Source organism: Ptychodera flava, chromosome 9 (assembly GCF_041260155.1).
Source record: "Ptychodera flava strain L36383 chromosome 9, AS_Pfla_20210202, whole genome shotgun sequence".
Classification (NCBI taxonomy): Eukaryota; Metazoa; Hemichordata; class Enteropneusta; family Ptychoderidae; genus Ptychodera; species Ptychodera flava.
Window position 1 is genome coordinate 36,528,495 of NC_091936.1, and position 216,371 is coordinate 36,744,865.

Consider the following 216,371-nt stretch of genomic DNA (forward strand, 5'->3'; position numbering starts at 1 on the left):
GGATTGTCATGTTCAATTTAACTCCGGGTTTCCTAACAGGAAGAGAGAAATTAACATCGGGAATGGATAGCCAGGAAAACAAGATCTCAAAATGTATTCACTGCTGTTGTGTGAAGTGGTTCCCTTAAAAATTTGCAAGTTAGGTTTTTTCCAAGTCTGACCGCAGAGGGGACTTGGTTTTGGCATGAAGGTGTACTCTTATGTCAGGACGCCTTTTCAGATTGAAGATTTTATCAAGCTGTACAGAAACAAGTGTATATATATGTATGTGAAAAAAAATGTGAAAGTAGGGCATGTATTGAAGGGGACAGATTGGTAATTTGAGTTTGTTCAAGATTTTTCCATGTGCACAAAAATAGTGGCTTTAAAGCTGAGGTGAATACGTGCTGGTTCTTTCCTCCTTTTTTAGGATTTTGTCAGACTTTTTAGAGTAAAGGGACTTCGACTGGCCTCTCTTTTTGTACAAAATTACACAAAGGAAAAAACAAAAGATTAAAAAAAGCAGTGAGCTATGCTGTCAAACAGAGAAGCTGTCTACCCGGATAGCCTTACACCATGTCCCACAGTGAGAGAAAAATCGAGGCACCACAGAAATTTTCTGTAACAAAATTAAGACCTTCAAGAGAAAAGCTGAGACTAAAAGGGCTTGTTTTTGTCGATCAACCGCACAAAAAAGTGAAGTGTTCAATTAATACACAGGAATTTTACTCACTTAATATGCTTTGTGAAAAAAATGATATCTGACAAAAAATGTCTAATTTTATCAATAGATTTGATATTCCTTGTATTAGATAGTACTTAATTCATCGACAAATCATTATTAAAAAGAAAAAAAATTGTAATTTTTGCATCATATTGAGTGGAATTGTCACAAAAATGTTGCTTCTCTGTACATTTTTCTGAAAAAAGGTGTCCATTCTATTCCCATGAATGTGTGATTCTTTTTCAGTGTTCTCTGTCTCTGGCTAATTTAAATGGTATTCATTGAGAAATCTTTCAAAGTAGGTTTTTTGTCAACAAATTATTGATAATAATTCATGGTTTTGATTAACCGAACAGCTTAGTTGCAGCTCTGATGTTGCATTTGGTGTTGGGTCTTTCTGAGCACGCTCTGAAATATCAGAGTATTGATAGATTCTGGTGTGCAAGGACCTCATTTCATTTGTGTACAACGTCCTCTTTCTTTTGTGTAAAAGTCCTATGAAGAAGTGAGGGAAATTCTGTCAAAAAACCCCTGTCTTTTTTGCTCTTTTTACCTCCTTACGGACCGGAAAGTCTGTTGCTGTTTGGTATTGAAGATGTGTCCTCAATCATGATTGTGACTTCTGGATAGCTCAGCGTGTCCGTGCTTGCAGAGCAAACCAACCATTTCTGCAAACAGACTTTTGAAGTGGGAAAAAAATTCTGAGAAAGACTTGCTGATGTTGACTCATGGACAAGGGCAAGGGCGAAATCAAAGCAAAGGAGACCTATGCATAGCTTAAGTTTGTCGTTATCAGCTGCTGCTTATTTCTGTCAAACGTGAGGGATGTTATCTGTGAATGACTGGATTTAAAAAAAATGGCTGTGCCTTCAACTATTGAAACTACACTCATGCCATAGATTTGACAATCCTTGGTCAAAATTTTGCAGTCATTTTAGGGTTCATCACTTGATGTGTGTGAACTTGGTGAAGGCATTTACTGAAAAGAAAAGAGAACTTTACTATATTTTTTATTTCACATTTCGTCCAATCTTTTCCTCCACCTTATGATGCGTTTATATCTTTGGCTTTGAAACCCTAAACGTTGTGACTATTCGCCATTGTATGTATAAAAAAAGAAAAAGGCAAAAACAAAAAAGCACGCCTGGAAATTTACTTTTTCTTTTCCCCTTTTTATGTCCAGCTGTGCATGGATGAAGACATCTTTTGAGAACGATAACAGAGTATTTTAAATTCTCACATTCTGAATGTAATTCTCTTGATGAAGTGATAATTATACTGTGTATATGTTTTTAAAAAAAAGTGTTTTTTTTTCTTATTTTGTGTCAGCCCCTTTTGTACATTTGAGATCCCATCCCGAGTAATGTGCCTCTCAAACTGTGACAGTATTGTAATAAATGTGCAAAACTGAAAAAAAAAATTCTTGCGTTGTGTGATTTCCTTTTCATCAAATGTTAATGGTTCTACTCCGGAATAAAAAGGACGCGATGCGTTCTGCAGACTCAGTACGCCTGAGAGATCACGTGATCGCGGTACAAACAAATCCACATGTGCACTAACGCGTGTGCGTGTGGAAATACACATTCGTCTATGCGCGTTTACACACGTGAGTTTGTTTGTACCGTGGTCAATTCGAATTCCGGGTTTGAGCGCCCCTATGACCTAAGACAAATGACCTACTTTGATCTCTCTCACCCTGTTGTTCATATCCAAGAACGGGTGTGGTTTAAAGGACAGATGCATCTGCATATAAAGAAATTGTGATTGCACTAAGAAATAAAATATAATGCAGACTGATTATTTGATAGTTAGTACATTCACTTTATTTGAATAATATGTAGGAGAGTGTGAAAATTGCCTTTAATATAATGACCATATTTTTTAGGATTATGAAGATCAGTTTGTGTTCCCTTAGCAATGTCCACACACCCCCCATCCTCCACAGACACAGAGACAGACAAATCTGAAGGATCGTCTCAAACTTTCCAGATTCCAAAAGCGAAACCTAAAGGTCAAATGAATTCACCTGATACGGCATCTGAGTGAATGGATATTCTAACTGCCTCTCTGACCACCTGGTGTATGCACCATATTTCCTCGATATAAATATCTCTGATGCAATCTCCATGCAACAGAAGAGTTTGCTGTACAATGTCACCTTCAGATCTAGGTTTTCACTATCCCACCACTAGAGGGCAATCGTTCAGAAAAGGCAGAGGATAAAGCGTAAGGGACCATTCAGTTTTTATGGCTCGGGTGAGTGTGGCGGATGTGGGTGTCAGTACCAATAGCCTTCTGATAAAAAATTATGAAGTGTTTCCCTATGACATGGCTAAGCCTACACTATATACATTGGACACACATAAAACAAAAATACGATATTTGACGTAAAGTATTGTACTCCACGATGTATCTCTATCACTGTACTGTACTGTACTGTACTGGTAAGACCTATTTGGGATATTTAGGATAACATTTACTTATAACACGATTGGAAATGATTTGGGACAATTTGATTTTCACATTTTTTTAAATTTCTCAAAAGTGTTTGGTGCCATATAGCTGAACGTTGCAATGATACAAATTACTCATAAAAACAAGGAAAAGCAGATGAGCTTACATTTAATTTTAGAAAAATATTGAGCCGATGCCTGATTGTTTCGTAGCTTAATGTCTTCTAGAAAGAATGTTAAACTATTAGTTATTAGATCTTACTTCACCATCCAATTATCCTTAATTAGTTCGAATCTTGTTTTATCTGTCGAAACACTATACATAAGGCTTCTGCTATTGCAATTTTTACAAGATTGTCATAATACATTCTATGTTGTCATGTTATGATGAAATTCAATAGGGTAATTTGAGTTTTCTGCCATGCAGCCATTCTTGTCTTGTTTAACTTGAGACTCAGATGTGAAAGATTCGTAATAAAACAGTTTTATACTCCTATGGATCTGTAGAGTGAGCTGAGGGGTCAGCGTCAGAAAATGTCGTCCCTCTTAGGGAAGCAAAGTCGAGTACTCGGCCGTGTGCGGGTGTCCTTGGGCACCCCAAACACAAAAAAGTCCACCGAGCGCACACGTTAACACATTGGCTGAATTTTCTAGTTTTTTCTCTTGAAATTCAAAGAAATAAACTTTCTGTGCAGATTAAGCTTATGGACAAGCATACAATTGGCCTTTTCTCGACATACAGCGGTCCAGCAGGTCAATTTTGGATGGAAAGCCTCCACACGTTGGTAAACTTTAATCAAATGAAATAAAAACTAATTGTTTAACACTCTTTCTAGAAGACATTAAGCTACGAAACAATCAGGCATCGGCTCAATATTTTCCTAAAATTAATCGGAACCAAAAGCAGCTAAATTTGGCAATCGTAAAACTCTTTTACTCCGTGAACGTGTAAGTTTAATGACCCCAAGTGACCTCAAGTCAATCAACAGTGCCGACAATAATTGTTTGTTTTGTTGTTTTAATACGATTGGAACTAATTTGGGATAATTGGATGGTGAAGTAATGTCGATTTAATCTACAAATGTAATCTTATCTGCTTTTCTTCATACATTACACACTTGTTTTTATGAGTAATTTGTATAATTGCAACATTCAACTATATGACACCTAAAACTTTTGAGAAATTAAAAAATATAGAAATCCAATTATCCCAAATTAGTTCCAATGGCGTGTTTTGTCTTTGTGCCCTGTCTAAACTTTTTCCTATATCGGTGCAACCATAGACAGTGGAGGGGGGAATTCCCCCTCCACTGTCTATGGTGCAACCTTTTTTGAGATTAGTTCACTGTCATGCGGAGTGCTTCGGTTAGTTTTGTGAAGAACGTAGTTCCAGAGTTTGAGTTTTCCGATACACCGACATTAATTTTTGGTTTTTTCTTCAGATTAAGATATGAAAGATAGGTGATAAAAACAGAGTTATACTCCTACTTATGTGTAAAGTGAGCTGAGGAGTTAGCGTCAGAAAATGTTGTCCCTCCCAATGAAGCAGAGTCGAGCACTCCGCCGTATGAGGGCGTGCTTGGGCACCGCCAACACGAAAATAAATTCCGCCGGAGCGCACCAAGTTCCCAAAGTGGCCGAATTTTCCAGGTTTTTAGTCTTGAAATTCAAAGAAATAAACTTGATATACAGATAAAGCTCATATTCAAGCATACAAATAACCTTTTATCAATGTACAGCCTCCCAACAGGTCAATTTTGGGATGGAAACCTCAACACGTATGTGAACTTTAATTCAATAAAAAAACTGAAAGTTTTACACTCTTTCTACTAGACATGAAGTTACCGTACAGTCAGGCATCAGCTCAATATTTTCCAAAAAAAATTAATTGGAACCAAAATTAGCAAAGTGTGGAATTCGAAAACTTTTTTATACCGGTGAAGTTGTAACTTCATTGCAATCCACGGAGCAGATGATTGTTTGTTTCGTTATTTTGTCTTTGTGCCTGTCTAAACTTTTTCCTTTATCGGTGGAACCTCAGTGGCGATTTGTTCACTGTCAAGCATAGTGCTTCGGTAAGTTGGTAAGGAAAGTAGTACCAGAGTTTGAGTTTCCCGACATGCAGACATTCTTTTTAAGTTGAAATTAAATTTTGAAAGATAGGTGATAAAAATGGTTTTGTACTCCTACTTATGTGTAAAGTGAGTTGGGGAGTTGTCCCTCTCAATGAAACAGAGTCGAGTACCCGGACGTACGAGGGCGTGTTTGGGCACCGCCAACACCAAAACGGCTGATACCTGTTTGTTTTCTAACTGAATGTCTAGTAGAAAGAGTGTTAAATTTTTACTTTTATTATCGGATTAAAGTTCAGCTACATGTGGACGCTTACCATCCCAAATCAGACCTGTTTGTCAATTCCAGTGCAGATAATTGTGTATTGGTTGGTTGCTTTGATTTGTTTTGTTCTTTTTCTGGGTTGTTTTTATCGCGTTGGGTAAAACCGTTTATAATGTCTCTTGACACTGTCGATGTTATTAGTTCACTGTCAGGCGAAAAGCTTTGGTTACCCACGAAGATGATCGGAAAACTACAACTCAAGTACTATTTCCCCTACCGACTATCTTTGTGAGTAACCAAAGCACTGCACAGTGTCCCTTTAAAGAATGTAGCCCTGTTGTTTTTAATTAGATTAAAATATAGTCCATTATGGGCATACAAATTCTACTAAATGCGATGTAAATGTTGAAAAATATAAAATATCATATATCTCTGATTTTATACTTCTTCTTTCATTTCAGACAAGTTTGCCTTTCCTTGGAAGAAAAAAAAATACGTGTGTTACCACGGCGATGACGGATTTGATAATTTATCGAAATCTCGCACCCCATGAGGGTGTTACCGCCGGCAGGGAGGGGAAAGGCTGCTCCTAGTCTAATGCCTAGCCCCATCTCCAGGTCAAAGCCTGGTAGCCCCAGCACGAGATTTGTCAGGACGCGCCTGGGAAACGCCTGACCTCCGCCGTCAATTGAAAAGTGCTCCTGTGTATTTACATCACAACGCAAACAGCAAAACTCTTTCTTCAGTTTCTGCATAAAATCGAAACGAATCGTATCTGGAGATGTTACTTCTCTTTACGCATGGAAAATAGGTAAAAGGAGAAGTGAGAGCACGCAAGAGAGGTTGACGATTTCATGAAGTGTGAATTTCTTGGCCTAACTTTTCTTATCCGGCGTTCGAAAGCCAATGTTAACCCCCTGTGCATACATCTGCATAATAGTCATAAATTTAGCGGTGACCTTTAGACAAAGCATAATTGACACGTAATTGATTAACACCTTTGGTGAGTGATTCAGGGACTGCAGTTCAACACTGTCTCTACTGTGCACTGATCCTGTTCGTTTTGCGTTTCAAACATGACATCAAAGGAAACTTCATGTTGCAAACAAGATGGCTGCGCATCAACTTTCGATTTATTTCTTTTAGTAATATAATCTTTTTGGTTCAAAAGCCTCAATAATTTTTTAAAAATGCTAGTCAGTTCAAGGGTCGGTCTCTGGAAAATAATATTGCATAATACAAGGAATGTGTTCTGCCTGAGATATTTAAAGGATAATTTTACTGCATGTCAAAGGCAGTTTCTTATTCTGCTCTCCAAAGCACGTTGAGATACATAGTATTCAGCTTGTCCATTAACACGTACATGTGTTGTTATTCCTTACAAGTGAATTCTGGTCGAGGCTGGAATTTAGAGGTAACGTTAGCAACGTATTTTATACGCGTAGAGGTTGTGTTGACAAGCGAAATAGTTTATGTTTTAACATGCTTGGGGAGTAGAACAAGATACCGTATTTGAAATCAAAAACAAAAAGATGAAAACAAAACAATAAGCTCTCTAAATCGGGGTCGAAATTTGCCTCATTCTAAATTATCATTGTTGTTCTTGTTTTCTTTTTGTTGTACTTGTCGCTGGTGAGATGCTGTTGTTATTGTTGGCATTATTATTAGTACAGTTTACATACATTCACGTTTTCATGTGTGTATGCAGCTATAGTAAATGCATGTAGCATGAGTGTCTTGTACGAGACGCTTAAGTGGGATACCCACGAAGATAGTCCGTCAGGAAAGTAGTTCCTGAGTTTGAATTTCCTACATGTAGCCACGCTTGTTTAACTTTAGATTAAAACGTTTAAGCTAAGTGATCAAAATAAGTTTTTTTCACTCCTAGAGATGTGTAAAGTCAGGTGAGGAGATAGCTTAAGAAAATGCTGTCCCTCATTGAAACAGAGTCGAGTACTCGGCCGTGTGGGGGCGTTTTGCGGTACCCCATCTCAAAATTAAGGTCCGCCGTAACGGCCAAAATTTCCATAATCGGCCGAATTTTGCCGTTTTTTTCTTTTGAAATTAAATAAATCAACTGGCTTTGAAGTTCAAGTTTTAATTCAAGCATGTAATTGACCTTTTCTCAACATACAGCTGCTCAGCAGGTCAATCATTGGCTAAAAATCCTCGAGAGGTAGCTAACTTTAAGGTAGTACACACCTCAATGAAACTTGCTCAAACTTTCCTCAAGCACAGAGGGACTGTGCCTCAAGGAATATTTCAACTATTCTCTTTTAAAATCAAGAATAAAAATTGACCGTTCAAATTTTTGGTACTAGATAAACAAATTACCCAAGATTTACAGATATTTTGTTTTCAAACTGGCCGTAAACTCTGTGTTAAATCTATGGATAAAAATGAAATTTTCGATTTTCGACAAAGAAGGACGGCGAAAAGGTTTTATACACGGAGAGATTTCAAATGAACCCCCAATGTGGTAGATCAGGAAAAAATTGAAAATGTTTGAGAGTCCGAATAACTGTCCCCCGAGGCCCATTGTACCTTAGTCTAATCAAAACCTAAGAGAGTTACATGCTTTTTAGAAGACATTTAGTCGCAAAACCGTCTTGCATGGACTTAATTTAATATTTTCCAATGATTAATGGGGACCAAAAACAGCAAAGCATGGCTTTCGTTAAACTCTTTGGCTTCAGTCAACTTGTCTGGTCAATGCCCCTTACTGGCCCAAAGTAAATTCCAAGTGCAGATAATTATCTATTTGTTTGTTAGCTGTTTTTATTCGTTGCTTTTTTTGGCTTTTTTCACGTTGTGTAAATTCGTTTACAATGTTAGTTGAAACCTTGTGGAGATTAGGTCACTGGAAGGCGGAACGACGATAGTCTGTCAAAAAAGTAATGCCTGAGTTTGATTTTTCCTACATACAGCCATGCTTGTTTAACTTTAGATTATAATGTGAAAGATACGTGATGAAAATAGCTTTCTGTAGTCCTAGGTATGTACAAAGTCTGGTTAGGAGATAGCTTCAGTAAACGCTGTCCCCCTCAAGGAAACAAAGTCGAATACTCGGCCGTGTGGGCGCGTCTTTGGGTACACCGACAAAAAGTCTAATGGAGCGGCCAAAGTTTTTGAAAATCGGCCGAATTTTGCCGTTTTTCTTTTGAAATTCAGATAATCAACTCTTTTTGGAATTCAGGCTTTAATGCAAGCATGCAATTGACCTTTTCTCAACACACAGCCGCCCAGCAGGTTAATTATTAGCTAAAGGCTCTAGGGATAGGTAAAATGTAAGGTATAGTAAGCTTTTGCTCAAACTTTCCTCAAGGAATACTTCAACAATTTTCTTTCAAAATCAAGGATAAAAAATTGGAGATCACCGTACAAATTTTGGTACTAGCGAAACAAATTACCAAAGATATACCGATATTTTGTTTTCAAACTGGCCGCAAACTCTGATTTTACTCGCTGAGAAAAATAAAATTACCGATTTTCGACAAACAAGGACAGTGAAAAGTTTTCTTCAACCAAGAGCTTTAAAATAAACCCCCACACAAGTGGTAGATCAGACACGAATTGAATAGGTTTGATAGTCCGAATAATTGTCGCCCAGAGCCTTTCTACCTTAATTCAATCAACAAACTAAGAGTGTTGCATGCTTCTAGAAGACATTTAGTTGCAAAATTGTCTTGTATGGGTTCGACATTTTCCAACGATTAATGGAGACCAAAAACAGCAAAGCATGGCCTGCGTTGTACTCTTTCACTCTAGTGAACTTGCAAAGTGAATGACCCTACGTGACTCCATGTCAATTCTCAGTGCAGATAATTGTTTATTTGTTGGTTGGTTGTTTTGATCTGCTTTGTTCTCTTTCTGTTTTTTCCGCCTTGTGCAAACTCGTTTATAACTTTGTGGAGATTATTAGTTCACTGTCAGGCAGAATACTTTGGTTATCCACGAAGATGATCGGAAAAACTCAAACTCAAGTATTACTTTCCCTACCGACTATCTTTGTGAGTAACCAAAGCACTGCACAGGACAGAACAAATCTGCACACAGGTTCCCCCACTTTGGAAAAAGAACGAAAAGGGAGGGAGAACTAAAATACCTTGTCTGCAAATTTGTTGAACTTGACGTGGGGTCAACTCACGCCATCAACCTAAAACACCAGGTAGGGCAGAAAAGTGTCACTTATGTAATGGCCTTGCAGTTTTGGGTCTCACCTATTTTTCGAAAATATTGAACTGATGTACGATTGTTCCGTCACGTGGCTAAATGTTTTCTTTAAAGAATGAAGCCCTGTTTTTTTTTTTATTAGATTAAAGTACACAAATCTATGGAGTTTTTCTAGCGAAAGACTGTGCCACTAGATAGCAGTATAAATACGGTCAATAAGATGCTCGTATGTAGGCTTAGTCCACAACGCGAGTTAATTTGTTTGAAATATCCGGGACAATAAGGAAAGATTCAGCCTTGCACTCTGACTGCAGTTTAATGTTGACGGCCCAAGAGCGCCGCACACGGCCAGATAACTTTGGTTGTCCCAAGATAAAATCGCAAAATTTCTCGACGCTCTTTCGTCATCTCCCCTAACTCTTAATTTCCGTAGCAGAATACATTTGTTGCCATGAATCTTTCATATGTCAACCTCAAGCTAGAGAAGCACGGCTGCAAATCGAAAACTGGAACTCAAGTACTACTTTGCTTATACGAACTATCTTCGTGTGTGACCAAAGCGCTAAGCAATAGTCAAATCCTGGACAGGTTCTTCCGAGTTTTCAAAAAGTACGAAAAGGCTAAAAAGAAACAAAGAAAACAAACAGTTTTCTCCACATCGGTTTGCGTATCCTGTCTCTCGTATCAACTGCTAATGAAATAAAATGGTGACACCGTACGCGTGTAGTAGTATTAAAATACAACTCCTGGGTGCAACAAAGTAAAAGACCAACATCACAGTCCTCGTTTTGAAGCAAAGCACAATGGGGGCAGTCGCAAACACTTTGCATTGTAAGAAAAGATTCGTGAACTAAATCAAAAGGAAAGTGTGTATTCCTGCTTTATTTTATGAAAATTTATTAAATCCATTGATTGGATACCCTCCCACCTCCATGGTCGGATAGAAGTTTTTGGATCAACTCAATCCCTCCCTCCCCTAAACTTGCAGGACGATTTTTTCATCGGACATCGAACTTTTGACGTCGTCCCCGTTGCCACGTCGTTGACAAATTGTAGCCATGACTTATATCATTATCCAAAATAATCGCGGGAATTTGAAGCAGAGACTGTGTTATACGAAAAAATACCCAGAGTTTGGAAAAAAAAATGAATGCTAACAGAGCTTTGACACTGTCTTTGCGACCAAACATTTCCCATGCAAATCGAACTCAACAAAGCAACAAACGAACAACATTATTGAAACTATTTTGGGCAAATTTGGAACTTTATGTTTTCCAAATTTATCAAAAGTGTTAAGTGCCCTACAGCTGAATGTTACAATATTAGAAACTACTCATAAAAACAAGTGTATTGCTTAGAAAGAAAAGCAGATGAGCATACATTTGCAGAGTTACGTGTTGAACTTGAATATCCAATGAACTACTTAAAGTATATATCACTGCAAAACACTTTGAATCAGCTGCATGCATCTTTAGCTTTCCCAAGTTTTGATTACAATCACCTGGATTGTAATTTACCGGAAAAGACACCCTCACCATAGATTACTTAAGATTACATTAGTAATATAGGGAAAAGTTTAAATTAGCGATAATTTGAATTAGTAAAGTGATATAGAGTTAGCTAGAGGATGGTAGCTAAAACCACGTTTTATAGTATGTTATTTTGCATTCCCCATGGGCATACAAATTCTACTAACTGCGGTGTAAATGTAGAAAAATATATGATATATCTATGAGTTTATACTTATATCATTTCAGATAAGTTTGCCTTTCCTTGGAAGAAAAAAAAACAACGTGTGTTACCACGGCGATGACGGATTTGATAAATATCGAAATCTCGCACCCCATGAGGGTGTTACCGCCGGCAGGGAGGGGAAAGGCTGCTCCTAGTCTAATGCCTAGCCCCATCTCCAGGTCAAAGCCTGGTAGCCCCAGCACGAGATTTGTCAGGACGCGCCTGGGAAACGCCTGACCTCCGCCGTCAACTGAAAAGTGCTCCTGTGTATTTAGATCACAACGCGAACAGCAAAACTCTTTCTTCAGTTTGTGTCAACTTGAACTCACTATTGTAATACATCGGAACAATCGTATCTCGAGATGTTACTTCTGTTTACGCACAGAAAATAGGTAAAAGGAGAAGCGAGAACGATTTCGTTAAATGTGAATTTCTTGGCCTAACTTTTCTTATCCAGCGTTCGAAAGCCAACGTTAACCCTGTGCATACATCTGCATAATAGTCATAAATTTAGCGGTGACCTTTAGACAAGGCATAATTAACAGCTAATTAATTAACACCTTCGGTGAGTGATTTAGGGACTGCACTTCAACCCTGTGTATACTGTGCAATGATCGTATTTGTTTTGCGTTTCAAACATTACTTGGAAGGAAACTGTTGAAAACAAGATGGCTGCGCAATCACTTTTTCATTTGCACCAACTTTAATTTTCGATTTATTTCTTTTGATAATATAATCTTTTTGGTTCAAATGCAACAATAGTATTTAAAAATTAAGGCTTGTCAGTTCCAATGTTGGTGTCTGGAAAATAAGATTGCCTAATACAAGCAATGTATTCTGCCTGCGATATCAAAGGGCAAGTTCAATGCATGTCAGTTATTGTACTCGCAAAAGCACGTTGAGATACATAGTATTCAGGTTGTCCAATTAACACGTAAATGTGTAGACTGCGTTGTTATTCCTTATAAGTGAATTCTGCTCGGGACTGGAATTTAGAAGTAACGATAACAACGTATTTTATAGGGGCAGGGGTTGTGTTGACTAGCTAAATAGTAACTCTTTCAACATGCTTGGGGAGTAGAACAAGATACCGTGGTTGAAAAAAAAGGTGAAAAAACCCCAATAAGCTCTCTAAATCGGGGACGAAATTTGCCTCATTCTAAATTATCATTGTTGTTGTTGTTTCGTTGTTGTTGTTGTTGTCGCTGGTAAGATGCTGTTGTTATTGTCGGTATTATTATTATTACAGTTTACATGCATTGACGTTTTCATGTCTGCAGCTATAGAAAGCGCACGTAGTATGAGCGTCTCGTACGAGACGCGCAAGTGGGATACTTATACGAAGACAGTCCGTTGGGAAAGTAGTTGTTGAGTTTGATTTTTCCTACATGCAGCCATGCTTGTTAACTTTAGATTAAAATGTTTAAGATAAGTGATCAAATAAGTTTGTTTTACTCCTAGGGATGTGTAAAGTCAGGTGAGTATGATGTCCCTCATGGAAACAGAGTCGAGTACTCGGCCGTGTGGAGGCGTTTTTGGCCACCCCATCCCAAATTAGGTGCCAAAGTTTCCAAAATGGGCCGAATTTGCCGTTTTTTTCTTTTGAAATTTAAATTAATCAACTGGCTTTGAAGATCAAGCTTTAATTCGAGGCTGTAATTGGGCTTTTCTCAACATACAGCCGCCAAGCAGGTCAATTATTGGCCAAAAGGCCTCCGGGGGTAGGTAAACTTTAAGGTAGTATGCACCTCAATGAAACTTTTGCTCAAACTTTCCTCAAGTAATACTTCAACCATTCTCTTTAAAATCAAGAATTAAAAAAATTGGCAGTCACCGTACAGATTTTTTGGTACTACATAAACAAATTACCCAAGATTTACCGATATTTTGTATTCAAACTGGCCGCAAACTCTGTGTTCACTCTATGGATTAAAATGAAATTTTCGATTTTCGACAAACAAGGACGGCGAAAAGTTTTTTATACACCGAGAGATAATTGTTCAATTAATGCACAGGAATTTTACTTACTTAATATGCTTTGTGAAAAAAATGATATCTGACAAAAAATGTCTAATTTTATCAATAGATTTGATATTCCTTGTATTAGATAGTACTTAATTCATCGACAAATCATTATTAAAAAGAAAAAAATTGTAATTTTTGCATCATATTGAGTGGAATTGTCACAAAAATGTTGCTTCTCTGTACATTTTTCTGAAAAAAGGTGTCCATTCTATTCTCATGAATGTGTGATTCTTTTTCAGTGTTCTCTGTCTCTGGCTAATTTAAATGGTATTCATTGAGAAATCTTTCAAAGTAGGTTTTTTGTCGACAAATTATTGATAATAATTCATGGTTTTGATTAACCGAACAACTTAGTTGCAGCTCTGATGTTGCATTTGGTGTTGGGTCTTTCTGAGCACGCTCTGAAATATCAGAGTATTGATAGATTCTAGTGTGCAAGGACCTCATTTCATTTGTGTACAACGTCCTCTTTCTTTTGTGTAAAAGTCCTATGAAGAAGTGAGGGAAATTCTGTCAAAAAAACCCTGTCTTTTTTGCTCTTTTTACCTCCTTACGGACCGGAAAGTCTGTTGCTGTTTGGTATTGAAGATGTGTCCTCAATCATGATTGTGACTTCTGGATAGCTCAGCGTGTCCGTGCTTGCAGAGCAAACCAACCATTTCTGCAAACAGACTTTTTGAAGTGGGAAAACAAATTCTGAGAAAGACTTGCTGATGTTGACTACCAGGCGCCAAATGTAAAATAATTATTTTACACATTAGAAGAACATATTCATACGAAAAGGGTGTAGTATTTGCATGCATTTATCAATAAAAAACTACTATAGCATAAGTATAAATAAATCAATACAGACATAAGTAAATACATATATGAGTGAAAAAACATACATATATGTGAACCAATTCACACAAGACCTATGAAGACAGACATATACATACATACGTGCATACGTACGTGCATACATACATACATACGTACGTGCATACATACATACATACATACATACATACATACATACATACATACATACATACATACATACATACATACATACATACATACATACATACATACATACCATAATACATACATACATACATACATGCACTCACGCACGCACGCACATACATACATACATACATACATACATACATACATACATACATACATACATACATACATACACAAGCCCATATGCACTCATGCACGCACGCACGCACATACATACATACATACATACATACATAGCCCATATGCACTCATGCACGCACGCACGCACATACACACAAACCCACACACTCATATACATACATACATACATACATACATACATACATACATACATACATACATACATACATACATACATATACATACATACATACATATATACTGTTATGTAGGTCATTTACCCCACACTCATCATGACCTGAGTTCAATTAGTCTAGAACATTCTCAAGGTCACTGCCCTTGATGACCTCACAACCTTGAATTCAATTAGTCATGTTTGGAATGTTCTGGAAAGTTGATTAGTTGTGTAAGGGAGATAATTTTAGAACAGTAATTAGCATGTCAATAAAAGTTCTAGATTGTTCTTATATGCCTTTATAAAAGGGACGTGCTCAGCTTCGTCAGTCAGGCTTTTGGGATCGTGTCTCTGTTGTGTTACTAAACTCCAGCAGTAGTCATTCTCAAGACTTTTCAAGACCTTCACTGTCAACGCTGGATTTATACTGTGGACTTTGTGCAGCTTCAAGCCTGCAAGCCAAAGGACTGTTCATTCATCCGACTGACTGTTACAACTCTGAGACTGGAGCTTTGCCGTCCCAGCTGAGATAAGTAGTCTGTACACTTTTAAAGCTTGTACTCTGTCCCTGACTTAGCAATTAGTTTTGTTTTCGTAATAAATTTTGTTTAAACGGAAAGTGCTGAGTTCGCCCTTTTGTTCGTTTTCTCTGCACGTAACAAATTGGGGGCTTGTCCGGGATACGAATATTTGAGCCGTGTGACAACATTTTGTCTGCCTTTTCAAAACTACTGTATACTGTGAACTCAGCAAAATTCAATCATGGCGGAATTCAAGCCAGACGAATTTATGGATGACCTTGATCAGGACACATTTAATTCCCTCAGAAAAGACAACCTCATAGCACTGGCCAATTTCCTTAAAGTAGATGTCAAAAGATCTATGCGCAAGCGGGAAATACAGTTCCACATTGCAAAACATTTAGTTAATTTAGGCCATTTTGAGGAGTCTGCCTTAAAAGATTATGAGCCTGAGTCCTCCTTCGAACTCAAAAAATTGGAATTAGAAATACAGGCAGATTTCGAGCTAAAAAAATTGGCATTAGAAAAAGAAAAAGAATTACAAATGAAAGAAAAAGAATTACAAATGGAAAAGGAGAGACAGGCATTAGAAAAGAAAAAATACAAATGCAGTTAGAAATGGAAGAAAGACAGAAAGAGAGGGAATTGGAAATGAAAGAAAAAGAATTGCAAATGGAAGAAAGACAAAGGGATAAAGAAAGAGAGGAAAAGAAAAGGAAAGAGAATTAGCAGAACACCGACTGCAGTTAGAAATAAAACGTTTAGAGCTTGGACAGTCAGGAAAATTCTTCCCTTCAGACAAGTTTTGACATCACTAAGCATTTCAGGTTAGTTCCCCCTTTCCAAGAAAAGGATGTTGATAAATATTTCCTTCATTTTGAGAAAATTGCTCAGAGTCTGAATTGGCCTAAGGAGTCCTGGTCTATGCTTTTGCAGAGTGCTTTGGTGGGTAAAGCCAGAGAAATTTACATTCAGTTGTCAGTAGAGCAGGCTTCAAATTATGATTCTGTGAAGGAATAATTCTCAAGGGTTATGAGTTGGTGCCTGAAGCTTACCGTCAGAAATTTAGGGATTGTGAGAAGGTGAAGGATCAAACTTATGTTGAATTTGCTCGAACAAAAGAACAACTGTTTGATCGTTGGTGTTCTTCGGAAAAGGTCAGTCAGAATTATGACAAATTACGACAACTTGTTTTGATTGAGGAATTTAAAAGGTGCATTCGGAGTGACATCAAGACATTTATCAATGAACAAAAGGCAGATACATTAGAGGTTGCTGCACGTTTGGCCGATGATTATTCATTGACCCACAAATCTTCATTTCTCAGCAAACCATCCCAGTCCTTTTCATACAGAAACAATGCAGGTAAATTTAACTCCTCCTTTTCATCCAAGAATTTCTCAAAGGACAGTAGAAAATCAAATGACAACAGTTCACAGAGTTCAAGTAACACTCCCACATCATCAGATCCCAAGTCTCAATCTCCTTCTGACAAACAGTTCGGTACACTTTCTTGTAATTATTGTAAGAAAGACGGCCATTTAATGTCAGAGTGTTTCAAATTGAAAAGAAAACGTGAAGGTCAAAGTGGTCAAAGTGGATCTAAGCCCACCGCTTTATTTCTTCATCAACTCAATTAGAGTCTAATAATGTGTGTAACACATTTTCTGAGGTTAAACCCCTCTTATCCCCAATTAATGAGGTCAAGGTCAATTCTTCTCAGATAGCATTATGGGTATTTTCGAACCATTTATTCATGATGGTTTTATATCACTTTCTAGTGATTTCTCTTCCGCTACCCCTGTCAAAATTTTAAGAGATACCGGGGCTTCCCAGTCTCTTTTGTTGGCAGATACCTGCCGTTTTCTGAAAAGTCATTTTCAGGTTCTAAAGTTCTTATTAAGGGGGTAGATTGCAATGACTACATTCCTGTTCCTCTCCATAATGTCTATTTGTCTTCAGACTTTGTTTCTGGACCTGTGACTTTAGGTATTAGGCCTTTTTTGCCTTTTGAAGGGATTCACCTTCTTCTTGGAAACGACCTTGCTGGGGACAAGGTCATTACTAATCCACTTGTGACTGATAATCCTAGTTTAGATCAGAATCCAGAGCCAATAGAGGAAGAAATTCCCGGCCTTTTTCCTTCATGTGCTATTACTCGAGCCATGTCAAAGAAAACTTCCGAGAATCAAAATACTCTCAAAAATAATGTCACAGATGTTGACTTAAATGACACCTTTCTCAGTCAGGTGTTTGACACGGATCATTCCGTTATCCCTCGTGGATTTGAAACTTCCAGTAAAAACTTCTGCTGACCAAAGTCAGACATTTTCTAGATCAAATCTCATTGCAGAACAACACAAAGACCCAGATATTTTGTCTTTGTTTGACAGGGTAGATGATGAAGATAAAACTTCAGATAGCTCTGTTTCCTATTATACAAAATCTGGTATTCTCATGCGTAAATGGAGACCTCCAGATGTTTTGGTTGATGACGATTGGGCTATAAAACATCAAATTGTGGTTCCAAAGCCCTATCGTGCTGAAATATTGCGCCTGGCCCATGAAACGCCCTGGGCTGGTCATTTGGGAGTAAGGAAAACTTATCATAAAATTCTCAGTCACTTTTATTGGCCTAATCTCAGGCAGGATGTAGCACATTTCTGTAAAACTTGTCACACATGTCAAATGGTAGGAAAGCCAAATCAGACCATTCCAAAGGCCCCTTTACAGCCAATTCCTGCATTTCAAGAACTAATAGACTATGTTGGGCCCCTACCAAAAACAAGATCAGGAAATGAGTACATGTTGACAATTATGTGTACATCAACTCGGTTCCCAGAAGCCATACCACTGAGAAATATAAAGACAAAGACTATAGTGAAAGCTTTAGTCAAATTTTTCACTTTATTTGGCCTCCCCAAATGTGTCCAGTCCGATCAAGGCTCCAACTTTATGTCTGGTATTTTTCAACAAGTAATGGATCAGCTAGGCATTAAACAGTATAGGTCATCCGCCTATCATCCAGAAAGTCAGGGTGCTCTTGAGCGATTTCATCAAACTTTGAAAAACATGATTAGGACCTACTGTTTTGACACAGAGAAGCAGTGGGATGAAGGAATTCATTTTCTGCTCTTTGCTGTTAGAGAGTCAATTCAAGAGTCTCTTGGTTTTAGCCCATTTGAGCTTGTATTTGGACATACAGTCCGTGGCCCACTTAAGCTCGTTAAAGAGAAATTCCTATCAGACGATGATGATTGTCTGAATATTTTGCAATATGTGTCAGATTTTCGTACGAAACTCTCTAAAGCATGTGAATTAGCCAGAGAAAATCTTGAGTCATCTCAGCAGTCAATGAAAACCAAATATGATAAAAGCACCTCAAAACGGAAGTTTGAACCAGGTCAAAAGGTTCTTGTTCTACTTCCAATTCCTGGCAAACCACTCCATGCTCGTTACTTTGGGCCATACCTAATTGATAAGAAATTGAGTGATTTAAATTACATCATAATAACACCTGACAGGCGAAAACAAAAACAGCTATGTCACATAAATATGCTTAAGCCATATTTGGATAGGGATAATCCTACTATAACTCAGCCTGTCAGTGCAGTCAGTTCAAACCATTATGAAGATAGTGATACTGAAACTGACTTGAGTGAAAATACTCTAAACTCAAAGCTGGGCTCGGTCAAGCTTCAGAACTCAGAAATCCTGGAGAAGCTGGAGTCTACAAAGTTGGCACACCTCCAGCCAGAACACAACAACAGGTGAAAGAACTGCTCCACGAATATAACACCTGTTTCAAGATGTTCCAACGAGGACAAACGTCATCTATCACGACGTTGATGTTGGGGACAGTAAGCCTGTAAAACAACATCCATACAGACTGAATCCAACAAAAGCAAAATATCTCCAGGAAGAAGTCAAATACCTGCTGGACAATGACTTTATTGAACCCAGTAAAAGTAACTGGAGTTCGCCGTGCATACTTGTTCCCAAATCGGATCACAGTTATCGTATGTGCACAGACTTTAGGAAAGTCAACACCTTAACAAAGACAGACACTTTCCCAATCCCGAGGATTGATGACTGCATCGACCAAGTGGGAAAAGCCAAGTATGTGACGAAATTTGACCTACTGAAGGGATTTTGGCAAGTCCCTCTGATGGATCGTGCTCGTGAAATATCCGCCTTTGTTACACCAGACGGATTGTTCCAGTACAAGGTGATGCCATTCGGAATGAAGAACTCTCCGGCAACGTTCCAACGGATGATCAACGACGTCATATCCGGGCTAGACGGGTGTGCAGCTTACGTTGACGACGTCGTCCTGTATAGTGACACCTGGGAGGAACACATCAAGCTCATGCGGAAGTTCTTTGAGAGACTGAGCAAAGCAATGTTGACTGTCAACCTTGCCAAATCTGAGTTTGGTAGGGCAAGGGTAACTTACCTCGGACATACTGTAGGACAGGGTGAGGTAAACCTGTTGATGCAAAATCAGTGCCATTTCAAGTTTTCCCATACCAAACTGCAAACGACAACTGATGCGCTTTCTCGGTATGGCTGGTTACTACAGAAAATTCTGTCCAAATTTCTCCACAATTGCTGAGCCTTTGACTAACTTACTTAAAAAGAAAGTAAAGTTTGTTTGGTCAGAGCAATGCCAACAGGCATTTGATACACTTAAAGCCATACTGCAAAGTGCTCCAGTGTTGTCTGCACCAGATTTCACTTTGCCATTCAAATTAGCTGTGGATGCTAGTGATACGGCTGCTGGTGCTGTTTTATTGCAAGAGGATAGTCATGGTGTAGATCATCCTGTTTGTTATTTTTCCCGCAAATTTAACAAATTTAACAAATCCCAGAGAAACTACTCTACAAACTACTCTACAAAAGAGTGTTTATCTTTGATATTAGCTTTACAGCATTTTGAAGTTTATGTTACTTCTTCAAATCAGCCAATAGTGGTTTATATTGATCACAACCCTCTTGTTTTTCTGCAGAAATTTAAAGGCAAAAATCAGAGATTGCTAAGATGGAGTTTAATGTTACAGGAGTTTAATCTTGACATTAGACATATCAAAGGCAGAGACAATTTAATTGCAGACTGTCTCTCTCGTATTTAGAGTTTATTGTTGTTCACTTTCAAGAAATTTTACTTTAGAGTTAAACAAAATTTGAGTACTTAAATCCTTTTCAAGATTACATTTGTAAAAGAAAGATTTTTCTTTGAAAAATTTTCTTTTTTTGAAGAGGGGGTGTGTTATGTAGGTCATTTACCCCACACTCATCATGACCTGAGTTCAATTAGTCTAGAACATTCTCAAGGTCACTGCCCTTGATGACCTCACAACCTTGAATTCAATTAGTCATGTTTGGAATGTTCTGGAAAGTTGATTAGTTGTGTAAGGGAGATAATTTTAGAACAGTAATTAGCATGTCAATAAAAGTTCTAGATTGTTCTTATATGCCTTTATAAAAGGGACGTGCTCAGCTTCCAGTCAGGCTTTTGGGATCGTGTCTCTTGTGTGTTACTAAACTCCAGCAGTAGTCATTCTCAAGACTTTTCAAGACCTTCACTGTCAACGCTGGATTTATACTGTGGACTTTGTGCAGCTTCAAGCCTGCAAGCCAAAGGACTGTTCATTCATCCGACTGACTGTTACAACTCTGAGACTGGAGCTTTGCCGTCCCAGCTGAGATAAGTAGTCTGTACACTTTTAAAGCTTGTACTCTATCCCTGACTTAGCAATTAGTTTTGTTTTCGTAATAAATTTTGTTTAAACGGAAAGTGCTGAGTTCGCCCTTTTGTTCGTTTTTCTCTGCACGTAACAATACATACATACATATACACACACATACAGGATCGAAAAGTTTACATGAGGGGAACGAAGTACGCATGCGTATATCCACTCGCACAACACACACTGCTACTCGGAAAAGTTTACATGAGGGGGAACGAAATACGCATGCGTATATCTACTCGCACACACACACACACACTGATCCACGCCGCCCTGGAAGATATCCTATAATGCATTGCTGTAAGCCCAACGCCTAAACCGGAAATAGGCTCATTTGGCGTCAAGACACCAAGGCGAGCGGACCGGCCTCGCTCATCCAATCTTGCCGCATATGGCAAGCAATTGCGATAATGACGAATGCTTTATTTCCAAAAATCAGTAATGACATGCTTTATCCATCCGTACTTCAGTGAGACACGTTCCCCAGTCAGTAAATGACAATGGGGCCGGGGTACCCAGGCCTCCCACAAGTATCAGAGTGTTCACAGCCCCGTGGATAGCTGTGATATCGCAGCGGTACTCGTGGCGAACGCAATCGAGTCATTGGGGTCATCGCCACAGGGACTGTGGCGATGACCCCAAACTAATGACCCGAGCGCGTTCGACACGCCACAAGTACCGCTGCGATATCACAGCTACCCCGTGGATTGTTGTAGCGAAGCCAGCAGTTTTTCTCACAGAAACAAGTTGCATAATGTACTCAGTAAACGTTGTCAGGTACATGTAACATGAAAACTGACTGAGGTCGAAGTGACTAAGGCACCGGGATTGATTTGACCACAAACAACGACAAGAGGGTGTGAATTACTTGGGTCGAAACGGACAGGGGTCGAGGTGACCTGCTGCCCCGGTCCTCAACTGCAGGCCTGACGGCCTGGCTATGTTTACATAAGGCGTCCACATTTTAGAAAATCACTAAAGTAGGCAGAAAGAAAGCCCCCATTACGTGAAAACGCTAGGGGTCGATAGGGGTCGGATGACAGTTTGACACATTTCGTACCATTAAGAGTCGAATGATACTACATTGACCGGGTTGACCATATGACTTTCATCAAAAAACGTCCGGGAAAAGTGAATACATTTGGTGTTTGACCAAACTTTACAAAGCATCAATTTTTCGATCAAAAAATTCACGCGTAGAACTAATGAAAATTCGTAAAAAAATACCACTGCCTTGTACATCAGGCACTGAAATGTCGTAGGCGTGAAAATGAGTTTATTAGAAAATACACAGTGGCTCTTAATATTAGTTTGAAAATTCCAGTTCTCCGTACTCCGTTGCTGTCTAGTTCCAGTGGGCATACTTGGCATTCCAGACATTCATTCCCTGCTGAGTGGAGCTACGTACGATCCAGAGTAAAGTAAGCAGAGAGTTTAGAGAGCAGAGAGTTTAGCAGTAAACAGTCCGGGTTATGTCCATATAGAGGATAGTAGGGAAGAGCCAATGGCGTACCGTATATGTAATGAAATTAAGGCAAGAACCAATCACGTACTGTATATGTAATAAGGGTCAAAGGTTACGTTGGTTCACTTTGTTCAGATAGCGATGTGACCGGACAGATCCACCGATCGAGTGAGACTGTTGGCTACCCGGAAGTATCTTAGCTCCAGTCGATTGGCGACGTTCTACCGTGTTAAAAATTGTAAGATTTCTTCAGGAATAGTTTTCTAAGTTTCTTTACCCTTGACCATATTCGACAAAGAGTTATTGGACGTTTTTCGTTCTCTTTTCCAGCTTTTGGTTAACTTCTCGGCGATTGTTCCGGCGCGCGTTTTTCTGAGCAAAGGGTCAATCGTACCGGAAATGCATGGTGATCGAAAAATCGTGCTCCATCGTGCTCCGATGACCGACTAAAACAGTTGACCCATCTTTGCAAAGCTTGAAACATTCTCCATACTGCAGATTACAAGGTTAAATTGAAATTTGACCAAAAATAGGCGATATTTGGCGACAAATAACTTACTGTAGATTTACAAGGGTCAAATACTGATTTCTAGGAGTCGTACCCGCCAGGAAATTCATCCAAATAAGTAATTTTCAATGTACTAATCACTGGTATCGGTCACCATCTCGACCGTACTAAACATTGTGAGTAACGTCTACATCTAAAAACTACCCAGTGCTAAAAGTAAGGGCGAAATCAAGCCGAAAAGTTCCAAACTCGTTGCAATGTACGAGCCCAGGTTTGCATGATTAATTATTCGTGACGTTGGTGGCGGCAGGTTCGCTGATTGGTCAATCGTAATATCCTCTCTATGGACATAACCCGGACTGGTAAAGCTGTTGCTTTAGTTCCAGTAAGCTGTTGCTGTAGTTCCTGTTGAATGCTGTATTTAACCATTAAAGAATATAAGCCGAATGGCAGAGAGCTGTAATACACGACTCCCAGTGTTTTATTGGCCTGGGTTGGGCCGTTAACCCCAGCAGAACTTCGCCGGCATGGCAGGTACCATTAAGTCAGAAACCCTTACGGGGCCTCTAAGCAGTGTAGTATTACTCAAGGCCGGCTACCACTTTACCGCTGTGTAAAGCCCTGTACGAACCCGACTCACGACACAAAGGCAAGAAGAGAAAAAGTGTCGCACATCTTTGTCATCGTCACTAGCCTTCGACGCCGCGAGGTACGTAGAGTCCGAGTTAGGAGTGAGCTCCCCGGTGTGGCACTTCCGGGCCTGCAGATCGTCGCGTCAGTGTGTGTATCTCAGAGAGAGTAGCAATGTGTGTGTTGTGTTTGTTGTGTGTGTGTGTGTGAGTGTGTAAGTGTGTGTGTGTGAGTGGATATACGCATGCGTACTTCGTTCCCCCTCATGTAAACTTTTCAGAGCAGTGTGTGTGCGAGTAGATATACGCATGCGTATTTCGTTCCCCTCATGTAAACTTTTCCGAGTAGCAGTGTGTGTGTGTGTGTGTGGTGTGTGAGTGTGTGTGTGTGCGACTGGATATACGCATGCGCACTTCGTTCCCCTCATGTAAACTTTTCGATCCTGTATGTGTGTATATGTATGTATGTATGTATGTATGTATGTATGTATGTATGTATGTATGTATGTATGTATGTGCGTGCGTGCGTGCGTGAGTGCATGCATGCATGCATGTATGTATGTATGTATGTATGTATGTATGTATGTATGTATGTATGTATGTATGCACGTACGTATGCACGTATGCACGTACGTATGCACGTATGTATGTGCGTGCGTGAGTGCATGTATGTATGTATGTATGTATGTATGTATGTATGAATGTATGTATGTATGTATGTATGTATGTATGTATGTATGTATGTATGTATGTATGTATGTATGTATGTATGTATGTATGTATGTATGTATGCACGTACGTATGTATGTATGTATGCACGTACGTATGCACGTATGTATGTATGTGTCTGTCTTCATGTCTTGTGTGAATTGGTTCACATATATGTATGTTTTTTTCACTCATATATGTATTTACTTATGTCTGTATTGATTTATTTATACTTATGCTATAGTAGTTTATTTTTATTGATAAATGCATGCAAATACACCCTTTTCGTATGAATATGTTCTTCTAATGTGTAAAATAATTATTTTACATTTGGCGCCTGGTACCAGGCGCCAAATGTAAAATAATTATTTTACACATTAGAAGAACATATTCATACGAAAAGGGTGTATTTGCATGCATTTATCAATAAAAAACTACTATAGCATAAGTATAAATAAATCAATACAGACATAAGTAAATACATATATGAGTGAAAAAACATACATATATGTGAACCAATTCACACAAGACCTATGAAGACAGACATATACATACATACGTGCATACGTACGTGCATACATACATACATACGTACGTGCATACATACATACATACATACATACATACATACATACATACATACATACATACATACATACATCATACATACATGCACTCACGCACGCACGCACATACATACATACATACATACATACATACATACATACATACACAAGCCCATATGCACTCATGCACGCACGCACGCACATACATACATACATACATAGCCCATATGCACTCATGCACGCACGCACGCACATACACACAAACCCACACACTCATATACATACATACATACATACATACATACATATACATACATACATATATACATACATACATATACACACATACAGGATCGAAAAGTTTACATGAGGGGAACGAAGTACGCATGCGTATATCCACTCGCACACACACACACACTGCTACTCGGAAAAGTTTACATGAGGGGGAACGAAATACGCATGCGTATATCTACTCGCACACACACACACACACACACACACACACACACACACACACTGCTCTGAAAAGTTTACATGAGGGGGAACGAAATACACGAATCTGCAGTTCTACGCGTCCGTCATGCATTATGGGAAATAAACAGGGGTCACGGGGTCATTCGTTCCATTTCAGCACTCTGTGCAGATGACATGCGATCTTTTCTACGCAGTTGCCACGGACAGAGGAAGCAAACTTCCTTTGTTTTTCGGGACATTCAGCTGCACTGCTGATAGCATTAGGCCTATAACCCCATTATGTTTTATTAACCAATAAATTATGTTTCTACGTTGCTACCCCCTGCATAATAAAGGTATTTCAACAACAAAAATGTTTTATTCTCGTCCAGGTTTGAATTTATCCGGTGTCATAACATCGTCTGTTGCTGCCATAGTGTCGGGGCCTAGCTGTAAGTGAACAGCAAGTTAAAATCACCTCGAAAACTGTTTCGACGATGACAATGTATTAGTGAACGAAACCGTACATGGGCGCAGACGAAAGTATGCAATCATATCTTAATGTAGGCCTAACTTTTAATTTGAATGATCAACCATAGCTAGTTTGTATGTATAACAGTAAGTTGTTTGATCAGAACGGGCCATCAGTCAAACTTTCACTTAAGAAATTTCTAAAATTTACATTTATAAACTGAATTGAAACTAAACTTGAAATTTACTCGATTATTTAGTTTGCGAGCGGTTATTTCCCGACGAACAAAAACGTACGGAACAGTGACGTAGCTATGGGTCCATAGCTGTGGTGTTTTCAGACGGGATTCCTGCCTTTTTACGGGCTGGTTTTGACTTTTTGACTTTTTGTGATGGCGGGGTTAAAATCGTAAAAGTCAAAACCAACCCGTAAAAAGGCAGGAATCCCGTCTGAAAACACCACAGCTATGGACCCACGGCTAACGGTTACGGTGTTTAGGCTGCGTTCACAAATAACGATTAGGGGGGGGGGGCTGGAGGAATTTCGATTGAAATCTTATTTTTTTTCAGATCCCCCCTAAGTACCCCAAAAAATTTTCAAATGCCCCCTCTATATGGTCAAAATTTTTCAAGTCCCCCCCTAACTATCACAGGCCCGCATATTTGTAAAGGATGTGAGCGCAGAAAAAATAAACATGTATAGCGCCGTTCCGCTCACAGGTGTTCAACACAACCTGTTTTAGCACTTTCTATAGTCATATTCCCAAGGCAAGTTCTTTAAATGCATCAGTGAATTTTTTAGATTTATTGGTCTAAAAGCCAACATGAGTTAATCCAACTCTGGCCAGGTCAATTGCTCCTGCTGAAGAGCACACAAAATGACAATCATGAGAGAGTAGGAAAATTGTGAATTTTGGCTAATTGCCATATTGCACAGAGACCTACCAAAAGTTTGTTTCAAAACTACAAGACATATATGGATTAGATGCTACTCAAATTGACAACACTGGAAGGCAAAATGTTGCATCAAATAATGTTTTATTCTCTGAAATTTTGGGTGTAATAATTTTAAATTTGTTTAAAAAATAAATAATTCCATTTGGTCACATATTTTTTCTTTTAGTCTTTACTGTTCAAAGTTTTACATCAGATTCTGTAACATTTTATAACAAGAATGTGAAAATTTAGAAAATCAAGCATGGTGACCCCATCTTTTTTCTTTAATACCCGTATTTGATTATTCTCATATGCCAGAATTCAAATATTTCTATGTGTTCTTCCATGTGTTGCTCTCTGGCCTGATCTTGTGTACAAGTATGTTTCACTGTCATGAGCATCATTTGACCCAAACTCTTCTGCATGTACATCAGAGTCAGAGCTATCTCTTACACTGATCAGGTATGCAGTGACAGTGACACTGCAGGAGGAGAGCATTAATGATAGTGACACTACCCGTAGGCAGTAGCTGTATTAACTTTGATAATTTTGGCAATATTTTTGTTCAGTTTTACAACTGCATTCTTGTTCTACTCCCTACTGCATTTTGAATTGTCTAGTATTCAGCTAATGCTATCACAGCCTATATATGTGTACCATGCATTAAAACACTGACAACTGACTGTCAGCCTGGACTCCAATTAAATTATCACCAAATACGTATTTATATTTATATATACAGGCTTTGTTGACAAACTAAATATTGTGTGTTTGCGCATGCTGTAGGGAGATAGCAGGAAACTATATTTGTTCCATTGCATAGAAATATTGCAGAAATCATTAACAGTTGCAGCTTCTGCCCAGGTTAGGAGGCTAAAGTTTGTTTTTTACGACAAACCACACATTTAGATTTTTTCGAGATACAAGTCATGAAATGTGACAAAATGGTTCTAAATTTTGTTAAATTATTACTATGATGACATTAAAAATGGTATTCATTTTTCATTGAATTATCTACAAAAACTTGGAATAGGAAAATGTAAAACACAAAAGGGAACCAAAAATTTTCAAGTCCCCCCCTACAGGTAGAGCAAAATTTCAAGTCCCCCCCCTCTACTACCCCAAAAATTTTCGAATCCCCCCCCTGAATTCCTCCAGCCCCCCCCTAATCGTTTTTTGTGAACGCAGCCTTAAAAATACGAAGTGAGATTTTCGGTTATTTTACACAATATTTCGGTTAAACATGATAAAAATTACTTATGTGTGAGTTTCGAACGTGATATGAATGTTTATATTCGGTGTAATTTAAAAAAAAAAACCCGAAAAAAACAAGAAAGTTTGCTTCCTCTGTCCATGGCGCACCTGCGTAGAAGAGATCGCTTGTCATCTGCACAGTGCTGAAATGGAACGAATGACCCCGTGACCCCTGTTTATTTCCCATAATGCATGACGGACGCGTAGAACTGTAGATTCGTGTATACGCATGCGTATATCTACTCGCACACACACACACACACACACACTGATCCACGCCGCCCTGGAAGATATCCTATAATGCATTGCTGTAAGCCCAACGCCTAAACCGGAAATAGGCTCATTTGGCGTCAAGACACCAAGGCGAGCGGACCGGCCTCGCTCATCCAATCTTGCCGCATATGGCAAGCAATTGCGATAATGACGAATGCTTTATTTCCAAAAATCAGTAAATGACATGCTTTATCCATCCGTACTTCAGTGAGACACGTTCCCCAGTCAGTAAATGACAATGGGGCCGGGGTACCCCAGGCCTCCCAAAGTATCAGAGTGTTCACAGCCCCGTGGATAGCTGTGATATCGCAGCGGTACTCGTGGCGAACGCGATCGAGTCATTGGGGTCATCGCCACAGGGACATCGCCACAGGGACTGTGGCGATGACCCCAAACCAATGACCCGAGCGCGTTCGACACGCCACAAGTACCGCTGCGATATCACAGCTACCCCGTGGATTGTTGTAGCGAAGCCAGCAGTTTTTCTCACAGAAACAAGTTGCATAATGTACTCAGTAAAACGTTGTCAGGTACATGTAACATGAAAACTGACTGAGGTCGAAGTGACTAAGGCACCGGGATTGATTTGACCACAAACAACGACAAGAGGGTGTGAATTGCTTGGGTCGAAACGGACAGGGGTCGAGGTGACCTGCTGCCCCGGTCCTCAACTGCAGGCCTGACGGCCTGGCTATGTTTACATAAGGCGTCCACATTTTAGAAAATCACTAAAAGTAGGCAGAAAGAAAGCCCCCATTACGTGAAACGCTAGGGGTCGATAGGGGTCGGATGACAGTTTGACACATTTCGTACCATTAAGAGTCGAATGATACTACATTGACCGGGTTGACCATATGACTTTCATCAAAAAACGTCCGGGGAAAAGTGAATACATTTGATGTTTGACCAAACTTTACAAAGCATCAATTTTTCGATCAAAAAATTCACGCGAGAACTAATGAAATTCGTAAAAAAATACCACTGCCTTGTACATCAGGCACTAAAATGTCGTAGGCGTGAAAATGAGTTTATTAGAAAATACACAGTGGCTCTTAATATTAGTTTGAAAATTACAGTTCTCCGTACTCCGTTGCTGTCTAGTTCCAGTGGGCATACTTGGCATTCCAGACATTCATTCCTGAGTGGAGCTACGTACGATCCTGAGTAAAGTAAGCAGAGAGTTTAGAGAGCAGAGAGTTTAGCAGTAAAGCTGTTGCTTTAGTTCCAGTAAGCTGTTGCTGTAGTTCCTGTTGAATGCTGTATTTAACCATTAAAGAATATAAGCCGAATGGCAGAGAGCTGTAATACACGACTCCCAGTGTTTTATTGGCCTGGGTTGGGCCGTTAACCCCAGCAGAACTTCGCCGGCATGCAGGTACCATTAAGTCAGAAACCCTTACGGGGCCTCTAAGCAGTGTAGTATTACTCAGGCCGGCTACCACTTTACCACTGTGTAAAGCCCTGTACGAACCCGACTCACGACACAAAGGCAAGAAAGAGAAAAGGTGTCGCACATCTTTGTCATCGTCACTAGCCTTCGACGCCGCGAGGTACGTAGAGTCCGAGTTAGGAGTGAGCTCCCCGGTGTGGCACTTCCGGGCCTGTAGATCGTCGCGTCAGTGTGTGTATCTCATAGAGAGTAGCAATGTGTGTGTTGTGTTTGTTGTGTGTGTGTGTGTGTGTGTGTGTGTAAGTGTGTGTGTGCGAGTGGATATACGCATGCGTACTTCGTTCCCCCTTATGTAAACTTTTCAGAGCAGTGTGTGTGTGCGAGTAGATATACGCATGCGTATTTCGTTCCCCCTCATGTAAACTTTTCCGAGTAGCAGTGTGTGTGTGTGTGTGTGTGTGTGTGTGTGAGTGTGTGTGTGTGTGCGACTGGATATACGCATGCGTACTTCGTTCCCCTCATGTAAACTTTTCGATCCTGTATGTGTGTATATGTATGTATGTATGTATGTATGTATGTATGTATGTATGTATGTATGTATGTATGTATGTATGTATGTATGTATGTATGTATGTGCGTGCGTGCGTGAGTGCATGCATGTATGTATGTATGTATGTATGTATGTATGTATGTATGTATGTATGTATGTATGTATGTATGTATGTATGTATGCACGTACGTATGCACGTATGCACGTACGTATGCACGTATGTATGTATGTGCGTGCGTGAGTGCATGTATGTATGTATGTATGTATGTATGTATGTATGTATGTATGTATGTATGTATGTATGTATGTATGTATGTATGCACGTACGTATGTATGTATGTATGTATGTATGTATGCACGTATGTATGTATGTGTCTGTCTTCATGTCTTGTGTGAATTGGTTCACATATATGTATGTTTTTTCACTCATATATGTATTTACTTATGTCTGTATTGATTTATTTATACTTATGCTATAGTAGTTTATTTTTATTGATAAATGCATGCAAATACACCCTTTTCGTATGAATATGTTCTTCTAATGTGTAAAATAATTATTTTACATTTGGCGCCTGGTACTACCTGACCACCTGGTGTATGCACCATATTTCCTCGATATAAATATCTCTGATGCAATCTCCATGCAACAGAAGAGTTTGCTGTACAATGTCACCTTCAGATCTAGGTTTTCACTATCCCACCACTAGAGGGCAATCGTTCAGAAAAGGCAGAGGATAAAGCGTAAGGGACCATTCAGTTTTTATGGCTCGGGTGAGTGTGGCGGATGTGGGTGTCAGTACCAATAGCCTTCTGATAAAAATTATGAAGTGTTTCCCTATGACATGGCTGAGCCTACACCATACGATATTTGACGTAAAGTATTGTACTCCACGATGTATCTCTATCACTGTACTGTATTTAGGATAACATTTACTTATAACACGATTGGAAATGATTTGGGACAATTTGATTTTCACATTTTTTTAAATTTCTCAAAAGTGTTTGGTGCCATATAGCTGAACGTTGCAATGATACAAATTACTCATAAAAACAAGGAAAAGCAGATGAGCTTACATTTAATTTTAGAAAAATATTGAGCCGATGCCTGATTGTTTCGTAGCTTAATGTCTTCTAGAAAGAATGTTAAACTATTAGTTATTAGATCTTACTTCACCATCCAATTATCCTTAATTAGTTCGAATCTTGTTTTATCTGTCGAAACACTATACATAAGGCTTCTGCTATTGCAATTTTTTACAAGATTGTCATAATACATTCTATGTTGTCATGTTATGGTGAAATTCAGCAGGGTAGTTTGAGTTTCTGCCATGCAGCCATTCTTGTCTTGTTTAACTTGAGACTCAGATGTGAAAGATTCGTAATAAAACAGTTTTATACTCCTATGGATCTGTAGAGTGAGGGGTCAGCGTCAGAAAATGTCGTCCCTCTTAGGGAAGCAAAGTCGAGTACTCGGCCGTGTGCGGGCGTCCTTGGGCACCCCAAACACAAAAAAGTCCACTGACCGAGCGCACACGTTAACACATTGGCTGAATTTTCTAGTTTTTCTCTTTGAAATTCAAAGAAATAAACTTGCTGTGCAGATTAAGCCTATGAACAAGCATACAATTGGCCCTTTCTCGACATACAGCGGTCCAGCAGGTCAATGTTGGATGGAAAGCCTCCACACGTTGGTAAACTTTAATCAAATGAAATAAAAACTAATAGTTTAACACTCTTTCTAGAAGACATTAAGCTACGGAACAATCAAGCATCGGCTCAATATTTTTCTAAAATTAATCGGAACCAAAAGCAGCTAAATTTGGCAATCGTAAAACTCTTTTACTCCGTGAACGTGTAAGTTTAATGACCCCAAGTGACCTCAAGTCAATCAACAGTGCCGACAATAATTGTTTGTTTTGTTGTTTTAATACGATTGGAACTAATTTGGGATAATTGGATGGTGAAGTAATGTCGATTTAATCTACAAATGTAATCTTATCTGCTTTTCTTCATACATTACACACTTGTTTTTATGAGTAATTTGTATAATTGCAACATTCAACTATATGACACCTAAAACTTTTGAGAAATTAAAAAATATAGAAATCCAATTATCCCAAATTAGTTCCAATCGTGTTTTTTGTCTTTGTGCCCTGTCTAAACTTTTTCCGATATCGGTGTAACCTTTTTTGAGATTAGTTCACTGTCATGCGGAGTGCTTCGGTTAGTTTGTGAAGAACGTAGTTCCAGAGTTTGAGTTTTCCGATATGCAGACATTAATTTTGTTTTTCTTCAGATTAAGATATGAAAGATAGGTGATAAAAACAGTGTTATACTCCTACTTATGTGTAAAGTGAGCTGAGGAGTTAGCGTCAGAAAATGTTGTCCCTCCCAATGAAGCAGAGTCGAGTACTCTGCCGTATGAGGGCGTGCTTGGGCACCGCCAACACGAAAATAAATTCCGCCGGAGCGCACCAAGTTCCCAAAGTGGCCGAATTTTCCAGGTTTTTAGTCTTGAAATTCAAAGAAATAAACTTGATATACAGATAAAGCTCATATTCAAGCATACAAATAACCTTTTATCAATGTACAGCCTCCCAGCAGGTCAATTTTGGGATGGAAACCTCAACACGTATGTGAACTTTAATCCAATAAAAAAACTGAAAGTTTTACACTCTTTCTACTACGAAGTTACCGTACAGTCAGGCATCAGCTCAATATTTCCCCCCCCAAAAAATTAATTGGAACCAAAATTAGCAAAGTGTGGAATTCGAAAACTTTTTTATACCGGTGAAGGTGTAACTTCATTGCAATCCACGGAGCAGATGATTGTTTGTTTCGTTATTTTGTCTTTGTGCCTGTCTAAACTTTTTCCTTTATCGGTGGAACCTCAGTGGCGATTTGTTCACTGTCAAGCATAGTGCTTCGGTAAGTTGGTAAGGAAAGTAGTACCAGAGTTTGAGTTTCCCGACATGCAGACATTCTTTTTAAGTTGAAATTAAATTTTGAAAGATAGGTGATAAAAATGGTTTTGTACTCCTACTTATTGGGGAGTTGTCCCTCTCAATGAAACAGAGTCGAGTACCCGGACGTACGAGGGCGTGTTTGGGCACCGCCAACACCAAAACGGCTGATACCTGTTTGTTTTCTAACTGAATGTCTAGTAGAAAGTAAAGAGTGTTAAATTTTTACTTTTATTATTGGATTGAAGTTCAGCTACATGTGGACGCTTACCATCCCAAATCAGACCTGTTTGTCAATTCAAGTGCAGATAATTGTGAATTGGTTGGTTGCTTTGATTTGTTTTGTTGTTATTCTGTTTTGTTTTTTTTTATCGCGTTGGGTAAACCCGTTTATAATGTCAGTTGACACTGTCGATGTTATTAGTTCACTGTCAGGCGAAAAGCTTTGGTTACCCACGAAGATGATCGGAAAACTACAACTCAAGTACTATTTCCCCTACCGACTATCTTTGTGAGTAACCAAAGCACTGCACAGTGTCCCTTTAAAGAATGTAGCCCTGTTGTTTTTAATTAGATTAAAATATAGTCCATTACGGGCATACAAATTCTACTAAATGCGATGTTCATGTTGAAAAATATAAAATATGATATATCTCTGATTTTATACTTCTTCTTTCATTTCAGATAAGTTTGCCTTTCCATGGAAGAAAAAAAAATACGTGTGTTACCACGGCGATGACGGATTTGATAATTTATCGCAATCTCGCACCCCATGAGGGTGTTACCGCCGGCAGGGAGGGGAAAGGCTGCTCCTAGTCTAATGCCAAACCCCTTCTCCAGGTCAAAGCCTGGTAGCCCCAGCACGAGATTTGTCAGGACGCGCCTGGGAAACGCCTGACCTCCGCCGTCAACTAATAAGTGCTCCTCTGTATTTACATCACAGAGCGAACAGCAAAACTCTCTCTTCAGTTTCTATCAACTTGAATTCACTACTGTAATACATCGAAACAATCGTATCTCATCTCGTAACTTCTGTTTACGCATGGAAAATACGTAAACGGAGAATCAAGAACGCGCAGATGTTGGCGATTTCGTTAAATGTGAATTTCTTGGCCTAACTTTTCTTATCCAGTGTTCGAAAGCCAACGTTAACCCTGTGCATACATCTGCATAATGGTCATAAATTTAGGGGTGACCTTTAGACATGGCATAATTAACACCTAATTGATTAACACCTTCGGTAGCGCAAATGAGTTCAAAAGTGTTATGCGTATTTTACGATTTTCCCTTCCTTGGTAAGGGACAATTTTAAAACAATTTATGCGGTCATCAAGAGTAAATAATCCGGTATCAATGTGAATAATCTTTGGGACAGGGCACAAATTAAATTCAAAATGGTTGCCATTTGCTATGTAAAACTTTCTGCAAAATACACACTTTTGTGAAGTTTATATTCTTCAGGTCATGGATGTAAAAAATAGAGTGTCTTGGGGATAAACATTCAGATTTTCTATTTTTTGGTTCTTTTCTGATCTACCACTTGTGGGAGGTCACGCTAAAGCTCTTTGATTTAGAAACATTTTTCAGTCTAAGTTTTTCGAAAATAACTATATTTTTCTCCATAATTTTAACACAGGGATGGTGCCATTTTGGATTTAAAAATATCAGAAATTGATAAGTAATTTGCTTCTCTGGTACCAACATTTGCATGGTTATAATTGATTTGGTAAGAGAATGATTGAAAGTTTCATTGAGGAAAATTTGAGCAAAAGTTTAAGTCTTTCACTTGGAAGGCATGCACTACCTTAATAGGAGCCTCAAGTAAACAACAGTGGGTGAAAAAAATAACTTTCTTGAGAGACTGTGATGATTTGTCCTGTAGACAATTTCACTAAAATGAGATAAGTCGTCAGATATTTATAAATTTCACACGTCTATATGTCATGACTTCTTTACATACGAATCTGTAGAATTACACACAGCAGACAAAAGAATCAACACAAACACATCTCTAATGTTTACAGTCATTTTATTTGTTCTGTATCGTGAATGAGGCTTTAGGTTTAACTTATAAGTGCTTTGCTAGTCCACTTTTGGAAACTTGATGCGGGGATTTTTGACACTCTGTGAGTCGGGGAGACTCCTGCGGACATTCCAATGACCTGGACAGAGACAGGTACCATTAAACCAAGGTTAAGCTGTAATTAAACTGAAAGTAAAAGGACAATGTCTTTGTGAAATTCATGAAAATTCATGTAAACTTGGGGTAATTTGACATTTTGGAATCTACTGACATGAAGGAACAGTGCCATAATATTTAAAAACTTTCAAAATCTTAGGATCATTTCTGCATGACCTTTGACACGGCTACTGGTTCTACTCTGGAATGAAAAAGGACACGATGTGTTTATATATACATACTCAGTACTCCTTAGAAATCATTTGATCGCAGAACAAATCAACCCATGTGTAAAACTGCATATGGAAATACACACATTTCTACACACGTTATTGCATGTGGTTTTGTTTGTACATGGTCCATTCAAATTCCAGGTTTAACCTATGAGCTATGCATGACACAGCAAATGACAGTTTATCATGTAGCTGCCTACACTGAGTAATATTCTCTGAAACATAAATGATTCATATCACTCAAGAAAAGTAAAGTAAGACAGATGTTGAAAATAGTTCAAGCGGTATCCTTGCGCAAAAGTCCTTTCGTAGAGAATAGTTACATCACTGTGTGCACTGAAAATGAGCAACCACAGCAAACATGGCATTCATTTATCAAAAAAAAGCCACTAGCACTGTGGTCCTGTCATTCATAACTGCCAGATACTTATCTTAAACTATCTTTCGTTTCTTGCATATGATATCACCATGACAACTGCCATTTTTGTCTCCCAACTGCATATCTTTAATGTACTTTGAAAAGTCAGAAATATATACCACGTACCATTGGGTCACACAGAACTTATATTGGGAAAGTGAATCAAGCATGAAAAAAGCTTACTGCATATGCAGGGACGGTGGACGCATTGGTTATTATACATGTAGTTCGACCAAGAATGATCTGTAAAATTCACAAATTGAGGCGCATTTTGTTGCTCCAGCATTACAGCAATTGAAATCAAGAAACAAAAGTTGGGGACGTTGCTAGAGACTGACTCAGTTCTAGCGTTATCATCAAAATTCTAGGTGAACTTCTCAGCTATTTGTGTACCACCTACATCCTCAAAAGAAAATTAAAACGAAAGAAAACATTAAATGAGCTACACTTGAAAACCTGATGTAGAATTTTCAATTCCAATACTTATCATGTCCAGTCATCATAACATTTTGTTGAATATGACAATATTTTTTTGGCTGTACCTTAACAAGAAATATGTTTGACCTATTTGAATATATCTCAATCTATTCCAATAGCAGTTTTCATGATTTTTTTCTCCGGCTGACAAAGTTTTAAGTAAGCAAGGATAGAGAAAACATCGACGGTGTTTTGCCTTCTGAAAATCACAATACTTATAAAAGAAAAAATAATGTAAATCATGAAAACCTGAATGGAATTGTTTCTTTTGAAGTTTAAAGTTTCTGGGCCCTATTTATCAAATTTCTGTGATATGGGATATTTTCTCTCTGTTCTCCATTTTACTTGTCAGTGCCGTCAGCTGTCGCTGCGTCCTTTTCACTGGCTGTCTTCTGTTCGTCTGGTTTCATGGCGGGGAAGAACAGCACCTCCTGAAATGAAAAGAATTCATCAAAGATTAAAAGAACGGAAGACAACATTTTTTTGACTCCAATTTACAAAAAACAGAGATACAAGGCGTAAAATGTGTGATGGAAAATCATGACAAAAGAGGTATTTCTACAAGCAACTCTGGTGTGGGGTATCTTGTCAGCAAATTTTATCAAAATTGTTTCAAGCACTGAAAAATTATATCATGAAATACACATAGCAATGAACCATGGGCCCACTTTCATGACCCCTTCTTGACCCTAAATTCTGGTAGTTCATTGGTGGAACTATACTAGTCTGACAGAACTCAAACAGTACTCCCTTAATTCTTTATGACTCGCTCTGGCAACTAATTTTCAAGCAAAAACTATCATTTTCTTCACAAAGACAATCATGGATTTAGAATAGCACATAGCCTCCAAAACATTATGAAGGAAGATCTTGTAAAAATCATGAAAACAGCCAAATTCCTTTACAAACAGAAATCACATAATTCTGAAAATTGCTTAAAATACAATAATCATATTGTAAAAACCTAAATTAAAAACAAACTGAATGTATTTTGGATGAAAATATTTCTGTTCATGTGTAAATGCTATCTCACCTTAATGTTATTTGAGTCTGTCAGGAACATGGTCAATCTGTCAATGCCCATACCCCAGCCACCTGTAGGGGGCAGTCCATACTCCAGGGCTGTGCAGAATGTTTCATCAACTGACTGGGCTTCCTCATCGCCAGCAGCTTTGTCCTGAAAAAAAAAATCATATCAAATCACCTTTGGCAGTGTTGTCACACTCAGCACAATAAAATGATGTCACTGGTTGACAGATAAAGGAATTAAGGTCAGAAAACTTGCAAGATTGCCGGTATTTGATTTGAAGAATCAATAGTTTGAAATGCAAAAATATCGAAAACTCGAGGCAATGCATCTAAAAATTACACGAAGACTGTAAGGTTATTCAATTTTCCACATATTCAAACAAGAGTTCAATCTAAATTTGCCATTCATTTACTACGTTGATATGGCAACATTGTCTGCAGTTTGCTACCAAGGCCATCTGCAGCCTTCTTTTTAAATGTACAGAGTTTAAAGAACATAATTTTTTGAAACGTGCAAATGCTCTATAAGCTGGCCTGCAATTTCAACAAAGAATCTGATTCATCAGCGTGCACATATAAATGTCCCATGCTTTGTACGCTGAGATTCTTTGATCTATTGAGTCTGTAACAGGTAACTCTGCTTAAGGATATGTGCAAGAATTACTTCAATCTTGATCATGTGAATATCACATGACCACACAGACCCAATGGAATTCACATGATCAGGATTGAAGTAATTCGTATTACTTCAATATTCACTTTAATATTCAAAGAATATTAAAACACCAACTGAATTACTTCAATCCTGATCATGTGAATTCCATTGGGTCTGTGTGGTCATGTGACATTCACATGATCAGGATTGAAGTAATTCTTGCACATATCCTTTACGCAGAATTACTTCAATCTTGATCATGTGAATGTCACATGACCACACAGACCCAATGGAATTCATTTGATTTTTGTTACTTACTGCAGCTTGGTTTTCAAACATTTCTCTCTGCACCACAGGGTCATTCAACTCAGTGTAGGCATTGCATATTTCTTTCTTGCAGACGAACAGTTCAAACCTCTCTGTCAGTCCCTTGATGTCTCTATGCCTGCCAAAAACAAGTTCAAAGGTCATCATATGACATGCAATTATGGTCAGGGATCAAAGGTTATTATGTGAGATATTTCCAGGTCACGGAAACTATGCAGCAACAAGGGACTTGATGTTTGGTGCATTTTTGTAATGTTTAGAGTTTTCTTTGCATTTTCTCAAGAGCAGAGAATGCTAATCATGGTGACCGTATCTCACTGAGAGATTTGGCAATTTGGCAAACCTAAACTTCCAGCTTCACATAGAGTTTCCATGACACTCTTTATGTCCCACAATGCTCTGCTCTTGCATATGCAGATGCGTAAGAAATTCAGCTTCAAAACCAGGACTTTGTGTGAGTTGGTGAAAAACAGAGCACAGTGGTTGGCAACTGTTTACTAACTCAATCCTTGAACACAGTAAGTGATGACAGACAACACAAAGAGCAGCACAATAACCCCCTCTGCAAAACCTTCTACACTCTCAACACCCCATTAAATAAGACCCCAAATTAAGGATTGAAAAGATAGACTAACCACTTGGCAAGAGGACTCATGATCTGTGGATGATCCAGTATGAAGGTTGGGCTGATACAGGATACCTCCAAATATTCTCCTACAAGCTACACATGAGAAAAGGAAAACCAAAAAGTATAATTTATACCAGACAGAGTTTACGAGTTAACAAATATCATCTCAGGCTTTGATAATTGATACAGAATGACTGTAGTAATCCAAACTGTGTTTAATAATGCTACTGCGGTATAAAGTTTCAGTTCCTGCTAAGGTTCTACTCTGTACTTGACTGAGAAAGCCAACAGTCATGCACAAATGCTTCTCTTTGCCTTGAACTTTACAGTTGAACGTTCTCTTGTGAAGTATATTTTGAACTGTGTCTTCTTCATCCAATTGGCCACTCATTCAAACACCATTGATATCTTATGGAAACAACTGCAGATAAGGGTGTTGGCATTTGGCCACTTTTTTCTGTCACTCTTATCACATTGCAATAGCTCCGAGTTATCATTTTGAAAGCAGAGAACTGTCATACCTTATCGAGCAATCTTGCGGTGGTTCTCGGCGCGCCACACTCCACTTCATGTTTGACACAGAGGTCATCCAGGAATTTTCTGGTTTCTGCCGGGGAACAGACCGTAGAAGAAACTTTAGTCACAGTGATGACTCATGCCCACTTCATAACAACAGATTTTACTAACAACACATCAACACTAGTGAGACGATGAATCCTATCTGCAATGCTGTTCCACAACAATTTGATTGGTGGGACATTTTGAAAATGATACCAACACCACTACTCATCAATTGGCCAATATGGTTGACATAACACCTCCTTTCCTATGCTCAATGATGAAAACCAGAAACATCAAAACTGATTATTTACACATTGGTATGCCCCTTAAATTTTAAATTTTATCAATTTAGGAATTTGTTAAAACATCCTTGAAACAGCCCTTTATCAATGTCATGTTCAACTTTTCTTGAATCTAAGAGAAAAATGTGGAGTCAACGATAGCAAGTGGACTTTCAAAGTCCAGGAGGTACAGTTTGAGTGGTGCATATAGAATTCCTTTGCAAGATACAGACATTTGATAATAAATTCTGTACACCTGGTATTACCATACATGTCTCACTAAGAGTTCTTGCAGGTGACTTTTATGCTGGGTGAAGCCTTCCATCCAAAGCAAAGCAAACACTTGAAATATACAGTGTTACTTAAATTAGAGAATGAAGCAAAACACCACTAATCTTTATTGCTTCGCTTTGAGTTTTCACCCCATCACCCCCATTCCCCAGTGTAAAGGTCAAACTTCATGACTAAAAAGACAGCAGGCTTGGACCAAACCATGATGACCAAGGGTAAGTGGAGACAGAATGTTCTTACCTTCTGTGTAGTACGTATCTGGCGCTGGAAGCTTGACGTTGAGTGCCTTCTCCAGATCGGGAAGCATATGGATCTTGCGGAATGGAGGGGTAAAATCCACCTCCCATCCTTCACCTTCAGGACCATCCGGATGATAGGTGATCTTATAATCCCCTGTGATTGATTTCACCATCCCTACAAACAGACAGTCAATCATTTGATAATCAATAAATTGATTGCTGGATCAAAGCTGGTTATTAAAAGAGCAATTAAAAGATTTACTGTCTTATCAAGTAGTCCTATCTTTAAAGGCCAGTTGTTGTAACTTTTGATTTTCTCACTATGTTTGTTTTTACGTAATTTTCAGGTTCTTGTTCTTCTCCCCAACGAATGTTAAAACACCAACTATTTTGCTTGTCAACACAGTGTCTATACTTGTAAAATACACTGTTATTGTTGACATTTGAATTCTAGTCCGGACTGGAATTCACTTGTCAACAATAATCATACAGTTTACACTTGTACTGGCTGACTTGAAAAGCTTAATACTGTGTAATTCAGTGTGATTCTTGGAGCAAATAAGAAACTGTAGTTGACATAAAAGACAAATCGTGAAAAAAATCATCATAAATTACAGCTACTGGGCCATTAAGATTCATATTTGTCTCTCTACGTTTTGTGGTAAGAGATACCACCAGCTCTTCATGTTCACATCACTTAAATTTAAAATGTTTGTATGTTTCATGGGTCACCAGTGTGAGTTTATCTTCGACAGGAGCACTTCCCACTTATTTCTATACAACGATGATTAAAACCTCCATTGAACAGTTTTTTTTGCAAAGTTCTACAAAAATGACTTCCCTTTTAACCATATGAATGGAGATATCACAGTTAATTGTTGATAATTTTGTAAAATTAAATTTGTCATCTAACAGGAACATTTGCAGGATGAGGTATCCACAAACCACTACCCCGCTGAGAAGTGAGGAGTATTATATAAGTGCACAACACCATACACGTACCAGTACTTGGAACTCACCATCCTCCGATAGTGAGACCATTACTCTAACCACTGCTCAAAGGTCCTTACTTATCATGGAATGTCTTTCTATTTTGTTCCCTGTTTCTGTTTAAATGGTCAAGGACCATAAAAATTAACCCGTATATGGCAAAAGTGTTTCATTTATGAACACCAGTTCCAAAGATTAGTTATCAGCCGGCTATTTTGATTACATGAACTTTGTTACATCAATAGCTTTAATTGAACCTGGTTTGACCATTTGCCCCTCATCATCCAATCATTCACTGATAACTTGCTGACACTGACATAATCTTTGCATTTGCAGTATCAATAGACTAGTTTTATCTGTGAGTCTGTTAATTTGATGTTCATGTTAAATTCACCTACTGGGTCAGAGAAAGCAGGCACCTACTTTATGCAATGTATTTTCACAGTTTATTTTTCAAAAAGAAATGAAATAAATAATTATTGCATTAATTTCTGATAAATGTATCTGTAAATGTTGACATGTAAGAATACAATGTCGTTGATTTAAGGTTTGAAAACAACAGCAAAAACATACAGACATACAGACGCCACCGACTCACCATATAAGCTCTTTTTGATATTTGTTTACATACCTAATATGAGTTAAAAAATAGACAAGTGATGGATGGAGTTTCAGTGTGGTGTTTTTAAGGATAACCAAATGTGTCATGATTTCTGTTTCTGTTCAGTGTATTCAAAAAAACAATTAAAGCTTGATTTGATTACACATTCTTTCTCCCTGAAAGACGCCTTGATAGATAATTTGAGAACACTTGGAATTTTGGTGGTGTACTCTTACAGTACATTTACAGTTAATGCTATGCATGCACACTGTTGCACTGTCTTTCACATTTGTTCTTATGCTGACGATAATTACGATAAAATACACAATCTAGTTGATGAGATGATGCTTGATCTGACACCAGACAAACAATTTTTGACAATGCTCAACACATGGCACTACCCATCCCACCCCCTACTCCCGGAAAGGCTAACTAAATGACCCCTCCCCAATGCACTGACCTGTGTTCTCCGATTTGATTTGATTTCACTGACCTGAGACCATTGATTCTGTCATCTGAATTAAATCATTGTAGTCGGCATAGGCCATGTAGAATTCACACGTGGTGAACTCTGGGTTATGTGTCAGGTCAATTCCCTCGTTGCGGAACTGACGGCCAATTTCATACACTCTGTCAACACCACCGACGACCAACATCTGTAATGGAGAAAGTAATAATTTTTTCCTTAAACACTGAAAACAGATACATTTTATTTCATTGAAACACCTGAAGGGTGAGACGAGAATGATTAACCCTGTGAGTGCTGTACTTTTTCCCGCTAAAATTTTAGTGCAAAATTCTACCAATTTTTATGAATTTCTCTGTAATTGTTTTGACAATTTTGGAGTAGATGGCCATCACTTTTCATTGGCTACAGTTTTTGATCAAAATTTTGGAAAAAATCCGAAAAAAATTGTGTGTTACCTTTTATGTAGGAGACAAAAGTTGACTTTGGCACTCAAAGGGTTAATAACTGAATTCAAATGAAAGGATAAGTTTCGATATGTAATTATAGCATTGTACTTCAGAGACAAACTCAAATCAAATTATACATTTCCTGCACTAAACTTTTTCAAATCACGTTGGAAATGAAAGAAGTTTTTCAAAATGAAAGTTGATTGGGTTCAAAGTTCAGCATAACGACCCGGACTGAACAACGACCAAAGGTTAACCACTACAGATTCTCAAGTACCAAGGTAACCACACGTGAGACAATAAATGTAGTCTGACTAATATAAATCAAGGTGCGGCTCCACCTTGCAAGTCGCGTGAACAATTGAAATAAATAAAAAAGAAGGAATTCAAACCGTACTTTGTGGTACAACTCCGGGGCTACCCTCATGTAAAGATCCATGTCTAGTTCATTGTGATGCGTGACAAATGGCTTGGCTGATGCACCACCAGCTATCATGTTCATCATGGGAGTCTCAACCTACAAAGGAGTAAAAATTAAATGAGTAAGTGACAAATTTTAACTCAAATGAACAGGGTATCATACCGGTACTCAATGTGAATTAGGTGATAACAAAACTATGTACAGTTGTTATCATAAACTGAAGAAATCTGAATAAGAACAATCTTACATATCCTATCCACATTGGTTTTGGTTGATTTCTGTCAGCTAATCCTATCTGCACACTACATGTTTCTTGACAACAAAAACCAAAACAAAACAAAAAATTGGCAAGAGTGAGTACATTGACAATGCACCAGTTTCTGTCCTGTGTAAATTCAACTTTTTTGACTTCTTTTTACTTTTGAGCTTGAAAAGACTGGTCATGCAAATTTGCACAAGAACGACACCCCTAATATCTACATTTTACCTGAAAAACTGTCAAAAATAGAAGCACACAAAAGTAGTTCTTCCTGGAAACACTGACTTTGGTTCAAATTGATATGTTTATCATTGATTAAGTCATGGTTAACTCTTCAATGCTCGTCATTTTCGGAAAAATATGAAAGACAACCACCAAAGAAATATGCAAACAAGGCATTTTTGACTCGATTATCATAATAAATATGTTAAAAACCCCCACAGTAAAGATCCTTGCATTGAAATATTGAGGGCTGCATTGCCACGCCTCTAAAAACTACAACGACATAAGGTTGATTGTGCCTTGGGGACAGATATAGGGACTCTCACATTTTGCTAAAACTTTTCTGATCTACCTCTTGTTGGGGGCTCATTTTGAACCTCTCGATCAATCAAAAGCTTTTATCATTTTTATATATTGTGAAAATCGGAAATTTCATTTTCCCCAGAAAGTTAACACACCGAGGGAATCCATTTTGAATTCCAAATATACCGGTACTAATTATTTGGTAATTTGTTTTTGTAGTATCAAAATTTGCACAGTGAACCCTGATTTTTAATTCTTGATTTGGTAAAAGACAATGGTTGAAAGTTTCCATGGGGAAAGTTTGAGCAAAAAGTTTAAGTATTTCACTTTTGAGGTGCATACTACCTTCACTAGTCTGTCCATTTGTTCACATTACCTCACACATGTACGCCACTGAAAATGGCATCCACTACCCAACCATCAAATTAACTCTGGGTGGATTCAGTTGCAATGTCAGGCCATGTCATGTCTGAAAAGGGAAGGAAGGCTGGAGCAAGTTCTTACCTCGAGAAATCCCATTTCATCCAGGAATTTACGGACGTGATTTACGATTTTGGCTCGTATGAGGAATTTCTGTCTGACGTAATCATTCATGATCAAGTCCAAATACCTCTGTCGGTACCTGGTTTCCTGCAGATCAACAAAAAAACCATACAGTTTTGTAACATTACAATTTATTGACGTGTGTTTCTCTCTTTAACTTGACTCCTGAATAGACAAACTTCGGCTTGGAAGTTTTGGTTAGTGTCAGCTCACCTTGTCTTTGAGGCCATAGTGGAGATGTGGCAACATGTGAAGACACGGAGACAGAACAATCATTTCCCTGGGTAAAATACTGAGTTCGCCTTTCTTTGTCTTGCCTATAAGAGCCAGGAGAACAAACACACGATAAGAAATCTAACTGAGGTTACTGACTTCTTTTTACAAGATTCTTATTTGTACACAACAGTTGAGAACATAAAGTTATTCTCTCCCGGAGAGACAAACTGGTATGTCATATGGGCTGCCGGTACATTACTGTAATTGTTCGTTGACATTTACTCATCAAATCTCAAACTTAGCAAGTCATGAAAACAATGAACCCTTTGCAGAAAAGAACATAACCCCAAAAGAAGGAAATGAAATTTTCATGTCTGAAAAGATATCTTTTCTCTGCTGCATATTTTTTTTTCCAAGTCTTTTGTGTTTCAGCTTGGGCTGTAATCATTCCAATCAGCTTAAAAGTTTAAGAACATTCTATTCAACAAGTAGGTAAACAAAGTACAAACCAGGATTTCCTATAACACCAATGATGTCTCCTCTTCTAATTTTATCATTGATTTCAAAGAATTTTTCCTCTGATGGAAAATGTCTAGAAAAACAGAAAAAAGTACATAAACATTCTTAAAATTACACTGGATTAAACACAATATATGCACTTTTCCAAATATGATTCTTGCCCAAGATAGTGGTGCAAATGTTGAAAACATCATTTTTCACCTGAAAGAACTCAAAATGAATGGTGCCAGTCAAAGAACAGTAATTTCATAATGCTTACAGACTAGTCAACAAAACTTGTTTTACTTGCTAATTATGCTTAAAACAAGGTTCACAAAGTGAGATTCAGCGACATTGGTTTTGTCAATTTCAACAATGGTATCACCTTCCAACTTTTGACCTGATGTGACCTTTAACCTTACAACATTTTTGCATATGACATATAAACTTTTGACCTTGCTTACTTTGCATTTGACATGACCTGAAGTTTGACACCCTCTCCCCTGAGGTCATAGAAGATCAACTTGGCTCCTGATTCCCTCTTGGCGTGGACACGACCTGGAATATGAGAAGATTCATACATTATCACAATGTTTCAATTTCCTTGGCATTATGCCAGGTTGTTGTCTTGGCTTTACAAGGCACAGCAAATATGCAGACAAAGTTTATTTTGCCTTGGCATACATGCACAATGGGAAAAGTTAAGTCCTTTTTTGATATTTTTTTCAAATTGTAACAAAGCTGTACAGAAAAAATCCATTTCATCACATTGGCAGAAGTCATGAGAAATTATGCTAACTTTTGCCTGTTTTGCATCATTCTTGGCTGTCTTGCCTGTAAAGTAATGCATGTGATTTTTATGGCCTCCATTGCATTACTAAGGTAGTATGTGAGTCTTGTGTACGTAAAAACTATGAGTCTTGTCAAAACTTTATCAGTGCGTACAACCAGTAATGGTACAACGTTGCTGTCACTTGGTTTACTTAGCAAATATCATCATTTTTGGCGAAGCATCAAGAATTTAAACTTTAAGTTTTGCTATAACTCATCCTGACAGGTTATTTGTGAAAACATGTCACAGCAGTAGCAATACTGACAGTCACACTATACCTGCAACATTCACTATCACATCATTAAGCTGTTCTTCAGCTTTCAGGTGGCTGTATTTCTCTATGAAATCAGTCAGCGAAACGGTCACGTGAAATTTGTGTGGGTACGGGTTCTCTCCAGCCTCTTTCTGCTGTGCGATTGCCTGAGAACGGATCTTGAAATATTGCTGCAGGGTAGACAGAGACACACAGAGAAGATTGTTATAGAATTTAAAACCACAGCTGACTCGATAGTGAAAAAAGGTAAACAATATTTCAAAACTTGATCATACATATAGCACACCACAGAAGCAAACAAAATAGTGCTACACTCAGAGTGTGTGGTACAGCATCTACTGAATGTACAAACTATACTATATGTACACATTACAATGTACTCTAGTTTGTTGGATCCTCATCGCTTCTCCTTAGGGACAACAACTTATTAAATACGTACATGGCAGACAGAACTTGACCTTTGACCTCAAACCCACTTTTCTCAAAAATTCAGACGACAAAAGCTATGATTTGAACCTCACACAATTGATAAATTAGAGAAAAAGGCTGCCAGAAGGACATTTCAAAACCAAATGTAAGACTTGTGTATACTATCTCCATGGTATAACTGTGGCACATGGCATTAGAGTAACTTACATGCAATAATCAGAATATTGGTAGAGCTGCACCCTCTCAGACTCCCCTTTCAGCTAGAATGTGCCTCAGGGACAGATATTCAGACTCAAATTTTTACAATTCTTTTCTGGTCTAGCACTCATTGGGGCTCATTTTAAAGTTCTTCTAGTATGAAAAATTTTCACTACCTTAACTTTACGGAAATTGAAAATTGTATTTTTCCCTGTAGAGTTAACAAAAGAATGAGGGCCATTTTGAATTTAAAATATTGGTAGATTTTAGGCAGTTTGTTTCTCTGGTACAAACTTTGCATGGTGTGAGTGATTCCTATTATTGATTTGGTAGAGAATGGTTGAAAGTTTCATTGAGGAAAGTTTAAGCAAGAGTTGAAGTTTTTCACTTTCGAGGCAAGTACTACCTCTGAGTCAACAAAATGAGTTGGGTTTGTTACATGTATGTACATGTTTTAATTGTCAAAGGTCCACAAAGCAAAGCAAACTTAAGCATCCTAGTACTGAAAAACAACACCTCTGGACCAAAAGTTATGTATGGGATTTGCAATGGCCAAATTGGACAACAGCAACTCACCCGTGGGTCTAAACTCTCTTCTTCAGCAGCGGTCATCTTTTTGGCGGCTCTTTCGGTTTTCTTTGGGGCGGCCATGTTGGCTAGAGCTTTTTCCTTCTCTTCTTTTTCCTTGGCCTTCTTTGCTGCTTTCTCTCGCCGCTTGCGCTCACTGAAAAGAAAAGAGAGGAGTTCATCAGAAGGGGGGAAAATAGCGTGTGGGTTCAGCAGACCTGAAATTCAGGTGTCCTGTTTGAACCTTACTAGACGGAACGACCCAAGTGAAATGTTGCCATTGGCGATTACTCAACATTTCACAATACAATGCAATACAAATACAACAACACATTTTTATGTTATATCCAAAAAATATTTGCACAATTCAAGGAAAGTGTATATACAAAGAGGTTGATGATAGTGGATGTCTGATTTGAGACCAGTCTGTTATGATACTGATTATCAGTACATTTGATGAGGAAAAAATACAAAAATACATCATAATAATCATTGATCTAGATAAAATATTTAAAATCAAGAAAGTTACAAAATCATACTGATTGAATTTCACACACACACACCACACCAGAAAGCATTAACCTTAGATTCAATTTAAGAAAGAAGAAAAAAAACGACCCCAACCTATAACATGGCAAGCTCAAGAAAACTATTATGTTCTCAGCAATAATACAACACATGAAATCAAAGTAAACATGAAAATGAATTTTTGTATGTTAGGGTTGCTGACAAGCTACACAAACCGTTCAGTACCTGTGCTCTGGCTACAGTACCACCACAACTATGCTTTCACAGTGCAGCTGAGGAGGTGTTGCCTGTATGTTGCATGCAACAGAATTTGAAACTGCTGTACAGAAACAGGGGTATATATACATGTAGGTGTTTATTTTGGGCCTGGATGGATGATGAAATACCAATGGCCCTTGAGATATTGTACTTCAAGGAAATGAGTACATGTGACGTGACAAAAGATTTACGGAGTGGGTGTTATCTATTTCTTATCTCAGTTGTTGTCAATACTGAGCGTGATCAATCAGAAGATGGCAAAGTCCTAGGTACACTTCTCCATTAGAACAAATTATCGTCACGCTGTCATGCTAGGGCAATAATTGTGGCGACAAATCCATTGTAACTCTATTGTAAGTATCCAGTAAGGAAAAAAGCCTAAAAATATACTTTTAAAAAAGCAAACAAAAGCAAAACAAAATGTCTTGCAGATGCTGAAGATTTCAAGTTGCATTTTTCTCAAAAGCAATAAGAAGCGCATTCTTCTTAAAAGTTTCACTGATTTTCTGAATATCGATACACTTTTCATGTGTACATTCAATACTTCTAACTTCCTCTTGTTTGTTTAGGTTTCTCTGGTTTGTCAACCAATTTACAACGCTGCTTTCAGTTTTCATAAAACCTTATCTTCATAAGCATCGTGCCTTAACAGCAATTTGTACAGACAGAAGTAGAAACTGGGTCAAAAGCTTGCATGGTTGGCTTTGTGTGAAGACACCACTGTACATGTATGACCTCATTTGACCTCTGTAGACACACTGTTTCATTTTCTCTTGTAGCAATACCAACCTGGCACCAAAGTGCTGCAAAGATCACATGCACAAAAACATAGAAATTCATTGTCTATGACAAAAATAACTCCTCTTATACTCTAAACAGAACTCATTTACAATGAAATGGAATAAAGACCTTGCTCAGGTGATAAAAATAAAACTTCAAAACTTACAGCAAATCAAATGCACTATCTATATCACAGTCATTTCTTCTGCATAGATTCACATTTATAACTGTGATACTGAGATATTTCAGCTCTGTATACCCCTGTACTTTGGATCAACCTATTGTTAACTGTCAAACGCCAGAAACTACTTTTCAAGCTTTGGTGATAAAATGGTAAATGTGTTGACCACAGCCACCTAAAAGAGAAGTTTCTTATCTTGCATTGTTTAAAGCAAAGTCAACAAACGAGAATACATGCGGAAGACAACGCTTTCATTTTTACATCTACTTATCTTTAACTGGTCTATTCACATATTATGATAGACTACAGTGTATCACAATTTTATAAAAACTAAATGTGGCTTTGATTGAAGTCCCACGACAAACTTATTTTGTGTCTCTGTATGTGAGACTGCACACAACAAAACACTTGATTCAGCCGAGCTGTCACATGCACAGACATGGCAGTCAGCGTGAGTAGGCTTGACAGCGGCAACAGAGATCGACTGACACATCATTGATACACACCCCTGCTACTTGTAGATTTTGACAACAGGAAAAATACATTGTTTTAAGGCCAGGAAGAAAAAATAAATTGTTCATCGAATTGTGCCGCTTCTACGTTGGCATATTTTGAATTTTTTTTTTTTTTGATCGCGGCAAATTCTTACTTCCGCATTACAAATATTTTTAGTACTGCCGATGGTGGCGCCCTACACTGTGTCGGGTTTTCGCGGGCACGGGATTTTGAATGCGACTTCATTCGTGTTTGGACTTAGTTGACCGCCAACACGTTGTAGTTACGTCTGAATTTGGCGAATCACGACGCAAAGTGGGTCGATTTGGCCAGAAATTTGCTGATCGCCAACATTCGATGTGATGGCCAACAGTTAGTTCCAGAGACGCTGTTCAGTGCAGTGTTTGTCCTGATATTACGTTCGGCGATTTGTTCAACAAGATCGTGACAGCAGATGGACGGTGCATCCGATTGAATGAAATTGCATCGAAAGTATAAAAATTTACGGCAATGACAAAACAAATGGTTGCGTCGATGTTAAAGTACGATCTGAATGATGACTATATAACTATGGCCTATGTTATTGTTGGGAAATATAGTATTGAATTCAGTTACCAGTATCAGTGTTTCTTGTCTGAGATATTTCTGGTAAAAAGGGAAACAATTATCTTGCCTTGTCTGCATCTGTGCAAAAATGCAAGAGAACCGCGTTTACCTTCGGCCTAAAAAAAAAATAAAAAAAAAATTTTTCGCTCGCCGCTCCTGGGACTTGGTCCAAAAATCCGATGAACAAGATTTTTTTTCTCTGGCCTAAAGTGAAAATGAAAGAATAAGAATTCAAGAGCACACGAAGAGGAATGTTCATCTTTGGCACACATATTGATCAGATCAAAGATTCAACAGACAACAATGAGGACTTGACCTATTAAAAGGCTAATTGATTAATCCTAACAATAGCTGTTCTACTCTAAGCTTAGCAACCGTGACGGGCAAAATTATCGCTATTTTCATTGTCATTCTGTTATTTGTTCTGCAGTGGTGGTTATATTTGTTTATCCACAAATTGAAAACGACTGCAATTCATGTACTTCAGAGAAATTATTCACCACCAACTTGAGCTCTTTCTATTGACTGATTCTTTCTATCAAGAAATTTGAAAGGAAATATAAAAAACCCTGGGTTGAGTCTCAGAGTTTTTAGTAGGTCGGATCTAGAAGATGTCTGCAAAACAAGTTCACAACTGAGTCAACAGTGATCCCTGGGTGCTATGTTCATCATACAGCTTTCTATTTAATTATTTCACCACCACCATGGTTTAGCCAAAATCCATTGCCATCAATTGGATGGCACTTGTGGAAAGTAGGGTGGGGTGGGGGGTGCAAGTTAATGCTGATGAATTTAAAGGAAATTTACGGCTGGCTTTGATGATTTGACAATGATACAAATGACATTGTTACTTTGAGTGATCTGGCACAACACTGTGATGACCTTGCAAAATAACCGTTGTGACCTTCTGCTTCTTTCAAACAGAAACTTCTAAAATATGCTGATATCAGCAGAGATGAGTCATTCCATGTAAAATGCTAATGTCATGGCATGTTCTCGGTATTTCTCACGGACAACAAAATACCCAGGGGTTAGATGATAGTGGAGAGGGGCTGGCATATTGTGCTGTCCAATACAGAACTACTAGTACATGATGGTGTCAACTTTTTTGTCATGTGATGTAACATGTAAGCCAATCAGAATTCATGATTTATGGACAGTGATTTATTTTGCCTAACAAACACCCTGTACAACTGTTTTAAACACACCCATTTTTGTACAACACTTCAGAGCTTATTCAACATCAAGTGAGCATAGCAGTTTTCCTACAGCAACCATGATCCGTAACCACCACAACAAACCCCCTTAGAAACCGCAACAGGATATCAAAGGCAACAAGCAATGAACTCACACCAAACATCAGACTTGGAAGATCACACCACGCAAAGTAAGTATTCATTTTAAAAACCCTACCATTTTCTGTCTAGTTTTTTCTTTTTAAATGAAACTCCATGAATCAACATAAGCACTGACCTGCAGTTTTGCCTGTCATCTGACTGCAGTTGAAAAACTGAGGTCTTGAAAGGGGCCCTCTGGTGGCCAAATATTGCACATAGCTGTCTTGCTCTTGGTGCCCACGATCCTATCAGTATTCTGCTAGGACCTACTACCAGCATGTTGCACACAGTGCATTTAAAATGCACTGGAATTCTGAAATCCTTCTTGGGCTAGCTGGCAAGGGCCTTTTGGCTTTCAATTGGTAGCTTTGCTCTTTTTTGATTACCACATTTCACTTGGTTTATCTGTCAAGAAAGTGACAGCATTGTTTGACTTTAGATGAGTGAAGATTGCTGAACTGATGGAAGCCCCTCACCAACTTTGAGCATGAACTTAAACCTTATACATTATCGGGTTACCAAATATTTATGATTTACAAGAGATTAAACTTCAAGTCCATTAAGCTGATTTGATTAAATTGACAATTTAATTTTCAACCCCCGATCAAACATTGAATCAGTACATCTGCTGACCTGGATATGACAAGTTAAGCTTGGAGAAAAACACAAGCTGTTGTGCAACTCATAAGTGAGGAAGCATTGCATCACACTTTCAATGAGAGCTAATCCCTGATAATTTTCACACATTTTGGTCAACTCATGAACTACAATAAACAAAACCTACATGGACATGCTAGTACTTTATTGCACTCATTTGGAGAATACTGGAAGAAATTTAAAAGATAGTGTTTTGATTGGCCATATCTGTTCCATCATGAATCAAATGAAAATCAGGATATTGTTGGTTTTACAGTAGATGCTTTGTATCAGACGTGACATTTTTTTTGTAAAACAATGGCTTAAGCCATGGGGAGGGGGAGGAGGGAGAGCAAGTCCACCTTACAGTCCCCCGGGACCAATATCAAGGAAAACTAACGAGTGAGCTGGTATCTTAGTTTTGTTGCTGTTTGAGTGTACACCCATTACAATATAATTCAAGTGATGGCAGATTCATTCACAATTCTGAGATAATATGCTTGTGTGAGAGCTTTGACATGCCTACTGTAGCATACATTGGCTGACTCCTTAGAGACTATGGTATATGGTAGGCTTTTTATGGTGCAAAAGTTAATATGCCTATATCACGACATTTATCTATACATTGAGACTTTCCAAACACTCACGTTGGAGGGTAGATCTGGAGAAACCTCACCTTTGCCTGAAACAGATGTGATGTATCCTATACACATTTACTTGGGAGCTCTATTAGTGGTGACAATATGGTCAACTGAGAATGAGGTTCAGTTTTATGGACCGTATTGACCTATGAGATAGGCTAGCAGAACAAAAAACCAAATGATGCCAATTGTTCACATTTTATTTCGACTACATAATAATCCATTTGCTTGTCAACTTTAAGCAAAAATGGGACTGGTCCCCCTCCCCAATCCAGAAGGAAATGGGGGGCTGGGTGTCACTAAGAAAGTCTTCCCAAAGCTCTGTGAAATCGAAGTTTAATCCTTTCAGCATATATCATTGTCAAGGAATGGGCTAATAAGGTTCTTTTACGCGGAATAACAGTAACACACTTCATCCTCCTCTTCCCCCTCCCTCATGGGACAATGGTCTAACGAACGAAAATCGATATTTTGACAGCTTAGCTGCGACGCATTGAGTAAAGCTTGACTTGGGACTTCGATGGCTTGATGCACGGTCCCTCTTGATGCAATCAACTGTCAACTTGTTGCATCATGCTTCAGTGGGTTTGCGTTATAATTGTTTACCACTTCCACCTCTTATCAGCAGAAACAATCATAGTTGAAATTTATTGAAATGTTTTCGCAAAGTTGAGCAAGATGTTACCCAGAACACGGTGTGGAGGGACCGTGCCCAGAATGAAGAGCACTTGACTTGTAATCGAAGGTACACTCGACGCAAAAATTTCTGAGACAATGTTAGGCGGCTGGTTGTAGTTTTTACAACCATACGAACACTTCTTAAGTCAGGCAGAATGCGGTGCAATTGGCAAGGTGGGGTCATCACACAGGCCGCGGGGTCATAAACAGTAGAAATGAAGTGTGGTCAGCTGCTTGTGCTGGCTGGCTGGCCAAATGCAATGAATTGGAAAAGCCGGTTGGTTCCGATATTGCTCTTGCGTCCTCTAAAACTTGAAATAATTTTACGCTTTATGGCGACCCAGTGGCAGCCGATTGGTGAATCCGGCTTCTACTTCAAGGTGATCGGATGATAAGCTGCATGAAATTGACGGAAACACAGAAAGTTAACACTTACTTCTTGCTGAGTGGGGCTTCACTGTCCGCCATTTTAGCACATGTGTTGGGCAAAGCACTGTGGGAAAGGTCATGCTCGGGTCACTTGAGTGCGGGAAGAAAATTATGCAATGAGCTGTAACTTTCACGATGACTTGAAAGGTTATACTTACAGGGGGATCTGTTGAATGTTCCGATTGGAATAATGCACGTTTAATTTTAAATATATAGCATAATAAGTACGAAGCAAAACTATCTTTGCAACGGGATCTACGAGCAAGCATCGCGACTTTAAATGTTCTAAATTAGAACGCAAACATCGTGTATTGCGTTGCTATGCTATCAGTTTGTCTAGTCTTCCGATGTTGTTGGAATAACTAAAACGATTAGAAATGGCCGAATATCCAGGCGAAGGGCTTCGCATGTCAAATTATGGTCTAAAGAACCCGTCGCCGGAAGAAATTCATTTACTGTGGCGAGAAATTGTTGGCGTACGTACTCGTATTAGCTTTAGGCATTCATTTCACCTAAAACACAACATTGGATAGACCATGGATGAGACATAGACCTGCCACTGTCACTCGTCACATCATTGCAGTACCTAAAGAAGTCAGCGTAGAGCTACTTTCCTGACTTTGATCGTCTAAGTATTGATAGATTGAAATTGTTCACAGAGCGAAGTCAAAATTACAATTTAGTTCGTACGAAATACGTCCGAAACAGGCATTCGTCACACATATTCCCGTAGCGTAGCGCAAGGGAAGGGCCAACGCACGTTTTCATGTTTCCGCCAGAACTTCTGCACGATTGGAAAGTTACAAGACACCAACAAAAAGGGGAAAATGTTGATTTATTGAGATTATTTGCCTCAAAACATGACTTGATTGAAAAATTATACTTATTGATTTAACATCATGAACTTCATCCTTATCTGTACACAAAAGTTAGGCCTAAGTTTAGTTTAGCAAGCAGAGTTGAGTGACGAGGATAAAATCCATTAATATAGAAAAAAACAGAGCTTTCGGTCATTTTGCTGAGGCAAAGTGAAATATGACATACAAGGAATCTCTCTCTCTCTCTCTCTCTCTCTCTCTCTCTCTCTCTCTCTCTCTCTCTCTCTCTCTCTCGCAGAGAGAAGCTCGTATTCGCGGAAACCATTTAGCAATCAAAGGCGATGGTTCGGAACACTGGCCAGGGGTCAAAGATCGGGAACCAACCGAAGATGAACTGAAAACGCAGTATACATACTTTAATAACAACAAACCGGTATGTATTCCGGTCATCTTTGTGTTTAGTTCATTTCTTCAGTACTTGCGATTGTGTATTGATTTACCGTCAGACTTCGATGAGTTTTGTGCTGGCGCTTACTTTCTGGTAGAAATGTTCGGTCTTTGTGATCATACACTAGGACACTGAAACCTTCCAAGGTTTCATTTTGCACCGTCAGATTTGATGTCCGTGCTACGAGAGCTGGTGCATGTTCTGTGGTTTAAAATTAATGACGACGACCACTACAACTAATAAGAGATCTTGGCAGAAAAGGAAGCGCTTCATCACAACAAAGAGCTGAAGCACCCCATACCATTATAATACGACAATAGGTGTTCTAATACAATAAACTATCACAATAAAGGCAAAGGGAAGGTGGTAAAGGTGCAATGTCCCAAATACCTACGTCGGAAAAGTTGGCGGAAACCGGGGAGGAAAACATTCATAACTAGGAACCTTGGAAATGTGCAACTACTGAAGAAACAATAGAGGGCGCTATGCAAGCTAGGCCGCGACTACCTTTGCACAACCTTTGTAACAATAACTGTCTAAATTTTTAAAAGTAAGTTGTAACCTTGGCTTTTCAAGAAACATTAGCTACATCTACGCTATGTGCTTATGTTCCACTATGTCGTCACTATATAAACCCCGTCTTCTAGTTGTTTTTTTATCTCTTTGTCCCAGAGCAACCCAGTATCGACGTATGATCGATTATTCCACGTAAAGCACGGATATCAAACGAAACTGCACCGTGATGATCGAGAGCACACAGTTGGTCTGAATGTACATGCAGAGGTAGATACCTTTTTATCGAAAGTAGGTAGTACAACATCGCATTCCCAGATCAATTCAGCTACATGAGCCCACAGGCGCTCCTTAGCTGGGTCGTCTGCTAAGTAGATCGATTTTCGGATCGATCTATTGATCCCGTAGTCGATATGCCCGCCACTGCAACCTAAATACTCACAAGGTGTGCAACACAATCACTCAAAAAACACACCACCCGATTTGTCAACTGGCCGTGCGCTCACACAAAACATTCAAAACTACACTCCCATATACTAGTTGGATCACAAATTTACCCATCTCCTCAAAAATCACGCCGATGAGTGTGTCACTCGCGTCATCTTGAAGAAATCGGCCGTGTTATGAGACCAAGCGCGGTGAATGCGGCCTGCAGAACGATTCTACCATATGACGTCATTTTTTCCACTGCTGATTGGTTCAACTGTACTTCAGCAGTGACGTCTTGCCATGACCTTTGCTTTGACGGTTGATTAGCCAATCAGTGGTAGAATAAATTACATCATATGGTAGAATCGTTCTGCAGGCCGCATTTCACCGCGCTTGGTCTCATAACACGGCCGATTTCTTCAAGATGACGCGAGTAACACATTCATCGGCGTGATTTTTGAGGAGATGGGTAAATTTGTGATCCAACTAGGTATAGGGAGTGTAGTTTTGAATGTTTTGTGTGAGCGCACGGCCAGTTGACAAATCGGGTGGTGTGTTTTTTGAGTGATTGTGTTGCACACCTTGTGAGTATTTAGGTTGCAGTGGCGGGCATATCGACTACGGGATCAATAGATCGATCCGAAAATCGATCTACTTAGCAGACGACCCAGCTAAGAAGCGCCTGTAATTCAGCTACATGAGCCTACGGGTTCCACGCATTCTGCAAGTTACACTTTGTATAAATGACCAAACGCTTGCCCGAGAGTTACATCAGCTGGCAGCACAGACGTGAAAAGTCACTGTAGATGTACAAATATATTCGCCTGGCTTGGTGTTCACCACTGTTCAAACAAACTCTGTGAATAAAGGCTTGCCTTGAAAAATAGTTCATCTCCCCGGTTCAAACGAGACAATTATTCTCCACAGTTGTTATAGGAGAGGGCATCGCATGCGCTAAAATGCCACTTGCGTTACCGTACAGAAATTGAACGTACTTTTTATTTGAAAGTTTTTTCTCAAGCTTAATTCCTTGAAGTCCTTGAAGTAATACAGATGATCCTTTTCAGTGATTGACTTATTCCTTTCACCTTTTCCCCAATCATTTGTTTGTTGTCCTTTATTTCACAGGAGCAAAGCAAGGCAGTGCCAGTATTGTCGTCGTCATGGTACGGACACCGTGAGGCCCTTGAACCACAGTCCAGGAAACACGTCAGAATCGAACACGTTTTGAAAGGTTTCTACTGCGCACGTGGTACCAATATACCGGGACCAGACTCATAAATCATGTTACACCTATACTAGTATTGTGCTGACATCAAGGCTGAAGACTTACATTTAACGGTTAAAGAATACATCAGAGTTTTCATAGTCGGAAATTCATTTGTGATTTTCTGCATTTTTGTAAAGTTTAAGTGTATTCCAATAAACAACTTACTACTACAACAACAACAACAACAACTGATTAATCCAAATTTGACCGGTATCATCATTTTAGTATATTCGTTGGGCATGACTAATGACATGAAGGTTGCCAGCAACGCAATATATATCGTAATCTTTCCGTATGTTCTTCCCGTATAATCTTCCTAACTGCACATGTTGTAGGGAAGAGTTACTTGACAAGAATTATGAGAACATAATTGGTGCGCCTATCTCACTCAGAAATACAGCGTAAGCAACGCACATCGCAATGTGTGCTTTATGAAGTAGGAAGCTGATTAGGGTAGAACGCACCTCGGGGTCAGAAATTGGGGCCTTCAAATTTTATCAATTTTCTTCTGGCCTACCACTTGTGGGGGCTCATTTTGAAGCGCTTGGCGAAAGAAAAGCTTTCACCGTCTTAGTTTTTCGAAAATCGAAAATTTTATTTTTTCCCATAGAGTTAACACACGGATGGCGGCCATTTTGAATTTCAAATATCGGGAAATCGCAAGTTATTTGTCTCTCTAGTACCAAAGTTTGCATGGTGACCCCTGATTTTCATTCTTGCTTTGGTAAGAGAATGGTTAAAAGTTTCACTGAGGAAAATTTGAGCAAAAGTTTAAGTCTTTCACTTTCGAGGTGCATATTACCTTGAGACGCATGTAGCGTGCATTCGTTTCCTTTCAGAGTATATTTCTTAAACATTTCCCATAAATTGCTTACCTGTGCATAAAAGCAATCGGATTGCTGACCAAGAAACGAATTTGTACGATGCCATATTCACGAAAGGATGTACAGGTCATTTTGCAAAGAAAAAATAATCTTGCCATTTTCATCTCGAAAAACTGACACAACTTAAAATTTCCACAACGTCTTCTCATACCGAAGAAGACCAGACCCATTGGAAATGCGCAGTCACGTGTCAGCATTGCACAAATGCAAGGATTTCTGGAAACGTTCACAAAAGACTCGGTATGAGAAAGAGTTTTGAAAAGTGTAGTATTTCATAAAGTGGTGTCGCAATGCAATATTTTAGGATAAAACAGTAAGAGAGAACAGAAGAACCAGTGAAAATAAAATGGTGACCAGGCTGTTTCTCTTGGCGTTTGTGACTCTCACCAGTATATCATCTTGCACCTTTGGTCAGTAGCGAACTTGCTTCCTCTCACAGCCTGAATATCGCTCGCAAATGATCATTCTAGAAATGTACCTTTATTTTGAGAAACTAGCAATGCTACAGTAAGTCAGCTACCTGCGGCTTGGGGGCCGAAATATCAATAAGGCAATGTGGGCTATGTAGAACCGAAATCGTACTGCGTGATATATTTAAAACAGTGAAATGGGACCGAGAACAGCAAGATGCCACTCGACAGGAGAATACCAGCCTGCAAAAAGGTCTACTTGAGACTACGTGCAATATCAAAGAAAGTGACAATGTCATTGCTTTTAGGCCGGCAAATGCCTAATATTTTAGTTTTCAGTTATCATGAGATGGAACAATCTGAAAATGAAGTTTTCAGATGTGAAACTATCTCAACGTGACATTAGGCGGAAACATTCACGCGCCTGCGCTGTTCTGAGTCACATGCAGCAGTATCGTGAACGTTACCTGTTCGGAACGCGAAAGCGTTCGACAGTGATCGCGGTGTTCGCCTGTTCCTACGTTCGTCGGCTTTCGCACGCGTTTCTTTGTACAGCGCTTTGAGTTGTTTATCGCCTGTTGATTTCGTTGGATATTCTGGAAAGCCATAGCTAATATAGCCCTAGGCTAGAACGACTAAACAAATGTATAGAACGACCTCCTGAAACGGTTAAAATTGCCTATCAAAGATATTGAATTATTGACCTAAAAGTAGTGTGCCATCATATTCCAAAGATGGCCATTAGAGCTGACTAAAACCTGGTTTGTAGAAATGATCGAAATCATGGAGAAACATTTTTGAAAATGTCCTTCAAACATCAGATGTGCTATTCATGGTGTTCACATCAGAATTAGGAAATTTTATATACTGGATAGGGACATGACAAGAATTCAAAGGTTTGGAATATTATGTCGAAGTAAATTTTAAACCAGTCCTGTTAAAACATTGAAGGTTCAAAAATAAGGGTTGGGGATATCACATTATGAAGGGGAACAGTGCGGTGTATGATACAGTGCTGCCACACATTTAACGCTGAACACGAAGGAGACACTGGAAAAAATGTTTTTTGTCTTAATGACTTTTATTACTTTTACTTTTTTCCCAATATTTTAGTATTTTTTTTGCGCCTAAGTGTTCTTTTTGTCGTCATCAAGGGCATCCAAAACTTGCTTCTTGACGTCACTGTCTCCGATGTTGCGAAGGAGTCCTGATCGTTTGCGTAGGTAACGCAGCAACAGCCCCAGCTCGTAAGGGTCGTTGATGTCCAGGCTTATAGCCACCTTGCCTTCAGCGACAGTTTGGAGATTGTCCAGCACTGAAAAAGAGAACAAACGAAAGAATCAGCGTTTATGTTATTGTTCATGAAAAAGTAATATCTTTACTTGCTTTATGCGTTTTTTAAACTACAACAATAGTTTTCACATCTAATTTAAAATGAGACATTCACTTTCTGCTACAAGGTGTAAAAAATTGTCTGCTTCCGAGTCCTTGAACATGCGCTCAGGAAATAATGTAGGTCGGCCGGGAACTTTTTCACTTTTTTGTTGTTATTTGAGTATGACCATCGGAAAGTGGCAAAATTAGGCAAAATCATGCATGATCTTTGAAAATGAGAAAACATTTTAGAGTCGTAGGGTTGTATATAGAGTATCTGTAGTTACCAGAAACAAAATTCTTCAGCATTTTTACAAAGAACTATGAAAAAATTGAATAGTATTTTAAACAATGAGACTTTTGATAGTTTTAATTGTAACTATGGACAATTTCGCAGATTTTTATTTAATAATGTTTATTCTTTTTAGATCTGTATTTTTTTACCAATGATTGTTCTTTTTAACTGTGTTGTTACTGTCTTTGTTTCTTTGTTGTGCTCTTTGTTAGTTTCTTTTTCTATTCCTGAAACTGTAATTGGGCGAAAGCCCGTTGTTCCCAGCTAGTACATAAATAAATAAATAAATAAATAAATAAATAATAAATAAATAAATAAACAAACAAATAAATAAATAAATAATAAATAAATAAATAAATAAATAAATAAATAAAAACATTTTGTTTATATGGTCTGATCTACTATATCTCGTTGTTTATCTGTATTACTGAGTCTTTACTGTACTAGTTCGTTGTCATGAATCTCGCCATTTTCAATCTTTTGACGAGCTTCTTTTTTATGATGGCAACATTGAACCTGTACATGGTAAGTTTGGGCAAAACCATGGAAGAAATGATGCATTAAACCGAAATATGCTCTTGTGAATCCCTCACCTTCCATTAGTCCCTTTGCTGCTGACGCATCCAAGACGGGGAGATGTAGTGGTTTTTGCTCTCCGGGAGCTTCTGGCTTCCTTGCCTCTTCCTTCGCCTCTTCTTCAGCCTCCTTGAAAGTAGCTACTGTCTCTTTCGCCGGAGCCGGTGCGGGCTCTTCCTTCTCAGCTGGTTTGACTTCGACTGGTTCGTGCGGAGCAGCGGGTTCTTCGGGTTGAGGGGCCACTTTTTCTTCGGTTACCTCAGTTTCTTCCTCGATGACCTCTGGTTCTTTCGGAGCGACGGGCTCGGCGGGTTTCTCTTCGGCAACCTTCGGCGGATGTTCAACAGCAGGCTTTTCAATTTCGATGGGCGCGACTGGCGCTGGGGGCTGAATCACAACGTTATGAGACTCCTCAATGACAGGCTTAGCTTGTACGGGAGGAGGAACCTCTTCGACAACAGCAGGAGCTTCTTCGACTACTGTCTTTGGTTCTTCAACCACTGGCTCCTGAGGCACTGGGGGTGCCAACTCTTCGACGACCTTGGGTTCTTCTGCAACAGGCTGTGGTGGGACGGCAGGCGGTGGTACCTTTTCGACGATGGCCGGTTCTGCGATAACAGGTTGTTCTGGAACATGTGGTGCGACTTCTTCGACAACCTTTGGTGCCACTACGACAGGCTGCTGTGGTGCTGGAGGGACTGCCTCTTCCGCAATTATTGGCTTCTCTTCAACGACTGGCTGCTCTGGAACAATAACCGGTGGCGCCGCCTCTTCGACAATCTTCGGTTGTTCAACGACCGGCTGTTGTGGAACAGGGGGCACAGCTTCTTCCACGATGACAGGCTCTTCTGGCACCGCCTCTTCGACAATCTTCGGCTGTTCAACGATCGGCTGTTGTGGAATAGGGGGCACAGCTTCTTCCACGATGACAGGCTCTTCTACCACAGGCTGTTGCTCTTCCAGAATATGTTGGAGGATGGCGACTTGGTCAGAAGGAAGAGTTTCCTCGACAGGCTTCGTCTCGACAGGCTTTTCGATGCTTGGCAGTAGTGGTCGAATGAGTTCAGACGGGACAATCTTCTTGGCCACTTCTTTAACCGCCTCTTTCGGTGCTTCAGGAGCGACAGGTTCAGCTACGCTTGCTTTGGAAATCACCTTGACTGGAGGTTCGGGTTTCTCCTCGGGCTGAATCGGCTCAACGGGAATTTGCACAGGTTCTGGAACGGGCTCAACTTTCTTTGGGTTCCTCAATTCGGCTGAAATGAGATATGGATACTCAATCACCATGCCATTCAGAGTGTCAATCAAGTCACCCAAACTATTATTTTTTCGTTAGGATCATAGAATCAACTTCCGAAGTTTCAGGTAAAAGGACGGGTAACAGTGTGCACTATTTGATAAAGGAACTTGTTATTTACATTTATCGACAAGGTTAACGTCATTTGCTATTATCATTCTCTTAATAGTATGGGATTATAAAGATATCGTTTCTCATACAAGCACGGCGATTCAAAATATTAAAGAAATGACAAATTTACTTTTTATCATGTGGACCCACAATAACTAACAGTGGAAGAAAGTTTCGTCCAGTTTAAGCGATGTATTCATTGCTTCGCTTCGATAAAGTTTGTGTGCGATGTATGATAGTGAGCGTATACGAGCGTGTGAGTGCTTACGAACTCTACAGCCTGTGGAGGAGTCGCAGTAAAAAAGTGTAACGACATAGCTCGGTTATTGAACCAATCTTTTTGAGATTGGGGATTTGGCCGAGCGGTTTTGTCTGTGGCTTCTCTGCCAGGTGACTGGGTACCGTACGTTATGAGTTCGAACCCCGTTGAAACCACCATATTGCAACTTTAAAAAATTGTCATTGCCTAGTAGTATTTATGTCCCATCTTACCACATAGTTCTCCAAACTGGATGTAAGAGTACTTGTCTTCAGGGAATCCGTTGTTCTGGCATCCCTGCACGGGTTGTATGTTGTCACCGAGCAACTCGATTTTCCGTAGAGCCATCACGTTCAACAGATCGCAAGAGCACTCCATCCTCGAGTTTTGGATTTTGCTGCGGCGAAAATATGAGAATTTAGCGAGTCAGTCTCTTATGAAAGGATTTCATAGGTACGCGCAGATACCGTTGTTTGTCCTTTTCAAGAATGAGAACAATTCGATCATACCAGGGAATTAATAGCAATAGTGTCAAACTTTTACAAAAAAAGATAAAGAATGCTCAGACTATAGAAGCCTTGAGTTATTACAAAGTATGTAAAATATGGCAAATTTTTTCGACTGCCATTAGAAGACGATAAAACAGTTATAAAAGTCTCTTCTTGCACGTCCATTATGAGTCCGAATTTTGATATTGCGATATTTTTGTTCTTCCTGTTGAAATTAAATGAACCGCAACTTTTGATAATTATTTTAGTAGTTTTGTTCAATGTATCGGTGCTTGAAATACCCAGTCTTTGCGTTTTAATGCGCCGTGACATTCATTGTTATTGCTGATTTGCATTTGATTATCAACACAAACAACGCACGGTAAACATGTATAGTCATTGTTGACAAGCTGAGTACCGGTATTTTAATCCGCTTGGAGAAGTATGCCAAGAAACTGAAGCTGACACAAGCGAAAGAAAAAGCAACACTGAAAAAAAAAAAAGAAATTATAATACGTACATCGATTTCAGAGAAGGAGCTTCCCTCACAGCCTCGGCGAAGTTGTTCGGCAGGACTCCAGTGGCGATGTCGTTAACGGTCCTGGACGGAAATTAGACACAAGCGATCGATTATGGGGTTAAAACGGTATTTTACTGGAAATTTTACTCCCCCAGTTCTGACAAAAAATTGCATGTGTAAAATTTCAATTAATTGTTGACAGTTCTTTCTCAAAGAAGTTGATTAAATAGTTTCCTTCAACGTTTATACTAGGTGTCAATAAACAATGCATTGCTACCAGTAAGACATTTGTTTCACATATAAGTCGCATGTATTTTAATCTTGATGTCGTCTTTTTTTTTGTCTTTTTACTGTTTCTTTCGGAGCGTTATCTCTTTAATCATTGTTGTTCCGTTGCGATTGTATTTCTTTTGTCTGTCGGTCTTAAATTTGGACCAAACTGGAAATGTCTTTGCCTTTCTGTGTAATCCACGCACGATATTGTTATTTTTGTCAGTTATTTTGTGTATAATGTTAAAAAATAAAATGAAAACAAATGAAAAATAAAAGTGTGCCCTTATGGAAACAGAGATTAGATTTTGCGACGTATGCAGCTTAAAGAAACCACAATCACTCACAATGTGTTCATGCTCTTCATCGATACGAACAGGTCTGATGGTGCTTCGGAAAAACCTCCGGCGCCTTCGGTGATACTGAAATAAAATGACGAACAAAAATATATAATGATGAATAATGGCAAATAAAAAAATTCCGTGTTTCTAGTAACATGCCCCCGAAAACAAGGGTATATATACAAGCTTAGGACGGAGGGCCTTATTCTTTTTGCTTTTGTCCGATGATACCCATTAAATACGATGAAATATAGATGGATTTAGTGGATTTTTTGACAACGCGAAAAAATGTATAGAGTATAGGTAGATTCACCCAACACACACTAGTTTTATTTATCCTAATTCAAGCGGGGCATCAGTAGCCATTGACAAAGTATCCACGACAGCGTGTGGACCAGGTTACCCCCGCTTCTCCCTTGGTAAATATCGTCAAAAAAGTATAAAACAATATAAAAAGCGATTCCCTTTTTCTGCAATTCACTCAAAAATGACGTTATCTCCACCTCGCATGTTCTCTGACACAAAACGTGGTGCTACACTCACAGCAAGTTCTCGATCGAAGGGCTGAACTGGAACAGTTTCTTCATGCTTGAGGGAGCGAGTCGGTCACTTTCCCTAGAAAATGAATGTAAAGATCGAAGATTCGAGAACTTACACTGCTTAACAGGAATGGGTTCTTGAGAGAATGTTGCTTTAGCAGACCTTACATTTTGCATGTGACATACGTATACTCGTGAAATATTAATGTAAATGATCACTGAAGTCAATATAATGCGTATAATTCATTCAGTTGTCTGTACCGAATGTCGTATGTCCGAGAAAAAAGTACCGGACGTCGATTGATGCGCATATTCTCATGACCTGAGAGTACATGCTGATCTTATACCAATTCGTGCAAAAAATACCATGGTTTGATAAACTCTTCAAAATCGAAAAGAGTAAACGAATAAATAAATCTGCTGCGAGAAATGCCACTTTTCGTTATGTTGACTAATTTCTACTGTGATGAGCAAGAATTATGAATGGTTACTGGCAATCAAACAAAAAATTAGAAAAAATAGAATATAATTTGTTAACCGAAGAAGAAAAGGAAAGATCTGTGGTACGAGACGCTTGTCATATCAGAGTAAACAAAAACTAGCACACACTACTATCCAACACAAGCATTCTGAATTGTAGGCAAGGTTGTCTGACTTACAAGTTTTTGAATGTAGCTGGGATAGTAGAGGTTAGAATGGCCTTCTGACATTTCACTGTATCTCCGCTACAGACGCAACCAGCTGGACAGTTTGTTTCCGGTTTCGGTTTCGGCTTCGGCTTTGGCTTCGGCTTCGGCTTTGCTCTGGGTTTTGATCTTGTCCGGCCTCGACCCCGGCCTCGAGAACGTCCTCTACCGCGAGAACGTCTTGCCTCAACTTCGTCATAAGAAATTAGGGCTAGTATCAACAATGCTAGTATGAACAACACCTTTAAAGTTGGTAACCTCATCTGTAAGAAAAGAAGAGAAATAAAATGGTCATTTCAGTACCACTTTTCCCAACGAAACAGTTCACTGTAAATACCATGTAGTCATTTCTTTTCACCCCTCTATTCCAACGACCAAAAGAAAATTCAAAAGGTGGGGTTGTTCAGAAACCTACGAGTTTCACCGACATTTACCAAGAAAGACTTTTTTCGTAATGTCCGTTGAGTGCTAATCGTTGCAAAATATTTTTAAAATTTAATCAAAGTGTTTGTAAATAACACAATATACAAGCTCACTTAACTGTCGGAATCATGTTATTTTAACTTACCTTGGCTAAGGTGTGACTTTTTCGCCTCTTTATCAGAGCAGAGTGTTTTGGGTCTGATATCTTCGAAGATCAGCGAATGAATGACGGTTTATCACTTTGTTCCACCACGTGAAGTCGTATTAGAACGTGTGGAATGAAGGCACAACGCGCAACGTTCTCTGCGTGGAACCATCATTTGCGCGCCGGCTGTGGACGCTGTTTTTAAGGTGGCTTGCCGGTAAGAAAAAATGAAATGAGGATTTTTCTGAAACTTTGTACAGATGTCAAGCTGGGGTAGATATGTTAAATAGTAAAATAAAAAAATATGGTCCCCATGCAAATTTTGGAGATATGGCTCCCTCTATATTGTCCCGCGAAAACATTTAGCTGAAATTGGTTAAAATGTTGGATTATTCGATTAACTAGTGTTATTGAATAATAAAACTGACATAAAGTAAAAACAATTTGACAGATTTTATACAACACAAGTCCCCGTATTGTAATATATTAGTTTTGTGGTCTACTTTTGAAAATATCAGAAAATATAGCAACGTTTCCATGAATAGTGCTTTTATAAAAAGAGCAAAGTTTGGCCAAATTTTGATATTTTCATTACAAATGTCATGATCTGAAATCTACGTTTTCTTTAAACTCTCATACATTAAGCTCAACAATATATAGATTTCGAATCAAACGAAAAAAATGGGTGTCACCGCACAATTTTTTAAGATATGGGCATTTTTTATACAAAAATGCTACACTGAAGCGCCCTCTAGCGACAGATCCCTGTTTAGTTTGATATAATCGAAACTTTTTCTAATAGGTATTAAATAAAGTTTAGTTCAGTTAAATACTGCAAATAATCCCACATTTGTCACACTTAAAACGGGCCTGTTACACAAAGTTTGCTATCTTGGTGTCAACTGTTTTGACAAACCAGATTTGAAAGTCGCACCTCAAAGTAATTGTATGCTACATCGCGACAAAAAGACCACTTCCGGAAAGAACGCTCGCAGAAAGAACGTTCGTACGCGTGCGCAGATACGAAGCGCAGTACGAAAATTCGCATTACCCGCGACCTACGTTAAACTGCGACGTAATTAAAAATACATCGTATTATTATAATCATCACAACATCAGTTAAAATCCATAGATAGATATCTGGAATTAGTTTTTCTGTCCAGCATGACATATTACGAGCAGTCGTCGGCCTGACCGGCAAAACTTACCCGGGAGAAGTATTAGGGACTGATCATTTTCTTCGGCCGGGGCGGCGGATTAATGGAGGGTGAAGATTCACCCCGTTTTTGAAGTTGGTGGTTGGGGATCATCATGTTTTGGAAACACTAAAGGACTAAATATGTGTGTGTGTGTGTGTGTGGGGGGGGGGGGAGTACGGTGCTTGGGGTGGTTGGGTCATATGATTTTATTGTGAGGTTCCTGCCATGAAAGGGTTTGTTTGCTTTTGGCTAGTGGGTATATTTTTAAGTAAAACAAACTAAAATACACAAAAATAAAAAAAAAGTACGGCCTATGTCACAAATTAGAAGAGAGATATTGTACGCCCAACTTAAAAGGTATTTAAGAATGGTTAATAACATATACATTGTTTTTAACTTTTGTGTTTGTTTGTTTTTGCACCTGGCAATAGACAGTCGACAGCAGTTTTAGCCACCCTGGCCTTTGCTCGTCAGTGCAGCTCTAAAGTTTACCTGGGCACAAGCGATTCCCTCATGGCTTTGGCACTCGCCATCGAGCGGCTGACTCGTGGTTGTTGAGAAAGCATATTCCACGGCACTTGAAACAGTGGAAACATCGGTATTTAAGAAAGAAGAAAGCATGAGAGACAGCCGGTAGTCTGTGACAGAGAAACAGCTTAGTTGGTAAATGGAGATCTCAAAATTTTCGTTTTAATTTGATCCAGCTGCAATAAGGTGTTTATAGGATGGACTTTGAAGCTCAGTTCATGCAGAATTGTCCCCAAGCACAATAATATTTACCCAAAAAACATTGAAATCGCGAAAGACAGTGGATCGCATTTTCTAGAGAAAATCGTATGTAGCATACTCCGCTTTCTGAAGTTAGCACCTGTCTCTCGTTCTTATCTTGGTACATTTTAGTAACTTCTTGAACTTTTCATGTCGAGAAATAAATCTTGTGACTGTCGCTATAGAAGTAGATCGGGCGACAATTCGAGTTTTTGAAATTTAGACAGCTGAAAACTAGAGGAAGGAAAACTTAACGAGCCAAATAACCTTTTCCTAAAAATCTCCAGGGAAAACCAATGATCAGGATATACCTCAATACACTTAAATTAGACCCCTAAACATTGTATCGTGATGGTTATAGGTTAGGAAGTTTTCTGGCTATACCCCAAAATAATTAAAACCAAAGGAATGTGAAAGTACATCTATGGCAAGGACAACAAGCGACCTAGCGGCCGATATAGCTCTGCTGTGTTTATGTAGAGAATAACTATTTTTGACACATGTTGATGAAGAAGGTGGAAATCTTTGATAGCTCAATGCAGTGGCCAGAAAAAAATGGCTAAAATAAGCTGCAAAAATATGCAATTGAAGATTTCATCATACTTTGAATGTATCACATAGGATCATCCCTAAGAACATGTCAACAAAAGCTATCTGATCAGTAATTTTTGAGAATAAATTTTTTGACCAAAAATGGCACCAATTGCCCCCAAAAATGAAAAATTGCAGATTTCATCATAATTTAAAAAGATCAAATTTAGTTCATCTATAGAAACCTGTATACCAAATTTCAAAGCTGTTAGACAAGTACTTTTCGAGAAACGCATTTTTTTGACCAAAACTGGGAAAAATTGCCCCCAAAATTCAAAATTGCAGATTTCATCATTATTTCAATAAATATCATTTCGTTCATCAGAAATTCAATATATATTACTAAGCTCATCTTTACAAACCTGTATACCAAATCTCAAGGCTACCAGACCGTTACTTTTTGAGAAACACATGTTTTGACCAAAAATGGCAAAAATTGCCCCAAAATTACAAAATTGTAGATTTCATCATAATTTCAACAAATATCATGAAGTTCATCTGTAGAATCCTGTACACCAAATTTCAAAGCTATCAGATCAGTAGTTTTGGAAATACACATTTTTTGACCAAAAATTGCCCCAAAAATACAAAATTACAGATTTCATCAGAAATTCAATACATATTACTTAATTCATCGATAGAAACCTGTATACCAAATTTCAAAGCTATCAGACCAGTACTTTTTGAGAAATACATTTTTTGACCAAAAATGGTAAAAATTGCCCCAAAATTACAAAATTGTAGATTTCATCATAATTTCAATAAATATCATTAAGTTAATCTGTAGAAACCTGTATACCAAAGTTCAAAGCTATCAGATGAGTAGTTTTGGAAAAACACATTTTTTGACCAAAAATGGCAAAAATTGCTCCAAAAATACAAAATTACAGATTTCATCAGAAATTCAATACATATTACTTAGTTTATCGATAGAAACCTGTATACCAAATTTCAAAACTATCAGACCAGTACTTTTTGAGAAATACATTTTTTGACCAAAAATGGCAAAAATTGCCTTAAAAATGCAAATTTGCATAAATCTGAAAAAGATCATCTCTAGGGACCTATGTACCAAATATCAAAGCTATCTGACCGGTTGTTTTGAAGAAGAAGATTTTTAAAGATTTTTTTACCAAAAATGACAAAAATTGCCTTAAATACAAATATGCAAATTTCACCACAATTTGAACAAATCTGACTGAAGTCACCCTAAGCAAACTGCATATCAAATTTCAAAGCAATCGGACAAGCGATTTCAGAGAAGATTTTTTTACCAAAAACACAAAAAAAATGCCCCAAAAATACAAATATGCAAATTTCACCACAATTTGAAGAAACTGAAGTGAGGTCACCTCAAGTGAACTGCATATAAAATTTCACAGCAATTGGACTTGCGGTTTCAGAGGAGAAGGCAATTGTTGACGGACGACGACGGACGACAGACGACGACGACGGAAAATCAACCTATTTGATAAGCTCCGCGTCGCTGACAGCGGAGCTAATCAAAATGGGCTTAAGTATATAAAAGGACACAAGTATTAATTTTGAATGGTTTTTATATATAATTCAGCTTTGTTAGTATTTTGCTATCACTATCAGTTTAATGTTGTGATCTATCTCAGACAGCTACCACTTTAATCCTATTTGCCTAAACCAAAGTTTTATTCACAAAGTCAACCTGCTTACCATCACTGATCATAACACCAGCAGTGTTGAAGACATCGCAAAGCACAAATGTGAACAGTTCCTACCATGAAATTTTCTGTAACTCTCAGATGGGAAGATCAAAATCCTGTAGTAAGACGTGTGGTCACCATGGCTGAGTTTCTTAGACATATGGCAACCAGGCTTGTTCAAAAAACACAGAAATACATTTTCTGTCCTCATTAAAAGCATGTCGTGATTTTGTTTGAATCACTGCTCATTTGAAATCTTGATTTCATCCAATCAGCACAGAGTCACTTTGACAGTCGCCAGTATACACCATTGCGACCATCAAAATTCCATCTCCTTTGCACCTAGTCAAAATTTATGTGACACCACCATCAACAAAGCTTTACCACCTTTGAATGACAGGCCGATTTGACATTGCAGACATGTCTCTGACTAAAGCAACAAAACACCGATAACTGTCTGTTAAACAGAGTCACACAGCCTTGCATAAAATAAATTTTGCAATATCTTTATTACAATTAGCAGCAGGAGTTAAAAACAGAATGTACCTACAAGAAAGTGTAAATTGCACTACCTCTAATCGGACATACTGTCGTTGTGCTGTAAAATGTTAACATCTAAGAGTTCATATGGTGGATAGTTCAGTGTACATGTACATTAGCATACTGGGTCAATGCTCAGTATGGCAATGATGTGCTTGTGCCAGGACAGATCTCAACTATGTGTACAAAAATATGACCATGCGCACTGCAAAGATGGGCTCAGTCTGTGGTGATCAGATTCAAGTTCTTTCATGAAAATAAGTACCTACATAGTGCAACGACAGTCTGCCTCATGAGATCTGTAACTCCGAGATTCATTTCCCAGTAATTTTTCATGATGACTGAATTCTTAAAATACTACTGTATTGAAGCTCCAATCTACAAACTGAAGTTATAACAGATGGGACCACACAAAGCATGGTACATGTCGTTAATTAATTTTAACAGTAGCAGCAGCTTCAGCTCAAATGTGGGTACAATACAGATTTATAACACCTGAAGATATTCGACAGGCTGTCAGGGTCACCAGAGTTTTCTGGACCAGAACAAAATCTCCTCATGATTTCTTGACAGTTTCGTTGGGGTACATCGTTAATTTTGCATCAACTTTCTTCCACGTCTTTGAGTTTCAACCTTTTGGCATCCAACCATTTTTGAAGATATTCAAGATAAATCTTCTTCTGTGGTGATGATGCTGGAATAAAATGACCTGAAAAGAATAAGGAAAAGTGCACTCATTAAAAAAAAAGTAAAAATCAACAGAATAAAAATCTTAGATGATGCCGGTGATGTCAGCATTCCATTATATCGATGTAGAAAAGGATGATGGGTGAATTAAGTGCAGCACAACTCAAGCACCGACGGATTCTCATTACATCATAATACTAATAGTTTGAAATATAACACACCTCATCTTCAAGCTGTGTTGTTATTGATATTATGGCCATATGGAATGCATTGTTTTGACTCTGTTACGTGCAAAGAGTGACTTATGGATTAATAAATTTGAAACTGTTATCGGTGGTTCTGGTGACAGTTTAGATAATTGGACAAATTTAAAAACGCTATCTACCCACGCACACAGTCCCAAAAAGGTATATGGAGATGGCATGGTGGTGTCGTCTGCCATCTAGACAAGTGTGTACTAATGAGTGTAATAGAACACATATTGACTGTCCACTTAAACAGTATATGTTCATTTCCCCCAAGGCCAGCAAGTCTCTTGAAACAGTCAGTCTCTCCCAGCCTTTGGTCTTGGGAAACAGACTGTTTGGGGTGGGAGCCACAATCCCTTCGGGCAACAAATGTATGTTGTTGATCTTTTTTTGTAAACTATCATTATCTAGTATACGAAATAAACCTCTAATCATGACACACATTGAAATCATGCAGGCCTTTGAAAAAGACAGTATTCTGTACCCAGTGCTATTTCCCTTTAAAAATGCTGAATTCATTACAAAGGCACAAGTGGTAGAAACATACCTCCTGTGTGACTTAGCGTCTCGGGTTCTATGAAGTATTTCAAGTGCTCCACACTCCATTCTAGATAAAACAAAGGACTTTTCATTAGCTGTTAATGTTTAGCTCTCATAACAGACATTGTGAGGAAATGGCAATAATAGTAAATCCACAGTGTACAGGTTGCTGGTCTTGTGTTAAAGACATACCAAAGCACACATCTCAAAACAAACCCTGTGTTTTTGACATTTTGAAAGTCAGCTTTAGGTAGTATGTGCCTGGAAAGTGAAAGACATAAACTTTTGCTCAAACTTTCTTAAAGGAATATTCCAACCATTCTCTTTCAAATTCAAGAATAAAAATTGGGGGTCACCGTACAAATTTTGGTACAAGAGAAACAAATTACCAAAGATATACCGATATTTGAAATTAAATTAAATTCATTAAATTCATTAATTCATTAAATTCATCCCCGAGTTAACTATATGGAGGAAAATAAAATTTTCAATTTTCGAAAAACTAAGATAGTTAAAAGTTTTCTTACACCGAGAGCTTCAAAATGAACCCCCACAAGTGGTAGATCAGAAAATAATTCTAAAAGTTTGAGAGTCCGAATATCTGTCCCCGAGGTGCAATCTACCTTAATTTTACATTCTGTGTTCAGTTTTTCATCTGATATAAGAATGGCAAACTGCATTTTAATGTATTCAATACAATATCAGACTCTATGAGGTCACTTTAATATCTGCCATAAATCATACTCTGTTCACTCACAAACCATGGATATAAAGTTATTCATTGAGCCAAGTTTGCACCAATTGAATCAACCACAGCTAAGAGTAAACACCTCCATCTTCTATTTGGTGATTTGAATTACATCTATCAACCAATGATTTTCAACAACTTTTGAGGTTCAAAATGCCATTGTTCCTAGTGTAATTTCTACAATATATCAATTTTTGTTGATAATTTTACAAATCACGATCTTTAACATATCACGACCAATTATTTTGTGATTTTCTGAATATTATGAGTGGCTGACGTATTGTTCAAGCCTTTCCATTTCTAGGAATTTCATTTTCAAAAGATTTTAAAATTCAAGGATTTTCAAGAAGACATACATTGTTGTTGGAGATTTCAATATTCCAAATATTACATGGAAATCAACATCAGAGTATGTGTGTACAACGCCAAATGATATCAGCAACTTCTTTTTGGATGAAGTAATTTCAAACTTCAATATTGATCAGCACTGTTTACTGCCAACAAGGGAGAACAATTTTCTTGACCTGTGTCTGTCAAACATTGACAAAGTAAGTGTTGAGGTCGGAGAAAACATCATTACCTCTGATCACCAATCCCTCTCTGTATTACTGCAAGGCATTACAAAACCTGTAAAATTTGCCTTTGCGCAGAGGGAGATGTACAATTTTAAGAAGCCAACTGGGAAAATCTTCAATCCGATCTTGCAGCTATTCCATGGATCGATTTACTGACAGCTGGTACCGTTGATGACTGTGTGGAGACTTTTTATGATTAAATTATGCCAGCTATTAAAGACCACGTGCCGCAAATCAAACTTCGTCGCCGCGTCCCCCCTGGTATGATGCAGAGCTTATTGAAGCTTTAAAATTGAAAGAACTTAGACATCGTGCCAAAAGACGTATACCTGTGCCTGAGAATATAGAACTTTTCAAGCAGGCTCGTACCTCATTCCAGAAACTGGCGAAATTGAAATACAATGATTATGTTGCATCTGTTTCAGCAGATGTCAAGTGCAACCCCAAGAGATTTTTCTCCTTTACTTCAGCTTGTATGAAAGGGACAAAATCGCGTATTCCTGGTACTATAGAGTTGGATGGACATGAAGCTTGTGACGAGCAAGCTCAGGCCGATATTTCAATACCTTCTTTGAATCTGTTTTTACAAATGATGACATCATTACCATTCCTGAATTAGACACTCAATTACATGATCCTTTGCGTAAGTTCACTATATCTGTGTCAGAGGTGAAGTTGGAACTTTTAGCCCTAAATGAACATAAGGCAATGGGTGATGATAATTTGCCAGCGATAGTTTTAAAAAAATGTGCTGATGCACTTCCATTCCACTAACTTTCATATATAATCGGTCTATCCATGAGGGAGTTTTCCCGACAAAGTGGAAGAAAGCTTTGGTTGTACCTATACACAAGAAGGGTATAAAAACTAACGTTAGAAATTATCGCCCAGTGTCCCTTTTGTCAATTGTTTCGAAAATGTGTGAGAAAATGATTTCAAGGCATGTATATAACCATGTAAAGTGTGTTTTGTCTGAATAACAGCATGGTTTTTTGCCTGGGCGATCATGTGAATCTAATCTATCTGTCTTGCTTAATGAAGCTCGTATTGCTGTTAATGAGACAAGACAGTTGGATGTTATATATACAGATTTTTCCAAAGCTTTCGACAAAGTAAATCATAATATTTAGTTTACAAACTTAGTAAGTATGGAATACAAGACGCCCTCCTTGACTGGTTAGTAGCTACCTAACTAATAGATCCCAGGTAGTTAATGTTAAAGGGTGTAGATCAGACCCTGTCTTAGTTAAGTCCGGGGTTCCGCAGGGGTCACAACTGGGACCACTGTGTTTCATTCTTTATTTAAATGATATATTTGGTAATTTTAAATGTGGCTCCTTAGGCTTTGCAGATGATCTGAAGTTGTTCAAGATAATACGTAGTGTGAATGACTGTTCAATGTTACAAGAAGATATCAATTACTTGTCCACATGGTCTGAGAAATGGAAAATGCACCTTAATTATGACAAATGTGTAGTACTTCGTCTTTCATTGAAAAGATTGCCAATTGAGAGGGATTATAATATTGATGCTCACAATTTGAAGACTGTTTATAGTTACAGTGACCTAGGCGTGACACTAGACACAAAGTTAACTTTTTCAACTCACGTTGTTTCAATTGTCACTGATGCTCGAAGACTACTTGGCATGCTAAAAAGGTTTGGCAAACGGTTGTCAGTGGATGCATTGCTCGTGGTTTACAAAACATTCATTAGAACTAAACTCGAGTATGCATCAGTTGTTTGGAATAGTATTGACAAAGTGTACTCAGACAAACTGGAAGCTGTACAGCGTAACTTTGTTAAATATTTGTGTTATCTTTTAAATGTAAGGTTTGATGATTATTCATATGATGATATGTGTGTTATGTTTAATTTACCAATGCTGTCTAAACGGCGCACTATTTTGACCTTGTTTTTCTTCACAAATCAATTAATGCCCTTCTTGATTGCCAACCAATTTTTAATTTACACATTCCTGGGCGATCAACTAGACAGAAACGGACATTTCATGAACCTGGTGGTAGAGTTAAATTTACTAGCAATTCACTTTTTAATGGCATTCCAAAGCTATATAATAGTTTTTATCAATGTCTACCAATTTTTAACATTCCTGTTTCGAGTTTTAAAAGAAAAGCTAAAAGCATTTGCTTTTGAATTTTTACTTTATCCTTGTTGTGCATGTCATTTGTTTTAACTTGCTTTCTTGTCCTGTAACATCATGTTATTTGTATTTTTTACTAAAATCCTCCTGTAAGTGCGGATGTATATGGTTTTTAACTGTATCATATCTGTGTTGGAGTTCGAAATAAATAAATAAAAGTGTAACAATCTTGGGTAAAAAGCTGATGAATCCATTGGACCCTTGAGGGGTGCATTCAATGAAACAAGGGCTAAAGAGACCTTAATTAGCTTTTCCATGGTCAGGTGACGCTGTCTTGGCCACTGACTTCAGCAATTTATCTGCTGATATGTCGTGACTAATACACATTTTTGGTGGTCGTGAGCTGTGAGATTTGAAGAAATTTTTCTGCTCCGAAAGGCACCTAGCTTAAGTGATTCCTCACCTTTTGGGATGACTTTATCAGTGTCTCCAAAAACCTGCAGAGTTGGACAAGATATTGGTTTGCTGTAGTACTTGTCATGGTTAGTGGAAAGACTTCTGAAACCTGCTACGAGAATGGCAAAGTCAAAGTGGAACGGTGAACCTGTAATTAGACATGGGCACAGAAAAAAAACTGTGAATGGACTACCAATGGTAAAAGAATAAATAATAATATTATGGTGTAAACAGACAGTGGAATTTTATGGTATGTGGTTACCCAATTACCTAATCATACAATATTTCAAATCTCTTTTGTTGCAGTAAAACAAAGTACTGTGTTAGATTATCCATTGTGACTTAATATAACACAGCTGGAGAATTGCAATACCTATATGTTGGAACTTCATATAGCGGCTTTCACTATGATTTTCCTCTTTAAAGCTTGGAGATCCTTCCCAATGAACTTTGGATAAACACTGCCTGTGTTATAGTATTAAAATCTTTGGTAGGAAATATTCACAGATTCAATATTACTATGCCTGATTCTGTATAATACATGTATGTTCAACTCACCTGGCTCATCTTTGATAGCACACAGCATACCGACCAATGTGGCACCCTGACTGAAACCCAGCACACCTGCTCAGAATGGAAATAGCCAATTGATTACAGAGACAGGATGTGACTTGCAGAGACATGGCTATGAGTGAACTGTAAACCTTTCCCTTTTGAAATTAAAAATAAGTTTCAGGGGTCACTGTGCAACATTTGGTGGAAGAATAACAAATTACCCAAGATTTCTCGACATTTGAAATTCAAAATGACCGCCATCTCTTGTTAATTCTATGGAGAAAAATTAAATTTTCTATTTTCACAACAATAAGTAAGTAGAAAACTATATTTACTCCATGAGCTTCAAAATGAGTCTTAGTTGTGGACCAAAACATTATTGTAAAATTTTGAGAGTCTGAATATCTGTCCCTGAGGCACTTAACTTGGAATTCAAATGGACCATAGTACAAACAAATCGCACGCAGAAATGTACATAAGAACTATGTGTATTACCATGTGTGCATTTATACACATGTATTTATTTGTACTGCTTTGAAATAGTGTCTTCAGCATCTGTTTTCCTTAGAACACAGTAACAGTCAGAGTGGTACATTCAAACTAAAAGTAGGGACATTGTAGGGACACATGACAACTGTCCAGACATCTCTATCTTTTTACAGTATTGTATGAATTTATGTGCAGGTAGACACAGATAACATGTACCTATAAGTTATATCAATACAATATAACAACATGATCAGTATGGATTCAATGGCTGAATACATGTACTTTTACATGGCCAAATAAAAGAGTGGCTTTCAACAATCTGAATATATTGAAAGGTGCATTAGCAGATTTTGCAACCTTTGAATGAAATGATATTTATTCTATAACTTGATTAGCGGATTATGCAGGGGTTTGTTCTAAAGGGGTTAATACACTGGGTCGTGACATACATTGTACCAATACAGCATGATTGGAAAAGAATGGCATTTTTTTGATCGGCAATGAGTCCACTATGTCCTTACCATCAAAAGGTCCTTCCTCTGTGAATGCCTTCTCTATAACCTGTAATGATTTGTCGAAACCTTTGCTGACGTCTGATGTGTCACCTGCACTGAAGTAATCATCATCCCTGGAGAACCACCACCCACGCTGATCTACAAGTGGAAAATATGAAAACAGCATTGTTACTTTTTGCATGATGACAGCTATGATGGTTTGCTTTGCTGAGGCAAAAATATTCACTGAACGTTGGATAGCACCAACACCATCATAAAATAGTTATTAAAAAAAGCAAAGGGCATGACTGTGGCCTGACCTTGAGACATGCCATTTTTGTACTTTCAATGACAAAATCTACGGTCATAAAGAACCAAATCTGTGATTCCTGTCAACATACTTTCTGATAGTCTTGAAAAAATATTTTGATAAATGTTTATTTTTGCATGATGATGATGGAACTCTGATGTCATAAATTAGAGATCAGCCTGTTTTCTGTTTAGAAAAGCCCCAAATATGCACTGAACGATAAAAAGACTATAAAATTGATGCCATTCTTTGAAATCCCAGACCTCTCCTATTCTTCGAATTCTTTAAGTCAATTACTGTTCTAGATGGCATGAAATACCAGTACTCTGAAACCAAATTTTTTTTACTGGAAATGTCAGGCAATTTATTCATAAAACTATCATTTGTCTGCAAACAACATCTTGTAAAATTACGCTGTTACTATTATTGTTCACCTACCATCACTTGTTGTCTCATTTTCTGCCCTTTCAGCACTCTCCATGGGTGGTACCACATTTGGAGCTGAGATGAACACTATGACAAAATGAACAAGATCAACTGAGGTCATCCTGAGAAATGTAGATTTAAACTTTCAAAGCAATCGGACGAGCGGTTTGAGAGAAGAATATTTTTTGACAAAAAACTGAAAAAAATACCCCAAAAATACAATATATGTACAAATACAATATATACAATTTGATATAATGAGATAGCTAGCTAAATATGATATTGCAAAGATAACTGGATAGATGGATGAATGAACAGATAGCAAAATGGACTGATGAGTAGACGGATGAACAGAATTAATGCACTTGCCAAATTCTGCATGTTTCTTCAAAATCTTCCTGAATGATCCTGTTCTTTCTCGAAAACTCTGAGCATTCTGTCTGCAACAAGATAGAGATAAGGCACTGTGTACATGATATAATACGGCACACCAATGATTTATAGTTTTTTCAGTTCAACACTTTCTGACATAAAAGTAAGGGGAAAAAAGACCATGAGGGATGGTGTTGGTGATGGTGTTGAGTTTGTTAACCCAAGATTACAATACTGGACTGGTTGAGTTCAGCTTTTAGTATGAAATGTAATTGTAGGTTGTGTGAGAAGGACATGTAAATTTAAGCAAATCCCCCAATATCCTTGCTTCGTTTTCTCCAATTTCAACATGTCAAAAAACTTTGATTCCACTCTGGCTTGGTCAAATTTTGTGAAATTTTCATATTGTGTATGGCGCGTAATCAAGGCCAATATTCTAACTCCCAATTTTCAACTATACAACTCGACATTCAACATTCAAACTCCCCATTTTCAACTATACAACTCGACATTCAACATTCAAACTCCCCATTTTCAACTATACAAAGCGACATTCAACATTCAAACTCCCCATTTTCAACTGTACAAAGCGACATTCAACATTCAAACTCCCCATTTTCAACTATACAAAGCGACATTCAACATTCAAACTCCCTTTTTTCAACTATACAACTCGACATTCAACATTCAAACTCCCCATTTTCAACTATACAAAGCGACATTCAACATTCAAACTCCCCATTTTCAACTATACAACTCGACATTCAACATTCAAACTCCCCATTTTCAACTATAAGCTTACAACTCAACATTCAACTATCGAACTCAACATTTGGGATTGCTATTCCCCATTTTCAACTTTCGAACTCCACATTTTCAACTCTCGAACTCAACATGTAGGATTCGCATTCTCCCTAGGCATCCCTAACTTGCAGAACGCGTCATAGATACGTCACATGACGTTTCGGAGTTTTAGAGTTATTCCCATGTGATGTTCTAGAGGGTCCAAAAATATGGACTGGAAACACTTGTGATGCTATCAAGATTTACCGCCGACCCCCGCCATCACTTAGGCCTAATTCGGTCGCTATCATGTCGTCTAATCAAGATCATGCATGCGTGGCTCGCCATGGCTATATTTAAAATTAACAACTCGCTTATTAATTTCCACACTATTACAGCCAAAACACAACTCGAACACTAAACTAGCTCTGCATGGCAGGGCTTAGCCTGCGTACGATGCTGTGTGTTCCGCTACAGCTAATCGCCTGGTGAGCGTGGCGATTAGCTGTAGCGGAACACACAGCATCGTACGCAGGGCTAAGCAGGGCTGTGTGTTACCGGCGTTGTACGGCCTCCCACCACATGTAGTGGGAGGCCGTATAACGCCGGTAACACACAGCCCAGTGCAATGCAGAACTAACACTAAACACACCAAACCACATACAAGACGAGATGGCTGATGAGTGAAGCCACTTTCCCTTTATTAGGCCTAACTGTGACAAAAGTCCAACAAGACTCTCACACCTACGTGACACATCTCCCCGTCTGTCGGGCTGGTCAAGGTCAAGTAGCAGCCTAGACAAACTACCACTGACGTGGTCACTGACGAACCCGGTGTCGTCCAAAATTAACTGCGAGGTCACCATATGTTTGGGACTCCCTAACAAAGTGATAAGTAGTTTCATGTAAAATGACACCGACGATTTTTTAAAGTCGTATTTGACTATATGTATGCTAATTTTGGCTTGTGTTCGCTGGCTAGTGGTCTAGGGGGACCTATGACTTCGATAGTTGAAAATGGGGAATACGAATCCAAAATGTGAGTTCCATAGTTGAAAATGTGGAGTTCGAAAGTTGAATGTGTGGAGTTCGAAAGTTGAAAATTGGGAGTTCGAAAGTTGAAAATGTCGAGTTGTATAGTTGAAAATGGGGAGTTTGAATGTTGAATGTCGCTTTGTATAGTTGAAAATGGGGAGTTTGAATGTTGAATGTCGCTTTGTATAGTTGAAAATGGGGAGTTTGAATGTTGAATGTCGAGTTGTATAGTTGAAAATGGGGAGTTTGAATGTTGAATGTCGCTTTGTATAGTTGAAAATGGGGAGTTTGAATGTTGAATGTCGAGTTGTATGGTTGAAAATTGGGAGTTAGAATATTGGCCTTGATTACGCGCCATATATTGTGTTCTTTAAATACAATGTAACAATAACACAATTTTGTTTCACAATAAAGGGCTTTCATTTTGAGTAAGAGTAATTTCAAATTTGATTACTGTGATTTCAATAAACTTTTCACTGTTAGTTTTTCACATAGAATTTTTTATTTTTTTTAGTATACTTGTTTCAAATGACATATTAATTTTATCAAAGCAGATCAAGTTTTCGACATAAAATAATTTTTATCATTAACACCAAATGGAGGTTCTCTACCCCTTAATCCTTCAAGTAAACTATTGCTACCATACTAAATTTAAGAATCTCTACTTTTTGAAAATATATAGTACGGTATATGAGGGCTTTTCATGTCACCCTTGACGAGAAATATGACTCTGAAAACAGTGTTGGTTATGTGCAACACCATCTTACCTAAGTGAGAAAAAGTGACGACGAAAACAACAACATTACACCCAGATTACACTATTTCCTGAGCTGTTATATCCACGATAAAGGATCAAGGTGGAAGTACAACACACTGTCAAGGTAACAATTTCCAGCACTTTTAATCACATGTGAAGATATCTGATGTAGCCTCGGAGATGTTAATATTGACCAATGGCTGTGACAACCTTGATATGAATGATGCTTAACTTTTGCCGTTCCAAATACTGTACTGTGTCGGACAAGACAAAAGAACAGTTACACGCTCTCAACCAACTTACCGGTATCCATGGATACAGAGTATCTGTAAAAACAAAAGGTAGAACAATGTAAGGACATAGAGATAGTATATACAGACCGATCAATATATGCATGGCCAGAAATTGTGAGTAAATTTGCCTGCAGTACGGAGTACTAGTGGTATACTCTCTGCACCACCCGGTTAGCGCCACGCCCACAGTTAGCTGCAGTATAGGAGCTCGAGGGTTTGACCTGGCTTGTTGGTTGGACTGTGGGAATAAAGATCTCGAAATGGCCTCTTATGAGCTTTATGAATTTTGCAGAGGAAAATTGCCTGACTGGACTGGTAAACGATAACTTCGGCGGAAATGCTCTGCCTTAATAGACCATGTTCCGAACCGCGCGAGACATTCCGAGATATCGCGAGAATATGTGGTTTTCAGTGGACGCGTTCTCGCAACACAGGACAAACTGCGTAAAACAGGACAAGTCGCTAATTACGTTAAACACTGCATAAAATATATGAAATTGCAACCTTTGCTCAGTTCTGCACTTTTTCTAGTTCCATACAAGTTTGACTTGTATTACTGAGCTGGAAACCTGTTTCTACGGGCATGTATTAAAGTCTCGCGAGATCTCGCAATCAGCGGAAAATCGTCTATTGGGCGGCAATTTGCAGTCCAATCCACAACCCGGGCATCCCAGCAGTCAAAACTTCGAGCTACTGTACTGTGTGTACCAGGGCGTGGAGGGGAGGGGGGGGGGGTAGCCCTGCGTACAGGTCTGTGTGTTCCCGGCTCCTGTGGTGGAGGCCGTATAACGCCGGGAACACACAGACCTGTACGCAGGGCTAGGAGGGGGGGGGGGGGGGGGAGACCTGCGTACGATGCTGTGTGTTCCCGGTGTTATGCGGCCTCCCCACCACAGGAGGCCGTATAACGCCGGGAACACGTAGCACGGTACTCAGTAGCTCTGCATGGCAGCCGGCGTTATACAGCTGGGAGGCCGTATAACGCCGGTAACACATAGCCTTGCCCTGCAGAGCTACGTACTCAGGGCTGTACTGTGCAAGACTGTGTGGCGCTGTCCGGTGAATAACAAACGACTGTGGAAATGACATTCTCAGTTGAGCTGAAAGAACAATATGAAAAGTTAACGATACAATGCACTTATCTGAAACTATATCACATTTACATTCAAAATGATAAATTTTCGGTTGAAAATAAAAGAGAAAATATTGAACGAACACGAAGTAGGCACTTCTCAGCTGCCGGCGTCGCCATGTTGGAACCCTCTAGCCTCGTTTTGATCTCACTAGTAACTGCCGCCAGTGATGTCATGCATGATAAAGTCAATATTACAAGGGACTGGTCAGTTTCTTCGGCCCGGGGGGAGGGGTGCGGTGGCTTCAAAGGGGGGGGGGGTGTCACCCTGTTTTTGACTTTGGTGATAGGGGGCGCACACCATGTTTTTGAAATGTCAAAGGGGGGGGGGGCGGTCAGTGTGTTTTTGAGTTTCGACACGGGTTCATACTTGTCTTTAATGCATCGTGCCAGCCACAAATTTCATCATTAAGTTGCATTTTTCGGCGCGCCGTTCGGGCGCGTAACCATAAAAATAATAAGGGAGCCGTCATTATTTACGGCCTGGGGGTCGGAGGAATTGCTTTAGAAACTCCAAAATTTCGAGTAACCCCCCTGCCAACCATGACGTGTTTGAGTGACCCCCTCTCTGCTACAGAAATTTTGAGTGACCCCCCAAAAAAGAAAAAAAATTGGGAAAGTTAAATATCTATACAGTAAAATGGATTGCTGCTGCTACAGGCCCTGTACAGAACCTGATTAAACGCTGTGGTACAGGTCTGTGTCGGAAAAAGGTTCCATTGCTGTGACAGGGGCTGATGTACAGGTCTATATCCAGTACTGTGATGACATGCAGTGTTCTCTGTAGAATTCTTTTACAAGAGGGCGAAGATATGGTGCGACAGCACCACAAGCGACCGTGCAAGCGGTCGCGGGGGGAGGTCAGGAGCTTTTGAAAAATAGAGATTAAAATGGTGTTATTTGGTGGCACTTGGGGAGTATTTTTTCAAATATTTTTTTCGTATAAAAGACTCAAAGGAACAGAAACCTGAGACAGCATTCCAAAACTTATATTCCATTTACTGATTTCAATGAAGATTACATTTTTTAGAAAACGAAAAAACTCAAAGGAACAGAAATCTGAGACCGCACAAAAAAGACCGTAATTCGATAGCATAAAAGACCGACCCATCTCTCCATCGGATTTTAATCAGATTGATTAATGCCCTGATTCGATTATTACTATTTTTATTATTATTAATTCTTTATTTCGGACAATGAGCATGTCCATCTATATAAATCATTACAGGATTGAGAGAAAAATGATACAAAAATGGTGACATAAAGAAAAATTCATTTATGGGTTAGACCATGAAGATATATTTCTGTATAAAGAAACTCAGATTAGAAGACTGAATTTATCCATCTTCTCCTCAAGTCAGAAGTGAAGTACACAACATCGATATCATACACCTTACGTATAATTAAGTTTTCACTCATAGAAATCCTTTTCATCAAATTGTTGATTTGCTTTCTAAGCAAAGCATCAAAAGTGTCAATCCTATTATATACAAACATAGTACTAGCGCTGCCGCGTCAGTCATATCGCAGAAATATGTGACCAGCGTTACTGTAAGCAACTTTCAATTGTTTCAGGGCGCTTTTATTATAGCTGACCCATAAGTTACCACCATACAATTGATAACAATATGTTTTAATAGTTTACACTTAACACCTTGAGAACACGGAGAAAATACTTTAACTCATACTTTTGCTGTTGTTCAACATGAAAGTCATTTTTCATTTGTTGTGCTTCTACTACAACTTCTCATCCTGGCACCGGAAAATATTTTGAATTCTCAATTCAGCTTCTCCACATAGTCCGCACTGGATACCGTTTGCCCATTGTTGTACTTTGCGATGATGTGCCGGGCTTACCATGACTTGTAAACAAATGTGTTTGTTGTACATAGAGTGGTTCTGGCACTCGCCCCAATATTGAATATCATCTAGAACAACTCTTTTTCAATTTCTAACAACTTTTTTTTATTTATTTGGCCTTCTCCCAACAGGCGAACCTAATTACATGATGAGACAACCATAACCCCCTATCCAATGGAGCAGTGAGGAGTAAGGTGCCTTGCACAAGGGCATAACACAGTAACACCGAGCTAGAGCATCGAGCTATTCATCCTCCAACAGTGAGCCCCTTACTCTGGAGTTACCGGGTCTCGAACTCACCAGGCGCAACATCAACATTTGCAATGCAATGTGACGAGGGTTGGACAAGGGTGCAAGAATTTGCCATAAAATAGACATTCTTATAAATGTCTCAATAATATCCTTAAGGTGGAGCTGCATGTTGCCAACACAGTTTTTTTTCAAAGCAATATTTCTCATCAAAGATAACTAGGAAACCCCCTCATACTATATATTTTCAAAAAGCAGAGACTCTAAAGTTTAGTATGGTAGCAGTATTTTACTCGAAGGATTTTTCTTTAATGTACAGAACAAGTTTTGTCAATTCTGATGAAGTCAACCCAGATATAAAGTTCATTAAATATGCAAATTAGGAATTAGCTTACGTACAAATGCTTAATGGCTTTCAGTTTTGTTGTATCATAGTATCATCCATTTAGGGGCGAAGTCAAAAGATCGATGTTTGAAAAAAAAATTAATTGCTTAAGTTTGGGGGTGGGGGGGGGGTTTTGGCCAAATTATTTCTGTGCAGTCAAAAACGATTTAACGTCATTTTGGCAAATTTTACGATTTCAAGGCTGTTTTTTGTACGCTAAAACCGATCCAGTCACCCGTATTTTTGTTACTTTATAATGGTTTTCAATTTTTATTTAATTCAATGGTACATTGGTACGTCGTTTGAAAGAATTAGTACAGGGGTGTGAGTCCGCAATGTTTTTCAATTTTAGGTCAGTTAAGTTAGAAGGGGGGGGGGGGGGGGGTCTGAGGCCAAACTTAAGCAATTAAGTTAGATTTATTATGTTGAACTTTTGATGTTGCCCCTTACTTAGCAAGTATCGTCAGCTTTGGTCAAGGCAATCGAGTTATATATCCCTAATTAGGAAAGTTCATTAAATATGTAAATATGGAACTGGCTGAAGTAATGTTACATCATTGTTTCGTCAATTTTGATTGAGTTCAAGTCAGATATATATCCCTAATTAGGAAAGTTCATCGAATATGCAAATTAGCACTTAACTTTCATGTCACGCCTTTACGCCTTTTATTTGGGATAAATCCATGTGTGATCAACATTTGTAGCATATCTCTTCCAATTCTTTGAAGCCATTCTCATTGTATGTCTTTTTTTCGATAATCATTAATTTATGCAAGTGAACATGAAATATGCAAGCCACACTAACCAAAATCTTATCAGTTCTTGCCATTAGCATATGGCACCTGTCTACCAAATCTGACATGAATCTGTTCAGGCGTTCCTGAGATACAGAACGCAAACAAGCAGACAGACATGCACACAGACACAAACACACACCGACGTCGCTACGACATTAAATAGCTCGCGTGTGTGAAGACGTGAACTAAAAATTAGCTAAAATGGGGTTAGTAAATGCATATTCGTTTGTTTGTTTTTACGGTTATGTCCGCGGCCAAACATGTTGGACCCTCCCATCACCAAAATCACAAACAGAGTGACCGATGGGAGGATCAACCGCCCCAAGGCTGAAGAAACTGAGCTCAGTGGAGGGCAAATTGTATTATAGCGACTGCGTCGATCGAGGTCATCCGGTTATTTGCGCATGACCCATTTATCTCCTCGGTATGACCTTTCAGACTTGGCCTTGTTTGATTTCTTGGCCTTGTTTGATTTCTCGCCGGCGACGTTTTGAACCGGTATATTCTTCCGCACAACAAAAATGTGTCGAATACTCGGTTTGATTTCAAAGAATTAAGACAAAAATAGAAACTAATCAAGGTGAAAATCAATTACACTTTCTACAATCAAATTTCCATTCCTAACGCAACACTCGCTCCTTGGTCTTCATCAGACCTAGCTGTGATATCGCAGCGGTACTTGTGGCGTGTATCGAACGCGATCGGGTCATTGAGGTCATCGCCACAGTCCCGATGACCTCAATGACCCGATCGCGTTCCATACACGCCACAAGTACCGCTGCGACATCACAGCTACATCAGACCCATTTCTTGCGCATTAATTTCAATTCATATGCAGGCAACGATAGTACGGCCAACCCAGATCGCAGTTCTCTGGATTCTCTCAATCTCTGTATAAGTGTACCCGTGCCCAAAGGTGAGCAAAATTCTGTATGTTGTAATCGTACTGTAATCGAAATTGTAATCGACAGGTGCCGCAAACTGGTAAATTTCATGAATTTCGCAAAATCATCACAAAACATGTTTTGAAGGCTAATATACCGATATTTCTTAATTTTGACCTTGACCTAAAATTTGGAGGGGAAAGTAGAGCTGTTCTTAACTGCCCACTGGCATACATGGAAAATGTGCCCTCCCACTGAATTTTGATGCCCACTGCCCTCCAGTATCTATAGTCTGCCCGCTCCCCACTCCCCACAACAATTCAAGCTCCCCGGTGCGCTCTCCCCGCTGCTGAAATTCCCAATTGCCAACTAGATGCCCACTAGGCAACCTAGATCAACGCAAAACCTAGCTGTGGGTCCATAGCTGTGGTGTTTTCGGACGGGATTCCTGCCTTTTACGGGCTGGTTTTGACTTTTACGGTGGCGGGGTTAAAATCGTAAAAAGTCAAAACCAGCCCGTAAAAGGCAGGAATCCCGTCCGAAAACACCACAGCTATGGACCCACAGCTACGCAAAACCGTGCGAGCAGTACAGTGTACCTTGCAACATTGCCCCTCTCTAAGGCGCTTTATTGCTCCTCAAGTTCCATCAACCCCGCCGCTTTCCCCTCCCTCTACGTATTTTACGGTGCCCACTGATTTATCGCCCCTTTTAGAACGTAATCTTTGACCTCATTTTCATAAGTACGCACATCCTTGATGTCATCAGTTTGTGGCTATACCACTTGTAAAATGATGCCATTTGTTCCCTGGGACACGATTCCGTCCAAATTCGGGGATTTAAATCTATGAAAATATGCACCTATGCCCGTGCGCCGATCAAACGATCGTGTTGCATTATGATACGCGTGCCAACACCACGCTAAAGTTTGAATTTTCCCAAAGTCCATCATGATACACACAGTTTGCTATACTTTACGCTTGGGTCACCCACACATATTAGTATATGGCACAAGACCGCTAATTAATTTCCAAAAGGCCACCATAGTAGCGTCGAGATTAATTTTCCAATTTTAAAACATTCAGCGGCATGAATCCTCTTATAGGTCTTAGGTCAATGTCAGTTTGAATATACTGTTGAATTTTCGTGTGGGCAAGTCCACGGAAATTTTGAGATAGCGATGAAAATAGCGCCCTCAGTGATGTTTTTAACAAAATTCAGGCTTATTGTTATGATTTCTATAGGCCTTAGAACTCCACATATTACCACAGAATGCTTCAGCCATGCATTATTCACAACAGTTTGCACTTTGATTCAGGCAGAAAAATATCTTTACAAAAATACTTGACATTAAAGTTCAAACTAAACAAGCATCCATGCAGGTATCAAAAATTAGTGGTCTTGTGCCATATGTGGACGCTTTGCTTGCTGTGTTTTGCGCGCGATTTCCGCTGTCAGTAACGTTTTCAGGACAGACAATTTAGGATCTGCTTGTCCCATTGCTATATAAGTTGATATGCATGTTCCTAAAGATGACCTCCGGTACCTAAGTTATTTGCTTTTGTCATTCTTGTTTTTCTGGTTTAAATATTTCTTGAATGGACCAATTCAAACCGAATGTGAGCACATAGTGTTACGTGCAGAGAAAACGAACAAAAGGGTGAACTCAGCAGTTAACGTTTTAAACAAAATTTATTACAAAAATAAAACTAATTGCTAAGTCAGGGATAGAGTACAAGCTTTAAAAGTGTACAGATTACTTATCTCAGCTGGGACGGCAAAGCTCCAGTCTCAGAGTTGTAACAGTCTGTCGGATGAATGAACAGTCCTTTGGCTTGCAGGCTTGCAGTTGCACAAAGTCCACAGTGTAAATCCAGCGTGAGCAGTGAAGGTCTTGAAAAGTCTTGAGAATGACTACTGCTGGAGTTTAGTAACACACAAGAGACACGATCCCAAAAGTCTGACTGGAAGCTGTGCACGTCCCTTTTATAAAGGCATGTAAGAACAATCTAGAACTTTTATTGACATGCTAATTACTGTTCTAAAATATCTCCCTTACACAACTAATCAACTTTCCAGAACATTCCAAACATGACTAATTGAATTCAAGGTTGTGAGGTCATCAAGGGCAGTGACCTTGGGAATGTTCTAGACTAATTGAACTCAGGTCATGATGAGTGTGGGGGAAATGACCTACATAACACACCCCCTCTTCAAAAAAGAAAATTTTTCAAAGAAAAATCTTTCTTTTACAAATGTAATCTTGAAAAGGATTTAAGTACTCAAATTTTGTTTTACTCTAAAGTAAAATTTCTTGAAAGTGAACAACAATAAAATTTCTTGAAAGTGAACAACAATAATTTCTAAATACGAGAGAGACAGTCTGCAATTAAATTGTCTCTGCCTTTGATATGTCTAATGTCAAGATTAAACTCCTGTAACATTAAACTCCATCTTAGCAATCTCTGATTTTTGCCTTTAAATTTCTGCAGAAAAACAAGAGGGTTGTGATCAATATAAACCACTATTGGCTGATTTGAAGAAGTAACATAAACTTCAAAATGCTGTAAAGCTAATATCAAAGATAAACACTCTTTTTCGATTGTAGAGTAGTTTCTCTGGGATTTGTTAAATTTGCGTGAAAAATAGCAAACAGGATGATCTATACCATGACTATCCTCTTGCAATAAAACAGCACCAGCAGCCGTATCACTAGCATCTACAGCTAATTTGAATGGCAAAGTGAAATCTGGTGCAGACAACACTGGGGCACTTTGCAGTATGGCTTTAAGTGTATCAAATGCCTGTTGGCATTGCTCTGACCAAACAAACTTTACTTTCTTTTTAAGTAAGTTAGTCAAAGGCTCAGTAATTGTGGAGAAATTTGGACAGAATTTTCTGTAGTAACCAGCCATACCGAGAAAGCGCATCAGTTGTCGTTTGCAGTTTGGTATGGGAAAACTTGAAATGGCACTGATTTTGGCATCAACAGGTTTTACCTCACCCTGTCCTACAGTATGTCCGAGGTAAGTTACCCTCGCCCAACCAAACTCAGATTTGGCAAGGTTGACAGTCAACATTGCTTTACTCAGTCTCTCGAAGAACTTCCGCATGAGCTTAATGTGTTCTCCCAGGTGTCACTATACAGGATGACGTCGTCAACGTAAGCTGCACACCCGTCTAGCCCGGATATGACGTCGTTGATCATCCGTTGGAACGTTGCCGGAGAGTTCTTCATTCCGAATGGCATCACCTTGTACTGGAACAATCCGTCTGGTGTAACAAAGGCGGATATTTCACGAGCACGATCCGTCAGAGGGACTTGCCAAAATCCCTTCAGTAGGTCAAATTTTGTCACATACTTGGCTTTTCCCACTCGGTCGATGCAGTCATCAATCCTCGGGATTGGGAAAGTGTCTGTCTTTGTTAAAGTGTTGACCTTCCTAAAGTCCGTGCACATACGATAACTGTGGTCTGATTTGGAACAAGTATGCACGGCGAACTCCAGTTACTTTTACTGGGTTCAATAAAGTCATTGTCCAGCAGGTATTTGACTTCTTCCTGGAGATATTTCGCTTTGTTGGATTCAGTCTGTATGGATGTTGTTTTACAGGCTTACTGTCCCCAACATCAACGTCGTGATAGATGACGTTCGTCCTCGTTGGAACATCTTGAAACAGGTGTTTATATTCGTGGAGCAGTTCTTTCACCTGTTGTTGTTGTTCTGGCTGGAGGTGTGCCAACTTTGTAGACTCCAGCTTCTCCAGGATTTCTGAGTTCTGAAGCTTGACCGAGCCCAGCTTTGAGTTTAGAGTATTTTCACTCAAGTCAGTTTCAGTATCACTATCTTCATAATGGCTTGAACTGACTGCACTGACAGGCTGAGTTATAGTAGGATTATCCCTATCCAAATATGGCTTAAGCATATTTATGTGACATAGCTGTTTTTGTTTTCGCCTGTCAGGTGTTATTATGATGTAATTTAAATCACTCAATTTCTTATCAATTAGATATGGCCCAAAGTAACGAGCATGGAGTGGTTTTCCAGGAATTGGAAGTAGAACAAGAACCTTTTGACCGGGTTCAAACTTCCGTTTGAGGTGCTTTTATCATATTTGGTTTTCATTGACTGCTGAGATGACTCAAGATTTTCTCTGGCTAATTCACATGCTTTAGAGAGTTTTGTACGAAAATCTGACACATATTGCAAAATATTCAGACAATCATCATCGTCTGATAGGAATTTCTCTTAACGAGCTTAAGTGGGCCACGGACTGTATGTCCAAATACAAGCTCAAATGGGCTAAAACCAAGAGACTCTTGAATTGACTCTCTAACAGCAAAGAGCAAAAAATGAATTCCTTCATCCCACTGCTTCTCTGTGTCAAAACAGTAGGTCCTAATCATGTTTTCCAAAGTTTGATGAAATCGCTCAAGAGCACCCTGACTTCTGGATGATAGGCGGATGACCTATACTGTTTAATGCCTAGCTGATCCATTACTTGTTGAAAAATTCCAGACATAAAGTTGGAGCCTTGATCGGACTGGACACATTTAGGGAGGCCGAATAAAGTGAAAAATTTGACTAAAGCTCTCACTATAGTCTTTGTCTTTATATTTCTCAGTGGTATGGCTTCGGGGAACCGAGTTGATGTACACATAATTGTCAACATGTACTCATTTCCTGATCTTGTTTTTGGTAGGGGCCCAACACAGTCTATTAGTATCCTACTAAATGGTTCTTGAAATGCAGGAATTGGCTGTAAAGGGGCCTTTGGAATGGTCTGATTTGGCTTTCCTACCATTTGACATGTGTGACAAGTTTTACAGAAATGTGCTACATCCTGCCTGAGATTAGGCCAATAAAAGTGACTGAGAATTTTATGATAAGTTTTCCTGACTCCTAAGTGACCAGCCCAGGGCGTTTCATGGGCCAGGCGCAATATTTCAGCACGGTAGGGCTTTGGAACCACAATTTGATGTTTTATAGCCCAATCGTCATCAACCAAGACATCTGGAGGTCTCCATTTACGCATGAGAATACCAGATTTTGTATAATAGGAAACAGAGCTATCTGAAGTTTTACCTTCATCATCTACCCTGTCAAACAAAGACAAAATATCTGGGTCTTTGTGTTGTTCTGCAATGAGATTTGATCTAGAAAATGTCTGACTTTGGTCAGCAGAAGTTTTACTGGAAGTTTCAAATCCACGAGGGATAACGGAATGATCCGTGTCAAACACCTGACTGAGAAAGGTGTCATTTAAGTCAACATCTGTGACATTATTTTTGAGAGTATTTTGATTCTCGGAAGTTTTCTTTGACATGGCTCGAGTAATGGCACAGGAAGGAAATAAATCGGGTATCTCTTGTTCAATTGGCTCTGGATCCTGATCTAAACTAGGATTATCAGTCACAAGTGGATAGTAATGACCTTGTCCCAGCAAGGTCGTTTCCAAGAAGAAGGTGAATCCCTTCAAAAGGCAAAAAAGGCCTAATACCTAAAGCCACAGGTCCAGAAACAAAGTCCGAAGACAAATAGACATTATGGAGAGGAACAGGAATGTAGTCATTACAATCTACCCCCTTAATAAGAACTTTAGAACCTGAAAATGACTTTTCAGAAAACGGCAGGGTATCTGCCAACAAAAGAGACTGGGAAGCCCCGGTATCTCTTAAAATTTTGACAGGGGTAGCGGAAGAAAAATCACTAGAAAGTGATATAAAACCATCATGAATAAATGGTTCGAAAATACCCATAATGCTATCTTGAGAAGAATTGACCTTGACCTCATTAATTGGGGATAAGAGGGTTTAACCTCAGAAAATGTGTTGCACACATTATTAGACTCTAATTGAGTTGATGAAGAAATAAAGCCGGTTGGCTTAGATCCACTTTGACCACTTTGACCTTCACGTTTTCTTTTCAATTTGAAACAATCTGACATTAAATGGCCGTCTTTCTTACAATAATTACAAGAAAGTGTACCGAACTGTTTGTCAGAAGGAGATTGAGACTTGGGATCTGATGATGTGTGAGTGTTACTTAAATTTTGTGAACTGTTGTCATTTGATTTCCTACTGTCCTTTGAAGAATTCTTGGATGAAAAGGAGGAGTTAAATTTACCTGCATTGTTTCTGTATGAAAAGGACTGGGATGGTTTGCTGAGAAATGAAGATTTGTGGGTCAATGAATAATCATCGGCCAAACGTGCAGCAACCTCCAATGTATCTGCCTTTTGTTCATTGATAAACGTCTTGATGTCACTCCGGATGCACCTCTTAAATTCTTCAATCAAAACAAGCTGTCGTAATTTGTCATAATTCTGACTGACCTTTTCAGAAGAACACCAACGATCAAACAGTTGTTCTTTTGTTCGAGCAAATTCAACATAAGTTTGATCTTTCACCTTCTCACAATCCCTAAATTTCTGACGGTAAGCTTCAGGCACCAACTCATAGCCCTTGAGAATTAATTCCTTCACAGAATCATAATCTGAAGCCTGCTCTACTGACAACTGAATGTAAATTTCTCTGGCTTTACCCACCAAAGCACTCTGCAAAAGCATAGACCAGGACTCCTTAGGCCAATTCAGACTCTGAGCAATTTTCTCAAAATGGAGAAAATATTTATCAACATCCTTTTCTTGGAAAGGGGGAACTAACCTGAAATGCTTAGTGATGTCAAACTTGTCTGAAGGGAAGAATTTTCCTGACTGTCCAAGCTCTAAACGTCTCATTTCTAACTGTAGTCGATGTTCTTCCAATTCTCTCTCTTTTCTCTCTGTCTTTCTTCCATTTGTAATTCTTTCTCTCTCATTTGTAATTCTAGTTTCTTGATCTCCAAATTTGTCTGCATTTCTAATTCTAATTTTCTTAGTTCAAAGGTAGACTCGGGCTCATAATCTTTCAATGTGGATTCCTCAAATTGGCCTAAATCAACTAGATGTTTGGCAATACGGTACTGTATTTCCCTCTTGCGCATAGATCTTTTGACTTCTACTTAAGGAAATTGGCCAGTGTTATGAGGTTGTCTTTTCTGAGGGAATTAAATGTGTCCTGATCAAGGTCATCCATAAATTCGTCTGGTTTAAATTCCGCCATGATTAAATTTCGCTGAGTTCACAGTATACAGTAGTTTTGAAAAGGCTGTCAAAATGTTGTCAAACGGCTCAAAATATTCGTATCCCGGACGAGCCCCAATTTGTTACGTGCAGAGAAAACGAACAAAAAGGGTGAACTCAGCAGTTAACGTTTAAACAAAATTTATTACAAAAATAAAACTAATTGCTAAGTCAGGGATAGAGTACAAGCTTTAAAAGTGTACAGATTACTTATCTCAGCTGGGACGGCAAAGCTCCAGTCTCAGAGTTGTAACAGTCTGTCGGACGAATGAACAGTCCTTTGGCTTGCAGGCTTGAAGCTGCACAAAGTCCACAGTATAAATCCAGCGTTGACAGTGAAGGTCTTGAAAAGTCTTGAGAATGACTACTGCTGGAGTTTAGTAACACACAAGAGACACGATCCCAAAAGTCTGACTGGAAGCTGTGCACGTCCCTTTTATAAAGGCATGTAAGAACAATCTAGAACTTTTATTGACATGCTAATTACTGTTCTAAAATTATCTCCCTTACACAACTAATCAACTTTCCAGAACATTCCAAACATGACTAATTGAATTCAAGGTTGTGAGGTCATCAAGGGCAGTGACCTTGGGAATGTTCTAGACTAATTGAACTCAGGTCATGATGAGTGTGGGGGAAATGACCTAATGTGAGCACATAGTGTCCTTGACGGTATTTTTGACATTTGCTAATGATGAAGTATCTGCTTGCCCAATTGCTGCAGAAGTTGATATGCATGTTTCTAAAGTTTACCTCAGTACATATGTTGCAGACCTTATTTGCTTTTGTCGTTCTTGTTTTTTTTTTGGTTGTGCTGTGTAGAAATCATTGTCATAAAATAATCGCAATCATACCCACTCGTAAGCCATAACACTACATGTAGGTCAAAATTTGTAACACAACATCAACGCAAAATTTTGCTGCATAAGTATACATACCATAAGTATACATACAGCATTGATTTAATCGTACAGTAAGTAGAACATTTTGATCTGAAACAAGTCTTTTCATTTGTTTACATTTTTGATGTAGGCAACAATGGCGACAACTCCAGATATTAAAGCAGTCATCAGCGAGGGATATCAAAATTTTGCACGTATATTTTACTCCGGAGACTCGAAACGTCTCGCGCAGCTGTACACCCCCGATGGAAAATGGTTGTGCCAGGGACGAAAGATGCTAACAAGCAGACAGGGTGAGTAAGAGAGAGATGAACTTAAGGACCGTCTCAGATTGTCGCATAAGTTCAAAAAGTGAAATTTGTTTGTTTACGGAGGGAAGGGGTTTGACCTCCATTCAATTAGTGAACTTCACTTTCACACGTTTAATCCGTGATCACACGTTCTTTGTGTGTAAATATAAACAAAAACTGCACACTCGTGCCAATAAATTTTACAATAACTGTTTCCAACTAGTTCGTGTCCCAAATACATTAACACTGTATCCTAAGGCTGCGTTCACAAATAACGATGCGGGGGTGATGGAATTGTGATTGAAATCTTTTTTTTTCAGATCCCCCATAAAAAATTTAAATCCCCTCCCTCTATATGATCAAACTTTTTCAAGTCCCCCTAACTATCACAAGCCTGAATATCAGCAAAGGATGTGCGCGCAGAAAAAATAAACACGTATCGCGCCGTTACGCTCGCAGATGTTCAACACTAAGTCATATTCCTAGGGCAAGTTCTTAAATTGATTCATTTTTAAATGCATCAGTGAACGTTTTGGATTTATCAGTGTAAGTCAACTTGAGTTAATCCAACTTTGGCCAGGTCAATTGCTCCTCCTGAAGAGCACACAAAATGATGATCATGAGAGAGTAGGCAAATCATGAATTCTGGCTAATAGTCATATTGACAAAAACTCAGCACAGTGACCTACAAAAATTTGTTTCAAAAGTACAAGACATATATGAATTAAATGCTACCCAAAATTCACAATACTGGAAGGTTAAAATATTCCATCAAATAAATGTGTTAATCTCTGAAAGTTTCGGTGTAATAATGGCAAATTTTGTTACAAAATAAATAATTCCATGTAATCACATATAGTCTTTACTGTTCAAAGTTTACTTTTGTATTTTTTTATGATGAGAATGAAAATTTAGAAAATCAAGCATAATGACCCTATCTTTTTTCTTTAATATTTGATTAATCTCATATGCCAGAATTCAAAATCCCCGATAACATATACACTTAAATCTCCTGGTCTTCCATGTGTTGCTCTCTGGCCTGATCTTGTGTACAAGTGTGTTTCAATGTCATGAGTGTCATTTGAACTAAACCCTTCTTCAATTACCATGTACATCAGAGTCAGAGCTATCTCTGTACACTGCTCAGATATGCAGTGACAGTAACATTGCAGTAGCAGGGCGGTACCTGTTAGTGACACTACCCGTAGGGAGTAGCTGTTTTAACATTGACAATTTTGACAATATTTTTGTTCAATTTATACAACTGTGTTCTTGTTTTACTCCCCACAGCATATTGAACTGTCCAGTATTCAGCTTGCTAACACAGCCTGTGTTTGTGTACCATGCATTTGTATCACTGACAACTGACTGTCAGTATCACCTAATACATATTTAAATAAACAGGCTTTGTCGACAAACGGAATACTATGTGGTTAGCATGCTGTAGGGAAACAGTAAAATCATCAACAGTTGCAGTTACTATGCTAAAGTTTGTTTTTTTTTACGACAAATTATACATGTTTAGATTTTTCAAGATAAAAGTCATAAAATGTGACAAAATGGTTCTAGATTTTGTCAAAGCATTACAAACATTACAACAACTGGATGACATAAAAGTTGTATTCATTTTTCATTGCATTACATACAAAAATTTGGAATTGGAAAATGTAAAACGTAAAAGGGAACAAAAAATGTTCAAGTCCCCCCTACAGGCAGAGCAAAATTTTCAAGTCCCCCCTTAATTGCCCCTAAACTTTTCGAATCCCCCAGAAATCCTCCAGCCCCCCTGACTGGTGTTTTGCGAACGAAGGTTTAAAACCTTTTATTCAACAAATTATAAAGCTAAAAAGTATCACTTTTTAATATGCTATAAGTGTCTGCCTGCTCTAACCACACCTGGTCATTTCACTGTCACTGTGTTGACGAAACAGCCCTGCATACTGCGGTCTTCACGAGACACATAATTCTCAGTGAAAATGTCGAAAAAAGACACCCCGTATAGTAGGACAAATGACTCTATTTGGTGAACCAGTAGCAAAGCTCAATGCGCCATAATGATTATGAAAAATTTGTGGATACCGACATGTTTTTACACCAGGGCGACTTGTCAACAACTGAAAAGAAAGCACATATGCACAGGAAGATTGGAAAAGGGTATACAAGTTTGACGCGGAAAGATGAAAAAATATGTGACTGACTATAGCGAGAAGAAAAAGGAACAAAAAGAAAAGGAAAGTCATGAGATGAAATAAGGGCAAGTAAAATAAAATGACACTTCTATGTGCTGTAAAACGCCCCGAGATCTAAACGAAGGAATTGAGTTTCTTGAACTTATGCGCCAATCTGAGACGGTCCCTTAATTGTTTTCGAAAAGAGTTATTTCTGGTGACCGTGATTTAAAATGAGTAAATTATTAAAATCGGGATCAACAATAATAAAGAATACGCCTTGAAAACTAAAATTGGGCGGTTCTATATGTTACAATACTATATTTAGGAAACTGTGCATTTTTTACTTTAAAGTTGGAGTGTCCGTTTTCTCAAACGCATGGGCTAGTAAAACACCAACTGGAGCACCAAATCAGAGCTCGAAATTAGCGGTAGTCCTGCGTCCACAGACTATAAACTTTTCTCTGGGGCTGCCAAAATCCATGAAATGGTAGCCCACACGGACTACCAATGCCTGGAACCTGAAATTCAGTCAGTACTTGGCATGCCATGTCCGGTCAGTCACTTTGAAATGAGCTAAATGCAGTCAAACCCAGCTGGACACAGAAAGGCCATACTATGACTTTGTTATGCAAATTACGACGACGACCGGCCATGGGTGGAACTTTGGAACAAAGTTTCATTATATGAACTGACTGATTTGAATGACAGGCACAGGAAATGATGACCAATGAAAACACATTTTCGTTGCATTTCGATCATCATGTATCAATCACAATTACACGGAAATTATGCCTCCTCCCTACAGAAAGCCCATGGTCTATTTTAGCCCTGCTACAGTACGTCTCAGTGCTGGGATGAAAAGGTCTTATCGTTGTCATGACTTCTATCAAAATTTGCATACAACTCTGAGTGTGAAACAGGTTGTCAAATAGGTCACCAAACTTTTGAGTATCACTATCGTCGATTATACCCGTTTCCTTGATTATTAAAGGTGTGCAATATTCACATCAAACGACTAGAAGATTCACTTCATGGGCAGAATCTTGAAAAATAGCCTTTTCTTGTCTGGTTAACGAAAAAAGATATTCCTGAACTAAAATATGCATAGGCTACCAGCCATTGTCACTGGGCTACCAACTTAAGAAAATGGTAGCCCAAGTGGACAACCATGGAAAAAAGTTAATTTAAAGCCCTGCAAATCCTTATGAAATACGCTGCAAAGGAGACTTAGTAATCGCTGGTAGATACATATAAAGTTCAATTAATGAGTCATTCATTTCTCTGCCTTGTGACATACATGAAAGTCAACTGTTTATCAGGTGCCAATCTGTTGTAAAGTGGACACTTCTCAGAAGGTGGCCTGAACACGATTGCAACTAATTTGGGATAATTGGATCTTCATATTTTTCAAATGTCTCGAAATTGTAAGGTGTTCTATAGCTGAATCTTGCAATATTTCAAATTACTCATAAACAACAAGAGTATAACTAAACAAGAGAAGCAGATGAGATAACATTTGCTGATCAAACTGACATAACTTCACCATTCGATTATTCAAAATTAGTTCCAGTCGTGTTCGTACTGAAAGTAAAACTACCGCGGTATTTTCAAGAAAATATTGTATATTTACCTCATTGAAAAATTGTTGCATTTCAGAGATAATTGATGCTGTTGACAATGGTTTACTGGCAGATAAACGAAATAGTCAAACCATATGTGAGGAGGTGTTTGGGAAATATGGAGACGAGTTCGTAACCTCCAGGGGATCCTTTAAACTGACGAGCAAAGATGGTGCGAAGACGATTTCAGGCAAAGATGTGGTTGTGTGGAAATTGGTGGACGGCGAGTATCTGATCGAGGTCGACATTTGGAATTTTGATGAGTAATATTTCAGTTGATGATAGTTCCATTGTCCCTGAACCGCATTTCAGAAATGGACAGAGTTTGTAATTGTACAATCGTAGCACAGGCAGTCATAGATCTTCAGCAAATAATGAGATTCTTTTATTGCTACGTCAGAACTTCAAGTTACTAAAATTGTGCAAAATCGACAGCACCTTATCAGCAAATATCTTAAAGACATTTCTCTGTACCGCACTTCTATTGTAATGAACGGAAAACAAAATTCAATTGTTGCATTTTGGTAATTTCTTTTAACTCTATACCATGATATATGAGACTTCTCATGGGCAAGCTTTCGGATACTTTCGGATACTTGCTCAGGTAGTCATATGCAACCTTTACACTGGGGGCAGGGGCAAGTTTTTCGTTTATTGGTACTTAGTTCTCAAGAAAATTGGAAAAACACCAGCTTTTATCGAGGAAATAAACTCAAGCCAAGGGGCATGAAATGAATACGTCCTTGATCACTCGAAGTACTATGATAATATTACCAAAGTCAGTTGAAGATTGTCCTATGTAGACGTTATTGAAATCGTTTGTAAAGTTGAAAGTCTATGGGCAAATAAATAATAAATATAAAACAGAGTAAAGCAATAAACTGCAGTAGACCTTTGCGTTGGTGGTAGGCTGTGGCTTAGATTGTGGGGTGAATGCTATAGCTAGGTCAGCCAGTAACTGCTGCTCATTAAAGCCAAGCGACCGGACCCAATCTGGGTCTGTTTTTGTTGTTAAGTCTGTAGAGAAGCAAATGTGATCATAGGCTAATTTTTGAACAATAAATCACACTTCTAAACTATTGCATTGCTCTTTTTATTTGTACACATAGGGACCCCTGATGCAGCTAGTTTATTTCAGCCTGTTTTAAGAAAGGTACAATCTTTTACTTGTTCATGGTTTGTGATCAAAGTGAGAATACTTCTGTGCATTTTCCTACGTCGTATGTACAGCTACAAGTTATCGCATGCCGCGGGAACTGCATGTACCAATACATCGACATTGTAATTGCCTTGCTATAATTTTGAACAAAGGAAGGCAAAATGTGGCCGATACAGTGATTCACTCAAAAATATCAAATCATAAAACATGGGAGTCTATTTGGCATTTATAACATTTTCCCATAAATAGCAAGCTATATCAGTAAATGTACTTCGCTTGAAGTGGCAGGTAAAAAGTGCATGTGTATACAAAAAATGATTTTTGGATTTCATCGATAATGTTGGTTCACTATACATGGTAGTTTACATGTTAAAACTATAAACAGTTATTTTCCAAGATAAAAGTAGCAATGTCTGAGCATTTATAGACATCTGATAATTGATAATAATGGAGTTGATCAGCAATGGGTGTTTACAAGTGCAGATGTGTACAATAAATTTACTTTTGGAATTTCACCGAAAATGTTGATTAACCATACACGGTAGTCTATGACGAAACTGTGAATATTTTTTTCCAATGTAAAACTTACTATACTTGTGCATATATAGACGTTGGATAATTAAATAGATACACTTCATTAGAATAGATACAAGTGCACGTGTGTACAATAAATTTGATATTTGAACACTTTGCCCTAAATGTTGATCCACCTATACATGGGAGTCTAAGAAAAAGCTGTGTATATTTTTCCCAATATAAAACCTGCAATATTTGTTCATATTTGAATATATAGACCCTAGATAATAGGCATAATTGTACTTGTTTGAGAAGGCTGTTACAAGTGTATATCTGTACAAGAAATTGATTGGAACCCTTTTGCCGAAAATGTTGATCAACTAGACGTGGGAGTCTGTGACAAAACTCTGAATAATTTGTCCCAATATAAAACTTGCAATATTTGTGCATACTAGTATATAGACCCTAGATAATTGACATAATTGTCCTTGATTATAATAGGGTGGTTTCAAGTACATATGTGTACAAGAAAATTGATTTTCGAATTTCACCGAAAATTATGATCAACAATGCATACAAATGTACTTGATCGAATAGGGTATTTTAAAGTTCCGATGCGGACAACAGATATGATGTTGGTATTTCATCCATATTATTTTTTCACTTCTAATGGTAGTCTACATGTAAACTATAAACTATTTTCCCTGACAAAAACTTGATAAATCTGTAATATGTCAAAGACCGTAATCATTGTTATTGATGACAAATGAATTCTAGTCCGGACTTGTATTCAATTTCAAACAATAACAATGCTGACTGTACACATATGACTGTGCTCGAATTTGTCACGCTTCCGGGAGTAGAACAAGAAACTGCAGTGGATACACAAAACCATTCAAAAATTAGCCAAACGTTAACTTAAATTGACCACCATTTCGAGTTCCCCCTTTATTAATAAAGTCCCCAAATCCTTTCAAGTGCCTCAACATACCCTTGATATTTTCAAGTTCCCCCGTCGATTCTCCCTCCTCTCCAGAGGTGTTTGTGAATGCAGTCTTACTGGTCCGGCATGAAAACAGCTGGTGATTCAAGTTGTGACCTTTAATACCCCTGGCCATCAATCTATTTTTGCCTTGTTATGACCTTTAACACGAGACTTTGCCTCGATTTATTTCTCGCCTGCGACGTTTTACTCTGATGTATTCTTCCACACAACAAAAGAGTGTCGAATAATCGCTGTAATTTCAAAGAACCACGATAAAAATATAATAAATAAGGCAGAAATCAATTACACTTTCTGTAATCAACATTAGGAGTCATGATACAACTCTTGCCCCTTCATCTTCGTCAGACAAAGACCCATTTCATGCGAATTAATTTCAATTTTTATACAGGCAACGATAATAGTCTAACCTATATCGCAGTTCTCTTGGTTCTGTGTCGGTGTTCTCGTATCCCAAGGTAAGCATCATTCTATAAATTGTAATCCATAATTATGAAAGCCACTGGTTGTTGTAAAGGCCATATATTGACTGATGTTAACGCGTTTAATGTTTAAAATCCACTATTGGAGGGCACGTTTGCCCATTCGTAAACTAACACCCTCTTTAGCTTCGATCGTCAAGACCAAAATCATTATATCAACATGATTCATATGGCTATGTCTGTAATCGTACATGACTCATTCACTCACATGCACCCATGAATTATAACAACAATATGTTGTCTATTATCATACTGTGCATTTTGTAATGACGTTTGTGCTAGATTTAGTTCACTGACCTGCTCCCTTCATGGGTCATGGTGACCTGCTGTCTGTGCACACAAAATTCTCAGAAATCATCACGTTATCGCAGTCGTCATCATTGTTTCGAAAACTTTAGTGTTTTTTTCAAGGTTATTTTTGACACATCTTAACAAAATCACCATTTAGAGGCACTAAACGTCTATACATTTCCAACAGGGTTAATCTAGATGTTCGTAGGAAAAAATAGTCAACAGTTTCATGCGGAGTAAAAGAGCCGATGAGTGACCTAAATATAGCCGAGAGACTCGAAGAAGATGAAGGAATATGTATTACAATTTGCGACATGAGAAATTTGATCTGTGAAATAACAAACTAGTTGTTTGATTTCGCGAAATATTTTATAAAAGTCTTTTAAACTACTGAAAAAGTTCACTAAGTGTCAAAAGAGCAAAACTATGGATAGCTATGCTGGTACACCTTCTCATGCCAAACATTTTCACATGAAAAATATCACTGTCAAAAAATATTTTTTGATCGCTCCAATGTCCACATTTTACGGATGTTTCGGGCTGAGTAGAACAAAGGTTGCCCTTTATTGCTTGACATATTTCTACCGCGACTTTAAAAGGTTCGTCTTTTGGTAGTTATAGTAAAACGCATTATAATTTCACATGTTGGCGTGAATTCCCATACAACCATTGCCGGGCTTAAGATGTTTTCCTAAAATCATTTTGGGACAATACGACTTAACGGAGAGGGCCGCTCTAGTTTCCTTTTACAGAACCCTCCCCTCTTGTAAAAATGTGAAACTATCCCCCGATGCAAATATTGATATAATGGCTTTCCCAACGAGAATGTAAACCCTATTTCAGGCCCTGATCTTCTAAAAGCGTTGTATTGGGTAACGCTAAAAATAAAACAAAAGAAAAGCTTAACTGAATGGAGTTGGTTTTTTTCAATGGAAATACTAGACTCAACATCACAATTGTTTTCTGATTGTGTTACATACGTCAAGCAATACTTTTGAATAAACGATAAAACTTGCAGAGACTGTCCATAGAACTCTCCGGAATTTCAATGCATTTTTTCCTAAGCGGGCTAACAGCTGTATTTTTTGTGGGTCACAAAACCAGATTTTGAATCCTACTTTGATATCACTGCAGAAATCTGAAAACTTTAACAGTAAGAGGCCGAGACACTCCGATCTTAACTTGGTTTTTACATTATAAAATTAAAACAATCAGGCTGTGGGGTAGACATTTCCAAATAGGTTCGAGAAGTGAGTGCTTTAGAAACTGAGCAGCGAATAGTTTGGTTTAGACTATTTCAATGGCACACACCTTTAGGATACGAAGAAAACTAATTCGCACAAAGGCATCAACCTCAGAAGTGGAATCTGGCAATCACGAGGAATGACGGTACCGACCGGGTTGTCCGCCATTTTAAATGTCAAAAAGTTGATCTGTAACTGTCTGAATGTGATGTGGAACCAATGATGAACACTTTGAGCCATCTCTGTGTTGCAGAGTTGAGTGTGACTTTATTGCATCAAGCACCGAGACAGAGTCTATGCGCTCCGGCTTAACTGCAACAAAATTTGTAATACTGAAGTATTAGCTCCATATCTCTCAAGAAAGTCCCATAAGAATACGTGCAGTATTCGTATAACTGTACAGTAAGTAGGGATGCAAAATATAGGCCTACAGCTCTGTAAATATTTGGATCTGAAACAAGTTTTCATTCCATGACTTTTGTTGTAGGAACAATGGCGACAACTCCAGATATTAAAGTAACCATCAGTGAGAAATATCAGAAGTTCAAACATATATTTAACTTGAGAGACTGGAGCGGTCTCGCGCAGCTGTACACCCCAGGTGGAAAATGGATGGGCCAGGGACGAAAGACGCTGAACGGCAGACAGGGTGAGTAGGAGAGAAATGAGCTTAATTGTTTTCGAAAAGAGTTCTTATAAAAGTGGATGATTAAAATCGGGGATTGACATTCATGATGAAAATGCCTTGAACACTGCGGTAGAGCGGTTCTTTAGTAACAATTAGTATTCGGGACTATTCATTTTTCTCTTCAGGTATGATCATGAACTAGTGTCCGTTTTCTCAAAAACATGGCGCAGTAAACACAAACTGGGGCACCAAATCCTTATAATACACAGCAAAGGAAACATAGTAATCACTGGTAGATACATTCAAGGCTCGATTGTTGAGCCATTCATTTCTCTACCCTGTGATTTGCACGTTTATAAGAATATGACGCAGATGCAACGCCTTGAAGAGTGGACACTTCCTACAAGGTGGGCCATTGAAAGTAAAACTACTACGGTATTTTCGAGATGATATTGTACATTGACCAAATCGAAAAATTGTCGCTTTTCAGAGATAATTGATGCCCTTGACAATGGTTTACTGGGAGATATACACATTAATGTAAATAAGTGTCAAGAGGTGTTTGGGAAACATGGAGACGAGTTCGTAACCTCCAGGGCATCCTTTAAAGTGACGAGCAAAGATGGTGCGAAGACGATTTCAGGCAAAGATGTGGTTGTGTGGAAATTGGTGGACGGCGAGTATCTGATGGAGGTGGACATTTGGAATTTTGATGAATAATACTTCAGTTCATGATACTTCCATTTCCCTGAACCACATATCAGGAATGGACGTCGACAGAGTTTGTAGTTGTACAACCGCAGCACCGGTAGTCATAGATATTCAGCTACTGATAGGATTAAATCATTACTGCGTTAGAACTTCAAGTAACTCAAATTGTGCAAAATCGACAGCACCTTACAAAGAAATATCTTGAAACGTTTACTTGTACCGCAATTCTATTGTAGTGAACCGAAAGCATTCTCAAGGTTCAATAGTTGTGCTTCGTAATTTCTTAACCCATTACTATGATATATAGGGAGAATTCACACGGGAAAGCTTTGTGTCTTTCGAATACTTGCTCAGGTCGTCATACGCGACCCTTTCAGGGCCCTGGGGGCAGGTTTTTTGTTTATTGGTGTTCTCATGAAAAGTCAAAAACAGCAGCTTTTATCGAGGAAATAAACTCAAGCCAAGGGGTATGGAATGAATACCTCTGTGATCAAGCGAAGTAACATGATAACGTATTCCCAAAGTCAGTTGAAGATTGCCCTATGTACACGTTATTGAAATCTGTTGTAGACTTGATCCAAGTCTGTGAGGATATAAATATAACAACAGAGTAAAGCAATAAACGTCTGTAGACCTTCGTGTTAGTGGTAAGCTGTGGCGTAGATTGTTGGGTGAATGCGATAGCTAAGCCAGCCTGTAACTGCTGATGATTAAAGCGACCGGGCCCAATCTAGATCGGTTGTTGTTCAGTCTATCAAGAAGCAAATGTGATCACGGGCTAGTTTTTGAACAATAAAATCACACTTCTAAACTATAGAAACTATATAACTATAACTATATAAACTATATAACATTTGACTTGAGTTAATCCAACTGTGGCCAGGTCGATCACACACAAAATGACTATCATGAGAGTAGGCAAATTGGGAATTCCTGGCTACATTTTTTCAAATTGTGAAAAACTGAGCAACAGTGACCAACCGAAAAAAATGTTATCAATAGTACCAAACGTGTGACTTAGATGCTACTTGAAAAGTTCTAATCTCTGAAATTTTGGATGTTATATTGGCTAATTTGGTTCAAAATAAATAATGCTATCAGTCACACATCGTTTCACTTAAATTAGAGTCTTTGCTGTTCAAAGTTTTACTTTCGTGTTATTATACAAAGAGAAAGTTAAAATTTCATTCACTGGATGTACTTGCAGGGAATGGTTTGAATATTGATTCAAGTGATTTTCGTTAAAAGCTGTGACTTTTCATCGTATATTTGTAAAACATCAAGCATGGTGAACCCATCTTTTGTCTTTGATATTTGATTATTCTAATGTGCCAGAATTAAACAATCCCAGATTACTGTCAAGTCTCCTGGTCTTCCATGTGTTGCTCTCTCGCCTGATCTTCTGTACAAGTATTTTTCACTGTCATATGACCCAAACTCTTAACTTTTGTTTAATTATAACTAACATTAGAGCCATCGGATGACATAGAAATGTTATTCATTTTTCATTGAACTTCATTGAATAGGTCCCTTCTCATATACAGAACCAAACTTTCATGTCCCCTCTCTACTACCTCCAAAATTTTCGAATCTCCCATTAATATCTGTGAACGAAGCCTAATAGCAATGTGATAGCGCTATGCGTGGAGCCACATACCTACACTACGCTCAGTCGGAATGATCGTGCCTACACCAAGCTGTGACCTGGCCAAAAACATATTCAGAACGTAGATAAAAAAGTAACACAGGATGCGTTCGGGTGCGCTGCTCGAATTATCAAAATTACGCCCTCATCGTCGAAATGCGATATGTTCTCATAACGTTCGCCCAAACCAAAGAAAAAGCCTTGTTCCAAACATGGCGGCGCGTACGATAGTGGACGACGAAGCTCAAAACATAGCAATTTTAATTTTTTCGAAGAAATTATGCAAGACGATGTTATTTTTGATGTCAACGGCCGCACCATTCCGATGGCAATAAGTCTTTTCTTCAATAAGAGAGAAAAAGTTCCTAAAATAACCGATTACGCTGAAAATGTAATTCCCCAATACAGCCTTGGCGATTTCCGACAACACTTCAAATTATACAGGACGACTTTTGAGAGTGTTCCCGAGCATCGCTCCCAATCTCACGGTAGCAAATAATGGAAGACCCTTGCTTATAGAACCATTGAAGCAGGTTTTGATATTTACATGGTATATCCGAAACAGATCCAGTATGCGAGACGTTGCTGAACGGTTTGGTGTATCTAAGTATACCGTCCACGTCTGCTGCAAGAGAGTAATGGATGTTTTGTTACCCTTAAAGGTATGTAGGGGAAAACAAACCGATTATTTTTTCCTAAATTGATGAGGGCGCCATTTGATGACATGTAAATAAATACACTTGATTAAATAGGTAGACAGGCACTAAGGCCAGAGGAAAAAATATCTTGTTAATCGAATTTTTTGGACCAAGGTTCAGGAGCGGCGAGCGAAAATTTTTAAAAAGTTTTTGTTTTAGCCAAAGGTAACCGTGATCCCTCGGACATTTTTGCCTGGATGCAGACAAGACAAACTAATCTTTTCTCCTTCTAGGCTAACCAGAAATATCTCAGACAAGATACATTGATTCTGGTTATTGAATTCAACACTTATATTTCTCAACAATAACATTGGGAATTACATATACATTCAGTGTTTGATCAACAGTCTCATTCAGAATCCCACATGCTCGCGAAAACCCGACGAAGTTTAGGGCGCCGCCAGCGGCTGTAATAAAATATTTGCAATGCAGAAGTATGAATTTGCCAAAAAAAAAATTCCAAATCGGGCAAAGTAGAAGCGGCGATTCCGATGAACAATTTATTTATTTATTTTTTCTTTTAGGCCTAAGTTAATAATATTTAATTCAGTTACTTTAGAAGTATTTGTGCTGTATATCCCACATAACAATTTCTGGCTGGTTTTACTTTTAGGCCAGAGAGGAGAGTCATTTAGATCCTCACAATTTTATAGCTCTGGAATTTTTTATTTATTTATTTCAAAAGTACCAGTGACTTAATCTACATAGACATGTCATGGAATTTAACGCTCAGTAGTTGCGAGTGCATATAATAGCATAAAGACAAAAATCAAATCTATTCTCTAAAGTTTACATATAGTTATTAAATAAAGTAACAAGTTGCAATGAAATTTCAGGGACTAATTTTCAAAATCTTGAAAAAATTGCAAAGGCGTAAACATTTGACGCAGCAAATACGAATATATGTTTTTAAATTTCCTCTTGCTGTGAAATTTGAAATTTCTAAAAAGAGTTTTGTTCTGTGTATTTCTACATGGATGTAGATATACTTCTTTTTCTAATCGGATTCCTTAAATCAATTTTCAATGCCCTGTATCAAGCTTGTTAATGCAGTCTGTATATTTGATATTGTTGAGCATTGAAGTCAGTTGGGGAACAAACAACTTTGGTTTACCAGAGAGACTGTTGTTAAATCCAAATACTGGCTGTTGGAAAGTTCGATGACTAGTCATTTGCACACGCTTTAGGGAGTAGGAAAAGACAATTAGAATAAGTGAAAGAAAATGAACTTAATACAAATCAAATTATAATACTGAAAAAATATCAAAGGTTACATTCATACCTTGGTCTGTATGAAATATGAAACTCAAAGAAACATAATTCTGCTTTTTGTGTAATTGATAATTAACAAATCCGCATGGTGCATTAAAGCAATATAGATGTACTTTTAGGTAGATAAATAATTAATCATGGGTAATTACTGATGCAAAAAGTTCATGTTTTGAATTGATTGGTAGAAGCCCCCTAAAGAGGTGTTTTTGAAATCAGCCTTATTGGTCCGGCATGAAACAGCTGGTGATCCGAGTGGTGACCTTTAACACCCCATCAATATATCTTTACCTTGTTATGACCTTCAACACGTAACTTTGCCTCGTTTTATTTCTCGCCTGCGACGTTTTACTCTGATATATTCTTCCACACAACAAAAGAGTGTCAAGTACTTACTGTTATTTCAAAGAACTTCGAGAATAATAGACACGGCGAAAATTAATTACACTTTCTACAATCAAAATTATTTTTAATGCAACACTCGCCCCTTCATCTTCATCAGACAAAGCCCCATTTCTTGCGAATTAATTTCAATTTGTATACAGGCAACGATAATACGTCTAACCAATCTCGCAGTTCTCTCGGTTCTCTGTCGGTGATCCTGTGTCCCAAGGTGAGCATCATCCTGTAAAATTTGTAATCCATACTTACGGAAGCCGCTGGTTATAAAGGTCATATATTGACTGACGTTAACATGTGTTGAATATATATAATCCACTATTGGAAGGCAACTTTGCCATTGGTAAACTCGCACCCTCTTTAGCTTCGATCGCCAAACCAAAAATCATTGTATCAACAAGATCATAGGCCTAGGTGTGTAATCATACAACAGTCATTCACCCACAACCGTGAACTACAACAATAATATTGTGCCTATTTTTCATTGTATAGGCCTCACAACGCCTATAACCGGTAACACAGAGCCCTATCACGCAGAGCTGACCTGCTCCCTGCAGAGTTCATCTCAGCACAACATTTTCAAACTCATCATGGTGTCGCAGTCGTCGTCATAATTTCGGAAGTTTTGAAGGCTTTTTTTGAAAATTATTTCCAGTACATCTGAATAAAACTATAACGTCGAAGCACTCAACGGTTATGTATGCCCGGCAGGGTTAATCATGTTCTTCTCAGGAAAAACTAAGTCAACAGTTTTATGCGAAGTAAAAGAGTCTTTGAGTGACCTAAATATGGCCGCGGGAGTCTATTGTCAGTCAAATAGGAATGGGCCAGACAGGCAGAATAATTCGATTGCACAGACCTTTTCCTATGTCGAGTGATATATGTAAGTGTTATGCAGGTATATGTTTCCAATAAAATGCATTTTAGAAGGAATATGTTTTTCATTTAGCGACAGGCAAAATTTGATCCGTCAAACAGCAAACTATTTGTTTTATTCACAGAGCTGTACCAAGACATGGCATGTCAACATTAGTAAACATATAATAATAATGCATGTTACCATTTTATGATATCATATTCGAAAATTACTGTAACATGGAGTATTATGCTTCAGAATTGACAAAAATTTTACGTCTGTTGAAATGGCAACATGTAGTGACTTATCTTGGCAATGTTGCGAAAACTCTTATAAAAGATTTTTAAGCTGCTGAAAAAGTTCACCAAGTTTCAAAAAGAGAACAAGTATGGATAAATATGTTGGTACACCTCCCATGCCAAACATTTTCACATGAAAAATATCATTTTTTGACAAAAACTATTTTGATCGCTCCAATGCCCACATTTTGGGAATGTTTCGGGTCGGGTAGAACAAAAGTTGCCCTTTATTACTTGACATGTTTCCACCGTGACGATAAAATGTAAACGCATTATGTTTTCACATGATGGCGTGTATTTCCGTTCAACCACCGCAGGACTTAAGATGTGTTCCTAATCATATCATTTTGGAACAATATGATTTAATGAAGAGGGCCGCTCAAGTGTCCTTTTACAGTACTCTCCTCTCTTGTAAAATATGAAACGACCCTCCGTCGATGGCTTCCCAATGACTCGGAGAATGTAAAGCCTATTTCAGGCCTTACTCGTTTGAATACATAGTATTAGGTAACGCTAAGATAAAACAAAAGAAAAGCTTGACTGCATAGAGGTAGCTGTTCAAATAGAAATATCAGACTCAATATAAGAATAGTTTTCGGATTGCATTACGACCAATACCTTTGTAAACGGTAAAGCTTGCAGGGGCTGTCCATAGTACTTTCAGGAATTTCAATGCGTTTTTCCTTACGGCCTAACAGCGGTAGTATTTTTTGGGTAACAAAACCAAATTTTGAAGCACATGTTGATATCACAGTATACATCCGAAAACTTTAACAGTACGAGGTCGAGACAGTCCGATCTGAACTTGGTCTTTACATTAAAATTGTAAAAACAACTGGGCCAAATTTCGCCTTGAAGGTAGTTCGTACCTCGAAAAAAAAGGCTCAGATGTTTGCTGAAACGTTTTATTCATGTAAAATTTCAACCATTCTCTTTCTAAATCAAGAATAAAAATCGGGGATCACACCCCCAAAAAAGTACATTTAGGCCCTAGTGAAATAAATTTCCGATTTTTGAAATATAAAATGGTCGCCATCCCTGTGCTATCCGTACGGAGGAAAATAAATTCTCTATTTCAACAAAACTGAGCCGGTGAAATCTTTAATTACCCAATAAATTTCAAAATGAGCCCCCAAAGGAGGTATGCTGAAACAATACTGTAAAAAGTTAGAGTGTCCAAATATCTGTCACTGAGGCGCATCCCACCTTAAGGTTTTAAAAGTTCCATAGGTGAGCTTTCAGTTATTTAAAGGGATGAGTAAGCGGAATGTGGAAAGTGTCATCTTTTACAAACCTGCCTTGGGGAGGGCCTCATTTGCAAATTTAATCTGGTCATACAAAACAAGCTATGTCTGTGAATTTATATTTGCTTGATTGTTGATATGACAGTACTTGACTGCATCGGGGTAGTTAAAAGTGGTCGTATGCATTACAAATATGATCTTGAAATTTCGCACAAATGTGTTAGTTAACAATACACATCGGAGTGCAAAGGGCATACAACACACACATTTAAACAAGTAGCGTGTGCTCCGTATGGGTGCACTGAAACGAGTAGTATCTTTTCGCATTTTGGTAGGCGTAAGACCCAGTATGTTTTCTATGAACGTCAAATTCTAGAAAGTCAGAAAATGCCAGGGGCACAAACGTTGGCGTGCCAACACGGTACACTTGGGAGTCTATTGGGCAAAGCAGATCTGGTAAGGTTATACGGTTGAAGCTCATTGTCATTTGTAAAAGTAAAAAATTCTTATAGCCCATCTAGAATGAAAAAAAGCAATCTGTTAGACAAAAATACACGTTCTACAGATGGCATCATTTCCATATAGATTCAAGAGGTGAGCACTTTAGAAAGTGAGCCGCAAATATTTTAGACTATTTTAATGGCATACACCTTGGGGATACAAAGAAAACTAATTCGCACAAAGGCATCTGCCTGAGAACTGAAATCTAGCAATCACGAGGAGTGACGGTATCGGCCGGCAAGGTTGTCCATCATGTCAAAATTCAAAAAAAGTTGATCTGTAACTGTCTGAATGTAGTGTGGAACCAATTATGAACACGTTGGGCCAGTTGTGTTGTAGAGTTGAGTATGACTTTATTGTGTCAGATATCGAGACCGGGTATGTACGCTCCGGCCTGACAGCAACAAAATTTATAATACTGAAGTATTAGCTCCATATTTCTCAAGAAAGTCCCATAACAATACGCACAATATTCGTATAACCGTAGAGTAAGTAGAGATGTCAGTATATATTTGGATCTGAAACAAGTCTTATTGAACCACTTTTTTTTGAGATCGGGGATTTAGCCTAGCGGTTCTGTCTGTTGCTTCTCCGCTATAGGTGACTAGATACCGTATGTTGTGAGTTTGAACCCGATGAAAACACCGTATCTTCTCATTTTTTGACTTTCGTTGATGTAGGCAACAATGGCTACAACTCCAGATATTAAAGCAGTCATCAATGAGAAATATCAGAAAGCCAAACACACATTTAACTTGGGAGACTTTAAAGGCATGGCGCAGATGTACACCGCAGATGGAAAATCGTTGGGCCCAGGACGAAAGACGCTGAACGGCAGACAGGGTGAGTAGGAGAGAAATTAACTTATAATTGTTCTCGAAAAGAGTTATTTCTGGTGATTTCAAAATAGTAAATAATTAAAATCGGGGATCGACATTCGTGAAGAATATGCCTTGAAAACTGCGATAGGGCGGTTGTTTACGTAACAATTAGTATGCGGGACTATTCATTTTTCTCTTCCGGTATGATCATGAGCTAGTGTCCCTTTTCTCAAAACACACGAGGCAGTAAAACACTAACTAGGACACCAAAGCCTTATAAAATACAGCAAAAGAGACATAGTAATCACAGGTAAATACATATAAGGTTCAATTATTTAATCATTTATTTTTCAGCATTGTGATTTACATAAAAGTCAACAGTTTATAAAGATATCACGTAGATGCCAACATATTTGAAAGTGGACACTTCGTAGAAGGTCGCCCATTGAAAGTAAAGGTACAGCGGTATTTTCGAGATAATATTCTACATTGACCAAATCTAAAAATCATCGCATTTCAGAGATACTTGATGGCTATGACAATGGTTTACTGGGAGATCAATACATTAGTGAAAGTGTCTGTGAAGAGGTGTTTGGGAAACACGGAGACGAGTTCGTAACCTCCAGATCATCCTTTAAACTGACGAGCAAAGATGGTGCGAAGACGATAACAGGCAAAGATGTTGTTGTGTGGAAATTGGTGGACGGCGAGTATCTGGCGCACGTCGACATTTGGAATTTTGATGAATAATATTTCGGTTCATGATAGTTTCATTGTCCATGACCACATTTCAGTAATAGACAGATTTTGTAGTTGTATAACCGCAGCACAGGCAGTCATAGATATTCAGCTGTTAATGAAATTCTTTCATCACTACATCAAAATTTCAAGGAACTCAAATTTTGCAACTCCACAGCGCCTTACAAGGAAATATCTTAGAGACGTTTTCTGTACCGCACTTCCATTGCAATGGACCGAAAGCATTCTCAAGATTCAATAATTGCATTTCGTAATTTCTTAACTCATTACTATGGTATGTAAGACTTCACATGGACAAGCTTTGCATCCTGCGGATATTGCTCAGGTCGTCAACTGCGACCTTTAGAAATGCAAGTTTTTCATTTGTATTTAGTTTTCAGTAAACTAAAAGACTACAGCCTTTATCTAGGTAATAAACTCAAGCCAAAGGGTAGGAAATGAATACCTGTTTGATCAAGCTAAGTAACACAATACTGTTACCACAGTACTCGGTCGAAGCTTGTCTAGTCTTTTGTAGACATTGTTAAAATCGGTTGTAGACCTGCTCCAAGTTTTATGGGCATATATCAAAGCAGACTAAAATGAAACAATATACTGAGAAGCTTGTAGGAGTTGTCACGTCTGAAATGAATGTCTGTATGACATAAAAGGACAATATATATAATATACTAAAATAAAAGGTCCTTTATCACGTCCTCGCGCAAATCTCGCACGAATTAAAGAAAGGTAAAATTCAGCAGGTTTTCGTAGGGATTCGAACACACATCCTACGGCACCCATTCACCTTGCGAAGAAATCACAAGTCGGTTACATTCCAACCGTTGAAAAAGAGTGGTTCACAAGCTGCGCTTATAGTTGTTGAAATTTTCCTGGCCGTGATCCATTCTCCCGCTGTAAATTTCATGAAGCACTCGCACATTATACAGGGCTACATCACACATAACCTTGATCAAAGTCAAGGATACATCGCTAAAATGGACTTCAGATAGCATCGGGAACAATTTTGTCCACCCGAAGTACTATCCAGCCACGGGTCTGTTACTATCAATAGTAGGCCAATATGACGTTAAAACAAATAAAATAATCCAAATCATACAAGGTATTAAAATTACCAGGTCGCATAAACACAATCATTTACAATATCAGAAAGGATTATCTTGAACCACGAATATAAATGATTAGTGTAATAAGTAATCCAGTGAAGTCACTGAATCACTTCATTGGTCACAGTTACATGTAGAAATGCTGTCAAGTATCATTGAGTAGCAGATTGCATTGTGATGAAGTACAACTGCGACCCCACCTAGAAAATTTTAACTGACCACCATATGCCAACACCTTAGCCACCTGACTGCCACCCAACATTAAATGTGTACCAGGATCGTGAAACTCCAGTAACAGACACACATTGATGTGTTCTCATCTTCATTGCATATATATATATATATATATATATATTATATAATATATAATATATATATATATATAATATATATATATATATATATATAATATATATATAAGTATACAGATGTCCTCGTGGGAAATTACAGTGCTCGATGCGGAAAGCAAAGCGTTATAAATAATAACACAAATTACTTCAAGTACAAAATAATATCTGTTAATCAAGTTTCATGCATCCTGCAATCTTCACATGGAATTCATAGGATGTTAAAGTATCAAAGGGGACAACACGGAGAAGGTTTGCATCGGCTTCACTGCAAAATGCCTTGAAGATGCTCTTCGCTAACAACATGCAATCGTTCCGTAACTACAAACACAGAAATAGTACCGAATTGTTAACGTCTAGAACGACCAAGTCTTAGATGTTCCGTGGTCAGTTATTGGCAAAGCATCGAATTACTCTAACATAAGCAAGCGATGCAATCTTTGACAAATCTACGCTGTTAAACAAACGCTTTGAGTTGGTTTCAACATATCGCAACGAAACAAATATTATTTATCAAATTTTAACACCACCTACAAATCGAATGGTACTTTCCAAACACATAAATGAGAGTGTACAGAGCTAAGCTAAGAATCCTTTCACTTCTGTTTGAAGATTGCAGGAGCATGAAACTTAAGTAACAGATATTATTATTTTGTACTTGAAGTAATTTGTGTTATATATATATTAAACATACAGTCATTTGATTTTGATGAAATTGTTGACATGTCATTGTAGTATGGAAATTTCAAACTTTCAATTTTAAAACGAGAATGCAGTATTCTAAATGAGTTGTGAATGTATTTCACACTACGGGTAACCAAATGTTCAGAACTGTTGCACATAAATTGCCGTAAATTACTAATATCAATACAGGACAGCAGTAAATCAAAAAATTTCAGAGCGTAATTAGACTACAACCAGCCATTATTTAACGAGTTCATGAACCCGATCCATCCTCGCTAGGCTCACTGAAATTTTGTTTTTTCTTCATTTGTGGGTAAGCTTAATATATTGAAGGACAGTTAGCTATCATCTTTTGACAATTTTTCATGATTTTTATGCTGTATAAAAATGACAGAAATACCCAGACTTCAGTTTGTCACCATGGTATACATGTGTATAAAATAGGCATGCAAGTTAAATAATCAGACTAAAATTCCCGATACATGAACTTTAGTTTAGATTGAAAATGCAATTTTGCCTATACATATGCAACCCATTTCAACAAGTTTAACACTGGGCATTGCACTGTACCGTTAACCCTTGCACCATCATGGTGGACCTCTACAGAGGAAAGTGGAGTGAAAAGTTTCAGAGAGTGCATGACACTGTTGATGGTATAATAGAACAAAAATAATAAATACGTTGTATTGTAAAAAACTTTAGCTATTCTTCCTTAAAGGAGAAAGAACTTAATTTAAATCTTTATGTTCATGATAATTTGAATGAAATTTATTTCCAGTGACAATGCATTGTTGCTGTATTTCAGTTCTCTGAAACTGTCCTTAAATAGTTGTCCACATAGTCAGCTTGCAATGTATTTGATATGAATGATGGTCTTCCCTGTTACCTTTTTAATGACAGTTTCCGAAACTTTATAAAAGGAAATTATCATTACCAGTACTTGCATGTTGCTTTGTCATACTGAGTTATCAAGGAGAAATCTGTAAAAGGTAAGGTTTTCGTCATACATGGTTTATGAAAATACAGATTTCATAATGATTATTACGCTTTGCAAATAGACTTTGAATTTGCAAACATCCTGATACAGAAAAGGGCGCGCCGAAAACTGTAGCTGAATGATACCATTTGTGGCCGGTACGATGCATTTTATGCAATTGTGAGCCGATGTTTTAATTCAAAAACACACTGACCGCCCCTATTTGGCATTCAAAAATATGGTGGACCCCCATTCACCAAGACAAAAAAACAGAGCGACTACATGGATCCACCGCCCCACAGGCTGAAGAAACTGACAAGTCCCTAAGCTAGAGGATAAATTATGAAATAGTAACTGACAGTGTGTCGATGTAGGTCGACCGGTTATTTGTGGGGTGAACGAGCTATGTCATATCTACCTCCTTGTTGTGACCTTAAACACCAGACTTTGCCCCGTTTTGACCTGCGACGTTTTGCACCGATATATTCTTCCGCGCAACAAAAATGTGTCGGGTAGTCGCGGTGATTTCTTAAAACTACAACAAAAAGAGATTGTAAACAATGTGAAAATCAATTACATTTTCCACAATCAAAATTCAGATTCGTAAGTAATGCAACAATCACCCCTTCATCTTTGGACAAAGACCCATTTCTTGCGAATAAATTTCAATTCATATGCAGGAAACGATAATACGGCTACCCATATTGCAGTTCTCTGGGTTCTCTGTCGGTGTCCCCGTGTCAGAAGGTGAGCATCATTCTGTAAAATTTGTAATCCATAATTACGAAAGCCGCTGGTTTTAAAGGTCATATATTGAATGGTGTTAACGTATGTTGCAGGTATATAATCTACTATTGAAAAGCAACTTTGCCCATTGCTAAATTCGCACCCTCTCCAGCTTCGATCGTCAAAACTAAAATCATTTTATCAACACGATTCATAGGGCTATGTTTGTAATCATGCAAGACTAATTCGCTCACACCCGCGAACTATAACAATAATATTATGCCTATTGTCATAATGTACATCTTAATGATGATTGTGTTAGATTTATTACATTGTATAAGCCTCCAACCAGTGGTGGGAGGCATAAACCGGTAACACCCAGCCCTGCCACACAGAGCTGACCTGCTCTACGCAAAAATGTTCAAAAATCCTCATGACGTCGCTGTTGTCGTCATTGTTTCGAAAACTTTGAAGTCTGTTTCAAGGTTATTTCCAGTACATCATAATAAAGCCATCATGTAGGAGCACTAAACGACTAGGCATGCCCGGCACGATTAACAATGTTGTTTTAGGAAAAACTCAGTCAACAGTTTTAAAGAGCCATTGAGTGACCTAAATACGGCCGTGGGACTCTAGGGACTGGTCAGTTTCTTCGGCCTGGGGGGGGGGGGGCGGTGGATTATTTTTTGCCGACTTCAAAAAGTGGCTGACCCCCCATTCCAAATTTTGAAAACAGGGTGACCCCCTATTCCAAATTTCGAAAACAGGGTGACCCCCACACGCGACAACTGTAAAACAAATGGTGGACACAAATTATATATATATATATATTATATATATATATATATATATATATATATATAATATATTATATATATATATATATATATATATATATATATATAGGCCGAATTCCCACCTGTGTGACGTAGAACAGGACGGATAAGAAATCCGAATTACCCCTGTTGTACGTCATCAAGCGGAACTTTTTTCTTGCATGGTACCGTTCATACATGCACATAGACCGATTTGTCGTGATCGATGCCGTGCTCTCATGACACTTTGACACTTTTTCAAAAAAGGTGACCCGATAAATCCACACATGGAAACATAGAAGGCATGTCCAGCGAAATTTCGAGTCACTAAAACTATAGCTGTTCCCGAGAATCGAATGGGGATACCGCCGATCCAGTCGAGTCGCCTAAGGCCGGCTCAATGTGGACGTCGTACCTGGCGATCCCTGAAATCTTCACCTCAACGGAAGTTCAACTGAATAAATGAGTACAGTATAATCTTCGGGAAAGCGACATACAGGCTCAAGAATAAAGTCATTCGACTAACAACGATAAATTTCCTTCATCATACAAAAAATTCCGTAAATTCTTGCTCGGAATCAAACCTGTAGCGCGGAGTAAGGCTGTAGCGCTAGCGAAGACATCAACTGGAGTGTTGAGCTCTACAATATATGCATTGCAGCGCTGTGGAATCCGATATACTTCGAAAGTTAACTCAGACAACACTCAAAAACAGACTTTTTGTCAAATAACAAAATTAGAATGTATCCACAGGCGAGATATGTGTCACTGCAAACATCAAAGTGCTTAAGACGAAAATATTGACGACCGAGATCGGGATTGACGAGTTGACACCGGCAGAGACCGGTGACGGCAGCGTGCGTTGTGGGCACAAACAATGAATGAGGTACACTCTGTGTGTCATCGAACGGAATCTTTCGCGCTCGCCAAGGTCGTAAACTTGTGTGATATTTTGAAAAGCCACGGTATCTCTGAGAATGAGAATTACTGTTTCGATCGTGTCGTTGCATTTACTTCATAAATCTATTTGTAAATATTCTAAATAACTCTGAATACTATGGCTATCCGTCGCTAGCACGATGAAAGTTATGTCCACCGTACCGATGGCCGACTTGCCTTGGCATCGGTACAGCGCGAGACAATGATTGACAGGTTCACGTGACAGAATCCGTATGTCTGGTTGGTGGAGCTCCGGAGATACCATTTGATGTAGCAAATTTTAGCTTGATGGGATTTATGAATGAAAGTATCTCCTGGGTGACGGGCCGCTTTACTCTTTAAATGAAAGTAATCCGCGTAAGTAAAACACAAATCGCGACGAAATTCATGCAATTTGTTACGATAATTTGATCCATTCACGTCAAAAGAACAAAAAGAAGACTGCTCATGTGATAAATATATATATATATATATATATAATATATATATTATATATATATATGAAGACTGCTCATGTGATAAATATATATATATATATATATATATATATATATATATATATATATTTATATTTATTACTTAATTTATATTTTAACAGTCATTCTGTTTTTTAAAGAAATTGTTGACATGTCAGTTGTAAGAAAGGAATTTCAAAGTGTCAATCTTAAAGTTTGAATACAGTACATTTTGAATGAGCTGTGAATGTATTTCACACTTTCTATGCTCAACCTGATGCCCTTAACTTTTGTACAGAAATGGATGTCAATAATTAATATCAAAGAGGAAAAAGCAGTAAATCAAAAATTTTGATGGGTGTTAAGACTTGCCAGCCATTCAATTAAATCTCCTGAGGAGCCATAGAGCGGCATTTTAGCCAAATCTGGTGTGTGCAGTGTCTGAGATGACCTTTTCTTGTAACATTGAATCCATAAAAGCACAGCTAATAATGACAAAAACTGCCTTTTTAACTGTTATTTTGGTCATAAAAAAGCATTCTACAGAAAACCTGAGACACAAAGGAAAACAGTTGCATCAATGAGAACGAAAGATATCTTGTCATTTTTCTATCTCTAAAATAAGTCACTGTATCAAATATATATCCTGATATCTCTGATATATATGTCTTGTATATTAAAGTCATGCACAGGAAGGGCGTGCTGAAAAATGTCTGATATATTAAAGTAATGCGCTCGAAGAGCATGCTGAAAAATATTGAACATACAGATATCTCTGATATATGTATGCCTGATATGTTAAAGTTGGGCGTGCTGAAAAATATGTCTGATTATTAAAGGGCGCGCCGAAAAATACAACTGAATGATGAAATTTGAGGCTGACACGATGCATTTTAGGCAATGATGAGCCTGTGTCGAAATTAAAAAAACACACTGACCCCCCTATTGGGCATTTCAAAAACATAGTGACCCCCCCTATAACCAAAGTCAAAAACAGGGTGAACCCCCCCCAGATAGATATGGTAAAGCGCATTATGGTTTCATATGTTGGTGTGCATTTCCAAGCAAACATTTCAGAGCTTAAGATGTGTTCCTATCATTTTTGGACAATAGGATTTAACGGAGAAGGCCACTTAGGTTTCTTTTTCTGGATTGAACCCTCCTCTCTTGTAAAAAAATGAAACGATCCTCCCGACCCAAATTGATATAATGGCTTTCCAAACGAGAATGTAAAGCCTATTTCAGGCCCTGATCTTCAAAAAACGTAGAATTGGGTAACGCTAAAAATACAACAAAAGAAAAGCTTGACTGCATAGAGTTATAGAAATACAAGACTCAATATCACAATAGTTTTCGGATTCTATTACATACGTCGACCACTACCTTTGAGTAAACGATAATATTTGCAGGGGCTGACCATAGTACTTTGCGGAATTTCAATGTGTTTTTTCCTAAACAGGCTGACAGCAATAGTATTTTGTGGCTCACAAAAACCCAATTTTGAATATCACTGCATAAATCTGAAAAATTTAACAGTAAGAGACCGATACAGTCCGATCTAACCTCGCTCTTTACATTAATATAAAAATTAAAACAATCAGGCCAAATGTTGCTTTTTAAAGTAGTTCGCGCCTCGGAAATGAAAGACTTAGACATTTGCTCAACCTTGTTAATTATGTCAGTGTCACCCCCAAAACAAGTAAAATTTGACTCTAGTGAAACAAATTTCTTAATATTTACAGATTTTGAAGTTTAAAATGGTCGCCATCCCTGTGTTATCTCTATGGAGGAAAATAAAATTCCCAATTTTAACAGAACTGAGCTGGTGAAAACTTTATTTATCCCATAAGCTTCAAAATTGGCCAAAAATGTGGTAAGCTGAAACACTATTATAAAAATTAGAGAGTGTAAATATCTGTCACTGAGGCGCATCCTAGCTTGAGGTAATAAAAAGTGCCATAAGCGAGCGTTCAGTTATTGTAAGGAATGGGCCTGGGGAACGTTGGGAGGGTCTTCGTTTACAAACCTGCCTGTGGGAGGGCATCGTTTGAAAACTTAATCTGGTCGTTTTGTACATTTGCAAATTTTGTTATACAAGTGTTTGATGTGTTGTTTACAGAATTAAAAGATTTTAACAATATTTCTATTAAAAGAATTGCAATATGTGTCTCACGATGCATGTATTATATCCTGTAAGTTTAATACCTAAATGTTTTCTATAAGTGACACAGATGACATTGGCATAATGTATGTATCACACACAATTATACATACACTCACATAAAATATTGGCGCTGATAAAGGCAATGTATACGCATATGACGATAGCTGCCATGCTAACCTAAATTCAAATATAAATGTACTTTACTAGAATGGGATGATTGAAACTGCATGTGTGAGCAAGAAATTTGTATAAAATCTCGTCCATCTTGTAAATTTTCTCCCTTACTAGCTAAATCAGGGCATGATCTATATTTAACAGTTTATTTGAATGTACGTGACTACATTAGGGTTATTTAAAGTGCATACGTACAACAAATACGATACTGGAATATGACGCACAAAGTCAGTTCACTACATCTAGGTGTCTATGGGGAACGCTAACAAAACATTTTCCAATACAAAACAAGCTATGTCTGTAGATTTATATTTTCTTAATTGTTGATGTGAATGTACTTGACTGCATCGGGGTAGTTAAAAGTGCTCATATGCATTACAAATATGATAATGAAATTTACATAAAAGTGTCGGTTAACTAAATATAAGAGTACAAGGGGCATACAATACACACATTTAAACAAGTAGCGTGTGCGCCATATTGGTTCATTGAAACGAGTAGTATCTTTTTGCATTTTGGTAGGCGTAAAACCTTGAATGTTGTCAATATGATAAAAAACGTCAAATTCCAGATAACAAGAAAATGTTAGGGGCACAAACGTAGTGGTGCAAACACGATAAACATGGGAGTCTATTGATTGAAGCAAATCTGGTGATGTTATACGCTTTGAGGACATGCTGCCGCTTAATATCGCTTGTAAAAGTTAAAAATTCTTGTAGCTCTTAAAGAAAGAAAAACGCAAGACAAACGTACGTGTTCCTACAGGTGACATTTGCAAATACGTTAAAAAGTGAGTGCTCTAGAAACTGAGCCGCTCTAGAAACCGATAAGAAGAAAACCAATTCGCACAACCTCAGAAATGAAATCTGAAAATCACGAGTAATGATGGTAACGATCGGGTTGTCCACCATTTCAAATGTCACAGAGTTGATCTGTAACTGTCTGAATGTGGTGTGGAACCATTATGAACACTTTGAGTCATCTCTGTGTTGCAGAGTTGAGTGTGACTTTATTGCTTCAGGCATCGAGACCGAGTCTGTACGTTCCGGCCTGACAGCAACAAAATGTATGATACTGAAGTATGAGCTCCATATCTCTCAAGAAAGTCCCATAAGAATACTTGCAGTATTCGTATAACTGTACAGTAAGTAGGGATGTCATATTCACTCCAGTAAATATTTAGATCTGAAACACGTCTTTTCATTCTTTGACTTTTGTTGATTTACTAGGCAACAATGGCTACTACTCCAGATATTAACGTAACCATCACTGAAAGATATCAGAATTTCAAACATATATTTAACTCGGGAGACATGAAAGGTATCTCGCAGCTGTACACCCCAGGTGGAAAATGGATGGGCCAGGGACGAAAGACGCTGAACGGCAGACAGGGTGAGTTGGACAGAAATGAACCGAAATGTTTTCGAAAAGAGTTATTTTTGGTGATTCAAAAAGGGTAAATGATTAAAATCGGGGATTGAAATCCATGAAGAATATGCCTTGAAAGCTGAGATAGGGCGTTTGTTTATGTAACAAATAATTTGCGGGACTATTCATATTTCGGTTTAAGGTTCCAAGACAAGAAATTGACCTTTTTAAGCTAACGATTCTCTAGAGGTTAATAAGCTCAGAACCCCTGTAAATTATATATTTTCGGAAAGCCTAGACATAGGGAAATATTTTTGTTGCAATAGTGTCACCATTGTTTACATAACTATCATGTGACTGGTAATTTGCATAACCTTTCAAAAATCGGTTTTCCCTATGTTTTGTTTCAATGCTTTGAGATATGTGGCTGAAATTTGTATGAGTGCAAGCTGTTTTAAGGATCTTCCAAAGTGTGTCTCAGAATTTTTTTAAACCTTCTTAAACAATTTTTATGCCCAAAAACCTTCCAGAGCGGTGAATTTAACCCTAGTTAATTTCTTTAAAATTGTGCTAAAAAAACTAAGCAAGATAACAAAAATCTGAGACATACTTTGGAAGAGCGTTGTGACAGCTTGCATTCCAGCAAGTTTGAGTCAGATATTTTGAAGTATTGAGACAAAACATAAGGAAATCCGATTTTTTAAGGTTATGCAAATTACCTCTCACATGATTGTTATGTAAACAATGGTGACATTGTGATTACCAAAATGTTCCCCTATATCTAGGCTTTCAGAAAATGTATAATTTACAGGGGTTCTTAGCTTATTAACCACCAGAGAATTGTGAGATTAAAAAGGTCAATTTCTTGTCTTGGAACTGTAAGTATAAGTATCGGTTTCTCAAAAACACGAGGCAGTAAAACACTAACTGGGGCATCAAATCCATTTAAAATAGAGCAATAGTAATCACTGGTAGATACATATAGGGTTCAATTATTGAGTCATTCATTTCTCGACCTTGTGATTTATACGAAAGTCACAGTTTGTAAGGATATGACGCAGATGCCAACACCTTGAAAAGTGGACACTCGGTAGAAGCTTAAGGTGGCCCATTGAAAGTAAAACTACTGCGGTATTTTCGAGATGATTTTTACATTGACCAAATCTAAAAATTGTCGCATTTCAGAAATACTTGATGCCCTTGACAATGGTTTACTGGGAGATCAATACATTAGTGAAAGCAAGTTTGAAGAGGTGTTTGGGAAACATGGAGACGAGTTCGTAACCTCCAGGTCATCCTTTAAACTGACGAGCAAAGATGGTGCGAAGACGATTTCAGGCAAAGATGTTGTTGTGTGGAAATTGGTGGACGGCGAGTATCTGGCGCACGTAGACATTTGGAATTTAGATGAATAATATTTCAGTTCATGATAGTTCATTATCCCTGAACTGCATTTCAGGAATGGACGAAATATTTTTATCTTTTATTAAGGATACCGAAATTAACAGATGATTTGAAAGCATACAACAGTACGTTTGACTGTTTTATATTGAAGATCAGATTACATTAATTATTTTACTAATTTCTTCCAGATGTACAGATTCTGGTCTTAACTCTGTTTCGACTTTATATCTGAGAATCATTTCGTTCTTTAAAATTACATGTACGGGGATTTTTGAATCTGTCACCCAGTATTTGTGGATTGACCACTTGCCGAGCAAAATTAAGAGATTGCCAATGAAAGATATATCATTCGATCTACTTTGACTGAAATCGTAATTAATAATTATTTCAGCATTTGATAATTTCACGCTTAGTACTGAAGACAACTTAAAACTCTAGAAACGTTATGCAAGAGATATTTGGCTAAGGCACATTCAAGAAATCTGTGCTTTAAAGATTCAACACCAGAACAAAACTTGTACTTTGTAGATTCTATTTTTTCAAGTAAAAAAGATACTTGTTACAGGGCATGAATCTATGGCGTAACTTCCACTGAAACTAACGTAATTTGAATTCTTTGATCATATTGTTAACGTTTTACCAAATGACAACAGTTTTTGTTACTGTTAAAACAAGGCACTTGTAGCAATGTTTAGTATTTCGTTCATTTATCAATATGAATAGAGAGTTCTTCTTTGCTGAGTCGGTAAAAAACCTTTGAAGACAACTTTGAAAGTTGAAGGACGTTGAAATGTTTCCATACTCCATAATCTACATCCTCTGTTGCTGCCAATGACTTATGGAATACTTTATGTTTTTAGACCATACACAACATGTTATTCTCACATTGTGACTGGCACTGTGCCATACGTTTAAGACGCTTGAATAAAATTACGGAATTTTTAATTCGACATTTCCAGTATCATGACAGTTCAATTGTCCCTGAATCACATTTCAGGAATTGACAGGGTTTGTAGTTGTACAACCGCAGCAAAGACAGTCATAGATATTATGATATGGGATTCTTTCATTACTACATCAAAAGTTAAAGTAAATCAAATTGTGCAAAAAGGCTGGCGGACCTTATTTTGTATTTTCGCTGTATGATGACTATGATGATGGTACTACTACCACTACTACTACTACTACTACGCATGTGTACACGTCGTGGTAGTGTGCTCTGAGTTTTGCTACAGTTTTTGAGTCCTTCAGTGTTTTCCGGACTTACATCGGTGTCTGATCTGATTTTGCTCCGGTTGTGGACTGCTGCTGTCAAGTTTTTTGTGTGTTTGAACTTTTGATTGAAGAGATTTTTACGGATTCCCTCAGTGGTTTCCGTGTGCTGTTTCCTAGGCCAAGATGGCCGCGCCATTCATTGACAATGGACGCTTAGCTACGTTTGCCGGCCTCACGAGGAAACATGGTGTCAAGTGTGAATCCATGGAAGGAGTCTCCGTTGAAAAGTATTTACAGGCTATCTCATCGATTACTGGTCCACAGAATATCATCGCTGCTTCAAGAGTTTACGGTTCAGTCATCGTTTATTTCAACTCAATTACGTGGGTAGAAAACGTTTGTGTGAGTGGTTTTGAACTGAACGGCTACACGATTCAAGTTGAGCCTGTTGTAAAACCAGCGACAAAAGTCATAGTGTCTGGCGTTCCACCGTTTATTCCGAATCATGTGATTGAAACTGAACTTCTTACATTTGGTAAACTTGTCAGTAAAATCAAAACGATTCCTCTCGGATGCAAGAGCGAACATTTAAAGCATGTAAGATCTTTCCGAAGACAAGCTCTGGTACTGATTGATGCCGACTTTCACGGTACATGGGAAGGACCTTTGACTGTAGAGTACGAAGGTAAACGATACAGAATTTTTCTTTCAACCGAAGAAATGAAATGTTTCAAGTGTGGTCAAAAGGGACATGTTCAGCGTGATTGTCAACAATCAGCCCAAACCGAACCAACTGCAATATTGCCAGAAAAAGACAATGCTACCGTAATTAACAACAGTCAATTTGAAAGAGGTGTTAAAATTCCGACCAACAACGATGAATATGTTCAACGCCCGATGGAACCAGTCTGTGGTAATTCGTCAACTCTTTCCAATCAGGGCACAGATGTACATCAACGTGAAAACACAACGATGGCTGATAACGTTGATGATCATAACGTCGCGGACATTTCTGATACACCGCAAATCAACAGTGATGCCTATGGTAATGAGGAACAAGAAAATATAGTTTGTGATGACGAAACTGACATTGTTCAACGTGAACCGTCTTTGAAAGATGATACAGAAACTGTCTTGAACACTGACAGAACGAATGACAACGAAATTTCAAAGGGAAATGATGTTACTGATGATGAGAGGGTACGAACCCCTCCATCGCCTTTCCCCCCTTCTCCGGACCGTGTTTTACGCAAGCTTCAGAATCCTCAGATTCTTCTCCAGCTTGCACTCCGTCGCTTGTTCTCTCCGGACTTTTGATTTCGTTCCGGATTCTCAAGACATTACAGACAAGACCAATGCATCGATGGATATAGATATGTCTACAGTTGATTCTCAGAGCATCTCTTACTCACCGCTTTCTTCTCAACATATTGCTAGCCAGTCTACAGAAGAAAGTTTTAAAGATTCTACGCCAAAGGAAACCGATGACAATGAATCAGTGGTGTCGGATGTTTCAGATTCTCCGTTTTTCCATGATGTATCAACTCAATCGATTGCAGAATTCTTGGAAAACACAAAACACTCAAAGAAGTTTATTCAGGATTGTTTTGACTTTCATCCAAATTTGAAAGAGCTTGCGAAAATCTTGCTGGGATATCGCTCTTCACAGCCTGTGAACAGCGCAACGAGAGCTCGCATCTACAAACTGGTTCGTAAAATCAAAGACTATGTCAGAACTACTGGTAGGTCAACTGCGATTGAGTCTTCAATTTAATTCACTTTCGTTATGTGGAAGCATCTTCTCTCAATCCTATTTACAGGCATGGCTCTGTCCTGTGTAACGCTTAATGTTCGTGGGTGTCGAGACTCGATGAAACGCTTCCAAGTTTTTGATTTCCTCAAGCATTCCAATCCGGCTTCTTGTTACCTTTTACAAGAAACTCACACCATACCAAGTGATGAAAAATTATGGCCTTTGATTTGGAGAGGACGTTGTATTTTGTCACATAGTTCAACAAACAGTGCAGGTGTTGCTATATTGTTTTCACCCTCCTCTACAATTGATATCATTCGCACATCAGAATCAATTCCTGGACATTTACTGCACGTGCAAGCAAACGTTGATGGCAGCCTAGTGAATATTATTAATGTGTATGGACACACTACCTCCAATGAACGGTTGTGGTGTTTTACCAAGCTGAATGATCTACTATCAAGCTTAGATGTTGACAGTGTAATTATCCTTGGTGGAGACTTTAATTGTACTCTGAATGAAGAATTGGACAGAATCAATTGTAAGGAGTCTGACATGTGTGCAGTTCGCTATTTGAATAATTTAATTCACAAGTATAGACTTGTTGACAGTTGGCGTCACTATCATGGGGACAGCCGTAATTACACCTGGCACAGAAATGACAAAAAGGCTCGTCTTGACAGGATTTACATCAACAAGTGGATGAGATCTCGCATTACGGTGGCTTCAATTCATCATTCTGCGCTTACGTTTACTGATCATTCATTGGTAAAGTTAAGAGTTACACAGAAAGAAGTCAAACATTGCAACCCAATATGGTGTCTTAATACTAGCATCTTAAAGCATGAACTCTATAAAGATCTCATTTCTCATTTTTGGTTAAACTGGAGACAGCGACAGGATCAATATTGTGATTTGTTGACATGGTGGGAGATAGGAAAGTGGAAAATTAAACTTTTAACTCAGCAGTATTGTGCTTCGAACCAGTACAACCTGAAATGGGATAACTACGCCTAGAAAAGGAAATTCAAGAACTTGAGAAAAAGTTACATGAAGACAAAAGTCTCTTTGATGAATACCAGCAAAAGAAAAGTTCTCTGGCTCAGTTGGTAGACCTGGAGAGCAGAGGTGCAGCTGTACGATCTGTACTAGATCTCGTCACCAATTACTTACTCACAGTGATGTTTCGAACAGTTTCTTCTATTCTCTTGAACGAGAGCGGGGAAGATCAAAGCCCATTATTCACATGAAACGCGATGACGGCTCAACAACAGAAAATCCCGATGAAATTCGTGACATTTTTTACAATTTCTACAAGGAGCTTTATTCTGCTGAACATGTTGACGTTGACGCTCAGTCTGCAATTCTCGACAATTTGGTGCAGTTGAACGAGGAAGATCGTGATTACCTTGATGGTGAAATTACTCTTGATGAACTTACTTTTGCTGTAAAGCAACTTTCAACTGACCGTACTCCAGGTATGGATGGTTTGCCTAATGAATTTTACAAAACATTCTGGTCTATTATTGGTCAAGACCTTCATAAAGTTTTCATTGAATGTTTCCGTAATGATCAGCTTCCTATTTCTTGTCGGAGAGCCGTGCTTAGTCTTCACCCGAAAGCTGGAGACAACACTTTAGTCAAGAACTGGAGACCCATTAGCTTGTATGTAGCGACTATAAAATTGTCACGAAAGCTCTCTCAATTCGTTTACGTAATGTTCTTTCCAAAATAATTCATGTTGATCAGTCCTGCTCTATTCCAAATCGTCACATATTTGATAATGTGAATTTATTGCAAGATAGTATTTTCTATGCCAATGACACAAACTCACCTCTGGGTATTGTTGCTCTAGACCAGGAAAAGGCTTTTGACCGTGTCAGTCATGATTACCTTTTTAAAACTCTGAGTTCTTTTGGTTTTGGCCCCCGCTTTATTAATTACATTAAAACTCTCTACACAGATATTCAGTCAGTTTTAAAGATAAATAGTTCCATTACCGCTCCAATTTCAATTAATCGTGGGATTCGTCAAGGTTGCTCACTTTCTGGTCAACTTTATGTGATTGCCTTAGAACCATTTTTAGATAAGATTAGGAATAACAGTAACATAAGGGGATTGATAATACCAGAAGCTCCTAGTCCTACATGCCTTTCTGCGTATGCCGACGACGTTGAAGCTTTTATTACAAGAGATGAAGATTTTAGTAACTTAAAGTCCACTCTTAAGTTATATGAAAATGCGTCTAATGCAAAAGTTAACCTCAAGAAATCTGAAGGTCTCTGGGCTGGTAGTTGGCGAAATCGTACTGACACGCCATTAAATATCAAATGGAACTCAACAGGGTTAAAACTGCTCGGTGTGTATGTTGGTAACTCAAATAATTATTGTCAGAAAAATTGGTCTGAATTAGTGAACATCACTGAAAACAAGGTGAAATTTTGGTCCTCTTTTGCACCTGGCATGTCTTACAGGGGTCGTGTTTTAGTCATTAATCAGCTCATTGCATCAAAATTACTTCACAGATTGACTTGTACAACTCCCGATGGTCAAACTTTTTCTTACCTTCAAACCCTTTTTCTGAGATTTTTCTGGCAAGGACGTCATTGGATTCCTTCAGAAACACTGTACTTACCTCCCATTCAAGGTGGCCAAGGCCTTATTCATCTTAAACTCGTTGTATTTCTTTACGTCTCAGTTACATTCAAAAGTATTTGTATCAGGATGTTCATCATCCGTCGTATTATTTCACAGATTTTTATTTTAGAAGAGTTGGTGGTCTCAATTATGACAAACAGTTACTTCTCACGACTGACATTGATTTTGGTAATGCTGCTATTCCTGCTTTTCATCGTGATTTATTACATTGTTGGAATTCTGTTGACAAAATCCGTAAAGGAATCCCACTGAGTGTTCCTGACATTCTTAAAGAGCCTCTTTTTCAAAACCCACTCATTATGCATCCCGTTCATAAGTCTCCTTTTACTGTTCCAGCCTTTGTCAACGCTCAAGTTACAACTATAGGTGATCTTTTCAATACTGTGGAAAATCGTTGGTTAACTTCTTCAGATTTGTGTGATAGAGTTGCGATTCATTCACAGCGTATTATTTCTATGTCTTTACAATGTGTTTACAAGGCTATTCCTATTCGTTTGAAATCCGTCATTGAAAATCATTTTTGTAACAACAATCCAAACAATGCGCCAGATACTGTGTATTCTTTTCAGCTGCAACATTCTACAGAGCACAATTATTTTCTGTGTAAAATAGAAAAAGGTGCAATTTACAAGTACTTGATAATGGTTCATCATTATGCATGTTTACCAGACAGATTAGACACCATCTGGAGGGACATTTTGAGCATTCCACATTCCATCAAACCAAACTTTGCTTCATGTTATTGTGATCTCATCATAAAGAAAGAAGGGGATTTACAATGGCGCATTATGCACGGAGCCTATCAAACTAGTTCTTTTTTGTTCCGTGCTGGTTTCCGTTCAGATGCAACTGTTCTCTGTGTAATGACATTGATTCACTTTTACATACTTTCCTTGAGTGTCCAAACATTCAACCGCTTCTAGGTGTTATTTCCACTATAACATCTCGTTTAGTTTTACCTGGACAAGCTGTAAACATTGCATGGTTTTTCATTAATCCTCCTGTTAAAAACTCTGTATTTATTCATAGACGTGCAATGTCTCTCTTTGTTTACATTTCTACAATGGCTAAGTTGTGTATCCATTTAGCAAGAAGAAATGTGTTTAGGAGCCAGGGTCCTGTTGATCCTTTGGACATATTTAAAACCAAGATTTTCTCCAGATTAAGACTTGAATTTGAGTATTATCGTCTTAATGAAAATTTACATTCTTTTAATCTTATTTGGGCTTTTGATGATATTCTTTGTGACACTCATGATGGTCAACTCAATTTTCACATTTAAGAAACTTCCCTGCTTTTGTCCATCGCTAGGTTGTGTCATCTTTGAAATATTATGTGATTGATTTAAGATATGTCTTTCTTGCTGACATTTACTTTTGTCATTCATGACGTTTTCTGTTCAATGCCGACCATCACTTTGTAGTGATTTTCTTTTATTTGTATCTTATATTTCCTTTGGTTCCTGGCAATGTAAACATTTCATTTTACAGTTTTAGTATGTAGGGACCTATGTGAAATAAAGATATTTGAAAAACTACTACTACTACTACTACTACTACTACTACTACTACTACTACTACTACTACTACTACTACGCATGTGTACACGTCGTGGTAGTGTGCTCTGAGTTTTGCTACAGTTTTGGAGTCCTTCAGTGTTTTCCGGACTTACATCGGTGTTTCATCTGATTTTGCTCCGGTTGTGGACTGCTGCTGTCAAGTTTTTTGTGTGTTTGAACTCTCGATTGAAGAGATTTTTACGGATTCCCTCAGTGGTTTCCGTGTGCTGTTTTCCTAGGCCAAGATGGCCGCGCCATTCATTGACAATGGACGCTTAGCTACGTTTGCCGGCCTCACGAGGAAACATGGTGTGAAGTGTGAATCCATGGAAGGAGTCTCTGTCGAAAAGTATCTACAAGCTATTTCAACGATTACTGGTCCACAGAATATCATCGCTGCTTCCAGAGTTTACGGTTCAGTTATCGTTTATTTCAATTCCGTTACTTGGGTGGAAAACGTGTGTGTCAATGGTTTCGAACTGAACGGTTACTCAATTCAAGTTGAACCTGTTGTAAAACCAGCGACAAAAGTCATAGTGTCTGGCGTTCCACCTTTTATTCCGAATCATGTTATTGAAACCGAACTTCTTACATTTGGTAAACTTGTCAGTAAAATCAAAACGATTCCTCTCGGATGCAAGAGCGAACATTTAAAGCATGTAAGATCTTTCCGAAGACAAGCTCTGGTACTGATTGATGCTGACTTTCACGGTACATGGGAAGGACCTTTGACTGTAGAGTACGAAGGTAAAAGGTACAGAATTTATCTTTCAACGGAAAAAATGAAATGTTTCAAGTGCGGTCAAAAGGGACATGTTCAGCGTGACTGTCAACAATCACCCCAAAACGAACCATCTGCTACATTGCAAGAAAAAGACAATATCACTGTAATTAACAACGGTCAAATTGAAAGAGGTGTCAAAATTCCGACCAACAACGATGATTCTGCTCAACGTCCGATGGAACCAATCTGTGGTGATTCGTCGACTGTCTCCAATCAGGACAAAGTTGTTCAACAACGTGAAAATGAAAACACAACGATGGATGACAATATTGATGGTCACAACGTCGCGGACATTTCTGGTGTAAACGTTATCGATACTCACAATAGCTCGCAACAGCACAGTGATGGCCATGGTAATGAAGAACAAGAAAGTATGGTTTGTAATAACGAAAATGACATTGTTCAACGTGAACCGTCTTCAAAAGTTGATCCAGAAACTGTCTTGAACACTGACGGAACGAACAACAATGGAATTTCAAAGGTAGATGATGTTGTTACTGATGATGAGAGGGTACGAACCCCTCCATCGCCTTTCCCCCCTTCTCCGGACCTGTGTTTTACGCAAGCTTCGGAATCCTCAGTTTCTTCTCCGGCTTGCACTCCTTCGCTTGTTCTTTCCGGACTTTCTGATTTCGTTCCGGATTCTCAAGACGTTGCAGAAAAGACCAATGCATCGATGAACATAGATATGTCTGCAGATGTTTCTCAGAGCATCTCATTCTCACCGCTTTCTACTCAAGGCATTGCAAGCCAGTCAACAGAAGACAGTCTGAAAGATTCATCGCAAAGAGAGACTGATGACACTGAATCTGTGCTGTCGGACATTTCAGATTCTTCGTTTTTCCATGATCTATCGACTCAATCGATTGCAGATTTCTTGGAAAATACAAAGCACTCAAAGAAGTTTATTCAGGATTGTTTTGACTTTCATCCAAATTTGAAAGAGCTTGCGAAAATGTTGCTGGGATATCGCTCTTCACAGCCTGTGAACAGCGCAACGAGAGCTCGCATCTACAAACTGGTACGTAAAATCAAGGACTATATCAGAACTACTGGTAGGTCAACTGCGATTGAGTCTTCTCTTTAATTCATTTTCGTTATGTGGAAGCATCTCTCATTCCTGTTTACATGCATGGCTCTGTCCTGTGTAACGCTGAATGTTCGTGGGTGTCGAGACTCGATGAAACGCTTTCAAGTTTTTGATTTTCTCAAGCATACCAACCCGGCTTCTTGTTACCTTTTACAAGAAACTCACAGTATTCCCAGTGACGAAAAAGTATGGCCTTTGATTTGGAGAGGACGTTGCATTTTGTCACATGGTTCAGCAAACAGTGCAGGTGTTGCAATATTGTTTTCGCCCTCCTCTACAATTGATATCATTCGCACATCAGAACCAATTCCTGGACATTTACTGCACGTGCAAGCAAACGTTGATGGCAGCCTAGTCAACATTATTAATGTGTATGGACATACTACCTCCAATGAACGGTTGTGGTGTTTTACCAAGCTGAATGATTTACTTTCAAGCTTAGATGTTGACAGTGTAATTATCCTTGGTGGAGACTTTAATTGTACTCTGAATGAAGAATTGGACAGAATCAATTGTAAGGAGTCTGACATGTGTGCAGTTCGCTATTTTACTAATTTAATTCACAAGTACAGGCTTGTTGACAGTTGGCGTCACTATCATGGGGACAGCCGTAATTACACCTGGCACAGAATGACAAAAAGGCTCGTCTTGACAGGATTTACATCAACAAGTGATGAAATCACGCATCACAGTGGCTTCAATTCATCATTCTGCGCTCACGTTTTCTGATCATTCATTGGTAAAGTTAAGGGTGACACAGAAAGAAGTCAAACACCGCAACCCAATATGGTGTCTCAATACAAGCATCTTGAAGCATGAACTCTATAAGATATCATTACGCATTTTTGGTTAAACTGGAGACAGCAACAGAATAAATACTGTGATTTGTGGACATGGTGGGAGATTGGAAAATGGAAAATCAAACTTTTAACTCAGCAGTATTGTGCTTCAAACCAGTACAATCTGAAATGGGATAATTGCGATTGGAAAAGAAAATTCGAGAACTTGAGAAAAGTTTACACGAAGATAAAAGTCTCTTGGATGAATACCAACAAAAGAAAAGTTCTCTGGCTCAGTTGGTAGACCTGGAGAGCAGAGGTGCAGCAGTACGATCTCGTCATCAATTACTTACTCACAGTGATGTTTCGAACAGCTTCTTTTTTGCACTTGAACGAGAAAGGGGAAGGTCAAAGCCAATTATACACATGAAACGTGCTGACGGATCAATAACGGAAAATCCCGATGAAATTCGTGACATTTTTTACATTTTCTACAAGGATCTTTATTCTGCTGAACATGTTGACGTTGACGCCCAGTCTGCAATTCTCGACAATTTAGTGCAATTGAACGAGGAAGATCGTGATTACCTTGATGGTGAAATTACTCTTGATGAACTTACTTTTGCTGTTAAGCAACTTTCAACTGACCGTACTCCAGGTATGGATGGTTTGCCCAATGAATTTTACAAAACATTCTGGTCTATTATTGGTCAAGACCTTCATAAAGTTTTCATTGAATGTTTCCGTAATGATCAGCTTCCTATTTCTTGTCGGAGAGCAGTGCTAAGTCTTCACCCGAAAGCTGGAGACAACACTTTAGTCAAGAACTGGAGACCCATTAGCTTGTTATGTAGCGACTATAAAATTGTCACGAAAGCTCTCTCAATTCGTTTACGTAATGTTCTTTCCAAAATAATTCATGTTGATCAGTCCTGCTCTATTCCAAATCGTCACATATTTGATAATGTGAATTTATTACAGGATAGTATTTTCTATGCCAATGACACAAACTCACCTCTGGGTATTGTTGCTCTAGACCAGGAAAAGGCTTTTGACCGTGTCAGTCATGATTACTTTTTAAAACTTTGTGTTCTTTTGGTTTTGGCCCCCGCTTTATTAATTACATTAAAACTCTCTACACAGATATTCAGTCAGTTTTAAAGATAAATAGTTCCATTACCTCTCCAATTTCAATTAATCGTGGGATTCATCAAGGTTGCTCTCTTTCTGGTCAACTTTATGTGATTGCCTTAGAACCATTTTTAGATAAAATTAGGAATAGCAGTAACATAAGGGGATTGATTATACCAGAAGCTCCTAGTCCTACATGCCTTTCTGCGTATGCCGACGATGTTGAAGCTTTTATTACTCGAGATGAAGATTTTAGTAACTTAAAGTCCACTCTTAAGTTATATGAAAATGCATCTAATGCAAAAGTTAACCTCAAGAAATCTGAAGGTCTCTGGGCTGGTAGTTGGCGAAATCGTACTGACACGCCATTAAATATCAAATGGAACTCAACAGGGTTAAAACTGCTCGGTGTGTATGTTGGTAACTCAAATAATTATTGTCAGAGAAATTGGTCTGAATTAGTGAACATCACTGAAAACAAGGTGAAATTTTGGTCGTCTTTTGCACCTGGCATGTCTTACAGAGGTCGTGTTTTAGGTCATTAATCAGCTCATTGCATCAAAATTACTTCACAGATTGACTTGTACAACTCCCGATGTTCAAACTTTTTCTTACCTTCAAACCCTTTTTCTGAGATTTTTCTGGCAAGGACGTCATTGGATTCCTTCAGAAACACTGTATTTACCTCTCATTCAAGGTGGCCAAGGCCTTATTCATCTTAAAACTCGTTGTATTTCTTTACGTCTCAGTTACATTCAAAAGTATTTGTATCAGGATGTTCATCATCCGTCGTATTATTTCACAGATTTTTATTTTAGAAGAGTTGGTGGTCTCAATTATGACAAACAGTTACTTCTCACGACTGACATTGATTTTGGTAATACTGCTATTCCTGCTTTTCATCGTGATTTATTACATTGTTGGAATTCTGTTGACAAAATTCGTAAAGGAATCCCACTGAGTAGTTCCTGACATTCTTAAAGAGCCTCTTTTTCAAAACCCACTCATTATGCATCCCGTTCATAAGTCTCCTTTTACTGCACCAGCCTTTGTCAATGCTAAAGTTACCACTATAGGTGATCTGTTCAATACTGTGGAAAATCGTTGGTTAACTTCTTCAGATTTGTGTGATAGAGTTGCGATTCATTCACAGCGTATTATTTCTATGTCTTTACAATGCGTTTACAAGGCTATTCCTATTCGTTTGAAATCCGTCATTGAAAATCATTTTTGTAACAACAATCCAAACAATGCGCCAGATACTGTGTATTCTTTTCAGCTGCAACATTCTACAGAGCACATTATTTTCTGTGTAAAATAGAAAAAGGTGCAATTTACAAGTACTTGATAATGGCTCATCATTATGCATGTTTACCAGACAGATTAGACACCATCTGGAGGGACATTTTGAGCATTCCACATTCCATCAAACCAAACTTTGTTTCATGTTATTGTGATCTCATCATAAAGAAAGAAGGGGATTTACAATGGCGCATTATGCACGGAGCCTATCAAACTAGTTCTTTTTTGTTCCGTGCTGGTTTTCGTTCAGATGCAAACTGTTCTCTCTGTAATGACATTGATTCACTTTTACATACTTTCCTTGAGTGTCCAAACATTCAACCGCTTCTAGGTGTCATTTCCACTATAACATCTCGTTTAGTTTTACCTGGGCAAGCTGTAAACATTGCATGGTTTTTCATTAATCCTCCTGTTAAAAACTCTGTATTTATTCATAGACGTGCAATGTCTCTTTTTATTTACCTATCTACAATGGCTAAGTTGTGTGTACATTTAGCAAGAAGAAATGTGTTTAGAAACCAGGGTCCTGTTGATCCTTTGGACATATTTAAAAGCAAGATTTTCACCAGATTGAGACTTGAATTTGAATATCATCGTCTCAATGAAAATTTACATTCTTTTAATATTACTTGGGCTTTTGATGATATTCTTTGTGACACACATGATGGTCAACTCAATTTTCACATTTAAGATACTACCCTGCTTTTGTGCATCGCCAGTTGTGTCATCTTTGAAATATTATGTGATAGGTTTAAGATATGTCTTTCTTGCTGACATTTACTGTTGTCATTCATGACGTGTTCTGTTCAATGCCGACCAGCACTTTATAGTGATTTTCTTTTATTTGTATCTTATATTTCCTTTGGTTCCTTGAAATGTAAAATTTTCTTTTTACAGTTTTAGTATGTAGGGACCTATGTGAAATAAAGATATTTGAAAAACTACTACTACTACTACCACTACTACTACTACTACTACTACTACTACTACTACTACTACTACTACTAGTAATAATAATTAGTATTCTTGTTATAATTATGTCATATATTTATTACAATTAATAATGATTTTCATATTTTTAATTTAAATTATTAACTAGCAGCCTCGATTCCCTGTGCATAGACGTGTGTAAATGCACTTCAAAATGGCTACGCAGCGTGCTCGGAAGGTTATATCTGATTGTCGATTGTCACTATTCACAGCAACTTAGGGAGTCTTTTTGTATTATTTTACTATAACGGTAAAATTTAGCCACCCAATTGATATCAGCTTCCGAGACGCTGCACATCAGCCCCTTGCTATGCGGACTATACCATGTCATCTTCCGCATTCGATTTCACTGTGAAAATGAGCAAGTTCACTTATTACGTAACAGTCGATCGTTCCCTTTCATTATTAAAATTCATACCTGCTTTAAAAAAGCTAATTTCGTGTGATTTTTGGCTAAGTTTGAAAGACACATCGCCAAAACATGATAAGTGTCATGGTGAGCAATGTTTCAGTCACCCCACACTGAACGTTAGGTACCGCTATTTAATTGACGTCGGCGCCACCTACCCATGCGGATGACTGGAATGTTGCTTATGCTTATGTTTTGGGATTGTGTCTCTCAAACTCGAAGTAAAATCACACGATGTGAACATTGTTGACGCAGATGAAGTATCAAGTATGAATTTTTCAGCCAACAAGGAACATGCACTGGGACCTATACTGACGCAGTAGTCCTGTTTCAAAATGACCTACATTACACGTCCTACACACATGTACTGCATGCTCTGATTGGTTAATCCACTTCTCTAAGGTCCACTTTCGGAGCAGTCATTGGAGGGACCTAATGTGTTTGGTCTCATTATTATGTATTATTCAATTTACAGCTTCCTGATTGGTTAATGTGTAGGTCCGGTCCTCCAGTGTTCACTGCCTCATTATGCAATGTCCCATGTACTGTTGGATGATGCCTGCGAGAAAGATATTCATACATGTCTGTCCAAAGATGGATACGACTGACCCACAAGAATCTATGACGGTTGGCAACAGCTGCAGTCAGTTGACTGCGAACAACTGTTCTCACGCGGTCACAATTGTCGATCTTTGGAACATGGTAAACGGCTTACTGAATTATATAATGAACCCCATGTGTTTCCGTTGAAGCTCTATTGTTTCCTCTTGTCATTCACAGGCCCCACTGTTGTCGATGCGGCCAATGCCCCCGTCAAATCAGAGTCCTTCAAGCCATATATGGCAAGCTGTGAAAGCTCATTAGACATGCAAATTATAAATTAGCTGACATGAAAATGTGAAATGACTTTTGATGTTGTTTTAGCCTGGTATAATCATCAATGTACATAGCATGTTTTGCCAACTTTGATCAAGTAAATCCCAGTATATATCCCTAATAAGCAAAGTTCATTAAATATGTAAATTAGGAATTGGCTTTAGTAAAAATGCTTAATGATTGTCAATAATGTTGTATCATGGTATCTGCAATATATGCAGCAAGTTTTGTCAACTTTGGTCAAGTTGATTCAGACATATATCTCTAATTATGAAAGTACATTAAATATTAAAATTAGGAATTGGCTGAAGAGAAAATACGTAATGGCTTTCAATAATGTTGGATTATAGTGTCTTTAATGTACATAGCAAGTGTCATCATTTTTGATCAAGTCAGATAAATATCCCTAATTATGAAAATTCATTTAATATGCAAATTAGGAATTGGCTGAAGTAAAAATGCCTTTTGATTTTCAATAATGTTATATCACAGTATCTTTGAATGTATACAGCAAGTTTCAACCACTACAATCAAGTTACTCAGAAAAATATCCCTAATTAGCAAAGTTCATTAAATATGCAAATTAGGAATTCGCTGAAGAGAAAATGCTAAATGACTTTCACTAATATTGTATCATAGTATCTTCAGTACATGTAGCAAGTTTGGTCAATTTTGATCGTGTCAAATCAGATATATATCCCTGATTAGGAAAGTTCATTAAATATGCAAATTAGCAACGATCTTTCATGTCACCCCTTAATGGTTCCCACTGCTGATATATCTTGGTGTGATCAACATTTGTAGCAAATCTCATCAAATTGTGTGCAGTTGTTTTTAATGTACATCCGTTTTTTCTAAAATCATTAATTATGCAAATGAGCAAAAAGTATGCAAGCCACACCCACGAAAAACTAATCATTTCTTGCCATTTGCTAACTGAATCTATGTACCAGATTTGATTCTGATCTGATCAGCCGTTTTTGAGATATCGGACCAACAGACAGACAGACAGACAGACAGACAGACATCGCTGCGACATATGCTCACGTGTGTGAGAACGTGAGCTAAAAACATGGAAATTTAACGCATGAAGGTTTGTCGGGCATTTTTGATTGTAACTTCATTAACTTTCGGCCGATCCGTGAACATCACGAATAACGTATAACTTCAGCGGTAGCCAGGAAGCACATGGGACATTTCATAATGAGGCAGTGAACACTGGAGGACCGGACCTACACATTAACCAATCAGGGAGCTGTAAAGTGAATAATACATAGTAATGAGACCTATCGCATGAGGTCCCACCAATCAGCGAAACGCAAATGGACTTTAAAATACCAGATGAACCAATCACTGATGTTGGTACATATGTTATGGACCTGACTTATGAAACAGGACTAGTTGCACATTCGGCAATTTGCTGGTGCCAATTGCGTCTCATCTGTTTATGTAACACGTGTGACTCTTGCTGTTATTGGTTCGCCAAATTTTATTGGTCCATCCCACTTCCCTCTGACGATTTAGTAGGTGGATCCCGCACTGTGTAGTGTAGTGTGAGCAGACGATAGTGTCTTGGCAGCTTCACCAATGCGCTGCTCAATACATTTCAGTAGATTCGACTGATGCAAATTGAAATTGATTCCCTCCTTTGTCTGTATTAGTTCTCCATTGCCGGGTTTCGTGACGAATTCACGTATTCCAATGTACACATTTTCCTTGTACATCTACTCACTCACATTCCGAGCTGATGCCTTTGTGCCGCGCAGTAAAAATCTGAATGGCTCTTACCTGTTTGACTGGTTATGCAAGACATTAAAGAGAGAGGGACTAAAGCAACAGCTGCTGACTGGTTTGACTGAGTCTGGTAAGGTAAGGCCCCGGGCACCTCCTTAGCAGGTACCGGTAGGTCAGGTCTGTTTCTTCTTGGAACATCAGCACACCTCTCGTATTTGTTTTCAGAGAATGACAGCAATGTCCAGACACTTTTGTTAGTCTTTACATTGAAGTAGTTAGGCCGCTGAGCCTTCACTGAAAAGCACACTTGCGCCAACCCTCTTCGAGTAGCCTTGATAACAGTGTTTGAGTAGCCATATTTGTGAATCGTTGAAGTGTTGTTGTGCTGGTGACTTGCTGAGCAAACGTTGCCCTAAATTGGCCCTCTCATTTTCTGCCCATGTGAACCAACTGACCAATCAGAAAAGCATAATTCTATCCGAATATCCCTTGCGACCAATCGGGGGGGGGGGGGGGGTAATTAATTCCATTCTACATACTAGGAACGCAATTGGAACTATTTTGTGATTATAAGATCTTGAGCATTTTGTTATAATCTATTTAAAAATCATTAATCTAACAGTGTTTTTGTGTGAAGGCGGGGGCAAATTTCATAAATTATTGATAATTGCACAATCATCATATACATCTCGAACAAATTTGAAATTTTTGTCTAGCTTTTCGCACGCTCAGGAAAGGAGACCCCATTAAATGTAACTGATTTGTCAATTTTGTTTAGGTTTAAGTCAAAATACAAATTCCCTTTCCAAGGTTGATTTGTAGGCATTTACTATTCTCACCAAACGATGCATGATAAAATTTTAAATTTTCGATGGGAAAATGGCCTTCTACCTCTACCCAAATCAGTTCTGCTGTAATGTATGTTTTTGGTGATCTCTCTTTCAAATGATTTGGTAGATGTTAAGAAAATGTCTTGTACATTTATTTATTTCATATACAAGGAAATGAGACCTGGTAACTTTGATTAAACTACCCTTTTCTTGTGAGTGTACTAATTAATGCTGGAAAATTTTACAAAATCACTGAACTATTTCAGCCCTTCTATTAAAAATGAACTATTTTTGGTAGATGCAGAGAAATGTAATCAATATCATCTGTCTGTTGAAACCTTAAAATATTAACGGTAGGAACCAACAGTTTTTGTCTGGAATTTTTAGGGACTGTACAGAGATGTCTTTGCAGCGTTCAGGGACCACTCCGAGGAGACCCTAAATCTTTTAGAGACCACACTGACTTGACCTTGAAACTTTCAGGGACCACCCAGATGAGTCCTTGAAACTGTCAGGGACCACCCAGATGAGTCCTTGAAACTTTCAGGGACCACACAGATGTGAACCTGAATCTTTCAAGGACTATCCTGGTGTGACCTTGAAACTTTCAGGGACCAGGACAGGCAACTCGACAAAAAATCAAAACTTATCTCTAAATTTTAATTGGTGAAATATACCTGCGACCCCATCTAGAAAATGGTGCAATTACTTCAAGTATAAAGTAACAATATCTGGATGCATGAAATTTAAGTAACATATATTATTACTTTGTATTTGAAGTAATTTTTGTTAATATATATATATATATATATATATATATATATATATATATATATATATATATATATATATATATATATATATATATATATATAAACAGATTACTTCAAGTACAAAGTAATGAAATCTATTACTTAAGTTTCATGCATCTTGCAATCCTCAGATAGAGTGAAAGGATTTCTAGCTCGACACTCTTACATATATGATTGGGACGAACCATTCTATTCGTAGGTAGTGTTAAAATTCGATAAATAATATTTGTTTTGGTGGCGACATTTTGAAACCACCTCAGAGCGTTTGTTTAACAGTGTAGATTTGTCAGCATTGATAATTATCTTGTTCACATTGGCAACCCAACTGAAATTTGGGCCGACGCAAAATAATTGTCGTTTTGGGATTAAATTTGGTCCGTATCCACACCTACCGGTACCAGAATTAGGGCCGACGTAACTTTACCTTCCTTTGTGACCTCTGACCTGTCAAAGTTCAAAATGGCGCATTTGAATATGGCACGCTGTTTCTACTGTTCATGATTTTCCTGTGTTTTTACGCACAAGAAGGGCAAATATGACTACCACTCACCCTTTTAATCATCGGAGAGATCTTCACTGTTTATTGGATGAGCATATGGTATATATAAGACCGCGGTGGAGAAATAACCTGTGCGCGGCATTTTTGACATGCCTCTCTAGTCTATTATGTGCACTGTGGAATCGAATGACATGGTCTCGTTTGCGGAACAAAGGTTGGTGGGAAGTTCTGCGTACATAATATTAAAATGTAAAGACTGGATTGAACGTCGTTTGTTTTGTGCGAATAGGGTGACTAGTTCAACTTCGATCCATGGCGGAGGCCTGGTCAACTGGGACCAGGGCCGACGTAACTTGTCCACACTGGCGATTTGCGTCGGACCAAATTTTGCGTCGGCCCTGAGTCGGCCCTGAACCCCCTTCTAACCGGGACCAAACTGAGTCAGCGTGTCCACATTGGTTTTTTACGTCGGCCCAGGTCCGGACCTGGGCCGACGCAAAGTCGTCAATCTGAACGTGCCAAATTGGCACGTTCAGATTGACGACTTTGCAGCTTTTCTGATATACAAAGATTACATCGCGTGTTCATGTTAGAGTAGCTCAATGCTTTATCAATGATTGACCATGAAATGTCAAAGTCTTGTCCCTTATTTCTTAAGTTCCATACATATTTTGATAACTCGGTGTCGTTTTTGTATCTCTCGTTGCGAAACGACTTCATGTGATTAGCGTAGCGCATCTTGAAGGTGTTATCAGTGAGGCCGATATAAACCCTCTCTCCGTTGTCCTCCGTTGATACGTTGGCCTTGTAAACCACGCCTTTGACTTGACAGTTACCCTTCAAGGGGCATGCCGACTTAACCCTGCAATTACAATCAGCTGGTTGGTCCTTACGCTGTTCTCCGGAGATTACCCTCTTATTGTGCAAGTTCTACCCGTATCGTAAACCGAACGACCAAACAATGTATGTCCATAAGCAGTCTAATCACCCGCCAACCATTATTAATCACATACCTGACGCAATAAGCAAACGCATCTCAACAATATCTAGTGATAAGGGCATCTTTGATAAATATAAAGGGCGATACAATACAGCGCTAAAGGCAAGCGGCTACACCGAACAAATTGAATTCACCAAGACCAACCAATCAGCGAGGAGAAGCAATAACAGGAAGCGTCATATCACGTGGTTCAACCCCCCTTTCAGCAAGAACGTGGAAACAAACATCGGCAGGAAATTTCTCCAACTTGTCGATAAATATTTTCCAAAGGGGTCTAAACTTCACAAGATCTTCAACAGAAACACAATTAAAGTGAGTTATAGCTGTATGAGGAATATGGCAAGTATAATCAAATCGCACAATAAGAGGGCAATCTCCGGAGAACAGCGTAATGACGTGGCGTACAAGGCGTGGTGTACAAGGCCAACGTATCAACGGAGGACAATGGAGAGGGGGGTTTATATCGGCCTCACTGATAACACCTTCAAGATGCGCTACGCTAATCACATGAAGTCGTTCCGCAACGAGAGATACAAAAACGACACCGAGTTATCAAAATATGTATGGAACTTAAGAAATAAGGGACAAGACTTTGACATTTCATGGTCAATCATTGATAAAGCATTGAGCTACTCTAACATGAACAAGCGATGTAATCTTTGTATATCAGAAAAGCTGCACATTATCAATGCTGACAAATCTACACTGTTAAACAAACGCTCTGAGTTGGTTTCAAAATGTCGCCACCAAAACAAATATTATTTATCAGATTTTAACACTACCTACAAATAGAATGGTTCGTCCCAATCATATATGTAAGAGTGTCGAGCTAGAAATCCTTTCACTCTATCTGAGGATTGCAAGATGCATGAAACTTAAGTAATAGATTTCATTACTTTGTACTTGAAGTAATCTGTTTATTTATAACGCTCTGCTTTTTTGCATTGAGCACTGTAATTTCCCTCGAGGACATCTGTATACTTCGATATATATATATATATATATATATATATATATATATATATATATATATATATATATATATATATATATATATATATATATATATAGTTAACTATGTAACTTACACCGTAAATATGTTATGGTACCAATCAATAAAGCTGCAAACAATATTTCATTTGTGTGCAAATCATTCTATATAAAGCGTCTCCTTACTGATGTGGGTATCATGAACGGAGGGTCAGACACATATACAATATCAACAAAAAATGTTACATCTGTCATCACGAACAACATTTCAGTATGTGACAGATTTGGACTTAAAGTATCAGAGAAAGAACAAAAACTACCACTAATGTACTGGATGCCAAAGATGCATAAGAACCCGTCCGGAGCTCGCTTTATTGTAGCATCAAGCACTTGCAGCGCTAAACCACTCAGTAAGGCGGTTTCTTAAGTGTCTTTAAATTAATTTTGAACAAGTACACAGATTCCATCTAAAAAGTAAATTTTACAGCAACATCAAAACTTTCTGGGTTGTGAAAAATTCTTTTCCAGTAGTTGAAAAGTTGAACGTCATCAACACTAGGAAAAAGGCCAAATGCATCTCAACATTCGATTTCAGTACACTATACACCAAAATTGAACATAAGGATCTACTGAAAGAATTGTATAATGTAGTTGACTTTGTATTTGAGGGTGGAACTAAACGATATATTGATTTCTCTTCTTCTAAGGCATTTTGGCGCAAAGAGAAACAAAGCCTTTGTTTTTCTCAGGCATCACTAAAGTCTGCTATAGAACATCTTATAGTTGAAAGCTATTTCCAGATAGGCAACATACTGCTTTTACACAACACAGGCATTCCTATGGGTATTGAACCAGCACCAATTTGGGCAAATTTATATCTACACAGGCATGAGTATAGATCTATGTCAAAACTCATTCATACCGATAAAGCTCGTGCTCGGAAATTTCATGGATGCGCACGATTCATCGATGACATATGTCTTCTAAATGATGGTGGAGAGTTTTGTAGATCATACGAGCAAATATATCCAGCAGATCTCACGTTGAAGTGTGAGCATAATGGACAACATGCTACATTTCTTGAATTGGACATATCTATAGTAGATGGAATATTCGTCTATAAAATATTTGACAAGCGCGATGATTTCAAGTTTTCTATAGTGCGAATACAAGATCGCGAAAGTAACATCCCTTCGTACATTGTTTATGGCACTGTATTGTCAGAATATCTCCGCATTGCTCGTGCAACACTTCTAATAGAAGATTTTCTTCCAAAAGTTGCCGCCTCTACAATAGGATGTTGTGTCAAGGAGGACAACAGCATAAAATCATCAGACAGTTTCATAAAGCTATGTCAAGACATCCTCAACTTTTTAAAAAAATTCAATGCAACACCGAAAGACATCATATATAACACCAGACTCAGAATAACGTAAGGTGTGGTGGTACCTGATCAGTACTGCTTGGGGAGCCAAGGCAGTTGACTTTATTGTTTTCAAATCCCCGAAACAGTCGTCTTGGTAAATAACTGATGAACTCTGAGGAGATTTTGATGATGTTATTTCTTTGCTGTATATTAATTGTTATAAACTAATCCTGCTGATATCATATCTTCATCATTCATATGACACAACCATAGAGAACCCATAATGATCTATTGCTTGCACTTGCATGACGTTACTTGAGATCATTGCTGTTTAAACTTTTTAACTACTTTTGACTACAGACTGTTTCATGCGCTTGGCAATCGTCAGGAGTGAAGTTGGCGGGCTCGTTGCTATTTATAGGGTCAGATGTATATTCATACGAGGCGGTTGTCTTGCGCGTTCAAGTGTTAATGAGAAGGAATTTGCTTCTGAGTCTACATTTCTAAAGATATTCTGTATGTTTGTTTAGTAGTGTTTGCTTGTCTGAGTGGATGATATGAAATTTCTCCTGGTGCAGAGATTACAGCATTTTATCTTGGTTGAGTAGGGCTGGGCTCTTTCAAAGATGGACCATGTGACGTATTTTGTGTTGCTGTCCTTGAGGGTCCATATGTATTTTGAGAGTTCTGTGCTGTTCATGTGTTCTGATGTGTTGAAAGTGTATTTGTGATATGTATATCTTGTTTTAAAAGCTGAGTCCGTGACTCACGTGTTGATGAGAAGAAAATATTATTAAACATCAGTCATTCGGTTTTAATGCATCGGTGACATGTTAGCTGTAGTATAGGAATTTGAAACTTTCAATTTTAAAACGAGAATACAGTATTTTGAATCAGCTGTGAATGTATTTCACACTTTCATGCACAACAGAAGTCAAGATCTTTTGTACATAAATTGGTGACAATCACTAATATCAAATAGAGAGCAGCAGTAAATCAAAAATTTCAGTGGGTCAGTAGACTGTTACAAGCCACCATGTTAAGTTTTTTATGATCCTGCCGCTTACTGCTAGTCTGTGTCCCTCAGTTGTGGGCAAAGGTTAACATATTTAAGGGACAGTTAGCTGTAATTTTTTGCCAATTTTTCATGCTTTTTATTCTGTATGCAAATGACAGAAATGCAGAGACTTCAGTTTGTCACCATAGTGTACATACCCTTGTATCTACCCTTGTTGTGACCTTAAACATCAGACTTAGCCTCGTTTTATTTCTCGCCAAACAGAATATTGTGTGTTAAAGCATGTTGTGGAGAGACAGCAAGAAACTCCATTCAATACATTGCATAGAAATATTCAAAAAACAAAACAAAACAGAACAAAACAAAACAAAACAAAACAAAACAAAACAAAACAAAAAACCAACAGTTGCGTCTTCTGTCCCGTTACGAAGCCTACTTGTTTTTATTTCCATAAAATCTTTGGCATTCATGCTTATTTCGATGTTTTCGACACAAAAGTAATTAAATGACTCAAGTTGAGTCACGGTCGGTGCAGTAGGCCTCTGATGTAAATTACAATTCGGTCGTAATTCAGATTACCCTCTATAAATAAAGAGTAATAATTATTATATTTATAATAAATGCGACAAAATGGTCTAGACTTTGTTCGATTATTACTAACATTAGAACCATTGAATGACATAAAAATGTTATTTATTTTTCATTGAATTACCGAGCTACCAGGCTTTTGTTTCGGAAAATGTAAAAAGTGAAAGTAACCAAAATATTTTCAGCCTTAATATTTTAAGCATGGACGGGGATAAGATGGGCAGGGGATACAAACTGTGACTCCATTTGAGGCGTTGCCGGTTAATCAACACGCTCCAGTGCGTCATCAAGGTCTAAGGGATTGGACATAAATTACAGGGGGGTGGCCGGTGTTTTTTTGGGGTGGGTCGCCATTTTTCGCGCGAGCATTTTTGAAGGATCATAAAATTTTGTGCAAGCCTAAGGGGGAGGGTCACCTTTTTTCATGCATCAAAGCTGAAATTACATGTGCACGTATTGAAGAATATGGAATACTGAAAAAAGAAAAAATACCTCCTGGCACTTTCATTTTCTGCCATTTTCGGCGCACCCTTTGGGCGCAAGTTTAAGGATATAATAAACAATGTATTGATGATCCAAGCAGCCACATTGATTTAAGTTGTCATGAATTATACTTATCCAACTCCTCTATTGTCATAACTGTCCCCTGTAATAACTCTTTCAATAACAATTTGGGAGATCACTTATTTGATATCATTCTCCCATTGACAATACATTGGTTATAGGTCAGTGTCAAGCGTTCATGCCTCTGTATGTACATTTTTTATTCTTTGAGGACATTGACGGAATACAAACTATTCAGAATAGTGCATAGTGTCATCAGTAACAAATGGAAGCTTCAGGTCGAACAACTTTTGAATAACAATTTAGGATCAGATAACCTATGAGTTATTTGTAGCCTACGATGTATAGTGAATCAACATTTCGGTAAAATTCCAAAATCAAATTTCTTGTACAACCATGGACTTGAAACCACTCTAGTCTAATCATGAACATTAATACTAATAATTAGGTGTACATAAATGCACAGATTTACCTAGTTTTGTATTGGAAAAAAAAACATTCATAGTTTCATCATAGACTGCCATGTCTGAATCGACATTTCAGTGAAATTCCAAAATCAAATTTCTTGCACAATTATTGACTTGAAACCACTCTAGTCTAATCATGATAATTAATACCAATAATCAAGTGTACATAAATGCACAGATTTACCTGGTTTTGTATTGGAAAAAAAATATGCATAGTTTCATCATGGACTGCCATTTGTAGTGAATCGACATTTCAGTGATAAGCAAAAATCAAATTTCTTGTACAACCATTGACTTGAAACCACTCTAGTAAGTCTAATTATGTACATAAATACCAATAATCGAGTATAAATAAATGCACAGATTTTCCTATTTTTGTATGGAAAAAAAAATATTCATAGGGTTTCATCATAGACTGCCATGTATAATGAATCAACATTTGGGTGAAATTCCAAAGCAAATTTCTTGCACACACATGGACTTGTAACCACTCTAGTCTGATCAAAAACATAAATATCAATAATCAAGCATACATAAATACACAGATTTGCAAAGTTTCGTATTTAAAAAAATATTCATAGTTTAGTCATAGACTACAATGTATAATGGATCAACATTTTATGCGAAATTCCAAAAACAAAGTTCATGTACACAGATGCACGTATTACCACCCTATTCTAATTAAGTACAATTATGTCAATTATTCAGGGTCAATATATGCATAAAAAGTGCATATTTTTAATTGTGAAAATTTTTTTTAACAGTTTTGTCATAGACTCCCATGTATAGTGGATCAACATTTTTAACGAAACTCAAAAATCAAATATCTTGTTCACATGTGCACTTGTAAACAACCCATGCTAACCAAGTATATTTATATCAGTTATTAAACATCTATAGATGAAAAGATACTGCTAGTTTTATATTGGAAAATACATGTTCATAGTTTTCTTATAGTCGACTACCATGTATAGTGAATCAACAATATAGTTGAAATCTAAAAATTACATTTTTTGTACACGCATGCACTTTTTACCTGCCACTTCAAGCAAAGTACATTTAAATGAATTATCACACACATATGATTTGATTGTTTTTGGACAAAGCGTCATGTCGGCCACATTTTGCCTTTCTTTTTTTTTGGGGGGGGACTTCAAAAGTATAGCAAGTCAGAAGGGGTCTTGAACATATTGCGGGTTTGTTTGGGGGTATTGAGTAACAGGGAGGGTCACTTATTTTCATGCATGGATAAGGGGGAGGGTCACTAAGTTTTTGACTATTTCAAAAAGATGGGCAATGGAATTCCAAATATTCACAGCATTAATAAAGCTGATGATCTCTGACCTGTAGCTATTCTTAACATTGGTGGGTGAAGGTTACCATCATTAGCACAATGATACATGTATTTTCTCTCATTAATGGCTCTCTAAATTCTCTGCTAAATAGTAAAGCTCACACAAACATGCACATGATGCACGATAAACAGCAAGCACATTGATATTTTGGAGACGTTTTTCAATAATCCTTATCTTGAAAGTTACATATTTTAAATCATCTTAATGTAGATGTAGGACACAATCTGACTCAGCTTTATGCATTCAAGTGTCTATGCACAGTTCATTACATCTCAGATGCTCAAACTGTAATAATTACTTCAGCACTAAAACTCGAAGTAGGTGAATGACTGTAGCTGTAAACTTCCAACACATTTGAGCTGTACGGTGTACAAGAGACTACATGCATCCCTTGTCTGTGCAGTGTGTAATAGAGTTTGCAGTGCTTCAGAGCATTGGTAGCTCCATGTTCAGAGGCAATGCATGTGTTATCCTAACCCCACTAAGCGATTTTGTGTTGAAGTAATCTTTATAGTTTGAGCTTCTGCTATGTAATGAACTATGTGCATAGATACTTGAAACACTGCTGCATACTCTGATGTTTTTATTTTTCCCAAATAATGCTTCTCAATGGTAGAATCGACCAAAATATGTACTCACCAGAGCTTTCAGTGCAGGCTGTCATGGCGGCTGCCATCTTGAAAATACCGACAATGCAACATGTTTTTTGCTCATGTAGGGCGTTTTCACGCTCAGCCTAATGGTTTTTTTTTTGCTCATGTAGGGTGTTCACATGCTCGGCTTAGCTCTCTATGGGAGCCCTGTGTGAACTTTTGAAGGGTCCCTACTTTTGATGCAGTGGTGTTTCGAAAAACACCGGCCCATTCCCCCCTCCTGTAATTTATGTCCAGTCCCTAATATGTACCACTCAGCTGGTGTCAAGACTCGCTCACAGCCCGGCCCCTCGCCTGCTACGCACTGTGACCGGTGTAGCCCTGTTGTCTGTGAGGTGGTGCAGCCTGTAGCCCTGCGTACAGGTCTGTGTGTTCCCGGCGTTATACGACCCCCGACACAATGGAGTGATGGACGCCGTATAACGCCGGGAACACACAGACCTGTACACAGGGCCAGTGCAGCCTGCTACGCTTGCTGCGGAAGCGCGAGGCTTCTGCAACGCAGCCAGCTCTTGCTGAACCAGGCCATACAAGTGCGCAGCCAGTGAGGCGCTTTGAGTTACTGTCTTGGCAAAGCAAACGGCCCGAGCTAGCGACAACTCTGTAACATATTAAAATAAGACTCTGACGTCGCAAGACCACATATATGTCGCTGAGGCATTAGTGTCCACTTCCGTTTATGTGCTCAGAAAACACTGCTTTCTGTAGCAAACGTTCAGTTCGATAGGCAGCGGCCGCTGTGGTATGCATAAGAAAAAGGGCATACCATTGCGGCCGCTTGTTATAATCCCCCCAAACTAGGAAAAGTTCAAACATGCTTGCAAAGGACAGGCACCACTTCATGAGTATAGGCGTCATCCCTGCCAAATAAACAAGCCTAGCCAAACGTTAGCTTAAATTGACAACCCAATATATGTTTCATACCAATCAGAGACATTTTGTTTCGAGTCCCCCTTTACGGCCCCAAATCCTTTCAACTGCCCTTACATACCTTGCCATACAAATGTTTGATGCCATGATAAAACCTATTCTGCTATACTGTACAGAAGTATGGACTGCAGACATATGCACAAATGCAAAAACCATACTCACAAACTTAACAAACACAATTGAAAAGTTGCACATTAAATTTTGCAAGCACATACTTAAAGTGAATAACAAAGCATCCAACATAGCATGTTTAATGGAACTGGGTAGATATCCTCTAATTGTTTCAAGCATAACACAAATGGTCAAATATTGGTTAAAAATAAGTAAGAAAGCAGATACACACTGACTCGTGAGGCTTATGATCTGGGTTGTCAACTGGACAATGCACATACAGATAATTGGGTGTCAGGAATTAAACAATCGTTGCTGCTCGTAAATATTGGAGATGCCATGAATGTAAAGATAGAAAATGACAAACAGTTTAAAACTAATTTTAATGTAAAAGTTAAACGCTATTTGAAAAATGTGCATTTGAATTGATTCATGATGATACCAGACAAGGGCACCATAAAATAAACTTCGCACATACAGAGAGTTGAAAAAAGATTTCTCTCTCGAAAGCTACCTTCATATTATAAAAAACCCAGATCACAGATCAGCCCTGTGCAAGTTACGCATTAGTGCACACATACTACACATAGAAACAGGTAGATATAGAAACCTTGATGTCATAGACAGAGCATGCCCAATTTGCCAAAACAAACAAGTAGAAGATGAGATACATTTTCTTTTTCATTGCAAAGGATACACAGACATTAGACATGATTTTTTCAGTAAACTAAACATTTGTAAAAACGCATTCAGAGGCACACAAGACCTTGTAAGCATCTTTTCAAGGACAGATAAAGCATCACTATGTGAATTGGGAAAATACATACATACATGTTTTAAACTCAGACAAGACAAAATGAAAAAGACAAAGTAAACTATTTATGAACCTTTAATATGTTGACCTCATGTATAGATATTTATATTTATATATATATATTATATATACTCTTTCATTGTTGTTTTTGCAAAACCTTTATTGTACTTTATGATCAAGATCCCAACTGGGATACGATTTCAATAAAGGCTTACTTTACTTTACTTTACTTTACTTTACCTTCAAGCCCCCCCCCCCCCCTTCGACTTTACTACCCCTTCCAGAAGTGTTTGTGCAGCCTTACTGGTCCGGCATGAAAATGCTGGTGATCCGAGTGTTGAACCATACTACTCCATCAATATGCATTGACTTGTTATGACCTTTGGTAACACGTTTAACACGTTAGCCTAGTTTTATAACTCCCCTATGACGTTTTACTCTGATATATTCTTCCGTAAAACAAAAGAGTGTCGACTACTCCGACAAAAATAGATAATAAACAAAGGTGAAAATCAGGTTACATTTTCTACAATAAAATTAATATTCCTAATGCAACACTTGCCCCCTTCATTTTCATCAGACGAGGACCCAATTCTTGCGAATTAATTTCAATGCATACGCAGGTAATGCGGCTAACCCATATCTCAGTTCCCTGGCGTTTCTGTAGCTGTCCCCGTGTCCCAAGGTAAGCAACCTTCTCGAAATTGTAATCGAAATAATTACGAAAGCCGCAGACTGTAAAGATCAAACATTGACCGATGTTAACGTGTGTTGAATGTATATTATACACAATTGGCAGGCGTCCTTGCCTCTTGATAAACTCACACCCTCTGTAACTGTCAAAGGTCATACCAAATCATTGTATCAACATGATTCAAAGGGTTATGTTTGTAATCATATCAGAATCATTCAATAGCAGTCAATAATGTGGTGTCTATTATCATGCTTTGCTTTTTAATGAAGAGCTATTCAGAGCTGTATGCACACAGTCCTTTCACCAATGTCTGTATGTCCCCTATATGTGCATATATGTGCAGTGTACGTTACCACCTTTATATATGAATGTCCGTATATACATGTACAAACATGTACAAACATGTATGTATGTATGTATGTATGTATGTATGTATGTATGTATGTATGTATGTATGTATGTATGTATGTATGTATGTATGTATGTATGTTGTACGTGTGAAGTATTTATGCGTGTATGTGTGTCTGTACGTATCCATGCAGAGACTATAATGTATGTGTGTGTACTTGTAAATTTGTGCACTTATACGTTTTAAATGTGTAAAGTAATTATTTTACATTCGGCGCCTCATAATTGTGCTAGATATAGTTCATTGACCTGCTCCCTGTATAGACAATGTTCAACTCTTGTGCACACAGTTTTCAGAAATCATCATGAGATCGCAGTCGTCGTCATTGTTTCGAAAACTTTGTGGGCCAATTTTATATACTGTACACCTGAGTAAAATCAACATGTAGAGGTACACAAAGACTATGTTTGTCAGGCAGGGTTATCATATTGTTCTTAAAAATATTAGTCAACAGTATTATGTGGAGTAAATGGCCTATGAATGACCTAAATACAGCAGATGTGACGATCGTCAGTCAAACATGTACAGTAATAAGTCAGACGGACAGTAGAAAACACATCGAATGCACTGGGCTCTGCCTATATCGACTGATATATGTCGACTGATATAATCGTAAAACAGGTTATATCCTTTCCAAGAAATACATGTTGAGTAGATGAAAAAGTGTGTATTTGTGACAGGCAAAATTTAAACTGTGAAACAGCAAACTATTTGCTCTACTCTATTCATAAGGCCGTAACAAGACATTATGATTCATTATATTACCATGCCCTGCCCGTCGCATTTTGATTGGTCGAGCTGAACCACGTGACTGACCACAAATACACAGTAATGGTTTGTTTACATGCCCGTGAATATGAATAATAAGATTAACAACTCAAAGTATCGTAACTTTACAGCTCAAACATAAATCATAATCGATCACAATATAATGGAGCATTTGCAGGTCAAGCTGAGATACCTTTTTTCTGAAACATCTCCGCATTTGCCAATTTTTTGCAGCGCGTGTGACAGTGCGTCGCGTACTGCTCAGTTTCTGGGGCCTAGTTGTCGTTCGCTCCTGAAATTTTCGGAAATTTTGACGGTTTTCTTGGGTTCGCTGATAATATAATGGAAATAACAGACTCCGCTCTGACCATTAACGTTTATTTGTGGGCGCGGGCTCGAGGAAAGCCAAATTAACGGTCTCGGCAAGCCTCGCCCGTTAATTTTTGGCTTTCCTCGAGCCCTTGCCCACAAATAAACGTTAATTGTCAGCGCGTCGCCCGTTATTTCTATAACATTAACGCATTTACGCAATATTAAAGCATTATCACTTTGTGATATCTGTTACTTAATATCTGTTACTTAATTTTCATGTATTCTGCAATCTTCAGACAGAAATGAAAGGATTCTTACAACCTTCCAATATAAATGAGAGTGTCGCAAAGAATATTTTCACCTGTCTTTTATATATATATATATATATATATATATATATATATATATATATATATATATATGTGTGTGTGTGTGTGGTGTGTGTGTGTGTGTGTGTGTGTGCATGGCTAATTTCTCTGCTGCACTCTACATAAGTGCATTGATATATTGATATATACGAGGCGCCAAATGAAAAATTATTTTACACAATCACACTTATTGTTATGTTATGTTATGTTATGTTATATTTATTTATTAAAGTGTCATGTGTGGTCTTAAACAGCTTGGTTGCCACACCCAGCCCCAAGGGCTTACAAGACACTAAAACAGTAAACAAAGTACATAGATATGAATAGCTCGAAATGTAATTTAAGTATAAGAAGCTTCTTGTCTCATTGAAAATGCATGATAGACATAGGATGCCAATTGGGATGGCATGTCGCTCATTAGAAATTTGAGTTTCTGATGTACATCAAATGAATCAAATACAGAGCACAAGTTTCTGGCTTTAGAGAACAATTGTTTCCTAATAACATTGTAAAGTGTGCAATCAAAAATAAAATGGAGCTCATCTTCTACTACATTTGGACAAAAATCACATAGTCTTTCCTCTTTAGGCACATTCGTGTAACGCCCAGTTTCAATTTTTAGAGGTAAGATACCAACTCTCAATTGTGCTAGAAGTGATCTTTTTGATCTAGAAATGGGAAATTGTAAATATTTCTCCATTCCATATTCCGTCTTAAACATCAGATATATCAACCTAACATTTAGATACATAGACGATGTTATTTCATTGAATAACTCTGAATTCAGTAAATATCTCGCTATGATTTATCCTCCAGAATTGGAGATTAAAGAAACTACAGAAACGGCCTCTTCTGCTTCATATCTGGACATTTTACTTGAATTTGACTCCAATGGTCACCTTTCTACTAGGCTATATGACAAGAGAGATGATTTCAACTTTAGTATAATTAATTTTCCACACCTCATCAGTAATATTCCACTCTCACCTGCTTATGGGGTATACATTTCCCAGCTTATACGATATGCAAGAGCATTCAGTTCATATGGTGATTTTGTAGAGAGACATGGCCATCTCTCTTTCAAACTGTTAAATCAAGGTTACACCAGAGCAAGACTTGTCTCTACATTCAAACGCTTTTTGGCAGGTATCGCAAGCTGGTAGATAAATACAATACTCTCTCTTCGACAATGATCACTGATGGCATCGGTGACATTGGGCCTTAGTTAGTGACCACTACCTATCTGACTTACAGATTGATATATGGCGGGGTGCCACATGTGGGGCAGGATGCGCTTACTATTTTCGAAACACCTGACATCACTTCTTGGTCTTTTGGCCAGAGGTCCATATATCTTTCTTTCATGAATTTGACTTTGTTTGTACCGTCTATTTACTGTCTGTTCTGTGCTGTTTTGTGTCTATGTTTACAACTATTGTCTTACAAATTTTGACCTAGTGTTATTGGATTATGGATTGGTATGATTGCGATTATGTACGCAATTTGGGCTTTTCAGTCAGTTGGGATGTCCAGTTACTAATATACAACGTTTTTAATGCATCTTTCATGACAGGAATACTACAAACCTCTAAATTACCAAATTTCTCCTGCAAACCAATTTCTGAAAATAAATCAAACATATCTTTAGCCCAGTTTTTATATTTTAAACTGATATCCCAAGTAAAAACTTGCTTAATCATTCTGTTATCAGGCATAACTACTAATCTATTCCAGAGTCTTACCATGTTCAATTTATTTCTCAATAGACAAGGGTCCCAACCCATATCTCCATTTATAGCAAGTATAGGGGCAAATTTGTGGACACCAAGAAAATATCTAATCGCTCTGTTTTGAATTGACTCACATTTTGAAGAGAAACGGTAGCCCCAAATTGCAGAACAGTAGTCTAAAATTGGAGTAATACAAGAATGAAATAGAGTTGTAAAAGTGTTATATCTAAAATCCTTAAACATGTGTATCTTAGAAATAACTGATCCCAAAGCTCTACCTGCAGCACTTGCTAGGGTTTCAGCAGTCACTTCAAAATTTAAGAACTGATCCAAAACTAAACCCAAATATTTATACTGAGAAACTACGTCAAGATTTGTACCACCAAATTGAAAAATAAAGTCTGTTTTCATTTGTCCCATATTTCGAAAATGAACAATTTGTGTTTTGGACTTGTTCATCATCATACGCCACCTTTTGCACCAATCTTGTAGATGGTCAATCATCTTTTGTAAATTTGTCTCATTTTCAGCAAGCAAAACAATATCATCGGCATACAACATAATATTAATTAATGAGTTACCAACTGGGATACCTAAAGCTAAATCATTAATCTCAATTGCTAAATCATTGATAAAAATAGAAAAAGTGTGGGGAAAGTACATCACCTTGTCTGACTCCATAAGTTGTTGCAAACCAAGACGTAAGGTTTCCGTTTACATTAATACATGATAAAGAGTTACAATACATACTTTAATAGACTCATAGAACCTCCCATTAATATTATTTTGCAACAATTTGTAGAACAGTAAGTCCCTGTCAACCCAATCGAAAGCCTTTTTCATGTCAACAAAAACAGAAAAAGTTGGTAAATTTTGAGCTTTTCTATTTCGTATAATAGATGTAAGTACATAAATATGGTCAAGACAAGTTCTTGTTTTTCTGAAACCATTCTGTTCGTCAACTATTATTTTTTCTAAATCAAGGTATTTCGTTAATCTATTATTTAAAATACCAGAGTAAAGCTTACTAATATTAGACAATAAACTAATCCCCCTGTAATTTAACGGGACACGTGGGTCAGACAGAGAACTTTTTGGGATGGGTTTGATTACTGCCTTTCCCCACTGTGAGGGCACTCTACCAGAAGTAAAACAAAGTTGGAAAAGGTTATGAAGAATCTTAATCGCATGATCATTCTTTAAGATCTCGTATGGGATTTTATCTGGACCAACTGCCCTGTTGCATTTAGAGCGATTGACAACATAGACAACTTCTTGTAAAGAAATATCACTATTCAGATACACATTAAGACTTGCATTATTTGCTAGATACATTTGTTCACACTGAGTTTTAGCACCGATGATTTTTGTATAAAAAGAATCATCGAAAGTCGATTCATTCTCGATATCAGATAAATTATACAATCCCTCAAAATCACTTTTCCATTTATGTAAAACAAAATTAATATCATTAACTATCATACCATTGTCACCATAACTTCAGAAGGAATGTCCTTCTTACACCTAGGTCCTAACTTATTAATTTGGTTTCCAAATTCTGTTGGATTTGACGCATTTAAATAATCTATATTAGACATCAACTTACGATGATATTCTCTCTTGGCAGTTCGAAAAGTTTTATCAAACTTTCTTCGTGCTGTCAAAAACTCGTGTTTCAAAACTAAACCAACTCTTTTAGAACAATGACTATTCAGAAATTTACGTTCTTTTTCCCTTAAATCTTTCCAAAGACTGGAAAGTTCACTCGACCAGAATGGTTTAGAACGTTTTACGTTTTCTAGAACAAGTAGGAAAATCTCGGTAATCAAGTCTCGAGTCCATTTCATGAAAATACACTGACAGAGAGAATCATACAAATTATCAATGACATATTGATTTTGTTGGCTAGCTTGTATAGTATCTACGATTTGAATTATGGCATGCCTACACATATCAGAATCAAGGAAATTAGGTGGGATACTTGAAATATTGTACTTTCTTTGTGTTGCTTCACTAGTGGAACCAGACATATTTGAAGACGCTTTATACATGCAATCCTCGCATGTTGAAAACACAATAGAAAGAATAGAATGATCTGGAGCAGCACGATCACTTAAAAGTCCATGCAAATTAAAACAATCAATCAACTGAGATACTGGTAACACTTTGAATTCCTTACAATACTCAATATTGTTGTGCGGTAGAATAAAATAGTCAACTACCGCTTTACCTCTATGAGAAATTGAAGTAAAATTATCATTGGCAGGAGTAATCCTACCATTCACAATACACATTTTGATGTCTTTCAAAAACTCAATAAGGCTTTCTCCATGTTTGTTGATAGTATGGTCTATACAACATCTTTCACCTATATTATCAATATCTGGTACATAATCTAGCAATGAACCAACTCTGCCATTTAGATCACCACAAATAATAACATTATCAACATCGGAATTTATATAGAGCTGACAAATTAAATGACTAAAAAAAGAAGTTGAATCTCTACCCCAAGTAGAATTCTCGGGTGACAAATAACAAGTAAACACCAAAAAACTATAATCTGTAAACTTGTTGACAAATTTGAGACCGAGTATACCATCACGACCTTTGTCAATGATGGACACAGAAAATGAATTGAACAACGAGTTCTTTACAAGTACACTGACACCACCAGATGCGCGAATGGCATTCTTATGCACAGCTGGTCTATTGAAACCAAACCAGGTGTGCCCATCGATTTCAATGGTTTCATCTCTTTTCAAGTGAGTCTCGTTCAGACAGAAGATATCCGATTTCTGACATAAAATAATGTTTTCCAGTAGTTCTTTATTCTTTACAGTCCAACCATTAATGTTCCACTGAGAAATTGAAATCAGTGACCCCGGGGGCTGGTTCACTCCTCATCCGTCTTGGTCGCCGTTGGTTTCGCGTTCGCGTCGTTGTTCGGGTTCTTCTTTTTTAAGTAAACGCCCACTACCAGTAAATCTATACTGATCACCTCCTGGAATATCTTTTAGTATAGCTTTAAAGTTTAATTCGATTAAACGTTCAGCGTGAGATTTCAAAGAGCGAATGTACACTCGAGAGTAAGGACTCTTAGATCTCAAAGCAGTTTTAGCTCGCAATACCTTGACTTTTGAGTCCACGCTATCAAGCTGTACTTTGATAAGACCGGGGCGGTCATCTCGACTCTTCATCCGGCAGGACTTGGTTACCTGAACATCTTGTACCTCTAGACCGCTGCTAATCAGCTCAGACACTTTCACCGATAAAGCATGGTCGTCTGCTGGAAAATTACTGACGATTATAGACCGGTCACAATCAAATACTGACATGTCATCAGAAACACCAGACAGTCGACGTTCCACATGATCAATTCGAGCACGGAGACCAGCAATTTCCAACATTAATTCTTCCCGAATTTCTTTACTGGAGTGTTTTATCTCTGCCAACAATTTTTCTTGGGTACTATCAATGCGGTCAAGCCTGCCATTGAGTCTGCCAATGGCAGCCATGATATCAAGGTTGTCGGCCTCGTCAACATTTGGGTTACTCACTGAACCTTTTCCTGACCGAGTTGAGACACCAGCTTCACCAGACTTATTAGATTGGGTTTTACCTCCAGGCATATCTCTTCACTGCAAAGATACTCTTCAATATAAACGGAAAATATCAAAAAATCGACTCAGCAGCCCGCAGCACATGCAGACACTTGCTATTCATATGTTAATCGTTGTATGGAGATAAAACAGACGGAAAATGTATACAGAGAGGGATTTTCAATGTATATATATATATATATATATATATATATATATATATATATATATATATATATATGTGTGTGTGTGTGTGTGTGTGTGTGTGTGTGTGTGAATGTGTGCATAATATATATGTATATATATATATATATATATATATATATATATATATATATATATATATATATATTTATTATGCACACATTCACATTGGCCACACGTTTGTATGATACATATACATTTACATAAACTACAAGCACGCACAGTGTATATGTAGAATATATGTAGAATAAATACATAGGCAAATATATCAATGGTACACCCACATACATACATACATACATACATACATACATACATACATACATACATACATACATACATACATACATACATACATACATACATACATACATTGTAAATTCCTCTCTGTATACAATTTCCATCTGTTACTCTGCTACCTTTTTTACATTTGGCGCCTCGTAGATATACGTTCCACTAATCATATGAATGTACTAGATTAGGGTTGTTAAAAGTGAACATAAGTACAACAAACATGACATTGAAATGTTGACGTAAAATATCATTCACTTTATATAGATGTCTATGGAGAAAGCTAAGGAAATATTTTTTCAATATAAAAAAGCTATGTCTAAGTTGAATGCACTTGCCTACATTAGGTTTGTTAATAGTGCATATCTGCACAACAAATATGATATTGGAATTTCACACGGTGTTTTACTACATACGGGAGTGCAATGGGCATACAATACACACATTTAAAGAGGTCGCAGTGCTCCATATGGATTCATTAATAAGAGCAATATTTTTTTGGTTAGCATAAGGCGTAGTATGTGGTCAATATGATAAACAAGCAAATTCTAAGGGATTCTTCAGTAATTACAGGGGGTGGGCTGGGGGAATTCCATGCGTACCTGTATTTTTAAAAGTGATCCTCCCCCTTGTCCGACATTCTAAAACTTGACCCTCTCCCAACCACTGCAGTATTCTCCCAAGGAAAAACTTATCCAGTATCAGCTAATTTACATAATATTTGTTTTATGTTGCGTAGGCTGGCCTTTTTGGAAGGGAGGGTCACAATTTATCACGCACGCATTTTTGAAGGGTCATACATTTGCGGAAGGGTCACTATATTTTGCGCAACTAAAAGAAGGCAATATGTTACTGATATAGCGTTCACCAAAAATATCGAATAATAATACATGGGAGTCTATCAGGCAGACTATTGACAATCCCCCCCGTAAAACATGCTATATCTCTACATTTATATATGTTTCGTAATATATGTAAGTGTTCTTTGCTTGAAGGGTGGAAGTCAAACGTGAAATTGTGTACAAGAAATTGGATTTTTGAATTATACCGAAATGTTGATTCACTGTACATGACAGATTATGAGGAAACTAATTTTTTTCCATTACAAAACTAAGTAAATCTGTGTATTTATGTACGCTTGATTATTGATATTGATGTACTTGATTAGACTAGGGTGGTAACAAGTGTTTTTGTGCAACAAATTTGATTTAAGAATTTCACCGAAATGTTGATTCACTGTACATGGTAGTCTATGAGAGATATAAAACATAAAACTAACAAGATCTGTGCATTTATAGACGTTCGACCATTGATATACACTTTGCCACCTGTCTCATATGTTTTTGTATCTTGTCTTTCATCAGCTTTTAATGTTCATGGTGGTTAATGTAGAATACCACTGTACCTTCTTTGCTTGTGGAGCTAATGTGTCTGTAATAATTCAAAGAATCAATGTATTTTGTCTGTGATTTCCTATTAAGGAAATATCACATGGACAATCGAAGGTTTGGCCCTAAAATCAGCTTCTGTTACAAGTGGCTTTCCCCCAAGATAGGTTTATAAAAAATTACCCTCCCCTTGGGCAGTTTTCTAAAATTTACCTTCCTCCCAATTATTATTATTATTATTATCTTTATTAATCCTCGTTGGAAATTGGATTTCTCGCCACAAAATAAAACAGAAGCAAGTCACCACAAATGAAAACTACTTAAAAACATAGCACTAAAAATACATACAGCAAGAAAGACAGGTAGACACAAAATCATGCACATATATACATCTCTGCATGTTAAAAAGATGTGCGAATGGTCATGTGCGCGGTCCTTAGTTTCTATGAAAAAATGCTGAATTATAGACCGAAATTGCTCTGGGAACAAAATACATTTTGTAACTCTTTGTAATTGTTCGTGGTATTCTCAGTCGTCCACTCCTGTCGATACGTTCATTGTCAAAGTCATTGTACAAGGGATGAGTCGTGTCAGATAATATCTGTCTCACTTATCAGTAAGTCGTCTGCTATACAGGTCTTGAATGGATGCCTGGTTTTCCCCTATAATTCTACTGGCTTTCTTAACGATTTTCTCAACCTGCCCTTGTCATGAACAGAAATCACATCACCCCAGCAGACAATGCCAAAGGAGAGAATACTCAAAACTGAAGCATTGTAAAACATGGAAAGGAGTTTTCGATTAACATCAATGATCTTAATTTACGAAGGCAGTACATGCGACTATTAGTTTTCTTTATGATAAAATCCACGTTATCACAAAACTTCAGTTTTTCATCTAGTCTTGTACCAAGATATGTAGTTCTCTCAACCTCGCCCCGTCTATTAAAATGGGATCATGTTTTTTTCGCATTTCTTCTAAAGTCAATGTGCATTTCCTTGGTCTTCTTTACATTAAGATGCAGGTAATTTTCTTACAATACTGTACAAAGCGACCAATTTCATCAATATACTGAGAATGATTGTCCTGGCTAATTTTGCCTACCAAACTTGTGTCATCTGCAAACTTGACAAGTGGACAGGTCTCAGTGCAACTACGACAGTCTGCCGTGTATAAAGGTAAAAGAAATGGGGCTAGAACAGTACCTTGGGGTGCACCTGTGTTAGAACTAATGATGTTTGATTTGATGTCTCCTAATCGAACATATTGTGACCTGTTTGTTAGATAATTAAAGATCCAGGCGATCATGTTTGTGGGGACCTTCATTCTCAGTAATTTCTGAACTAAAAGATGTGGCTGAATGGTATTAAATGCACTTGAGAATTCCCCGGCCCACCCCACCTGTAATCACTGAAGGATCTCCAAAGAATAAGCAAATGTTGGAGGCACAAACGTAGGGGTGCCAACATAGGTTAAACACAGGAGTCTATGGGGTTGAGCAGTTCTGGTAAGGTCACACGCTTGAATTACATACTGCCAATAAATGTCACATGTATTTTAGAATACTTCAGGCTTATAAAGAAACAAAAAAAAAAGACAAAAAATGTATATTCTGCATAGCACATTTCAAAATTGGTTCGAGAAGTGGGTGATTTAGAAACTAAGGCCCGACTAGTTTATACTATTTTTAATAGCACACACCTTTGGGATACAAGGAAAACCAATTGACACAGAAGCATTAACCTCAAAACTGAAATATGCAAATCACTAGGGATGGCCGTAACGGATGGATTGTTCACCATATCAAATTTCTAAAACGATGATTAGTAATTGCCTGAATGTGATGAGCAACAATGATGAACACGTTGGGCAATCTATTTGTTGCAGAGTTGAGTATGACTTTATTGCATAAGGCATCAAGACAGAGTCTCCATGCTCCGGCTTGACAGCAACAACAAAATTATAATACTGAAGTAATAGCTCCATATCTCTCAAGAAAGTCCCATAAGAATACGTACAGTATTCCTATAACCATACAGTAGGTTGGGATGTCATTAAATATTTGGATCTGAAACAAGTTTTTCCATTCCTTGACTTTTATTGATGTAGGCAACAATGGCTACAGCTCCAGACATTAAAGCAGTCATCAGTGAGAGATATCAGAAGTTCGAACATGTATTTAACTTGGGAGATTTTAAAGGTGTCGCACAGCTTTTCACTCCAGGTGGAAAATGCTTACTCCACGGTCGAAAGACGCTGAACGGCAGACAGGGTGAGTAGGAGTGAAATGAACTTAATTGTTCTAGAAAAGAGTTTTTAAAAAGAGTACATGATTAAAATCGGGGATTGAAATTCATGAAGAATCTGCCTTGAAAACTGCAATAGGACGGTTCTCTATGTTACAAGTAATTTTCGGGAATATTCATTTTCGCTTTAAGTATAATTGTCCGTTTCTCAATAATACGATGCAGTAATGCACTCACTGGGGCACCAAATCCTTATAAAATACAGTAAAGGAGACATAGTAATCACTGGTAGATACATATAAGGTTCAATTCCTTTCTCGATCTTGCACGTGATTTACACTAAAGTCAATTATTTACTAGGATATGACGCAGATGCCAACACCATCAAAAGTGTACACTTTGTAGAAGCTTAAGGTGGCCGATTTAAATAAACCTACTGCGGTATTTTCGAGATAATATTGTACATAGACCAAATCTAAAAATCGTTCATTTCAGAGATACTTGATGCCTTTGACAGTGGCTCACTGGGAGTTCAACACATTGATGAAAATAAATGTGAGGAGGTGTTTGGGAAATATGGAGACGAGTTCGTAACCTCTAGGGGATCATGTAAACTGACGAGCAAAGATGGTGCGAAGACGATTTCATGCAAAGATGTTGTTGTGTGGAAATTCGTGGACGGCGAGTATCTGGTCGAGGTCGACATTTCGAATTCTGATGAATAATAATTCAGATCATGATAGTTCCATTGTCTCTGAATCGCATTTCAGGAATGGACAAATTTTGTAGTTGCACAATCGCAGCACAGGCAGTCATAGATATCCAGTTATTAATGGGATTCTTTCATTAGTACATTCTTTCATTAGTACTACAATTTTGCAAAATCAACAGCACCTTAGACGTTTCCCTGTACCGCACTTCTATGGTAATGGGCCGAAAGCATTCTCAAGATTCAATAGTTGCATTTTGTAATTTCTTAACTCATTAGTATGATATATATGACACCACACGGGCAAGCTTTGTATGTTTCAGAGATTGGCTCAGGTCGTCAACTGCGAACTTTACAAATGTTTTCATTCGTATTTAGTTCTCAATTAAACTAAAAAACAACAGATTTTATCGAGGAAATAATCTAAGCAGCTGATAGGAGTCATCACGCCTGGAAAGAATGATTGTATGAAATAAACGAGAGTATATAAAATTGGCTTAACACCTTGAACAGTTAAAACTAATGGAAGACATAAGACAGAAAGACATGAAATAAAACACATGGACAGTAGCAAAGGGTATATCAATTATCAAACTTTTATAAATGCACAGATATTGTTAATTTTATATTGGAATCAACATTTCGGTGAAATTCCAAAATCGAATTACTTGCACACACATGGACTTGTAACCACCCTAGTGTAATCAAGAACGTTAATATCGATAATCAAGCATTCATAAGGGACTGGACGTAAATTAGCAGGGGGGGGGGGGGGCGGGGGGGATTTGGGGCAGGGTCACAAATTTTTGAGCTCCTCTAAGGGGGAGGGTCACAAATTTTTGGCATGTTGTCGGTGGCTAAAAGTAGAAAACAAATTGTAAAGACAATTATGCTCACATGACATCACTCGCACAGTGCCTCTTACTTTCTATTAAATGCTCATTCCCAACTCTCTGTGTATCTCTTCTTGTTGCCATTCTTATCGCCATCAAGTTTATAGCAAATCCAATCTATTGTTCCTCAGCTAACCCACCATATTAAAGGGATATTATGATTCGTGGCATTCTGGCTGCACATTGTACATGTAGTGTGTTTTGTTAATAAACAGTGGACAGTGTTTTTGCAAAGGTTGGGGAACATTAGGAACCTTGGTAAAATTTCTGTTGTCCGCTAGTATGACTGCACTGATATACCAAGGCTAACCCTTGTTAAATGACTGGGGAACCCCGGTAATATTTACCTAGGTACTGCCCTTAACAAAAACACTGCTGGATATTACCACAATGTCTTACATTGTTCTACTGATGTAGTCAATCTTGAACCTAACTATTTGACAATATTATTTCTCATGCCACTTTTTGTTGATCAACAAAAGTTCCCTCTCTTGCATAAGTCATTTCCCTTTAAAGTTTAAGGCCAAGCTCCATCCTGCATCAGTCACTTTTTAGATACATGAATTTTAGTTTTTAGAGATAGTATTGTTTGAAATTAAGAGTAAGCTTTAGTGTGATAATTAATAATTTTGATTCCAGAAAAGTGATGTTAGTACACTTAAATATTTAGGTACAGTCATCTGATTGGTATGGCTACTTGTGGTATTTTCAAGTTTATATTGGCTTTACCACGTGGGTACTGTCTTTGGAATGGATAGTGTTCATTTGTATTGTGATGGCAGGATATATGACATTTGTTGAAATTTAATGTGGGTAATTTATACAGTGAATTACCCATGTTGATCACGTATTCAGATTGAACTTGATTAAATATGGTAAATCCCAATGTCATTTCAGAATATGAAGACTTGATTAATCATAAAATAGTGTTTACCACTTCTGTGTCAAATCAGGATCAGCCTATCCTCTATTATCTAGGCTGCTTTCTGTGATATGTTTGAAATGCAAAGAAACGAGGCATAAGAAATTGACAAAGTATTTCAATGTTAGAACACCATAATTTCATACTATAGCATTCAATCTATGACCATACTTTGAATTGTTTGCTTAAATTATTGCTTGAATAGGCATAGCCTTTCTGTTGACCTTTCCCCACAAACAGGGCAACATGACCAAAACTATAGAAATAACGGGCGACTCGCTGACCATTAACGTTTATTTGTGGGCAAGGGCGAGAGGAAAGCCAAAAATTAACGGGCGAGGCTTGCCGAGACCGTTAATTTGGCTTTCCTCGAGCCCGCGCCCATAAATAAACGTTAATGGTCAGAGCGGAGTCTGTTATTTCCATTATATTATCAGCGAACCCAAGAAAACCGTCAAAATTTCCGAAAATTTCAGGAGCGAACGACAACTGGGCCCAGGAAACTGAGCAATACGCGACGCGCTGTCACGCGCGCTGTAAAAAATTGGCAAATCCGGAGAAGTTTTCAGAAAAAAAAGTACCTCAACTTGACCTACAAGTGCTCCATTTTATTTTGTGATTGATTATGATTTACGTTTGAGCTGTAAAGTTACGATACTTTGAGTTGTTTATCTTATTATTCATATTCACGGGCTTGTAAGCAAACCATTACTGTGTATTTGTGGTCAGTCACGTGGTTCAGCTCGACCAATCAAAATGCGACGGGCTGGGCAGGGTAATACAATTTTCATTGTCTACTGGAACACATAGTACATTTTGTAAAACTGCATGGATTTGGTATGATTGCAATGAGCACATGAACAGGTATTTTCAGTTCTCTGACTACACAGATCTATCGGAAATATAATAAATTCAGTGAATAATGGGGTCATGCACACACATGTAGTTCTATATTTGTACGAGGAACACATTTTCAGCATACTTTCCCATATTTCCTCCCCATGTAGAGATTGAACTGCTCACTACATTGTACATGACCATATAACATTGTTGCGGAGATCAGTGTCACATTGTGTTTCCAGTATTCCCTCAATTGTCAATGTGATACATTCCAAAATTATGAATTTCACTGATCTTTTGATAAATTTAAATTATAATTCCTGAGAAAAAATAGCAGGCATATGCATTAATATAAAAGAAAAAAATTGAAGAGCATTATTTATTACAATCACTCTTAATGGATTATAGTGTGCTCTATTCCATTATAAGCCAATTTGGGCATTCATTATTGGAATTATTGGACAGCCTGTTGAATCATAACATTCCTCATCTGCAGTTCAAAGCCAAAGTGAAAGGGTACATATTTACTGCCTACTTATATGATATATGCCATTGACTTTGGGTAGCAGTCTTAGCCCTACGAGAATGGTAAGAGTATTCAGCTATTGGCTGCTTTGATTGCCTCCAACAACAGCATACTCATCACACACAGGTGCAACCACAGTCGCAACGCGAAGGCCTATGCACCCGGTAGAGAGAGTTCTACAGTGGTACACATATCCTCCTAGCGTAGGGCAATATTGCCGACTTGTACCTCAATATTTGGACTGGTGTTTAGGTAGGACGTCAGCTTAACCAAACCCCTAAAAACAATATATGATACCACGGTACTTCCAAAAGAGTGTGGTAGCTCCTAGCTTTGCATGGAAGGGCTGTGTGTTACTAGCGTTATACGGCCTGTGGTAGAAGGCCGTATAAGGCCGGTAACACTGCCATGCCCTGCCATGCAGAGCTTGGTAGCTCCATGGTGATACTGATACGCTCCTGCTTGGGAAAACAACACCGAGACTTGTGAATTGCAATATCGACATCCTTCTGATCATTGATATATTTTCCATGAGCCAATAAGTGAATCATTTAAAATGATAGGCTAAAATGTACAGTGTACGTCCAGAGAACTTCTTGAGTACAGCACGTCACTTGTAAACAAACTTGAATGCGTTGAAGTTATTTGTATTTTTTAGAATGATGTTCACAGTCACACTTGGAAGTAGTGACAATTTAGTCCAGTCGTAAGTGAAACATATTTATGAAAATTATCATTAAATCAATACTTATAATACAATCATCAATACTTAGACCTCAATCAATTTTGACAGTTAGGAAGAATGGACAGAAATAATTGAGTGAAATGAATGACTTATCTGACGAATCTTTGACTTAAAATGACGTTAGAGTTACTGTCATTTTCCAGAATACAATGTACGTATCAAGCTTGCAGGTCAATTCCAGGGGGTCAAGTACCAGTATGATGTGAAATAGGCCCAGGAGAAAGTTTTGAAATAGCTTTGAAACACGCAGACTGCCGATCTTGTGTAGCAGTCATCTAGTACCAAGATTTTTACACATGATGCTATGCATTGTGTCTAACCCCATGGTGTACAACATACTGATACATGATTCGGCACTGAGTAGAGGACTGCACTTTCATATTGGAAATATTTATGAGTTCACATGTTGGTGTAATCTTACATCCTGTTCAGAAATGGCTAATATTATGATACTTTGGACAAAGCTATTTTTGTCAACATTTTACAGTACTGTCTTGTCAATGCACCAATTATATAAATATTCATTTCCACCATTTTAATACTTCAACAGTGCAATGGTCATGCTGCTTTACACTTGAATTAAAAGAATCTGTACTAGATATGTACCAAGTTAAAGGGACAAAGTTGCTCATTTTTGACATTATTTTGCCAATTAACTTTCTTTTGAATAATTATTCTCACTAAAATATGCTCACTCTCTGGTTATTGCAATTGCAATTCAATTCTCACTTTTTATAAGACACATTAACATGTGAAATTTGCTATGTTACATTTTTTGGTACATACCTTAAATTAAATTATTAAGTGATCTCATGTTATATCCATGCATGCACATGAGTGGAGCTGTGACAACCAGACCTTGCAGTTTAGCCTATTGCAGTGAGCAGCAGAAAAGCATGTATTCAACAGAAATTAAAATGACCAAAATTTTGTCAAAAATGAGTGACTTGTTCCCTTTAATGGCCAATGAAAATGGCTAAATTCCATGTTTGCTGGTTTGTTAATTTTGCCTGTCAGTCACTGTTATTTGAAACAATGGTGTATGGACAAGATGTTGGTTTTGATGTTTACTTTGCAGTTCACAGTTTAATAAATTCATAATATTTCAGAATTGATGACAACATGGAAAATTGAGTATTTCATCAAACTTGTGCAGAAAGTCAAACAATGAATTAATTTAATCAAATAGTTTATCCTATGGTGTTCCCCAGAACAATCCACCCTTACCACACTGGAAACAAGAGTACCAGTACTCCTTTATCTGGTTATTGGTTAAACAGTGTAAGAGTTAAACAGTATATTAAACCATAATCATAACAATCGTAATGCATATTGTGTAGGCAGAGAAATCAGGGGTTTCCCTTTTATTAAAAGTACTGAAAAATCTGTAGCATAGAATTATCCAGATTTTTGTCTACAAGATTAGTTTTACCCATGCTGGTCAAATGCGACTGACACAGAGTCATTGAAAGTATTCTTAGGTAAGGCTAACATCCATATCTAGACTTGTTCTTGTCACAAGCAGAAGCAAATAAAATATCCAGGCATCCTTTGCTGGTGGCCTTTTATATTGCCCTGTGTTGTAAATACTCACCTCAATTTTTGAATGTTTAAGATTCGATCAATTTGTCATATTCTATTTTTTGAAACTGGGGGAGGGTCACAAATTTTTCAGCCTTGTTTTGGGGAGGGTCATAATTTTTTGACTAAATTTTGGGGGAGGGTCATGATTTTTTGGTCACTCTCTTGCAAAATCCCACCGGCCCTCCGCCCTGCTAATTTACGTCCAGTCCCTTAATGCATCGATTGACCGAGTTTTGTATTGGAAAAAATATTCATAGTTTCCTAATAGACTACCATTTATAGTGACTCAATATTTCGGTGAAGTTTCAAAATCAAATTTCTTGCACTAAAACAGACTTGTAACCACCCTTGTTTAATCAAGAATGTTAATATCAATAATCAAGCATACATAAATACAGAGATCACCGAGTCTTGGTATCGGAAAAATGTATTCATTATAGTTTCCTCATATAGTGAATCAACATTCCGTTGGAATTCCAAAATATAATTTCTCGCACACACATGGACTTGTAACCACCCTAGCCTTATCTAAAACATTTATGTCAATAATTAAGGATACTTAAACACAATGATTACCTAGTTTTGTATTTGGAAATAAAATCGTTCATAGTTCTCTTATAGATAACCTTGCACAGTGAATCAACACTATACACCCCCGCTGGCACTCTCCCTCGGTCTCTCATGTGTTTTTCCACTGTACTTTGAAATTCTCCCCTGTCAGATATCTTTTTGAAAAATCTACCATTACTAGTACAGAAATTTGCGAGAAATGGACACTTTCTCGCTTTTTGCGAGAAGTAAGCGAGAATACATAACTTTCTCGCAAAACTTAACGAAAATTTAATTTTGTCGCAATCAGCCAGCGAGAACTGTGTTTTCTCGCTTTGCATCTGCGAGAAATTGTATTCTGTGTAAGCATTTCACAGAAATTTCACAATTTCTCGCAGATGCAGAGCGAGAAAACATAGTTCTCGCTGATTGATTGCGAGAATTCAATTTCTCGCAGATGCATGCATGCAGCTTGATTGCAAGAAAATATGATTTCTCGCTTACTTCTCGCAATACAGCGAGAAAGTGTCCATTTCTCGCACATTTCTCGCAAATTTCTCTACTAGTGCATGATACCCATTGAATATAGTTAAATATACATAGACATATCAATTAATCAAAAAGACATGTAGGTCAAAAATCAGAATGAAGATTCCCTTTTTGCCCACACATCTGCTATGTACCTTTAACCTTTTCACATATTGGTGGACCTTAGCAGAGGAAAACGGAATGAAAAATTTCAGAGAGTACATGACACTGTGGTTGATATTACAGAACAAAAAATGACAAAAAAGTTGAATGTGATGTCAAATGTTACAGCTACTCTCCCGTAAAGTAGAACTAAGTTTACTCTATGTTTCTTGATAATTTAGGTGTAAAATTTATATTCAGTGACAATGCTCTAGTGCGTTACTTCAGTCCTCCAAAACCGCCCTCAAATAGCTTGCGAGATAATGAATTTGAATTTTGGTCTTCCCTGTTACCTTTTTAATATCTGGTTCAAAACCTTTATGAAAGGAAATTATCAATACAAGCAGTATTGACAAAGTACAATCAAGCCCGTATCAAAACGATGGACAGCATACAAGAAATATGTGCTTTGTTTGCTTGATTATATTCTAATTACATCTTATGAGAAGCCACACTGACACCCCCACCTGACAACCCCCACCTATTGAGCAATTCGAAAATACGGTGGACCCCTCTCGCCAAAATTATAAACAGACTTTCGATTTGCAAACATCCAGATATCTCTGATATACATATATGTATATATATATATATATATATATATATATATATATATATATATATATCTGTGTGTGTTTGTGTGTGTGTGTGTATATATATATATATATATATATATATATGTGTGTGTGTGTGTGTGTGTGTGTGTGTGTGTGTGTGTGTGTGTGTGTGTAAAATCGGAAGTTAGGATGGCCTCAACAAGACACAAAAAAAGGCTTTTACGTTGACCAGCTTTCGCCCTGCTTACAGGGCATCATCAGGTCCAACTGGAGAACTCAATTACATGTGGCACTATTAAGGTTTGAAAGTGCAAAGTATGCAAAATCAATTATGCAAGTTGATTATCACAACAGCCGACGCAAAGACAGGTGTAAATGCAACAATGGAAAGGGACTTTTGAATGAAGGATGACAGGACAGGGGGTTTTCGGTGTTCAAGCCATCTGGATACAATGTTTTCAACTTCTTTATCCAAAATGTCTCTTCAGAATCCAACATGACAGGGTCTTTGTTTGTGATTTGTTCGATGACGACAACCGCGAGATCACTGTCCGAATGTTCAGATCCATTGAAGTCTGGTGCTACAAGTGAGCTAGTGTTATACTGTCGTCTACGGATACAGCTTCGGTGTGCCGGAAAGTCTTTGTTTGATCGTATTCCGTGTTTGTCCAATGTACATTAGTTGACATTTTCTGCAGACGATCAAGTAAATTACCCATGATGACCTACACGATAGGTTGCCCCTCACTTTGAATCGTTCTCCTGTGTCTTTGCTAGTAAAGGTATTTGTGGTTAATATATTTACAATAAACGCAACGGGTAGCATTGCAAGGGTGAGATAAAGTTTGGTGTTTGAAGTTCTGTGATTTATTGTGGACCAGAATGTCTCCCAAATTCCTGCAGCGACGATATGCCAATAACGGAGGTGAAGGCATGACTCTTTTCATTGTAGCCGATTTCATTAGTATCTTGTGATGTTGTGTCACAATTTTTTTCACATCGGGACCCAATGGGTTGTAGTCTGTGACGTATGTCAATAGCGATTCCGCGATTTTTGTTTTGTATTGCAGTAAACGCTTACCATCTAGTTTATTGACTTTGTTTATAATCGGTTGAATGTCCTCTTATTTGTATATATATATATATATATATATATATATATATATATATTATATATATATATATATATATATATATATATATATATATATATATATATATATATATATATATATATATATATAAATGAAACCTGAAACTCATACCATTACCAATCAGAGAGAGTTTTGTTTTGAGTACCCATTCAAGTCCCTAAATCCTTTCAAGTGCCCCAACATACCCTTTATATTTTCAAGCCCACCTTCGTCGCCCCATTCTACCGCCCCCTCAAGAAGTGTTTGTGAATGCACTGGTCCGGGCTAAAACCGTTAGTTATTCTGGTGGTTCTATACTGCTCTATCAATATACACTTGATTTGTTATGACCTTCAACACGAGACTTCGCATAGTAGTTTTCTTTCTCACCTGCAACGTTTTACTCTGATATATCCTTTCGCTCAGACTCGGAGTAAAACAAGAAACTGCAGTGGATACACAAAACCACCCCAATCAGCAAAACGTTAGCTTTTAAATTGACAACCCAACATATTTCATACCAATCAGAGATATTTTTGTTTTGAATCCCCCTTTAAATCCCCAAATCCTTTCAATTGCTCCAATATACATTCAAGGCCCCCGGTCGACTCTACCAACCCCTCCTGAAGTGTTTGTGAATGCAGCCTTACTTGACCGGGATGAAATAGCTGGTGATCCGAGTGGTGACCTATATTACCCCATCAATATCCATTGACTTGTTATGACCTTTAACATGAGACTTTATTTAATGAACTTTCCTAATTGGAGTGATTTGTCCAGAAACACATCATCAAATTTCATTAAACTTTGTTCAAATGTGGATCTAACAGTGCTGTAATACAAGTCATCGATACTTAGTGGTATCGCTTATGAAATATAGTATACTTGATAATCTGTCACTGTTATAATAGAATGCAAAAATATTTGGCAACATCCTGTCGATTAATTACTTATTGACTTATTTAATGACCTTTTGTAATTAAGGTGGCAGCCCACTTTCCTAATTGGAGTGATTTGTCCAGAAACACATCATCAAATTTCATCAAACTTTGTTCCAATGTGGATCTAACAGTGCTGTAATACAAGTTATCGATACTTAGTGGTATCGCTTATGAAATATAGTATACTTGATAATCTGTCACTGTTATAATAGAATGCAAAAATATTTGGCAACATCCTGTCGATTAATTACTTATTGACTTATTTAATGACCTTTTGTAATTAAGGTGGCAGCCCACATTGGTTTTACGTTTTCACCAACATGCAACTCGTCTTTAATCAGAAACGTAATTAATGAGCCGGACTCTATCCTAACAAAGGACTTGCAATCAAAGTACATATTAACAAGTGGGGACTGTGTCATCAACGATGACTTGTTTTATTTCTCGCCTGTGACGTTCTACTCCGATATATTGTTCGGCACAACAAAAGAGTGTCGAGTACTCACTGTGATTTCAAAAAGCTACGAAAAAGATAGATGATAAACAAAGGTGAAAATCACTTACATTTTCTACAATCAAAATTCATATTCCTAATGGAGCACTCGCCCCTTCAACTTTAGAAAACAAAGACCCATTTCCTGCGAATTAATTTCAATTAATATGCACGCAACAATAGTGCAGCTGATCATATCGCTGTTCTCTGGCGTCTCTGTTGGTGTCCGCCGTGCCCCAAGGTGAGCAATGTTCTGTAAATTGTAATCGTAATTGAAACGAAATTGTAATCGAAATAATTACGAAAGCCGCAGACTGTAAAGACCATATATTGACGGATGTTATTGTGTGTTTAGTGTATATTATCCACAATTGACAGGCGTCATTGCGTCTTGGTAAACTAGCTTCGATCGTCAAAACCAAATCATTGTATCATCATGATTCAGGGGGCTACGTTTTTAATCATATCAGAATCATTGAATCACACTCGTGAACTATGACAATGATAAGGTGTCTATTATCATACTTTGAATTTTTAATGAAGATTGTGCTAGGTATAGGTCATTGACCTGCTCCACGCATAGTTCATGGTTACCTGCTCTGTGCACAAAGTTTTCAGAAATCATCATGAGGTCGCAGTCCTAGTCATTGTTTCGAAAACTTTGTACGCCTCCCCAATTCTATATAGAGAACATAACAAAATCAAATCAATTCATAACAAAATCAATTCTCCTCATAAAAACTTTAATAGTTAACTCACTGAACCCACAACACATTCCTTTTTTATGTCTTTCACTACACAATCTGAAGTTCATAACATCATTTGCACCCTGAATCCAAAAAAGGCATGTGGCCATGACAAAATGCCAGCCAGACTTATAATTGATGGGGCAGCTATAATATCAAAACCCTTGGCATATATATTCAATCTGTCATTTCAGACTGGAATTTTCCCTCAATCTCTAAAAATAGCCAAAGTCACACCAATCTTTAAAAAAGGCACAACAGATGATCCCGGAAATTATAGACCTATATCAGTATTGCTCCTGTTAAGTAAGATTCTAGAAAACATTGTCAATACACGCTTAATTCACTACATAGAAAAAAACAATATTTTATATGAGCATCAATATGGATTTTGTCATAAATACAGCACAAAACTTTCAATTGTAAAGCTAATCAATTATCTTATCAAACAACTTGATAATGGCAAAGTTACACTTGGTATTTTCCTTGACTTCTCTAAAGCTTTTGATACAATCAATCATGAAATTCTTCTTTTTAAGCTTGCTCACTATGGTATTCGAGGTCTTCCTTTAACGTGACCCTCCCCCCTATCCCCAGCCCATCCCATCTGTAATTACTGAAGGCTCCCTAAAGAAAAAACAAATGTGAGGGACACCAACGGAGGGGTGCCAACATAGGGTAAACACAGGAGTCTATGTATGGGGTTTAGCGATTCTGGTACAGTCACACGCTTGAATCACATACTGCCAATAAATGTCGCATGTATAGCTTAGAATACTTCAGGCTCTTGAAGAAACAAAGAAAAATGACAAAAAATGCATATTCTGCATATTACATTTCAAAATGGGTTTGAGAAATGAGTGTTTTAGAAACTAAGGCACGAATAGTTTATACTATTTTTAATAGCACACACCTTTGGGATACAAAGAAACCAAGTGACAGAGGCATAAACCTCAAAACTGAAATCTGCAAATCACGAGGAATGACTGTAACGGCCGGATTGTTCACCATATCAAATTCCTAAAAAGCTGATTAGTGACTGTCTGAATGTTACGTGGAACCAATGATGAACTCGTAGGGCCACCTTTGTGTTGCAGAGTTGAGTATGACTTTATTGCGTAAGGCATCAAGACCTACTCTCCATGCTCCGACCTGAAAGCAACAAAGTAAATAATAATACTTAAGTAATAGCTCCATTTCTTTCTAGAAAGTCCCATGAGAATACGTACAGTATTCCTACAACCATACAGTAAGCTGGGATGTCAGTAAATATTTGGATCTGAAACAAGTTTTTCCATTCTTTGACTTTTATTGATGTAGGCAACAATGGCTACAGCTCCAGATGTTAAAGCAGTCATCAATGAGAGATATCAGAAGTATATATTTAACTTGGGGGATTTTAAAGGTCTCGTGCAGCTGTACACCCCAGGTGGAAAATGGTTAGTCCCCGGATAAAAGACACTGAACGCCAGACAGGGTGAGTAGGAGAGAAATTAACCTAATTGTTCTAGAAAAGAGTTATTTCTGGTGATTTAAAAAGGGCAAATGAATAAAATCGGAGACTAAGATTCATGATGAATCTGCCTTGAAAACTGAATAGGACGGTTCTTTATGTTACAAGTAATTTGCGGGACTATTCATTTGCGCTTCAAGTATGAGTGTCCGTTTTCTCAAAAACACGGTGTATTAAGGCACTCACTGGGGCACCTAATCTTTATAAAAGACAGTAAAGGAGACATAGTAATCACTGGTAGGTACATATCAGGTTCGATTCATTTCTCGACCTTGTTATTTACACGAAAGTGAACCTTTTATAAGGATATGACGCAGATGTCAACACCTTCAAAAGTGGACACTTCGTAGAAGGTGGCCGATTGAAAGTAGAACGACAGCGGTATTTTAGAGATAATGTTGTACATTGACCAAATCTAAAATTGTCATTTCAGAGATACTTGATGCCTTTGACAGTGGTGTAGTAGCAGGAGGTGAACTCATTAGTGAAATTGAATGTGAAGAGGCGTTTGGGAAACACGGAGACCAGTTCGTAACCTCCAGGTCATCCTTTACAATGACGAGCAAAGATGGTGCGAACGCGAATCCAGGCAAAGATGTTATTGTGTGGAAATTCGTTGATGGCGAATATCTGGTAGAGGTCGACATTTGGAATTCTGATGAAAAATAATTTAGTTCATGATAGCCTCTCAGCAGCTATCAGTATTAGGGAGCCTTCAGTAATTACAGGGGGTGGGCCGGGGGCATTGGGGGAGGGTCACTTTTTAGAAAACTATCCAAGGGGGAGGGTTATTTTTATAAACCTATCTTGGGGAGGGTCACTTTTAACAGAAGCTAATTTTACGGCCAAGCCTTCGATTGTCCATGTGATATTCCATGAATAGGAAACCACCGATGAAATTATTTTAAATACTTACACTCAACAAGTCTCACAAGCAAAGAGGATGCAGTGGAATCGTATATTAAATGCCTTGAACAGTGAAAACTGATGCAAGACATGAGATAGAAAGACATGAGAGAAAAACATATCGGACAGTAGCAAAGTGTATATCAAGTAGCAAGCGTCTATAAACGCACAGATATTGTTAGTTTTATATTCAAATCAACATTTCAATGAAATTCCAAAATCGAATTTCTTGCACACACATGGCCTTTTAACCACCCTAGTTTAATCAAGAACGTTAATATCAAGAATAAAGCGTACATAAATGCATAGATTTACTAAGTATTTTATTGGAAAAAAATATTCATAGATTCCTCATAGACTACCATGTATAGTGAATCAACATTTCGGTGATTTTACAAAGTCGAAATCTGCACTAACATTGACTTCTAACCATCCTAGTTTCATCAAGAATGTTGATATCAATAGTCAAGCGTAAATGAATACATATATTTACCGAGTTTGTATTTGAAAAAAACAATGTTCATAGTTCTCTCATAGATAACCATGCACAATGAATCAACAACTATATAAACCCGGCTGGCACTCTCCGTCATTCTCTCAAGTGTTCTCCCACTGTACTTACAGCTTCTCCCCTGTCAGATATCCTTTTGAAAACTCTACCATAGTACCCATAGAATATAGTTAAATATACATAGACATATCGATTAATTATAAAGACATATAGGTCAAAAAATCAGTATGAAATTACCCTTTTGCCTATACATATGCAGCCTATTTCAACAAGCACTGGGCATTGCACTGTACCTTTAATCCTTTCACATCATCGGAGACCTCTACAGAGGAAAATAGGAGTGAAAAGTTTCAGAGAGTACATGTCAAATGTTATAGCTACTCTCCCTTAAAGCCGCACTTTTCAATCCCAGGTTCTCGCATTAGTGGAGTTCTCCTCCTAGTCAAACAATTGGCCAGTACGATGTTTGATTTCTATAACATTAATTACACAAACTGATCTCAACCTTTTGTCACCTTTTGCTAATCCTGCAAATAGAGTTATACAAGCGTTTGATTGACGGCCGGTTCAAATCGCCAATGGTCATTGATTCCCCATCACAAACGCTCGAATATCCTAAAAAATTGTCTTCCAGTCGCGTTAAACTTTGAACATAACCACAGAGTTCGATCGGCAGCAACTTCGCGCTGACCGCTTGGCAGTCTGCGTTTTTGCGGCCGGGGAAAACTAAAAAGTGGCATTTTCTGGAGCGTATGCCAGCGTGTTGCCTGTTTGGTATCTGTGCATTTACAGACATTTGATAATTGATAAAAATGTAATTAATTACAATAGGGTGTTTACAAGTTCACATGTGTACAAGAAATTTAATTTTGGAATGTCACCGAAATGTTGATTCACCATACATAAAGTCTATGACAAACTGTGATTTTTTTTTCAAATATAAAACTTACTATACTTGTGCGTATATAGACCTTGGATAATTCATATAAATTTACTTAATTAGAATAGGGTGGTTACAAGTGCATATTTGTACAAGAAATTTGATTTTGGAATTTCACCTAACATGTTTGTCCATTAGAGTCTATGATAAAACTGCGTATATTTTCCCCAATATAAAACTTGCAACATTTGTGCATATATAGACCCTGGATAATTGACATAATTGCACTTGATTCGATTCGATTAGATTAGGGTGGTTTCAACTGCATATGTGTACAAAAAATTTGATTTCGGAATTTCACCGAAAATTTTGATCGACTATAATATTGAGTCTATGACAAAACTATAAATATTCTTTTAAAATACTAAACTAACTAAATCTGTCCTTTTTATAAGTTTTGACAATTGATATAAATGTTCTTGATTCAAATAGGGCATTCGAAAGTTCAGATGCGGACAACAGATATAATAATGGAATTTCCCCAAAATTATTATAACACTTCTCATGGTAGTCTCTGTGTAAACTATTAACTATTTTTCCTGACAAAACTTGCTAAATCCGAAATATGTGTAAAGACCGTAATCATTGTTATTGATTACAAATGAATTCTAGTACGGACATGAATTCAATTTTAAACATTAACAATGCTGGCTGTACTCATTTGAATGCGCGGAACTTTTCATCACGCATCGGGGAGTAGAACAAGAACTGCTGTGGATACACAAAACCAACCCCAAATGAGCTAAATATTAGCGCCAACCCAACACAAAGTTCATAAATTATCAATCACAAACAGTTTTGTTTCGAGTCCCCCTTTAAGTCCCCAAATCTGTCCTAAAACTGTCATTGTCAAACCGAGAGCACCGTGGTATACAGAAGAACTGATGCTTATGAGGAAAACTGTACGGCAATGTGAACAAAAATGGCGACGCACCCGATTGGTCATCCATCGTGAGATATTTGTCGCTAAACGAACAGAATACGATCGACGTGTGGATCAGGTAAAATCAGACCATCACCGGTCACGCATTGATGCCGCGGATACAAGAGAACTCTTTGCCATAGTCGATAAATTAACCGGAACAAAGAAAGCAAGTGTAAAAATTCGGCCAACGGACATTCCTTTGAACGAACTAAGTAGTGCATTTATGGACTTTTTCAACAAAAAATTGAAATGCTCAGGAAAGGTTTGACTCCTGTAATTGATCACTCGGTTTTAACGAGACCTTTGATATGTTGAACTTCATTGCCATCTTTTAATCCTGTAAACGAAAATGATTTTTTAAACTTAGTAGTGAAATCCTCTTCTAAATCGTGTATTTTAGACATTTTAACCACTGAATTTTTAAAATCTTGTATTCATGATCTTGTACCTTTTATTACACACCTTTTTAATTTTTCACTCTCGACGGGCATTGTTCCGAAGGCAGTGTTGCCGCCAGGACGCGCCCTTGCGACAATGTCCCCAAAACGGAACCCATTGTCCCGCATTCTTGCGTACTACGGGTCACCGCGGGCGCATTCGTGAGTCGACTGTGTTCAATGTGGTCTACAAGTAATATCTGTTACTGAACGATGACCTTTGTTTTGCATAATTATTTCCAGGTTTGCACAGTAAATACGTACTTTCTGAGCTAGCCTTGTTTAAAAGTTATTAAAACGTTGCACTTGATATCATAATTTGCTTGACCGTAGTCCGTCTGAGTTCTGATTGGCGACAGATAGGGAGATATGGTAGACTGCTACAATCACCTGAAATTCAAGCATAGTGACGCGGTCCTAGTAGCTTGAAATTTGTTCAGTGAAACTAATTTGTTACAAAATAATACAAAATTTGATTGATAACTGACGCTTGTTGTCCCCAAAATGTGTAGAATGTCCCCCAAAATAAACTGTAGTGGGACACAGTGTCCCCTGACATAAAATTCCTGGCTGCAACACTGCGGAGGTTTTTAAAACTGCAATTATCCGACCTTTGATAAAGAACCCAGGTCTAGATCATAATGTACTACAGACCTGTGTCGAATCTGTGTTTTCTGTCAAAGTGTTTAGAGCGCATTGTCGCCGAACAGTTGAAAAACTATTTGGAAGACAACTGATTATATGCAAAGTGTCAATCCGCCTATCGCCCGCACCACAGTACTGAAACAATCCTTCGACGAGTGCATAATGATATTATGATTGCGTTGGACTCTTGGAAAGATGTAGTCATGATTATGCTAGATTTGTCAGCTGTGTTCGATACTCTCGACCATGACATTTTGATTCACAGATTGCGATCTCGTTTCAGAGTAACAGGTGTAGTTCTGAAGTGGTTACGTTCATCTATCAAATCGTGTACAACGTGTATCTATCGACACAGCAACTTCAAAAGATGCCGTTTTATACTATGGTGTTCTACAAGATTCGGTACTTGGACCTATCCTTTTTACACTGTACACTGCACCTCTTGATGATATAATTTCTGCTCATGAATTGGAATACATTTTGTACACAGATGATTCTCAGATTTATGTTGTTTGCAATAGCCCCGTAGATGTCAGATCAGATCTTGAATTATGTGTTCAAAAAATTCGTCAATGGATGATTTCAAATATGCTGATTCTTAATGATGGCAAGACTGAAGTAATTCAGTTTTCATCGCGTTTCAGAAGAGGTTGGATGAAGTTGAATTCCCTAAGAATTGGCACATTTGACATCAGTCCGTCTGCATCGGTAAAAAATCTTGGAGTACTTTTAGAGTCTGATGGTTTCATGAAAAATCAAGTAAATAGTATTTGTAAATCTGCTTTCTTCGCTTTGTACAGAATTAACTAAATTCACTGTTTGATCGACAAGAAATCCACAGAAAAACTTAATATACATGTTTTTGTGACATCGCGACTTGACTATTGTAATAGTCTCCTGTATGGAATTCAAAATTACCAACTTGAAAAATTCTAGTCAGTTCAAAATGCTGCTGTACGCTTAATTAGTCGTACACGGAAATGTGAACACTTTACGCCAGTTTTAATGGATTTGCATTGGTTAACTGCAAAAGAAAGATTCAAGTTTAAAATTCTCCTCCTCATTTTCAAAATCTTAACTGGTAAATGTCCAGAGTATTTGAAGTCACTGATAGATATTCAGGTTCAACGACGTGTTCTCCGTTCCTCTGATAAACTATTGTTAATTCGGCGTGATACGAGGAACACTACTGTAAACTATGGTTTTCGTGCTTTTTCAGTTGCTGCTCCAGTTTTATGGAATGAACTAGCGTTTACTAATGCTATTTTAAACTGATCGGTTCAATCCTTTAAGCGCCAGTTGAAAACTTATCTTTTTAAGGAATGTTACTGTATTTAATGACATGTATTGATATTTTTTATTTGTCATTTTTATTTCATTGTTGGTGTATAGAGCACTGAGACGAAGTGTAGTGCGCTCTTTAAGAAATAAATAATAATAACAAATAAAATCCTTTCAAGTACCTCAACCTACCTTTGATATTTTCAAGCCCACCTTCGTCGATTCTACTGCCCCCTCCAGAAGTGTTTGTGAATGCACTGGTCCGGCGTAAAAAAGCTGGTGATCCGGGTGGTGACCTATACTACTCCATCAATATACACTTGACTTGTCACCTTTAACACGACACTTCGCATTATAGTTTTCTTTCTCACCTTCGACGTTTTACTCTGATGTATTCTTTCGCACAACAAAGGAGTGTCGAGTATTCGCTGTGATTTCAAAGAACTACGACAAAAATAGAGAATAAACAAAGGTGAAAATCAGTTAAATTTTCTACAATCAAAATTAATATTCCTAATGCAACACTCGCCCCTTCATCTTTAGAAAACAAAGACCCATTTCTTGCGAATTGATTTCAATACAAGCAACGGTAGTGGGGCTGACCCATATCGCTGTTCTCTGGCGTCTCTGTAGGTGTCCCCCGTGCCTAAGGTGAGCAACATTCTGTAAATTGTAGACGAAATGGAATCGAAATTGTAATCGAAATAATTACGAAAGCCGCAGACTGTAAGGTCATATATTGACTGATGTTATTGTGTGTTTAATGTATATTATCCACAATTGACAGGCGTCCTTGCGTCTTGGTAAACTACCTTCGATCGTCAAAACCAAATCATTGTATCAACATGATTCAGAAGGCTACGTTTGTAATCATATCAGAATCATCAAGTCGCACTCATTAACTATAACAATGATACGGTGTCTGTTATCAAACTTTGCATTTTTAATGAATATTGTGCTAGATATAGATCATTGACCTGCTCCCCGCATAGTTCATGGTTACCTGCTTTGTGCACAAAGTTTTCAGAAATCATCATGAGGTCGCAGTCGTAGTAATTGTTTAGAAAACTTTGTACGCCTCCTGAATTCTATATAGAGAACATCTGAATAAAATAATCATGTAGAGGCACTCAAGGACTATATTTGTCAGGCCAGATAAATATGTTGTTCTTGAGAAAAAATTAGTCAACAGTATCATGCGGAATAAGTAGCCTAGGAATGACCTAAATACAGCGAAAGCGACTCTATTGTCAGTCAAATAGGAATCAGTCAGACATGCAGAAGAACATATCGATTGCACTGGGCCCTGCACATGTCGACTGGTATATGCAATGGTAATGCAGGTAATATTCTTTCCAAAAATACATTTTTAAAGATGAAAGAATATGTATTACAATTTGCGACAGGGAAAATTTGATGTGTAAAACAGCAAACTATTTGTTTTGCTATATTCTTAGGGCTGTAATAACACAATATGAGTCAACATTATAAACACAATGTATGGAAACTTTGTGACGAAAATTAATGTACCATAGAGTATTGAAATGGCACAATACTTTCACATTAAAAATATCATTTTTGTCAAAAAGTTTTTTCATCGCTCCAACGGCCATATTGTACAGGAAGTTTCGGGCCGGGTAAAACAAAGGTTGCCCTTTATTGCTACATGCTTCTACCACGACCGTGATTCGGTGCAGAACTGCAAAACGTTTGATTTGCTATAAAAGGTTCGTCTCTTATTTTGGTGGTTATGGTAAAACGCATTATGGTTTCACATGTTGGCGTGCATTTCCATGCAACTATGGCAAGACTTTTAATTCTGATGTGTTCCTAAAAACATTTTGGGACACTACTCTACGAGTTAATGAAGAGGACCGCTCTATTTTCCTTTTACAGAACCCTCCTGTCTTGCAAAAACATGAAACTATCCTCCGATATAATGACTTTCCCGACGAGAATGTAAAGCTTACTTCAGGCTCTGAACTTCTAAACACGCAGTATCGGGCGACGTTAAAAATACAACAACAGAAAATCTTGACTGCATAAAGTTAGTTATTCCAACGGAAATGCCTGACTCAATAACACAATAGTTTTGGGATTTTGTCACACACGTCGACCAATACCTTTGAGTAAACAATAGAACTTGCAGGGGCTGTCCAATGGACTCTCAGGAATTTCATTGTATTTTTCCTATACGGACTAACGGCGAAAGTATTTTGTGGTCACAAAACCCAATTTCTAATCCCACATTGATATCACTGTACAAATCTAATAACGTTAACAGTAAGAGGTCTAGACTATAAGATCTGAATTTGGTCTTTACATTAAAAATTTAAAACAATTGGGCAAAATTTCGCTTTTTAAGGTAGTTCGAAAATGAAAGACTTAGACGTTTGCTCAATTTTTTCAATTATGTAACCTTTAAACCGTTCAATTTCAAAATCAACAATAAAGATTGCGGGACATCACCCAAAAAACAAGTAAATGTTGCCCCTAGTAAAACAAATAAAGGTAATATGTACACATTCTGTTGACATATGATGATAGCTACCATGCAAAGCCAATTAAAAATATACGTACTTGACTAGAGTGGGATGAATGAAACTGCATATCTGATAATGAAGAAATTTGTTTACAAATTTCGTTTGTCAATTCTCGCCCTTTCCAGCTAAATCAGAGCATTGATATATCTCTGACAATTTTTTAATGTAAAAGTGCATATACGTACAACAAATATGATATTGGAATATAACGGATAATGTCAGATCACTGCATCTAGTTGTCTATGGGGGAAAGCTAATAAAACAGTTTTCCAATACAAAACAAGCTATGTCTGTGCATTTATATTTGCTTAATTGTTGATATAAATGTAATTTAATGCATCGGGGTAGTTAAAAGTGTTTATGTGCATTACAAATAGGATATTGAAATTTCACACAAAAGTGTCGGGGTGCAAGGGGCATACAATACACACATTTAAACAAGTAGCGTATGTCCCATATGAGTTCATTGAAACGAGTAGTATCGTTTTGCATTTTCCTAAGCATAAGACCTAATATATTGTCAATATGATAAGCAAAGTCAAATTCTAGAGAATAAGAAAATGTAAGGGTCACAAACGTAGGGGTGCCAACACGGTAAACGCGGGAGTCTATTAGTTGAAGCACATCTGGTGCGTCCACTTAATGTTGGTTGTAAAACGTTGAAAATTACTGTAGCCCTTAAAGAAAAAAAAACAAGACAAAAGTACACTTTCTATGGCACTTCCACATAGGTTCGAGAACTAAGTGCTTTAGAAATAGTTTATACAATTCTAATGGCACACACCTTTGGGATACGAAGTAAACTAATTCGCACAAAGGCATCTGCCTGAGAACTGAAATCTGGCTATCACGAGGAATGACGGTAAGGACCGGGTTGTCCACCATGTCAAATTTCAAAAAAGTTGATCTGTAACTGTCTGAATGTGATGTGGAACCAATGATGAACACGTTGGGCCAGTTCTGTGTTGCAGAGTTGAGAATGACTTTATAGCATAAGGCATCGAGACCGGGTATGTACGCTCTGGCCTGAGAGCAACAACATTTAGAATACTGGAGTACATTAGCTACATATCTCTCAAGAAAGTCCAGTAAGAATACGTACAGTATTCGTATAACTGTACAATAAATAGGGATGTCAGTAGATATTTTGATCTGAAACAAGTCTTTTCATTCTTTAACTTTTGTTGATGTAGGCAACAATGGCTACTACTCCAGATATTAAAGCAGTCATCAGTGAGAGATATCAGAAGTTCAAACACATATATAACTTGGGAGATTTTAAAGGTCTGATGCAGCTGTACACCCCAGGTGGAAAATGGTTAGCTCACGGACGACAGATACTGAACGGTAGACAGGGTGAGTAGGAGACAAATGAACTGAATTGTTTTTGAAAAGAGTTATTTCTGGTGATTTAAAACGAGTAAATGATTTTTAAAATCGGGGATCAACATTCATGAAGAATATGCCTTGAAAACTGCAATAGGGCGGTTCTTTATGTACTAAGTAATATCAGCTTGTATTTATTTTGTCACGTGCGACATGGAATACAGCAATACATATGTAATAATTTGTGGAACCATTCATTTATCACGGTAAGTATGAGTGCCCCTTTTCTCAAAAACACCAGGCAGTAAAAAACAAACTAGGGCACAAGATCCTTATAAATACAGTAAAGGAAGATTCAATTATTGAGTCATTCTATCTCTCTACCCTACGATTTACACGAAAGTTAACTGTTTATGAGGATACATGCCAACACCTTGAAAAGTGGATTTATAGAAAGCAATCAATTAAAAGTAAAACTGCGGCGGTATTTTCGAGATAATATTGTGCATTAACCAAATCGAAAAATTGTCGCTTTTCAGAGATACTTGATGCTCTTGAAAATGGTTTACTGGGAGATCTACTTCTTAGTGAAACTAAATTAGAAGAGGTGTTTGGGAAACATGGAGACGAGTTCGTAACCTCCAGGTCATCGTTTAAACTGACAAGCAAAGATGGTGCGAAGACGATTTCAGGCAAAGATGTTGTTGTGTGGAAATTGGTGGACGGCGAGTATCTGCTCGAGGTCGACATTGCGAATTTTGACGAATAATATTTCAGTTGATGATAGTTCCATTGTCCCTGAACCGCACTTCAGGAATGGACAGATTTTGTAGTTGTACAACCGCAGCACAGGCAGTCATAGATATTAAGCTATTAATGGGGTTCTTTTATTACTACATCAGAACTTCAAGTAACTTAAATTTTGCAAAATCGACAGCACCTTACAAAGAAATATCTTGAAACGTTTCCCTGCACCGCACTACTATTGTAATGGACCAAAAGCATTCTCAAGATTATGTAGTTTCGTTATTCTTAACTCATTAAATGATATATGAGACTTCACAAAGGCAAGCTTTGCATCTTTCGGATATTTGTTCAGGTCGTCAACTGAGACATTTGCACATTTGGCAAGTTTTGATTTTTTCGTATTTAGTTCTCATGAAAACAAAAAACAACAGCGTTTATCGAAGAAATAAACTAGCCAGCTTATAAGAGTCGTCACGTCTAAAATCAATATCTGTCTTTCAACGTTTGCCACATGTTTGCCACATGAAAGTGTTATGATCAATATTATGAACCAATATTCACCGGAGATTAATTCCAAATGTCATTAAATATACAAATATGTAATTAACTGAAATATCTATAAATATATCAATCAAATCAATATTTTTAGCAGGTATCATCAAATTTGATGCAGGACTTTCGGAGTTATGTAAGTAACTACAAAGTTCATTAAATATGCTAATCAGCGGTAATTGATATGACACCACTGAATCATTATAATGTTCTGAGATTGTCATCGGTGAAAAGTTTCATGAAATTTTGTTCAGTGTTTCTTAATATATGTCGAAATTGCCATTACTGTCTCTATTGAAACCGTTATATGGAAAACAAGTCATTGACAATGACACAGTCCCCACTTGTTAATGGGTACTTTAATTACAAGTCCTCTGAGAGGACTACTGTAAGCTGCCATACTAATTACAAAAGGTCATTAAAATGAATCAATTAGTAGCTAATCGACAGGATGCTGCCAAACATTTTTGCATCCTATCCTAACACTGACAGATTATCACCGGTGCCATATTTCATAAAGTTTGATGCAGTACTTTGGAAATTCACCCAAAAAACAAAAATCCAATGCAAACTACCAATTAATTTATATATATGTGTGATACCACTGAGTGTCATTGATTTGTATTTACAACACTATGAGATCAAAATCCGTACCAAGTTTCATCAAATTTTACGCAGTATTTGTGGATATATCACCCTTATTAGGAAAATTACATGTAATTACATATGCAATTACAAATTGATTAACTTGACACTGATAAATGTCTTTTCACTGTTAAGCAATTTGAGCTCAACATCTGTACCAAGTTTCATGAAATTTGTTGAACTATTTCTTGACATATCAGCCTAATCACCAAAATTAATTAATATGCAAATAAGCAATTCATTGATAAGAAACTGTACATATCTTTGCACGCCATTTGACTACTGGAAGGAAAAAATCTGTACCATGTTTCATTAAATTTGATGCAGCATTATTAGACATATGACAATAATTATGAAAGTTCATTAAATATGTAAATTAGCAATTAATTGACATGATACTCCTTAATGTGTTCACATAGTATTATAATGCTGAAGGATCAACATCTGCACCACGTTTCATAAAATTTAAAACAGTATTTCTGGAGATAGCCCACTAATTAGGAAAAGGAACAAAATATGCAAATTAGCAATTAATTAACATGATACTGCTAAGTGTCTTTGTACACTATTGTAGGGCTATGTGCTAAAGATTTGTACCATTTGTTTCATTAAATCTGTTGCAGTATATTCTAGACATCACCCTAATTGCAAAAATTCATCAAATATGCAAATTAGCAATTAATTGATGCAATACTGACATATGTCATTGACTGATATTAGAACTCTGTGTGAAAATCATCTGCACAAAGTTTCATCAAATTTGGCACAGTTGTACCAGAAACAGCGCTCTAATCCAGAATTATGCAAATTAGCACTAATTATGCATGCCACACCAATATAAATGGACCTGCATATGTATGCCATAGTGTAGTATCCTTGTACCAAGTTTAAAAAGAATTGGCACAGGCATATCTCAGATATCTGCATTCATGAGCCCCTATGCATGGACACAGCATTAATATTAATTTCATCCTTGAACCCCTGTGGATCATACCTGGGGACCCTGTGGATGGATATCAAATACAGGAAAGAAAACGGCCGTCACACAGCCATTTTGATCGAATCATTACAAAAATCGGCGTGTGATAGGGATTGATATATGTACCAACTTTCAATGCAATCGCGCCCGGCATCGCTGAGAAATTTACGTGAACGAACGCACAGTCGTCAAATATAAGAAACAAAATGGCCGCCACACAGCCATTTTAGACCGGATCAAAACAAAAATCAATGTGCATATGTATAACATATAGAGTAATCTATGTACCAAGTTTGAATGGAATTGCTCCTAGCATCACTGAGAAATTTGCGTGAACATACGCACCGACATCAAATACAGGAAACAAAATGGCCGCCAGACGGCCATATTGGATCGGATCGTAAAACAAATCGACGTGCATATGTATGGCATAGGTAATAATCCTTGTACCAAGTTTGAACGAAATCGCTCCAGGCGTCTCTGAGATATCTGCGTGAACGGACGGACGGACGCACGGACAGACGGACGGACGCACGGACATGACCAAACCTATAAGTCCCGCCGGACGGTGTCCATGGGGACTAAAAATGCACGCCACACTAACCAAAATCTTATCAGTTCTTGCCATTAGCATATGGTACCTGTCTACCAAATCTGTTCAGGGGTTCTTGAGTTATCGTGTAAACAGACAGACAGACAGACAGACAGACAGACACGCACTGACACATACGCACGCACACTGACAGACAGACACACATTGCTACAGCATCACGTGAGCGAAAACTTGGCTAAAATTGAAGGTCCTATATCATGCCCGCGCGCAATTCTCGTTGTACGAATTATAAGAATGGTAAGATCCAGCAGGGTTTCGGTCGCCGATGAACACACATTGTACGGCATCCAGTCACCTAGCGAAGAAATCACAGTCAAAAACAATCGGCTTCATTCCCACCCTTAAGAGTGGCTCATAAGCCGAACCACGTTGTTGAATTTTTCTGGCCGTGACCCATCCTCACTTTGTAGATATTATGAATCACTTGCACTGTGCACATACAGGCTCACTATTTTACATCGCACGTAACCTTAATCAACGTAAAGGATACGTTGCTAAAATGGGCTTCAGATAGCATCGGAAACAATATCCAGCCGCAGTACTATCAAGCCAAGGGTTTAAAATTCAGAAAATTCTGGATCGAATTCGAACTCAGAGCATACGGCACCTAGTCACACTGCGGAAATATCAGCATGAAACAAAGGTTATTAAAAGATATCCACTATGAGATTGAAATAACGTTTGTAAATAACTATGTATTCAACTAAGGAGGAAAAACTAAGTCGAGGTTTATTATGGATCTTTTTAAAAAAAATCGACAAAATTAAAAGCAAAAATGAGACGCTTTTTCTCGCTCTTACTCGAACAAACGGTTCAGTTTAAGTTAATGAACACGGTCAAATACTTCCTTACTTACCGCAGATCTCACGTTATCTACAAAATCTCCGTTTAGGATTTAATGACCGAAGATTTCATACATAGAAACTGATAAGTAACATCAACAAAGATATTACTCCTATTTGAATGAAAGCAGGACATTTCTTGCTGAAAATTCTGATTCCTCTGAATTTTTTTTTATATAAATAGGGGAATATTTGATTAATATTTGCAAAGTTAGTACCACAAGGTAGATTCCTCACAGAGTTGTCGAGTGTTATCTGATACATGTACATGAGAGAACGTTCTTGACCAGCATTACATAACCGTCCTATGGTGTTGGAAAGTAACAGTTGCATTTCTCTATAGTGGAATACAGTCAAATGACCAGCGATCATGTGAATATATCCACATATGTTGCGAAGTCAAACTTTTTTGCATGCACAAGATAGATTAACTGTACGATCGTCTTCGCAAAAAGATATTCGGATTTCGTAATGTAATTTTCAAATAGTTAACATATATTCATCCAAGGTTTGACATCGACAAAAATAACTTAGAGGTGCCCAAAACCGTGTTCTTTTTCTGTGTTGATGATAGCCTTTCGAGTACCAAGGGGTCAGCTATCCTGTTACTATCAATAATAGGCTTATATGACGTTGAAGCAAATATAATAATCCAAATCATACAAGGTGGGAAAATTTCCAGGTCGCACAAACACAAATATTTACAATATCAGGAAGGATCGATCACCTTGAATGACGAATATAAGTAATTAGTGGTGATACCAGGTGTGCGCAATGGGTAAACGTAGCCTTTGAGCATGCTACACCCTTCAAGAATGGTCCAAAAGTGTCAAAGTCAATAGTATTTCTTGAAGCTACTAAATCACTTTATTAGTCTCAGGTTGGAATGCCGTCACGTATCATTCGGGAAAGGGAGCCGTCATTACTTACGGCCTAGGGGTCGGAATAATGCGAAGGGGTTACCCAAAAAATTGAAAGCTACAAGGGAGTTGCTCAAATTTGGAAAGGAAAAAAGGGGGCTACTCAATTTTTTGGAAATGTTCTGAAGCGATGATTGAAGGAAGGTAGGTAGGAAGGTAGGTAAGTAGGTACATATCTCTGTCTGTATGTGTGCCTGTCTGTATGTTTATCTGTCTTTCTGTCTGACGATCCTTATGAAAATCTCAACAACTGCAGCGCCTACAATCTTACGATTAAGTGTACAGGTGCACCGAAGAGTGGAGATGTGAATTCCTTCCTAATAACATGTTAGCTTCAAAAGTATGCAAATGAAGTAAAAACGGCAAGTCCTTCAAATTGCTAGAGTTCTTCAACAACTTGCCAGATTTGGTTGTAATCTAGTATGCAGGTTTCTTAACGTGACAATTGATCAAATTGTGGTGAAATTTTCGTATTATATTATGTCGTAATATATATATATATATATATATATATATATATATATATATATATATATATATATATATATATATAAATATATGTATATATATATATATATATATATAAGAATTCTTTATTCCAATAAATATAAATATAATGTAGGTGATTACAACAACATCCAATACAGTATAAGTATACAATCAATGGGAAGAGGGGTTGAAAATAGCTGTCTGCATGGCAACTAATCTAGTTCAACCCCTGTAACTACAATTAATCATTGAATAGAACATATCACAGGGCATACTGTATAACTCTGTCAAAACACCTCAACTCATACAAACACATGTGGTCATAACTAAAATAAATAAACACATCAGTGTGATTAACTTTCTGTTTTCAGAAAATATTTGTACTCCCGCTTAAAGTGTGACCTGCAATCAATATCTCTGATATTTAATGGTATCTGTTCCACAGTTTCGCTCCTGCAAATTTTAAACTGAATTGACCCAATCTATGTTTGATTTTTGGAATTATAAGATCATTTCTGACATTTTGTCTGGTGAAGTGAGAATGATAAATTGGAGTAAAAAAGTCGGAGAATTCTGTCGGCAACCTCTCATGTAAAACGTCATGGACAAAAACCGCCAATTGTAAACTATGTTGTTGGTATATATTTAAAATACCAAGTTTCTTGAATAGTGGTTTTGATGATGAATTCCAATTGCTGAAAGTTATGATTCGTACCATGCGTTTTTGTATTTTTAGAATCTCATTTAAGTACGTTGGATATATACTCCCCCAAATTTCCAGACCATAAATAACATGTGGAAGAACTATAGAGTTATATAACGTGACAAGAATAGATTGTGGTACAACAGAGCGCAAACGCAAAATACTCTTGTTAACTTGCTAATTTTAGACTTGAAAATAGAAATTTGCTGTTTCCATGACAGACATTTATCAATAGTAATCCCGACAAAGGAAGAACAATTGACCTCAGAAATTGGTGTATCATTTATGGTGAGCGTTCCAGAAGTGTCAATCCTATTCCTACTACCCGATATAATTAAATAATTTGTTTTGGTAAAATTCATTGTTAGTCTATTTGCGGTACACCACTTAGAAACCTAATCTAATTTGATACTGACACTATTTAAATCAATACAATCTTTCTTTTCAAAAGTGTGAAATAAGTTCGAATCATCGGCATATAACCGAAAGTCAAAGAAATCAGAAGACATACAAAAATCGTTAATATAAATAAGGAATAACGTAGGTCCTAAGATTGAGCCCTGTGGAACACCACAAGAAATTAACCTTCTAGAAGAGAAGACACCCTTCATATCCACAAATTGATAACGAGAAGATAGATAGCTTGTAAACCATCGGAGAGGCACACCTCTTACACCATAATAATTCAGTTTTTTATTAAGTACGTTATGGTTGATAGTGTCGAACGCTTTTGAAAAGTCGATAAATAGACCTAAAGTCGAGTTTCCTTTATCCATTTCGTGTAGGAGGTATTGAACAAGGCTTATCAGAGAAATTTTGGTACTATGCTGTATTCGCAATCCATAATGATGATGATAAAATATATTATGATTCTCAAAAAACTTTAAGATTTGGTTGTTTACAATTCTTTCAAATATTTTGCTAATCAAAAGCAAAATAGAAATTCGCCTATAGTGTCCTATATGTCCTGTGTCTCCCTTCTTATAGATGGGAACAACACGAGCTATTTTCAAATCGTCAGGAAAAACACCATTTGATAATGATAAATTCAAAATATGACAAAGAAGTTCAGATATTTCATCAGCAGAGTCCTGTAAAAGTTTCACACTAATATTATCATGGTCACAGGCCTTCCTGTTATCTAACAAATGAATCATTGAATATATTTCCCGCTCAGTTACGGGCTTTAAAAAGAAAGAATTTGCAAGTGGAGTTCTCAAGTACGACATAAAATTATATACATGCGTGAGTATATAGATTTGTTTGTTTATTTGTTTGTTTGTTGTTATTTATTCAACGTTCTATGATATTGCATGTTTGTTAATTTATCTATCGATTTGTTTCTGTTTGTCTGTATGTTTATTTATTATTTATTTATGTATTTGTATGCGTGTTTGTGTGTTTGTTATTTTTTGGGTTTTCTTGTTTATTTATTTGTTTGTATGCTTATTTATTTGTTTTTCCCTGATCCCCCCTGTGGTGATACAGTATTCCAGTAGCCTGAGAGCATGTAGATGTAGATATCGCCACAGTCACTCGTGATCTATTCAGCTCTGGGACTATTCGCCCCATAGGCGTGTGTACATAAGCGAGGGTTTTTTTTCTCGCTAATGTACACACGTGTATGGGGCGAATAGTCCCAGAGCTGACTGTGAATAGATCACGAGTGACTGTGATATCGGCGGACATTAAACTCTAAAACTCGATAGGCATAAAAATAAAAATAAACTTCTCACATACAGAGAGTTGAAAAAAGATTTCTCTCTCGAAAGCTACCTTCATGTTATAAAAAACTCAGATCACAGATCAGCCCTGTGCAAGTTACGCATTAGTGCACACATACTACACATAGAAACAGGTAGATACAGAAAACCTTGATGTCATAGACAGAGCATGCCCAATTTGCCAAAACAAACAAGTAGAAGATGAGATACATTTTCTTTTTCATTGCAAAGGCTACACAGACATTAGACATGATTTTTTCAGTAAACTAAACATTTGTAAAAACGCATTCAGAGGCACACAAGACCTTGTAAGCATCTTTTCAAGGACAGATAAAGCATCACTATGTGAATTGGAAAATACATACATACATGTTTTAAACTCAGACAAGACAAAATGAAAAAGACAAATATGAACCTTTAATATGTTGACCTCATGTGTATATATATATATATATATATATATATATATATATATATATATATATATATATATATATATATATATATATATATATATATATATATATATATATATATACTCTTTCATTGTTGTTTTTGCAAAACCTTTATTGTACTTTATGATCAAGATCCCAACTGGGATACGATTTCAATAAAGGCTTACTTTACTTTACAATGTATAGCCGATTTTTCAGAGCAGAGACCATCAATAACGCTGGTAAGTGCGTCGCAACGGCTCGTGCATGTCATGCAACTCGAAAATATGCCGTCCTTTTTCGCGCAGCAATCCGCCAAGGATCCTTCAAAACGTCCAGCGACGGGACTCGCCACAGTCCCTCTATAACAACCGTGACTCATCAGTTTTTCTGCGGAAACAAAGAGACAGGCGACATTACGTAACGCATAGTGCAAATCGGTGCCGCTCTACATTCCACGGTTCTCGCTTCCACAACGCCCACAGCTTGCGATCGAGGCCAATATGTCTGCGAAACACCTCATGACAGGTGAGTTTTGGTAAATATTATTCGACAATCGGCACCTGGTCACCGAATTAATTCATGATTTTGGCCATAGACTGACTGACGCACGGTCCATGACTAATCACGAGAGAAATGCAGGAAGTACGCAGGATTGATTTGCACGGTTCCCTCCCTGGGGAGGGACCTTGGTTATATCACCGTTACTCTACCCAACGAGTAACCGTGGTTATATCCACTAATTTTGTAGAGATTTCAGGGATACACTGATTTTTGTAGGGACATCGACCACATGTCAGATCATCAACCCACCATAGACGAAGTAGGTTCATCGTTATATAGACAAGATCATTGATTAGGTAGTGCCAACCAGTCCGTAAAAGGCAGGAATGTAGTCTGAAAACACCGAAGCTACGGACCCACAACTACATCATCCACAGTTACTCGACTCAATGCAAACGAAGTCTTGACGGTTTCGCTTGCATTGTGTTCAGTGACTGTGCATGGAACTATGAAGTCCCATTGTCTTTCTTTTCAGTGCCTTCTATGACCATACACGAGCAATCCCGTTTAGTGCTCACGAGCACAAACTATTGTCGATGATACTATTTAGACGTAAACTTACGGTCCCATCCCAGTTTGTCACTGAAACACTACCTTGTAATCGGACAACCGAAGATATAAGTTTTATCAGAGATGACGAACCGTCTGATTTGCATGTTGTAAAAATTAAAACCCCAGCAATTGGCAGCTACACCATAGACCCTCGAGAAGTTTTTCTCGAGGGTCTATGGCTACACACTCTTTTTTCACCCCTCCCTTTTTTGCCACTGCATTCGAATTAAAAATCATAATAACTTTTTGTTACCATAATTCTATTGCTGCAAATTTATGATATCATCCTCCTCCTCCTCCTCCTCCACCTCATCATCATCATCATCAGTCGACATGATCATGACCACCGTGCCAAAAAAAAAAACAAAAACAAAACATGGTATTTTCCACCATAAAACAATAATAAGAAGCCAAAATATATTCAAAGTTCTACGAGTGTTTTGCGATGCTTTGCAGTACACGGTATTGTAGCAAGTTAATGGTAACTGGTAGGCATGTAGAGATTTTTTCTGGGCATGGAAGGGAATCACCTTTTACGTCTGATTATCATGACCTTTCTTGCTAGCTCTGTTTTGTTTTTGTTTTATTGTATTTGTTTATCAAGGAGATTCGCTGCCACCACTACAAGATGGTACAATTCGCCTGTACAGTATGAGGTTTTGCCCCTTCGCTCAAAGGTCGAGATTGGTACTTGCTGCCAAGAGAATACCGTATGTATTTTTTCTCGCTATGGACTGGGTACAGATCCAATTAGGGTATATATACACAAACTTTCAATGGATTTTCACCTTTTCATTTTGAAAAGTTGGTTTGTCATATAAACAATTGGTTCAGTCGTGAAGTGGAAAGTTTTGTTAGTGGGAAACGGCCGCGTCAAAAAAGCAACATCGACCAAATGTCAAAGAAAGCACGCAGGTTCAGTATCAAACAGACGGACTGTTCGATCTTTCATTTATCCATGCATCTCATTTCGAAACGGTTGATACCTTTGTAAAAGGAACGCATGCTCCGCTTTCTTCGCACAAACATGTCAAATTTTGAGTCGTGAAAGTGATTCACAAGCTCCCCTTTATGACCCTCGCCCTCCGAAGATCCAAGGTCTCTTAGGTCAATAGCTCTGCATATGGCAATCTTTATTAGGTTCTAGGCGTGAAACATGCAAAAATTGAACGACTGAAAATTGACAATAATTACAAATTGGCCCTTCCGAGCGTCGATACCAGTTGTGGCTTTGGCGCCAGAGACTATGAATTAAGACACCATACAAAACAAACCATACGTCGACTAAAACAAAATCTAATAATTTTAGGAAAACACTGGAAAACGTTCAAACCAAAAGAAAATACAAGAAAACCGTAGTCAAGCATTCTATACGACCGCTTAAAATTTGCAAGACCGAAGTATCGACGTTGGAAAAAAAGATCAAAGATACAAACTGTATAATTTCCAATTAGCGAGATTATAACAGAGATATTCCTTTCGCAGCTTTGAAGTGGTAAATTGCAACTTGCAGAAAAAGCCAGAATGGCTTCTCGAAAGGAATCCAAAGGGCCAAGTCCCTGTGTTGGAACACGACGGGAAGATTTTATACGAGTCGATGATCGTTAATGACTACCTCGACCAAGTGTTTCCCGGCGAAAAGACTCTTAATCCTTCCGATCCTTTCCGAAAGGCAAAAGATGGGATTTTGCTCGACTTTTTCTCCTACCAGGTTTGTTGTACAGTGTTATTTGTTCATCTCGTTCGTCTATTTTCTTTGGGCAATATGAAGGAGCATTAGGTTATAACGTCGAATGAGTACTACACACAAGTATGTCTAACGTATAATGTGCCTTGATTGTGGAATATATATATATACATATATATATATATATATATATATATATATATATATATATATATATATATATATATATAATAATAAATATGAGAACACATCAAGTATGTTTGGTACCCATTACTCGAGTTTCACGCATACACGCGATCGTCAGATAGGTAGATTTTATTGTGGCTAATAATATGTATGTCTATATAAATATATATATATATATATATATATATATATATATATATATATATATATATATATATATATATATATATATATATATATATATATATATATATATATAGACATACATACATACATGCATACATACAGTACAGTACAGTACAGTACAGTACAGTACACGAACTACACGTACGGGCATACGTACTCCACGAGCATGGATGCATTCGTTTTTGCACAAATTCGAAACGTTCTTATTCGTAGACTTAGGGTCAGACCGGCAGATAGCTATAGATGATAATAAGAAAACGAATCTGGTTGTTGTGCGGTTTCAAATCTTTGCTCAGCATTCTTAAGTTAGTTTTTTCGGCATTGTTGCAGATCGGTAGGAATTTCCACAAGGTGGTAACATCGCACGGCAAGGAGGAGGAAGCAATAGAAGCAGTGATGATAGGGATAAAGAAAATGGAAGAACAACTGCAAAAGAGAGGAACTGATTTCTTCGGAGGTGAGGTCAAACTTGAATAACATAACTTGCTTCTGTTCATTTTATTTTACATGTATTTCAGCTCAAATTCCATGTGGTTTTAGCAACAGGAGTTATTCCTTTAGTATTGTATGTATGTAATGTATGTATGTAATGTATGTATGTATGTATGTATGTATGTATGTATGTATGTATGTATGTATGTATGTATGTATGTATGTATGTATGTATGTATGTATGTATGTATGTATGTATGTATGTATGTATGTATGTATGTATGTATGTATGTATGTATGTATGTATGTATGTATGTATGTATGTATGTATGTATGTATGTATGTATGTAATGTATGTATGTATGTATGTATGTATGTATGTATGTATGTATGTATGTATGTATGTATGTATGTATGTGTGCATGTGTGTATGTATGTAGGTGTGTGTGTGCGCGTTCGCATGCATGTAATATGCCACTCTTGCTAGACTCCCCGAAAGCACGGCGAAAATTAGTAATACCGTAAAGCGTATCTTCAGTCTACAGGACTCTGATGAGCATTGTTTCTAATCGATGGTTTATTTAATTCATAAACAACAACGATTGTCGTTTTTCGTGTAATACAGATTTTGGTTCATGTTATCTTGTAAATTCACGTTTTGGAACGGGGTCCATGTGGGGAAAACCAGCTAACAAGCGTTTTTGAAAAAAGTAGGGCCTATACATGCATTGCCCTAAAGTAAGGTTACAGGGAGAAGAAAAAAATCAGTAGCTGTAGATAGAGAAGAGAAGTGCACCTTTCAGTATTATCGGAAATCTGATGCTAATAATACAACAATATACTAGTCCCAAAATAAATAGGCATTTACCCACTGGCCAGGATCTTTGGCCTCGCTGTGTAATTACCATACTAAGTTATAACTAACCTATATTTTGTTTTATGAAGGTAAGGAGCCTGGAATGGTGGATTACAACCTTTGGCCATGGTTTGAGAGATTAAAACACATGGAAGGGGAAAAGAAGATGAACGTGTTCGGCGATGAGTCGTCACCACTTAACGCTTATATAGAGAGGATGTTGTCGGACGAAGCAGTCAAGACAACACTGGTTCCTCCAGAAATCCGTTCTAAATTCCTGGTATCTTACAAATCAGAGAATGTGCAGTATGATTTTGATTGAATAGGTAAGTTGCAGGTTGCCACTGTGGCTTTGGAAAGCTGCATCGTGTGTTTCGACGGTTAAGTCTCAAGGGCCTCACTACTGTTCCTAATACTCGGACTGGCGGTGTAATTTGCTGTTCGCACTTCTGGTGAAAAGACGATGAGAATACGATACAAACGAATCAAATTTGAGGAAATAAAGATGGCTGCAAGAACAAATAAACGAATGAATGAATGAATGAATGAATGGCTGTCATTCTAAACTTCCTTAGTAGTAGTGTTATATGAGACTATAAGGCGACTGATTTGATTAAAAGTTGGTCATCGTGGCCGTAAAATTGTAGTCATGTGACTGTTCATGACCAATTACCACTCGCACAAGGGTTCATGGTATAACATAATTATTAATGTCATCTCATTTGTTCTTACTTTTAGGTAAAGGGCAAGAATCACCGGGACAACGTTATCCCATGCCACTCATAGTTCCTGTAGCAGTCTCGAACCTGGCGATAACTACTACATCCAAATGGATAATATTCTCATTGTGTGTACGTGCGCGTGAATGTGACACAACCGGAATTGTTGCAATTTCAAATTACAATATTGTGGGTTATAGGCAATTGTAAATCAGCTGTTTTGGGTTATAGGCAATTGTAAATCGGCTCCTTATCAGAACAATCTCAGTTGAACGATGACCCTGTAGCCAATTGGATAGAATTTACTTTGTATGTATGTATTTATGTGTGCATTTTTTTGGTAGGAAAATATTATGAAACAATTGTATTTTGAAATTATGATATCGTAATTTTGGATTTCAGGCTCTTATAAAAGGACTTCACAAACAAGAAAATAGTCAGTTGAATAATGAACTGTGTATAACGTTTCACATAATATTCATTTGGCGTGGATTTATTCGCCGTAGACATCTACTTGATCCAGCATGTCCCGTGCCCAGTTGTGAGTTTCAGAAACAAGCTTGCAATAAGTCTGTGTACGTACCTAACTTGACTTTGACGGTGAACTGTCTTTATGCAAGGTCCAAGTGGATGTCTGCGTTTAAGCACTCACCGAGTGTACGCATAATAACTAGTACATTTGAAACGGGCGTTCTGTATATATTGGTAACGATATATGAATTTTAATCAAATATAGATCTCCAAATAGTGCATATGCAAAATTTACTCAGTAATCGTGAGAAGCTGTAAAGCACAATGACTTGGATATGATGAATAAAAACTTGTTTTCAAACAATCGGAGGACAAACATTGTAGTTTTGATCTTGAAGATAATGCAATGTCTATGGTCTTTTTACCGTCGTCTCGATAAAAAGGAAAAAAACTTTTCATAATTTTTACAGTACTTCTTCAAAGTTCAACTCAATTTTCGCTTTTGAACAGGCTAAGGCCGTTCGACAACTCGGGAAGAAAAAGTGATGCGTCAGTGACTTATGAAAATATGTCTTTAATTTATATTTTTATATTTTGGTACAGAGCCAATGCATCGCAGAATGCATCACAGCAAAGTTGTCTATGGTTTTAGTCGGCATCTTGAAAGCAAACTAGTTTCTGCTATTCTGCAAAGACAAATTCTTTTGTTTCACTTTCTGTGAGAGCAGTTATTTTTTTGAAAATCCCGTAGAGCAAAATTAAATGGTCTACCCCTTATGAAGTGACATCTTTACATAACGCTATTGTATGTCCTTTTAAGAAAGTTACGCTCGGTGAGATTATGTGGAGTATCATAAGCAAACTTCTTCTGTCATTTTAATATAGGACGCGTTCTCAAATCTCTGTGGGCGGGAAACATTCGCGGGGGGGGGGACTTGAAAAAATTAAAGCCCTTATAGCTGTGATTTTACTGTGTTTTCTCTACATGTTCACTGAAAGGGGCAATTTCTGCCCCATTCATCAAAATGAGGGGGGCAAACTTGACATTTTATGGGGTAGAAACATTAGTATAGCAAATTCACAGGTCACTACACTATGAGATTGGGTCACTATCATATAGGCGTTTTCGCTTGCTGTGTTTTGTGCGCTATTTTCGCGCTGTCAGTAACTTTTAACGGGAAGAAAAATGACTCGAAATGTGCAATTTGCGCAATAGCGTAGTCGAGAAAAAAAACCCTGTTTTATGCATTATTTTCATGATTTTATTTTCAAACCAAAGTTTGTTCGTGTGAATATGCTAACGGAAGGATATGTCTAGAAGTATCAGTGCTCGCTGATTTGGACCATGCCTATGCGTTTACGAAAAATGCAGTATTTCCTGAACACATATCAGCATAAACAGACAGACAACATAAACTCTACACTATTAAAACTACCCAGCTCACATAACGCCTGTGGAATCACAGTGGAAATACGAAGTTTCAAAGTTTAACGAATACATATCCAGTTTAATATGTTTTCACATGACATTCCGTCGCGCCCGTTGTCATTTTTGGCCGTTAGTCTGCATCGAAATTGACCTCTATTTTGACCGGAAATAGACCAGCAAATTTTGTCAGCTACTAGTATTTTTTAGTGCTGTTTCATCTACTTGTATTTATCTGGTCGTTATATATAGTCTTTTATAACACGCCACATGCTCATTCCGTGTCGCGATTCGCCAGAATACGTCACGTGCCGAGAAAATAGATACATCTAGTCCCCATCGGATCGACAAAAGTGACGTCGAAGGGTATTTTTTGAAAAGATATTTCCCTAGGGAAATAATTCTGACCAAATTTGGAAAAGTGTGCCGGTCACGTGACCGTAGTGTCGCCTGCAACTTTGCAACAATAGCGGGTGACTGGAACGTGATGTGCGCCCAGGATAGGTAACGACACATTCTCTAAAACAGATTTTCCAACATTTTCCAGCATTTCAACAGCGTAGGAACTTGAACAGCTCATCGACGGAAAAAATTAAAGTGCAACTGAGGATGTCGCTAGGTATGCTTAGAATATTTTTTGAGAGAAAGTGGTACGTACAACTGAAACCGCTGTGGAAACATCGCCAGTAAACTTGTCACAATGGATTGTTGAGGTGCAAAATATCAAAACACATTGAAAAATATATAAAAATACAACATGAGCATGTGGTGTGTTATAAAACACCTATAGCCTGGTCTTTATTCGGGCTATAGCGCTCGTCTATTACCCCTCGTGGCCGTGTGTTACCAGAAACACATCGCTATACCCCTCGGCCTACGGCCGGCCTCGGGGAATAGCGCCGTGTGTTTCTGGTAACACACGGCCCCTCGGGGTAATAGACGGCGCTATAGCCCTCATGACCAGGCAATACGTGTTTAATATGTATCCGGAGTTTTCAGGTTCTGAAAACCACACTTCAGTCAGACTGAAGTACACTTGTTTTATTTTGACTCTCCTTATTCCTTCAGCCCTGTTGGAAAGTTGCATTAAGTTTGTCATTATGATGCATCGCTTGTTTCTGTATGGCTTCACGCAATCAATCATCATCACATGCAAACTCATTTGTCTTTCCTAGTTTTACAAGCTATATGAGAATCCATTAGGCTACTGTAAGTTGCTCCACAATCTGTGAAATTTTCGAAAATTTTCTCTCTCCGGGCGGACGATACCCCGTCCATGCCACTGTCACCCAAACGAACAGCAAGCTGGCTGTCTAATTCGTCTCTTTGCCGCCTGTAGGCCAAAGCATACACAATATTTTCGAGAACCCTGCATCAATATATCATACAAGATTCAAGATGGTTCTTTTAAATACAATCATCATGTACGCTTGTTTCGATTTGTGTTTCTCGTGAACATATTTGCATTTTTACAAGAAAAGGTGACACGTGTTCTGCAATGCAAAATAGGGCCTAATGTAAAACAGACAGTTACGACGCCCGCCATGGGGCGAAAGGGGCTTCAAAATTATTACGATTTGAATGAAAGGGGCTCTTAAAAATTTTAAAGATGTTAGGGGGTACCCCCAAAATCAAGAGAACATTTTCTAGACGTCGCTCCCGGTCCCCAGGATGTTTGTGACCAGGTGACCGCAGCCTTAGTTACTTGTTAAAGGTATACAGTTACCTGTAATCTAAATATGCCCATATATGGTCAAAGGGGCATTTTTGGTATTCAAAATGCCCATGTGAGGGCGCTGTTTTTAAAAAGCGGCCACCCGCTTAAAATCTGTGATTGGTTAGATTTTCTCTTTCCATGGTAACTGTGGCAAAATTGGAGCAGGTGACAGTATACTTGTTAACTTTGAGCAATAAAGTTCGTCTCAGCAAGAAACGAAAAAACGGCCAAGATTGTGGACTATGACAAAATCGCCAGTTTTCCCTGAATAAAAAAGTTGACTATTTTGGGACGTTTGGGATAATGAAGAACAAATCCTCAACTATATCAATCTTCCAGCACCCCCCGGTCGATCTTGAAGTAAAACGATCCGCTACGTGACCTACAGCCCAAGGGTCACCGCACACGCGCAGATGTGCAGGTTACGAAGTGCAGGTTACGAAGTACATGTTGAGGTCCATATCGTACCGCTTTGGTGTACGGAGCCTTAGCGCTCCCCAAAAGTTCGCACGACGTAAGCATTCGGTTGTCAGTTCTGCTACTGAATCACCAGAACGGGACAAAATGTCTGAGAGGCACTTGTCAAAAGGTATGGGACCACACTTTCTCTTCCATGCTAAGTTCAGGGATCGCTTCCTGGACATGGGTCGACCCGCCCCCGGGGTCAGACTCAACCTAGCCCCCAAATTTAACCTGATGCGTAACTGCAGTGCTCGTATACGTAGCTCGAGGTTTTGCCGAAGTATGGTGGTCCGACGGCAAAACAATTCCCCACCCGCCCCCGCCCCCGAGTCTCGATTGCCAGACTTCTCACTTGCGTTGTCTTATCATGTAAACATTTATCCACATTGCCGGAGGGACTCTGATTTCGTTGATTTATCATACAACAACAGTTGACAATGATAATGTCAACATCGATCACCACCATGTTAGGTGGAGCCAAGAACTAAAAAAAAACAAGGGAGAGTTTTCTATGACGTTGGGCGTTGTGGCTATCAAATATGTCGCGAATTCTCTTGTAGAAACAAAATAATAAAACACACCAGAAAGGGTAAGATCACGATTTGTTGCCCAAGGGATGGTCATGACGGTAAGAATAAGATTGATGATGCCAGAGCCAATGGCGAGGGTATCATCAATATTACCATCATGAGAATCAGCCCGAGAGCAGGCAACAATCGTACGTGATATTGCCCGAGCTAGCGTGTGTTATTAATTTTCATACACTGATTCGACTGAACAAACAATTTTGTTTTCAAAGCATTGCATAGAATGTCAAGACTCGCCACAGTGAAATGTTCCATTTGTTGCTCGATCGCAATGTTACATGAAATTGAAGGTCAACTTGAATTAATGTCTGAAAACGAAGACCGTTGTTCAAGCTTTTCTCGTAGTACGTGGTAACTGTCATCTAGTTTAATTCCAGTCGAGCTAACTTCTTGTACCTTTTCAAAAGCCATTGCTCTACAGAAAATACCGAGTGAATATAGCTGATGATGTGATACATGTATGTGCAGAAATGTCGTGCAGTATTCCTGAAAGTGGTAGCAGTCTATGTCAGCACACACGACAGGGTAATATCAGCGCATGACATAGAGCTCTATCACCTAAGTCATGTTCTGTCACTTTTTGTTCTATATCATATGAATGAGGCTCAGCCAATCACAGTCACTGGATAATATCAATGTTTTTGCTAAGGTTGGGAAATATCGGTAAATGATTTGGGAACTCAGGTAACATTGGTGCTGTCCCCTAACCTGATTGCATTCATATACCAATTGCAAGGGAACCCCGGTAAAATGACTTGAGAACCCCAGTAACATTTATCTCCTTACTGCCCTTAGTAAAAACACTGAATATGTGAGGTGTAATCAGCCTTTGACTCGGTCATCATCAATATATGAGCACCTACCAGCCGGGCGGGCAACATCATGATCTTACCCTTCCAAGCATGTGTTATTACATATTATAATCCCGTCGTGGGACTACTGTAGTTGCCTGAGGGTAGTTGACCATTTGTCTTCCTTTACATGTACATGTACCTCGGGAAAATGGTCTCCTGCTTCAAGGGTTATGTAGTCCCTTGTTTGGGCTATAACGTATTTACATGCCTCTCTTCACAGTTTTCACTCTAAAATTTTGGCTTTAAATGACAATCATGTGCTTTATTTCCATGGCACAGTTTTCAGTCTAAAATTTTTGTTTAAAATGACAATCATGTGCTTTCTTTCCATAGACAAAAATCATTTGAAAAAATAGAATGATTTTCATCATTGAATGGTGCATTGATACAATGTAATTTTAAGTCATTGTTATACGGTTTATTGAATTGTTTACGCGTAATTTGTAAAAACCAGATTTCCCTTGTTAAACATGTAATTTGAACATTTTGAAATCCTGAAGCTGTCAAATTGAAAATAGTTCTTCCAGTCCAATTTCAGCCAAGTGATGACTGTGTGGCCTGCGATGTCATCAACGTGTTACCATTAAATCCTATGGAGCACGCAACGTCTGATGTAAGAGGCATGTAACAAAGTTGGTTTGGGCATGATCCGTCCATGAGCATCCGCAGTATGAGCTTCAGTTGACCATTAGTTTACACCACACACCTCTCACAGATAGTGCATAAGGATTTATATATTCAACGAATTAGTTCAGTGTATTCAACCATGGAAGTAGCACACAGATATGTGGTACCTCCATCATTCAATCACTGTCCCTCTTAAAAGTTGATTTTCAACCATTTGATGCCTTGAAGGTAATATGTGCCTCAAAGGTGAAAGACTTTTAAACTTTTGCTCAAACTTTCCTAAATGAAACTTTCAACCATTCTCTTTCAAAATCAAAAATAAAAATCAGGGGTCACCATGCAAATTTTGATACTAGAGAAACAAATTACCGAAGATTTACTGATATTTGAAATTCAAAATGGCCGGCATCCCTGTGTTAACACTATGGAGAAAAATATAATTGTTGATTTTCAAAAAAGTAAGACAATGAAATTTTTTCTCACACCAAGACTTTTAAAATGGGCCCCCAAAACTGGTGGATCAGAAAAGAATTTTAAAAGTTCAAGATTCTGAATATCTGTCCCTGTTCTACCTTAAACATTACATAGTCATATCCATAAGCTGTAACTTTTGTTATTTTTGTCCAGTTGAACATTAAAAGTTTTTACACCCAATCAAGTTAATGTTGGAGGACGGTTACTGATGTTCAACTTGTCGGCACATCCTAAAAGTGTGTAATTATTGTTATTAATTTGATTAATGAATTTTGTCGGATTACAATTCATTTGTCAACTGTAAGGTTGCATAATGTACATGCCTTGTTGTGACAGCAATGCCGATACAGTGAGTTTCAACAAACTTCTTTGGATAGCTGAATATGTTCTCGGGATAATTAAATAAAAATGTTGAGTAGTCATCAAAAATGACAGCTTCATAGAACTGCACTTTTTTAAGCCTAAACGCAGAAAAGTGTGTTGCATTTTAAATTTTGTTCTGATGGAATGCATTCTAGCTACATTGTACATTATTGTTGGGTTGGGTGCACACATATCTGGCTGTGTTGATGAATCAAGCAGCAGGCATTTTATAGTGATGCCCTTCAGAGTAGAAAAAGAAATGATGTAGTCCAAACATAACAAAACATCTATGTAGCTGTTTTAAAGTATAACAAAAATTTTTGTAAACTTTATATGAACATTGAGTCATAATGTTACTTTCTTAGGTAGGCAAAGACCAATCATGCAACTACAGTTATTGTATGTGTATACACAATATATTCTCTCTGTTATATTACTCATGATAGCTAGATTAAAAACCAGAAGAACATTGTATATTCTTCTTTTGTTTGACAAAGTTCCAGCATGCATTACTTGACATAGTATGCAGCAGGCTGTTCACTGTCTTGGGTAGTTATATCAGTTTTTATCACACAGGAAAGCCTAAACTCCTTTTTCTATTTCAACCTATTCTTATAAAAATATTTTACACATTAGTAAAAATTGAATGTTGACATACTGTTCCCCAATTGTCATTAAGAATACACAGCTTGAATCTGCACTTGACGAGCTTCATTTCTGCCATTTTGCAAATTGAAGAGGGATAGTCTAAAAACAGCATCATTTCAATCAAGTTTTGGAATGGCAATTAAAGACATGTATGGCCCTTGAACTTTCATAGGTTGGCCAGTCTTTTCTAGTTTTAGCCTATTTGTGTACTTTTTATATCCATTATACCTTCAGGAAGCATAAAAAGCTATCTGTCTAGGTTGGAAAATACATGACATGTTACAATGTAGGTTAGAGAAGAGATATTGGAAAAAAGCTGCCATTTTAGTTGTTTAATGACATGTGCAGGAACTTTGGACCTCATACTGGTAGTCTTTGAGATAGTTCAAAGTTCAGTGTGATGTACGTAGTCTCTTTCCATGTAGTGCACTGGTGTTTTACAGAAAAGTGTATTGACCTACATCTTGAATCAGTGAAGTGAGTAGCTGTCTGTGTGGCATGTAAATCACAAATGCCCAAAGTGCCCAAACAAAGTGAGCAACCATGCCAAAGAAAACATAAATCATGCGTATCACAATGCCATGTATGGCAGCATAATGTTACAGCATGGCGTTCTACATATCTGTGTCCCTTGTATGACCAGTTCAGAGCTTGAATGCTTGTTGTAGAATCTGGCTGAGCAGAAGAAATGACAACGATCAACAAACCAACCAGCAAGCTGAGCAAATTATTCAAAAGTTGGTCACGCACATAAGTAACATTGACATACATGAAGCTAGGACCCCCAGCTAGGACAGTCTCATCTATTCAAAATAGGACTGTAAATGACAATATACAATCAGGCACCAGTGGACATTTCCATAGATTGCTGTTATACAGCTAGTGCACTGATGCATACATGGAAATGTTCAAACTTTGACCTACATGACAATCTTCATAGTCCACAATGCAATCAACACACATTTCTAACATTATTTATATGCAAAAAATGACATTATGTTAAATTGCATCAAAAGAAAAGGCAGATTATCATATCAAGGTGTGTTATAGAAGTGATTCTCTATGAAATATACGAAAAGTTCCCATCCTACATACAATTGTATTATTGTAATAATGGAACCTGTGTGAGAGGGTTCTCCTCATCCTCAGAGCAGTGCTGGACAATGTTAATATTTATAACTAATTAGTATTCATAAGCTAATAAATATTCAGGCAAATCTCTAAACTTTTTCTTGTCTCTACTCATTCATACAGCAATCAAACAACATATATGTGCATAAAACACATGTGAAACACAGTTGAACACAGTATTTTTTTTATTTTGATTTTACAGGCTATGTGTTTGTTGAGTTTAACCTTCTCAACCCATATTGTGTGTGGGGCCACCTACCCTAATAAAGCTAATGAGGCAGGGCTACCAAAGTCTGTTGATGAAAGAGTTACATAGCAGGTTTCTCCAATACCCCAGAGTACTTTCACAGATTTGCATGTATGCAAATGAAGTTGAAGCCATTGTGAGCAAAACTGTTTGAAATCACAAGATTGATAAAAGTTGCGATACCTGTTTCACAAATTTGCAGATGTGTGATTCTAAGGCTTTTTCCTAGTTTTTAGGGACTAGTCTTCGCAGAAAGCTCTCATCGGATGACTTTCAGGTTTAGGTCATTGGAATCAGATAAGTTTCCTTTGTACTTAACCCTTTCAGGCCTAAACCCCTATATATATATAGGGGTAGGTCTGGTAAGTTACTAGAAAGCCAGGCCTGAAAGTGTTTAGCAGAAATATGATAGCAGAAAAGTGCTAGGCATAAGGTAAAATCTATAATATAACTTATGTACAACAATATGTTTTGTTGCTTTTTTTTAACCCAGGGTCACCTTTACCTCCACAGAAGGATGGAACGATACGTCTCTACAGTATGAGATTTTGTCCATACGCCCAGAGATCACGAATGGCACTGGCTGCCAAGGGAATTAAGTAAGTAATATTGTTACATTTTTGAAAGATTTACTCATGACAATGTCACTTACATTTGACTGTAATTCGTTTTGTTCGTTAAAAACGTAGACCCTCGAGAAATTTCTCGAGGGTCTATGCTGAAACGCACATTTTCTTATTCTTCTCTCAAAAACATATTCAAAATATCAAATTTGCAAACTCAATGCAGTGCATACAATATAAACTGGTATCATTGAGAAATGAATTATATCTGGAATAAAATTCAATTGTTTTAAACAACATTGAATGTCAGACAGTGACAGGCTGTGTTGACAAACTGAACAGTAGTCGTTTTAACATGGCCTTGGAAGTTGAACAGAAAGCTGTACTTCACAAGCAGAAGATTATGATGGACAGACCATAAAAAGTTTCAGTGTATTTGTCTGTAATTGTCAATCCTTATCCCAAAGGTTCAATCATACCCACGTCATGTGTAAAGTAGTCTAATTTCCAACAGCATCTACATCGAAGCAGAGATCAATTACCATGAGACATGCATGCACATATGTGTACATGTTACACTATGACTATCAACTAGCCAAAGTGTACACAATCAAAATCTTTTTTTTCAGTAAAATTTAAAATTTTCACACTTCACTTTTATTTGGTCATAAACCATGTAGATTTAGGTAAAGGAAAATCACTGAATGAAGTGGTGTACATTTTGATATTAAGTTTGGCAAACTTTGTTTACAGTTTTGGTGATAGAATTTTTTCAAGGTGTCACTTCAAAGTCAAGGTTTCAGCAGAGCAAATCAGTTTAGCAAAGACAAACAGTTTAATCAAACACAATCACATATGATATCATAAAGTTTCTTCTAAGTGTATTCTGCTTTTACACATGCATGTAACTGAATATGTGTTTACATGTGTTGTGACAGAAGGAGTTTCATCATCATTGACAGTCTTTTTTGTTTTCCAGATTTGAACTTGTGAATTGCAACCTGATGAAGAAGCCTGAGTGGTTGCTAGCAAGAAACCCCAAAGGTCTAGTACCAGTGTTGGAACATGATGGAATAGTCGTGTTTGAGTCCCTGGTCGTCAATGACTACCTCGATGAAGTGTTTCCAGGTCAGAGGTCACTCAACCCCAAGGATCCTCTGCAGAGGGCCAAGGATGGGATGGTGATGGATTTCTTCAATAGTTATGTATGTATCCATGGTGACTGTTGCCAAGTGATGTTCTCACTGGCAATATGTTTTCATGATGAAAATTCAGTGCTTAAGCAATAAAGGAGAATACCAGATTTGTTAATTCCACTCTAGGCATATTTATGACATCTTCAAGAATATTCCTAAATGAAAAATAGATTTATAATCTTTAACTGTCAGTGAAACCAATGGTCGATACTGAATTCTTGATAGAACATTTGCCAGACAGTATTAGACTATAAGGTGAAAATTGGAGGAAATGCTGGCTCAATACTAAAGATAACAATGGTATCATCAAATTTCTTTTCAAAGAACAGGAGTGCCAAGGACAGACAATATATGATAAAGAAGCTGTGGCATATAATAACTGTGTATAGAATTATCTCTTGAATAGCTTATAGGAATGTCTAATTTACCATCTGTAGATCATGATTCTGAGCGGATCATCAAGACAGGTGTTTGATTTGTTTGTATGTTTGAAAGCTTTCATGATTATGCATACCAGATTTTAGAACCATATTTCAATTTTGTGCGGATGAGAAATGACTCGGACAAAACAAGATCACGCCTTCTGAAGGGACTGAACAAGCTGAACGGAGAACTGAAAAATAGAGGAACTAAATTCTTTGGAGGTGAGTTGAAAAAATGTCACTACAAGATTTTTTGAAAGTCGCAGTCTTCAATCCCTGGTTCCCACATACATGTGCCTGTTAACAGTGACTATATATACAGGGTGTTAGTCCTTTGTTTTACTGGGAAAGTTTGTTAAAGGCCCAGTAACTCTAACTTTTGTTAATTTTTTTTCGCTATTTTGTTTTTAATGTCAACCATAGTTTCTTGTTCTACTCCCTAAAGCATGTTGAAACAGCCAGTAATTACCTTGTCAACATAGTATCTATACATGAATGTGTAAAATGCACTGTTACATGCATTGTTTATGTTTGAATTGTAGTCCAGACCAGAATTCCCTCATCAACAATAACAATGCAGTCTACACATGTACAGGCTGAGTTGACAAGCTGAATACTGTGTATCTCAACAGGCTTTGGAGTATAGAACAAGAAAAATATTGTTGGCATTAAAACAAAAAGTTAGTGCAAAAATCATTAAAAGTTAGAGTTACTGGCCCTTTCAATTACTCTTCTTGTTTTGAGATAAAGCTCATGAACAACCTACACATTTAATTCGCTACTCTTCAGGTACACCAACGATAGTGTTAAGTTTTATGGACTAGTATAATAATTCTAGAAGCAGATAATTTCTGTGGTAAGAGTGTTGTAGTGATACCTTGTTGAAAAATGTCTACTAAAGGCAATGGTTATAATTTATGGACAAACAGATGACTGTGCACAAAAACATTTATTTTCAGGAAAAAGGTGACTTATCTCGTGAGATATTGATTGGTTTTTGTTTTTGTGAAAATTTTGAATGCCTGCTTCTCTGCTGTTACCAACATGAAGCTTATAGTATGAAGGATACTGTTCTACTGTGAAATTGAACTTGGACTTTGTTTTGCCGCATTTGCATGAGAAACAAACCATCTGTCAACTTCATCTGTCACCATCGTGTCAATTCAGGTTGGGTATTTTGACTGACTTGGCAGATCGCAAGTGGCGGTGTGCCTGGCAGGGAAGAATTGATGTATGGAAACACGGAAGAATAAGAAAGTAGTCTCGGCAGGGGACAGTAGAAAACAAACTCATTAGCATTGGTTTAGTAACAGTGTATCAATACACTACCCTGTATAAAGTAAACAATGTACCTGTCCTTCAAGGTAACCAACCAGGGATGCTGGATTACAACATGTGGCCGTGGTTTGAAAGACTCCACCAAATGAGAGACGACGCTGGAGTAGTTGTGTTTGATGACACGGTTCCTATCTTGAGTGCTTACATTGACAGAATGTTTGAAGATGAGGCAGTAAAGACCACCTACAACCCTCCTTCTCTTCGAAGGCTTTTCAGCCAGTCGTACATATCCGGAAATCCACAATATGACTTTGATGAAACAGGTTAGAACTAACGAATGTCTTTACATCTCACATATGGCATCAAACTCAATTTTTCTTGCTCTTTTCTCTTCACTATTTCCCAGTTTAGGCCAAGAAAAATAAGCGGTGACGCGGGTTTTTTCTTCTAAATTTTTTTTATTCTTCAACCAATAATGTGCAAAATACATGTACATGAAAACAACATCGGAACGCACACAGAAATAAATGCACAGCAATGTTGCTTTAGTATTTTTGTATAGCAACAGTTCTGTGGTTTGACTTCCAGGGCAGCAATGCACAGTTTTGACAGCTTAATATACGGTAACAGTGACATATGTGTACAGTTCTGAATGGAATGTATAGTGTCAGTTATTTTGTTTACAGTTCTGTTTTATACAGCACTGTGTTATGCACTATCGTCGCGTATTTTTGTGGGGTTTTTCATTTCATTTCCTCATGAGCAGAAAAAAGGTTGATGCGGCGGGTCTGAATTGACACACGCGAGGATGAGAAACAAACTTTTTATTTTTCTTGGCCTTATAGTAGATTTTGAGGGCATAATTGCTCATTTGTGTAAAATGGGAGTAGTGAGCTTGAGTTTTAGTCCCCACGGACACCGTCCGGGGGGACTTATAGGTTTGGTCATGTCCGTGCGTCCGTGCGTCCGTCCGTTCACGCAGATATCTCTGAGATGCCTGGAGCGATTTCATTCAAACTTGGTACAAGGATTACTTCATATGTCATACAGATGCACGTGAATTTGTTTTGTGATACGATCCAATATGGCCGCCAGGCGGCCATTTTATTACGATTTTTTTCATGTACAGAGCCATAACTCAGGCATGTTCCAACCGATTTTATTCAAAGTTGGTACAAGGACATTGACCAATGTCATAGATATGCACGTCAATTTGTTTTGTGATACGATCCAATATGGCCGCCAGGCGGCCATTTTATTACGATTTTTTCATGTACAGAGCCATTACTCAGGCACGTTTCAACCGATTTTATTCAAAGTTGGTACAAGCTTATTGACAAATGTCATAGCTGTGCACGGCAATTTGTTTTGTGATACGATCCAAAATGGCCGCTGTGCAGCCATTTTATTATGATTTTTTCATGTACAGAGCCATAACTCAGGCATATCACAACCGATTTTATTCAAAGTTGGTACAAGGACATTGACCTATGTCATACATATGCACGTCAATCTGTTTTGTGATACGATCAAATATGGCCGCCAGGCGGCCATTTTATTACGATTTCTTCATGTACAGAGCCATTTCTCAGGCATATCCACATGTTTCGACCAATTTTATTCAAAGTTGGTACAAGGACATCAACCAATGTCATAGCTATGGACATCAATTTGTTTTGTGATGCGATCCAATATGGCCACTGTGCGACCATTTTGTTAGGATTTTTTCATGTCCTGAACCATAACTCAGACATGTATCAAGCCAATTCATTCAAAAGTATTTTTATCACAGACCTAATGTAGAGGACTATATCCTCTCTGAGGATCTGTAATCAAAATACCATTAACAAGTGGGGACTGTGTCATCAACGATGACTTGTCATGTTTGAATTCGTTAACAGTTTGTTGAATTGTTTCTTGTGCTTTTAATTTGGATTTGGAAGTTGTGATTTTAATTTTGATTAAGAAGTGTGAAGTATGACAAGATAGTCACAATTTCTTGAACACATATTTGTTCAGGATGTTGCAGATTTTGTCATTTCATTTTCACTGCTGATAGGTACAATTTACGCTTTCTTTGAGTGACTTTGTGTTTTGTTTTGCTGATGTTATGAAAGCAGCTCTGTCTATTAAACATTTTTATACACCTTGCTTTGTTGCCGACAGACTGTTCTTGACCAGAAAAGTGTTGGCAGGTTTTGTAAAATCAGGAAAAGTTGGTTTGAGAGAGCAACCCTCAGAATTTGGCAGTTTGTCAGCATTTCATGTCTGTTTC

At 37.8% G+C, this 216,371-nt stretch overlaps 7 protein-coding genes and 4 long non-coding RNA genes across 16 annotated transcripts in view; 8 read left to right on the top strand and 3 right to left on the bottom strand.

The window, feature by feature from the left end:
* Window positions 1-35,180: 35,180 nt before the first annotated feature.
* On the bottom strand, window positions 35,181-54,382 carry LOC139140859 (lysine--tRNA ligase-like). Of its 3 annotated transcripts, XM_070710327.1 has the most exons (16): window positions 54,331-54,381; window positions 52,076-52,344; window positions 47,764-47,911; window positions 46,565-46,730; window positions 45,919-46,012; window positions 45,466-45,548; window positions 44,954-45,057; window positions 44,702-44,827; window positions 43,390-43,509; window positions 42,571-42,733; window positions 40,488-40,661; window positions 39,636-39,721; window positions 39,122-39,207; window positions 38,478-38,604; window positions 37,509-37,652; window positions 35,181-36,906 (listed from the first exon to the last, which is right to left on the bottom strand). In XM_070710327.1, the coding sequence occupies exons 2-16, from the start codon at window positions 52,216-52,218 to the stop codon at window positions 36,817-36,819; spliced, it is 1,854 nt and encodes a 617-aa protein (XP_070566428.1). In that variant the 5' UTR covers window positions 52,219-52,344; window positions 54,331-54,381; the 3' UTR covers window positions 35,181-36,816. The 3 variants fall into 3 exon arrangements, with proteins under 3 accessions (XP_070566428.1, XP_070566429.1, XP_070566430.1); XM_070710328.1 differs by lacking the exon at window positions 52,076-52,344 and having other exon boundaries at window positions 54,331-54,382; XM_070710329.1 differs by lacking the exons at window positions 52,076-52,344; window positions 54,331-54,381 and adding an exon at window positions 48,508-48,630.
* Window positions 51,849-57,798, top strand: LOC139140860 (uncharacterized). 2 transcript variants are annotated; one of them, XR_011554081.1, is made up of 3 exons: window positions 51,849-51,989; window positions 56,262-56,372; window positions 57,660-57,798. It is a non-coding gene; the product is annotated as an uncharacterized lncRNA (long non-coding RNA). The 2 variants fall into 2 exon arrangements; XR_011554080.1 differs by lacking the exon at window positions 51,849-51,989 and adding an exon at window positions 55,440-55,574.
* A 2,374-nt stretch (window positions 57,799-60,172) lies between these two features.
* Window positions 60,173-66,498, bottom strand: LOC139139672 (protein bangles and beads-like). Its single transcript, XM_070708536.1, has 8 exons — window positions 66,420-66,498; window positions 65,825-66,114; window positions 65,170-65,241; window positions 64,633-64,707; window positions 64,016-64,096; window positions 63,241-63,404; window positions 61,358-62,596; window positions 60,173-60,410 (listed from the first exon to the last, which is right to left on the bottom strand). Exons 2-8 carry the CDS (start codon window positions 66,112-66,114, stop codon window positions 60,223-60,225), a joined length of 2,109 nt encoding a protein of 702 aa, XP_070564637.1. The 5' UTR covers window positions 66,420-66,498; the 3' UTR covers window positions 60,173-60,222.
* A 4,640-nt stretch (window positions 66,499-71,138) lies between these two features.
* LOC139140861 (esterase OVCA2-like) lies at window positions 71,139-83,382 on the bottom strand. Of its 2 annotated transcripts, XM_070710331.1 has the most exons (9): window positions 83,281-83,382; window positions 82,075-82,097; window positions 79,194-79,264; window positions 78,837-78,911; window positions 78,116-78,247; window positions 77,109-77,174; window positions 76,558-76,698; window positions 72,676-72,735; window positions 71,139-71,902 (listed from the first exon to the last, which is right to left on the bottom strand). In XM_070710331.1, the coding sequence occupies exons 1-9, from the start codon at window positions 83,371-83,373 to the stop codon at window positions 71,796-71,798; spliced, it is 768 nt and encodes a 255-aa protein (XP_070566432.1). In that variant the 5' UTR covers window positions 83,374-83,382; the 3' UTR covers window positions 71,139-71,795. The 2 variants fall into 2 exon arrangements, with proteins under 2 accessions (XP_070566432.1, XP_070566433.1); XM_070710332.1 differs by lacking the exon at window positions 83,281-83,382 and having other exon boundaries at window positions 79,194-79,260; window positions 82,075-82,456.
* Window positions 83,383-87,268: 3,886 nt separating this feature from the next.
* On the top strand, window positions 87,269-100,556 carry LOC139140891 (uncharacterized). Its single transcript, XR_011554087.1, has 3 exons — window positions 87,269-87,403; window positions 95,528-95,690; window positions 99,515-100,556. It is a non-coding gene; the product is annotated as an uncharacterized lncRNA (long non-coding RNA).
* A 1,920-nt stretch (window positions 100,557-102,476) lies between these two features.
* On the top strand, window positions 102,477-106,873 carry LOC139140892 (uncharacterized). The gene is made up of 3 exons (XR_011554088.1): window positions 102,477-102,613; window positions 104,660-104,821; window positions 105,291-106,873. It is a non-coding gene; the product is annotated as an uncharacterized lncRNA (long non-coding RNA).
* Window positions 106,874-109,502: 2,629 nt separating this feature from the next.
* Window positions 109,503-114,643, top strand: LOC139139673 (uncharacterized). Its single transcript, XM_070708537.1, has 3 exons — window positions 109,503-109,736; window positions 113,103-113,265; window positions 113,764-114,643. Exons 1-3 carry the CDS (start codon window positions 109,596-109,598, stop codon window positions 113,991-113,993), a joined length of 534 nt encoding a protein of 177 aa, XP_070564638.1. The 5' UTR covers window positions 109,503-109,595; the 3' UTR covers window positions 113,994-114,643.
* A 3,193-nt stretch (window positions 114,644-117,836) lies between these two features.
* LOC139140893 (uncharacterized) lies at window positions 117,837-166,557 on the top strand. The gene is made up of 3 exons (XM_070710364.1): window positions 117,837-117,859; window positions 165,309-165,471; window positions 165,941-166,557. The coding sequence occupies exons 2-3, from the start codon at window positions 165,315-165,317 to the stop codon at window positions 166,168-166,170; spliced, it is 387 nt and encodes a 128-aa protein (XP_070566465.1). The 5' UTR covers window positions 117,837-117,859; window positions 165,309-165,314; the 3' UTR covers window positions 166,171-166,557.
* A 17,954-nt stretch (window positions 166,558-184,511) lies between these two features.
* On the top strand, window positions 184,512-189,150 carry LOC139140894 (uncharacterized). The gene is made up of 3 exons (XR_011554089.1): window positions 184,512-184,582; window positions 187,668-187,830; window positions 188,340-189,150. It is a non-coding gene; the product is annotated as an uncharacterized lncRNA (long non-coding RNA).
* Window positions 189,151-196,857: 7,707 nt separating this feature from the next.
* Window positions 196,858-202,465, top strand: LOC139140862 (glutathione S-transferase omega-1-like). Of its 2 annotated transcripts, XR_011554082.1 has the most exons (7): window positions 196,858-196,976; window positions 198,169-198,274; window positions 199,050-199,275; window positions 199,954-200,080; window positions 201,001-201,237; window positions 201,650-201,830; window positions 201,862-202,465. XR_011554082.1 is itself a non-coding variant. In XM_070710333.1 (6 exons), exons 1-5 carry the CDS (start codon window positions 196,952-196,954, stop codon window positions 201,231-201,233), a joined length of 717 nt encoding a protein of 238 aa, XP_070566434.1. In that variant the 5' UTR covers window positions 196,858-196,951; the 3' UTR covers window positions 201,234-201,237; window positions 201,650-202,465. The 2 variants fall into 2 exon arrangements, 1 of the variants encoding a protein (XP_070566434.1); XM_070710333.1 differs by having other exon boundaries at window positions 201,650-202,465.
* Window positions 202,466-205,651: 3,186 nt separating this feature from the next.
* The window catches only part of LOC139140863 (glutathione S-transferase omega-1-like), a 12,622-nt gene continuing 1,902 nt past the window's right edge, over window positions 205,652-216,371 (top strand). Inside the window, exons 1-5 of the mRNA XM_070710334.1 lie at window positions 205,652-205,833; window positions 211,131-211,236; window positions 212,180-212,405; window positions 212,914-213,040; window positions 214,183-214,419. Of these exons, the coding sequence (XP_070566435.1) occupies window positions 205,692-205,833; window positions 211,131-211,236; window positions 212,180-212,405; window positions 212,914-213,040; window positions 214,183-214,419 (838 nt within the window). The 5' untranslated portion in view covers window positions 205,652-205,691. The remainder of the gene's footprint in view (window positions 205,834-211,130; window positions 211,237-212,179; window positions 212,406-212,913; window positions 213,041-214,182; window positions 214,420-216,371) is intronic.

Coding starts and splice junctions, on each gene's coding strand:
- LOC139140859 (XM_070710327.1), bottom strand. CDS start 52,218: ATGCTGGTAGTAGGTCCTAGCAGAATACTGATAGGATCGTGGGCACCA. Junction 46,013..46,564: donor TGTGATAGTGAATGTTGCAG/GTATAGTGTGAC, acceptor CTCATATTCCAG/GTCGTGTCCACGCCAAGAGG. Junction 42,734..43,389: donor CCCCGGAGTTGTACCACAAA/GTACGGTTTGAA, acceptor TCTCCATTACAG/ATGTTGGTCGTCGGTGGTGT.
- LOC139139672 (XM_070708536.1), bottom strand. CDS start 66,114: ATGAGGTTACCAACTTTAAAGGTGTTGTTCATACTAGCATTGTTGATA. Junction 64,097..64,632: donor ATGAAGAGCATGAACACATT/GTGAGTGATTGT, acceptor ATTTCCGTCCAG/GACCGTTAACGACATCGCCA. Junction 60,411..61,357: donor AGCAAAGGGACTAATGGAAG/GTGAGGGATTCA, acceptor TCTCTTTTTCAG/TGCTGGACAATCTCCAAACT.
- LOC139140861 (XM_070710331.1), bottom strand. CDS start 83,373: ATGACATCACTGGCGGCAGTTACTAGTGAGATCAAAACGAGGCTAGAG. Junction 79,265..82,074: donor CTCTGTATCCATGGATACCG/GTAAGTTGGTTG, acceptor ATCTTGTTGCAG/ACAGAATGCTCAGAGTTTTC. Junction 71,903..72,675: donor GACGCTAAGTCACACAGGAG/GTATGTTTCTAC, acceptor TATTCTTTTCAG/GTCATTTTATTCCAGCATCA.
- LOC139139673 (XM_070708537.1), top strand. CDS start 109,596: ATGCAACACTCGCCCCTTCATCTTCATCAGACAAAGCCCCATTTCTTG. Junction 109,737..113,102: donor CGGTGATCCTGTGTCCCAAG/GTGAGCATCATC, acceptor TCGTTGATGTAG/GCAACAATGGCTACAACTCC. Junction 113,266..113,763: donor GACGCTGAACGGCAGACAGG/GTGAGTAGGAGA, acceptor ATCGCATTTCAG/AGATACTTGATGGCTATGAC.
- LOC139140893 (XM_070710364.1), top strand. CDS start 165,315: ATGGCTACAGCTCCAGACATTAAAGCAGTCATCAGTGAGAGATATCAG. Junction 165,472..165,940: donor GACGCTGAACGGCAGACAGG/GTGAGTAGGAGT, acceptor CGTTCATTTCAG/AGATACTTGATGCCTTTGAC.
- LOC139140862 (XM_070710333.1), top strand. CDS start 196,952: ATGTCTGCGAAACACCTCATGACAG. Junction 198,275..199,049: donor CTTGCTGCCAAGAGAATACC/GTATGTATTTTT, acceptor TTCCTTTCGCAG/CTTTGAAGTGGTAAATTGCA. Junction 200,081..201,000: donor AGGAACTGATTTCTTCGGAG/GTGAGGTCAAAC, acceptor TGTTTTATGAAG/GTAAGGAGCCTGGAATGGTG.